Source organism: Rattus norvegicus, chromosome 1, assembly GCF_021556685.1.
Source record: "Rattus norvegicus strain SHRSP/BbbUtx chromosome 1, alternate assembly SHRSP_T2T, whole genome shotgun sequence".
Lineage (NCBI taxonomy): Eukaryota > Metazoa > Chordata > Mammalia > Rodentia > Muridae > Rattus > Rattus norvegicus.
In genome coordinates this window covers 94745463-95028199 of record NC_141534.1, presented here as the reverse complement: position 1 = coordinate 95028199, position 282737 = coordinate 94745463, and the positions used below count along the sequence as shown (strand labels likewise).

The 282737-nt window shown below is 49.1% G+C and overlaps 15 protein-coding genes, 1 long non-coding RNA gene, 2 other non-coding genes and 3 pseudogenes across 49 annotated transcripts; 11 read left to right on the top strand and 10 right to left on the bottom strand.

Annotated features, from left to right (window-relative positions):
* Positions 1 to 9122: 9122 nt before the first annotated feature.
* Positions 9123 to 11105, bottom strand: Ifnl3 (interferon, lambda 3). The gene is given in 6 exon segments (NM_001446764.1): positions 9123 to 9408; positions 9492 to 9578; positions 9680 to 9823; positions 10079 to 10156; positions 10672 to 10859; positions 10941 to 11105. Coding segments are annotated over 6 exon segments (606 nt in total). The 5' UTR covers positions 10951 to 11105; the 3' UTR covers positions 9123 to 9309.
* Positions 11106 to 25205: 14100 nt separating this feature from the next.
* Positions 25206 to 26952, top strand: Ifnl1 (interferon, lambda 1). Its single transcript, NM_001447328.1, is given in 6 exon segments — positions 25206 to 25269; positions 25351 to 25538; positions 26054 to 26131; positions 26387 to 26530; positions 26632 to 26718; positions 26802 to 26952. Coding segments are annotated over 6 exon segments (606 nt in total). The 5' UTR covers positions 25206 to 25259; the 3' UTR covers positions 26901 to 26952.
* A 37272-nt stretch (positions 26953 to 64224) lies between these two features.
* On the bottom strand, positions 64225 to 82405 carry Lrfn1 (leucine rich repeat and fibronectin type III domain containing 1). Of its 8 annotated transcripts, none has more exons than XM_087576163.1 (6): positions 81941 to 82405; positions 78303 to 78335; positions 75160 to 75250; positions 74845 to 74899; positions 72743 to 74182; positions 64225 to 65900 (listed from the first exon to the last, which is right to left on the bottom strand). In XM_087576163.1, the coding sequence occupies exons 5-6, from the start codon at positions 74146 to 74148 to the stop codon at positions 65006 to 65008; spliced, it is 2301 nt and encodes a 766-aa protein (XP_087432289.1). In that variant the 5' UTR covers positions 74149 to 74182; positions 74845 to 74899; positions 75160 to 75250; positions 78303 to 78335; positions 81941 to 82405; the 3' UTR covers positions 64225 to 65005.
* Positions 82075 to 82346, bottom strand: LOC148007302 (large ribosomal subunit protein eL38 pseudogene; annotated as a pseudogene).
* Positions 82406 to 86419: 4014 nt separating the features above from the next.
* Gmfg (glia maturation factor, gamma) lies at positions 86420 to 96774 on the bottom strand. Of its 7 annotated transcripts, none has more exon segments than NM_001429255.1 (7): positions 86420 to 86592; positions 86980 to 87053; positions 88203 to 88285; positions 89839 to 89888; positions 91166 to 91215; positions 91337 to 91433; positions 96669 to 96774. In NM_001429255.1, coding segments are annotated over 7 exon segments (429 nt in total). In that variant the 5' UTR covers positions 96672 to 96774; the 3' UTR covers positions 86420 to 86520.
* A 1163-nt stretch (positions 96775 to 97937) lies between these two features.
* Positions 97938 to 136375, top strand: Samd4b (sterile alpha motif domain containing 4B). Of its 2 annotated transcripts, XM_087555122.1 has the most exons (14): positions 97948 to 98107; positions 102693 to 102767; positions 111927 to 112329; positions 121731 to 122201; positions 127677 to 127916; positions 128260 to 128369; positions 128521 to 128607; positions 129164 to 129482; positions 129937 to 130022; positions 130395 to 130513; positions 131650 to 131848; positions 131971 to 132094; positions 133997 to 134080; positions 134287 to 135545. In XM_087555122.1, exons 3-14 carry the CDS (start codon positions 112134 to 112136, stop codon positions 134313 to 134315), a joined length of 2064 nt encoding a protein of 687 aa, XP_087411248.1. In that variant the 5' UTR covers positions 97948 to 98107; positions 102693 to 102767; positions 111927 to 112133; the 3' UTR covers positions 134316 to 135545.
* A 146-nt stretch (positions 136376 to 136521) lies between these two features.
* Paf1 (PAF1 component of Paf1/RNA polymerase II complex) lies at positions 136522 to 142102 on the bottom strand. The gene is given in 14 exon segments (NM_001024898.1): positions 136522 to 137080; positions 137156 to 137246; positions 137341 to 137446; positions 138598 to 138726; positions 138828 to 138944; positions 139274 to 139377; positions 139459 to 139527; positions 139602 to 139707; positions 139781 to 139882; positions 139958 to 140024; positions 140114 to 140235; positions 140508 to 140600; positions 141467 to 141496; positions 141851 to 142102. Coding segments are annotated over 14 exon segments (1608 nt in total). The 5' UTR covers positions 141898 to 142102; the 3' UTR covers positions 136522 to 136655.
* Positions 142103 to 142391: 289 nt separating this feature from the next.
* Med29 (mediator complex subunit 29) lies at positions 142392 to 147758 on the top strand. The gene is given in 4 exon segments (NM_001106237.1): positions 142392 to 142658; positions 143445 to 143503; positions 143706 to 143790; positions 146871 to 147758. Coding segments are annotated over 4 exon segments (600 nt in total). The 5' UTR covers positions 142392 to 142445; the 3' UTR covers positions 147114 to 147758.
* A 6401-nt stretch (positions 147759 to 154159) lies between these two features.
* Positions 154160 to 156640, top strand: Zfp36 (zinc finger protein 36). Its single transcript, NM_133290.3, has 2 exons — positions 154160 to 154241; positions 154912 to 156640. Exons 1-2 carry the CDS (start codon positions 154200 to 154202, stop codon positions 155848 to 155850), a joined length of 981 nt encoding a protein of 326 aa, NP_579824.2. The 5' UTR covers positions 154160 to 154199; the 3' UTR covers positions 155851 to 156640.
* A 3357-nt stretch (positions 156641 to 159997) lies between these two features.
* Positions 159998 to 160091, bottom strand: Trnai-uau1 (transfer RNA isoleucine (anticodon UAU) 1). The gene is made up of 2 exons: positions 160054 to 160091; positions 159998 to 160033 (listed from the first exon to the last, which is right to left on the bottom strand). It is a non-coding gene; the product is annotated as a tRNA-Ile (tRNA).
* Positions 160092 to 160491: 400 nt separating this feature from the next.
* On the top strand, positions 160492 to 173460 carry Plekhg2 (pleckstrin homology and RhoGEF domain containing G2). 7 transcript variants are annotated; one of them, NM_001134972.2, is given in 19 exon segments: positions 160492 to 161201; positions 161818 to 161948; positions 162545 to 162801; positions 162880 to 162980; positions 164337 to 164403; positions 164502 to 164548; positions 164790 to 164940; positions 165114 to 165251; positions 165395 to 165595; positions 167885 to 167977; positions 168064 to 168150; positions 168494 to 168527; positions 168619 to 168720; positions 168814 to 168861; positions 168941 to 168979; positions 169135 to 169151; positions 170286 to 170462; positions 170581 to 171481; positions 171794 to 173460. In NM_001134972.2, coding segments are annotated over 18 exon segments (4038 nt in total). In that variant the 5' UTR covers positions 160492 to 161201; positions 161818 to 161839; the 3' UTR covers positions 173263 to 173460.
* Positions 173461 to 179310: 5850 nt separating this feature from the next.
* On the bottom strand, positions 179311 to 182249 carry Rps16 (ribosomal protein S16). The gene is given in 5 exon segments (NM_001169146.1): positions 179311 to 179762; positions 179856 to 179903; positions 179993 to 180089; positions 181889 to 181990; positions 182130 to 182249. Coding segments are annotated over 5 exon segments (441 nt in total). The 5' UTR covers positions 182178 to 182249; the 3' UTR covers positions 179311 to 179616.
* Positions 181316 to 181441, bottom strand: LOC120100461 (small nucleolar RNA SNORA40). The gene has a single exon (XR_015656024.1). It is a non-coding gene; the product is annotated as a small nucleolar RNA SNORA40 (small nucleolar RNA).
* Positions 182250 to 183010: 761 nt separating the features above from the next.
* Positions 183011 to 190374, top strand: LOC148007301 (uncharacterized). Its single transcript, XR_015650337.1, has 3 exons — positions 183011 to 183577; positions 183681 to 183834; positions 190088 to 190374. It is a non-coding gene; the product is annotated as an uncharacterized LOC148007301 (long non-coding RNA).
* A 9418-nt stretch (positions 190375 to 199792) lies between these two features.
* On the bottom strand, positions 199793 to 201139 carry LOC148007300 (ornithine decarboxylase pseudogene; annotated as a pseudogene).
* Positions 201140 to 203191: 2052 nt separating this feature from the next.
* On the top strand, positions 203192 to 203493 carry LOC108349843 (40S ribosomal protein S28 pseudogene; annotated as a pseudogene).
* A 4267-nt stretch (positions 203494 to 207760) lies between these two features.
* Positions 207761 to 236933, top strand: Supt5h (SPT5 homolog, DSIF elongation factor subunit). 9 transcript variants are annotated; one of them, NM_001107497.2, is given in 30 exon segments: positions 207761 to 207834; positions 208077 to 208160; positions 217206 to 217368; positions 218302 to 218367; positions 218914 to 218925; positions 219329 to 219398; positions 219510 to 219578; positions 219669 to 219734; positions 220351 to 220381; positions 220679 to 220747; positions 223027 to 223278; positions 225175 to 225264; positions 225366 to 225436; positions 226718 to 226823; positions 226970 to 227063; positions 227152 to 227288; positions 229595 to 229750; positions 229862 to 230008; positions 230953 to 231099; positions 231193 to 231318; positions 232357 to 232441; positions 232681 to 232788; positions 232861 to 232963; positions 233073 to 233200; positions 233295 to 233400; positions 233754 to 233912; positions 234018 to 234186; positions 234283 to 234486; positions 236383 to 236478; positions 236557 to 236933. In NM_001107497.2, coding segments are annotated over 29 exon segments (3252 nt in total). In that variant the 5' UTR covers positions 207761 to 207834; positions 208077 to 208085; the 3' UTR covers positions 236704 to 236933.
* Positions 236934 to 240899: 3966 nt separating this feature from the next.
* Timm50 (translocase of inner mitochondrial membrane 50) lies at positions 240900 to 248766 on the top strand. The gene is given in 11 exon segments (NM_001401677.1): positions 240900 to 241035; positions 242044 to 242194; positions 242659 to 242690; positions 242876 to 242897; positions 245394 to 245452; positions 245540 to 245659; positions 245962 to 246066; positions 246156 to 246254; positions 246849 to 247005; positions 247299 to 247405; positions 248156 to 248766. Coding segments are annotated over 11 exon segments (1062 nt in total). The 5' UTR covers positions 240900 to 240927; the 3' UTR covers positions 248258 to 248766.
* Positions 248767 to 253201: 4435 nt separating this feature from the next.
* Dll3 (delta like canonical Notch ligand 3) lies at positions 253202 to 262267 on the top strand. 2 transcript variants are annotated; one of them, XM_087570094.1, is made up of 9 exons: positions 253202 to 253975; positions 254108 to 254389; positions 255922 to 255979; positions 257609 to 257851; positions 258000 to 258217; positions 259569 to 259791; positions 261075 to 261654; positions 261866 to 261950; positions 262070 to 262267. In XM_087570094.1, the coding sequence occupies exons 1-9, from the start codon at positions 253913 to 253915 to the stop codon at positions 262073 to 262075; spliced, it is 1758 nt and encodes a 585-aa protein (XP_087426220.1). In that variant the 5' UTR covers positions 253202 to 253912; the 3' UTR covers positions 262076 to 262267.
* A 3232-nt stretch (positions 262268 to 265499) lies between these two features.
* Positions 265500 to 272760, top strand: Selenov (selenoprotein V). 3 transcript variants are annotated; one of them, NR_146923.1, is given in 6 exon segments: positions 265500 to 266194; positions 268107 to 268131; positions 268249 to 268302; positions 268401 to 268475; positions 268554 to 268691; positions 272650 to 272760. NR_146923.1 is itself a non-coding variant. In NM_001166396.1 (6 exon segments), coding segments are annotated over 5 exon segments (987 nt in total). In that variant the 5' UTR covers positions 265500 to 265551; the 3' UTR covers positions 268632 to 268691; positions 272650 to 272760.
* A 4099-nt stretch (positions 272761 to 276859) lies between these two features.
* Positions 276860 to 278655, bottom strand: Eid2b (EP300 interacting inhibitor of differentiation 2B). The gene is given in 1 exon segment (NM_001329142.2): positions 276860 to 278655. A coding segment is annotated over 1 exon segment (456 nt). The 5' UTR covers positions 278593 to 278655; the 3' UTR covers positions 276860 to 278136.
* Between the last annotated feature and the right edge of the window lie 4082 nt (positions 278656 to 282737).

The window sequence follows — 282737 nt, the reverse complement described above, 5'->3', positions numbered from 1 at the left end:
GAGCTACTTTACTCCAATTCCATCTAAGTTTTATTGTTTATCTCTCAGTCCTGGGGAAGGGACCAGGGTGTAAAATGTACTAGTCAGTCTGTTAACTACACCTCACTCCAATTCATCAGAACAGAAACCTGTCCTGCTCCATTCTCGCTGGACCCCGAATGTTCACTATGACCAGGGCATCCCTGCCCACTGGTCACTTAATAGGCAACATGGTATCAGGACTGGGCGTCGGGTTAACTTTATTTCACTCAATCATACTTAATCATAGCCTCGCAGCACAAGAGGATCAGTGCTGGCAATGCAGACCTGCCAAAGAGGAGGCAGAGCTAGCTGCTCCCTCCCCTGTGTAAAAGGTGAAAGAACTCAAGTGGAGAGAGGAGGAACAAGTCTTCTACTGAGAAGGCTAAAATCTGCAAAGAAAGGAAAAGGAAGTGTGAACTACTTTCGCTGCGATGCCTCAGACTACGGAAGCTAGGCAGACAGACAGACACACACACAGAGAAATAAAATGTAATTAAAAACGAAGTTCAGAGGTGTAAGTCAGCAGCCTGCAAATGGGCCCAGGGTTTAGTACACAGCACCGAACCAAACACAACGAACCCAAAAGATGGGCCTGCTAGTACCCATGTAATCTAAGCTACTCAGAATCAGAGGCAAAAGGATTGTGTGCATGTGTGCATGCATGCGTCTGTGTGTGAGTGTGCATATGTGTGCACGTGTGTGTGTGTGTGTGTGCGTGCAGGAGGGTTGCATGTGTATGTCTGTCCTTGCATGCAGGAGAATTGAATGTGTGTGTGTGCGTGTGTGTGTGTGTGTGTGTGTGTGTGTGTGTGTGTATGTGAAGGAGGACTGTGTGTACATGCAAAAGAATTGTGTGTGTGTATGCAGGAGGACTGCATGTGTGTCTGTTGTGTGTGTGTGTGTGTGTACATGCAGGAGATTGCATTTGTATGTGTGTGTGTGTGTGTGTGTGTGTATAAACCTGTGCATGAATGCCAAAGGACTTCATGTGCATACAAAAGGTTTATGTGTGTGTGTGTATGCATGCAGGAGGAATGCATGTGTGTGAATGTGTATGTGCATACAGAAGGATGTATGTGTGCATGTGCAGTGTGTGCATGCACGCATGCATGCATTTATCCATGCACGTGGGTTAAATGTCCTCCTCTATCACTCCCACCTTATTTTTCAGATCTTGTCTCTCACTGAAACTGGAGCTCACCACCAGCTGCACTTCAGTGATTTTCAGGGAGCTACCTGTCTCTGCCCTTTCCTCCTTCTCCCAGCACCGAGGTCACAGGACACCACCACCACCTAGCTTTATACTCGAGCCCTCAAATTTGGGCAACAAGCACTTTACCCACTAAGCCACTTCCCCAGTTCCCACTTTTTAATTTAATTCTCATAGCCTGGACTGGCCTCAAACTCACTGTGTATTTGAAGCTGGTCTCAAAGCTCTGATCCTCCTGCCTCTGCCTCCAACTGCTGAGATGACAGGTGAGCCCCTAAGCAGGATCTTGGACTTCCTTACTGAGCAGCAACAGCAGAGGGCGTCTGTGTGTGTGAAGGAAGAGACTCTCAGGCCTCTGCTCCTCCAATAACTACTTCACTCCCACTCAGACACCTTCAGCCATTCGTGATGGTGACATAATCATGACGTTGTCACCTCTAACAGACCTCACCTTTCAATGCTGTTGGTGTGACAGATTTCCACACGAGTCTGGAAACCACTGCAGATGGCAGCTGTTGGAGTAGGGATCTCTCAGGAGAAATATCACAGACACGGCTGTCATCCTGTAGTCGGTTTTGATGGCTCAGGTAGGTTAAAATTCATTTTGATTGGAAGCAATAGAAACCCACTCAAACTAGCTTAAGTGGGGGGATGTGTACTCTAAGGGGAAAGGATGTGTTAGAGACTCTGACAGAAACATTTTGGCACTGACTTGTAAAGTTGAATATATGTAGGTTCTAGGAGCCAGTAACTACACTCGGGTAGGTCATGGAGAACCCTCACACTGGTACTGGAGCTGAAGAGAATCTTCTTTGAAGCCGAGTGTGGCAACACACACCAGTTAATCTTAGCACTTGGAGCAGCAGAGGCTGGAGGATCAGGAGTTCGAGACCAGCCCCAGCTCCACGGTGAGTTGAGCAGACGGAGGCAGAGAAGAGGAAGGCAGTGCTCACCAAACACCAAGCTCCCAGGTCTCCTAATCTCCCAAACTAAAACACAAACCTGCATTTTGTTTGTGCCTGAGTCTCACTAAGTAGCCCAAGCTGGCCTTGAACTCACAATCTTTTTGCCTCTAGTTTTACTTCTCATCCACTGCTGAGGGGTGGGCAGGACTCAGGGCAGCACATATGTATTGTATGCCAGTTTTACCACTGAACGGCACCCCAGCCCAAACATCTCCATTCTTTGTAAACCACCCAGTCACAGATAGTTGGAGGATGGCTTGAGACATTGCTGCCGGCCCAAAACTACAGGAAGTTACTATGGAAGCACACAGACACGTGTCACAGGCATCCCGAGAGAGAGAGACACGCAGCAGCTCCTAGGCTGGCCAGTAGTGCACAGACTTGGGCTCTGTGACAGAGACGCAGCCACACTCTGGACAACTCATACGCTCCAACAGTTAACCGCTGCTGCCATCGCGTGTGGGGACAGATCCCATGATGTGGCTGCCAGAATCCCTTATGATACCCTCAGCCATTCATGTTCAACCTTTCCCTCTCTCTCATCGTGCGTGTGTGTGTGTGTGTGTGTGTGTGTGTGTGTCTGTCTGTCTGTCTGTCTGTCTGTCTGTCTGTCTCTCACCACTGTTAAAGAACAGCCCTCAGAACAGAGTACTCTTATTTTTGTCAGAGCCACTGTGACTACTCAAAAGAGACCCTCAAGGTCAGGCTTGTTGGACCAGCAAGATGGCTTAGTGGATAAAGTTTGATGACTAAGTTTGTGCTCTGGGACCCACATGGTTGAAGGAGAGGTCTGACTCGCACAAATTATCTTCTTACCTCCACACACACAAGCCAAATTAATATAGTATAACATAATATAATTTAAAAAATACAATACAGATCAAGCCAAGCATAAGAACTTTTAATTCCAGCATTCAGAAGGTAGAGGTAGGAGGATTGAGAAGTATTCCAGGCTAGCCTGATCTACATAGTGAGTTCTAGATCAGCCAGGGCTACACAGTAAGAACCTGTCTCAAAAATTAACTAATCAATTACAATTGGAAAGGCACAGGCCTGTTGACTGTGACCTTCCCCTGGAAGGAGGGTGTGAGGCTATTCCGGCCCTGCCTGAGATTCCAGTTGCTCCCTCCTGCATACCCTCCCTCATCAGTGTGGGCCTGTCAAGGGCTCTCACGACCTTGTCTCAGCAGGTTTTGGAATTCATAGAGAATGAAAAGGAACTAAAAGGAAGAGTCTCCACCTGTGGGAAGATGTGTGTCACCCTTCTATGCAGGATGATACTCTGTTAGGAAGGCCACTTGGGGATAACCCCATGATCTCTTTAAGCCCAAGACACACTTGGCTCCCCAAATTGGACTTTGGTCTGTGGTTGGTGTCCCATCTTGGGGAAGCAGGTGTTGTTTCTATCCTGAGTGAAAAGTTCACTCAAGACACACACACACACACACACATGCATACACACACACACACACGCATACACACATACATATATACCCATATACACACTCATATACCTATATACTCATATATACACATCTATACATATGTACACACACATACACGTGCACACATGCATACACACATACAATACATGCATACACATACATACACATATATGCACACACATACACTTATGCACATGCATACATACACACATACAGCACACACATATATACATGCATACACACATACATACACACATACACACATATATATACATACACACATACAACATACACACATATACATATACATGCATACACACACATACATACATGTACACACACACTGAAACTGAAGAAATTCTTCAGTGTTACATGTGATTTCACAGTCATAGACACAAGCAAGCTCACTGTCACAAATATGCTTGTCCCTGTTCAGTTCTCACAAGTCTAAAGTCACAGGTATAAACATGTGGGGAGCTTTACAAGTGTTCTGATCCAGTCATCCTGGGCAGGGAGGGGTGCCCATAAAACCTCAGCTCCTGGAATAACATGCAACAGAGTCCAAGGTATACATTTCAGGTCACAGTGGAGCAGGTGGAAAAGGTTAAAGGTGACAGAGGCCTCCAGGCAGCCGAGGGTTTCCTTTGAGGACAGGGCTGGCTCAGGGCCTGCTGGGGCTCAGGACTCCCAGGCACTGCAGACCCCAGTCCCCTCCCGAGACTCACCTTCCTCTGGGCCTCCTGGAGCCTGTGCCGCTGGGAAAAGAGATGGTGGTTCTGGGGCCTGGGCAGAGTCTGCGACTGCAGGTAGAGAATGAGGGCTGTGAGCCTAAGCTATGACAGAGGAAGGAAGCCCTACTGGGCAAAGCCATGACGTGGGTGATCCAGGACTCAGGACTTGCACAGTCCTAAAACTAGACATGGATGTCACACAGTGTGGTAAGGGGCCAGTCCAGGTCTGTAACGGTTTGAACAAACCCAGGTCCCCTGTAATAGCAGCCTGTGTGCCTGGAGGTGACACCTGCCTAATTCCTGTCTGCCTCTCTGCTTTCCCGGTCTGGTCTTCTGTGATGTGAACAGGTAGGCCAGATGCTGCCACTGCCCCCAAACGAATTGAGCTGATGTTGTTCTTCCACGAGAGTGGGAGGGGCTGAGGGTTGGGGGGATGGGGAATGGGGGGCTAAAACCTCTGAATCTGTGGGCCAAAACAAAGTCTTGTTCCTTTAAGTCGTCTCTATTCATAATAGTGGTCGCAGTGACATAAATTAATGAATGCAAGGACAATGCCCCGACTGAGTCATCTCTCCACTCTCCAGGATCTTCATTGTCTGGGTCATCTCGGCCTGCCAGGCTATGGGGCACTTCTACATCCGGGCAAGGAGACAGACACGGGTGAGGACTCCAGATGAGAACAGCTGGTGGGAGGGAAGATAAAAAGAAAACACCTAGGGACTAGTTAGGAATTGCAGAGGAGAAGGCACCGGTCTGGTCAGTGAGGGGAACAGGTAAGAACCAGAACCAGAAGAAGATGGGGAGGGGCGCAATGAGAGAAGCAAAAGTGTGGGGCCAAAGGACAGCCGTGGAGCTAACTCCAACTCACCCGAAGCTGACGCAGGGTCCCAAGCTCTGAGAAATGGGAAAGCCACGCTGACAGCCAATCTTGCTGAAGGGCAGGGACGCAGATGAGTCTCTGCAGGAAGAGAGGTGAATATTATCCCATGCGGAAGGGAGGAAGGTTCACTCTGGCAGGGAAGTGAAGGTTAACACCTGCAGAAGGGGTGCAGAGTAGCACCCACAGGAAGCATGAAGTTAGCTCCAAAATGTCCTTCATCCCCGGGACGGATTCACCTCCCACTGGGAGCCTCAGGTTCCATACTCCTCTTCAGCTTCAAGCTGTTGAAACCCTTCGCTCCATCTGGAATCTCAGCCTGACCTGGGTTCCACCTGACAGTCCAGCCAGGCAGGCAGGGCAGCAGAGTAGAGAGAAAAGGGATGTGAGGGGTGAGATCTGTAGCCGCCGCCAGGGGGAGCCTCAGGCTGCCGAAGGCCAGAGCCGGGCCGGGCCGGCTGACGTCAGAGAAAAGGAAACTGCCAGCAAACCTCACTATGGCCTGAGGGAAGGTAACTTCGACTGCAGGGCGGTCCTTGGTTTGAGCCAAGGAGGAGAATGTGGATACTGGGATGGGAGAGTGTGTGGTAGGGCTTGACTTCCCACATCATCCCGAAAACATGGAGGGGGCTTGTTGGACACCCAGAAAATGTTTCCTGAGAGAAGGGTGTTCAAAGAAAGAGATTGTCTAGAGAGGGAAGACCTTCTAGGAATACCATGCTATTGCCGCATGGGTTCTATGCCCCAGGACATGGAAGCCAGCCTGTGCTAAGCAGAAGGAAATAGAGCGTGAGCCTCCCGTCCCCAACTCCATTTCCTGTCTCATCTTTGGTCAGGACTTCTGGTTTACCACTCATATTTCAATCACTTCTCTAAGAAGGCATTGAGAATTTCGGTTTGTATAAGTTTCTCACGACTGCTGTAACCACTCGTTAGAGATTTGATGGTTTAAAACTCAAGACTTCCTGGCCGGGCAGGGGTGGCCCATGCCATCAATTCCAGCACTCAGAAGCAGAGGCTTGTGAGTTCGAGGTCAGCCTAGCCTACAGAGTGAGTTCCAGGACAGCCAGGGCTACACAGAGGAACCCTGTCTCAAAAAACAAAACAAAAACCAGACACAACCAACCAACCGATAAGATGCCCCTGGAAAAGCCAGTTTCACTGAGACAGAAGAGCAAGGACATCTGTCAGGAGGAGGGGTCAGGAGGGAGGAGGAGGGGACAGGAGGGAGGAGGTGGGGGCAGGTGGGAGGAGGCGGGGCAGGAGGTGAGAGGAGGCGGGGGCAAAATGTAGGGGGAGGAAGGAGGGAATTTGATGTTTAAATAGTAGAGTTCAATACAAGATTTGAAAAGACTTTTTCTGATTTGTCTCGTTTTGAAGATTAATTTATTTTATGTGCACTAGTGGCTGCATGTATATAAATGTGCTGTGTGTGTAGTACCCATTGAGGCCAGAAGGGGGCGTCGGATCCTCTGGTCCAGAACTGGAGTTCCAGACCTTTGTGAACCTCCCTCCATATGGGTGCTGGGAACTAAACTCAGATCCTATGCAAGAGCCGCAGCAGGTGCTCTTAACCACTGAGCCATCTCTCCCCGGCCTCAAACTCTTTATCCTCCTGCCTCAGCCTCTGAAGTTCTGAGATTATAGGTGTAAGCCACCTCCCCCGGGAAGATGCAAAGACTTCTGGGAATCCAGACTGCACTTAATATTGAATATGGTGGGGCCAGCGACATGGCACGTCAAGGAAAGGTACTTGCAGCCAAGCCTGATGAACTGGGTTCAATCCCTGAGACCCACGAGGTAGAAGAGAAAACTGACTCTCCAAAGTTATCCTCTGAGCCTCATTCCTTTGTCACGGGCCTGTGCATAGCTACCAAATTAATAATAAATGTGGGGAGGCGGGAAATTCAATGAATATGATGGTAACATGTGTCTTTTCCACAATAAAGAATTTATATCGGGCTAGAGACAAGGCTCAGGGGTTGAGAACAGTCCCTGCAGTTGCACACGACTAGAGTTTGACTGCCAGCACCCACATCAGAGGGCTTACAGCCACTTTAACTCCAGGCCCAGAAGCACCAAGAGCATGCACACACATATACATAGGAAAAAATTAAATGTTTTAAGCTAAACAAAACCAACGAGAACATCGTGCACTTACAAAGCAGGTTCCAAAGGGGGAGTGTAACTCCAGAGGGGGGTGCCATCCCAGGCCTTCACTCCTTCTTCGGCAGAGACCTCACCTGCTTTGGCTCTGTTCCCTGCCTCACTCCACTCTCCTCAGCTCCCAGACTCCACTGCGTGCCTCTCAATCTCCCCATTTTCCTGAGGACATTGGGACCAGCACTCACACCCAGGGTTACTGTCCCGTGTCCTGTGACAGTCCAAGGAAGTTATTCACAGGGTCCAGGCAGAGAGCCACCTGAAGACCAGCTCAAAGGCCATGCACCTGCCCAAGATGATAAACCCACTTTAATCCTGGAGATGCTTGGGCTGGAAGGAGAGATCCAACTTTCTGAGGGCCTGGGATGAGTGGGAAAAGAACCTTGTCCCACAGGGACCCCACCCACCTCAAAACACAGAGTGGAGAGTTGATGGAGGGAGACAACGAATCTCCACTTACATCCTCCACGCACATACATATAAATACGTGGGCAAAAGGCATGAACACGCTTGCAAACACACATACCCAAATGACAGAAATTACTTCTGAGTGACGCTCAGGCCTACACCTTCTGGGACACAGGAGAGCAATTGTAAGACAAGATGGGTCTTGGATGCTCCCATCTTGGAAGCCACTTTCAGACATAACCACTGTCGACGTGAGTAGTACTTCAGAATCACTATGTAGACAGTAGATAAACAATAGGATCAGGGCACAGGGTCTCATGGAGCCCAGGCTAGCCCCAAGATCACCAAATAGACAAGGATGACCTTGAGCTGACGCTCCTGTCTCCACCCCCTCAGGGCAGGGATTGAAGGCATGGACCATCACACCCCACAAGCAGACCAATGCACATCCTGTTTCAAAGCTCTGGTCTCTCTGTAGTTCACACATGTCTGCCTGTATTAGAGGCCAGGATGGTTACTAGCACACGCTGTGGACATCTGTGGATGAAGATTGTCCTGGACATGGCTGAGGATGTGACTCAGGGGCCACTCTTGCCTGGCACACATGAAGCCTTGGGTTCAATCCCCAGCTCCGTATGAAGACAGATGTGGTGGCACATGCCTGTCATGCCAGCACCAGGGAGGTGGTGGCAGGTGGATCCACGGTGACACAGTGAGTTTGAAGCCAGCCTGAGGTTCAGGAAACTGTGTGTCATCGTGAAACACTGTCCTAGGGAATGGGCTGCTGAGCCACCACTCTGGGAAGCACACGTTGTCCTCACACAGGGTCCAGACGAGAAAAGAGCAAAGCACAGAGGACCCGATCCACCACGGCGTCTTTAGTGAAGCAAGGTTGGTTATTGTGAGACCCTGGCTCGGTGGTCATGCCTGCAAGGCCAGCATCCCAGAGGGGGCAGCAGGACAAGGAGAAATTTAAGGCCAACAGACTACATAGCAAAATGGAGGCCAGCCTGGGCTACAAGAAGCCATCTCAAAAGCAGAAACAAGGAAGAGCATAAACAAGCCTGCTGCCAACACCCAGGACCACAGGCAAGAGATTTTTCCAGAACAACCTAAGAAGATCCATCCTCCTCCAAAAAGAGCCAATTTGCAATCCACCCAGAGGTAAAAAGCAGTAGCTCAGGCTAGACCACAGAGTTCAGAGCAAGAGGAGTGTCCCTGTAGAGCTAAGGCTATGGTCCTTTGCCATGAGGCAAAAGAACAAGAGTCAACACCAACACACACACGTGACACACCACAGAGGTTTTTTATCATTGTGTATTTGAAGAATGTTTACAAAGTAAAAAAATAGACATTTTATGGGGTCTGAGTCTGAGACCCACACATATAAATAAATGCTTTAAAAAGGCATGAATAGCTATAAATTAAGGTGGGGTCTTGGTGCATCCACACAGTGAAGAATTCCAGAAGCTGGCAGGAGGGTTCCAGGTCAGGCACACTGGTCTCCACTGGCCACACACTTGAGGTCCCGGGTGAGCAGGCGAAAGAGGTTGAGGGTGACATAGGCCTTCAGGCAGCCAGGGGTCTCCTGAAAGGACAGGGCTGGCTCAGGGGCTGCTGGGCCTCAGAGCTCCCAGGCCCTGCAGACCCCAGTCCCCTGCCCAGACTCACCTTGTTCTGGGCCTCCTGGAGTCTGTGCAGCCAGCGGGAGAGGAGGCGGCTCTGCGGCCTGGGCTCTGCTGTGGGCTGAGGCTCTGTCTGTGGATCAAGGATGGGGACTGTGAGGTTGCTGCTGGGACTCAGGGCAAGCCCAAGGGGCTAGAGTCACAGTGTGGAGGAGCCAGGGCCCCAGGACTCACACAGGTCTGCAGCTGGGAGTGGATGTGGCTCAGTGTGTGAAGAGGCTGGCCCAGGATGGTGACCAGGGCTGGGTCAGTCATGTTCCCCAAGACCTTCAGTGTCAGGGCCACCTCAGCCTGCAAGGCCTTTTGGCGCTCCTGGACCTGAGTAAGGAGACACGAGAGAGGACCCGTGAGGGAGCAGTGGTGGGAGGTCAAGGGAGACAGGTAAAGGGGACAGGACTGGGGACATCTGAGATGCAGAGGGACAGGGGACAGATGAGGAGCCACAGTCAATGGGCTCACACAGTGGACAGGTCGTGGGACTGCTGGTGAGGAAGAGAAGCAGGAAAGTGGAGACACAAATAGCACCCAGATGAGGAGGCCTCTGAGAGCAGACCGTGTCCAGCTCCCACTCACCTGCAGCTGCTGCAGGTTCCCATCCCTGGGCAAGAGGCGGGAAGCGCGCCTCACATCCTTCTGGGGCAGCCCCTCTTCCTGGAGAACAAAGACACAGGTTAGCCTACATAGGAGGGTGAAGGTTAGGTCACCGCAGTGGGGCTGGGGGTGGGTCAAGACAGGAAAGATGAAGTTGATGGCCATTAAGACAGAGATTCCTCCACAGCACTGGTTACAAGATGGCCACTGCACTGTTAGTGAGCAGGAGATAGCCCAACTTGGGAAGGGTGGAGATTATCCTAGTGTAGGAGAGAGTGAGGTTAGCTCACTGAAGGAAGAGTAGAAATTAGTCTCCCGTGTGAATATGAATAGTGGGGCTTAGAATATTACAGAAAATGTTGGTTTTCTGTTCCCACCCAAGAAAGGGTGGACACTAGCTCACTGCAGCAAGAGTAGCTTTAGCCCAGGGGCTAAGGTTAGCCCACTATAGCAGGACTTGAATTCATCCCACTGCAGAAAGTGTGGAGACTTTTATCCCAGTCAGCTTAAGGGATGAAACCCAGAAAGGGAGGGGTGGAGGAGGGTAGCCCACAGAAGGGCAGAGGGAGACTCACAATGGCATCCTTGGCCTTTCTGAAGGCCTGCAGCTCTTGTGGGGACAGAGACTTGAACTGAGCAATGTTGCAATCCTTTGCTTCCACTGGGAGCCTGGTGGCCCTGGGGACAGGGTGAGCTTGGGTTCTTGTCAGCACTGTGGCCAGCAGCAGCAGCAGGAGGAGGAGCATGTGGCCCCCAGCTGTTTCTGTGACACAGAGGGACAGAGTGAGATGTGTAGCAAGGGGGCTCTGGGGACACTCACCCACACGCCATTCTGGGGACTCACCTGGCTTCATGTTGCTCGCTGAGGTCTGTGAGGAGTTGGGGACTCAAGTCTCCCTGGAGGTTGTCTCTGGGTCTTGCGTGGTGTCTTTGGCCTGGGTTTCCCTGTGGCTCTCAGCCTGTTGCCGTGTGGGGCCTGAGGGGCTGAGTGTCCAGCGGTGTCTGGAGTGCACTGCCATCCCTGCTCCATGCTTTTAACCTGTCCTGATGGGCAGCCCCAGCTGATGTAGGAAAAGTGAAAATAAGGCAGCAGGTTGACACCTGCCAGTAGGGGAGCCCAGGCTGGGGAAGCCCAGAGAGCAGGGTGTGGCGAGAGCAGGTGAGACACTGCAAGGAAAGAGAAAATGACAGAGATCCAGGTCACCTGGGGCAAGGTTCGTCAGGAGGTTCCCACAGGAGCTTGTGGCTGGGGCAGCTTCAGGGCAGAGGCTCAGGTCCTTGGTTTGGTCCTGTGGCAGATACTTGCCTGGGGTACAGAGAAGACCAGACGTACTGGGCACAATACTGAGAAAATGTTGGTGCTCAGAGGCGGGCGTGGCTCTCTGCTCTTCTGCGAGTCTGCTATGGCTGTGGTACAGCTGGCTCTGAATTGCTTCAGTTTGATTCAAGTTAGAGTCCTAACTCAGGATTGTCTGAGACTTCTGTTCCAGCGTCCAGGCTGCTGGCATATAGTTGTGAGCCTCCTTCGCTAGCTCCCAATTTGTGAGCTCAAGGCCAGTCTGGTGTACATAGCAAGTTCCAGGAGAGTGAGGGGTATGTAGAGAGATCCAGTCTAAGACCAACAAACAAAACAAAAACAAAAAAACAAAAACAGAACCCCACTTTCTTTCCAGTTATTTCTTGGTGCTTTTTGCAGGTCAGTCAGAGGATACATTTTAGAAACTAGCTTTCTTTTCTGCTACGGGTGTTCCAGTATCAAACTCTGGTCTGTTAAGCCCTCTTCATGTTGAGCATCTCCAAGCTCCCCAATTTCTCTGCTTAGGAGAAGGTTTGGCCACCAGACTGGCTTGTGACAAACATCTTCATTTGAGGGCTGCAAAGATTGCTCCAAGGTTAAAAGTGATGGTTTCTTGGGCTGGAGAGATGGCTCAGCGGTTAAGAGCACTGACTGCTCTTCCAGAGGTCCTGAGTTCAAATCCCAGCAACCACATGGTGGCTCACAACCATCTGTAATGGGATCTGATGCCCTCTTCTGGTGTGTCTGAAGACAGCTACAGTGTTATATACATAAAATAAATAAATTTTTAAAAAAGGGGTGGGGCAGTGGCTTCTCTCCTAGAGGACCCAGGTTCAATTTCCAGCACCTACGTGGTGGCCTGCAAACACCTCAGTTCCTGAGGACCGACTCCCTCATCTGGCCTCCCATGGGCCTGTCCACATACAATCCACTGATATGCAGGCAAAACACTCATACACATAAAATAAGTAAATCTTAATAAAAAACAAAAATGTCTTCATTCATTCTGTAAGGATCCATTCAGCCCCTACTTGTGGTAGACACTGTGTGGGATGCCCGGACAAGGCGTTAGGTTGGGAACAACACAAGCCTTCAACAACCCAAAGCGCCTCCCCAGGGCTTTTCCTCAGCCTGTAGCAGTGAGTCTGCAACCTATGTTATGTCAGTGCCAGAGAAAATAAAGTGAGTAAGCCGGACACGATGACTCTCACCTTTAACCCCAGCACTGGGGAGGCAGAGACAGAGGCAGAGGCAGACAGATCTCTGAATTCAAGGCCAGCCTGGTCTGTAATGTGAGTTACGGGACAGCCTGGGCTACACAGAGAAACCCTGTCTCAGAAAACAAAAACAAACAAAAAACAAGGAGAGACAGACAGACAGACAGACAGACAGACTGACTGACTGACTGACTGACAGAGAGGGGATAAAGCAGACAAAACCACTGGTTCAGAAGGGTATCTATTTATTCACATATTTTAGGCATATGAGTGCTATGGCTTCCCATCCACCAGAAGAGTGCATCAGATCATATAGATCTGATTGTGGCTGTGAACCACCACGTGGTTGCTGGGAATTGAACTCAGGACTTCTGGAAGAGCCGCCAAGTGCTCTCAACCACTGAGCCATCTGTCCAGCCCCAGGAGAGCATTTTTTTTTTTTTATCGGTGCAGTGCCTTGTGGGAAGATCATCAGGTAAAGACTCAGGGCAGAGGGAGAGAAAACCCAAAGAAGAGCCTTCTAGACTAAATCACAGGCAGGCACACAGTGAAGATGTAGACACCCCCTTCCGAGGAGCGTGTTCACGGCAACCTGTCAAGGAGGTTTTGTGTCAACATAGTATTGAAAACCCAAGATCACAAATAGATTGTGGCTCGCCCACCTTTTTTAAGGAAAAACAACTACAGAGTCACAGAGAGCTGTCCAGATCCGCCCAGGGTCACCTATCAAAGACACAGTGAAAGGGCTGTGCCCTTTCTCTCTGAGCCACAGAGAGATCTGGGTGCCCCTTGATTATGTGTGCTGTTTAACTATCGGAGAACTGGAGAGACATTGGAGAGGAGAGGCTGAGTTTTGACAATTGCTTCCACCAGTCCCAGCCCCCTTCCTTTTGTTCACACAATGCTCCAGGGAGAGGTCAATAGTTCAATACCCAGTAAACGGTGGCTTCCGTGTGGCTAGGCCATTGCTTTAAAGCCACAAGTGAGGCCTGGAGGTGGGACTGGAAGAAGAAACACAGATTACAAAAGAATACATTCATTTGCGTACTTATGTGTATGATTACCTACCAAGACCATTAAGCACCCATCTGGAAGACCGGTATGAGCGCTACTGAACTGTCTGTAACCTCTTTGCTGTAGAATTATTATTACCAATATAATATTTTACTAATTCTTTGAGAACCTTATATAGTACATTTTAATCATACTCCAATTCCCCCCTAACTTTTTCTAGATCGACTCCCCACCTTCCCACTCCCTCACAATTAGTTTCCCCTCTTTTTTAAAAAAATAGCTCACAGAGCCCAATTTCTGTTGACCACACTCCTAAGTATGGGGCCATCCACTTGAGTGTGTTTGACATACCCTGGTGAGGGCACACTGTTAATGAAAACAACTCTCCCTCCCCAGGGAAACATCGACTGTCAGTAGCTCCTCAGTCAGGTGTAGGGGTTCATTTACCCTTCCTTGCTCCAGGCCAAAATGTTGACTGGCTTGTTCTTGTGCAAGTCTGATGCAGGTGGTCATGGCTGCTTTGCCATTGGAGTTGTAGCCAACCTCTCACATTTAGAAGTTTTCATTCCTCTCTGACCTCTAGTATTTACAGTACTTTGCTCTCTCTCCCAAGATCTCCAAACCTTGAGGTGTGTGTGTGTGTGTGTACATCTGTGTGTATGTGTTTGTGTACATGTGTGTGTTTGTATGTGTGCTTGTGTGTGTGCATGTGTGTGTGCATGTGTATGTATGTGTTTGTGTACGTGTGTGTGTTTGTATGTGTTTGTGTGTGTGTGCATGTGTGTATGTGTGCTTGTGTGTGTTTGTGTGTGTGTGCATGTGTGTTTGTATGTGTGCTTGTGTGTGTTTGTGTGTGTGTGCATGTGTGTGTTTGTATGTGTGCTTGTGTGTGTTTGTGTGTGTGCATGTGTGTGTGTGCATGTGTGTGTTTGTATGTGTGCTTGTGTGTGTTTGTGTGTGTGCATGTGTGTGTTTGTATGTGTGCTTGTGTGTGTTTGTATGTGTGCTTGTGTGTGTGTTTGTGTGTATGCATGTGTGTGTTTGTATGTGTGCTTGTGTGTGTTTGTGTGTGTGTGCATGTGTGTGTGCATGTGTGTGTTTGTATGAGTGCTTGCGTGTGTTTGTGTGTGTGTGCATGTGTGTGTTTGTATGTGTGCTTGTGTGTGTTTGTATGTGTGCTTGTGTGTGTGTTTGTGTACGTGTGTGTGTATGTGCATGTATGCTAGATGCCCCACTTGTGACTTGATACTTCAATGACCCCTCACCTCTGCGCTCTGATGAGCTGTGAGTTCCGGTGCTCACACCGCCCGCTACACAGAGAAGGTTCTCTGATGAAGTCTAAAAGCTGCATTAAGCTATAGGTAGAGCAATGTGAGTGTAGAGTGGTTGTTCTCAACCACCCTAATGCTGCAACTCTTTAAGACGGTCCTTCCTGTTGTGGTCCAAATTTATTTATTTATTTTTTTGGTTCTTTTTTTCGGAGCTGGGGACCGAACCCAGGGCCTTGCACTTCCTAGGCAAGCGCTCTACCACTGAGCTAAATCCCCAACTCCCCAAATTTATTTTTGTTGCTACTCCATAACTGTAATTTTGCTACTGTTGTGAATCATAATATAAATATCTGATATGTAAGACAGCTGATATGCAACCCCTGTAATAGGGTTATTTGACCCCCATTGTGGTCTAGACCCACAGGCTGAGAACCACTAGTTTAGCGGGTTGTTTGACATTATGTCTATTTAGCAGAACACCAGTATCAGGGGCCTGCAGACCCTCCCACCATGGGCTTCCTGACAGATTTGCAGCACCAGGAATGAGTTTCCTTCTCTGGACAAACCTTAAATCCAGTCACAAATGAGTTGGTTTCCACAATAACGTTCATACCACCATTGTGCCCATGGGTATATCTTACCTTCTAGTCATTATCGTCACTCACAGGTCCACAGCAATGCCAGATTGCGTGTAACCTTCCCCCAGCAGCCTACACAGAACCTTCCAGGACTTTAAAAGTTAGCCAACAGGGAAGAAGCTTCCTGGGCAGTGCCAACCTTACTTCCCCAGTCCTCTGCCAATGCATCATACATTCAGTGGTGTGGCCTCACCGTCAGCTCTGGTGGGCAACCCAGAGCAAGAGCAACAGACTGCATTGTTTTGGGTTCTTGCTTTGCGGTTATCAAAATGATTTCCTAGACAAGGGAATGAAGATTCACAGAGAAGACATTTCCTAGAGCTATGGTGGAGCGTTGACTCAGCAGCTAAGAGCACTTCGTTCTTCTTGCAGAGAATCCTAGTGCCCACATCAGTCAGCTCATGACCCTTTATGATTCAAGCTCCTGGGACCCTGATGACCTCTTCTGGCCTTGGTAGGAATCTGTATACATGTGTGTGCGCGCACACATTCACACACACACCCTCTCACACTCACACACACTCTCACACACATTCACACACACACTCTCTCACACTCTCACACACACTCACGCATACTCACACACACGCACTCACACGCACACACTCACACACATGCACACGTACACATACACATACACACACACTCACACACATTCACACACACACTCTCACACACATGCACTCACACACATATACACACACGCATACAAATTCACACTCACACACACACTCTCACACACATTCACACACACTCTCACACACATGCACTCACACACATATACACACACACATACACATTCACACTCACACACGCACACACACACATACATACACGCACACACACTCATATACACATAAATAAAAATTTAAAAGAATATTTTTTAAAGCAGATTAGACTTTGAAATGTGAATCAATGATGGCAAATCCCATTTTAAGAATCTGTAGAGAAGGGGCTGGGGATTTAGCTCAGTGGTAGAGCGCTTGCCTAGGAAGCGCAAGGCCCTGGGTTCAGTCCCCAGCTCCGAAAAAAAGAACCAAAAAAAAAAAAAAAAAAGAATCTGTAGAGAACATGTGAAGAATGATCATATCCAACGTAAATAGTGCAAAGAACATTGTTGAACAGCGGCAATGTATTAACACTTAGAGCGGGAACAGAAAACACACAGAGTGCACAAACTCAAACCAAATGCGTGTAACAGAATTGAGAAGTGTTCTTCAGTGACATTTCAGCTTTCTCTAGTAAGTACCTTAAGGAATTGGGCCCCACAGATGGGATCCAAGACTCTTAGATCCACAGAATGTCAAAGTGTGTGTGTGTGTGTGTGTGTTTGTGTGTGTGTGTGTGTGTGTGTGTGTGTGTATGTGCACGTGCACGTGTTTCAAGTTAGGAGGATATGGATGCCCCACAAGAGATGTCTGTTAACCTCAGAAGCCAGTTGTGACCCTGTTGGCAGAGTTGATGTCCCTTCCATCCCCATTCTGGAGCAGTTCTGCCAGCCCATTGCAGTAAATCTTCATCTCGCCCTGGAACCTGTGGTCTCTTCTTTGGAGGCAGTAACAACACAGGGAAGGGAGGGGCGCTCAGACACAGTTCCCTCCCCCACCCCCACCCCCTGAGTACCACCAGCCTGAGGTCCCTAGTAAGCGGGAGCAAGGGGGTAAAGATGGCAGGGTCTAGGTTACAGACAGGTGGGTCCTGCAGTTGTAATGGCGATAGAGCGGACAAGATCGGGAAGGCTTTGCCAATCAACTCTGTGCAAGCGCTTGACCCACCGTACCTGACTGCTCCCCTCTGATACTTAACTCACATTTTCAGCTGCACTCATGGTTTTCTGATTTTTTTGTGCCATCTCTTTGGAAGTCTTGGGGACATCTTCAAGTTTCTTGACCCCCATCAGTCCCAGCTGCAGCTGGGACCGGAACCAAGTGAAGAAACTCAAGGTGGAGTCTGGGCTCTTTTTTTTTTTTTTTTTTTTTTGGTTCTTTTTTTTCCGGAGCTGGGGACCGAACCCAGGGCCTTGCGCTTCCTAGGTAAGCGCTCTACCACTGAGCTAAATCCCCAGCCCCAGTCTGGGCTCTTAATTTGCTCGGACATCCAGGAAATTGGGTCTCTAGCAGGATGGAGGTGCTAAGTGGGCGGAGCTGTAGGACTGAGGTCAGGGCACCCAAGCTCCAGGCCATCAACTGCAGGGAGGCACTGATGCCCCGGGAAGAGCTCCATACCATAGGGCAGTGGAACCCAGAACTGTAGGGACACATGTGAGTCAGAACTTCGAGGATAGGACCAGCCCCACCACGCCGAAGGTCCCCAGGGTCTGAAGCAGCAGGAGCATGGTCTCCTGAGCAGTGTAGCATTGCTTGATCTTTTCCTCTGTCCTCCCAGGATTTGCCATATTTCCTTTTCTTTCTTAATGATTTATTTTTATTTTATGTGATTGGTGTTGGTGTTTTGCCTGCATGTGTGTCTGTGTGAGGGTGCCAGATCCCCTGGAACTAGAATCGTAGGCAGTGGTAGCTGCCATGTGGGTGCTGAGATTTGAACCTGGGTCCCTGGAAGAGCAGCCAGTGCTCTTAACTCCAATCCTTCTTTTTCTTTTTTAAAAATTAAACTTGAGGGGCTGGGGATTTAGCTCAGTGGTAGAGCGCTTACCTAGGAAGCGCAAGGCCCTGGGTTCGGTCCCCAGCTCCGAAAAAAAAGAACAAAAAAAAAAAAATTAAACTTGATCTGGGCGGTGGTGGCATGTACCTTCAATGCCAGCCTTCGGGAGGCAGCGACAGGCAGATTTCTGAGTCCAGGACCAGCCTTGTTTACAGAGAGCATTCCAGGACAGCCAGGGTCACACAAAAGAAACCCTGTCTCAAAAAACAACAACAAAATTTAAACTTGGTTTATTACTGTCATTGCTTGTGTCTATGTGTGTGTGTGTGTGTGTGTGTGTGTGTGTGTGTGTGTGTGTGTGTGTGTCATGTGTTTGCCATGTTGTGTGTGTGTGGAGGTCAGAGGACAACGTCGTTATAGAATTGGTTTTCTCCTTCCACCTTTGTGGATCACCAGGATTGAACTATCTTCTGATCTCTACACATGCTTGGTGGCATTCCAGTACCCAGACTTCACACACACACACACACACACACACACACACACACACACCACACACACACACACACCCCAAAGCAAACAACTGTAATAAAAAAGTTTAAATTAACTCAAACTATATAAGAGAACTAAACACAAAAATACAAAGCTAGAACATCGCTCGAAAATGACACAAGTGTAACAACAGTGAATTTAAATTTGTTCTTGACATTTTGGATACAGACTAGCTGTGGTGGCCCCACCCCTTTGATCCCAGTACTGGGGAAGCAGAAGCAGGTGACTCTCTGTGAGTCTGAGACCAGCCTGATCTACATAGAAAGTCCAGGCCAACAAAGAGTATACAATAAGACCCGTCTCAACACCATCAAAGGAAACCAAACCATTCTGATAGCAGGGGACAAGTGATCTGGCTCAGTTGTTAGTGTCTGCTTAGCATGAAGTTTTCTCTGGGATCTGTTCCTAGCACAGCATAAACTAGGGGGGGGGGGTTGGCACACATCTCAGCACTGGGAAGGTAGAGGTCAAAGAATCAGGAGTTCAAGGTTATCCTTGGCTACATAGCAAAGCCAGCCTGGACTGCAGGAGATGCCATCTCACAAAAGCAAAAGCAAACCAAACCAAACTAAATGTAAAAACTCTTCACACTGAGAAAGACACTGCTTTGTTTTGAGACAGGGTCTCTCTGTATAGCCCTGGCTATCCCGGAACTTGTTATATACACCAGGCTGGCCTCAAACTCAGAGATCCACTTGCTTGTATCTCCTGAATGCTGGGATTAAAGGCATGTACCACCACGCCCAGTGAGAAAGGTAGTTAAGCCAGTGAAAAATATAAGAAGCATGAATCTCCTGCCTGCGTCTCCACTGAGAAGCAGGGTTTCCAGAAAACGCTGGAGAGAGCACCTATGCTAACCAATAGTTACTAAATGAATCTGTTGAGGCTGGGACATGGGTGTGTGTAACAGATTCCCCTGACCTCTCCACATCTCCCACATGCTGGGGGCCACCACAGGCTGGGTTTATAGGGTACAGCCAAGTCATAGTACCAGGCACAGAGGGTATCCTGGTCTCCTCACAGCACTCCAAATGATCGGTTCCTCCCCACCCTTTCCCCCAAAGCACACCTACAAGTGTCCTGCCCAGCCCCATGCTGGCCCCAGGGCCTTGACTTCACCCCTATCATCATCTCCTTCTACTAGGAAACCCTTTTGGAAATGCAATCCCTTCCCAACCCATCTCCAATTATCCTAAATTGATCGGGCCATCTGTTTCCCGCTGGGTCCTAACTGATACACTATAATTAAGGATGAGGGAGAATGCAAACGAGAGGTAATGAGGAGACAGAGAAGGCAGGCTACCAAACTGTATACAGCAAGCGTCCAATTTGGGGGACATTGCTCACTCAGAGGAAGAAAAGAAAAGAAACAATTACAAATTGTCAAAAATAGATTCACCTCCCTGAGGTGACAATCTGAGACTGACAGCAGCTGTCCAGGTTGCAGGCTTTTGTGTGGATGGAATACTTAGGAACCAGTGTTGATAACAAGAGAGAGAGAGAGAGAGAGAGAGAGAGAGAGAGAGAGAGAGAGAGAGAGAGAGAGCGCACACACACACACACACACACACACACACACACACACACACACACATAAATACAGGCGACACTCCCTGTGCTCTGGAAAGACTCCCACAAGTGAGATGTGAGACCAACTGAGAGACGAGGGAGACAGTGGTATAGACGGGGTACCCCTCCCCAACTATTTTAGACTTTTCTGTGTTTAGTAAGCTTTATCCAACGAGTGCAAGTTGCTAATTTTATCAGGAAAAGAAGTAGTAGCTTTAATGTTTAGAGTAAAACAGAGAGCTGGAGGGATGGCTCAGTGGTTGAGAGCACTGGCTGCTCTTTCAGAGGTCATGAGTTCAATTCCCAGCAACCACATGGTGGCTTACAACCATCTGTAATAGGATCTGGTGCCCTTTTCTGGCTGCAGGCACACATCCAGATAGAGCACTCATATAAAATAAGTAAACAAAAATTAACTGAAAACAAATCTAAAATATGTTTAAAAAATAAAGTGAAACAGAGACAGAGTAGAGACCTACAGGGATAGAGAAGGAGACAAAAGGGAGGTCTATAGAGAGAGAAACAACAAAATGAAATAGAAAGTGACAAAAATAAAGGTTTGGGGCTACAGTAACATTAGAAAAGAAACAATTTTTTTTTTCCCAGAGCTGGAAATGGAACTCAGGGCATTGTGTCTGTGAGGAAGCCCTATATTCTTCAGCTAAGTCCTCATCCCCTCAAGATGGATTAACAAAGTGCTCTGCCTTGGAGCCACGCCCCCAGCCCCTCACTGGGGGATTCTAGGCAGGGGCTCTACCACTGAGCCACGCCCCCTGCCCCTCACTGGGGGAGTCTAGGCAGGGGCTCTACCACTGAGCCACGCCCCTGCCCCTCCCTGGGGGATTCTAGGCAGGGGCTCCACCACTGAGCCACAGACCAGCCCCTGGCATGTGTAGGAAGCTGTGTATGTGGGCAGGGATTTGTTTATGTTTGGGGGACTCAGTTTTCCACCTATAGGTTTGGTCATGGTGGAAACTTCAGTTTTGAAGACTTGATTTGCATTCCTCTAGTACTTAGAACTTGGTGGAAAGTGACTTCTACAGGACTGACTATGGTTATGGTAAAGGAAAGGGCACAGGATAAGGCAAAACCAGTGACAGATGCGCGAGAGGAAAAGCGGATTCGGTATCTGATGGTTGGGCAGCTACCATTCTGGCACAAGATTACTGGTTATAACATTCTTGCAAGCTAAGATCACACAGTGCCTGGAGCCAGAGATCATAATCTGAAAAACGTACTCCAGTTGGAGAAGCCCAGTTGTGAACTGTTTCTCACCCAGGCCCATAAAAGTCACCACGGGCTATGCAGGTACCAGTGCCCAATGTGGGCAGCACCCTGCACACCATCCAGGGGACAGTAGAAGACAGGTCCTGCTGCAGGGGCCGACATTGAGTGCACACTGTAGGTGAGGCAAGATGCTGGGGTCCAGCCAGTCTCTGCCCCGTGTGTGACCATCACCGGACCACCTACGGATCCTGAATCTTAGACAACTTGAGGGCGTCTCTAGGGGAAGAAGGCTGACCTGCTGGTGTCTCTGATGCCATGGCTTCCTATAGGATCAGAGATGGAACCAAATAGTGGTGTATAGGTTGGGTCCCTTGTATTGTGGACATTGAGTGGAAATGGATCTCATCAGGGTGACATTTGGCGATCACTCCTCTCCCACCTCCAGCAGCAGGACCCTAGGATTCTGGTGAGCACACCTAGCCACAGAGTTTACTAGCTAGCATATTAGACGGCTCAATAAAAGAATTCAGCACTTGAAAATGGCATTTCCACCCAGAAACCAAGAACTGAATTTTTGATAAAAGGTTTCTAAGTGAAGGCAATTGTATGCCTGGCTTTCCTCAGATGAATCAATTACAAAGAGAATCAAATCCTAGCATTCTGGAACTGGGAACAGGAGGTTCATGAATTTGAGTTCAGCCTGGGCTACCTAATGAGTTCTAGGCTAACCTGAGCTACAAGAGGTAGCCATGGAGTACTCACATAGATATATATCATTTCAAAAATACAGAAAGTTCCCATGAAACGAGGATGTGTAAGTGTCTCAAGAAATGGAAAAGCCAGAGCTGTAGACACAGTTTGGTCGATAGGAGCACTAGGACCTGGGTGTGGTTCCCATCACCCACACGGTGACTCACAACCACCTACATCGTCAAACTCCTATGCCATCTCCTGGCTTCTTTGAGCATTAGGCAAGTGGTGTTCATATATGCACGCAGGAAAAATTGACACACAAAAATAAAATAAATCTTGTTTTTGAGCTCCATGAGACATGCCATCATGTATCCTCCAGAATTCTATTCTGTCGCCTTGGACGAGGTCAGACTCCAACTTCAGGGATGAAGGTCCTTATCACACACACCTTCACTGAGATGCTTGGCTACACCCGTCCCAGAGCCAATCATCCTAGGCACGGCGGTACAGGTTCATAATCTCTAGGAGGCAGAGGCAGGAGGACCAGGAGCTCCAGGTCATCCTCAGCTACACAAAGAACTCTGGGCCAGCCTGAGATACATAGAACTTGTTCCTCACTTTCTTCCCAAAATGGGGATGAAGAGAGAATGAACGAATGGAGAAAAGCTGCTCTGGACTCCAGCAGTAAACTTTTAGATCTGGCAAAACACGTTCAGTGACAAGCTGTAAGAGTCAGTGGCTGTTATAGAACTGTGGCTAGACCCAACATCAGTTGATAGACTGTTGCCTACCGTGACTGAGGCCCTGGTTCAGTCCCCCAGAGCTGTATAAACTGGGCATGGGGGAGCACCTCTGTAATTTCAGCATTTGATGTTGAGGCAAAAAGGTCAGAAATTTGAGGTTATCTACATGTTGATTTGAAGCTAGCCTGGATGCATGGGATCCCGTAACAAAACAATCAGTCAGCTTTTCTTATGCCAATGATGGACTTGCTGAGGAAAATATTCCATTCACGACTGTTTCAGTGAAATAAAGAATGGGGAGAGATAAGAAAAGGAGAGAAGGGGGCTGGAGAGTTGGCTCAGTGGTTAAGAGCACTGGCTGCTCTTCCAGAGGTCCTGAGTTCAATTCCCTGTAACCCCATGGTGGCTCACAACCATCTGTAATGGAATCTGATTACAGATGTGTGTCTGAAGACAGCTACAGTGTACTCATGCACATAAGATAGATAAATCTTTAAAAAAGAAAAAGAAAAGAAAAAAAGAGAAGAAACAGAGTGGGTCACATCCATGTATGGAATTGTCAAAAATACATAAATAAATGCAGATACCCTAGGAATAAATCTAAGCAGGGAGATGAAAACCTTTACAGCCTCTATGGTGGAAACGTAGGGACTCGTAAAAAAGAAATTGATAGTGACACTAGGGGATAGAGACATCTCATCTGGGCTCCCAAATTCTTAGAATCAATACTATCAAAATGACCATCTTACCACAAGTAATCTGATTAAGAAAGCCCCTTCAGAATTCCAATCATAAAACTGAATGCGGTGGCGCACGCCTTTAATCCGAGCGGTGGGGAAGCGAGGCCATCCTGGTCTACAGAGTGAGTTGCCCAGCAGACAGAACTACACAGGGAAACACTGTCTCAAAGAAAACCAATGACAAATGCCAGTGAGGATGTGGGGGCAAGGGGAAGCTTTTGCTTCTTCTTTTTTTTTTTTCCGGAGCTGGGGACCGAACCCAGGACCTTGCGCTTCCTAGGCAAGTGCTCTACCACTGAGCTAAATCCCCAACCCCGAGGGGAAGCTTTATCAACTATATCTAGCGCTGAGGAGAACAAAATAGTGCAGCCACTATAGAATCCAGCATAGAAGTTTCTAAAAAAATAAAAAGTAAATAAAAAAATAGGACCCACTCTCCCATACCTGGGCAAACCCCAGAGGCCCGTAAGTGCCACCAGAGATGTGTGCACTCCCTGGTCTCAGATGCTCTTCTCATGGTAACGTGAGGAGACCATCCCAGCTGCCCACCAGCAGACAGATGATGTGGATGTGGGAAGAATTTGCAGCGGGATTTCATTCAGCCACTTAGAAAAAACCGAAAGTCCACAGAGCGCTGTGAAATGGACAGACAGGATACTATCTTAGTAAATGAGGTAACCCAGACTGAAAAAGGCAGACAACCACATTCCCTCACACGGGGGCCTACTATAGATCATGAAACTAAAAAGGGGACCTTGAGGGGGGAAATGAAGTGTTGTGGGAGGAAGGGGGTGGCAGAAGAGGACACAAGTGACGTGAGATGGGAAAGGTAGGGGTGGATGGGTTTGGGAGCGGGGAAGACGGACAATCCAAAGACAGCATCAACACAAACACGGCATGTGGTGACATTAAGGGAGCCCAAAACTGTGATGATCTGAAAGAAACTGAAGAGTTCACGGGGTGACTTTGGGCACCTGCATACTTCCTTTCCCACAGGAGGTGGGGTCTTAGGTTTTAGCCTTTAACCCCTCCAGCCAGCAGGCAACGCTGGGTCTCTACACCTCACCTGGGCAGCTCCTAGGGATCTGTTCCATAGCCTGGGTGGGACACTGAGCAGAAGGCAGGACATCTGCCTGTCTTCTCTCTAGCACAGGTATCTACCACAGAACTGAACCAAGGACCTGAGCCTCTGCCCTGAAGCTGCCCCAGCCACAAGCTCCTGTGGGAACCTCCTGACGAACCTTGCCCCAGGTGACCTGGATCTCTGTCATTTTCTCTTTCCTTGCAGTGTCTCACCTGCTCTCGCCACACCCTGCTCTCTGGGCTTCCCCAGCCTGGGCTCCCCTAGTGGCAGGTGTCAACCTGCTGCCTTATTTTCACTTTTCCTACATCAGCTGGGGCTGCCCATTAGGACAGGTTAAAAGCATGGAGCAGGGATGGCAGTGCACTCCAGACACCGCTGGACACTCAGCCCCTCAGGCCCCACACGGCAACAGGCTGAGAGCCACAGGGAAACCCAGGCCAAAGACACCACGCAAGACCCAGAGACAACCTCCAGGGAGACTTGAGTCCCCAACTCCTCACAGACCTCAGCGAGCAACATGAAGCCAGGTGAGTCCCCAGAATGGTGTGTGGGTGAGTGTCCCCAGAGCCCCCTTGCTACACATCTCACTCTGTCCCTCTGTGTCACAGAAACAGCTGGGGGCCACATGCTCCTCCTCCTGCTGCTGCTGCTGGCCACAGTGCTGACAAGAACCCAAGCTCACCCTGTCCCCAGGGCCACCAGGCTCCCAGTGGAAGCAAAGGATTGCAACATTGCTCAGTTCAAGTCTCTGTCCCCACAAGAGCTGCAGGCCTTCAGAAAGGCCAAGGATGCCATTGTGAGTCTCCCTCTGCCCTTCTGTGGGCTACCCTCCTCCACCCCTCCCTTTCTGGGTTTCATCCCTTAAGCTGACTGGGATAAAAGTCTCCACACTTTCTGCAGTGGGATGAATTCAAGTCCTGCTATAGTGGGCTAACCTTAGCCCCTGGGCTAAAGCTACTCTTGCTGCAGTGAGCTAGTGTCCACCCTTTCTTGGGTGGGAACAGAAAACCAACATTTTCTGTAATATTCTAAGCCCCACTATTCATATTCACACGGGAGACTAATTTCTACTCTTCCTTCAGTGAGCTAACCTCACTCTCTCCTACACTAGGATAATCTCCACCCTTCCCAAGTTGGGCTATCTCCTGCTCACTAACAGTGCAGTGGCCATCTTGTAACCAGTGCTGTGGAGGAATCTCTGTCTTAATGGCCATCAACTTCATCTTTCCTGTCTTGACCCACCCCCAGCCCCACTGCGGTGACCTAACCTTCACCCTCCTATGTAGGCTAACCTGTGTCTTTGTTCTCCAGGAAGAGGGGCTGCCCCAGAAGGATGTGAGGCGCGCTTCCCGCCTCTTGCCCAGGGATGGGGACCTGCAGCAGCTGCAGGTGAGTGGGAGCTGGACACAGTCTGCTCTCAGAGGCCTCCTCATCTGGGTGCTATTTGTGTCTCCACTTTCCTGCTTCTCTTCCTCACCAGCAGTCCCACGACCTGTCCACTGTGTGAGCCCATTGACTGTGGCTCCTCATCTGTCCCCTGTCCATCTACATCTCAGATGTCCCCAGTCCTGTCCCCTTTACCTGTCTCCCTTGACCTCCCACCACTGCTCCCTCACGGGTCCTCTCTCGTGTCTCCTTACTCAGGTCCAGGAGCGCCAAAAGGCCTTGCAGGCTGAGGTGGCCCTGACACTGAAGGTCTTGGGGAACATGACTGACCCAGCCCTGGTCACCATCCTGGGCCAGCCTCTTCACACACTGAGCCACATCCACTCCCAGCTGCAGACCTGTGTGAGTCCTGGGGCCCTGGCTCCTCCACACTGTGACTCTAGCCCCTTGGGCTTGCCCTGAGTCCCAGCAGCAACCTCACAGTCCCCATCCTTGATCCACAGACAGAGCCTCAGCCCACAGCAGAGCCCAGGCCCCAGAGCCGCCTCCTCTCCCGCTGGCTGCACAGACTCCAGGAGGCCCAGAACAAGGTGAGTCTGGGCAGGGGACTGGGGTCTGCAGGGCCTGGGAGCTCTGAGGCCCAGCAGCCCCTGAGCCAGCCCTGTCCTTTCAGGAGACCCCTGGCTGCCTGAAGGCCTATGTCACCCTCAACCTCTTTCGCCTGCTCACCCGGGACCTCAAGTGTGTGGCCAGTGGAGACCAGTGTGCCTGACCTGGAACCCTCCTGCCAGCTTCTGGAATTCTTCACTGTGTGGATGCACCAAGACCCCACCTTAATTTATAGCTATTCATGCCTTTTTAAAGCATTTATTTATATGTGTGGGTCTCAGACCCAGGCCCCATAAAATGTCTATTTTTTTACTTTGTAAACATTCTTCAAATACACAATGATAAAAAACCTCTGTGGTGTGTCACGTGTGTGTGTTGGTGTTGACTCTTGTTCTTTTGCCTCATGGCAAAGGACCATAGCCTTAGCTCTACAGGGACACTCCTCTTGCTCTGAACTCTGTGGTCTAGCCTGAGCTACTGCTTTTTACCTCTGGGTGGATTGCAAATTGGCTCTTTTTGGAGGAGGATGGATCTTCTTAGGTTGTTCTGGAAAAATCTCTTGCCTGTGGCCCCGGGTGTTGGCAGCAGGCTTGTTTATGCTCTTCCTTGTTTCTGCTTTTGAGATGGCTTCTTGTAGCCCAGGCTGGCCTCCATTTTGCTATGTAGTCTGTTGGCCTTAAATTTCTCCTTGTCCTGCTGCCCCCTCTGGGATGCTGGCCTTGCAGGCATGACCACCGAGCCAGGGTCTCACAATAACCAACCTTGCTTCACTAAAGACGCCGCCGTGGTGGATCGGGTCCTCTGTGCTTTGCTCTTTTCTCGTCTGGACCCTGTGTGAGGACAACGTGTGCTTCCCAGAGTGGTGGCTCAGCAGCCCATTCCCTAGGACAGTGTTTCACGATGACACACAGTCTCCTGAACCTCAGGCTGGCTTCAAACTCACTGTGTCACCGTGGATCCACCTGCCACCACCTCCCTGGTGCTGGCATGACAGGCATGTGCCACCACATCTGTCTTCATACGGAGCTGGGGATTGAACCCAAGGCTTCATGTGTGCCAGGCAAGAGTGGCCCCTGAGTCACATCCTCAGCCATGTCCAGGACAATCTTCATCCACAGATGTCCACAGCGTGTGCTAGTAACCATCCTGGCCTCTAATACAGGCAGACATGTGTGAACTACAGAGAGACCAGAGCTTTGAAACAGGATGTGCATTGGTCTGCTTGTGGGGTGTGATGGTCCATGCCTTCAATCCCTGCCCTGAGGGGGTGGAGACAGGAGCGTCAGCTCAAGGTCATCCTTGTCTATTTGGTGATTTTTGGGCTAGCCTGGGCTACATGAGATCTTATGCCCTGTTCCTATTGTTTATCTACTGTCTACATAGTGATTCTGAAGTACTACTCACGTCGACAGTGGTTATGTCTGAAAGTGGCTTCCAAGATGGGAGCATCCAAGACCCATCTTGTCTTACAATTGCTCTCCTGTGTCCCAGGAGATGTAGGCCTTGAGTCAACTCAAACGTGGTGTTGTGATGGCTCCTTTGTGAGTGTGCGTGTGTGTATGTGTACCTGTGTGTGCATGCTCATGCTTGCTCATGTGTACATATATGCAGGTGTGCATGCACATGTGTGTGTGCAGGTGAAGGATGTAAGTAGACATCCAGTGTCTTCCTCCCACACTCTCCACTTTGATTATTGAGGTGAGTGTGGTCTGTCACCGAGCCAGAGCTCACTGTCTCTGATAGACGGTTTGCTCTGGGCATCGTCTGTCTCCATCTTCTGTGTGTCATAGGCAGGTCTCCATGCCCATCCATCCTTTCCAGGGGTGTCAGGGATTCGAACCTGAGCCCTCACACTTCCACAGCCAATACTGTGTCTGCTGGGCCATCTCCCTGATCTTTTCGGTTTTCTTTCTCAAACATCTCTTTCAGAAGACAGGCTTTCTGGTCTGATAAGACGGCTGTGTGTGTAGCAGCACTGGCCACAAAGCCTGGTGTCCTCACCAGAGTTTAATCCTGAAACGCACATGGTGGAAGGAAAGAACCGACTCCTGACTTTGATCTTCATATTTGCTTGTTGGCACAAGTACACAACACACACACACACACACACACACACACACACACACACACCACTGCTTCTACTACTATTATAAAAAAACAAAATTTAAGAAATAGGTGTGATGTCTCATGCCTTTAATTCCAGACCTCCAGAGGCAGCGAGGCAGGCTGTTTGGATTTGAAGCCAGTGTGATCTGCATAGCTGGTTCCGAAGGATAAAAGTACAGCCTCCAAGCCTGAGAACTTCAGTCCCCGCATCACTCTATGTGGTGTGAGAGAAACCAACTGTCTGATCCCCTGGGGGTAAGTGTGCAGAACATCGTCACACAGAGACCCCATGGCAGCCTCTCAAAGCCTCCGCATCCTCCCCAGTGCCAGCCAGGGCACACAGAACAAGGGAACCCGGCCTTCATCAGGTGCAGAGATCAAAACATTTTCCCTGTGGTGCGCTAATTCCCAGCTTCCTCCTCTGCGTGTTGAGAAATGTCATTGAGTCAGCTCTAAGCTCTAACACCATCTGTAACTGAGAAGCAGAAAGAACTGGTTGGAGAAGCCTGGCAGGAGAAGGCAAGGCAAGAGAGCGGCTCCTGGGAACAGGCAGGGTGGCTTCTGACACTCTGTCCTGTAGACTGCATTGTGACAGGTGTGTGGCGTTAGGCGTGGTCTCCAGGTGCTCCTCTGCCCGAGCACTGGGAATGTGTTACTCTGAACGTCTGATCTGAGTGTCTGCACTGCGTGTGCCAGTGCCAGTGAAGGTGTACTCGATTTCTAAGGATGAGAGAATAGGACCACGTAGTATCGTCTTTTGTAGCTTGTTTGTTTCCCTCATAACGTCCCCAAAGTTCACCCACAGTGTAGAGATGTCGGGCTACCCTTCCTTTTCAAGCATTGCGTTGTACATGGATCCTTAGGACCCTGTGCTGATGCATCTGTCCATGGCTGGAAGTTTTGAGTGGTTAGGCCATTATGTTCATGACGGTCTGTTGCAGCAACCAATAGAGGCCAGAGATGCTACGTTTTGGTGGTTGGTCACTGAGCCATTGCCGAGGCCAGCAGTGATGAAGATGGACTAAGCCACAATGGACAGAGGTGGGGCACGGTTGGTGGACAGCAGCAAAGGGAGTCAGGCCAGGGGCAGCCATTGCCAGAGCCATTGGGATCTCAGAAGTGGCTTGCCCTGGTCCTTATCGGTACTGAAAACACTGTTTCTGAAGTGTGCTCCTGGCAGACCCTGGCCCAGCAGGAAGCAGGACTATTCTCTCCTCTCTCCTGTCCTCTGTTCTTATTTAAACTGAGTGGCATAGTGAAGATGGACGGAGGCCTGACTCCCAGACCTAGAGCAGAAGGGAAGAGAAGCTAGAAGAGAAAAGAAAGGCCTTTGGAGGCAGAGGCAGGAAAATCTGAAGTAGTAGGTAAACATCAGCCATGCGGTGAGCCCCAGGCTAGCCCAGAATACATGAAACCAGGCTAGCCCAAGGAGGAAGGACGGATGGAAGAGGGAGGAAAGGGAGCTGTGGGGAATCCCTGCTAATTAAGGTCGCGGTCCAGCATGTCCAAAGAGCTCCTCTGAGCTCTGCACAAAACAGAGGAGGACTCCCTTTTTGCAACAGGGCTTTCCCTTCTCTGATCTTTTTTTTTTTTAAAGATTTTATTTATTCATTTTATATATGATGAGTACACTGTCACTGTCTTCAGACACATCAGAAGAGGGCATCAGATCTTGTTACAGATGGTTGTGAGCCACCATGTGGTTGCTGGGATTTGAACTCAGGACCTCTGGGAGAGCAGTCAGTGCTCTTAACCAATGAGCCATCTCTCCAGCCCTCCCCTCTCTGATCTTGTGTGATGATGAGCCCAGCCCCCACACCCCCTACCTGGGGAAGATTGAGTGTCCTTGGCAGACCTACAAGCTCAACTTCCTCTGTGCCAATAAGAACCTGCCTAACAAGTACCTGGGATTCCTGGAATGCTTCTCCACAAAGTGAGGCATTCACAGTTCTTTAACCTCCAGCTAATGACTTACCTTCACCCTGAAAACGCCTCCTCCTCTCTCTCTCTCTCCAAGGTTCATCTATAGCCTTTGGTGACCCCAAATAGAGTCTACACATACAAGCCCATGCTGAATAAAGTGTACATGCACAAGCCGAGCTTATCTAAGAGAGATGTTTCTTTAAAATCCTCAGAGAAGCCCTTCTACTCCCCAGCCCCACCCCTGGCACTCACTCCCAGCCTCTCTGGAGTCTGCTTCATCCTTCCAGCCCAGTGAGAGAGAGAGGGGGGAGGAGAGAGAGAGAGGAGAGGAGCATGCTGACACAGCTGACAAGCATACCACAGAGATCCAGTTAAGTGTGTCTTATTTTCTTGAGGCACAGCCTATGTCATCCAGGATAGCTGTGAACTTAAGATCAGTCAGTCAGCCTCAGGCCCCCAAGGAGGCTACCAACAGTTTATAAACATATGTCACCATCCCAGCTAGTTGATTCTTGCAAAAGGCTATCTATTGTAAGGTGTCAAGAGGCTTAGAGAAGTGTCAAGACAATTGGCCATTCAGGTATAAGAACTCCAAGAGCCCAGCTACAGATTTGAGTTTCCAGGGAATCCCTTTCTCCCTAAGGTCAGGATGCTGGCTGCTTAATTAGAAATTAATTTCCACCAGTATGATCAGAGAGTCCCACCAGTCAAGAAATGCCTCAGTGGTGGACTGATTACCATAAAAGAATTTCCACAAGGAGGAAAAGAAAAATGGCTGATCTGCCAACTGATGTGTGGCTTTCTCCAGGCCCACCATTCACATCCTGTCTAAGAGCACCCGACTAGAAAGATCTACATGTAAGGCGGAGGCTCGGTGGGTGGCAGTCTGAGAATATGTTTGCTAGCTTTGCAGCCTCTGGAGATGGGCGGGTGTAGCTAATGAAGTTCATGAGCGAATTAAATGTGTACAGTGGTCTCGCCAACACTCAGGAGAGTTCAAGTCCAGCCTGGGCTACGTTGTGGACCAGCCTGGTAGACATCACCAATCACTCCCCAAAATAAATAAATAAAAAGTTAATAAATTTAAATCGTGTGGAAGAATTTTTGGTGAGGCACCAGCTAGCACTGAAGAAAGATTATTCTGCAGTTAGTAGCTGTGCTCCCTGTCCGTGGTCCTGAACCTCTCTGAAGCCTAAGGACGCTATGGGAGGACTTGAGGCTAATTTCCTCCCAAGGATTCTGGACCAAAAGAGGCAATGGTGGTAGGAAAAAACATAGGGGCAAATTAAAATCCTCAGACTATGGGGTCTCCCCTTATGGAGAAAGGTCTCCAGAGAACTGGAAGTCTCCTCAAAGGAGCACAGGTTCAAGGCCAGTCTGGTCTGTATAGGAAGTCCCTGTTTGAAAACTGTGCAGGGATCTGGAGAGATGACTCAGTCCGTAAAGTGTTTGCCTGGCAAGCTCGAGAACCTGAGTTTAGTTCCCAGAACCCATGTACAAAATTAGGCTCAGTGGTACACTCTTGTAACCCTGGCTTTTGGGAGGCAGAAACATGAGGTGATTAGAATTCTCTCAGGAGCCAGTGTAGCTGTGGGAGAGCCTCAGGTTCAGTGAGAACCCCTGTCTTCCTGTCTCAAAACAAAGAAAGAAAAAAGAAAAAGAAACAGGAGGAGGGGGAGGAGGAAGAGGAGGAGGAAGAGGAGGAGGAAGAGGAGGAGGAAGAGGAGGGTGAAGAGGAAGAAGAGGATGAAGAGGAAGAAAAGGAAGAAGAGGAGGATGAGGAAGAGGAGGAGGAGGAGGAGGAAAAGGAAGAAGAGGAGGATGAGGAAGAGGAGGAGGAGGAGGAGGAGGAGGAGGAGGAGGAGAAGAAGAAGAAGAAGAAGAAGAAGAAGAAGAAGAAGAAGAAGAAGAAGAAGAAGAAGAAGAAGAAGAAGAAGAAGAAGAAGAATGAGGGACCATGAAGAAGCCACAGAGAACAGAGCCCTTAATATTCAAACCTGCAACCTGAGCTTGATTCCTGGAACCCGCATCGAGATGGGAGGAGAGAACCAACTCCTCTGACCTGCCAGGTGCACATTGCACACAGACATTACAAACGTACCTGATAGTAACATATAGAACAATTCAAAATATAGCAAGGTGAATGGTGTTCATGACACCCAAGGCCATTCTCTGACCTCCCCATACACACACACACACACACACACACACACATACACACACACAGAGACTACACACTACACACTATACAAACACACACACTATACACACACACTACACACTGTACACACACACACACTACACATACACACATACTACACACTACACACACACCAAACACACACACACTACACATACATACATACTACACACTACACACATACACCAAACACACACACACTACACATACACACATACTACACACTACACACACACCAAATACACACACACTACACATACACACATACTACACACTACACACACACACTATACAAACACATACACCAAACACACTCACACTACACACACACTGCACACTATACAAACACATATACACTACACACTACACACATTACACACTACTCACACAAACACATACACACTACATACTACACACACAGTACACACACAGTACACACACCACTGATACACATACATACACATAAATGCACTACACACACCAAATATGCATACAAACACACCACACACATATACATACCTACAAACAGAACACACAACACACACACATATACTCATACACACTGCACACATATACACTCACACACACACACATACAGATACAAATACACCACACATTCCCACATCTGCACACACACATACATTCACACACAAACATACCACATGCACACACAGAGAGAGAGAGAGAGAGAGAGAGAGAGAGAGAGAGAGAGAGAGAGAGAGCACATACACAAATGCAAGTGAATGCAATTACCTATGCATATATGGAGACCGGATGTCAACACCAGTGGTCTCTATTTTTGAGACAGAGTCTCCCACTGTTACCTGGAGTCAACCTATCTTCCTATCCCCACCCCTGCACCAGCACCTGACTTTTACAAGGACGCTGGGGATCTGAACTCAGATCCTTGCAACTTTTCACAGCAAGCATGTTACCCGCTGAGCCGTCTCCCCAGCCAAGGACAGACTTTTATAATGGAGACACCACGCCGGCTCCAGCTTCTCCAAATCACCAATAAGAAGACGACAGGGAGACAAGATGTTCCTTCCAGTGGGACGCAGCAAGGACACAGCACCACTTCTGAATTATTCTGGGGAAATTCATATTTACCCTGAACTTAAATCAACAAGAAGGAATCAGATGAATCCAAGGAAAACAGTCTATAGAGTGGTTACCTTGGACTCTTCACAAATGTCAATGTCAGAAAAGAATAAAACAAAACAGAAAGGCTGTGGACCATTCTAGATCAGTGAAGAGAAGACGGTGTGACATTGAACTGTGATGAGCCTGTTTGTGTCTTGGATTTAAAGGTATGCACAGAATACAGGTAAATCGGATATATAGTCATGGGGCAGAGTACAGTGACACGCACATATGAAAATGTCTACTGAGCATCCTGTGGTGCCCACACTTGTAATCCCAGAACTCAGACAGACAGGAAGAGGAGGGACTCAAGGTCATCCTGTGCTGTGTAGTAAGTTCAAAGTTAGCCTGTTCAAAAATAAAAATAAATAAAATGAGTGGATGGAGAGATGGCTCAGTGGTTAGGAGCACTTGTTTCTCTTGCAGGAGACCCAAGCTGGCTTCCCAGTGTTGACATGGTGGCTCACGATCACACATAGCTGCAATCCCAGAGGATTCGATGCCCTCTTCCAGCCTCCAAGGGTACCAGGGAGGAGCATGGTCTAGAGGTACAGAAGCAGGCAGAACACACATACATATAAAAAGGAGTTTTGTTTGTTTGTTTGTTTGTTTGGTTGGTTGGTTGGTTGGTTGGTTGATCTGGTTTTTCAAGGTAAGGTTTCTCTGTGTACCAGTCCTGGCTGTCCTGGAACTCACTTTGAAGACCATGCTGGCCTCAAACTCACAGAAATACACATGCCTCTTCCTCCTGAGTGCTGCGGTTAACCACACCTGGTGACATATAAAATAATTTTAATTAAAAATGTAAACATACATATATTACAAACTCATACACACACACACACACACACACACACACACACACACATATATATATATATATATATATATATATATATATATATATAATATTTTTGGAACATAAATACATTGCATTATAGCTAAATTGACCCAGTTCAGACATGCATGACCTCCTACTTTTTAAGACATTTTATTTTTTTAAATTTGTGCACATGTTGAGGGGGGCGCTTCCTGTGGATTCCAGAGACCTTGGATTCCCTGGAACTGCAGTTGTGAACCATCTGACATGGGTGCTGGGAACCAAACTTGTCTCCTCTATAAGAGCATGAGTGTCCTTAATCTCCAGTCCCATCTTATCACACAAAGTCCTCAAAAAAAATAAAAATAAAAAAAGCCCAGGTTGGCCTTAAACTCACCTCCTAGCCAAAAGTGACCTTGGACTTCTGATTCCCCCAACTGTGAGCGTGTGCAAACATTGTACCACCGATTCACGTTCCCTGCCCTTGCCAAACGTTCTTTTGCAACAAGAGCATTTGAAATCCACTGTCTTGATCTTTTTCTTTTTAAGTCAAAAAATTTGCTGTGTGTGACATGTGAGAGAGGTTACACACTCCATGGCCTGATCGGAGGTCAGAGAGTCAGCTCTTGCCTTCAACCAAGACTCTGGGGATTGAACTCAGTCCTCAGACAAGTGAGCTTACCACTGAGTCATCTCACCAGCTATCTCCTGGGCACACTGGGATTTGGGGGGTTGGGGCATTGTCTTTTGTTTTTTGTTTGTCTTTTTTTTTTAAAGACAGGGTTTCTCTGTGTATCTGAGTCCTGGGCACACTTTTATTAACCACAGCCCTGTGTTGCAGACTAGAACTCTTGGAGTCATCTCTCTTACTCTGATATTTTATATCCCTTGAACAGGACTCTCCAGTCCCCATCTCCAGGCCAGGACCTGATAACCACCATGATATTCCCAGCCTCTCTAAATCTAATACAATATATTTTTTTTCTTTTTTCTTTTTTTCGGAGCTGGGGACCGAACCCAGGGCCTTGAGCTTGCTAGGCAAGCGCTCTACCACTGAGCTAAATCCCCAACCCCTACAATATATTTTTTAAAGAATAAAACTATGGTAAGCCAGACAGTGGTGGCTCACACCTTCAATCTGAGCACACGGGAGGCAGAGGCAGATGCATCTCTGAATTGGAAGCCAATCTGGTGTACAAAGTAAGTTCCAGAACAGCCAGGGCTACACAGGGAAAGCCTGTCTTGAAAAACAAACAACAGGGACTGGAGAGATGGCTCAGTGGTTAAGAGCACTGACTGCTCTTCCAGAGGTCCTGAGTTCAATTCCCAGCAACCACATGGTGCCTGTAATGAGATCTGATGCACCAGATCTTCTGGTGTGTCTGAAGACAGCTACAGTGTACTCCTCTATAATAAATAAATAAATCTTTTTAAAAAAACAAAAAAAGAAAAACAAACAACAAAACAAAATGACTATTATTAGTCTTAGTGGGCAAATCTGCAGAGGGCGTATGTTAGATAACAAAGTGTTATTGGGATTAACGATGTTTTAACTATTCTGAGCAGGGTGGTTCATATACTAGCATGCTCTTGGTGGAGAAATATCAAATATTCAGGCCTGAAACATTTCAGTTCTGTGACTTACTCTCAAGTGGGTTGAAGGAGGTACTATCACTATGAATCCCACAAAAGGTGACAGAGGTGTCCATTGTCCTACTGTTGGAGCTCTGCGGCAAGAGTGAAAATTTTCTAAATAAATAATTGGGAAAGCATCGACTGCATTTTTCTATTCAGACATCTACTATAATTTGAACAAGGACAAGAGTGTTTTCTATTGTTTTGCATCAGCCACGGCTACCATCATCCAACAGTTATTGAAAGCTGATTGTATGTCAGGCATTGTTCCAGGTGCTAGGCGAACAGAACACACACAAACTCTTGCACTCACGGGATTTTCCCACATTCTAGTGCAAAATGTTCTATAAACTGGCACTTCTGTTCTCCACATCTGTGTCCTCACCACCAGGGTGCAAGTGGTTAGCAGGCAATGCTAACAAAGAATGCTAGTCTGTATCTATTTCTACATATTCCTTAGTAGTAGAGGTGTCATTCAATCACAATGTGTTTTATATGACACTTTCCCTGGACAGACATAACACAAATATCTATTCACTCCAGGGAAAGAACTGATGACAGACTAAATGATACCATAGGAGACAAATTTAGTGAACCGGTAAGTTTATTGGAATGTTTCAAGTAAAAGTTAGTTGCTATACAACAGTGTGCCTGACTAGAAGATATTACTAGACTCCCTTGCAGCTAGGATAGCTTTCTAAATTGGGATAGCTGTTGTTGTGCTGAAACAACATGATCAAAAACAACTGGGAGAGGAAAGAGTTTATTTCAACATACAACTTTCATCACTGAGGAAATTCAAGGCAGGAATTCATGGCAGGCCCCTGGAGGCAGACACTGAAGTGAGGCCATGGAGGAATGCTGCTTACTGCCTTGCTCCTCATGGCTTGCTCTTCCTGCTTTCTTATACACCCCAGAACAATCTGTCTATGAATGGTATTGACAATGGGCTGGGTCCTTCTATACCAGACATTAATTAAGAAAATTCTTCCACAGACTTGTGTACAGTCTGACCTTATGTAGACATTTTCTTAGTTGAAGTTTCTCTTTGCAGATAACTCTAGCTTGTGTCAAGGTGGGAAAAAAAGTACTACAAGCACAATTGAAAGACCCCAGCTTAGCAGCAGTAACGCCATTTTGCAAGGCTGTACTTAAGATGACTGGTTCAGGGAAAGGTTAGAACACTGAGTACACAGCGGCTGCCAAGCAGGATGTGTTTGGTTGAAGGCCTGGCAACAGGACGACTTCGGTTGAGCACCTGACAATGAAAAAAAGCCCCGGGAGAGGTCCCACACCCTGGTGGGGGGCCGAGTCATTATGTTCCAAGAAGGTAGCTAAGAAACTTGCCCCCGGGCTGAACCCTTGGGGGGCCGAGTCAGCCGTTATGTTTCAAGAAGGTAGCTAAGAAACTTGCCCCCGGGCTAAACCCTTGCCACATTAGAATCCACCAATTATATCCCTGTAACCATGCATCTGCTTCTGTATGCTTGCTTCTGCTCCCCAGAATCCTATAAAAAGCCCATCCTTGGTTCCGTGGGGCGCGCCAGTCCCCCGAGTGACTGAAGCGCCCGCAGGTGCCTGTGCCTGTGTATCCCGACAATAAACCAAATCCTCTTGCTGATTGCATCCTGTGGTGTCTCGGTCTGGTCTTTAGAGTTGGAGGGTCTCCATCCCGAGGGAAAGTTCTCCCTGAGAGCTTTTCACAATAGTACTCAAGGCATGGGGTGGATATTGTAGAATGATGTCATCTGAATACAATGACCATTGCTATCTTCTCGGAGTACCTGTGACTATAAGAGACCCCCAAGATCAGGTCTGTCTATGTTCTCAATAGACACAGTGGGGGAGGGTTATCAGCCTCTCACCTGAGATCCATTACCTCTGCACTATCTACATGTGGCTGTGGTCTTGGAAGAGAGTGGAATATGTCGTCTGGAGGACCCATTGAAGTATCAACTCCATTCTGTGCTGCTACAAGGATGTGGACATCCATGCTGGGAGAGACTCAGTGTGGCTACTTTGAAGACAGCCACACTTCAGTAAGGGATCCCTTATCTGTGGAAGCTCAATAAACCCATGGATTTGCCAAGGTAGACTTGGGTGGAATCATACTTTGATCTGTTGTTGGAGCCCTTCCTGTAGTGAGTAGACATTTATTTGTTCATGTCTCCTCAGGAAAATTCACCCACTGGTGAGACTCCAGAAATCCCAGCATTTGGGAGGCAGTGGAAGGCAGCTCTCCATGAGGCCAGCCTGGTCAACATAACAAGCTCTGTGCAAGTCAGAGATGCATACTGAGACCCTATCTTTTTTTTTTTTTTCCAGAGCTGGGGATCGAACCCAGGGCCTGGCGCTTGCTAGGCAAGCGCTCTACCACTGAGCTAAATCCCCAAACCTGAGACCCTATCTTAAAAGGGAAAAAAAAAGAGCCAGGGTTGGTGGTGTGTGCTTGGGAGCTAAGCTCTTGCGTGGGGTGAAGCAGAGACAGACAGAGCCCTGGGATTAAAGACAGTGCTGGGATTAAAGGCGTGCACCACAGGCCTGGCTAACTCAAAGACTCTTCAGCCCTAATAAATCACTGTTGTTTACACCCACCAAGCTTTAGGGCACCTTACCATGTCAGTAAACACTGCTGTAGGTCACAGATACAGAGCACCCCCAGAGGGACTATCCAGGGTGGAGAAGATTATGCTAATGTGTGTAGGAATAATCCTTCGTACTGTGTGCAAGCATCACCTGATGGCCAGCAAGCTGAGGTGGGATTAGAAGGTGGGACGTCTGGCAGAGAGAGAGAGAGAGAGACAGAGACAGAGACAGAGAGACAGAGACAGAGAAAAACAGAGAGAGAGGCAGACAGACAGACAGAGAGACAGAGAGAGACAGAGAGAGAAACAGAGACAGAGAGAGAGAGAGAAAGACAGAGAGAGACAGAGACAGAGAGAGAAACACAGAGAGACAGAGACAGAGACAGAGAACTCTGGGGGAAGAGTCAGTCTTAGGAGAGTTTTCCACCCAGACTCAGAGGAAGTGGGACTTATGAAATTGAGGAGAGGTGACCAGCCATGTGGCAGAATTTGGAATAGTATGAATGGGATAATTAAGTCCTGAGCGAGTCAGGGAACGAGCCTAGCTTAAGGCCTAGGTGTTTATTCCTAAAGAGATAAGCCTCCGGGTCATTATTTGGGAGCTGGGGTGAGGTGAAAAAGCCCACGGTCACAAGTGTGCTTTGTGCTGCTGTAAGAGAGCACCTGAGGATAAGTGACTTATAATCAACAAAAATGGAACCGGAGCTGTGGTTCAGTTGGCAGACTGGTCGCATAGAGGCTCTGGGTTTGCTCCTTACCAACACACAACACTACTGGTGGTACATACCTGTAATCCCAGCACTGGGGAATTTAATGCGGGAGGATCAGAAGTTCAAGGTTATCCTCAGCTATGCGTCAAGTTCAAAGCTAGCCTGTGATGGAGCAGGGAGATTTTGTTTCCTTTAACATAGTAGTTCTGGAAGTTGAGATGTTCAAGGTCCTGATGTTGATATCTGGGGGCTGGGGAGATGGCTCAGGTGGTAACCTGCTTGATGGACAAGCACAAGCACCTGCATTCAATTCCTCAGAACCCACATAAAAAACTGGATGTGGGGGGGTTGGGGATTTAGCTCAGTGGTAGAGCGATTGCCTAGGAAGCACAAGGCCCTGGGTCAGTCCCCAGCTCTGAAAAAAATAACCAAAAAAAAAAAAACCAAAAAAACAAAAAACTGGATGTGATAACATGTGCCTGTAACCCCATCACTGCGGTGCAGGAGACAGAGGACCCCTGGGAGAACCTGTCTCAAAAGCAAGGTGCAGGTCAGTAGAGGAAGACATTGGATGGCAGCCTTGGGTCCCCCACCTCACTTACATATGCGTGCACACACACCTGTAAAGACATGTGCACATGGTTGGCTGGCATTTGGTGACGCCTTCTGCTTGGTTCTTCCATGGTGAGAAGTAGAAGGGCAAGAAAGGGGGCTAATTGAATGTCACATGACGCTTTTCTCCTTTCTCTCTCTACTTTTTCTGTTTTGTTTTTATTTTTCGTTATTTTGTTTTTCAAGAGCATTTCTCTGTGTAGACCGGGCTGCCCTGGAACTGGCTCTGTAGACCACACTGGTCTTGAAATCGCAGAGATCCATCTATGTCTGCTTCCCAAGTGCTGGGATTGAAGGAGTGTACCACCACCACCTGGCATCTTTTTGATTTTCGAGACAGGATCTTGACACACAGCCCAGGTTAGGCTCAAACTCAATCCTTTGGCTTCAGCTTCCAGAGTGCTGGGACCACAGTTCTGCACCGCTCTGTGCGGCATTTTAAAGGCTTAGCAGAGACAACTTAAAGAAGAAAGGATTTGGGGCTGGGACCCACGTGGACCGTTTCTTCGGAGGACCCACGTTCAATTCCCAGCACTTTCATAGCAGCTCACAGCTGTCTGTAGCTTCAGTGCTAGAGGCTCTGGCATCTTCACACAGACATACATGCAAGCAAAACACCAATGCACATAGAATAAAAATAAATCATCGAAAATGTTTTGAGGAGAAAGGATTTATTTTGCTCATGGTTTAGAGCCTTCAGCCCATCTTGGTGGAGCCAAAAAACAGAGACATGAGTGCAGGCTCCTTCCCTTTCCCAGCCGCCCCCCCATCTCTGAACTATCCATGAAGAATAGACCCCAATGATCTAATTACCTCTATTTATTTATTTATTTATTTACTTACTTACTTACTTACTTATTTATTTTTAAGATTTAAGACACACACACCAGAAGAGGGCATTGGATCCCATTACAGATGGTTGTGAGCCACCAGGTGGTTGCTGGGATTTGAACTCAGGACCTCTGGAAGAGCAGTCAGTGCTCTTAACTGCTGAGCCATCTCTCCAGCCCCCTAATTGACTCTTAAAGCTCATCACACCCACAGCAGCTGAAATCGCAGAAGACATAGGACACCTACACACCTACGGTACTATAGGACCCAGAGGAAGCCCGAGGGGCGGCGGAGGGGGAGAATGAAATCAGAATATCCAAGTGTTAAGTGATCAGGGTGCTGACATTCCTTACTCTGAGAAGATGCCATCTCATGAACAATGTTACCGGCTTAACTATGAAATGTACCCTCAGCGCTAGCTCCTCAGTCAGTGGGGCGAAGGGAAAATTAGCTTTGACTGAGCTTCCTTGGAGGAAGCAGTGGCTGAGGATGGGACCATAATGGTTATATCTGGCTCCCACCCTTCCCAGCTCTGTGCTGCCAGTCTATCTTGAGGCAAATGACTTCCTCTGCCCCTCCGCTGCCTCTACGTTGGTGTTTCTCAACCTGTGGGTCGCAACCCTCATGGGGGTGGGGTGTATGTCAGATATTTACATTCATATGGATGGATTCATAACAGTGGCAAAATTACAGTTACGAAGTAACAATGAAATAATTTTGTGGTCGGAGGTCACCACGGTCTGAGGAGCAATATGGGCCGCAGCATTAGGGAGATTGAGAACCACTGCTCTAGAGCACGCAGTAAACACCCCGGTTCAGCGTCAACAGAGCGAAGACCTATGGAACTGAAATCTATGAAACTGTGGACTAAATGAAACCCTTCCTTTCTGGTTTATTTCTGTCAAGCATTTGATCACAGGGAAGACAAAAATGACGAACAGCCACGGAGAGTGCACAGAGCCTCTGGAGCCCACAAACGTGGGATTCAATTTCAGGATTAGCTTTTGCCAGTTATGTTAATAAGGTTTGGGGTTTTTCTTTTCTTTTCTTCCCTATGCATTATTCATTCAGGATCCAGTGCCTATTATAAAATCCTAGAAAATGTAAACTGATCTATAAAGACAGGAAGTAGATCGTTGCTTCCGAGGGAAGAGACATGGGCGGATAAAGATGTCGAGACTCGTCAATGATCCGTGTTAAATATGTGCAGACCGTGGACGTAAATCACACCTTGACTCTGCGGCGCCTTTTCTGTGTCAGCTCAGATAGGCTACGGGGCCCAGTTATCCCATTAACCACGCAGCCGGTGCTTCCGTGAGGCGCTTCGTAGAGGCCATTAAACCCACTGTCTGGTGACTTAAGGAAAGATTAGCCTCCATCTTCTGAGTGGACTTCATCCAAGCAATTGAGAGGCCTTAAAGGAAAGCTGAGGTTTCCTCGGAGCAGGAAAATCCTATCTGTGGCCTCCAGCATGGAGCCTGAATACGCCAAGAGCCTTGATCCCCCTTCTTTTCCCTCTCCTGGGGATGACCCCAGGTCCTTGCACATGCTAAACAAACACTAACCACTGAGCTACATACAAGCCCTCTTTTTATTTTTCATTTCTCTCATTTACTATTTGCTTCTTCAAGACAGGTCTCATGTAGCCCAGGCTGGCCTGGAACTTTGTTATGTAGCTGAGGATAGCTTTGAATTCCTGTACCTTCTCCTTCCACCCATCAAGTGGGTTACAGGTGTGTACTACCACACCCAGCTGTGTTTTCTGTTTGGGGCAGAGCCTAGCTAAGTTGCCCCAGTAGGACTGGAACTCACTCTGTATCCCAAGTGGGTCTCGTTCCTTCAACCTCCTGAAGTGCCCACTATGCTCCCCTGCCCCTCTCAATTCATTTTTCTTTTCATTTATTTACTTTATTTTATTGAGTATTCAGTGGAAGAGGACAAATGGGTTGGCCCATAGGTAGAGTATTACCTGTGAGTCAAGAGGAAGTTCTTGGGCTGGAGAGGTGGCTCAGCGGTTAAGAGCACTGATTGCTCTTCCAGAGGTCCTGAGTTCAAATCCCAAGGTCCACAATCATCTGCAATGGGATCCGATGCCCTCTTCTGGTGTGTCTGAAGACAGCTACAGTGTGTACTCATATAAATAAAATAAATAAATTTAAAAAAATAAATAGATGATGAATGGATGGGTAGATGGATGGATATAAATATAGATGATAGACAAATGGGTAGATAGATAAATAGATAATAGATAGATAAAAACAATGGAAAGAAAGAAGAGAGGGAGAGAGAAAGGAAGGAAGAAAAGGAGGGAGGGAAGGCTCTCAATCCATTCTTTTAAAAACTGCTCTTATTTTTTTCATTTGCCTAATATAACACTAACTAATACACTTAATAATTTTTTTCAAAATCCAAATGAAAGCTGAAAAGCAGCCCAATATGATGGTGCATGCCTGTGATCATCAACACTTGACAGTTAGATGAGAAAGATCTCAAGTTCAAGGCCAGTTGGGGCTACAAAGCAAGACCCTAAGCCACATCACAAGAAAGGGAGCTAGAGAGACGCTCCATTAACAGCACTTGCTTCTCAACCTGGGTGCCAGGATGCAGTGCCAGTACCCACAACCCTGTAACTCCAGCTCCAGAGGATCTGATGCCCTCTTCTGGCCTCCTTGGCATACACACAAAGCATACACCCACACCAACACATACATAAAAGTAAACCTGGAAAGTTGTGTGTGTGTGTGTGTGTGTGTGTGTGTGTGCGCGCGCGCGCGCACATGCCAAAATGCACATAGTCGGAGGTCAGAGAATAATCTATGGTATCAATTCTTTCCTTTCACTGTGTGTTCTGAGGATGAAAGTCAGGCCATCACATTAGAAGAAAATGGCTTTGCTGCTGGTACATCGCAGCAGCCCCATAAACCTTTAAAAGTTTTGAATGGGTGGAGCTAACTGGGCAATGATGGCACCTGTCTTTAATCCCAGCACACGAGATGCAAAGGCAAGCAGATTTCTGAGTTCAAGGCCAGCCTGGTCTACAGAGAAAGTTTTAGGACAGACATCTGGGACTACACAGAAAATTCTGCCTCAAAAACAAACAAACAAACAAAAACAAAAAGCAAAAAACGGGGAGTGGGAATATTGGAGAGATGGCTTAGCAGTTAGAGCTTTGGCTGGTCTTCCAGAGAAACTGGGTTCAATGCCCAGCACCCACATGACAACTCCCACAACTGTCTGTAACTTCTGAACCACACACACAGACATACATGCAGGCAAAACACCAATGAGTATAGAATAAAAATAAATTATATTTTTCTTCTTTTTTTTTTTTTTCGGAGCTGGGGACCGAACCCAGGGCCTTGCGCTTGCTAGTGCTCTACCACTGAGCTAAATCCCCAACCCCAATAAATTATTTTTTGAAGGTGGAGGATTATCAGGCTCAGTGGCACATGACTTGTCCCAGCACTCGAGAGGCTGAAGCAGGTGAATCTCTGAGTTTAAAACCAGCCTGATCTACCTAGTGAATTCTAGGTCTGTTAGAGCTATTCACTGAGACCCTGTCTCCACAGTAAATAAATAAATAAGGATGGGGTGGGGGTGTCTTAGCTAGGGTTTGTATTACTGAGAAGAGACACCATGACCAAGGCAACTCTTAAAGGGGCAACATTTAACTGGGGCTGGCTTACAGCTTCAGAGGTTCAGTCCATTATCACCATGGCAGGGAGTGTGGCAGTGTCCAGGCAAACATGGTGCTGGAGAAGGAACAGAAAGTTCTGCATCTTGATCGAAGGCATCCTCAGGCAACTAGGAGGAAGCTCTCTTCCACAGTGGGTAGAGCCCGAGCATAGGAAGAGAGCTCTAGAGTCCACCCCCACAGTGACACACTTCCTCCAACAAGACTACACCTCCTAACAGTGCCTCTCCCTATGGGCCAAGCATATTCAAACCACCACCGGAGGTAAAGAGATTGGCCGAGTAGGTAAGAATGCTTACTGAGAGAGCATGAGGGCCAGAATTCAGATTCCCAGGATCCACATAAAAGAAAAAGAATGTCGATGTTGGGAGTGGTATGAGTAATAAAGACAGGTGACAGTAGCTTGCTGGATACCAGCCTCGCATATCAACACTCCGGGTTCAGTGAGAGATCCTGTGTCAAAGAAACAGGGCAGAGACTGAGAGCAGAGGACATGTAGTGTCTTCCTTTGGACTTTGAATGCTCTTGCACCTGCACATACATCACATGTCACACACCAGACAGACATATACACAAACCAACAAGAAAACTGGAAAGGAAGTTTCTGTTACACTCAAACTTTAATTGGGGGTGAAAGCACCCATGTCAAGCGATCTAATGTGGCAGGCATGACCTTAGGCCTGGGAATTTAGCATGGACCCACTTGGTGTGAGTCCCTTGCAGCCCACAGTCTAGTGGGGGAGGAGCAAATGGACAAGAAGACACACACAGTAGAGTGTGTGTCAGGTTAGGTCTAGTAGGAGAAACAATGCTGGTCTCCCAGAATGGGTTCGTTCTCCTAACAGCATGCTGCCGTGAAGCAAGGCTTCCCTGTACACTTGGCTGTTTGTTTCTCTTTCCCTTTCTTTGCCATGCTATGATACCTCCAAGGGGGCCTGAAGCAGGGATCAAACACATAGCATCGACTGCATGTTGGCCTTTTAGCCTCTAGGAGTATAGGCAAAGTAAACCTTTTTTCTTAAGCAAGTACCCAGCCTCCAGTTTTGTGTTATAGCCACAGAAGACCAGCTGACATAGAGGGTACAGAATAGGTGCTTATTTGGGTCTATATGGTATGTACCAATAGCTAGGTGGATCTGAGTACACATGAGGCACAGAGGCCACCTGGTCTGCTAAACAGAAGAAGGTAATATAATGCTTTATTAAGAAATGACAAGGGGGGTACACAGAGAAGGCCAGTCTTGGAAATAAAAGCAAACAAGCAAAAGAGAAAGAAAGAAAAAATAGAAATGATGGGATATCAGAACGCCACCACCAGGGCAAAGTTCTCTGGGTCAACTGATAACAAAAAAGATCCCTAGATGCCTGCAGGCCAAGGCAGGTGGGAGGGTGCATAGAGTAGGGTACCGCTGACTCCGACGGGTGTAGATGGATTTGGAAGTTCAAGAGGAGCTCTGCAGGAGCCTCGGGCTTCCAGCTTGAGCCAGTTGGATGGGAAGAAGACTCCTTTAGTCTCCTGACAGCACCCCCATACCGTGTCCCTTCACCCCAGCATATGTCCCGTTGGAGCTGGGAAAGGACCTGCAAACAACTCCTAAGGCTAGCTTCTGCAGAGACAGTTAGATACACTGTAGCCAGCTAAGCATGTGGGGTCAGGGGCATGGCCAAGATAGCCACTCCTTCTCCATCTCCGTGCCCCCCTCCTCACACCTAAAGAAACCACGGAGGGCCAAGCAGTGGACCAGCCAGAATCCTTACTCTGTCTGGCCGGCAACCTTCTTTACTGCCAGTGTCCCTCCATTGGCCAGGTGGGCCAAGTTTCTAGTCTACAGAGGAAAATTCTGAGAGGGGCCAGGGTGTCCTTTGATAGCTATGAACTTAACCAATCATTGATTGAAAACACCAAGAGGCGATGAGCAAGAGTGACTCACGCTTTAATCCCAGCACATAGAAGGCAGAGGCAGGCAGATCTCTAAGTTCGAGGCCAGCCTGCTCTATAGAGTGAGATCTGGGACAGCTGGGACTACACAGAGAAATGAGAGAGAGACAGAGAGAGAGAGAGAGAGAGAGAGAGAGACAGAGACAGAGACAGAGACAGAGAGACAGAGAGAGACAGAGAGAGACAGAGAGAGACAGAGAGAGAGAAGCAGGGATGCTGAGTAGCATAGATGGGTCTGTAATTCTGGCACTCAGAAAAGTTAAGAGGGTTATGAATTATGTAGTAAGACCCCTTTCTCAAAAAAGGAGGGCTGGGAAGATGGGTGAGTCAGCAACGTGCTTGATGCATAAGGGTTAGGACCCGAACTAGACCCCCAACACCCACATAAAAAGCCAGGGCTTGCTGGCCAGCCAGCCTAGCCTACTTGTTTAATAGCAGGCCAGTGAGAGGCTCTGGGTCAAAAAAGAAAAAAGAAAAGGAAAAGAAAGGCAGAAACCAAGGTTTCACGAACACACACACACACACACACACACACACACACACACACACACACACTAAACAAACAAATGAATATCCAGGGCCAGCAAGATGACTCAGAGGGTAAAAGAAATTACCCTCGAAGCCTGATAGTGCCAAGAAGCACCACATTGGAAGCCCACACGTTTGCCCCCCTACAGGGATAACCTGTTGCACTTATGATGTTATGATGAAACCTAGCCCCCCTCATGGAAACCTCCAGTATCAAACTTCCAGAGCCCTGGCATCTGGGATGTAGTTCTGCAGTCATGTGACCTCAACTCAACCACTGTGAAGTTCTGCAGAGTCATGTGACCTCGGTTCAACCAATCACACGCCTCACAGCAGATCAGGTTGGGGGTGGGGGGCTCTGAAGTGATTCTGAGTATCTGTAATTGCAGAGATTAAGAGGCTGAGGCAGGAGAATCAGGAGTTCCATGATAGTTAGTCTTTATTGCAGAGAAAACCCTGTCTCAAACAAACTATAAGCAGGGCATGATGATGGGAGTGCCTGAATTCTCAGCAAGCATTTGAAAATTGGAAGCAGGAACATCAGGAGTTCAAGGCCCTCCTCGGCTACATGGTGAGCTTGAGGCTGGTCTAGGCTACATGAGATCCTGTCTCAAAATGCCAGTGTGTGTGTGTGTGTGTGTGTGTGTGTGTGTGTGTGTGTGTGTGTGTGTCTACTCTCTATGTGGTGTACCTGTGGGTCTGTATGGTGTGGGTGAGGGTCTGTGTTTGTGTGTATGTAGGAGCTGTAAGGGTGGCTTGATGTTTACAGTGAAATTTCAATGTGGACAGCACTGTACTGGATTATCTTGAGGAGTCCACATAATCATAGGCATGAAATAGAGGCTGAAGATTTGACTTAAGTGGGTAAAGTGCTTGCTTAGCGTGCAGGGAGCACTAGGTTTGATGGGGGTGAGGTGGGCATGCCTATAATTTCAGCACTGTAGAAGTGAAGGTGGGGGGGGGGGCTGGGGATTTAGCTCAGTGGTAGAGCGCTTACCTAGGAAGCGCAAGGCCCTGGGTTCGGTCCCCAGCTCCGAAAAAAAAAAAAAAAAAAAAAAAAAGAAGTGAAGGTCGGAGCTTCAAGAGTTCAAGGTCACCCTTGAGTAAGTACATAGAGAGTTCAAGGCCAGCCTGTATAGAAGTGGTGGGGGCGGGGAGCAGGAGGCCTGTTAATGGCACAGGCCTCTAATCCCAACCTTCAGACAAAGGCAGGAGGATCTCTGTGAGTTCCAGACCAGCACGTTTTACATAGAGTTCCAGCCTGTAAGACCCTGTCTCAAAATAAGGAAAGAGGGAGAAAAAAAAGAAAACTAAGGGGGCGGGTAGAAAAGAGAAAACGGCTTCTGGCACATTTCATGGAACATAGTCACTCTCATTATTTATTACGGGGTGTGGCACAAGTCATCCAAACCCATCATCTTTCTTCTGGCACCCCCCCAAAACTCCTACATGTGTCCCCTAAGATTCCAAGAAAGGCCTCCTCCGTGCCCCAATTTCTTTAAAAACATCTCCCTCCTTGCTGTGTGCCTTCGCCATCGCTAGAAATTCGGGGTGAGTCAGGGCAACTTCCTCTCCTCCCACCATCCTCTAGGTTCTGAGGATTTTCCAGTCAGGGTTCCAAACTCCAGTCTCTTGGGCTTCTCTTTCCGATCCAGTCTTCAGTCCCTCATGTTCTGGCCCCGCCCACCAGGTATCTCTCCACCCCATCTCCTCCCCACCTCACCCCGCCCTGCGATGACATCCGCAGAATGGTCTCCCGGTCATTCCCTGGGGAACTCTGTGGACTGGACAGCCGGGCGACAGTCCTAGAGGCGTGACTAGTGCAGTCGCCTTCCCCCATCGCCACGACCCAACTGAAACCGGAGTGGGCTGGAGGCATGCCTGGAGCACGGACTTTGGGGGTCCCGGCCTTAGAACTACTGACTCAGGAGCTCATCAGAGAACGTGCATATGGGACAAGATCTCAGGTGACCCAAGCAGTGAGAATCGCTGTACCTCGGAGAGGGAACAGTTAAAACTCACGTTACCGCTCAGAAGGGAGGAACCTGGGCCATTTGCAGGAAAAATGGTTGCGACTGGGAAAGCCTCGTGTCAAACGAAATAAACCAGACTCAGAAAGGCAAATATCACGAATTTTCCCTCCTATGCAGGATCTACATTTAGCAGTGTATGAAGGAAAGCCATAAAAGCATAAGGGTAATTATTTGGAGTAGGAGAGAGAAAAGTGGGGAGCGGGGAGCGGGGGAGTCATAAGCACCTGTGACTCCAGCCCCAAGGGAGTAACGACCTCTCTGGCTGCCGTGCAGAGACAAACACACGATACACATAATTAAAAATAAAAAACAAGGGGCTGGAGAGATAGCTCAGCAGTTAAGGACACTTGTTGCTCTTCCAAAGGATCTGGGTTCAGTGTTGAGCCCCAGTCATCCAAACTCCACTTCCAGAAAATCACAGATCTTCTGATCTCCCAGGGTACTGCACGCAGGTAGTGCATAGACATGCATGCAGGTAAAACACCCATCCACATAAAATAAAAATAAGTCATTTTTACAAATTAAAAATAACATCTTATTAAAAAAAATTAAGGTAAGCCAGGGGGGCGGTGGAACACACCTTTAATCCCAGCACTTGGGAGGCAGAGGCAGGTGGATCTCTGAGCTCTAGACCAACCTGGTCTATAGAATTCCAGGATAGCCAGGGCTACACAAAGAAACCCTATCTCAAAAAAAAAGCAAAAAAAAAAAAAAAAGCAAAAAACCCGAAAAACATAATAATAATAATAATAATAATAATAATAATAATAATAATACAAAAAGGGAAATGGAACACATAAATGATGTCATAATGAAACCCATTATTCTATATACTAACTAAAAAGGAAAGACCCGTCCTCCCCCAGAGGGTCATGCACAGACCAACAGCATCATCTGGCAAGAGCGTCAGGGATGTCTCTTGTTGGGCACAGCAGCATGAGTCTGCAGCCCCAGCCACTCAGGAAGTGGGGCAGGAAGATTGCTTGAGCTCAGCAGTTTGATGACAGCCTGGGCAACATAACTTGTCTCAGAGTAAAATAAAGAAAAAGAAAAAGGGCTAGAGAGATGGCTTAGTGGTTAGGAGCACTGACTGCTCTTCCAGAGGTCCTGAGTTCAATTCCAGCAACCACACGGTGGTTCACACCTGTCATTCACTCTAGTTCCAAGGGATACATGGTACCAGGCATGTACAAGGTACACATATACATGCATGTAGGCAAAACACCCATACATACAAAATAAACAAATCTTTTTTAGAAAGAAAAGAAGGAAGGAAGGAAGAAAGGAAGGAAGGGAAAAGCCAGGAACAGTTACAAAGCCTAACATCCTAAGTTCAAATCTTGGAACCCCCATAGTAGAAGGAGAGAACTGACTCCCACAGTTTTCTGACTTCTGTGAACACACGCACACACGCTCACTCATGCACACGAACACACACACACACACACACACACACACACACACACACACACAGGTAACCTTTGAAAGACAAGGAGGAATGGAGGGACACAGAGAGAGGTACTGCCATCTAACGTGGCTTGTTTCCTCGGGCTGTGTCTGAGAGAGCATCTTCCTTCTCGCCTGCATTCCTAACTGTGGTTATTAGTCACCCCACCAGTCTCCTGGTGGAAGCTCGAGGATAGCTCCTTTCGCATTTCCGCTCAAGGTTTCTGTACTGGTGTCTCATGTTTTCCTCTCCCTCGGAGATCTAAGTTTATCTGCTCTTGTCTCCTGTCTGTTTCCTACTGGGTTGTTTGTTGGGTTTCATCTTGTTTTCGTTTTGTTTGGGGGCGAGTTTTGCTTTAATTGCAGAGTTTTGCTATGTAGTTCAGGCTGGCCTCAAAGTCACGATCCTCCTCGTTCTTCGGATTACCCAGTGCTGGTGTCACAGGCATGTGCTCAACAGCTAGAACAGGTTGTTTTAGTTCTGTTTGTTTGTTTGTTGTTTCATTGAAACAGGATTTCTCTGTGTAGCCCTCCCAGGAGTCAGTTCTCTCCTTTCACCACGTGGGTTCCAGGTTTTGAACTTGAACTGTCAGGCTTGGCTGCAAACACACCCACTGAGCGCCAGCTCACCAACCTGAAGGCTATAATATTTATTCTCCAGCTTTGCTCCTGGGTGGGGATTACTCCTGAAGAAAGCACTAATGGTACTTCCACTTCCGGTCCGGTCCGCTCTGCATCGGCACAAAAGAAAGGCCTAGAGAAGCCGGAAGATCCAGGCACACGGGTGGGAAGCTGTCAGTGTGTGGGGAACTGCCCACCCTTTCCACGAGTGAGTGCAAAAGTGCGCCCATGGGATGTGGTGGGAGGGTACCAGCTGGTGTGCTGCAGAAGGTTCTAAAAAACCTCCCACACAGGGGACAGGTGTGAGCCTTATGGGAATAGGGAGCTAGAGGCAACCTAAGTGCCCATCTCTGGGCGAGTGGGTAAGTACAGGCGCTGTGGGCGCACGCTGTCACAGTTCCACAGGGAACTGGATGTCCGCAGCTGTGTGGGAGATCTCGGAGATGTGGTGTTAAGTTTTGCTTCCCCCCCCCCCCAAAGTTAGTAGATTTATAGCGCAATCTCATTTGTGTAAATTGGAAACGCATAGACAAAGTCACAAATTAAAACGGTGCCTCTCGGCAGTTGTATATCAAGCCCGCTGAAGTGGGTGTCTGGGAGGCAGACGGGTGGGGGGGTGGATTGGAGAGGAGGGGAGTCTTACGGGCCCATTGTGGTTCTGCGTTATGATCTGAAAAGTATGATTAACAACCTCGGGCGCCGAGAACTGAGAGGAAATGAAGAAATAAAAGCTGCAGACGCATCACAGGAATTGGTTACTGGTTGTACGGGTCCGATGACTGCTGGGCTGACCAACAACAGCAGAGCTCCAAACCCTTCCACAGCCTCCCAGAGGACCCTAGAGAGTGCCCTTGTCCCTAGCAAATGAGGACACGTCTTTCATGTCACCCAACAGTCAGAAAGGAGACACCTGTGACGGTTGAAGGGGGTGTGTGCACTCAAACACACATGTATGTGTCTGTGGGGGGGGGCACGAGTGAGTGTATGTGTGCATGTATATTCGTGTGTGCACATGTGCACGTGCATTTGTGAGGGTGTATGTCAGTGCGAGTGTACATGTAAGTTGTTAGCAGGTGTCTCCCTCAGTCCCTTTTCAACTTTTTTTTTTTTTTTTTTTTTTTTTGGTTCTTTTTTTCCGGAGCTGGGGACCGAACCCAGGGCCTTGTGCTTCCTAGGCAAGCGCTCTACCACTGAGCTAAATCCCCAACCCCTCAACTTATTTTATTTTGTGGGCCTCGCATTTAATCTGGAGTTTACCAACTGGTAAAGACCAACTAGCCAGCAAACCCCAGGGGTCCTTTCGTCTGCCTCCCCCAGCACAAGGATTGCCAGCATCCAGTGCTGTACTTGGTTTTTTTTTTTTTTTATTTGTTTGTTTGTTTGTTTTGTTTAGTTTTTCGAGACAGGGTCTCTCTGTGTAGCCCTGGCTGTCCTGGAACTCACTCTGTAGACCACGCTGTGCCTCTGCCTTTCCAGTTAAAGGCACCAGAACTGCCAGGCATACTGGCTTTTTATATGGGTCCTGGAGATTAGACTCAGGACGTGATGCTTGAAGGACAAGCATTTTTACCAACTGAGCCGTCTCCTCAGCCCTTCTCTGTCCCTTTGCTTTCAGAGATAGTCTTGCTATACAGCTCAGTCCGGTCTCAAAACATTCGATCCTCTTACAAGTACAGGCTCTGTGGACACACTCGGTCACAGTTACAGACAGGGAATTGGGTGGCTGCAGTCCGTGCTGGGATTCTAAGCAGCTGCTACTACACCCAGCCCAGCTTGGCCTAGGCTCTTGTCCCATCTCTCAGTAGCATGCGCAGTGGGGTGGGGACGGAGAATTCAGTTCACACCTCAGCCTGTCACTACTCAGTGGAGGCACCTCAAGGAAGTGGGGCAACCATTATACAGGCCAGGGTTCTTCTGAGAGACAGAATTGCGGGATACACGGTCATGCAGCCCTCAGTGAGGGAGCACTGTGCTCAGTGAAGAGTGTAGAAGGGTCTTATGGGGTTTTTGGTTGTTGTTTTGTTTTAAATTTTTTTAAATTTATTTTTAGTGTATGAGTGAGTGTCTGCCTGCATGCGTGTATTCGTACCACATTTGTGCCTGGTGCCCTCAGAGAAGAAGGCATCCGAAACTCTGGAAGTGAAACCACAGACATTTGTGAGCTACCATTAGAGAAGCCAGGTCCTCTGCAAGACCAGAACGAAGTGGGGATTTCTAGTTTCCTTGGAGACTCAGTTGTGGCATGTGATGTTTCTCTGGAAACGGTCTTATGAGAGGATGTTTTGCTGAAGCAGATATGTGGGAGGGTGTTTTGCTGAGAACAGACACGTGGTATTTTTCTGGAAGCTGTCTTGTGAGAGGGGATGTGATGTTTTTTTTGAAGCAGACACTTGAGGAGGTGACAAGATGTTTGAGGAGAACATAAGTATAGCCCCACAGACAACGCTCTTGCATTGGTTCACCTTGCTTTCTTCTCTGAATTTCGCTTGTCATAAAGAACATCCGGTGGTCTTCTGGCTGCTTCCTGCTGCTTCAGCAGACTTTTTTTTTTTTTTTTTTTTGGAGCTGGGGACTGAACCCAGGGCCTTGCATTTGCTCTACCACTGAGCTAAATCCCCAACCCTTTTTTTTTTTTTTTGAGTTATTTATTCTATGCATATGAGTATACTGTAGCTGTCTTCAGACACACCAGAAGAGGGCATCAGATCCCATTACAGATGGTTGTGAGCCACCATGTGGTTGCTGGGAACTGAACTTGGGACCTCTAGAAGAACAGTCCGTGCTCTTAACCACCGAGCCATCTCTCTAGCCCTCAGCAGACTCTTGTACGATCAACAGAGCCTCTTGGTATCTTCTGGATTGAGTCATTGCTGCTGAGTTTTGTGTTTTGCTAGTGGACTGGACTGCTGACAACAAAGACTGGAATAGCCCCAAAGAACTACTGCTACGAGGCTCATGTTCCCCTTGTCCTGTTGGCCATTTTCCTCCCCTACCTTTAGTTGGTGGGCTATAAAGGAGGGTAAAGCCTTTTAGAACCCTTATTAAAATAGGTTTGAAAAACAGAAGCCGGGATTGGGGATTTGGCTTAGTGGTAGAGCGCTTGCCTAGCAAGCGCAAGGCCCTGGGTTCAGTCCCCAGCTCCGAAAAAAAGAACCAAAAAAAAAAAAAGAAAAGAAAAGAAAAGAAAAACAGAAGCCTACACCAGTAAGTGTCCTTGCCCACTGCCATCTTCCTCAGCCCCTGAGAATGAGGAGTTCCGACCTCTGAGAGTGCTCACCTCCACTTCTACCTCCCCTGGAAGTCCTCATTCTATGGGAGGCTCCTCCCTCCTCATACATCTCACTGACTCACAGGCCCTCCTCTTCCCCAAACACCCTCAAATACCCAGAAATGAAGCCTTTCCAGCTACCAGGCTACTCTGAGCAAGACGACACCTGGAAAATAAACCTCACAGTCACTGCAGCAATTACTCACGGGGATTTTACTGAGCCACTCTTCTCAGACAGCCTCTTCCACATGCACTCACCCTCCACCACCTCCTGGCACCCCTGCGACCTCGAGCCGCCTGCCAGCTCCCACCCTTTCTGCCTCACTCCCTCTCCCACTCCCTCAAACCCTCCCTCCCCCATCCAATGTAGTCTAAATTGGGAACCCCAGGATTTGGTGGCCTGAAAGAGATGGTTTTGCATACTACTGACACTGGGTTCAGTTTCTCTGTCCTTCCAGACCTGGCCACACTCACACCCTCTCACTTACTTGGCCACACCCACACCCTCTCACTTACCTGCCCACACCCACACCCTCTCACTTACCTGGCCACACCCACACCCTCTCTTACCTGCCCACACCCACACCCTCTCTTACCTGCCCACACCCACACCTGCTCACCCACCTGGCCCAGGCATTGGCTCCGCCTATCACTGCCCCCTAAGCACACATTTTCCTCTCCTTTATCTCCCCCTGTCCCTCCTCCTCGAGGATGGCACCTGTAGCTTGGCCTAAAAAGCAGAGCCATGCAGCCCAGGAGACACTGGGACTTGGGCCTGGCTGCAGTGTGACTGCTGGGTCTGGTGACCATGGTGCTGGGCTTGACCACAGTTGGTCCTGTCCCTCCTTCCAAGCCCACTGGAGCCAGAGCAAGCTGTCACATTGGTACTTTCCAGTCTCTGTCACAATGGTAGCCAGATGCCTTTAAGGAAGCCAAGGAGGATTTAGTGTGTCACTGTGACCATAGAGGGCTACCCTACATCATTTCTACTGGGAAGAAGATGGTAGCCTGCCACTGTGGGCTAACCTCCAATCTTCTGCTATAGGTTAGGCTTGAACCTTCCAGCTATGACCAATCTAAGTCTGTCTTTTCTGCTATGGGTTCAGTTCAAATCCTCCTGCCAGGCTGTTTCACTCTTGCTGCTGTGAACTAGACCCCAACTCTCCTGTGTGGGCTGACTTTCCCCTTTCCCTTCAGGAAGAATCGCTTCAGAAGGGCCTGAGCCAGTGGCAGGTGAGTTGAAGCCCAGTCAAGATGACCCCATGAAGTACCCCTCCCCTCCTAAAGTGGCTCCTTTGCCTATCCCAAACCCTTTGTCCCTCAAGTGCCTCTGTCTCCTCCATGCTTAGCTAGCTTCTTCTCCATCTCTGTTTTGCAGGGAGGGGGAGCCCAGAGTCTCACCAGCTGCTCTTGCAGAGGACCTGAGTCCCAGCACCCACATGGTGGCGCCCAACCATCCAGAGCTTCCATCTCGGGGGCCATGATGGCCTCTTGTGAGGTCCACAACCAGAGTACCAGGCACACCCTAGGTATATACACGCCAGCACTCGTATATGTGCTTAAAATCAAAGTAAATACATGTTTCCAAAGAGATGGAGATCAACTGAGGAAGATACCTGGGATTGACCTTTGGCCTCTACGTGTACATGTAAGCTCACATGCGGGCATGCAGCACACGGGCACACATACATCTAAAGAAAGATGAGGAAAAGAGAATTCAACTCATATGGCAAGAACAAAAGGAATTTGTCAGCGCAGAGCATTAGGTCGGCATAATCGCTCTGCCCCAAATCTATGCTAAGCTTCACAGCCAGCAACCAAGGGTGGAGGGGGAGAGTTTACCTTCCACCTTGTCCTCTGACACCAACCCTCAGGTGTGCACGTCTAAAATTATTACTATTACTATTATTATTATTATTATTATTATTATTATTATGTGAATGGGTGTTCTGCTTGAATGTGTGTCTGTGCACCAGATGCATGCCTGGTGCACGCAGGCCAAAAGACATTGGATCCCCTGTAACTGGAGTTAGAGATGATTGTGGGTGCTGGGAATCAAACCCAGGTCCTCTGAAAGAGAAGTCAGTGCTCTTAAACTCTGAGCTATCTCTGTCTCCGATCCCAAAATGTAAGTAAATAAATAAATAATAAGTAAGTATATGTACCATTTTGAGTGTGATGGTGCACACAGGCCTGTAATCTCAGCACCGAGAAAGAGGAGGCATGAGGGGTCAAAGTCATCCTAGGCTACAAATCCAGTTCAAAACCAGCCTAGGATACTTGATACCTTACCAAAAACAAAAAAGAAAAAACCCAACAAAAAAGATTCACACACGTGCAAGGTTGGAGAGGAACCTTTATCCCTGCAACCTGCTCCGGGGAAGAAGATTGCAGTTACACCCACAGCAGAGAGAATGTGTGGTGGGGCGGGGCCATGTTCTATTGAACATGGAGCTTGCAACTGTCAATTTGTCTCACAAAACTGACTTCTAGTGGATCTCCCATGATGCGTTACTTTTGTTTGTGTGTGTGTGCATGTGTGTGTGTGTGTGTGTGTACACGTGGAGGTGAGTACACAGCTGTCACCCATGATGTGTTACTTTTGTTAGTGTGTATGTGTGTATGTGTGTGTGCTCGTGTGCATGCAGATGTGTGTGTGAGTACAGGTGGAGGTGAGACAACAACCTCAGCTGTCACCCCTCAGTAGCTGTGCACCTTGTTGTGTTTCCTTTTGTTGATTTAGTTTTGCCCTGTAGCTTGTCTGTTAGGCATTGCTATCTGTACAGTGAGCCCCAGAGATCCTCCTGTTAATGGTTCCCTGGCACTGGATTACAAGCACAGGCCACCATGCCTGGCCTCCTCCCACTCCTGTGTGAATTCTGGGGATTCGAACTCGGGTCCTCAACCTGTGCAACTGGCACTTTACCTCCTGACCAGCCATCTCTCCAGCTATAAGAATGCATGGCTTCATCAAAATATGGAAATGTATGTTTGAGGTCATCCAGGACTATATAGTGTTAACAGTGAGGAAGGAAGGAGGAAGGCAGGGAGGGAGAGAAGGAGAGAGAGAGAGAGAGAGAGAGAGAGAGAGAGAGAGAGAGAGAGAGAGAGAGAGGACTTTGGGAGATGTGGGGCATTGAGGGCTGGGGATGGAGCTGGAAAGATAACTTAGCTATTATGAGCCCTTGCTATTCTTGAAGAGGACCCAAGTTCACTTCTCAGGACCCATCCAGTGGCTGGAACTGAATCTCCAGGAGTTCTGGTGCCTCTGGCCTCTGTTGGCACCTGCACACACACACACATACACACACACACACACACACACACACACACACACACTTAAAAATAAAAACTTTAGCATGGTGGTGCATGCCTTTAATCAGCACTCGGGAGGCAGAGGCAGGATCATTGCTGAGATCAAATCAAGGCTACCCTGGTCTATAGAAAGATTTCAGGGGGGTTGGGGATTTAGCTCAGTGGTAGAGCTCTTGCCTAGGAAGCGCAAGGCCCTGGAGTCGGTCCCCAGCTCCGAAAAAAAAGAACCAAAAAAAAAAAAAAAAAAAAAAGAAAGATTTCGGGTCAGCCAGGGAAGGCTACACAGAGAAACCCTGTTTCAAAAAAGAAAAAAAGAAAAAAAATCAAGACACGAGCGCGATTTCAGTCCTCTGTACCCAGAACCTCTACATTCGTGCATACAACCAACCTCTAATGAATGGGACATGTTCAAAAACTACAAACCCACCCTGTGTCTGGGCTAAACACAATGTCCAGGATTCTCCTTGTCTCAATCCACTAAACAACACCACAGAAAACCAAAGAGCATCTGAGTTACAATGAACGTAGCCTGACTGTCATCTGGAGAGGATTTAGGGGGAAGGTGCGTGTGTGGGCCCCTGAGTATTCTGTATGAGGGACTCCAGCATCTCCAGATGCCTGTATTCTCCGGGTTCTTGTATCCAATCGCTTAGGAGCACCAAGGGACCAGTGTGTATGGAATAAGAAAGTCGCCGTTCTAGAGACGCAGGTTTGATGAAGAGCTGACTAACTCCCTAGGCAAATGCAGCCTGTGCCCCATGACTCAGAAGCACGTGTTCTCGGACCCAGGGGAAGAACCGCAGGACACCCATCTTGGCAATTGGGAGGAAGATCGGGAGTTCAAGACTAGTCTGGGCTCCAGCATTAGACACTGCCTTCCCATCCGAACATGGCGGCACATGCCTTCAATCCCAGCACTTGGGAGGCAGAGGCAGGCAGATTCCTGTAGAGAGAATATCCTATGTATTGTATCACTGTATCGCCTGTCCATTAAAGAACCTATGGCCTATGGCTTAAGTCAGAAATAGATGGAGGAGAAAGGATTCTGGGATAGAGTCAGTCACAGGGAAGTCGGCCCAGGAAGATGTGAGGACAGGTCACCAGCCATGAGGCAGAATGTAGGTTAATATAAATGGGTTATTTTCACTTACGATTCTAGTCAGAGAAGAGCCTAGCTGTATGGCTAAGTTATTTGTAAACATATTTTGAGTCTGAGTCTTATTTCTGGGAGCATGAGGCTGGGAAGCAGAACCAGGCAGAACTTCAACAGATCCCTGTGAGTTCTAGGCCATCCTGGTCTACACAGTGACTTCCAAAACGGCCAGGGCTGTGTTGAAAGACCTTGTCTCAGGGTTGGGGATTTAGCTCAGTGGTAGAGCACTTGCCTAGCAAGCACAAGGCCCTGGGTTCAGTCCCCAGCTCCGAAAAAAAAACAAAAAAAACAAACAAAAAAAACCTGAAAGACCTTGTCTCGAAAAAACAAAACACAACAAAAAAAATTGATATAAAGATAGACAGACAGACAGACAGAGCTAGCTGGTGAAGGTTCAGCAGGTAAAGGCATTTGTCACTAAACCTGACAATGAGTTCAATCCCAGGGACTACATGGATGGAAAGAGAAAACGAACAATGCAAATTGTCCTTTGTCTTCCACATGTGCACATACAATGAATGAATGAGTGGATGGATGGATGAATGAATGAATGAATGAATGAATGAATGAATGGTGTACATAATTTAATAAAGAAAAGTCAACCACGGTGACTCATGCCTATAATCCCAACACTTTGGAGGTAGAGTCAAAAGGATCCTGAATTTAATCCTGGGCTACACAAGATCTTGTTGAAAAAAACTTTAAAAAGAAAAGAGAAGAAAGCCTGGCATGGCAGTGGACGCCTTTAATCCCAGCACTTTCGAGGCAGTGGCAGGTGGATTTCTCAGTGAGTTCAAGGCCAACCTGGACTACGTAGGGCACTCTGGGTCAGACAGGGTTACATAGTAAGATGCTGAGGACAAGGGAAGATGACAAGAAAAGCCAGCTAATATGTTTTAAATATTTCAGACACCCTATCGTGGAGCTGGAGAGATAGCTTCATATTTAAGGGCACTGGCTCTGCTTCCAGAGCTTCCAGTTCAGTTCCCAGTACACACATGACCGCTCTCGACCACCAGTAACCCCAGTTCCCTTTCTGGCCCCCTCTGGCACAAACCACAGTCATAGTACACAGATAGGCATGCAGGCAAAACACCCATGCACGTAAAATAAAAATAAATGAAAATACCCTTCAGTTATATCTTCTGACTATATTTGGAATTTTGGAGTTTGTCACAGATCTATTTTCTGTGTTTTTTGCCACCTTCCTCCGAATGGTAGCTTTAAATCCTAAGCTTAATGCTGGGCAGTCACGAAATATATATATATATTATATATATATATATATATATATATATATATATATATATATATATATATGAAGAAAAATAATTAGTCCTGGCTGGCCTCAAACTTATAATGACAAACCTCTGATCCTCCTGCCTTAGCCTGCTGAATGCTGGGATCATAGACGTGTTCCACCAGGGCCATTTTCTTGTTTGTGGCCTTTATTTTTGAGACAGGGTCTTACTGTATCTTCTGGTGGCCTGGATCCTCCTGCCTCTGCCTCCCAAGGGCGGACTAAGGCGCGTGCCATCAGGCCTAGCGGTTTGTCTATTTTATTCATTGTTAAAGCCCCTACGCTGAGCCAGTAAAGCCCAGCTCAGTAAAGCCTTATCAGTTCGTGAGTGGCAGAGCACCCAGAGTGCTGTATTGCAACCCTGCTTCTTACAGCAGTCATGACCTTTCCTGGGTGTCATGTGTAGTGCCTTGGGCTCTACGCTATCCTGACTCGAACATTTAGGTGGGGTGTGTGAGCACAGAGCCCAGCTAGTGGGAGCACTCTGCACACAGGTATCTTCGTGAATGACGCGTATACTGGGCCAATGGGTAAGGCCTGGCCTGAAATTCTCCAGCTCTGTTGTCCTTGCCTCCCACCCTCTCTGCCCAGACCAGCTTCCTCCCTCTGGCTCCGTTTCTATTTCTGTCTTGCTTTCCTCCCCCCAAGGCCTCAGGGGGCCCCTGGCTAGCTTGAAGCCTTCTTCCTTTTTCACCAGAATTCGGAAGGAGTTTTCATGGCAGGGAATCTGCAAGGACTGAGATGCCCAGAGCCCTTGACCTAGACCCAACCACTTTTGCCTCCCTAGGCAAGTCTTCAGTCCCTGGGTAGCCCCTCCTCCATTACTCTCCTGCAGCAGACCCTGCTCCACTTGGGTTCACACAGGTAAGCACAGAGGTCTCCTCCCCTACTCCCTTAACAGCTGGCTTTGGAGACCCCAGCTCGGCTAGGGTCACCAGAGCCATTCCTCAGCCTCCAGACACAGCTCCGGAGGCAAAAATGCCAGTTCCACTCTTTTCTTCATGGGAAGCAGAGCAGGGAGGAGCCCTCTGGCAAGGGGCTTCCCTTCCCTCTGGTTCTGACCGCTGCCTATAAAAAAAGAATGTGGACATCTATCCTACAGTGTGGGCACCAGGCAGGGGCAGAAACTGCCCAGCGGAAAAAGCTTAAAGTGGAGGATGGGTCAGGAATTGCCCACCTGCTTTTTACTGTCACTGATGTTTGCAGGTTTAAGACAGTGTCTGGCTGTGTTGCCCAGGCTGGCCTCAATCTCCTGGACTCAAGCAATCAGCCTGCTCCAGCGCCCTGAGTAACTGGGAGTCCAGTTGTGTCATCTTGCCCAAATCCACCTGCCTTTAAAAGACAAAACAAAAACAAACAAAAAATCAAAAGCAAAACAAGCAAAAAAACCCACCGTATTTTGTTGGCAAAAACAAATAAACAAAAAACCCTAGGGTCTCATGTAGACCAAGTTGTCTCGAACTCCGCATGTGGAAGAGAATAGTCTTCAGTTTTTTTATCTTTAAAAAAATGTTGATTTATTCTGTGTGTAATATGTCTGAACGTATGTCTGTGTATCACACACATGCCCACAGAAGGCAGGACATAAGATCCCCTGGAACTGGAGTTGCACACAGTTGTGAGCTGCCAGATGGGTATTGGGAATCAAACCAGGCCCCTCTACAAGGTCAGTGGGTGCTATAACCACTGAGCCATCTCTCCAGTCCCTAAAGTTTTTTTTGAACTTTAAAAAAAATTTTTTTTTCCCTCTGTGTAGCCCTGGCTGTCCTGGTACTCACTTTGTAAACCAGGCCTGGAACTCAGAGATCCGCCTGCCTCTACCTCTCAGAGTGCTGGGATTAAAGGTGTGTACCACCACCACCTGGCTGTAATTTTAATTAATTAATTTTAATTAATTAATCAATTGGGGGTCACATGTGCTATGGCACTGGATTCCTAGAGATCAAATACGGAGTGCCAGGTTTGGTGGCAAATTGTCTTTACTCACTGAGCCAACCTGCCAGCCCAGTCTCGAACCTTTGACTCTCCTGTTTCTACCTCCCAGGTATCAGCATTTCATGTATGCTCCATCTTGCCCAATTTCTGCCTGCTGTGTTCTCTGGTTTTCCAAGAAACCCACCTATAAACCTGGCACTCCAAAAGATAAGACGGTATAATTGAAAGTTCAAGGCCAGCCTGGGCTACATTTTTTTTTCTTTTTTCTTTCTTTCTTTCTTTTTTTTTTTCCGGAGCTGGGGACCGAACCCAGGGCCTTGAGCTTGCTAGGCAAGCGCTCTACCACTGAGCTAAATCCCCAACCCCCCTGGGCTAGATTTTTATCAAGATCCTGTCTCAAAAAAAAAAAAAAAAGTGTTTGTGATGGCGCATGCATACAGTCTCTGCACTCGAGAGGCGAAGACAGGAGGATCGCCACCAAGCTGAAGCCAGCCATATATGTGTGTACATGTGTGCATGTTTGTATGTACTTCTGTATTTGGGCATGGTAGTGCAAACCCACAATCCCAGCACATGGTAGAGGTAAAGATAAAAACTGGGAGGCTAGCCTACTCTATCTAGGGAGATTCTGTTAGAAACAACTATACACACACACACACACACACACACACACACACACAGACACGTATGCTTGGAGGCTAGCCTGACCTATATAGGGAGTTTCCAGGGCAACCCAGTGCTGCACAGGGAGACTGTCAAAAACAACCACCCACACTCAGGTATGTATGTATGTATGTATGTATGTATGTATGTATGTATGTATGTATGTATGTGCTTGAGGGGATATCTCAACGAATAGTGTTTGTCATGCAAACATGGGGGAGTGCAGACCCCCATTACACTCATAAAACATCTATAACTCCAGTGCTGGAGGCAGAAGTGGATAGTGGAGGACCCTGGAGTTCACTGGCCAGCCAGTCTAGCCTAATTGATGAGCTACAATGAGTTTCTGTCTCAACAAATGAGGTGGATGGCACCCGATATTTACCTTTGACCTCGGTTCTCACACATAAAGATGAGTGCAGCAGCACAGGGGTGTATACGCCACACCCACATACTAAATCAGTAAGAAAACACTGCATGGAGAATTGCTTTTTGTTGTTGTTTTCAGATATACTTACCATGTAGCCCTAGCTTATCTAGAACTCATTCTGTAGACTAGGCTGGCCTCAAGATCAGAGATCATAAGACATCCCCCAGTCTCTGCCTTCTGAGTTTTGGGCTTAAAGGCAAGAGCCACTATGCCCAGCTGGAATCAATATTAAATAAACGAATCTTAATTTTCCACCCTCTGGTTATGCCAGGACATGTTATCTATTCCACCTGTTCTCAGCGTTCTCATCTCTAAAATGGGCTAACAGTGTGATGTCCTAAGATAATTTTAAAGATTGGATGGTTTAAAGGTTACCCACATACTAGCCACCTGTCACTATCATTTTTGTTTCTCCCCACCTCCGAGTCTGCCTTCCAGTCTCCTCATGCCCACTGTCATGTCCTCTTCAGTCTGATTCAGAATCCTCCTACCCCCAAAACACGCGCGCGCGCGCACACACACACACACGCACACACACGCGCGCGCACACACACACACACACACACACACACACACACACACGTCAGCAGAGCCGCCTCAGACACAGAAAAAAGTTTAATTCTGCTGCGGCGGAGGGTCCCGGCTCCGGAGTGGGATTTGGTTTTTGTTTGTGTGGGGAATTCATTGTGGGGATAAGGAAGATAGAAGAGTCTGGTCCTTCAGTGGGACCTGCCCGGAAGATGGTGAGGACAGGGAATCGGGAGAGACACGGACACTGGACAAAACAAAAAACAAACAAACAAACAAAAAACCAAAAACAAGGGAGGGCAGAGGGAGAAGAGACGACAATGGGACAGAAAAAAGGGAGACAAGTAGGGAAGGACTTAAAACAGACGACAGAGGGCAGGAAAGACTAGGACATAGAGAGAAAAAAGAAGCCCCTCCCTCCAAACCAGACTGGTGGGACCAGGGATGGGGCTGGGTGAGGGGACGGGAGGCTTTGGAGGCCGCCGCGGGGCAGAAGAGATCTAGTCCAGCCAGATACAAGGAATGGGCCCCTCGCCCCTGCCCCAGGGTCCCGGGTAGGGTAGGGGACTCGTGTCTCAGTGCTGCAGTGTGGGGGGGCCCCGCCCCTCCCCGCGCTTCGCTGTGTAAGGCACCGGCTCCGGCGAGGTCCGCGAGCGCGCGGGGGACAGGGCAGAGGGGTGGAGTCGGAGAGGCCGGCGGCCTTCCTCCAATCCGGAGGCTGGTGGGCGTGGCCTTGACTGCGGTAGGCCCCGCCCCTCGCGCGTCCCTTCTCTCCAGCCTCCCCCGCATCCGGCCGGGCTGGGCAACTAAGTGCGGCCCACAGGCGTCCCGGTGCCCGTGCGCCCGCCGCTCACACCGTACTCTCCAGCATCCATTCGGTGCTGGTGAAGGCCAGGCGTGCCCGGGCGGAGCCCAGCCCCAGGTCTCCGTCCTCCCCGGCCGCGCCCCCTCCAGCCCCGTCCAGGTGGGGCGTGGACCGGTGGCGCTTTGTCCGCCGGGCGCGGCGCGGGTAACTGTGACTCTGGAACAGCGCCCCGTAGTCCCCATCAAAGGAATAGCGTTGTTGTGGCCTCGGCCGGGCCGGGGCTCCCCCAGGAACCAGAGCTAGCGTTGGGGGTGCTGAAGTTGGAGGCCCCAAGGCCCCCGAACGGCTCCTTCGAGGGCCGGTTATGGCCCTAGATTCCTCCCCTGAAGTTTCCTCGGAGGGCAGCAAGCACAGAGAGGTGGCCGAGCCACCCAGAGAGCGTCCAAGCACCACCTCTAGCTCAGTGGAAGTCGCCTCGGCCTCCATGGCCTTTGCCTCGATGGCTGCAGGGACAGCCACCTCCCGCAGCGCCTCGTAGCGGTCTGGAGCTGGTGGGGCGGAGGCTTGCTGTGCACTTGAGCCATTGGTCTGAGAGCACACGTGGCTGACCCGAGGGGGCGATCTGGACGTCCCCTTGATGCGGCGGCTGTCCCCATCGCCATACACTTTGTAGCGAATCATGAGCAGAACGATGAAAACGAGGACCGAGGCTACGATGACGCCCCCGATGGCGATGATCATGGTGCCGCCCAAGAAGTGGGCCCTCAGCGGGCGGCATGGTGCAGGATCTCCCGCGGTGGTGAATTGCACACAGCCCACCACTCTGGTGGCCGGCAGAGCGGTGGCCCCATCGTCGTAGACTGCCAACACACACAAATCATAGGCGCGGCCAGCCGCCAAATCATTCACCAGGAAGGTCTGGCTGGTAGAAGGGATCATCCTGTGGAAAGGGGTGCGATCAGGACGCAGTTAGTCCCATTCTTAACCATGTCCCTTCACTTTGCGCCCTAACGGTGGGAAACCGTGCTACTAATGTCTACGCAGACTACAGGATCCAGTCAAGTCTCTCCTCCAACAATTTATTGCCAGCCTTTCATCACTGCTCCAGACCACACCCCCTCATCTATATGCCCCGCCTCCAGAACCTCCAGCCTTTAGCATCACCTACTGGGACTATCTCTGCTCTACCTTGGACAACTGCCACTCAAGCTCCATCGCCTGTACTTAGCTACAACAGTTTAAGGAGATCAATGCTATAGCCACTCCTCCTTCCAGATGGACACTGGAGTCAACAATGGTGGACTTGTAATTCCCGGTCTTCATCCAGTGTCCACTTCCTGAATGCTGGAATTTCAGGCTTATAGACATGTACAGACATATTGGTTTGTTTGGTTTTGTTTTTGTGGTTGTAGGGAACAAATCCGGGGCTTCCTGGAAGTACTCCATCAATCGAGCTACATTTCCAGCCCTAATTCCTCTTTGATACACACTTTCCTTTGGGGGAGGGAGCAGGCTGCAGAACATGCCCCACCTTTAGATAAACCTCTAGCGCCTGGCTCAGTTTCCCAAGCACCTCAGCTACACTTCCCCACTTCTTGTCCTTCTAATTGCGCTCTGGCTTAAAGCCATATCCCTTCAAGGCACCTTGGGACAGCTCCTCTAGAGGCAACCGCTGTTCCTTGAACACTCATCATTGTACCATCGGAATTCCTGGGACCAATTCACCTAACCTTACTCCCCAAATACTCATCTACAACTGGCTAAATTGTAGCTAAGCACGGTTTCCTTCTTTGCCATAGACTCTTGTCAAATGAGGTGCACAGCATAGAGAAGTCTTTCAGTTAAACGCCCGGGAGCCACAACCTCTCTACCCTTTACTAGCTCTGTGACCATACACAGGTTTTTTTAACTTCTCTGTCCACCACTTCCCTCTAACAGGGACGATGAGAATTTCTATATCTTTGAGATAGCATAGGGAATGAATGAGTTAAAGCAGCTAAAGCCCAGATTGTCTAAAGTTAAGGATGTGACTACGAGGAGTTGGTGTACCATCACCCCCATTTATTTCATTTAAAAATTACTTTTTGGGGGTTGGGGATTTAGTTCAGTGGTAGAGTGCTTGCCTAGCAAGTGCAAGGCCCTGGGTTCGGTCCCCAGCTCCAAGAAAAAAAAAAAAAAAAAAGGATGTGACTATGAGCTAATGTCCCGTCCAGTGTTTCCAGTAACTGTGTGGGCTCTCGCTCCCAGGCTATCTGCCCTTCTCTGTTTCTTTTTAGATTACATTTACTCTACAACGATACCATCGTTAACCGGCCTGACCTCATCTAAATTACATTTATTAACATGTATATACGTGTAAGGAAGAGGAGGTCAGTGGACAACTTGCAGGACTCTGCTCTCTCCATCGACCATACGTGACCCAGGGATTGAACTGAGGTGATCGGGCTTGGTAGAAAAGTGCCCCAAGCCGCTGAGCCATCTCACCAGGTGCACCCTCTACATTCCTCTAAGATCCACCCTAGGGACATTCCCTCCCAGACTTTGGTCTCTTTTGATGAGCGTATCTTGGCACAGTCTGTTTGGGCTACTTCCAGCCTCAGGGAATCCAGACTGTGGAGTGCGCCCTGACTGGCATGCACTGCACCCAACCTTGCAAGCTCACCTCTCCTGCCAAGGTTCTTAGTGGCTCACCAGAGACAAGCACCGCCCCTTCCTCTGCTTGAGACCAAGCAGAACAAGTTCCACCCCCTCTAAAAAGCCATGCCTCATCTCCAAGCATGCTTACCTGTCAGAGCTCCACGGGCCTGCCAGTGAGGCTGCCTGCTGGTCCTGAGACCCTCAAGAAGGTTCCTGCCTTCAGGCACCACCCTCTACCCCAGTACTTGAAGCATAGGTCCCATCCTCCCCAAAACACCCCACATTCTGTTCTTCCTTTTCATAAACCACCCATCTGGAGCTGCCCTGACCCCCTTCTTGGCTGTAACTTTCCCTTTTCTTCTCCCAGAGGCTTGGATTTCCTTGGTTCTTCTCCCCAAATAACCAGTTGCTAGGGGCTTCCCCCCACCCCTTTTCAAGGACAGTCACTGGCTCCTTAAGAAAGCCTGAGCCCACGAGTCTCTCATTGGCTGCCAGACCAGAGCAAGCAGCTGAGCAGGCTTCTTGTTGGATGTCACCTCAGCCCACGGCTGCAGAGAGGAAGTTAACCCCTGCAGTGCCATCCTACATGGAAGCATCTGCAATGGAGGATGCAGGATAGAAGTGGGGCCCTCAGGGGAAACAGTCGCTCCCTAACTGGGGAGAAGGGACCATCAAGATCTGCTTACATGCTGGGTTTGGAGTGTTCCCCACCCTGTCTCATGATGTCTATGGAACAGAGAGGTACAGTGAAGGGAGATGAAAAACCACACAATCCGAATGACTGACAGAAACGCATCATCCATCATCTACTCACTATCCCAGCCTGGCAAACACTAGGTATTCAATAAGTGTGCATTCAACCATATGAAAGATAGCTCTGCTGCTCTCTATGTCTGAGAGCAAATGATCTCTCCCACAGAGCATAGAGTTCTGTGACTGAAAAAAAAAAAGGAGAACTGAGGGTGTAGCTCAGTGGTAGAGCCCCTGCCTAGAATCCTCCAGTGAGGGGCTGGGGGCGTGGCTCAGTGGCAGAGCCCCTGCCTAGAATCCCCCAGTGAGGGGCTGGGGGCGTGTCTCAGTGGAAGAGCCCCTGCCTAGAATCCCCCAGTGAGGGGCTGGGGGCGTGGCTCAGTGGTAGAACACCTGCCTAGAATCCCCCAGTGAGGGGCTGGGGGCGTGGCTCAGTGGTAGAGCCCCTGCCTAGAATCCCCCAGTGAGGGGCTGGGGACGTGGCTCAGTGGTAGAGCCCCTGCCTAGAATCCCCCAGGGAGGGGCTGGGGGCGTGGCTCAGTGGTAGAGCCCCTGCCTAGAATCCCCCAGGGAGGGGCTGGGGGCGTGGCTCAGTGGTAGAGCCCCTGCCTAGAATCCCCCAGGGAGGGGCTGGTTTATTACAGAAGGATTGCCTAAAATGTGTGAGGCTCTAAGTTCAATCAACAGCATTATAAAAATTAATTAATAAAATAAAGGCTAGCAAGATAGCTTAGTGGGTAAGGGAACTTGCCACCAGCCTAACAACCAGAATCTAATCCCTAAAACATGGTGGAAGGAGAAAACTGACGCTCACAAGATGTCCTGATTGCCACATGTACGGCGCGCGCGCGCACACACACACACACACACACACACACACACAATGTAATTTTAAGAATATTAAATGACACGCATAAAAAATGTAATTTTTCTTCTTTCTTTTCTTGTTTTTTGTCTTTTATTTGTTTAAGAGAGGGTTTCTCTGGGTAGCCCTGGCTGTCCTGGTACTTCCTCTGTAGACCAGGCTGGCCTTAAACTCAGAGATCCACCTCTCACTGCCTCCTAGTGCTGGGATTAAGGCGCACACCACCACCCAAAAAGTAATTTTTTTTTTTTCAGAGCTGAGGACCGAACCCAGGGCCTTGAGCTTGCTAGGCAAGCGCTCTACCACTGAACTAAATCCCCAACCCCCAAAAAGTAATTTTTAAATGAAATAAATGGGGTGATGGTACAGCTTTGTAGCAAACAGCTGCATCTTTGGGCATAGTTTGTGAAGGCTTGTGTTTGGGGCCTTGGTCTTCTGACTGTAAGAATGGGTCCATCTCTCTATCTAGGGAGGGCTTCTGACACACAGGATGTCCTCAGTTCTGAACGAAGTGAAATGAGGAAATGTGTACTTGATGTAGTGATATAGTCCCTGTAATCTCAGAAGATAGAGATCCGGGTCAGCCTGGGCTCCATAGTGGGTCAAAAGCTAGCCTAGGGTACAAGGGCAAGAGCCTGTCTCAAAACAAAAGCAGAGCCAAGGGAAAAGAGAGGTCCTGGCAAACAGACTGGCTAAGAAGACCCAGATGGAGGCCAAGAGACAGGCTTAGTTTGAAGGGCTAAGCACACTCAAGTTGTTGGGGCCACCACTTATAGGGAAATGGTTCCTAACCCTCTAATAACCCAAAGACGGTGAAGCACAGGTCACGCCCTCAGCAGACCCTACAGTGCAGACGGAAGGCAAGAACAACATGTGCCTCTTCAGCCAACAGTCATTCACCAAGTGCCCACTGTGTGCCATCCCTGCTGTGCTAGGGTCTGTGACGGGAGCCATGCTGACAGACTACCATGATGGAGAGACCACAGGGCACAGGGACTGATTCCCAATGGGCCCCTACTCATCAAGCTGTGTACTCCTTCAGGGCAGGGACTGCGTCTCCTGATCTCTTCAGGGCACAGGTGCCTATGGTCACGATGAAAGCAGCCATTTTATTTTTACCGAGACAAGATCTCACTATGTATCTCAGGCTGACCTCCAAGGTACTACACAACCCAGACTGACCTTGCACTGAAGATCCTCTTGCCTCAGCCTCCCAAGTGGCTTGGATCACAAGCATGTGGCACCAATGTCTACCTAAGAGCTGTTTTTCTTATATTCAGGAAGCACATATATTGAATACCTACTGTTTCCCAAGTAAGGATGGAGGGGGGTTAGGTAATTATTTCTTTATATACTTTTATTTCAGGGCCAGGTGGTGATAACACATTTTCCCCAGCACTCACACAGAAGCAGGCAGAACTCTGTGAGTTCAAGGCCAGCCTGGTCTACATAGTGAGTCCCAGGACAGCTAGGACTACAAAGAGAGACCCTGTCAACAACAACAACAACAACAACAACAACAACAACATACTCTTATTTTGTTCATTTCTTTCTATCTTATACTCTTTTCTCCTCTATACTCATAGCCACGCCCAACTCAGGGCCCAGTATAACCCAGAGTCCAAATGCCTAGTGGGGGAAGGAGGAAGAGAGAGTAGAGACAGACAAGGAAGAGGAAAAGACAACAAACTCTGGAGATAGTGTGGAAAAGCAACTGACATGTGTCTACACTACAGCCTGTTCACCCTAAAACGGTGGCTTCTAATCCAGATGGGCATGGAAATTCATAGTCACTGATTAGTGCTTTTTCAATTTGACACAAACTAAGCTCATCTGGCAATCTCAACTGAAACAATGTTTCCATCAGATGGGGGGGGGGGCTTTCCTTGATTAATGATTGACATGGGATGGTCCAGTCCACTGTGGGCAGTCTCACCACTGAGAATGTTGTATAAGGTGGTCCAGGGTCGTTATATAAGAAAGCAGGCTGAGTAAACCATGGGGAGCAAGCCAGTAAGCAACACTCCTCTATGGCCTTCAGGTTCCTGCCTCCAGGTTCCTGCCCTGAGTTCCTGTTCTCACGTTGATGAACTTTCCACCTTAGAACTGTAAGATTAAAAACTAAACTTTTTCCTTCCCAACTTGCTTTTGTTGTTGGCTCCCCCCCCCCCTTTGGTCTTTTGTTACTGTTGTTGTTGGACAAGGTTTTTCTGTGTAGCCCTTGCTGTCTTGGAACTCACTCTGTAGACCAGGAAATCAGATCTGTCTGCCTGTCCCTGCAAAGTAATGGGATTAAAGGTATGTACTACCATTGCCTGGCTTGGTCATGGTGTTTATCAAAGCAACAGAAACCAAACTAGAACATTATATTTCTACTTTTCTCATGCTTTTTGCTTTCTGTTTCTATAATGTAGGGGACTGGAACCGTAGTATTGACATAAATAGAAATATAACTATAAACGTGTGTGCTTTATGTGACAATGCTTAACTGGTGGAACTCATGATCAGAGCCTCTGGAGAGCAAGTGATGTTGACCATGAACTCTGAGATATTTATTGTTTGGCAGTTCTGGGATGGACCTCAGTGCCTTCCAGCTTAGCAAGTGTTCTGCAGAACCATGCCCCAGCCCCTCGCTGGAGGATTCTAGCAGGTGCTCTACCACTGAGCCACACCCCCAGCTCCTCTGGGGGGAGGGGAGTCCTAGGCAGGGGCTCTACCACTGAACCACGCCCCCAGTCCCTCCCTGGAGGATTCTAGGCCGTTCTACTACTGAGCCACGCCCCCAGCTCCTCCCTGGGGAGGTCCTAGGCAGGGACTCTACCACTGAGTCACGCCCCCAGCCCCTCACTGGGGGATTCTAGGCAGGGGCTCTACCACTGAGCTACACCCTCAGCCCTCACTGGAGGATTCTAGGCAGGGGCTCTACCACCGAGCCACGCCCCCAGCCCCTCACTGGGGGATTCTAGGCAGGGGCTCTACCACTGAGCCACGCCCCCAGCCCCTCACTGGGGGATTCTAGGCAGGGGCTCTACCACTGAGCCATGCCCCCAGCCCTTCCCTGAGAGGGCTTCCTTTGAGCGAAACCACAGTTTCTCACTAGAGAATTCTAGACAAGAGCTCTCTCACTATAAGAGCTATATCTCCAGTCCTCTTTTTTTCCAATTTTTAAATTTTGAGACAGAGTGTCTCCAAGTTGTCTAGGCAAGCTTTGTCCTTGCTGTCCTCCTGCCTCAGCTTCCCTAAGAGGGTAGGATAACAAGCCTGAAGCACCACTCCCTGCTCCTCGCTAAACTCCACTGCCCAGCCCTGCACTGGCTCCTGTTAAGTATTACACAAACATCTCCTAAGTGCAGGAAACACAAAGACTGAGGAGTAGGAAAACAAACAAACAAACAAACAAACAAACCGGCAACTACAGACCTATCCGGAGTCGGAACTAAGCAAGGTCAAGGGGATGAATGGGCAGGTGGGAGGAAAGGAGACAGGATGTCAGGGTGAGAGAGGAGGATCTAGAGCTGTGCATCACTCACCTGTAGACTAGGGAGTCATCCGCAGAGCTGTTGTATTGCACTTGGTACATGCGGATGCCAGGCACTGGCCTCTGGGCCGGCCAGCGGATGAGCACAGAGCTGGACGTAAGTTCAGCAGCCACAAGCCTGCGCTCAGTGGCTGAGTCGTTGGCACCAGGTCTGCCCGGTGTGGCGATGTCAGAAGAACCAGGTTCAGTGAGAGGCGGCGGGGCAGCAGGTGGGGGCGCCATGAGTGGCAGAGGCACCACACATACCTCCACAGGTGCAGTGGCTTCCCCTGCAGCATTGGAGGCTATGCAAGTGAAGGTACCGCTGTCCCTCAGGGTGGTGATAGTCACATCCAGCGTTCCGTCACCACGGACCCGAGTCCGGCTGGAGTTCCCCAGCAGCCGCCCATCCGGTGCCACCCAATGCACCACGGGCTCTGGGTCACCCACCGCCCGGCAGCGCAGACTGACAGCCTGGCCCTCCACAACTAGGGCCCGGCCGCCTGCCTGTCGTGTGATGAGCGGGGGCTCACAGAGAAATTCCTCCTCGGGGATGGACCAGAAATAGCGGTCAGTGAGATGCTCGGGCGTGGCACATGTCTCCAAGTCATCCTCCCTGGTCAGGCGCCGAAGCCAGAGCAGTTCACAGTTGCAGTGCAGCGGGTTGCCACCGAAGCTGACGGTCAGTGGGGTAGGTGGCTTGGGCCCACCGCCCTGGGACCTCAGGAACAGTCCGTCGGGGGGCAGTTTATGTAGGCGGTTAGAGGTCATGTCCAAGCGCACGAGTTTGTGCAGCTGCACGAAGGTGCCCTCCGCAATGTGATCAATGAGGTTGTGGTCCAGCGTGAGGGTGTTCAAGTTCACCATCTGACCCACCGCCTCCCATGGCAGTGCCTCCAGGTTGTTGTAGGATAGATCCAGGTCCTCCACGGTGGACAGGAAAGCGTCAAAGGCTGCCGACTCCACCTTACGGATCTGATTGTTGCCAAGGATCAAGTGGCGGAGGTTACCCAAGCCCCGGAGCTGGTCCCCTCGCACTTCTGCAAGACGATTGCTGTCAAGATGCAGGGCCCGGAGAGCACGGAGGTCAGCAAAGGCGCCAGCTGCTACCTGGCCAATGGTGTTTCGAGACAGGGTGAGGTGGACCAGGCTGGTCATATTGGCGAAGTCTCGACGACGCACAGCCGCAATGAAGTTGTCAGTGAGCCGCAGCTCTACCACACGCCTGTCGATGGCAGGTGGCACGAAGAGCAGGCCGGTCTTGGCACACAGCATGGTCAGTGTAGGTGCCACGTTCTGACAGATGCAGCGACCGGGGCAGGGCTGGCCACGAGATGCTCCTGCCCAGAGCAGCAGCAGAAAAGGGAGAGCAGCAGGTGGTGGCGAGAGGAGCCCGGAGGAGAAGGGGCCTGGAGCCATGGTGCACGGGGGAGGCAGGAGGAGTGGGAGAGACCTGGAAGGGAAGAAGATGGTCAACCAGGTTTTGTCACCTCTCCTGCAACCTTGGGATGTGCTGCTGAAAGTCAAACTGGATCCTTTATCCCCTAATGAATGGGTTCTGGACAATAGATCTCAAAGCAGCTAGCATACATGGCCACACCATCTTTTTCTTTCTTCCTGTGCCCCCCATACTCCAGAGTAGGGGTGGGGAATACAGAGTTTCAGTGTATACCTGGCTGGGCCTGAAACTTGCTTTGTAGACCAGGTTAACCCCAAATGCACATAGATCAGCCTGCCTCTGCCTCCCCAGTGTTAGGATTAAAGGCCTGTGCCACAACCCTGGCTTCTTTTTTTCTGAGATAAAGTTTCACTGTATATCCCAGGTTGGCTTTGAACTCATAATCTTCCTGTGTCTGCCTTCCAAGGGTAAGGATTACAGATCTGGGCCAAAGCACCCAGATCTGAGTACAACATTTCCATAGGAACCGGCAAATCATTACTGCATTACTCTGAAGTCTTCAACTCTCCCACTGATCATGCCTCTGGGAGCTTCCCAACTTCCTGTGACTCTCCCTGTACCCCAACCCCAGTACCTCTGAAATCACTGTTGGCTGAAATTAGGACCAAGGATGTCAAACATACACTCCTAGTTCAAATTCCAGCTGTGACACTTACTAGCTGTGTGACCTCGGGCAAGTGTCTGAACCTCTCTGAATCTCGGTTTCTTCATCTGTAAAATAGAAAGAAAAAACAGGCTTTACTTTGGTGAGGACTATGTACACTCATGAGCAGACCCGTAAAATGGGTTCAGCACATATTAACAATTATTAGCCACAACACCACTGGATGCCTGATGATAGCAATGCCAGAACAGGGCCTGCGCGTTATGGTAAGAGAAAATGTTTTCGTTTTAAATTTTATTGTTACAAATATTGCAAGTGTGCAGCTGGGTCAGAGAACAACTTTGTGGAACTGATTCTTTCATTCTACCTTCATGTGGCTTCCAGGAATCGAACTTGGGCTGCTGGGCTTGTGCGGCAAGCTCCTTTACCTGCTAAACCCTCTTGCTGACCTGCAAGTGCTTTAAAAACAAAGGCATTCCAGTAAAAATTCTGGTTCTCTCACTTACTTACTCTAGAAGACCACAGCCATGATCCCCACACCTACGCCAGTGTTTATTTTTCTTTCCTTTTTAAAATTTGTGCTGTTTGTTTGAGGCATGGTAGTATTATGTAGCCCAGGCTAGTCTTAAACTCATGAACCTCCTTAGGCAGCAAGGTTTTACTCTGTAGCCCACCCAGGCTGACCATGAAACCACCTGCCTCTGACTCTCAAGTGCTGGGATTAAGGGTGTGCACCACACGAATCCTGTTTTGTTTTGTTTTTTAATTATTTTGTTTGTTTGTTGTTTGTTTTTGAGACATGGTTTCTCTGTGAAGTCCTAGCTATCCTGGAGCTCACAGAGACCCACCTGCCTCTGCCACCTGAATGCTGGGACTAAAGGCGTGTGCCACCACTGCCCGGTCCATCTTGTTCTTTAAGCATGACAGTATGTAGTCCATGCTAGTTTAGAACTTGCTATTGCCATACAGTTGAGGCTGGCCTTGAACTCTGAATCCTCCTGCTTCTGTCTCCCAAGTACTGGGATTATGGGTGTGTGTTACCACACACAGACAGGCCAAAATTTCTTCACTTTATATATCAAAACAATACCATCTTCACTGGGTTTCTGTATGGGAACCACTGAGTACAGGGCCCAGCTCACAGTAATCACTCACTCAATGAAGGTTAAGTTCCTTCACCTAAAGTAATAGACACAAAAACAAAAAGGTGGGAAGAGTTGAGGAAAAAGCATCAGAATTTCCCATCTCAGTCTAGGGAGGTCTTCCTCTGAGTATGACTTCTTTCCAGGTTCTTCTGAGCTCCCAAGCAGGGCTGACTGATAGCAACTGGTACACAGGAGGCCCATACATGCCTACAGGCACATGCGTGTATGCATACACACTATGTTTCTGCTCCAGGCAAAACCTTCCGGCAGGGATTCCCCTCCAGCAGCTGCAACCCACGACATGTCAGTTCCCATCATAACACGCGGTGGGGGGTGGGGGGTGGGTGGTGGGGGGTGGAGGGTGGGGGTAAAGCAGAAAGGATGGGAAGGGGGTGTCCTCAAAGCTATTTTCATCCCACCCTGTCCTGTGCCCCAGCCCTTGCTGACCAACCTCTGAGGAATCTGTGTGGAATGGTGGCCATGTGTGACCTTGATCTTTTTACCCAGGGGAGAATGGGACCAAGAAAGTCAGAGAATGGCTGAGAGAGTCAGAAGGAAGCAAGTGGGGAGGAATGGACTAGCAGAGAAAGACAGACTGAGAGTAAGACAAAAAGAGAAAGAGTTTCCCAAGAAGGTGATATAGGTTCCAAGTATGGCTCAGCAGAACATGTGCCTGGAATCCCCCAGTGAGGGGCTGGGGGTGTGGATCAGTGGTAGAGCCCCTGCCTAGAATCCCCCAATGAGGGGCTGGGGGTGTGGTTCAGTGGTTGAGCCCCTGCCTAGAATCCCCCAGTGAGGGGCTGGGGGCATGGCTCAGTAGTAGAGCCCCTGCCTAGAATCCCCCAATGAGGGGCTGGGGGTGTGGTTCAGTGGTAGAGCCCCTGCCTAGACTCCCCCAGTGAGGGGCTGGGGGTGTGGCTCAGTGGTGATATGCTTTTCTAACATGCTTGAGATCCTGGATTCCCTCCCCAACACTGCATAAAGGGGACAGCCAGGTATGGTGATAAACACCTATAATCCCAGCACTCCAGAGGTTGAGAGATGCAGACCCGCCTGGGCTACATATGGAAACCCTGTCTCAAGAAACTAAGAAGGCGATGAAAAGACAGGTACCCATGGGACAAAGAAATAAAGAAACATCTGAGTGAAGAAGGAAACAGACAGAAAAGAAACAGAGCCGGGTGATAGGAAGAGTGGAGGGAAAGAGGAACAGAGGAAAGAGAGTTAGAGGAAGAAAGAGACAGTGGGGCTGAGGAGAAACTGAGGCAGGGCCAGGGCAGCACATGCTGAGCACCCCCACCCAGATTCCACCTCCCTCTCCCTCTAGGTTACTGTTCCATACTGACTAGAAACCCCGGTCTAGAAGGTGGGCCTCCCCCATGAGGAGCCCTGGCAGGGCATCCGCTTGCTTGGAGGTCTCTAGGGCCCAAAACCCTGTTCTAAGAGTTTCTCCTCACACAGCTGCAAAGAAAACACCCTGAGCTTACCCACAGGCATCATAGCACCACAGATCAGAACCTGTCTCTCTGCCAGGGTTCACACCCAAGGCCCAGTTGTTTGTGGCTTTGGGGAAACAGCATCCTCCTCTCTACCTTCCTGTACTCATCCACCATGACCATGGCACCTGGCTACCTCACCCCACTGTGAAGAGCGCTCAAGGAGAATACTTTGTAACGTGTTTAGGTTTCAGAGTACATAAATACTACATGGATGTTAGATGATGCTAACAGTGTGTGTGTGTGTGTGTGTGTGTGTGTGTGTGTGTGTGTGTGTGGTGCTCAGGATAGAATGCAGGGCCTTGTGCACGCTAAGCAAATACTCTATGGCCAAGCCACGCCCCTACTCCCTCACTGATGGATTCTAGACAAGTGTTCTTCAAACGAGCTATATTCTCCTTCTCCTTCTCCTCCTCCTTCTTTTCCTCCTCCTTTTCTTCTGCAACTGGGTTCTACCGTATAGCCCAAGATGGCATTAAACTCACAATTCTCTTGCCTCAGCCTCCTGAGTGCTGGGATGACAGGACAGACTATATCACCAGCTGTCAGGATTATTTCACACCTAGAAATCTTCATGAAGCCTTCCTGATGTAAAGGGACTCCGCTTTCCTGATCACCTATCTCGAGAGGTGTCACATCCTGACATGAGGCCCCTCTGAGCCTCCTGACCACCATGAGATGAATGCTTACCCAACGCCAATTCTCACAGGCCTATTTCTACTCTTCACTGGGAGAGGGCACCTGCCTCCCTAGACACTGAGGTACTCTACACTTGGGTCCACTTAGGCAGAGCTCTGGGCCTGGGCGGGCTCATAACTGGTGCTCCCCTCCCCCCCACATCTCTTCCCCAACCCAGGTACTATACTCACCTCTCTTCAAGGAGTCAGGGCCTGGGCCGGTACCTGCAAAAGAACAAAAACGCAGTTAGCGTCTTCTAGCTCCTTTCTAATCACCCAAACCTACCTTGGAGACCATCAAAGCCAAGTAATCCCTATAGCGATTACTTTCTCAGGCCTCCCGCTACAGGGTCATCATATTCTCGGAGGGACCCAAAAGTCATGTCTAAACCTTAAGAGACTGGGCCTCAGAGTCATTCACCCTCCAAACCCCCGGAGTCCAGCATGTGAGCTTTGCCCTCTGAGGTCTCGGGAGCTCTGAACCCTTGCCCTCCTGCTCTGGTTCCTGATTACGGAATTTACCCACTCTTCTTAGCAGCTCTAGAATTCTCAATGCCAGCCTTCTCCTCTTGAGACTCAGATGTATGGAGCAGACACCTCTTCCTTTACAACTCAAGAGTTCTCGTCTGGGCTCCCCAACTCCAAAGTCATGAGCGGGATCCAGAGCCCAGAAGCACTAGGGTTCCTATGCTACCGTCTCCTCTCCATGCACATACACACTGGTGGATCTCTCCCGATCTACGTGAGTCCCAACCCAAGCTCTACCAGGGAACATCAGCCCAGTATGGGTGCTCCCTACCCTTCAGGACACTGAGCCCAGGATACGGTTACATTTGTGTCCAGGACCACGCACTATGCCTTGGCGTGCTACAGATCACACTCACTAGACCCAGAAGTAGGGCCAGTCTTGTGCCCAAGGCCCAGTACACGTGTGTCTTGCAGATACATGTGTAAACATACAGAGCCTGGTCCCCAGAGACTAAAGTAGGAAAGGACACCCAAGATAGACACACACTCTCAAGGCTGACGTATCTGCATACACCACACACACACACACACGCACACGCACGCGCACACACACACACACGATATCCGTTGCACACTCACAGATGTGCAGATACAGAAAAACCCACGCACCCCATAATAGACAACCAGACACCTACATCTATATAGTCCTTGCACACTTGTCAACACACAGTGGCTCACACATGTAAGACTCACCTGCACAATGAAAGATACATAGGTGCACACTCACACACCAAAACGCATCCGTGCCACTTCACGTGTTCCCACTGGCAGCCATAGAGCAGATAAAGCACCAACAAACACACGCACGCACAGCTGGTACACACATACCTTACACATGGACACAGATCCCCTAGCGCGAACACACGCTGACAAAGCGGGGAGCCATGAACAAGCACACAGGCACTTTGTAAGCGCTCTAAGAGGCTCATGCATCACAGATACACTCAGGCCACAGTCCCATGAGGAACCAACTCACTTGTAAATGCACACAAAATAGCAAAGCACAGAGCACAGTCAACAGACCAGCTAGATTCACACTCACAGTCACTGATACCTATCCCTCATGGCCCTGGCACTCCTGCCCCACCTACTTCCCAAGCCAAATACATTCTAACACCCCCTCCAGTCCCTGTTACACCCTTCCCCAAAAAGAATCAGGCACAAGCCAGGGCCAAAGGTCATAGTTCAGCAGGTGGGACTCCCTCAGGAAGGAATTGAGTCTCCAAAGCCGGGTTCCAACAAGATTCTGCCACCAGCCATCCCCAGAGTTTCCCCAGCCTTACCAGCAAGATATAGGCAACTGGGGCGCTATCTGCAGATACCCGGCAGGTGGGGGAGTTAGGGTGGGGTGGGGTGGGAAGAGCCAGGTCTTCAACCCCACCCTCCACTCTCCAACCCTCAGCCCCCACCCCAGGGCCCATCTGTCCATCCCTCGGCCTCTCATTCCTCCATCTGTCCACCTCCCGGCCTCCCATCCCCCCCTCCCCAACCAGCCACGGAGAAGAGGAGAAAGACATGGCCGTCTCCCCCAAGGATCACTGAGGACCCCCTCCTCCAGTTGACATGGACCGAGGGATCAGCCAAGTCCCCTCCCCCCCCACATCCATTCGGAGGCCTGGCCCCACTATGCGCTTAGCCATAGCCCCCACCCCAGCAGGGTACCTGACACAGACACACAGACACACAGACACATAGACACACAGACACACACACACCCTTGGAGACATCCAACCAGTGCACGCACACACGGACACGGACACACACAGAGACACACACATACACACACACCCGAGCGAACACACCCGGCTCCGCAGCCCCTCGGATGGACATCCAACCCAGCCGGACACAGACCCCCAACGCAGCCAGCCGCACGCGCGCACAGGCCCGCTGGGGGCCCCCCCGCACACCTGGGCGCGCAGCCCCCGCACACACCTGCACACAGCCCCTCGGACGGGCGCGCCACAGCCCCCCAGATCCGGCGCCCCGGAGTGTGTGGGACACACGCGCGCACACACGCACACATGCACACATACACACGCACGGCCGACCACGGCCCCGCACACGCCCGGATGGCCACACCGGCGGGGCGCCGGGCACACACACAGGGCCGCGGGCCGGCGCACGCCGGGCCCCGCCGCAGCGCCGCGGACACACTGGCACGCTCGTCCCCGCGCCCCCGCCCGCCGCTACCAAAGAGCCCCCGGGGCCGCCGCGGGCCGCGCTCACCCAGCCCGGGGGAGGGGGCCCGGGGCCCGGCCCCACCGCCGCCGCCGCCGCCTCGCGCCGCGCCATGGTGGGGGGAGGGCCGGGGGAGGGGGCGCGGTGCCGCGGGGCCGCCTCCCGCCCGCCTCCCGCCTCCCGCCCGCCCTCCCGCGCGCCGCCGCGCTCCGCCCTCCGCGTCGCCGCCGCAAGGGGGGGGAGGGGGCGCGGGCCGGAGGTGGGGCGGCCACACGCACTCCCAGGTCGCCGCAGACCCCCTCTCCACTGCAGAGAGCCAGAGTCCAGCCCCCGCCCCGGCCCCACCCCTGTCCCCCAGACCACGCCCCAGCGGCTACTTGGACCCCTACACACACCGCTGCTCTCCCCATCACATCCTCAAAGTGCGGGTCTTTGAAGCCTCAGACCATGTTGGAGAGCCACCTGGAACCAGGAACTATTCTACTCTTTTGTGACCTCAGACAGGGGTGAAGTCACACCCTGTCAGGAACCCTAGACCATACACCTCTAATTCCGGAGGCACCCCCCAGATCATATCACAGCATCTCAGGGGTCCAGACACTAACCTACCTCCCAGTCATCCTAAATCAAACCCAAGACTCAGATAGCCCAAAGACCACACCCCGGAATCCAGGGAAGACTATATGTCAATGTCCACAGAGAGCCTACCATAGCTTGATTCACTGGGGAACCCTGGGGAGCCACGCGATGTTTCATAGTCATCCAAAGTAAAAACTGATCCAACCCCAACAATGTCTTTCCTCCATCAAGGACTTTAAACCATTCCTTGCCCACCAGAAGGAATTGTATGCCATGGTTAATGCTTAAGGGACCCCAAACATCTCTTCTGCCTGTGGGAAACCCTTAAACTTTCATTTCCCCCAACTAAACCTCAGGTCTTCCTTTCACACTCTCAGGAACCTTGGAACTTTCACTCTGTTCCCTTCAGAGCACCCCTTAGTTTACCACCACCCCCATTTGCTCTAGGTTCTTTCCCACCCACCCCCACCCCGACTCCCAGCAATCAGTCCTGCTGCCTTCAGCCTCCCTGCAACCTCTTCCTCACTCTGTGGATCCCTGAATACCTTGCTTACTCCTTTGGACCTTCAGTATCCAACTCCTACCCCAGAGCTGACCTCCCGCCCTGTCCTCAGAGTCCACTGGGTGTCTCAGGCCATGTTCCGTCTCTTTCTGACATACACGCTGGGCCCCCAAACTCTGCAAGGCCATATATATATTGCTTCTCAGGGTTTTTAAAAGTCAAATGCAGAGCTCTGGTTCAGTTCAGCTTCTTCACTGTCAATCTGTAGAGACTGTTTCAGCTTCTCTGCCTTCTCCTTGTCTGTGGTGACCACAGTGTAAAGGTATCTGCTGCAGTGAGCCTTGAACTTCATTCACATGATCCTTGGTCTTCTTGATCTTGACAGATGTGGCATCTCTCTGCCAGGCTGTGAGCAGAAAGTCCTTGACTTCCTCAATTTTCCAAGGCATGGCGCCGTGCACTCTGCTCTGGTGTCAACGCCTGCCCATAAAACTCATAGTGGCGAGAACTAAAAGAAAAAAAGGAAAAAAAATCAGTATCTATCTTATCGCAGTCCCCAGATCCCTAGTGTCTTAAACACTGCCCGTTTAGGGACACCCCCCCCCATATGGAGATCCTCACCCAAACCCCATAAGTCCTTCCGAGTCATGCCTCCAGAACAGCTCACAGATGCGGATGACAATAGTTCATTCAAACCATGAGGAGCATCAGGGGATGCGCCCAGTCTCCCCTCTCCAGACTACGCCTGCTCCACTCTCTCCAGGTACCATCTCCACCTCACCTTTTAGCTATAGCAAGGGGGTACAGGGTTGAGGAGACAGAAGGAGAAAGAAAGGGACTGAGGAGATCTCTCAGCCTGTGAAGAGCTTGCTGTGTAGCACAGGGGGATGGTGGCTTGCTCCAGTAACCCAGGCTCTGTGAAGGCTGAGACAAATGGATCCCTGGAACTTTTTGACCACCCCATGTAGCCTAATCTGCCCAGCACTAGGCCCCAGTGAGGGATTCTGTCTCATAAGCCAGGTAGAGCAAGGCTGGAGAAATGGCACATCTGTTAAGAGTGCTCATTGCTACTGCAGGGCACCCAGGTTCAATTCCCAGCACCCCGTCTGTGATGTATGGTGGCTGACAATGGTAATTCCAGTCCTAGGGGATCCTCAGCCCTTCTGACCTCCACATGCACCAGATATGCAAGTATTGCACAGATGTGCAGGCAGGCAAAACACCCACACAGATAAAGTAATTTAAAAAGAAAGAAAAACAAGGTCATGGTGGCTCATGCTTTTAATCCCAGCACGCAGGAGGCAGAGGCAGGCAGATTTCTGAGTTTAAGGCCAGCCTGGTCTATGGAGGGAGTTCAAGGACAGCCAGGGCTACACAGAAAAACCCTGACTCAAAGTAGGTAGGGGACTGGAGAGATGGCTCAGTGGTTAAGAGCACTGGCTGCTCTTCTAGAGGACCCTGGTTCAAGTCTCAGCACCCACACAGGTGGCTCATGACTGTAACTCTAGTTACAGGGGACCTGACACCCTTGCCAGGCATGTGTGCAGGTAAAACACCAACGCACATAAAAATAAATCAATCATTAACAAAAACAACAATAAATAAATAAATAAAAATAAGGTGAACCAATTTCTGAGAAACAACACCTGAAAGTTGACCTCTGCCATACACACACACCACACACACCACACACACCACACACACACACACACACACACACGTGTGTGTGTGTGTGCACATGTAACACACATAATGAGGTAGAACAACAGCAGCAAACAAACCAGATAGACATAGCAGGTATTCAAGTAGGAAGGAGCTCCCCCTATTTTACAGATGAGAACCACTGAGGCAGAGAGATCTAGTCACTTGCCCAGCGTCACGCAGATGATAAATGGCAGCAGCATAGCTTATGAATGAAGAGGAAGTCCACATATGCAGACATAGCATATAAGAGACTGGAGGTGTGGGAGGAGGGGAAGGTAATAGAAACGCATGATGGATACGTGAGAGAAGGGGCCATTGAAAGCACACAGTGCAGTCGCCTGATCAGAGCGCGAACTCCTGCAACAGATCTTCCAACACAGACTCATGAGCTAGCCTCTAATTCCTCACCTGGGCCCTACCCCCAATTTTGGTCCCACCTGCTGCCTCTAAAGCATAAATCTAGCTCTAGATGGCAGGCTGGCACCAAATTTGCTGTGTAAACCAACCTGGCCTTGAACTAAGAGATATCTGCCTGCCTCTGCTTCTCCAGTGTTGGGAGTAAAGGGGTGCGTGCACCACTACGCCCAGCCTGAGACCCATAATTCCTATTCTTCTCTTTTTTGTTTTTTTTCAAGATAGGGTTTCTTTGTAGCTTTGGCTGTCCTGGAACTCACTCTATAGACCAGACTGGCCTCCGATTCCCAGAGATCCGCCTGCCTGTGCCTTCCCGGTGCTGGGAGTAAAGGCGAGTGCGCCATCCCTGCACCATCAACCACCACCACCAACTACCACCAACTATTTGTAGGCTTTTTTTTTCTTTTCTTTTCTTTTTTTTTTTCCGGAGCTGGGGACCGAACCCAGGGCCTTCCGCTCGCTAGGCAAGCGCTCTACCGCTGAGCTAAATCCCAACCCCTATTTGTAGGCTTAATTATAATATTCATCCTAGTTCCACCCACAAACTCAAGCCCCACCCACTACTGCTTAAGCCACACTCTGCATTTTTGCCTTCCTGCCCAAAGAATACACACACACACACACACACACACACACACACACACACACACACACACACACACACAATTTAATAAAATACATCAATATTTAAAAAAAATAGGTTAGGCAGCAGGGTGCTGGTACTTCTTGGAAGATGCTGGTACTTCTAAGAAGACTGAACAAACCCATCGAACTGCCCCCCTCCCTTGCTTTCCAAACTTGCTCTTGATTGGACAAATCACCTACATGGCCCTTTCTGATTGGAGTATTTGCAGTTCTACCCAAAGGATAGTGAGGAGGGAGGAGGGAAGGGAGGCGAAGGCTGTTGAGGCCCAAAGAACCTTGGTGTGGTCCTTGGGCACGGGATAGTCTATGCTTTGGCTTCTGCGCCTCCGTTTCTTTGTCTTCAAATTGAGTTAACCATGGCTACTTCATTACCTAAGAAATTAGTTGAACTAATGCTTGCTTGTATGGCGCCCCCAAACACATGGCTCACGGGAATCGCGCAATGGGGGAGTTAGCTGTTAAGCATTTGAGTTTGTGACTGCGTAAACTCAGACAAGTTCCACCGCCCCTCTGGTCTTGACAGCCCAGGAGTTCCTCAACCTCTTCGTTAGATGCCTCCTCTTAACCCCAGACCTCTCTTTCCTACCTCCAGCCATTGGGGACTGAGGCTGTGATCGGAAGTAACGTGGATAGGGTGGAGCCTCTAGCAGAGGGACAAGCTTGATCCAAATGTCCCAGAACACGGAAGGCTAAGGGCATTTCTCCATAGCCCAGTTTAGAGATATTCTATGCAGAACGTCTCCACAAAGGCTTTGTTTTGACTGAGGACAAGGGAACATGGATTGAAAGGGGATGAAGGAGTGGAGAACCCGAAGGCTGAGAAGGAGAGGCAGGGTTAGAATTCCCTTTTAGGCTCATCTAAGAGCGCCAGGGTAGGAGGAGGGACAGCCCAGGCCCAAGGTCACTGTGTCATTGTTACCATGGCAACGGCCACCTCTCAACGGGGAACCTGGAAAGAGGTGGAGGGAGGGAGTTCCAGGGGCCTTGGGTGTGAGGATTGAGGAACCATGGGAGACAATGGGAGAAGCAGAGAAAGTATGATTCATCTCTGTGATGACTGCCTATCTCAGAGCCCTGTATGCCTTGGGTGCTCAATACACGTCCTTCAAAGAGAGACAGAGGTCTGAGAAAATTCAATGCCCTGGTGTGCCAGAAAAAAAAAGAAAAAGAAAAAGAAAAAGGCTAGAGTATAAGGAGTGTCCCTTTCCTTGACTCTTCAAGCCCTCTGGGACTCACTGAGAGTTCGGGATCCTCTCCTCTCACAGTCCTGGGCCTTCAAGCTTAGCATACCCTTAAACTATCCATCCCTCAGCATCCTCCTGAGTGCCTAAAGCAATTACATTTTGATCCTTTGACTCTTTTTTTCCTTTAAATTCTTCCTACCAGAGGGCTCGGTTGAGAAAAGTAGCGTTTAGACAAAGATGCCTGCAAGCCCCAGAGCGGGAAACAGGTGGAGAAAATGGGTGCCCCGCGCTATCCCGTGGAGGGGCTTTATACGCTTAGGAGTGACCCTTCACAGATTCAAACATTCCTTCAAATTCTTAAGGGGAACCAGACTACCCGGTTCCCTTCCATCTCAGGAAACCCTACAGTTCCCTCCCTTGATTTCTGAGAAACAGGTGTCTGTTCTCCTGGGACCAGCTTGGTTTCGCTGGAAACGTCTGCCCCCTCCCGGCCACAAATTGGAACTGTAGGGACTGTCCGCCCGCACCGACAAAGAGGCGCAGATTCCGAAGGTACCGAGTCAGAACCGAGTTAATTAACATTCCTGAAATTTTAATCTTTATTTAGCTCTTGGATGTTCATATCCTATCAGTCTGAGTCTTCCGAAGTAAAGATTCCAAATCCCTGGCTCAAACGTCAACGAAAGAAAGCTAACTTTTCCTTAAGCCAGGTCTCGGTGAGGTCGTCTGTGGTGCGGATTTCAAACACCTAGATAAAGAGCAATCTAGCATTATGATCCAGAGAGGATTCCTAACCCCCCCCCCCCCCTAGGACTCAGGAGTCCAGATTCCAGCCATCCTCCTTCAAACCCAGGAATCCGCGCCCCAGTCTCTACTAGAAATCCAGGAGTTGTCCTCCTCTGTTTTTCAAAAAGCCTTCCTGCTTCAAATTCAGAAATCCGGGCCTCCACATCCCTCCTTTCTCAGACCCTGGAGTCCAGGCCCATTCCTCTCCTCTCAGACCTAAGGATTCGGGACCAGCCTTTTTCTCTGGGGTCTAGAACTTAGCCCCACCACCTCCCAGCCCCCCGACTCCAAGGGCCCAGCCCCTGGCTCGCTCCCTCAGCCCCTCCAGTGCTATGGGGGCCCTCAGGACCTTTGTAAGCTCCGCGATCTGCACCAGCCTGTTTTTACTTCCCGCGTACATCATCTGTTGTTCAGGCTTGCAGCCTGTGTGAGAAAGGGAAATGGATGTGGTTGGGAACACAACATAACTTGCAAAGCTTTAGTAATGTCCGGTAGGCACAGAGGTTCAAGGAGCCTTATAGGAGGACCTTGAAGGTCATCCGTCCTCAAGAGTTTCTACATTTGTTTGGGAGCTTCAAGTTGTAGTGAGGGTCTCTGGGAGAAGATTTAGAAGCCTGTCGGGGATTTCCAGGTAACATGAACAGGATTTCGTGAGCTCTTGATGAATCTAAATGCCTACCTTCACTTTATAGCTCCCATGTACAAAGCACTCGAGTGCGCGCGCGCGCGCACGCACACACACACACACACACACACACACACACACACACACACACACACAGTCACGCACTTTTATTTTTCTTTTCCTTAGACAGGGTCTCGCTACGTAGCCCAGATTGATCTTGAACTCACCATGTGAATTCACAAAGATCTGTTTGCCCTTGCCTCCTGAGTGCTGGGATTTAACAACTTGCACCACCATGCCTGCCTGCTCTCCTTGTTCAGATAAATTCTCACTTTGTAGTTTAATCCGGCCTGGCATTCACAGTCCTTTGCCCTCAGCTTCCCAAGTTAGAACAGGACCAGGCCTGGCCATGGTGCCTTTATGGGGTGGGAGTGTGTGTGTGTGTGTGTGTGTGTGTTTCTGCACGCATGTGTGTAGGGGGAATTGTTGTTTGAGACAGTCTCTACATAGCTCTGGCTGTGTTGGGACTTGCTATTCACACCAGACTGGTCTCAAATTCAGAGATATCTGCCTGCCTCTGCCTCCTGTGTGCCGGTTTTAAAAGGTGTTACTATTATACTTGGTGATGTTGATTTTTGTTTTGTTTTGGTGCTGCTGGGGATAGAACTCAGGGCCTGCAGCATACTGGGCCAGTGCTCTTCATATATATATATATATATATATATATATATATATATATATTTAAAGGTGTCTGTACCCACTTACAGACATATTCATAGTCTCACACACACACTCATAATCACTCACACACACTCACACTCTCGAACACACTCACAGACTTACACTTACAAACATACACATCATATACACACACTCAACACACACACACACACAACAATTACACACACACACACACTGCTCCTCAGAATCTAAGACCCTTTCCTCACCCACGGGGCTGGAGAAGATGAAACACAAAGGGTAGGACACCCTGCCGTCGTCATGCACGTACTTATAGCTGTAGACCACGAACCTATGGAAGAGAAAGAGAATTCACACTCAGGACCTGAGAAGCTGCGCCATCGATGCTCTCTGAGTTCACATCCTTGAATCTGGGGCTAGGACCCCCGACTTCCCTCTCCCAATAATGGGACCTGAGTGCTGGCTCAGCAGTTGCATGCTGGGAACTGGTGCCTGACCCAGGAACTGGAACTGCATGTGAGCCAAGGTGCTAAGCACCACAGTCTGACCAATTGGATTTCATAGAAAGACAAACTTAAGATAAAACGCTAAACAAAATCAGAATTGAACCCGTACTCCCGGGGGCGAGGCCCCCTTCTGGGCCCTGGCTCTTTGCAGTTGCCAAAAGTTCCTGAGCTGGGGAATGAGGTCCAAAAGCTGAGAGATCCCAAAAGAAATGAGTCAAGATGAAAGATAAGGACGACCAGCTTGAGTCAGGCAGAGGGGCAGCAGCCTCTTATACCCAGAAGGCTAGAACAGGAGGGTGGAATCAGACGACCAGGAGGGGTAGAGGCAAAACAATCGGGAATCCAGGGCTGACCTTGGCTGTGTATTGAGTTCAGAGCCAACCTGGTACACAGGAGACTGTGTTTCAAAGAAACAAGAGGAGCTGGAGAGATGGCTCTGTGACAGAGTCCTTTTTTGTTCTTATGTAGGGCTACAGAGCAGTTTCCCAGGACCCAGTGTCAGCTGGCTCACATACACACATGCACATACTTGGACACAGACATACACGTGAATCATACATTAAAGCCTCTTTTACAAGGTGGAGTGCTGGAAGAGATGTTTCAGCAGTTAAGAACAACCGTTGCTCTCACAGAGCACTGCGTTCAGTTCCCTGCACCCACAAAGTTGGTCACAATGCTCTGAGACTCCAGTTCTAGGGGATCCACAGCCCCCTTTAGGCCTCTAAGGACAGACATGCACGGAAACACGCATACTCAGAAATTTAAAAATAAAAACTTTTTTGAGACATGGGGCTCACTATCTAGTCCTGGTTGCCCTGGAACTGTCTTTGCAGACCAGGCTGGCCTTGAACTCACAGAGATCCACCTGCCTCTGCCTCCCAAGTGCTGGTATTAAAGGTACATGCTACCGCTACCTGACCTTAATTTTTTTTAAAATACCCTCCTGATTTGTTTACCCCTTAAAAAATTAGTAGTATAAGGGCTGGAAAGATGGGTCAGTTTTTTAAAGCACTTGGCTGCTCTTGCAGAGGACCTAGGTTCCATTCCCAAGACCCATATGGTAGCTTAATACTCCAGTTAGGAGATCCTATGATATCTTCTGACATCTGCTGGCACTAAGCATATATGAGCTCTGCAGTCATAACTGCAGGCAAAATAGTCATGTACATAAAACAACTAAATAGATCTTCAACATACTAGTGAGAAATTCTGCAATAAAAGAATACTAGAACAACAAAGTCTAGGCTCTGACTTCTTGGCTTCAAACTCAGAGATCCTGAGCTCATAAACACAACTAGAGCCCAACAGTCCCCCAATTTATAGTAGGTCTATCACCCCCTACCCATAGTCCCACACTCTATCCCTTCCCCACATATACCTGGGCTGTCTCTCTGGCAACTCCAACTTAAGTTCCTCTGGGGAAACATTCTGAGACAGAGAGAGAGAGAGAGAGAGAGAGAGAGAGAGAGAGAGAGAGAGCAAACAAATGATTGTCATTCAATTCATTAAATGATTACTTAAAATGTGCGGAGACATTGATCTAAGAAGCGCATGTGGATTCATTGAGATGTCTCAGAATCCTGCAGGAAGGTCTTATTATGCCCACTTAACAGCTACAGAAACTGAGGCCCAGTAGTGTCAAGGGGCTTGCCCCACATTGCACAAGACAGTAAATGCCAGAGTTCCGATTTGTGTCTGTGTTCCCATGGTAACCACTCTACTATACTTCCTTTTAGGGGGCCTAAGGGAGCCTAGCTCTTCCTGGTCAATACCCTTCTCTGCCAAACAGCCTTAGCTCCAGAAGGAAGGAAGGAAGGCTGTTGCAGAGGGCAAGGCCACAGTGGGAGGTTTATCCAGTTATATGGGGTTGCTAGTGGCTTTGGGCTACCTTATCTAAAATGAAACCCCCCCCCTTTTTTTTTTAAACTCTAGGGCCTTGCTCAACAGGGAAGAGCTCTGTTCAGTTGTCTCCCCAACCTTTTCTTTTTAATTTAACTCCCATGCTGGCTAGTTTATGTCAACTTGACACAAGAGTCATCTGAGGGGAGGGAACCTCAATTGAGAATTGCCTCCATTAGATCAGATGTAGGCAAAGCCTACCGGGCACTTTCTTTGGTGATATGGGCCCACGCCTGGGTACTGTAAGAAAGCAGGTTGACCACACCATGAGAAACCAGCGAGCAGAACCCTTGCATAGCCTCTGCATCAGCTCCTGCCTCCAAGTGTCAGCCAACTTTGAGATCCTGTCCTGACTTTCCCCGGTGGACTGTGATTCAGGATATGTAAGCCAAAGAAACCCTTTTCTTCCCAGCTTGTTTTGGTCATGGTGTTTTATCACAACGATAGTAACCCTGACTAAAACACCTGGCTTTTTTTGCAGAAATAAGGCCTGGAACTTACTATGTAGACCAGGTTGGCCCCTCTTGAGTTCAGGCATTAAAAGCCAGTGCCAGCACACCCAGTCTTTATTTGGCTTTTTGATACAGGGTCTCTTGTAGTCCAGGCTGGCCTCCAACTAACACTATAACCAAGAATGACCTTGAATCCTGGTCCCTCTCTCTCCGCCCCTAGAGGGCCAGCATTACAGGCATGTGTCACTGTGCCCTGTTTATGAGGTACCTGGAACCAACCCTGGGAGCACTCTTACCAACTTTGTCCCCAGACCTCCCCCTGTATTTAGGGGATCAAGCATCCCAGCCCCTCACCTGGAATTCGTCTTCTAGCACCACCATCTGCCGGTCTTTGTCCACTTTCACTGGGGAGGGATAGAACACAGGTTACAGACCCTCCCCATCCCAAGGGATACCAGCCCAGCTTTCCCTGCCTTGTCCCCCCCTCCCCCCAGCACGACCCTTCACAGGGCAGAGGTCACTGACTTATGATGGCGGCATTGTTGGTCTCTTTTCGGAAACGGAATTTCCTCAGTGTTTCCTTTAGCTCCGGGTCCACGTCACACACCACCAGGGAGTCGGACTGCCAACGGGACAGGGGGGTGCTGAGCTGGCTTAGCCTCTAACCTGGCCCCTTTCCTGATTCAGCATTTCCATAAGTCAAAGAAGAAGCTGAAGGTAGCCCATATGAAAGGCCTTTAGCAAAGGCCTCAGAGGGTCGAGGGTTGTGGGGGGAGCAGTAACCAAGACACACAGTTCAGCCCCGAGGTATGCACAGAGTCCGGTGGGGACTCTTGGATTACTCCAGAAGACCCAAGGATCTGCTCGCCTGGGGCCAAACCACCACCTCTATGACCCCGCTTTGCCGCAGCTGGGTCCCTTCCCTCCCTGCCTGTGACCTTCATCCCCCAGCTGACCTCCATTCAGGTACCCTCTTTGTTCCAGGTCACCCTAAACCTCAGCCCCCTCACCCTTCCGTGTCACCCAGGCCCTCTGACCATGTTTTTTCTGTCCTCAGGCCTCTTCTCAGTTCCTCTGTCTTCTAGGGGTGGGGGCCCGGGCTGTGAAAGGGGGAAGCTTTCATCTAACACCACATCCTGTTTATGCCTGGCCTAGGACAACTGTCACAAAGGGCTCCTCCCCTTCCTTCCTTCCCTGCATCTGTCAGAGGCTTCAGTCACCCCTAAGATGGGGGTTCGAATACTGCCTCACTGTGCCCTAGATAAATCATGTCTTTGGTCTGGGATTGCTGTAAAGAGAAAATAGCATCGACTATCTCCCAGGTTGAAAGGGATACCTAATAAAGAGTAAATAAGCCTGGTGTTGTGGAACACACGTTTATTTTTTATTTTCCTGATTTTTCAAGACAGGGTTTTTCTGTGTAGGTCCTCTCTTGTAGACCAGGCTGGCCTTGAACTCAAAGATCAGCCTGTCTCTGCCTCCCAAGTGCTGGGATTAAAGTTTGTCACCACCCACTGCTAAATTCAACTATTTTATCAACTCCATCTCCCAGGTCCTACTGCCCCTAGAGCAGTGACAGGCTACATCGGGAAAGCCTGTCTCAAAATTAATAAATGCTACAATGGAAATGGTGGCCTATTATTAGAGATGTTTTTGTGCACTGCGTGAAGATGAATCTCTGTCCTTCCTTGCCTGCCTAAGGCACCTTCTGATTGGTTAAAATGAAAAGCCTGTGGCCTATGGCAAAAGGCAGACTAGCAAGGTGGGACAGAGAGAGGAACTCTGGGAAAGGATCAGGCGTGGGAAATGTGGAGGAAGTGGACTGTATGAAACTGAGGAGAGGTAACCAGCCACATGGCGGAACTTAGATTAGGATAAATGGAATAACTGAGTTACAGGCTAGCTGGGAACAAGCCTAGCTTAAGGCCAAAAGCTATTAAATAACTATAAAGATTTCCGTGTTGTTTGGGAGCAAGGGCAGGCATAGAAAAGGCCCAGTTACAGCACATTTTATATAGATACACACACATACACACACATATACATATAATGTTTATATATATATACACCTATATACTATTATATATGTGTACATATATTATAATATGTTATATAATTTTAAGTATATAATTAAATATGTTTAATTAAATCTATACAATTTAAATCCAAATTCTAATGTTTATTAATTATATAACATAATTTTATTTTTTTTTTTTGGTTCTTTTTTTCGGAGCTGGGGACCGAACCCAGGGCCTTGCGCTTCCTAAGCAATCGCTCTACCATTGAGCTAAATCCCCAACCCCATAACATAATTTTATATATCTCGTCCAGCAGTCAGTATTGCTACAAGTCTGAGGCCAATCTAGTTGACCACAGTGAACTCCAGGCAAGCCAGAGTCACACAGAGACAATGCATACCAAAAGACCAAAATATGGCCCGTGAGATGGCTCAGAAGGTAAAGGCACTTCCCATGAAGCCTGAAAAATTGAATTTCATTCCTTGGACCCACACAAGGAAGGAGAGAACTGATTCCCACAAATTGTCTTCTGGCCTCCACCGGTGGGATGGGGCATGTTCCTGCATACACAAACATAAACAAATGAACTGCAATCTAATAAAAAATGGAAAAGCTAAGAGCAGACGCTAGCACGGCACAGCGATGCAGTCTGTCATTCCAACCCTGGAGAGGCAGAAGTGCAAGGCATCCTGAGCTACACAGTTCAGATTCTTGTCAGAAACAAAACAGCCGCCCCTTTAATTTCAGAATTTGGCAGGTAAAGACAGGAGATCAAGAGCTAAGGACAACCTTGTCTACATAGCAAATTTGAGATCAACCTGGACTACAGTGAAGCCAGCCTGGGCATACATAAGATCCTGTCTCAACAAAACAAAACAAATAAAACAAAACAAAACAAAAAACATCATCAAAAAACAGGGGGTTCGGGCTGGAGAGATGGCTCAGCGGTTAAAAGCACTGACTGCTCTTCCAGAGGTCCTGAGTTCAATTCCCAGCAACCACATGGTGGCTCACAACCATCTGTAAAGAGAACCGATGCCCTCTTCTGGTGTATCTGAAGACAGCTACAGTGTACTTATATATAATAAATAAATAAATCTTAAACCAAAAACAAACAAACAAAAAAAAAAAAAACCAGGGGGTTCCAGAGATGTTCACCCATCTAAGACCAGTTAAGAGTACTGGCAGCTGGGAAGTGGCGGTACACACCTTTCATCCCACCACCCTGAAGGCAGAGACAGGCAGATCTTCGAGTGTGAGGTCAGTCTGGTCTATCCAGTGAGTTCCGGGCTCGCCATGGCTATACAGAAAAACCCTTCTCAAACAAAACAAAACAAAAACAAAAACAAACAAACACAAACTCTAGGAAATCTGATAAAATAAACAAGCATTGAGGGGTGGTGTGTAGCTCAGTGAAAGACATGGCCGTCTCCCCCAGATCACTGAGGACCCCCTCCTCCAGTTGACATGGACCGAGGGATCAGCCAAGTCCCCTCCCTCCCACATCCATTCGGAGGCCTGGCCCTACTATGCACTGAGCCTCCGTCCCCACCCCAGCAGGGTAACACACACACACACACACACACACACACACACACACACACACTAGCATGCAAAGGGCCTGGCCTCTTGATCTCATGTGTGTCCCACACAAATACTCGAATGTTCATATTGTTCCCCTTCCCTTGAAATAATTCCTAGACAATGCGACCTACTTATGTGCATAAATTAAAAAAAATCAATTCATAAACCCAACTGTCCTATAAAGGAGAAATAAAAGCAAAGTAACTTATGAGAAAACCATATGTATTTTAGTGAAGAAATATAGGTAAGCAAAAGAAAATATTTGTTAAATCCTTGCTCCACTTGGTTTTCTGTGCTGGCTCCCCTCCATGCTACCTGCCAGGCCATGTCTCCAGCTCTTCTCCCACTCTTCCTATACTCTGTCCCTGCCCCCTGATGGGTCTTCCCCCGAGCCTCTCCATACAATGTTAGTTCTTCTGTTTTAAAAACAAAGAACCCTGTCTCCAGCTTGGGTGGTGGTACACATCTCTAATCCCAGCACTCAGGAATCTGAGGCAGGAGTCTTGGCCAGCCACAAATATCTAACAAGACATTGTCTCCAAAGACCAAAAATAAAGGGGGGGAGGGCTGGAGAGATGGCTCATTGGTTAAGAGCACTGACTGGGGGTTGGGGATTTAGCTCAGTGGTAGAGCGCTTACCTAGGAAGCGCAAGGCCCTGGGTTCGGTCCCCAGCTCCGAAAAAAAGAACCAAAAAAAAAAAAAAAAAAAGCACTGACTGCTCTTCCAGAGGTCCTGAGTTCAAATCCCAGCAACCACGTGGTGGCTCACAACCATCTGCAATGGGATCCGATGCCCCCTTCTGGTGTGTCTGAAGACAACTACAGTGTATTCATATAAATAAAATAAATAAATCTCCAAAAAAGAAAAAGAGAAAGAAAGGAAGGAAGAAAGAAAGAAAGAAAAGGGGGGGAGATAGATCAACAGTTAAGAGTATTTATTAGCTGCTCTTCCAGAGAACCTGCATTTCTTTCCCAGAACACACACTATGTTCTGAGAGCTGTAACTACAGTTACAGGAGATCCGATGCCCTCTTCTGGCTTCTATGGGCACCAGGCACAAATATGATGCATCAAAAAACACGCAGGCAAAACACCCATATACATACAATAAAAACTAACCTATAAACAAAGATTACATGTAATTTGGCTAGCACTATAGCTTGGTTGGTAGAGTGCTTATCTAGTATGCACGCCCTGGTTCAATCCCCTGTGCCATATAAACTGTATATACTAGCACACCTAGCACTCAAGAGGTGCAGACCGGTGGATCTACAGTTCAAGATCATTCTTAGCTATCCGGAGAGTTAAGAGGCCAATCTGAGCTACAAGACCTGTCTCAAAAAAAAAAAAAAAAAAAAAAAAAAAAAAAAAAAAAAAAAAAAGGAAAGGAAAGGAAAAGAAGGAAAAGAAAAAGCTGGGTTTGGTGGTGCATGCCTTTAATCCAGATACCCAGGATGTAAAGGTGGGTGGAGCTCTGTGAATTTGAGGCCAGCCTGGTATCTGTAGTTGAGTTCCATGGCAGCCAGAGTTATACAATGAGACCCTGTCTCAGAACAAACAAGGCTCAGCAGTTTTCTCAGCAGACTCAGGTGTTTGGTGGCAAGCTTAACTACCTGAGTTTGAACCCACAGGATAAGACAGAAGTGATTCCTGCTAGCTATTCTCCGATCTCCACTTGTATGCCATTGCAACCACATCTGTTAAGTTTAACCTCCTTCCAAACTTTCCCAAAACAACCATCTATAACTCCTTGCTACAATGCTAGTTTAAGAGAGGGAGAAAAAAAAAAAAAAAAGACAATATATGTGTTTCTCTGTGAAGCCCTGAAACTCTCTATCCTGGAACTCGCTCTGTAGACCTGACTGGACTCGAACTCAGATAGCCACTTGCTTCTGCCTCTGTGTCGACCAGGCTAGCTTCGAGCTTACAGAAATGCCCTGCTGGGATAGGATGCGCCGCTAAGCCTGTCTACTCTTTTTTGTGGTATCTTCACAGTCTTGGTTTAGTGCTCATTTCTTTTTTTCTTTTTCTTTTTTTTTTTTTTTTTTCTTTTTTTCGGAGCTGGGGACCGAACCCAGGGCCTTGCTCTTGCTAGGCAAGCGCTCTACCACTGAGCTAAATCCCCAACCCCTTAGTGCTCATTTCTTTTCTCAACTCATGTGCCCTCATTTCTCCAAGTTGCGTCTGGTCCTTGTCTCCATTCATCCCTCATACCCTCCCTGGCATCGGTCACCAACTCCCACAGCTTCAATTACCATCTCTAATGATCCTTGAATCCTGGTCTCCAGCTTCAATTTATGCCCGAGGTGGGGCAGTGTTCTTGACCTCAGTGTTGGGTGTCCCACACGGAGCTTCTCCTCTGGGACCCAGTCTCCCAGAGGGCTTTGTCCTGGACTTTTCTCTTCCGCTCCATGGCAAAAGGGTAGTTCAATGGGCCACCTGGACGTCCCTCCCACTTCGCACCGCCTCCCTCCCCATGGTCCCTCCCAGATGCAACCCCGCCCCAAATTCCGGGGCAGCTCCCTGAGGAGCTCTCCCTTCTGTGTTCCATTCCTTCTCATCCCATTTCCCTATGTCAGCCAGAGGCGTCCCTTCCAAACTCCCAAGTCCCCGAGATCTTCTTGGCCATGAATCCCTGCCCGGTCCGTCACCACTCTAGTCGTTTGTGCCTTCAGCACAAGCGCAGTCTCCCTCCAGTGGCCAAACATCTGGCCGCAGCTCATTTCCTACCACTCCCTGTCGTAAATTCGACACTCCACCCTGTGTTTCTTGGAGTTCTCGGAACAAGCCACGTCGCTGTCACCCTTCTGGAGCGCTGGCCCCTTTCCAATCAGTTCACCCCGACGCAGGACAGATTGTGGATGGACTAAGATTATGACAAAAGTGATGGAAGCCATCTTCATTTATTGACAGCCTCTTATGTGTGGGGTCTTTCCACCCTTAAATAAGGTTCGACCTCGCTCTTCTTGAGGAGTCACTTGAGGCATGGCCGATCGACACCAGGAGCCGGGATGCAGCATTGTCATCCCAAAGGACCACGTTACTACAGGACACAGACCCAGGGCGGGACGTGACTGAGGGGCGGGAGGAGGGGGGTCCTTGAACGCCAGAATGAGGAATTGTGACTCGGTTCGCCGCCACTGAGTTAGACGGGCGCGAGACTGCCCCCTGCGGGCCCGTAGGTCCAATCGCGGGCTCCGCCAGCCCGTTGCCCGGGGCAACGCGGCGCGCGCCCCTCCTCTTCCCGGCCCTCTGTTCTCCGCCCAGGGCCTGGCCGTCTGTCCGTCACCTTCTTGTCAGACCAATCGTAGTGAGGAGGGGGCGGGCCTCTCAGGCCTCGTTCCAGCCCTGTCGCTCCCCTCCAGGCCAGGACCCCGCCTTTCTCGCCGCACACCTCCCACCCTTCGGGCTGCCCTCGCCGCCAGTTGGCTGGGCTCACCGTCTGTCAATCGGGTGTGAGCTAATGCTGGCGCACAGTGGCCCTCCGGGGCGGGGCCAGGGGCGGTGACGCACGGCGCGGTGACGCAGCGCGACGGCGGCGGCGGCGGCGGCGGTGGTCGGTGCGGGAGGAGGGAGGGGAGCTCTCGGGCCAGAGAGGGGGCGACGGCGGTGGCGACGGCGGCGGCAGCGGCGCTGGTGGCGGCGGCTGCCTGAGGAGGCGCGGGTGGCGGCGGCGGCGGCGGAGGCCGAGGCGGTGAGTCTCGGGCAAGGCCGGGCCGGCGGGCGCGGGGCGGCGGCGGTCGAGGCGCGCGGCGCTCCCCTCAGGGCGACCCAGGCCGCGCGGCCGGCCCCGCCCCCTCAGGGACCCCGCGCCGCGGGCTGCGGCGGCCGGCGGACTCGGGCTTCGGGAGGCCGGAGAATCCTGGAGGACCCCTTAGGGTCTCCGACTCAGCCGGCTTCTCCCCACCCGGGCCCCTTCCTCAGTTTCCCTCCCAAACCGTCACGCCCTGGGGATAGCCAAGCGGCCGGGCCCGGGGACCTCTGTCCTGACCCGGCACGCATCTGCCTGGTCCTCCCGCACGACTCCAGCGGCCTCCCCGGAGACCACCCTCAGCTTTCAACTGTCTCCTCTGGGGACGTTCCCCATTGATCCCCGCCCTTTGGTCCTTGGTTCTCTCCCCACATCTTCCTTCTGGATCGCAACACATTCCTTGGTGGCTACTCGTCCTATGTCTCCACAGCACATATATTTCAGGCATTTCCCCCCAGGAGCCTCTCTGAAGCCCCCAAACCGCCCCCCACACACTCTCTGCATCTAACCCCCCCATCTGCATCACATATTCAAGTCATCTCCTTCAGACTTCTTCAAATACCCCAAGAATTTACCCTCCTACCTCTCCCCATTCCAGAAATCTTAGAGATCTTCACTTTTATCCCCAAATTTTTCAGGATGTCCCTGGTGACCACTACATCATCCTTGAAGAGTTTGCATATCCCAGAACAGTCTTCTTCAGATACTCATGAAGCATGAAGTGCTCTTAGATACCAAAACTCACCTGGAGGACCATCTCCTCTCTTTGTGTCCATCTTCTGTATGCACCCTGTTCTCTTCTCATACTTCTTGGACCCTGCTGTAGATTTCCAAAATCTGTCCCAGAGACCTCATGTTCCACAAATATTCCCCACCTTGGAATGCTCTAGGTGCCCTAAACCTTTTCTCCTGAGCCCCTACACCTACTAATCTTCAAAGTCTCCAGAGTTCCTCTCATATTCTCAAAACCTCTTCCAAATCCCCTCTTCTGTATCCCAAATCCTTTCCAGTAACACACACCACATGTTTTAAAAATAGTGTACGGACTCCAAAATGTTTCCCCATAGTCTCTGTTCCACTAGAACATTTCTTGGATAATATGAAAATTCAAAACTCCCCTTCTAACCTTAGATAAACTTTCTGAAGCTCTTGCTTACAATCCTGAAACACCCCTCTAAACTACAGCTTTCATGACCCCTTTGCATCAAAGAACTTAGTAACCCTAAAATGGCCTTTAAAATACCTCTTAGAGATCCTGATATTCCTCGAATCTTTTGAATTGTTTCTCAGGCTTTCTTAGGTATCTCTTCCTTAGAATCCCCCCCCCCCCCAATTCTCTAGAACTATCTTGATCTTTTTTTTTTCTTTTTTTTTTTCTTTTTTTTTCTTTTCTGTTTTTCCCGGAGCTAGGGACCGAACTCAGGGCCTTGCGCTCGCTAGGCAAGCGCTCTACCGCTAAGCTAAATCCCCAACCCTAGAACTATCTTGAGAAAGCCTTACACACCTACCTAGTCTTCCTTCAGTATAGCTGAACACCCAGAATTCTTTGTGAAAAACCTATTCTGATGCTTTCAGGTCTTCACTAGGACTCTTCCCCCAGCCCTATATGCTTGTTTTTGTTTTGTTTTGTTTTGTTTTAACTTGGTTTCCTCATAAAACCCCCCCACCCCCCCCAACCCCTGCCCTATCCTGTATTTAAAAATCCCTCTCTTGGGACCTTTCTCAGAAGACACTTCCTCAGACATTCTTTAAAGATTTTTCTCCCAAACCCTGTGTCAGTAATCTCTAGCACTTTCTGGGAACCCTCCCTCAATTTTCTCCTCTGACATCCCCAGTCTTATTTCAGGACTCTTTCAGATGAATCCCAGTTAGGATGAATTTCTTCTTTCTTTCTCTTATCTCTCCATTCTTATTCCTTTGAAATTATAGACCCTTCTGGATTCTCAGCCTACTTCCCCCACTATTTTTACAAGAGCCCCACCATCCTTCAGACTTTCTCTTCCCAAACCTTCTCTACTTCTGGAAATCCCAGTGCTTGGAGACTCTTCTCTCAATAAACCAACTGACTGACCTATTTTCTTTCCTTCCTTTCTTCCTTCCTTCCTTTCTTCCTTCCTTCCTTAATTTATTTTTAGACCTGACTCTCATAGGTCTCTCCTTTCAGAAATGAAAAGATCCTAACACTCACTTAGAAACTTTTTGAGGACTCACTTTGCTTTCTTCCCTTCCATTTTTGAAGACCTATTACTGAAGAACTCCCATGCCCTCTGTCAGTGGCTCTCAAAGTATGGTTGGTTAGACCTGCAGCAGCTTTGGTTGCAAATTGCCAATTCTTGGGTCTTACTCAGACTTAGTGAATCAGAAAACCTCGAAGCAGAGTTTTTAACAAATGCTCCTGGTAATTCTGATATATGGTCTCAAGCTTGAGAAGCACTGCTTCTAAGAGGATCTCTCTCTATAAAAAATCTCCCTGAAAAAGCCCTAAAATGTGCCTCTAAGCCCTGTTGCAGACCCCCATTTCCCTAAGAATCCACTGTGTAAAATACCCATCCTCCAGAAAGACTTCTTACCCACTTTTGAAGGATCTTGGCTTCTCCACAAGGTTACCCCACCCTCTGAGTAATTACTTCAGATTCTGCCTTTGAATGGTTCCCTTTTAGCACTTTCTCCTTCTGTCCCTCTGGTCCACTACAGAGTTTTTGCTGCTTTTGCTTTAAATTGCTGCTCCCATGAAAACACATGTCCCTTTCATCTCCTCATTTCTCTCTCCATATGGTCATCTTCAGGTCTTCCATTCTGTGTCTCAACTGCCAAGGGCCCTCAGTGTACTTCACAGAACACCATTCACTTTCCTGCTTGTAGTTTTATATACACTTTCCCACTTATCCTCACCAGACAGGAAGTGAGAAGCACAGGATGCACCTGAATGTGCCAGGTGTTCCCCAGGAATGAGTGGGCACTATTGGAAAATGGGTAGCTCCAGCTTCCTTAGATCCCACTTCCCATTCATGTCTGGCACACTTTCCCCACCTCTCCCTCCCTTTCATCACTGTCTCCTTACCTATAATCTTGCCCTGCTGCTTCTATTCATAAGACTCTTCTTGGCACTGATTCTGAACTGTCCTATATTCTGTTCTGGTGTCCTACCTCACCTCATTGGGTTAGCCCTTTACGTTTCAGATCTCTATAGTACTCTCAGCTTTTCCCAAGAGAATCCATTTCTCTGTAGGGCCAAGAAGAGGAAATAGAACCTCAAGATAAATACTGACTTCAGGGAGTCAGTAGAGAGCTTGGGCAGGTGCACCAAAAAGGGCCTGAGGTACAGATTATCTGCTGTGGAGATAGAGCTGTTTGCAAAGACGTCATGAAATAGGTGGTATTTAGGTGAGGTAATGATCCATGAGAATCAGGACACAATGAGGGGCTCCTAGACAGATGATACAGTATGTTTTTGTTTTATGATGCTGAGAATTGAATTCAGGGCCTGGGACACGAAAGAATTAGTTAATGACTGAGCTACATTCGAAGCCTCAAGACAGCTTCTTCATCTCTCAGCCATAGTATCTTCTGTAAATGGGTAGAGTTAAAGGAAGGAAGCACTTTTTCATTTGCATGATATTTCACAGCTGTACTGGAGTGACCCATAGCTGTAACAGGGATTGCTATTTACTGTTTGCTAGATGCTGTTTAAATGCTTTATCTGTGTAATCTCATATTCACAGGAACCTGAGGTAGATAAAACTACAACTCTCTTCATTTTACATATGATGAGGTGGATAGGTGGAACTAATAGAAGGTCTGTGGGCCCTGCCTGTCCCAAAACGATAGTGCCTTGGGTTAGATAGTTGAATTTTCTGTTCAGATAGGAGTTGGGTGCGACCCTTCATTTCTACAGCTGAGAAAAATGAAGGTGATAATGATATCTTACTTCTTGGACTAAGTTAATGCATGTAAAGTAGTTAAAACAATGCCTTGCACACACTGAGTGCTAGAGCAGAAAGTGGTTAATGTTAGCCCAGGCTCTAAAAGATAGTAGAATCTTGGCACAAGTAGTTTAAAAAGGGGATTTTTAAACTACTTTGTGCCTTTTTTAAGCTCCAGTAGGGATGGGAGAGAGGTGTGCAGGGGAGTTAGGTGAGGGTTACTTGGCTCATGTTATTGAAAAATCCAGGCTGCTTATAGCTGCATCTAAAGGTTCATATAATAGTCCCAACCTTCACATTTCTCCATTGAGTTAGTAGCTTCTTTTTTAACAGGTTTCTGCTTGTGTGATAGATACTGCCCTCAACAACCCCAGCTTTAAACTCTACCTTTTTAGTAGCCACAGTGGAAAGGAAAAAAGGTCCCAATTTGAATCATTTCCTCTCCCTAGTAGGTGTGAAACAGTTGGTGGTGGAAGATCCTTCCATATATTTGGGGTTCTGCACTCTACAACTGGGTCTCTTGCTAAATTAAATAGGATTGTGATTCTGTCCCATGAACTTTATGAATACTGATGGTTCCTCCTTTTCTCTGTCCCCTTCCCCAGTAATTCCCTGCTCTAATGGCCAGTATGACCCTACAGACTTTGTTTCAAGATCTCACTAGGGGAGGCAGGAAGGAGGTGAGTGGCCTGGCTTGTTGGCCTTAGAACATAGAAACAGTAGTCCTGGGATTAAGTCCTTTGAATTTCTAAGGCCTAGAATTTTGGGGAGGTTTTGGTTGTTTTAGTCCAAATTTGTCAGATCATGGTTGAAAGCAGGTCATAAAACAGCAGTTTGTGAACTATGCAAGATTTTGTTTTGTTTTGTTTCAAGACAGGGTCTCTTGTGTAGACCAGGCTGGCCTTGAACTCACAGAGATCCACCTTGCTCTGCTGCCCAAGTGCTGGGACTAGAGGTGTGCACCACCACTACCCAGTGAACTAGAACTATGCAAGTCTTTAAATGTCCTTACTTACAAGTGTTCATTAAGTAGTCCATGGAGGGAACTATTTTGGGAATTGGAGATATAGCTGAGGATAAAATAGTGAAAGGCCTGAACTCATGAAATTTACATTCTGGTGGGGGAGAAGAAATACTGCATTAAAAGATATGTAAACCCTAGTGAGGTGGTTCATCATGTGAAGGCAATTGCTATGTAAGTCTCAAGACCAAGTTTGAGTCCCAGAACCCGTGTAAAGGTAGAAGGAGAGTGCTAACACCACAAGTCATCTCTGACCTCCACATGCATGCTGTGACAGTTGTGTATTCACACACATAAAATAATAACGTTTTAAAAAGAAGTCGGAGTGCGATATGTGGTGTGAAGGAAATGGCTGGGTGTAAAAGGTGGTTGCTGTAGACAAGAGTGGCCAGAAATGGCCTTGTTGAAGAGGTGAAAACTGAGCCTGATAAGCAGGAAAGATGAGTGACACTGGTTGTGGGAAGTCCAGGAAGTGAGACATTCTAAACCTAGCATTGCCGCATGCAGGGCAAGGACTGCTGCACAGTGGGGAAATGTATCATAGCTGTTGAGAGCCTGCTCTTTGCCAGATGCTTTGGTATAGCAGTGTGTCATATAACCATAACCTTCCCTTCCCTCATGCCTCTTACTGTCTAGGCAGTGTGAGAATCAGAAGAACTGCAGCCCTTGAAGAAACACCACCTGTAAAGATATCAGATCCTCCTTTTGAGGAAAGTTGGGGATAGGTCTGATCTGAGGTCTGATAAAGAGGATTGGGAACATTTATTTGTGTTGACGAACATATCTGGGCATACGAATGATAATATACACATGTGGAAGTCAGGACAATTTATGGGAATTTGTTCTTCCACTAATTGGGTATCAAGGATTAAACTCAGGTTGTTGGGCTTGGTAGCATGCATTTAACCTGTTGAGCCATTTTCCTGTCACAGATAAGGACATATATAGCTGCCACTAAGAAAAAAGAACTAGGGACTGAAGAGATGGCTCAGATCACTGGCTGTTCTTCCAGAGGACCTGGGTTCAGTTCTCAGTACCCACATGACAGATCACTATTATCTCTGCTTCTGATTCCAGAGAATCCGACACCCTCCTATGATGTTTTCAGGTATTAGACACATGGTACACATACACAGAAGCAAAACACATACAATGAAAAAAAAACTAAGTCCTTTAAAAGAAAACTAGAATCAAGCAAACAGTTCTGTTACAGCCATATCTGCTGTGCCCTTGTATGCTTGATAAACTAGCTTTTTCTCTTAAATATAATATATATCTATTTATTTTAGATATATGAGTTCCCTATCTGCATGTACACCTGCATGCTAGAAGAGGGCATCAGATCACTTTATAGAAGGTTGTGAGCTACCATGTGAATGCTGGGATTGAACTCAGGACCTCTAGAAGAACTGCCAGTCCTCTTAACCACTGAGTCATCTCTCCAGCCCTCTTTTTTTTTCTCTTTAAAATAAAACAAAAACAGGTGGATCTAGTTGTTCATGTTGAAATTTCAGGGCTTGGGAGGCAGAGGAAGGAAGTTCATCATATTGAGTTAAGGGGCAACATTGGCCTACATGAGTTCCGGGCCAGCCAGGACCACATAGCAGGACCTAATCCATTCCACCTCTCCCCTCTCCCTGAAAAAAATGTGATTGTGGGGCATATGCCTGTCATCCCAGCACTCAGGAGGCATGAAGATCTCTAGTTCTAAGCCATCTCAGCTGTGTAGCAAGATCCTGGCTCCAGGGAAAAAAGACTGCATCTTCAGGAGAGGAAAAAAACAGATGACAAGAGAGTCTGAGATATCCACAAAGGTGACAGTTTATTTTATAGGAGGACAAGGGAGTAGGGAACATTCTGTGAGAAGAAGGATAACAAAACAAAACATGAGATTTTGGTATAGGAAGAGAAATGCAACTTCCTTTTACTCCAGGGTTTCCCAGAGTCCCCACATTGCACTTAGCTTCCAATGGCTCTGCTTGGCTTCTCTCCCCTTTGTATCCCCAACGGTATACTTTTTAGTGAGGCAATGGTATACTTTTTTATGTGTACATATTTGAGAAGTTTCTGAAAACAATAGTTCTTACAAAAGAGACTGGATTCTTTTGCTTTTGACAGGCACCTGTTTGATAACTAGCCTATTACTGTGTTTATAAAATGTGTGTTCCTCAAAGGCCTAAGTCACAGACTATAAAAGAGCTAGGAATGGATGGGGAGACTAATTGTACCCAGAGATCTGGTGTTAAAAGATATTCCTTAAGCCTAATTTCTGGGCATCAATGGGGAACTTCTAGTAGGCTTCAACATCTTTAAAGAGCAAGAGGTCTGAAAGCATAGTACCTGGGCCTTGCATATCCTACACAGTCATGAGTAGTGACTTCCCTTCTGTCTAAATTCATTTTTCTATCTGTAAAAGGAGACTAATTATGTCTTACAAATGTATGTGACCTTTATGTGTTATATATGTGTGTTGATAGGGATTAAATCCCAGACATTCACATTTTACAGGCAAGTACACTGTCATTGAGTTACAGCCCCCTCCTCTAAGCCTTACATATATTTTAAAAAATAGATCCCAAACACTTGAGGCTAAAGGAGGCAGATCTCAACTTCAAGGCCAGCCTGGGTTCCTAGAGAGAACCTGTCTCAAACGAACTGCAAAGATAGATGTCTGGGATCTAGGTGAACTCACCTCTGAAGAACTGTTTGCAGGGCCTGCAAGGGCCAGGGTATGATCCAAGAGAGGAAGGCTTCCGGTTAACTGTCTTCCTATACATTGTTTCATCTCAGTCTTCTCCTGGTCTCACTGAAGAAGAAGATGAATTACTTGCCAAAAGTCATAGTAGTGTCAGTGGGAGAGCTGGGAATTGAACCAGGTCACCTGACCTACCCAGTTCTGTTTCTAAATGAAGAGAGTTCACTGAGCTGGACAGAGCTGGTGCACGCCTTTAATTTCAGCACTCAGGAGAAAGGCAGGTGGATCTCTGAATTCCAGCCCAGCCTGGTCTATAGAGTGAGTTCCAAGACAGGGCTACACAGAGAAACCTGAGTGTGAATGCTAAGTACTTGTCCTGTCTGTGGACCCTTTCTTACTTTTGGAGGTCAGGGAAGAAACCTGGGGAAAACTTTCTCTAGTATCTCTCAGCTGTTTGTTTGGTTCCATTTTTCACCTCTGGGGTTGGTAGGTACTTCCCAAGAAGTTATACATTCTAAATCTGGCCAGACACCAGCATTGTTCCTGAGTATTTAGAGGCTTGCCTCTCTCCTGACTTTCCTTAAAAGCAAGAAGATTCAGGTTTGGCCACGTGAGGACAGAGAGACTAGAACAGCAGTGAATGTTGTTTTATATTTAAGTAGCCAGGACTGTTTTAAGTTTTAAGTAGTAAAAAAAAATCCAGTTCAAACAGGGCTAAGGAGTGTATTTATTGGCCTGTTGAACTGAAAAGTCTAGTCCAGTAAGGAGACTTCAGGCTCTGTCCCTTGGGTCGTCTCCTTCCTTCACCTCTTTGAGGATGCTCCATCTATGTTGGCTTAATTCAAAAAGCAGGTGAGCTACAAGGTAGCAGATGTAGTAACTAAAAAACTAAAGCTAGTTTCCTCAGTAGTTACAGTGAAAGTTCCAAGAAAACTCTCCTTGTTTCATGCTTTATCCCATGTCTACTTCTGCAGCCAAGAAGGAGGGTTCATTCTTAAAAGGGAATTCATTGTTAGAACCAGAAGATAGAATGGCTCTTTGACAGATAAACCCATCATGGTAAGATGGTACTTCCATAGGACACTTGGTGCTATTGCCTTATTCGGGTACTGTCTCATTTCACACAAAGGTGGGATTCGGGGACACAGGCCAAGGATCTCTGCACTTCGATGGAAAGGGGCCATCCATTTATTTTCATGAGTTACCATCTACATTCAGTATTCAGCATCCTTCTGTCCTGATCTCGCGCTCTCACCCTCTATCCCCCCTCCCTTTCCTCTCTCACCCTCTTTCCCCCTCTCTCCACTTCTCTCTCCTTCCCTCCATCCCTGTTTGTGAGTATGTAGATGCACATTTATGTGGGTAGCTGCAAGTGTGTGTGTGAGCCATGATATTCCTATCATTATGAGGTCTGAGTACAACTTTGGGTATTGGCCCTTGCCTGCTACCTTGTTTAGATAGGGTTGCCTCTTATTCACCACTTGATATAACTGGTCTATGAGCTTCTAGGGGTTCTCCTGTCTCCACCTCTCACCCTGATGTAGGAGCACTGCAGACAAGAGTTCTCACACCTGACTTAACCTGGATTGTAGCAATCTAAACTCAAACTTCCAGCTTGTATGGCATGTGTTTTACCCCCTGAACTATCTCCCTAGCCTAAGATTACTACTTTGAGATAGCTGTGTAGCCCTGACTGGCTTCAAACTTGCTGGGTAGCCCAAACTGGCTCTAAACTCATGGAAGTCCTCATATCATTTTTCTCTTCTTTATTTTAAAAATTTATGTGTGAGAGTGTTTTGCCTGTGTATATGTATGTATAGTATATGTACAAGTATTTGCAGAGAACCAAAGAGGGCATTGGATTTCCTGGAACTAGAGTTACAGCTGGTTGTGAGGTGTCATATGAGTGATAGGAACCAAACCCAAGTCCTCTACAAGAACAGCAAGTGCTTTTAATCACAGTGCTCTTTCTCCAGTCCCATTAGGGATAGCTTATTTATTTTTGAGACAGAATCTTACTAAGTACCTCTGGATGACCTAGAACTTGCTGCATAGATCAGACTGGTCTCAATTCATGGAGATCTTTTAAAACAAAATTATTTTGAATTACATTTTACTTAGTGTGTGTTTGTACCCATGTGCCATAGTGTGTATGTGTGTGGAGGTCAGAAAAACAGCTTGGAGTTGTTTCTATCATATTGGTTCTGGGAATCAAACACAGGTCCTTGGGTTTAACTAAGGGATGGTTTTCCATAGTTTGGTCTTATGGGTGGATTTGTGGAAACCCCAGTTCCACTGCAGACCATTAGAGCCCGCTCCACCGGTGTCCTCCCTACTGGTTATGTCCCTTGAGCATCTGGGTGGCTTGAAGAGGGCCTGGGGAGGAATTTTTAGTTGGCTTTTGGCCTATTTCCAGTCTGTTTCAAGGACTACAGCCACAATGTTTTGGGATTTTGTTGTTCTGTGTTGTAGTTCACAGTTGCTGTTTTAATGTGAATTAGTCTCCAACATTTAAAAATAGGGAATTTTTTTTCAAAGCCAGATTTCCTCTTCTAGTTTAAAAAAATTAAAAGAATTAATATGAATCTGTTCCCACATGGCAACAGTGGAATGGTGTATTCTGCCTTTAAACCGACTGTGTACTGTACAACTCAGTATAGTCCCCAGTGACCAGCTCTGTTGAAAGCCTAGCCTGGTGAGCACCACATTTGAGACCTTATGTTGTCCCAGAGCTTTGCTGGAAGAAACTGGATTGATGTTTATTCAGCAGCTTATTGGTGATATAGTGTTGTTACTTAGGAAAAGTAACAACCTAGTAAAAGAGTTAATATGGAAATATGCGCCATTTTTGCCTGACAATTTGGTTGTCTTTCTGCTGTGAATGCTTTTGGCATATCAAACCTCCCTGAAATAGTAACATGGTCTGGTATCACATGAGCTGTCACCCAGTGGAGGAACCACTCCCAGTGGAGGAACCACTCCCATTCCCAAGGGATGTCCACCCAGCCTCTACTTGATCACGTCTAACAGCCAGGGACTTCTTACCTCCTCACATGGGGCCTGCTCTATCCTTGGACAGCTCCATTATATAGAAGTCTTATGTTGAAGCAGCTGCTGCCTCCCTGGGACCTAAAGCCACAGAATGCTGGAGCAGGGAGGGCAAGTGCTGCTTCCAGGCACAGAGCTACTACTCATCCACCCTCATCTAGGGTGGCACAGTGCTCTCTCACTGTGAATAAGTAGAAAGCATCCTCAGTTCTGTTTTTGTTTTGGTTGATTTTGTTTTTTCAAGACAGATGTTCTCTGTGTAGTTCTGGCTGTCCTGGATCTCATTCTATAAGACCAGGCTGGCCTTGAACTCAGTAATCCACCTGCCTCTGCCTCTGCCTCCTGAGTTCTGGGATTAAAGGCTGAAATTATTCTTTTAAGTGGGAGTGTACGTTTTCTTATATCCAGTGAAATGGTATTTTAGAGTTATTCCCATCTCCTGGGAGTAACCCATCTCAAAAGCCTGGAGTTCATCCTTCCACACCTGAAATACTGTGGTGTGTTATACATGGTTCTATGCAGCTTTCTTTTACAGGTCCTCACTTTGTATCTTGGTTGACCTAGAACTCGTAGCAATTCTCCTGCATTAGCCTTCTGGGGGATAGGATTACAGACAGTCACTATTAGTGAATTTTATGCTGTCCCTCTTCACTAGATACACTTTTGCTCCTCCTTGCTTATTAGCATCTGCCTCAGTTTATTAGTTATGCCCCATTGATGGATATTGCCATTAAACCAGGTATGATGATGCACGACTGTAATCTCAGCATTTAGGAGTCTAAGGCAAGGAAGATTGTAACTTCAGACTATTATCCTGGACCACATAACAAGACACTTTGTAGGGTTGGGGATTTAGTTCAGTGGTAGAGCGCTTGCCTAGCAAGCGCAAGGCCCTGGGTTCGGTCCTCAGCTCCAAAAAAAAAAAAGAAAAAGAAAACTTGTATATAACAAGACTCTTTGTCTCGGTTGGAGTGGTTAAGAGTGCATACTACACATTCAGAGGAGGTCGCCTGTTCCCAGCACCAACATCAGATGGCTTAAGGCTCCATCTTTAGGGTATCTGAAGCCTTTGGGCACCTCAGGTACCTGCATATGCATGTAGTGTGCACATACATGTTCACACTCAAGCAAGTAAGACAAGTGAGCACACAGAGAGAGTTAAAAGAAAACATAACAAGGCAGGCTTTTGTAAAAACCCTATCTTGACCCCTACCTCACTCCATCCCATTGTTTTTGGTTATGTTTTTGCTCTAAGACAGATCCTCACCATGTAGTCCTGTGTGGCCTAGAACTTAATATATAGACCAGGCTTGATTCAAATACACAAAGATCCACAAATCTTTCAAAGATTCAGAATCACAGAGATCCACCTGTTTCTGCTTCTGAGTGCTGAAATTAAAGGTATGTGTTCCTATAGCTGGCTGATTTTATTTTTAAAGTATATTCTGGACCAGCAAGATAACTCAGTGGGTAAAGATGCTTACCACCAAGCCTCAATTCTCTGGGATCCACATGGTGGAAAAGGAGAACCAGCTTTCACAATTGTCCTCTGACTTCCACATGTGCTCTGTGAAATGTACATATACAGGCATTTACACAAAAAGTAAATAAAATTAATAATTTTTTTAATGAGTGAGGTACTGTTAGGCTCAAGTGACTATGTGACTTACATTTTGGTGAGAACAATGAACATACAATATGTAACATGAAATAAGAGCACTAATACAATTGTGTGATCATGGGAGAGTATCAGGGATATTGTCTCTGAGGAAGTGATATTGTGCTGAGACCCAACTAACTTGGGAGCTAGCCTATAACAGGGTAATATGAGTCATGCCCTAAAGCCTGGACTTGACAGGTCCGATATGCAGTAGGTCTGTGTATAGAGTTCTTGGTTCTTACACAGCCCTGGGGAAATTGAACAGAGGGCACCGGTTGCAAGAGAGGCAGATGGGGAAATGTTGGGTGGATACTTGAAGCTCCAGACACTTGAGAAAGGTGTCAGAGGAGTGTCTAGAAACAAGTCAATTGAAAAACAACTAGACCTACTGTTTGCCCACTTCAAACAACTTCTGGATAGGCCCTGCTTAAGAAGAATTGGACATTTTCTTGTTTGGGTGTCTACTTTTTAATCTGTCCCATTCCCTTCAAGTTGGCACTCTGTAGGCTCTTTGATAACAATTTGGTCTCCTGAAAAATCAAGGGGACTTCGACCTCAGAGCCTGGGCCTGAAGCTGACTTCAAGGACTAAAGAGGAAAACTGTGAGGGGTTTACCTCACAGTAGAGAGGTAGAGTCTTAGAGCTCAGAGCCCAGCCTCTTCCAGAGCAGCAGAGCTAAGCCTCTTCCAGAGCAGCAGAGCTGGGTTGAGGGCATGAGATCCCTTTATGATGGTGATCTTTAAACAGGCTTGTCCATGTTCATGCCCTGGGCTCATATTTACCAGATAGTTTGTGACTAGATAGTTAACTGCTGTCAGCATCTGCTGTCTGCATACCTGGGATCTCTACTGGGGTTACTGGTCCACCTAACACTCTTGAGCTGTTTTGTTTTGTTTTTTTCCGGAGCTGAGGACCGAACTCAGGGCCTTGCGCTTGCTAGGCAAGTGCTCTACCACTGAGCTAAATCCCCAACCCTGAATTGTGGGTTTTAATTTGAAGTAATTAAGGAGCCCTAAGGTTTTTTCTGCTGGTGAACAGTCACAGTTCAGTTCTAAGAGGAGGCAGCATGAGACTAGCAAGGTCAGAGATTATCTTCCAAGTTACATGTCTGCTTTGTCATGTCACCTTGAGCCAAACCTTCCTTCCTTCAGATCTTTTCCCAGATATACATCATCTCTTCCTTCTTGTTTCTGAACACCATTTTGATGTAATCTTTGATTTGTCTTGAAGGGGTGTCAATCATGCCTGTTCCCCGAGTTCTCAGTTGGAGAGGAGCTGGTTTAGTATCTGCTGCGGACTTTTCCCAGAGACTTAGAGCAAACTCCATAAACTATGAACAGGGCCCTCATTCCATAATTTATCCATGACAGATTCAACCCCTACAACCCCTCTGATCCCTTTGCTTTCTTTTCCAGGAGCCTGGAGAGGTGTGGCTGGACCAAGACCTCCCCTGATGTAAGCAGGCTCCCTCCTCCCCCCCACCACCCGTTGCCACCACGCCAGGGGACATCCTCAAGCCCTGGCCCTTAGGGGAGAGGTAACAGGAGCCCAGAGCCGAGACCATGTGACGGCGCTGGCCCTTGCCACCGCCGTCCCCCAACCCTGGCCCCAGGCCTGGCACCATGATGTTCCGAGACCAAGTGGGCATCCTCGCTAGCTGGTTCAAGGGCTGGAATGAGTGTGAGCAGACAGTGGCCCTGCTGTCACTTCTGAAGCGGGTCACCCGTACCCAAGCCCGCTTTCTGCAGCTCTGCCTGGAGCACTCACTGGCGGACTGCAATGATATCCACCTGCTGGAGTCAGAGGCCAACAGTGCTGGTGAGTCTCTGCCCCTAGAGATGGGAGTACAGTGGGGAGAGCAAGAGCAGGTGCCAGGTGCCACAGAGGCCAACCAACATTGGAGCTGAGAAATGTATATTCTGTGCTTGTCTGGTCTCCTGGGACTGTGTTGTTGTCAGCTGTCCTCAGGTGTGAAATGGGGACTCCCAGAGGAGGGCAATATAAACTGGAAATTGCCTACATAGAGGAAGGATGTTGGCTAGCTTATTTGAGCTGCTGAAAGGAACAGCCTAGTAAACCATGAAGTGAGTCAGTGGAAGGTGAGCAATGATTTGTTTTCCTAGCTCTAGGACACCAAAGCTAGCAGAGGCGCTCAGAAGTCTTCCATAACCCACAGGGTTAGAGGTTTCACTTCTAAAAGTAGATTGGTCTCAGGCCACAAACAGCTTCAAGAGAGTTCTTAATGTAAATGTAGTCCTTCGTGTCAGTTCTTTTTTTTTTTTTTTTTTTTTTTAAGATTTATTTATTATATATAAGTACACTGTAGCTGTCTTTCAGATACACCAGAAGAGGGCATCGGATCTCTTTACAGATGGTTGTGAGCCACCATGTGGTTGCTGGGAATTGAACTCAGGACCTCTGGAAGAGCAGTCAGGTGCTCTTAACCACTGAGCCATCTCTCCAGCCCTCGTGTCAGTTCTTTAATAACCTACTAGAGAGGTACTCTGTCTCCTGAAGCTGACATTGGGATAGGTGAGCCAGACAGACATCCTTAGAACCTGTCCTTACAGTCGTCAGTCCAAAGAACTGTTTCAAAGGCTACTGCTAAAAGCATAAGGGCCTTCTAGCCTTGACACAGCTAGTCGGGTGCGGAGCTGGTGATCTCAGTGACACGGATAGGAGATGGAAGTCAGAGAAGCAGAAGAGTTGTGAATAACCAAAAGCTAGCAGAGAAGGGGACCGAGAGACTCCTTGCAGAGTCAACTTTGTTCTATCTTTATCTTCATAACAGCAGTTTTCATGAAGCCCTTGCAAGCCAGACGTCCCTTAGCTTGTGTCAAGTCCTTAGGTGGCTCTTGAGTCACAGTGCCTAGACTGAAGTAACAGTCGTTAAAGATGATTAATTCTACCAATGTTTAGGATGCTTATGAGGAGCCAGGAAGTTCATGCAGGTGGAGTTCTTCCCACAGTGCCTGATAAGCAGTAAATACTCCAGTAACTGTCGATTGTTTTTATTGTCAGTCCTACTTAACACTCCTCAGAACTACCTTATAAAATTAGTACTGTTACCATCACTGCTTTACAGGTAAGGGCTCCAGCATGGGTTTCTAAGATTGGGATTTGGGGAACCACAGAGCTACCTGGCCTCTGTTATCTCTCCCACTCATCATAGAAACGCCCTTTATTTCTTACAGAATTGGATGTAAAAGCTGCAAAAGCATCACACATAGCAGAAGATAGTTGCGTAGATTAGGAGTCCTGTTGACCTGATGGAAGGCAGACAGAAAAACAGTTAGAGCCCAGCTCAGGTACAGCAGGCTGAGGGCTCAGCCGTCTTCCACTTTTGCTAGCTTCCCCACCAAAGAAAAAGGCTCCCCTGCCCTGGCACCCAGGGATGGAGGTCTGTTTAATAAATGGCTCTGCCCACACTGGAGATGTGGGGTAGTGTTCTTTTGAGACAAGCCAGTGTTTTACACAGCTTCATCACATTCTCTACGACTATGTCCTGAGCTCCAGCCTTATCTGTTTATCAGGTCAGCCATGTGCTCTCCCTGTTAACTTATTAGAGCACTTTCGGGTTTTGCATTTGTTTTCAGAACTTCCAAGAAAAACTAGTTGCTATAGAAGGCTAAAGGTGGGGTCTTCTTTCCTGATCTTCTGTGTTATAAGATGATCTGTGCAATCTAAGTGCACATATTTTCTCTGAGCTTTGGCATTTTATTGGTTTTGGGTTGTTTGTTTTTTGAGACAAGGTCCCATTTTGCAGTCCTGCCAGGCCTGGAACTCTCCATATAGACCAGGCTGTCTTCAAACTTTAGAGATCATCTGCCTCTGCTTCTTCCTGGGTGCTGGGATAAAAGGTGTATACTTCAACACTTGGCCTTTATTTTTTTATATTTTTGAGACAGGATCTCAGCCTACAGCCTATGCTAGTCTCAGACTTGTAGTGCAGTGACTTCTGCCTCTGCCTCTTAAGTCTGAGGTTACAGGCATGCGCAGTAGTGCTCAGCGGTGCTTTGTCTATTGCTGTCTAACCCTCACAGCACCTGTAAGGAAAGCCTTATTATAGATGGGGAAGCTGAGTGACTTGCTTTGAGTCACAGAATAGGATAGAGCAGTGCGTTTCAGCCTTCCTAATGCTGAAGCATTTTAACGTATGTATGGTGACCCCCAACCATAAAATCATTTTGCTATTATGAATCATAAATATCTGATAAACACAAAATCTGATACCCAACCCCAAAGGAGTCATGAACCAAAGGTTGAGAACTGCTGGGCTAAAGGCAGGGATCAATTTGCCCTTGGGAGTAGTTGACCACTAGCTCTGTCTACCACTTGGGCCACTTGGTTTTGCACTTCCAAGCTATAGTAAATAAAGATCCTTTAAGCAGCTCTAGGATGAATCCCTAGACATCTCTGGAGCACCTAGTCTGAAGGTGTGTTATTCTAAAGTGTTAGCTCTTACCACATTTTCTGTGAACAATATGCTATACAAAACATATACAGGCCCTTTCCAAACAGTTATATCAGCATATTGGGGAGGGCTCAGCAAGGACTGGAGGACTATTGTTCAAAGAATTGCATGATAGTGAATATATGATCCCTGTCACGTGTTGAAAAGTTTTCTATGAAGCTAATGGGTAGAGTGGTAAGGAAAACAGAATATGAGGGAAGGGAGGGAGGCCATGGCTTATCCCATAGTAAGCAGGAAGGATGTCTGCCAGGATTATAGCAGAGCATCACTTTCAGGAAAGTGCTCATGAATAAAGTCTATGGGGGCCTTGAATACTTCTTCCTAATGGATGTGAGGGCTTTAAGTCTAAAGAGGTGGCATTTCCTGTCACTTCCACCCTTACTTAGGTAGACTTCCCCAGTCATCTGCTTGTTCCTGCCTCTTGGAACTGGTGGCCTGGCTGTCTCTCCTGATACTTATTTCTGTCTGCTCATTATGGTTCTTCATTCTTTTGTTTCCCACACATGTATTATCAGAATCTTAGGGACAGGGTCAGAAAAACTTAAAATCCAGATTCCCAACCCTCTCACCCCCCCAACCCCAGACACAATAAGTGAGAATCCTAAAGGGATGGGCCCAGAAAGGGTTCTAGGTTCTTATAAATACCAGGCTCTGTGATACATATCCTTCTGGTCCATCTACTTGTCTTGGAGTTGCAGGCACATTGATCAAAGAAAGCCCTGGGAGCGCAAGGCCCTGGGTTCGGTCCCCAGCTCCGAAAAAAAAAAAAAAAAAAAAAAAAAAAAGCCCTGGGAAAGGAAGGAGTTACTCATCTTAAGCTGACATCCATCCTGAAGGAACATCAAAGCAGGAGCTCCATACAGGAACCTGGGGGCAGGAACTGAAGCAGATATCACAGAGGAACACTGCTTACTGGTTCTTCATAGCTTACTCTACCTACCTTCTTATATTTTTGGTTGTGAGCCTAGCCTTTAATGGCTGAGCCATCTCTCTAGCCCTCTACCTGCCTCCTTAATACCGCTCAGGATCACCTGCCTATCATGGTCTGGGCCCACCCACAGAAAAATTAATCAAGAAAATGTTTCACAGGCTTGCTTATGGGCCAATCTTCTGGAAGTATTTTCTCAATTGACGTTCCTCTCAGGAAAATTCTAGCTTGTAATAGGTTGACAAAAATAACCAGGACAGAGAGGCCTGGAGTTCCCAGTTGTCATCACCCCTACTTCTCCTAGTTCTCTGCTGTTTAGAGCTCCAACAGCAATCCTGGCCTCCTTCCCTTTAGTGTGTCTTGAACTATAAGGGTGTTCCATGACTGATAGGAAATTGGGCCTAGACAGCCAAGATCTCTTCTCCCTCATCGTATGGCATCCTGGTCTGCAGTTCTTACATTTTTTCCTACATCTAGTCTTCTGAGTCAGTCTCCCAGTCTGGCAGATTTAAGTGTCTTCCTCTCTGGCCCCCTGAATTTGGGTGGAAAAACTGGGGTCAGAAGGGGCCATGGTGAGTGAATCACCAGAACTCATCCTCCGATACTCCCACCCTTCCCTTTCAGGCTCTACTAACATAGTTCATCAAACAAAAATGTGAACCCGTGTCTCTGAGCTGGGGTGAGGCAGAGAAGAGTATGTCTGAAGCCAAGCCCCAGCCCCTCTGATTAGTGCCAGAGGCCAACATGATTGTTGCAACGCTAAGCATATAAAAATGGGTTTGCTCTTATGATAGTCTCAAAGATATATTTGGCTCCTATGATTTGCCCAGGACCCAGGGTCATGACCTACTTTGCTTGGATCACCTGGCCAGTCCCATAGCCATTATGCTAAGGAGGGCACTCACACAGTCTACTTTACCCTCTCTGTGTCCTCAGAGTCCAAATTTGCATCTCTGACAGTAGCAACTGCTGGTATCTTTGCATTGCTTGGTCCCCCAAACCCAGTCCACCCACTTCCAGAATTTTATCACTACAAATTATGCCTCTAACTTAAAAAGCAAACGTGTGTCTAGTTTTGGTAAATTATTCTGTAAATTTCCCCAGCCCTGTGGGAAATTTTAAGGGGAGTCCCAGATGTGCTGTGCTAAGTGAACCACTGGATTAAGAGCCTTGAGACAGTCTCAAGAAAGATTTCCACAGGAACAGTGGGGATACTATGTTCATGTGCCGAGCACTTCCTCATGCCAGGTGCTTTGCTCCCTGTTCTCTACAACCCTGTGACCTAAGAGCTTTGACAGCCATCATTACATAGACAAATGACCAATATTCAGTGAATTTAAAGAACTGGTCCATGGTTACAATATACTGAGTCATGGAGACAGAGGTAGATTTTTTTTTTTAAACCCAGGCAGGTATTTCCTTTTGAACTTGCAGAATGCCTGCTATAACTTAAGGCAGGATGACTAAATGTTTGGGATCCCAGAGAGGGCACATTATACACATAGACACTACTACCTACCAACAGACCATCTGGGTTCAATTGTGCAGGTATTCATTAGGCCCCTACTGTGCCTTAAGTCTGGGCCAGAGTTTTCTGATCTGGGCAGGAAACTAGAAGTTCCATCCCCACCCATCATCTGCAGCCCCAGCTGGGCTCACCCCACGAGGCCTGAGGCTGTGCACATTCCTTGGACTCATTCCAGTGCTCATTGATGCTTCCCAGTCCTGGGAGGCCTGCCCACCCTTCCTAACACCACCACTCAAACACATGAACACACATTTCCCCAGGGTAAGCCTTCATTGGTTCAGAATTACTCTCTCCTTTCTGGGCAATAGAACAAGGTCCTTCTTTGAGCCCAACCCTTGAGGCTATTCTGTCACGTCCCCTGGCAGTACCAGAGGAGAAGCTGCATCCCATAGCCCTGGGGTCCTGGCAGTACTCGGGGTGGGGGAAGGTTTAGACAAGGCTTCTCTCTGTCCTAGATGCCTCTAGCTTCACTGTAACGCCTAAACAACGGCAATTGAGAAGTCTGGATAGGGATGCAGGAGCAAGGGGAAAAAGACCCCGTCACTGAGCTACATCTTGCGCATTGACTACATGTAGACTGTTAATCCTTTACTGGACACCCTTGCTAAATCTGAGCAGCCCACATCTCAGCAACCCTGTACTTCTTTTAACAGACAGCTGGAATGCAAGGCCTTTGACTTCGTCCTTAATATTACTGTATTTCTTATTAAGAATTAAAGGTTGGGACCAAGTCTAAAAAAGAAAGTTATCAAAGAGTTAATGTGACTTCATGCCAGTTGGAGGTAGGATAGGGCAGAAAGGGCTTCCTGACTTGAAGAAGAACTTGCCCCACTTCACAATTTTATTTTATTTTAAAAATTAAATATTGTGAGGGTTGGAGATTTAGCTCAGTGGTAGAGCTCTTGCAAGGCTCTGGGTTCTGTCCTCAGCTCCAGGAAAAAAAAAAATTAAATGCCGTGTTGGTTGGAGGAAGAACTCTGTGGACAAATGTGCTGGTTCAGATGAAGATAGATGAGGGAGGCAGTTTCCTGGCTTTGAGTGGCAGGTACAATGTGAGAAGAGTCAAGACTGAAAGACCGGAAGTTGGAAAATTACAGTGAAGGCTGGAGGGATGACTCAGTAAGCACTGACTGCTTTCCCAGAGGCTCAAGCCCATTCGCAGCACCCACATGTTGGCTCACAATTGTCTGACTTCCAGTACCTGGGGATCTGACACCCTCTTCTGGCCTGTACAGGCATTACATGCACGTAGGACACAGACACACATGCAGACAGACACCTATACACATAAAATAAAACAAAAGTAGAAAGTCATGGAGAAAGTTTTTCCCAGTTGTCAAAGCAGGACACCCAACTTAGGTCTCAGCTTTGTCACTTGCTAGTTCTGTCACTTCATCTCAGCTTTGTCACTTGCTAGTTCTGTTACTTCACTTTCCCAAGTCTTACTTGTATGTAGAAGTAATAAAATGGTTAAGCTAAAGTTGGACAGCACATACTTAGTATGTGCTCAGGAAGTTTCAGCCATCACTGCTGGCCTCATGAGAAGTGCTTGCAGTACTGCTAGTTCTATTACTCTTGAGCTGGTGCTGTGGTCATAAAGTGAGTTGATGGCTTTGAGTGGATGAATTTCCTGGCACTCTAACAGGGGCTCTATAAAAAAACAGAACAGACTTTCAGGTCAGGCCCCAGGAGTTCTGAGTTGTGTGATTCATTCCCAAAGCTACAGATTTAAGTAGAATTAGAAACTAATGTGAATTCCATGCTACAGAATTAAGACAAAAGGTACAGGGAGCAATTGCAAGTTTCTATGTCTCCACTTTGCACACATGTAGTCATGTGACTGCAGACACATATATATTAGATGTGTGCACTTTACCACTGAGCTGGATCCCCAGGGTATACTCCCTCTCATCCCTCTTCCCTTTCTCTCTCTCTTCCTTTGAGATATGCTCTTGCTAAGACTGCCTTTGAACTTATCCTGTAGCTCCTGCAGGCCTTGAACTTGAATAGGGATTATAGGCTTTCATCATCAGGCATGGCTGTATCTAGGTTTCTGAGGTCTAATATCATTCTGTTTCCCAATGATATCTTTAGAATCTTTGTATATTGTTGAAAATGAAGAAACCACCATAAAGTATACTGATCACAATACTAATAATTAAAAAGTAAAAACAGTGTTCCCAGAGGACTGGCCTTAAACTGAATCCCACTTAGTTCCTAATAGCTGCGCTGAGTAGGAGTGATTCTGAGTTCTCTTGATATAGTAGAGCTGAAGCTTAATACAGTAGAGCACTTAGGAAGCTGAGGTGAGAATTTAGAGTTTAGAGCCAGTCTGAGATACCTAGTAAAACCCTATGTCAAAGAAAAGAAGAAACAATGTGGAGTTTACAGCTCGCCTTTAACAGCACATATACTAAAATTGTAAAAGTATAAAGAAAATTAACATGAGTTTTGTGTAGAAATGATGCTCAAATTAATGAAGTATTCCATATTGCTTTTGTGTGCCTTGTTAAAATAACCAAGCTGGGCTGGCAGATGGCTCAGATTGCAGGTGAGCCTGACATCCTAAATTGGATGCCTGGGACCCACATGGTGTTTGGGGAGAATTGGCTCTTATAAGTTGTGACCTCCATGAGTGGACTGTGAGACATAGACATGGACACACATGGACATATCCGTACACAATCAATTTGGGTCTAGTGGTTCAGGCTTGAAATGGCAGCTAGTTAGTATACTGAGGCAAAAAGACCACCACTTCATTGCCTCTCTGGATTACAGAATGAGTTCATGGCTGGCCTGGGCCACTTTTAGTGAGGCCCTATCTTAAAATACAAAGTAAAAAGAAGGCCGAGGGCATTGGTCAGTGGTTGTGTTTCTTGAATGCATTCAAGACCTCAGGCTCAGTTCACAATTCTAAGGGTGAAGAGGAAGACAGGACTAATAACTTAGTATTTGGCTAGGAAAAACCCTTGAATCTCAGCCTCACTGTGGGAACTTGAATGAATACAGTGTAGTGAGCCCCAAGGAAGATGGGGTGGTTCACTCATGCTGAGTCAGTGTCTGATGATGGGGTTCTTTTTGGGGAGGGTGCAGTGGCATAGAAATGAAGTTGCTGTTGTACTGTGAGTTCTTAGATTTGAGTCTGGGTGCAGGCTGCCATAGTAAACTTCTGGTCAGAAACTTGAGTGTGGTTTAGAAAGATAAAACCACCAATATGGATGGGACAGATTGGAGGCAGAGAAACCAGTTTAGAAAACTGCAGCAACTGTTTATACTTTTTTATTCCAAGCCATAATCCATTATTTTTAGCTTTTGCTCCTTCATTCATTTGAAAGATGGTTGTAAGCCATAGCAGTATGTCAGAAGACAATTTATAGGGAGCTGGTGTTTTGCAGAGTATACTGCCCAGAAATCAAATTCAGCTTGTCACACTCAGGAACAAGTGCCTTTTTTTTTTTTTAAGATTTATTTATTTATTATAGATGAGTACACTGTAGCTGTCTTCAGACACACCAGAAGAAGGCATCAGATTCCATTACAGATGGTTGTGAGCCACCATGTGGTTGCTGGGATTTGAACTCAGGACCTCTGGAAGAGCAGTCAGTGCTCTTAACCGCTGAGCCATCTCTCCAGCCCCACAAGTGCCTTTCTTTACCCGATGGGCCAACTCACCAGCTCCACTCTACTTTTCTTACTAGCTCATTGAGTCTGAGGCCAATACTGTGAATCAGGTGCTATAATTTCCTCTCGAGTTTTACAGGTATTTTGGGAGAAGGTTTAAGGCGACCCTGAGCTATATAGCAAGAATCTGCCTCCAAAAGCAAACAAAGAAATCAGTATTCAATGACATTTAAGGTGACTTACCTGAAGTCTAACTGGTGAAGAATCTATACCATCTTATGCCAGAGAACAAACCTTTAACTTGAATTCCAGCACCTTCTCCCTTTAGGCAAGAGGTTATTTGATGAGGAGAGGGAAGTATTGATGATGGCCATAGGCAGGTAGCTACAGCAAAGAAACAGGCCTTCATGTTGTAAGAGGACTTCCACATAACTGACTGGACTGGAGGTTACTGCAGGGTTTTGAGGACAGAAGTGATAAAACTAGAACTAGCAAGAATGACTTCAGAAGTGGGAACATGTGCTTGGTCTTAGCTCTGTGAGGGACATGGCCATGGGTAACAAATGGGAAAAGTAGAGAAGACTAGAGATGAGGGAGAAACCATGGGGCTTTGGGTTTCTGATAGTGTCTACTCATGCACCTTATGTTCTTTCTTATTCCCACTGTAGCCATCGTCAGCCAGTGGCAACAGGAGTCCAAAGAGAAGGTGGTGTCCCTCCTGCTGTCCCATCTGCCCCTGCTCCAGCCAGGCAACACAGAGGCCAAGTCTGAGTACATGAGACTGCTGCAGAAAGTGCTGGCCTACTCCATCGAGAGCAATGCCTTCATTGAAGAGAGCCGCCAGCTCCTCTCGTATGCCCTCATCCACCCAGCCACCACGCTGGAGGACCGCAATGCACTAGCCCTCTGGCTGAGCCACCTAGAAGAGCGGCTAGCTAGTGGTTTCCGCACTCGGCCAGAGCCCTCCTACCATTCACGCCAGGGCTCAGATGAATGGGGCGGACCTGCAGAGCTGGCCCCTGGAGAGGCAGGGTCAGGCTGGCAGGACAAGCCACCCCGGGAAAACGGACACGTACCCTTCCACCCATCCAGCTCTGTGCCGCCGGCCATCAACAGTATTGGGAGCAATGCAAACACAGGTAAGGGCCATCTTCCTAGGTGGCCATATCTATTTGAAAATAAACTGAGCTGTCTTCTCTTGCTCTGTGGTCTTGGCAAATCCCATCACACCTCTTGGCCTCAGCTTTATATGAGAGGCAGTGCAGAGATTGTGAACTGACCTTCTTAGAGCTAAATCTGACCTGTGGTTGTGTCTTAGGAACTCACATTTGAGTTTGCTTGTTTAATTTTTTCAGGACGGGGTTTCTCTGTATAGCCCTGGATATCCTGGCACTCACTCTAGTTTGGGCTAGCCTCAAACTCAGAGATCTTCCTGTCTCAGCCTCCTGAGTTCTGGGATTAAAAGCTGTGTACCACTATGCCCAGCTTCCTTTTTAATTTTTATTTTATAAAAAAAAAAAAAAAAAAAAAAAAAGGGTGTTTTTCTTCTAGGTATGCCAGTTTACCGTTTGTTTGGTTGTTGCCCTTACAGGCCTGAAGAGGGTCTCGGATCCCCTGGAACTGGAGTTAATGATACGGACAGTTGTGAGCTGCCATATGGCTGCTGGGAATTGAACCCAGGTCCTCTAATTTCAGAGTAGCCAGTGCTCTTAACCACTGAGCCATCTCTTATGCTCTTGATTTGTTTCTAAATTTATTATACAAAGTTTTAAGAATTGAATTTCTAGCTTCTCTTGAAAAGTCCAGGTATCTGGTGCTTCACAGGCTATATTCCCAGTGACAGCCTGAGAAAAAGCTGCGTTGCCATACCTGTCCATGAGGCCCCATGACCCTCTTGGCATTTTATTTAATGTGTGGGTGGATATTTTGCAAACTTGTCTGTACCACTTGCATGCATTGCCCATAGGGGCCAAAAGAGGTTTTAGAATCCCCTGGAACAATAGTGGCAGGTAGGCCAGATGTGTGGTGCACACACTTGGGAGGCAGAGGCAGCCAGATCTCTGTGTTTGAGGCCAGCCTGGTCTACAGAGTGAGTTCCAGGACAGCCAGGGCTACACAGAGAAACCCTGTCTTGAAAAAAAAAAGTGGGGGTCAGGGAGGTGGCAGGTGATTGTGAACTACCATGTGGGTTCTGAACCCAAGTTTTCTGCGAGAGCAACGAGGGCTCTTAACCACTGAGGTATCTGTCTCTCCAGCACTCCCCGTCAACGTTTCTGATACCTGACTGGCTGCTAAGGATTTCTGAGTTCTCTTTAGCTCACTCGGGATTTTTGTCTCTGGTCTTAGGTTCCACCATGAGAAGTATGTCTGTAATTTGATATAGCTGAGCATTAGTGCCAAGGCTCACTGCTGTACTATTACAGATACAGTCTCAGTTAAGCCTCTTAGACCATTAGGTCCATTTCACAGATGAGGACTTAGAACTCAACTGAAACCACATAGTTGAGATATCACATAAAACAAATCGTAGAACTGGCAAGGTTCAGGCCTGAGCAGTCTGAGCCAGAGTCACCTCTGACTAATGTTGTCCTGACCAGCTAAGCCCAGAGGCTGGGTAAAATAGGAGTTGGTATTGAGGTGCCTTTTTGAAATGTTAGCTGAGATGAGCAGTGTAAGACATTGGCTTTTCTAAGTCATAATGAGTAGCATGACTTGATTGAAGGTGAATGCTCGAAATTAGCCATAGGTGGCCTTTCAGCAGGCTGTGGTTAAAGTAGGCCAGGGAAGATAGGGCATTTCCAGGGAACTCTAGCAACCCCAATTACTTTGGATTTGTTTTCTGGTTTTGGAGTACCACACTTCCTATACCAGGTTTGGAGGTTATATTAACAATGGTTGTTATGACTTAGTTCATTCTGGAGCAAAAGAGAAAAGAAAGAGCCATGCCATTTGGCAGGCACAGCATGATTAAAAGGCATGATGGTGTCCAGTAAGGGTCAGTGTGCAGGCCTATATATTCTGTGAGTGATGGATCATATTAGTGCATGCTAGGCTTAACTTGCACCCAATGAGGACTTCATACAGACAAAGAGACAGTCTCCTATCCAAGAGCACCGATTTTAGAGTTAGTAGAGTTAAGATTTGAACTCACATCTTAGGGGTACAATTTGGGGCTTTGAAGGATAAAATGAAACATTTGGACATCAGACAGTTGCAGGAAGCAGGAAACAATTAAAATATTTTTGAGTGGGAAGCAAAGATTGGCCTGGGAGGGCAGGCAGGGTGAGTTTGGGTGTACTGCCAAGGACAGACCAGGATTTCTTGGAGAGTACAAGGCCGTGGATCTGCAGCCGACATTCCTGTTTTTATAATCCTCAGGCAGTGGCCAGCCTCCACCCCAGGTTCCTCAGGAACTGCATGGTCATTCTAGTCGGGGTAATTTCCTGCCCTCTCAGACTCACCAGCCCACTTCTTGGCTAAAAAGGGAGAACGGAGGTATCCAAGCACACGAAGATAGGCACAAAGGCCTGTATTGATGGTTTTCCAGCCTTGGGGCCCAGAGTGCCATCTTCTTCCAAGAGGGGCAGAAGCCAGAGTCCACAGTGTCCAGAAACTTGGAAGGAACCTTGAGTAGAGAACTCAGTAGGATCCTGGGTAATAGTAGAGCCCGACCCTAGCAGTGTGCAGGGCGTCAGTCAGAATCCTCTCTCTTGGATAACACTCTGGCTAGGAGCTTTAATATAGTCACAGATAGTAATGGGATGTGCTTTGGGACCTGTACTAGGGTGGCCTCCTGGCTAGGGTGTCACTGAACACTGACAGGGGACCTCAGCCTCACCATCAGAACAAGGCCTGTACTCTTTCTCTTCCTCCTCTCTCTTCCCTGTGGGAACTGGGGCAACGGAGTTCAGCTTCCTGGGCCTTGTCCTCAACCTAACCAGGCTTTTTGGCTTTCTCTTTTTCTCTCTAGGCTGCCACGGGAACTTCTGGATTCCCTGTGTTGAGCTCACAGGCCCTCTTAGCGCTCATTTGTTCTTTATGAAACACAGTTGGAAGGTTTCTGTGTGATGTATACTGCCCTGAGCCTGAGGTGCAAAAATGATTAGGCCATGTTGCTGTCCTTCATAAACCCACAAACCAGTACAAGAGACTGGTTAGCACAGAGAGGAACGAGTGCCTGGCTTTCAGGGGCCATAAGGAGGTGCTTGAATATGATGCAGAGGCAGAAGCAGTCTCTGGAAAGGAATGTTGAAGCAGTGATAGGACGGGGGAAAGGCCGCAGCAAGGTCTGGGTGTTTACTGCCTTACCTAGAGAACCAACTTGGAGCCCTTTGCTTACCCCAGAAATGGAATAGACAGACTGTGAACTGGGGAAGAGGGTATTGACTTCACCATGAGTTACAGGCCTCTTAGGTGGTCAGTTTGGATTCAGTCCAGGAAAAAATGGACACATGAGTCCTAGTCACAGATGTTAAAGAAGCAGTTCATTTGCTAGGAATGATGGTGTATACCTATCCCAACACTTGGGAGGCTAAAGCAGGAGATCATGAGTTTGAGGTCAACCTGGGCTATATAGTGAGTGCCAGGCCACCATACCATAGCAGTACCCTGCCTCAAGATCTTTCTTCCCCCCAAAAGTAACAAGGGACTCAACGCACTTCGTTGGCTTATTTGTAAGTACTAAGGAAGCAACTTCCTGGGCCATCCCCCTGTGATTGCTGAAAACATGATAATGTAGTATGTAGGTCTCTGCTTCACAGCAGAGCAAAGAGGTTTAGTTAAATAAGCACGAGCATCTAGCTTGTGATTGGTGTTAAAAGAAAGATGGGGAATAACTGGAATGGTGGAGTAAAGGGCATTGACAAGGTAGAAGACCTAATGTACGCCTTGGAGGTAACAGTTAACTGAGGCTTGAGACTGCCAACCACTAAGATTGGTGAGTTGAGAATATGGGACTGGGTTCAGAGGTAGAGTATTTGTCTAGTATACAGGAGATCCTGGGTTCTTTCTGTCTTCACTACCATAGAAAAAGGGACAAGAAGAAGGTAAAGAAATACAGTGTTTGGGCTAGAGAGATGTCTCAATGGTTAAGAGCACCGACTGCTCTTCCAGAGGTTCAGTTCAATTCCCAGCAACCACCTGGTGGCTCATAGCCATCTGTAATGGGATCTGATGCCCTCTTCTGGTGTGTCTGAGACAGCGACAGTGTACTCATATATAATAAATAAATAAGTCTTGTTAAAAAAGAAAGCAACAAAGAAGTATAGTGTAGGGGTTGGGGAATTTAGCTCAGTGGTAGAGCGCTTGCCTAGGAAGCGCAAGGCCCTGGGTTCGGTCCCCAGCTCCGAAAAAAAAACAAAAAAAAAAAGAAGAAGTATAGTGTAGTGATATGTAAAGTGAAGCCTTTGTGTCTGGCTTTGAGTGAAACGTTTCAGCAAAGCCTTTACTATGTTTGGGTTAATGAGTAGAGGCTGAGAAGTTGTTTTGAGACTTAACCTTGAAGAGATGTCTCCCTGAAAAGTCTGCATTTGGTATTACAATGAGAACTTGCAGCTATGCAAACCTTGATCCTAAGATACTCCTGGCAAACTTGGAATTCTTACTTTTGATTATGGATAGCCATAATCAAAGATTTGTGTAGTTTGTCTGCTTGGGCAGCAAGGGCAAGATAACTTTGGTAGTTGGAACCTTTCCCAGCCCCAATTAGTTTTGTGTAATGATTGAGTAGAAGTAACCGGAGTAAGCTAGTCAGGATGTCAGTCTTTTCCAAGAAGGCTAAATGCCTCTGTTCCTTCAGAAAATGAAGACTTAGCATCTTGGTGAACTTCTCTCTCTACTGTGGCACCTATGATCAGCATCAGCCATTAATAGAGCAGGTGCCAAAGTCCTTTGGTGTAAACTTGAGTGAACCAGGAGCAAGCATTTGGTGTTCAGAGCCAGGGTGGTCGCATATATCTTTAATCTCAGCCTTTAAAAGACAGAAGCACAAGAATGCTTTGAGAGAACATCTCAAAAGAGGAGTGGGTTGGTTCCAGAGAAATGAGGATTAGAATGGTCTTGAACCAAGGACTGGGCTGAAGGAGATGAGAGATCAGAGTTAACTAGGGGCCAGGGCTATCAGGTGTATAGAAGAGTTTGGATTTTTTATCATTGTGAAGGAAGCCACCAGGATCTAAAAACAGACGGAATTTGCACATTTGAAAGTGTTGTTTAGTTAAATGTGGTGGCACATGCCTGTAATTACAGAACACAAAGTGAACCAGTGTCAAAAAGCCCCGCCTCTAAAAGCCATCAGCACGGCTGCTGTAAGGCAAAGAGGCTGTAAGTGGCAGGAATGAAGGGAAGACTAGTTAGGCATGAAAAGAATTCCAGCCACAGCTGCTGGGGCTTGGATGAGTGTGAATACAGGAGTGGGGCAAGTCCATGGACCCCTGGCATCATGCTTGGAAGCTGGGTGTTTGGGTGGGAGGCTGAACAATATCTGTAGACAGTTCCCCTTGAAGTCCCTTGGCTCCTTCCTTCCCTTTCAAGGATTATAAGGATTGATCAGGCCATGGTCTTTTTTTATGCTCAGATCTTTCAACTTGACCTCTTGCTTTTCCTTCTCTGGCCAGGTCTCCCCTGCCAAATCCACCCTAGCCCACTGAAGCGCTCCATGTCACTCATCCCCACGAGCCCTCAGGCCCCTGGTGAGTGGCCGAGTCCAGAGGAGCTTGGGGCCCGGGCTGCTTTCACCACGCCCGACCACGCACCCCTCTCACCGCAGAGCAGTGTGGCTTCCTCTGGCAGTGAGCAGACGGAGGAGCAGGGCTCCAGCCGGAACACGTTCCAGGAGGATGGCAGCGGGATGAAAGGTGCTTCTGAGGACAGTGCCAGAAACCCTTCTCCGGGGCTTGGGCTGGGCCAGAAGGACAGAAAATTGCCTGTAGCTGCTACCTCAGGGAGGGGACAGGTTTGAAGGTAATAGATAACCCTCACAGCCAGCCAGAGCTCAGATAATTGACAGATGAGATAAAGCATGGAGCCCATCCTGGCCACTCAGTAGATCAGGCATCATCTAAAAAGCAGATTCTGGCTCCAACCCACAGTAGTTTAGGTAGTCCAAAGGTACTGGTGGCTTATACCTGACTTCTGCCCACAACCCCCCTCTGGTCACCGCTCTCCATCTCCTGACCTACCTTCCCTCCTTTTCCACAGATGTACCCTCGTGGCTCAAGAGCCTCCGCTTGCACAAGTATGCTGCTCTGTTTTCACAGATGAGCTATGAAGAGATGATGACCCTAACTGAGCAGCACCTAGAGTCGCAGGTAAATCTAAAAGACCACTGGGCAGGTGTTGGACCAGCGCAAATGGGTGCTGTTCCTGTCATCAAGCCTCTTCTGTTCCTGGTCTCTGTTGGATTACCCTTATGTACCATAACTGTTTTCAGCTTCCTGTCTCCTTCTGTCTTCATCATAGAATGTCACCAAAGGTGCCCGGCACAAGATAGCCCTGAGCATCCAGAAGCTGCGTGAGAGACAGAGCGTCCTCAAGTCCCTAGAGAAGGTGAGGACCTGGTATCCTCATCTCCAGGACCCCGTGGTATGGACAAGTATCAGTCTTGCTAGTAGCTACAATCTGACCTATGGCCCCAGCCATGGACATCTGGATTCTAGAGACCTTGAACAAGTTGTCATTAAAGGGCTCACTTGCTGCTGCCTGAGAGGCTCCCTCCCACCCTCTCTCCCTGTTTTCCCTCCCTGTCCTGGTCTGTGATCCCAGAATGTCTCCATCTTTTACCAGTAGACCTGAGTGGGTGAGTTTGTGGATGAGTTGCAGGTGTGTAAGGAATGTCTTCATTGACTTTCTTCTCCACTCAGTCCTGAGTCTGCTTCCATTTATCTTTCTTCTCTTTTCCTTGCTTCCTCCTTTGGGTTTTTCCTTCTCTTTAAATGTCTTAGACACTCTGCTTCTACCCTGGAGGGAAAAGGGAGTCTTCTCTGGCTGATGAGCCAGAGCTGCTCTTCTGCCCTCTGTGCTAGAACCTTGCATACCATGTAGGCTTCTCTGAGCCTCATCACCTTGGGATCTGTGCCTGACCTAGCTCCGTCCTCCCTTGTAGGATGTGCTGGAAGGTGGCAATCTGCGGAATGCTCTGCAGGAACTGCAGCAGATCATCATCACTCCTATCAAGGCCTACAGTGTCCTTCAGGCTACCCCTACTGCCAAGGATGGGGGTCGGGGGGAGCCGCTGCTGCCAGGTGCTGAGCCTCCCCTCACCCACCCTGGATCAGACAAGGGCACTGAGGCCAAGGACCCTCCAGCTGCAGAGAACTATCCTCCTCCACCAGCTCCAGCCCCCTCTGATAGCAGTGAGCCAGCCCCAGCTCCCGTCGCCGACGGAGACATCCCCAGCCAGTTTACACGGGTGATGGGCAAAGGTAAGAGCAGCCAGTGTCTAGCCCAGAATCCTGAGGCAGAACATGAGGTAAAACCAAGCACCAGGGATCAAGTCCAAATTGGAGAAGGGGAGCAGTGCTTCTTTTCTTTTTTTTTCTTTTTTTTTTTTCGGAGCTGGGGACCGAACCCAGGGCCTTGCACTTGCTAGGGAAGCGCTCTGCCACTGAGCTAAATCCCCAACCCCGGGAGCAGTGCTTCTTATTAAAAACCCTAGAGGTGAACCTTGGGAGTAGGTGAGACGTGTAGTGTGACTAGGTCTCTTCCAACAGGCCTGTCTGAGCCGATGGTATTAGTCGTTGCCCTCTAAGCCAAGGAGTTGTGACTCATCTAGCCCACATTTCTTGTCCCTCTGTACCCACCAGGTAGTACTGGGAAGGCTGCAATGTGGCAGAGGGTATGTTGGAACTAAGCTCTGTCCTTTCCCATGTTCCTCAGTATGCACCCAGCTGCTGGTGTCCCGACCAGACGAGGAGAACATCACCAGTTACCTCCAGCTCATCGAAAAGTGCCTGACTCATGAGGTAGGAACTTTGCTAGGGCTCCGAAGAGAGAAAGAGGCTATTCCACCCCACTCAGAGCTCACCCGATGCACCAGGGCCCAGGTTCCAGCCCATTCTCTCCAGCATTGCCATCAAACGCTTCTTAGCTTTTGTACACACCCTGTGGGGAGTGGCCATCTCCTACCTGCTCATCCCTGCTCTTAGTGCCAATATTTGTTCAAGTTTCCCAACTCAAAAAACCACTCCTACTGGCTTAGGGTTTCTTGCCTCTTGCTCTTCTTGATCACAGGGAAAGATGACTATACTCAGTTACCGCTGTGTGCCTGTCTCTCCCAGGCACCCACCTATAAGTGTGGTCCTCGGTGTCCAGCATCTTCCTTTCCCCCTTTCCAGGCTTTCACAGAGACACAGAAGAAGCGGCTGCTGTCCTGGAAGCAGCAAGTGCTGAAACTCCTCCGGACATTCCCACGCAAAGCTGCTCTGGACATGCAGAGCTACCGGCAGCAGAAGGGGTAAGTGGGCGGCTCCCTAGGCAGACGGGGTTGGCATGTGGATACCTAAAAGGGTGACTGCGTGTTCATGGAAAGAGAGCTGGACTTGTAGAGAGGCACTGCCATTTGATTACCCTTCAGAAGAATTTAAGGGATGGGGCCCTGAAGAGGGATAACAGGCTTTCAGTCCAGAGAGGCTTCTTTAGGGAAAATGTACCATGGCCATTGGCAGCCACACTGGGACTTTGGAGGGAGAGAAGAAGGAGCTTTTGCTTTTGAATCTGGAGAACAAAATGGGGTTCTGGCTGTAACAGATTTTCAGGGAGGTGGGCAGCTTTATGCTACATGCTCTAGCTTACATGCCTTAGGGCATAGAAGTAGGTAGAACCATGAAATTGCTCTGCAGCTGTTAGAGGGAGGGCCTGCAAGGTCGCGACACAATACTTTGAGCACTTATGTGTGTGAGTACACCCATGCCATGGTGCACATGTGAAGGTCAAAGGACAATTTTTAGGAGTCAGTTTTCTCCTTATCCCATCTGGGTTCTAGGGGTCCAACTCAGGTCGTCAGTCTTGATGGCAAGCACCTTTACTTTCTGTTGAGCCACCGTATGCTTTTCTATCAGCTCTCTGTCCCAGAGAGAAAGATACAAGGAGTGTTGCCTGACTTGTGGAATAGAGAGCAAAGAAAGTCAGCTAGCGAGTCTGATCCAACCATTAACAGTCCAAGTGTGCAAGGGCTGGGGCATCATGTATCGAGAACTTGTCTACCGTGCATAAGGCCCTGGCTTCTGTCCCCAGCACCACATGGAAGCTGAGGTGACAAAAACCCAGCATGTCTGTCAAGTAAACTGTGCTCCTGTACCTTTGTCTCCTTACCTGTATACAGAAGGCTCTGAGGTCCCTTCTCACACCAGATTACACATTTCTTCACTGAAAAGTGACATTTGAAGAACTGTTTTGAAGGGTACAAGGAGACCTCACTGTACTCCCCCTCTCTACCTTGAGTCAGGAGGAAACAAATGCAGAATACAAGGACATGGTCAAGGGATCTTTGCTCAGAACAGATTGCTGTTTTGTCCTACCCACTGGAGTTGTGGGAAGGACAGGAGATACAGACCTGCCTAAGCTAATAACCTGTGCTCTGCTCTCTGACAGCTGGGCATTTGGCTCCAACTCGCTCCCCATAGCTGGCTCTGTGGGGATGGGTGTGGCCCGGCGGACCCAGCGGCAGTTCCCAATGCCTCCTCGGGCATTACCACCTGGCAGGATGGGCCTCCTGAGCCCTTCTGGCATTGGGGGTGTCTCTCCTCGACATGCCCTAACCAGCCCCAGTCTTGGGGGTCAGGGCCGACAGGTGAGCTGGCTGCTGTCCCGGTCCAGGTGCTTCTGGGGTTGAGGTGGCAGTACCTTGGGATGTATGTTTGGGCCTGGGCCTCTCCTATTCACCCTGACACTTTCTCCCCCTGTCCTGTGTAGAACCTGTGGTTTGCCAATCCTGGAGGCAGCAACAGCATGCCCAGCCAGAGCCGCAGCTCTGTGCAGCGCACCCACTCGCTCCCAGTTCACTCGTCACCCCAGGCTATTCTCATGTTCCCTCCAGGTGAGGTGCCTTGCCTCTGTCATTCAGCCTGGCCAACATCCTTAGTTGACTTTTGTCTGCTCTCCTGGATATCACATCCACTCTCCCCTCTGGATTTGCAGCAGGTCTCTCCAGGCTACTATCACGAGAGAGAGAGAGAGAGAGAGAGAGAGAGAGAGAGAGAGAGAGAGAGGGGGGGGGGGGGGGGGGGAGGGAGGGGGAGGGAGGGAGGGAGGAGAGAGAGAGATGCATCTCCCTGCATCTTTAGAGAGGCATTTTCCTTGTATGTCTAATCAGGGCTTTCTCCCCTTCACTAATATCTTAGCTCCCCTCTGTTTACATGTCTTTCCTTCCCTATGCCATGATCTCAAGTGTGGTATTGATCTGCACTATCTCTTTATAGGCTCACTTAAAACTTAGAAGGGTTTAAAATCTGAGGGGTCAGTGAAGGTTTTGTGGAAGAGTTGTAACCTGTCAGCACACCTGTGTTCCGTCAGAGGCTGGTGACCACTGAAACCAATGACAACACCTCTTAATGAGGTTTTGTGGTGAAAGGGTGGTAGAAGTGGCTCACTCCCCTCTGCTCACATCACCCTGAAGGCCAGAGGTCAGGAGGGTTGAGAGATCAAAGAATATGCCAGCTCTGGGTCCCTGCTTGACTGGACAAGGTAGAGTGTTGTACTCCTGCATGCTTGGACTAGGCATGACATACATCTGTGACAAGAAGCTGGCTTCAGTGAGCTGCTCTGAACAGACCTTAGATTTGGAGGTGACATAAATTCTTGCAGCCAGAAACTTCGTAGCCAAGTGGAGTTAATGAATTGATGAAATACTCCAGGCCTCCATGGGTGGTCCCAGAGATCTCCTGTCTGTTCATCTTAGGGTGGGGCTTAGTGCACTATAAGGAGATAGATAGATAGATAGATAGATAGATAGATAGATAGATAGATAGATAGATAGATAGATAGATAGATAGATAGATAGATAGATAGAAAATGGTGTTGAGTGAATGGGTGTGCCAGAGGTGCAAAAGGTGAGAACTGTTCTAACCAGTGTGCCAGTCCATTAGGCAGCCTTCCTACACTTGTTGGATGGAGCCCTCCCTGATACTCATGAGAAAGGTGCTCAAATGTTCTCACCTCACCAGTTACCCCTTAGCTATAGTGTTCAAGTTCAAAGCTTGTTTTTGAGAGAAATGGGTCTCCCTGGGACCTAACCTCAAGGTTAGGGTGACTGGGATGAAAAATGAGGCTTGAGATAGGAGCTAGACCCTAGGAGTACAGCTCAAAAGCTCAGATGTCCTGAGGTGAGTCAAACACCTAGCAGTGCAGTACCTGAGTTCTCAAAGTGCAGGTGCTAAAGCAGAGATCTTTGGGAAGTACTTTGAGGACAGGCTCTATAGCTGCTGTCCTGTTTTGTGCCACCTGTTCAGCCTGCTTGGATTGCTTCCTGTCTGCGGGAACAAGTCCAAGTAGGCACAGCAAGGGCTTTAGCAAGGGCTTTAGCTTAGCTTTTCCACCAAGTATAGAGGGTGGACCATCAATCAGCAAGAAGCTTCCCAGTGTCTGCCCAGATTGCCCAAGGCAACTTGGAGTCCCTATTCAAAATAGTCAAAGCCTATGTGTGGCCTCCAAGAACACTCCCTGGGCTTCACATCACTTCCTCTCTCTGAAAAGTCTGGCCTTTTCTGCATTGCCCAACCCCTACCCTACTTTGTCTGTCTCCCTGTCTGCATTGTGACATCCCTAGGCCTGCCTTTGTCTCTTCTCAACTATATCGTCCACCCCTTTTGTGCATGCTTTCTGAGCTCCTTATCTCTTGGCTCCAAACCCACGCCAGCAATATCTTGGCTCCCAGCCCTTCCCTCTTTCCATTCTGGTTGGCCTTCCCCTCACCACCACCATTCTCTTCTCTCCCACTCAGACTGCCCGGTACCTGGGCCTGACCTGGAGATCAATCCTACCCTGGAGTCTCTGTGTCTGAGCATGACAGAACACGCCTTGGGTGGTGAGCATTTCCTCTTCCCCTGACCTAGCTCCCACCTACCCAACATCTCCAGCTCTGAACCCAGCAACTTGGAGCCATCCTGAGGGTCCCAAGGGGAGGTCAGACTCCAGGGAGGGCCTGCCTGGGATGACATGCTATGTGAGTGCCTTTGCTCAGGCCTCTCACCAGCTCCTGACCTTCCTCCCTTCCTCCCTTTCTTACCACAGATGGGACAGACAAAACCTCCACCATCTGACGGGACCCACAGCCCAGCGCACCCATAGGCTCCCTGGGCGGCGGGCGGGGGCCATCCCCCAACAGGCTTCTCCTCGGCAGCGAGAGGGTGGGCTGGCGCAGCTATACATTCTGATATTTTTCTACTCATCCTCTTAACTTTTGTTTAACATTGGCACACGCCTTGCTCACTCCCAGGCCCATTGAGGGATCTCAGCTGAGGCCAGGGACAGAGAAGGCAGCCAGAGGCAAGGACTAGCCAGACTGCCTGCCCCTTCCCTCCTAAATCCCCTACTGGCCCCCTCCTACCCCTGCCTCCTTCAGACTGCTGACACCTGTCCTTCCCCAAGAGAGCAGACTTCCTCAGAGACAAACTGACAGCCACCTTGTGCAGCCTGCCCTTCAGACACATGACAGTGGGGGAATGAGCAGTGTGGAGCCCATCTCCCTTACCCCCAACCCTTCATCATTCCTACCATTTCCCAGGACAGGCACCACCTTCCTCTTTTTTTTTTTTTTTTTTTTCTTGCCCTGTTTATCAGAGGTTCTCTACAATTAATTTCTTAGGCCTATTTAAGATACATATTTATATAGTTCTTAACGGTTTTTCTCTGATCATTCCCTGTCATTTTTAGAATCCCCAGGCCTCTCTCTGAGCCAGGACAGTGGCAGGGGGAGCCTGAACTTTATGAGGAGAGGGCAGAGCCCCCTCTTGCAGACCCCCTGCCCTTCCCCATCCCAGCCCCGGCTCCCAGATGCAGAGGTTGAAGGTGGGCAGCCCCAGGCCCACAGTGAGGTCAGGAAGTCTGTTGCCTTAATGTCCCTTTCCCCCACCAACATAACCCTTCTCTGTTCCCCAGGTCTATTGGCAAGACTTGTGGGTAGGAACCAGGGAAGGAGGGTTGTTGGGTTTTTGTTTCCTTGCCTACCCTCTCTTTCTGTCAGCCTTTCCTACCCCCATTATGTCATGACCTCATGTAAGTGGAACACTATTATCATAACCCAGAGGTGCAGCCCAGCCTGAGTCACATAAACCCTCTACTCCCTGTTCTTGATGAGGGCTGGTGCTGGGGCCCAGGTGGAGGGAGGGAATTAGGGATTCAGGCTGTGGGGAAGCCAGGGTCCCCTATTCCAAACTCCTCTTTCCCCCTCAACCTATACCCTCATTGGGACATTCTCAAGCTTTTCACACGAAAAGGAAAAAAATGTTATTTTTAGATACATTTTATGAATAACTTTTGTTATGAATATGGCTGGTAACCATTGTGTATGTTATTAAAGATACAAAATGTTGGGAAAAAAACAAAACCAAAAAAAAAAAAAAAAAGGAAAAAAGGAAAAAAAGAAAGCCTTCCCTGCACTATCAGCCCATCCCCCCAGACCTTGCCCCTGCCTCCTGGGCTGTGGACCTCCCCTGCTTTGAGCCCAGGGAGGGAGAAGAAGCCAGGGGGTAGTGTGGCCCTGGGGACCTGCCTGTGGTCCCCACCACCTCTCCCAGTGCCGGGCTGGGCGGGGTGTCAGGTGTATTTATGTACCTCTTGCACACTCATCAACCTATGCAAGTCCCCACCCCGGCCCTCCAGGTTTCTGTGCCTTTGCTCATTCCCCCTCTTGACTCCTAGGCTTCTCCGGCCCCTCCCACTAACAGTGGGAAGTGGGGTGAAAGGCCACCTGTTTGGAATAAGCAGGGTGTCCCTCTCATGGGACCCTCACCTCCACAAGCCGGTCTAGTCTTGTCTTGTTCACTTCCCATCAGGGTTACTGACTCTGCCTGGCACTGGAAGGTGATGAGGGATATCCTCCCCAAGAGGGAGGTGAGAGCTTCCCACCCACCTGACAGCAGAGTGCAGGACGCAGGCGGCCCTACTCTGACAGGCAGGACCCTGACCCTCCCACCCTCCATCCCCCTCTGTGGTTTCACCCTACCCTGCCCACTTCTGTCCCCAGCCCCACTGGCAGAATCAGCTTTGAGTAACTGTACATTTTTCTCGCTGTTGGAGAAGACTTATTTGTTGGAGTTTCAATTGTTAATGGTCTGGGCTTATTTTGGAAAACAAAAAAACAAAAACAAAAAACAAAAAAGACTCTAATTTCTCATTTATGATGCACTTCCTGGGAAATCCAATGGGGACTTGATTTTGTGCTTCAAGTGGAGAACCTTGAGCACTGGGGTGGGGGTGGGGGTGCGAAGATGACATGAAGGGGAACAGAAGCTCTGGGAGATGAAGTCCAGAGAAGTTAGATTTATTAACAGCAAAGATTGAAGGGTAGGGACAAAGGGCTCACAAAACAGACAACTAGAAAAGTGCTTCCCTGCCCTAAGAATGGTGTCTGTGCTGACCTCATTAGAAGGTCTTGAGGCTCAGTCACTGTCACTGTCAGCCTCACTGGAATCAGAAGCTGCAGCTTCACTGCCATCTTCCTGAGCTGAGTGTTCACTACCACTGGGGAAGGGGCTGGCACTCCGGCTACGACTCCTGCTCTGGCTGCGGCTCCGCTGGCCACCACCATCACTGCCACTGTCCGAGTCATTATCACTGCCCCTGTGGGCCTGCCCTCTGTCTTCATCATCAGAGTCAGCATCATCTTCTGAATCAGCATCACTACCGAAAATCTCCTCTTTGTCCCGGGCAGCACGTGCTTCGTCCTCGCTGCTCTCATCCTCACCGCTGCCACTCTTGTCACTTGCCTCATCCCTGTCACCCTCCTCTCGATCACTCTCACTGCCAGAGCGCTCATCCTCGCTGCCTTCCTTTTCGCTGCTGCTGCCCTTCTCATGTTCCTCATCTGTGAGGAAGTAGGCACTGGTGAGATTCCATTGCCCACCCTCCCAAGGCTCCCAGGATGTGACCAGTCCTTTACCTGAGCCTCCAGCTTCTTTCTCTTCAGCCTCCATCTCCTCCTCCTCCTCTTCCTCTGGTTCGTGGTTTTCCAACTGGGCCTTGCGTGCCTCCTGGAGTCAGCAAATTGGGAAGAAGATGGAAGACTTCTAACCCTGTCCTCACTCACTACACTCCCTTTGGGTATTCTGGGACAGTAGAACTTACCTGGGCTTCTAATTCCTTCTCATTCATGTCACGGTGTTTGACCACAAGCAAGGCATTGGTACCCGACTGAACCCCAGCCTTGGCCCGGCGCTTACTGAGACGGACCCTGCAGTGGACAATTGCAGAAGGGGAGTTAGGCTCCACTGGGACCAGTCTAACTTGACACCTAGTTCCCTATCAATAATCTGACCCACAGCATACCAGAAAACAAAGTATACATACAGTGAACGTGAAAGATGGTATTACGGGTTTGATTTACCCAACTTTTAAGTTTTTTGGATTTTTCTTGTTTCAAGATTTTAAGTGAATGGGTGTTTTGCATGTTGTATGTATAGTACCCCAAGAAGCCACAAGAGGGCATCAGATTCTTTGGGCAAAACTGTCTAAGTGGGAACTGGGATACGAACTGGGGTCTTCTAGAAGAGTAGCCAGGGTTGGGGATTTAGCTCAGTGGTAGAGCGCTTGGCCCTGGGTTCGGTCCCCAGCTCCGAAAAACAGAAAAGAAAAAAAGAAAAACAAACATCCTAGAAGAGTAGCCAGTAGTTATTTGGGTTTCTGGCTTTTAAATAGAAAAGCATTGGATTGCAGCTGAATTGTAGTACTCACTAACGGTGTTGTCACTGTCTGTTTTCACATCTCCAGCCATATTGAACAGAAACTCAAACCACAGGCCCTAGGACAAGTTAGCTTTCAGCCCTCAAAAGAAAGGTTCTGAGGTAACACTCTTGAAGTTTTTGTCAACTATTTAAAACCTGAAGGCCTGGAGGAGATGGTTCAGTTGGTAAAGTGCCATGGGGGAACAGGAAAGAGTAACTTCACCCAAGTTATCCTCTAACCTCCTCATGCATGCACACAAAATAAGAGCAACAAAGGAAAGCTGATTCAATCTCTGGCTCCAGTATGTACACACATGAACAGAAAAATGACTAGGTTTACATCCTACATTGTGTGAAAATTTTCTTTGTGGTTTATAGTACTAGGAACAGAGAGCCAAGTCCAGCCTACATTTTTTTTTTTTTTTTTTTTTTTTTTTTGTTTTTTCCGGAGCTGGGGACCGAACCCAGGGCCTTGCGCTTCCTAGGTAAGCGCTCTACCACTGAGCTAAATCCCCAGCCCCCCAGCCTACATTAATAAGCAGGGTCCTGCTGCTCTCTCAGATACATAAAACAAATATTTAGGTACAAATGACTTCAGAGTAGTTCATTCATGGTCTCAAAAAACAAAAACAAACAAAAAACCCACAACAGTGCTGAGTACCTGGTCTCTAGCTCATTGTAGTAGACACCATCACCCTCTCTGAAGATGAAGAAGTAGTTTTCCTCGTAGCCCTTACTGGCCTTGTTCTTCACATTCCAGTTATATTCTCGAGCAATCTTGTAGTCATACCTGGGAAGAAGGTACACAGTCAGCCCATTGGTTATAGAGAAGTAAAGGAAACATACTTCTGAATTCTAAAGCCTCACTAACCCTAACCCTAACCCACTTACACATCATCTGGTGCATAGTCCATCTCTTCCTCTTGGTCCCGCTTTCGTTTTTTTAGTGTCTCTTCCACAGGCAGAAAATAAGCCACAAACTGGTTCCCTTCCTCATCCATCATGCCCCTGGTTTGGGGGAAAAGAGAGTAAAGGTCAAAAGCAAAGTAACAAAGCTGGGTGTGGTGACACATGCCTGTACATTCAACATTCCAGAGATTGAGGCAAGAGGAATGCAAGGAGCCTAGAGGTCAGCCTGGGCAACGGAACCATAACCTATGTCAAAAACACAAATACAGGAGAGGCAACAAGGAGCACATCAAGATAGAAAACGGGGCTGGGGATTTAGCTCAGTGGTAGAGCGCTTGCCTAGGAAGCGCAAGGCCCTGGGTTCAGTCCCCAGCTCCGGAAAAAAAGAACAACAACAACAAAAAAAGATAGAAAACAGGACCGCTGACCTGATCATGGCCTGAGACATCATCTCTAATGCAGCTGCTCCACTTGTGTCCTTGGGGGCTGGGTCTGAATCAAAAATGACCTGAGCACATGGGTTGATCCACATCTGGGAAATAGAAAGATACTAAAGTTAGTAAGGACTGGACAGGCACAAGTGGCTGCCCCTGCCTCCCACCCTGAGTCTGACCTTAAAGTCTGGGAAGACAGGCATGACCTCCACTGGTGTCACTCGGGGCTTGCTGTAATGCTGGGAGATCTGATAGAAGAAAAAGGGTGAGAAGAGGAAGAACCTGAGCCATACTTCTGCCTCTATTCTAGTCCCCCAATTACCGATTTCTGGGCATCTTCAAAAGTCTTCTCAATGGCTGTGATCTGGCTGTCCCTGTCTTTGTATATTTCTTCCTCTGTGAACTGCTGTTTCACAGAAACCCCAATCCTAGCAGTGAAGAAGATAACATTAAGGGCCTCTGGACATTGCTAAAATCTTGCCCTTCCCACCCGTTACTTACTTGACCTCAGGCTTCTCATTGGAGATGCCATATCTGTTGAACTCAGTGGAAATATACTCTGTCTTACGCATCCACGGCACCACCTTCGCATGCTGCTGGGATCTGGAGAGGAAAACCAGGCACCTCAGGGTCCCATGCTTGGTAAAGTCCACCCAGTACCTATGGGGACCACCTCACCTCTTGGAGCTGGTGGGAGCCTGAATCTCCTCTTCCAAAAGCTTTTCATCAGCCGGATCCAGAAGAACTAGGGGATGAGGAGCAGGAGGACCATGAGGAATACCCAGGCCTGGCCTTTGCTAGGCTAGAGCAGACCCTCCCTGTCTCCCCACACACCATTGGGATCAATGCGGTAGGTGTCAGGGTTGATGAGATCGATGGTGACCCCCAGATCTGGTTCAGTCAGGAGGTCATGTTTATGCTGTTTCTCCAAGGACGTTGCTTTGTACTGAACAAACCTGGGTGGGAAAACATACCTGTTATAGCTTTATGATCCACCCTCACATCCCAACATGCTTCCTTCCTAGATGTTAAGCTTCTATGGAGAGGGAGTGTAAGTGTCCAGTATTGGCAGCTTCTGAGTAAGAAGGGTTTTGCATGCTGCTTTCTCTATTAGTAGTTACTGAGCACTTCCTATGTGCCAATCATAGGCAGGAAGAGGCAATGAAATAAGCAGTCCTTGCTTTCAATGAACTATTTTTAATAGCTTATCCACTGAGTTTGGTCATACCTGTTCTGGTCGAAGGGGTAGGTGATGAATTTGGGGTCAAATGGGATGTCAGGAAGGCTGTTGCAGTACTTGACTCGGCAGACCACTCCAGACCTAAGAAAACAGTAGCTCAGAACTACGTCTCGCAGGCCTACAGAGAGGACTTCAGCAGTTAAGGAGGAGTACTTATCCTGCAGAGGACCCAAGTTTGGTTCCTAGCACCCATATCAGGCTGCTACACCTGTAACATCAGATCCAGGGGGACCTGACAACTGAGGCCTCTGCAGGCAGCTACACAAACATGCACATACTTACACATCTAATTAAAAATAATATAAGTGGCTGAAGTTAGTGGCACAGGCCTTTAATCCCTGCACTTGAGAGGCAAGCAGATCACTTGAGAATTTAAGCTAGTGATGGTTTACATAGTGAGTTCCAAACCAGTCAGGGATACAAAGTGAAACTCTTGTCTCAAAAGGAATAATAATGCCTGGCTGTGGTGGCACACACCTTTGGAAGGCAGAGGCAGGTGGATCTCTGTGAGTTTGAGGCCAGCCTGGTCTACAGACAGGGCTACACAGAGGAAACCCTGTCTTGAAAAATCAAAAGAGTAGTACAAATTATAAAAACAGCCTCGGGCTGACAAGATGGCTCAGCAGGTAAAAGCATCAGCTATCAAGCCTGAGGAACTGAGTTTAATATCTCAGACCTATACCTATACGGTAGAAGGAAAAAAATGACTTGTCTTTAGACTGGCACACACAGCTTTAACTATACACACAAAAACAACCGAGGCCTGTTCTGCCAGGCAACATAGGACTGCACTCCTAGCACCCAGGAGGCTGAGAGGTACAAAGACAGCAAGCTTGAGGTCAGACTGGGCCACTTTATGAGATTCTCAAGAGCACAACGACCCCCAACCGCCTCCCCGAAATGCGTTCGTGTCCCACCCGTCCTGGAAAGCGTAGCTGGGAGCTTACCTCTCAGGCAAGGTCCGGTGGGAATTGGGCCTGGTTTCAGGAAGGAGAGAGAGTGATGTCAAGAGTTTGACATGTGAGTGGAAAGAAAGGTCCCCGAATTTCTGTGGGAGTGATGCTTTAGTGCATGAAGCCAGATGCTCAATACCCTAAGGAGGCGGTCCAGAAGCTTAACTGAAGGGTACTGAGGACTAGGTCCCTCCCCCAAGGTGGAATTCCAAAATTGGATAGCAGGGGACCAGGAAGCGACCGCAGAGGCCCAGAGGGGAGCACTGTGCGACATCGCGGGCTGACCTGAGGGAACCAGTGACGTCGTAAGCAACCCCTCTCGGCCTAGTCCCAAGCTTGCAGGTCACACACTGAAATAGCAAGTGACAGGAGACATACCTATGGCCATCTTCCCGCTGTGCCTGGGTCTGGATGGTGGGCGCCATCGCGACCAGGCGACGGTGGCGCGGACGGCGTCCAAGCTGGCCGCGGGCGGACGCTGAGGGGCGTGCCGACTTTGAGAGACGCCGGATCTGCGGACAAGACGCAGGCTCTGCGGAGAAAGGCGGGATGAAGTGGGCCGGGGAGAAAGGCTCGGGTGTGACTCAAGTTAAAGCGTGGACGGCGTCGGACACGGACTCGCAGCTCCCGCTTCGACTACTACCAAGACGCTGAAGACTGGACAGGTCGCTTCTGGCCGCAAGGCCTTCAGGGAAATAGAGTGCGGTCAGTCCCTCACAGCGATTGGTGAACTGTGGGTGAAGGGGCGGGGCTGTAGGAGACCGCCTCTAATGATTGGTGAAAAGATATTCCAGTCAAGCCCTCGGATTTGGGAGGGCGGAGAAAAAAAAAAAACGCATATCCTCTCTTCCCATTGGCTGACTCGTCGGTAAAGCAACGCTAACTAGGAAAGGAGGCCAGCCAACTTTAGAGGCAGAAGAGCCACCGGAGCAGACGCGCTTGTGACGTGTTTCCGGTGTTCTAGCGGAGGAAAATGGCTGCGCCCCAGCCACAGGCTGCGGCGGTTTCCTCTGCTGCCGGTGTGTCTGGTCCGGGTTCTGCTGGTGGTCCTGGTCCCCAGCAACAGCCGCAACCAACCCAACTGGTGGGTGCTGCCCAGAGCGGGCTCCTGCAGCAGCAGCAGCAGGACTTCGATCCTGTGCAGCGCTACAAGATGCTCATCCCGCAATTGAAGGAGAGTCTCCAGGTGATGGGCCACAGGGAGAAAGGGGCTGGCGGGCTGGCTCCGGGAAGGTGCGCCGAGGGGCTTTTTGTTGAAGGAGAGACCGTAGACCCAGAAGAGAAGTAAGACTAGCTGTGTGTGTGCATGTTTGTGTCTAACTAAAGCGAAGCTCTGGGAGCTGTAGTGGTGGCACGTTCTTAAACCCAGCGCTCGGACAGCAGATGAGAACGATCTTTGAGTTCGAGGCCAACCTGGTCTACCGAGTTCTAGGCCTACCGGGGTCTACATAATGAATCCCTGTGGAGAGAAAGGAAATGAGAATGAATGAGGATTTTAGCCGGGTATGGTAGTGCACGCCTTTAATTCCAGCCTTTGGGAGGCAAAGGAAGGTGGATCTTTTGAGTTCCAGGACAGCTTGGTCTACAGAGTGTGAGTTCCAAAACACCCGGGGCTACACAGAGAAACCCTGTCTCGAAAAACTGGATGGGGGGGGGGGGGGGGGCAGAAACAGAAACAGTTCTGGTTGTTAAATTCCGTGCAGAGGTCAGGCCTAAGTGTCATTTCTACCGGTGATGACTGGGTGAAGGGTATGTCCAGAAAGTTATTGGTGAGAGTGCCAAACAAGAACAGGCTTATGGGAAAATATGAGGAGAAATTGCTATAGGGATGGTAGTGAGCTTTAGTCTCCATTATCAGAATGGAGGTGTCAACTGAAAAGGCCTGTGAATCTCAAAAAAGACTATTGATCCTGTCTGTGTGCCTTCATCTCCTGTGTCTTACTTTTCTCTCTCGATGACCTTTTAAAACTAGACTTTGATGAAAGTTGCTGCCCAGAACCTGATTCAGAACACTAACATTGACAACGGACAGTGAGTGAACCACCTCTTCTCTACCTCAACCATAGAAACCCCTCCCCCACTGCCCCACTCCCTCCTTTTTAAGCCCTGTGTGGATCCCCTGGGCCTGGCCTTACTATCTTGGTGGTCACTTGATTAGATATCTACATACAGGTCCTAGTGTTTCAGATTCAAAGTCACTTCACTCCTCAAACAGTTTTCTCCCTGGCTGTAGGAAAAGCAGTGACGGACCCATACAGCGCTTTGACAAGTGTCTGGAGGAGTTTTACGCACTCTGTGATCAGCTGGAACTCTGCTTGGTGAGGAACTCCCTAAAGACCTTGTGACAAAGCTCCCCTTTGCTCACCACAAGAACAGTTTGATGTAGTACCACTCAGTAGCCCAATCTCTGCCGACACTGGATATGTAAACCAAACAGCCCGCCATATTCTGAGTGTACTGAGGTCACAGGCATGCACCACCATGTCCCACTTTAGTCAGCCAGCCACTCGTTGGTTACTTCCTCTGAGCCAGACATGTGCTTCAACTGCGGCTGGGGGTAAAATCTATCCTGATTCTCACCCTCAAAGAGCTTCTAGTTCAGCGAGTGACAGATACAAGACCAAAGAGGGACAGCTCAGTAGTCAAGGCTGTGATGACACAGCCTGGGCCAGAGTGGTCAAGCTCTGTAAGGTGAGGAAGCCCAGGGGCTTGTGAAAGGCCAGCATAGGGAGTGACTCACAGAAGGTTGCTGGTGGAACATGGAATTCCACCTGACAATCTGTCCTGAACAGCAGCAAGGACAGGGCCTGAGAGCAAGGGAACCTGTGCATGGTTGCTAGGGACTGGCACGAGCTTGAAGCTGTGCCCTCAGCTGGTTGGGGTACGAACACCCAGGAGACTTGAGTGAGCGGGCCGGGAAGCAGACATGATAAAGCATGAGCCAGGACCATGAGATGTGGGCAGCAACACTGAGGTGGTAGTGTAGTTGGAAAAGTTTGATTCCTAATACCCACACTACAGAGTTGGGCATGGAAATGCATCCCTACAGTCCCTGTGCTGGGGAGGTGGGGATAATTGGGTGTTTGAGGCTCGGGAGCCAGCCCAGCTTCATTGGCTAGCTCCAGGTCCTAGTGAAAGATCTATCTTACAAAGCAAGGGGGTGAGGTAGGTAGGGCAAGTCTTGGGGAATAACGTACAGACTGACCTTTGGCCATACACCCTGCACCATACACAAAAATTCCCTTAAGCGAGCAAACCTGCTGGTATAGATAGTCCTGTCATCCCACTGCTTAAGAGGCTGAAGCAGGAAGGTCAAAGTTCAAGACCTATCTGGGTGGCTAGGTGAGATCTTGCTTTAAAAGGAAGAACTGGGCATGTTGGTTCCAGTTTGCACTCTTAACTTGAGAGGCCGATGCAGGAGGACTACCATGAGTTCCAGGCTAGCCTGGGCTAGGAGCACTGGGGCTAAGAGAACTGGGGATTTAGTTGAATGGTAGAGTTTATCTTAACACAAATCTGTAAATTCAGTCCCCAGTACACATTCAGTCACTTCCCTTTAGGCATGTTAGTAGTTGGCTGAGGTGTGGTGGGCTGGGTCTTACTAGACTGGATATAACCCGAGTGCCAGAATGCTGGAGGGTTGGAAGTGAGGAAGGTTTTGTTTTGTTTTGTTTTGTTTTGTTTTGCGGAAATGAGGTGCATGTTAAGAATGCCTGAGACTGGGCTGGAGAGATGGCTCAGTGGTTAAGAGCACTGACTGCTCTTCCAGAGGTCTTGAGTTCAAATCCCAGCAACCACATGGTGGCTCACAACCATCTGTAATAGGATCCAGTGCCATCTTCTGGTGTGTCTGAACAGCTACAGTGTATTTACATATAATAAATAAAGCTTTAAAAAAAAAAAAAAAAAAAAAAGAATGCCTGAAACTGGAGGTGGGAGCCCAAGGAACCAGTCCTAGTTAAGCTGAGAGGGAGAATTAGGGGCAGACAGAAGCTTGGAGGCTTTACCAGGCCAAGAGACTGAAGGACTGTTGGGCAAAGAGTTCCCAGGCTATGGTCGGAATTAGGAAGGCTGGGAATTAATGATCTTTCTGGAGCTGTAGAAGAAACACTCCTCACCCTCCAAACAATGGCGTGGGAACTGAAGCAAAGTTAGAGTCCAGCATGGTGATGTGAGCTCATTGGACCGACACATTGTGGGCTAGGGGCTGGGGAAGGACAAGACAGGACAGGACTGGACAACCAGCTACACCACTGAATGGTCTCAACCCTTGCCACCAACCTTCAATTTTACTGTTTATTTTTTTTTAATGAGCCGAACTTGCTATGTAGCCAAGGATGACTGGACTTCCTGATCCACCTCTCAGTTGGGCGTACTGGCATGTACCCCATCCATCCTGTACCCCCATCCTGTACTCCTACGCCTGGTTCTTATCAAGGCTTCTGCTAACCTCAGAAAGCATTGTCCAGCCATGAGTAGGACAGAGTTTTACTGCAGTCTGGAACACAGCTACATGGAGTTTATTTTGGCTGGATTAGGACTACTCCTACCAAGGGAGTCAGCTCTGAGACAAGGACTCACAAGAAGCCTTCTGGGGAGATGGTGGGAGGCTGGGAGGGACCTGGGCAGTGAGGAGAGCAGCAGCCTTGGAGGGAACCAGGACAGAAGACAGCTGCCAGGTGCAGTGCCTGGGTTTAGTTGGGACAGGAATGACGACGGTGACGACAGCTAATGTCCAACAATTAGTACTTAAAACAGTGTAGCACTTACTCCCTGTCTAACACTTCTGTCACCCACTCTCACCAGGCAAGAAGAAGTGGTTATCCAGCCCATTTAAGGAACTGGGCATGGGGGGCTGGGGATTTAGCTCAGTGGTAGAGCGCTTACCTAGGAAGCGCAAGGCCCTGGGTTCGGTCCCCAGCCCCGAAAAAAAGAACCAAAAAAAAAAAAAAAAAAAGGGAACTATTGCATTTTATTGTGGTCAGAGCCTGCCGCCGTGCACATGCAGAGGTCAGAGGACATCTTGTAGTAGTTGATTTTTTTTTCCCTTCTACTATGTGAGTCCTGGGGAAATGGAACCCAGGTTCTCAGGCTTGATAGCAAGTCCCTCTACCTACGGAGCCCGCTGTCTTCACCTGCTCAGTTGTGTGCACTCCTGATCCCAGCTCTCAAGAGGACAAAGCAGTAGAGTAAAAAGTCTGGGGACAGCCTTGTCTACAGAGCAAGTCTCTGACTCAAGCAATAGCAAAAACATTTAGTAACAGAATCCCAGAGAGAAGTAGCCACATATGCTGGACACCCAGAGCCCATCAGTTTAGCTCCAGATTGGGAGGGCGGGCGAGGGCTGGAGGTTCTTGCAAGTGACACTGTTGCTGTTCTCTTGCCTGCCTTCCCACAGCGCCTGGCCCACGAGTGCCTCTCACAGAGCTGTGACAGCGCCAAGCACTCTCCAACACTGGTACCCACAGCCACAAAGCCAGATGCAGTGCAGCCAGACAGCCTGCCCTACCCGCAGTACCTGGCTGTCATCAAAGCCCAGATTACCTGTGCCAAAGACATTCACACTGCCCTGCTGGACTGTGCCAACAAGGTCACTGGCAAGACTACTGCACCCTCGACTGGCCCTGGAGGCAGCCTCTGAGGTCTTGGTGGAGGGAGGGGCAGAGAATGAAGTCTGGCCTGAGGGAAAACATGGTTCCTGTTACTGATTTATTTGTCCTGCCACAGTAAGTAGCTGGAACCAGCAGGGGGCAGCAGAGACTTGCAGGCAACACAGGCCTCAACCCCACCTCTGTTGCCTCCACCCACTCTGCTCCCTGATGGAGGGTGGACCCCCCACACGCACACTCCTAGCTGCTGATTACCAGTGTTCTGAAGACTTCCCATCTCCCACCTGGCCCTGGGCGCTGACTGGGCGGTTTAAACCTTCCTCAGTCTGTCCCAGTGTATGGACTCTTTTTTTTTTTTTTTTTTTTTTTTTTTTTAACCCATTTTTCTGCTCCCGTCCTCCCTTTCTCTACCAGTCCACTTTTGTTGCCCCCAGTGCCTAACTGGGATCCTATGTATATAAGAGGAGCAAAATGCCCGGGTTGCCTGGGGCTACAGGAAGACACTTTCTGGCTCACAAATGTGCATGAATGTAGGCCCTGACCTCAGCACACACACAACCTAGGAGCAGTTTGGGTCCACATTGGACCCTGCGTCAGCAGGGCTCTCTAGCAGGGGGAGGTGTGGGGGCATTGTGCAATGTGTGGGGAGGCCTGCTCAACAGGACTCCTTGGTCTCAGTATTTTTAGCTCCAAAGCAGAAGTGAAAAGGCCCCAGCTAGAATGAATCATGGATTCTGGGGAAGAACCCAGCTCCTCCGGGAAGCAGGCACTGGGGAGGGGGCTGGTGGGAGAGGGGGGAGGCCCTGGCCTGTGAGCCTGGACAAATGCTTGATGGAGCCACCAAGAGGCCCAGCTGTCAGTGTGAAAGGCCAAGGTGACAGACTGGGAACCTCCCCGCCCCATACCTTCTGTACCCTGGTTCCCATGTCACCAAGCAGTGGCCTCGTGGTCTGGACCCTGTGTCTGCAAAAGTCCCTGAGACTGTGGAGATGTCCCTGATGTACAGGAGCCCAAGTCATCACACTAGGAACACTGGAACATCGTCAGCATCGTCAGAGTGGGAGTGTGACGTGTGTACCTTTCAGGCCTGCCTTTCCCTGCAGCTTCAGTGCCGCTGCATGGCTTTTCTGCAGGGACGGGGACTTCCACCAGTTTGATCATGGGCAGAATTCCTTATCATTTGGAGTTATAGAGATGGGGCATCTCACTCCATAGCCTGGGCTAGCCTTATAGTCCAGGCTGCCATGTAATTCCGAATCCCTGCTTCAGCTTGCCAAGTACTGTGATTATGTCACTTGGGGGGCGGGAAGGGGGGGCTTGCCGGTGTGTGCAGTGTATGGAGGGGCCCCGGTGTGTGGAGCTAGGCACAGCCTTTCAGGTCGAGCAGTTCTCCCCTGTTTGGAGGCAGAGAGGCTCTCTTACCATCCTGTTGCTTGGCCTTTACCACACTGCGGGCTAGCCTAGGCGCTCCCAGGTGAGTTCCTGTCTTCACTTCCCACTTCACAAGTGTTGAGATTACAGATGTGCACTGTAGCTGGTCTTTGGTACATTGTGGTTCTTTTTCCCTGCCCTTTACCCCCCAATCCAGTTTTACCCCTTAACACTAGATAAACAGGGGAGAGAAGAATTAAGAAAATCTCATTTCTTTTATTTCTTCTTTGACCATGGCTACTAGCAAACTGCAGCCGATCTCCCTAAATGACCAACAACCACCCACTAAGGCTGTCTGGGCTCTACCATTTGTACACTATCTGAAAAGTCCAGAATTCCAAACATCACACGGCTGCAGAAACTCTGCTAGAGCATGAGGCAAATCATAGTAGCTTTGGACAGTCCAAAGCAGCCCCACACCTGGGATTAAAACAAAAATTGTTATATTTCTGTGTTTTTAAAGAACCCAAAATGGCCACTACAGTGCGTCACCAATCACCATATTCATTCTTGACATTTCGTCTCATTGTGCAGCCCAAGCTAGGCTCCCAAGTCCTAGGACTATAGGCTTTAACTACACTTAAAAAAACACCTTGATGTCTTGAGATGGAAGCAAGAAAACTAAGTTCAAAGCCATTCTGGGCAACATAGTAAGACCTCATCTTAGTCAAAAGAAAAAAGCCAAGCCTTCATTTAACAATACCTAGATTCCCCTATGATTAGCAGTGAGCTATGTCCCAAAGGGATGCATCAAATTCACCGTGGGTCTTGTCACTTGAGCACCCAACATACATCTCCTTGACTAGAAATAGTTCAGGGAATTAGCAATCTTGTATATAACTGAAAAGAGACTGATCCTGTCCAAGGCAGAGCATGTCAGTTTCCGACCAGGGGCTCACTGTATATTGTCTGGAGTAAGGTAGTCTGTGGTTCAAGAAGACAAGTACAGCTGACCCCTCAGTGATGTCATCTTACCACATGAGGGGAGGTGTGGCACCCGGGATATAAGGCCTAACTGCTTAAAACCACACTCTTTGCTACAACATGGGGCAACAGGTGTGTCTTCCACACACCCACACCGTTAGAAGATAATTGGCAGTTTACAATCATTCAAAAACATGGCAGCTTTGGAGTTGCTGGTTCCAGAGATGGACAAGATACAACATGGTACTTAATCCTGCAGTTCCAGCATCAGGGAGGACCTATACAAGTTGTGAAGTCAGATGGCCACATAGGGAGATCCTGTCTCCAAAGAGGAAAAGGGGCATGGGTGTCTAGGCCATTGAGGTGGCTCAATGGGTAACCACACTTGCTACCAAGCCAGGTGACCTAAGTTCAATCCCTCAGGCTTGCATGTTGGAAGGAGAGAACTGACTCACCTAAGTTGTCCTCTGACTGCCACACACATTTTTAAAAGGAGTTTGTTGGCCTACATTCATCATTTGAGAGCCTGAGGCAAGAGTATGGTTTGAGACCAGCCTGAACAACAATGAGCTGTCTGTGTCAAAGAAACTCTTACTGGGCTGGTGAGAGCAGATTTGAAGGAAAGGGAATTAGGTCTTTGGGATGCACCCTCAGCAAAATTGAAGGAAATGCAGAACACAGGCCAGCCCCTGGCAGGAAGAGTGAAGAGGCTTGGGCTAGATTCAGGGAGCACAGGGGAGAAAGCCCAGATGGACCATGAAGGTCCTTGCTAAGATTTGCCTTCTCCCAGCCTTATAGGCACAGGGGAGGTTGTGGGGGCCTGTACAAAACCCCACCCCAGGGACTATGTGTATGAGATGGAAACCACAGCCAAAGTAATCTCAGCTCTTGAGAAGTAGGCTTGCCGCAAGTTCGAGGCTAACTTGCTTCACCTATCTACAGGCTGCTTGCCCCAAAGAAAAAGACCAACTTTGGGCACATGCCCCACCTCCAGCAGAGATTAGCACATTGGCCATCCTCCCACACACATGGACCCTGCTCCATGACCAAGTACCACAAACACTAAAGCAACCATCTAACCACGTGACTACCCAACCCTGTAACCACCATTTAACCCACTATCTCTCACCCCATCAAGACTTTGCCCATCACAGGCTGACTCAGCTCTGTGGCAGAGCAGCCTCATTCACTGGGGACAGATAAGATTGGCTCAGACACTCAGCATCTAGGTGCGGGTGTGTGCAAGTCTGTTCTGCCCACAGAAGCAGACACAGGAGCGCCACACAATCAGTAAGCCGCAGCACTCCCCATCACGCGCCTGCAGCTACGTCAAGCACCAAAGTTCACTGGTTTCACTGCCTTATGACTGGTCCACAGAGGAACTATGCCCAGACTCAGGTCTACCACATTGTCAGGAACAGGCAACCTCCAGGACAGCCACAAACAAGGGCACAGACCCACAAATAACATTTGTACACACAGTATAACAGCGCTGAGTGAGCCACAGAATCCCCACATACTCTACTTCAAGGTCCTATGTGTACAATCCCAGCACCCAGACACCTGCTAGGAATGGCACACTTAGCACAGATCCCACGGTGGCTCAATTACACACAGATAGGTGGGGGTGGGGTGGAAGTTGCAGTTCCCATGAAGTCCATTCAAAGACAGCTGCAGTAGTTAGTTGACAATTCTCCAGAGGCCACTTGCAGCACATGTGGAGAAGTCAGTGACACAGACAGGTGGCTTCACATTTATTTACAGAACCCTGTTCTATGGAAAACTTAAGCATCAGTCACAGGCACGTCCCCGCACCTGCGCCCTCAATTACATAACTAGGAGCTCCCCACACAACACATGCAGAGCAAGCACAGCTCCCAATCCCCTGGGCACACTACAGTTGGCATACTGGTTGTCCCCTCTGGAACACCCTGCCTGGACCACACTCACAGGCAATCACGACGGGCACACACGTGCCGCGTGTACACGGCCCCAGCCCGCCCACTGGCTCTCACACCCCCGCGTTTCCCGTCCCTGCTTGTTTTTCTGGAAACTCAGCTCTGAGTTCACCTCCCCCTAGGCCGGAAGTGCTTGCTATATTTTTAGCTTCTCTGGTTTCCGCCCCTTTCTCTACCCCAGCCCCCAACCCCAGAGTGCACAGGACGTGGCTGCGTGTCCCGCGAGACCTTAGCCGTCCCCTTCCCCACCGTCATTCCAGAGGGGATTCCCGCCACTGCCTGGGCCGCGGATTTTCCCCGCTGGCTACGTGGGGAGCAGGGAGGAGTCAGGCCATGAACTTCCTCCTGGGATTGGGGCACACAAACGGGAACTGGACAAAACTCGGGACTCCTAGATCCAGAGAACAGGGGCTGGGGCCTAGATCTCTTAAGTCGGTGGGACTTGGACCCCTAGGTCTTAGGGAGTAAGGCGGGGGGTGGGGGGTGGGATGGGTTCTAAAGGAGAATAAGTAGGGCCTGGATTCTTGGTGCTGAATAAGGTGATCTGTGTGTCTGGACAAGCAAAGGAACAAGGGTTGAGCGCCAAGACACCCGATGTGGGGCAGGAAAGAGCTGAGTACCTGACCCCATATTTTAGATAATGACGTCTCACTTTGAGTCCTACAGCTTAAAGTCTTGATTTTCAGAGGGGTTGTTATGCTTACACCCCTCCTCTATCTCCCACCCCAGCAGTGTAGCCCAATACCAGGCTGCCAGACTTTAGTCCCAATGACTCAGCAGATAGAGGAGGGGTCAGGCTGAGTCAGGGATGGCAAAAGGCTCCCAGTCTCCAGGGAATCGAAACTGGAATTACTCCTCCATGATCCAGTCCCAGCTGGCCTCCGAAAACCCCCGGCATGCCCCACCCCAACCCTTTCTTTTTGCGTTTGGTCCTAAAATTGGCTGGCTCAGGGATTTGTAAACTGGGCGGGAGGCAAGTTCTTGTGCCTCTCCTTCCCTTCTTTTCCCGTTGTCCTCGAGACTGTTTACAACAGACTGGAACCCTGGTTACAAGAGAGGAACCCAAGCGTCCGGGCTGAGCGTCCTCGTCACGGCTTCCAGGAAGCCCCCTTCCCCCGCCCTAAGCGAGTGAGTCACGGGCAAGCGGGAGGCCGCAACCGTGCCACAGCAGCCTACGGCCCGCCCTGCTCACGGGACCAGCCCAGGAAGGCCCCTTGGCCCCAGAAAGCGCTACACCAGGGATTCCCCACATACACACACGCGCGCGCGCGCGCACACACACACACACATACACACACACACACACACACACACACACACACATACACACACACACACCCCTCTCCTATGAGGCAAGCCAGTGAGAAGCCTGGCAGAATCTCCCTATCTCGATACAAGTGCGCAACGCACCGTGCTAGAACTTCCCGGCATTGTAATTACACTCCTGGCAATGATAACCCCCATACACAAGAACAGTTTTTCACTGGAGATATCTTTGAAATAACACTTTTTACTTGGGTGTGGCAGCTATTTCTGTAATCCTAACACTACTTGGGTGGTGGAGACTGGAGGATCGCGAGTTCCAGGCCTGCTAAGGAGACCCGACCTAAAAACAAAACCCTTACAGACCTCGAGAGAGTTTAAAGTTTGGTTAAAGACTGCTTGCACTACAAGAAACCCATTCAACGTTGAAGGTGGCCCATATTTTTAATAGAGGCGAGCTTCCTCCCTAATAAAAGACTCAAGCTGTTACAGCCTTGAGCTTCGGAAGCAAAACCTCTTAATTTAAAGTGCAGCTTGGGTAAATGGGCTCTGTCCAGCCTTGCTAGACTTGGAAGGGCGCTGCTGAGCGAAGTAAAGTTCTGAGCGGTCCCTACCTGAGCCAACTGTCTTACAGGTTCTGTGCCTTCAGGTTTTAGTTTTTATTTCAACTTCCCTTTTCATCCTTCTGTAACCGGCTTCCTCACTGAGATTTGTGTTCCAGGCCCCTCTCCCTATTGTCTCCCCACTCCGTATAGGTCAGAACCAGGATCACAACCATATGCCAGTCTTTTGTTTCATGTGTATTCCTGGCTGTCCTGGAACTCGCTCTGTAAACCAGGCTGGCCTCGAACTCACAGAGATCCCTCTGCTTCTTCCTCCCAAGTGCTGAGATTAAAAGTTTGAGCCAACATCTGGGGCCTTTTTACTTTTTAAGACAAGAGTCTCACTAAGTTACCTAGGCTGCCCTAGAACCCACAATACAGTCGAGCCAGGCCTTGAAGTCCCAGACTCCTGCCTCAGCCTCCCCAAGTGACTGGAATCACAATCCCAAACCAGCGGGTCCAGTGTGAATGTCTCTCACTGTCTCTTTGTTTTTCTCTCAGCTTCTGGCCATCTCTGTCTCTACCAGCTTGTCTCTCCCCGCCCCCGTCTGTCTCACACGCACACGCCCTCTCAGTCTCTGCCCTTGTCAATTGTCCCTAGAGCCCTGCCCCCACTTCTGCCCCAGTTCTCTTCCCGACTACCTTCAACCTCTGAAAACTAGTCAGACGCCCCACTCCCATCACCACCAAATCTGTGGTACACAGCCCTCCCCACTAACCTCGTGGGAGAGGGCTGTGGGAGAGCCAAGTTCAGGCACATTGTGCATGCTAACCAGCAGATGGGCGGAAGGGGCCTAGTACCAGGCCGGCCGGGCTACGCCGCGGGGGCGCGTCCGGGAAGCTCTCGTGGCCACGCCCCCGGGCCGCCCCATAAAAGGCGAAAGCTCCTGCGGCGGTCCCACAGCCTGACTTCTGCGAACCGACTGTCGGTCTCTTCTCCATGGCCATTCGCGCCACCATGGATCTCTCTGCCATCTACGAGGTGAGTACTGGTTAGACAGCACTCTCGGATCCTCGACGCACCAAACTTAGGCCCCGGACGCCTCCATTCCTTCTCAGACTAGCCCTAACTGGCTGGAAGTGAGAGAGGGAGCCCGTGAGCCCGGCGCCTCGGTCTAGATACCGGCGATCCCCTGGGGACGGAAAGCTGGCGCACTGCTGTCACTCGCGCAGGGCGGAAGCGGCCCCACACCTGTCTAGTACCCTTCGCTGTCCATGGCGCGGTTTGGCGGCCAGGCAGGTGTTGAAGTTGAGCGGGGAGTTGACCCGGTCAGAGTCCTAGAGAGATCTGGCCTCCTGGGTCAGCTTTGGCCGGCTTCTCTAAGTTGTGAAACGAGCGCCCGATGGGCGGTCTTATCCGGGGAGGTCTAAAGGCCCAAAATTGGCGAGCAGCCGTGGTGCTTTGATTTGGGGGTACCCTCTCTCGATCCATCGGGGATACTGGGCTCCCTAGATCCTTCTGGATTAGCTTCAGTCATTTGTTAACACCCAAACCTCTGTAGTCAGGTTCTCCCTGAAATTTGTGAGCCGGGTGGGGCTCAGGCTGAGAACCCACAAACCGGAATGACAAGCTCGTGAAGTGCTTTACCACAGGGGCGGGGCGTCGTCACCTTACCTTTTCTGGTGGCCTAACCGAACCCTATTCTCCTTAGAGCCTTATGTCGATGAGCCATGACCTGTCACCCGACCACGGAGGAACTGAGTCCTCCGGAGGACTTTGGAACATAAACTCATCGGACTCCATCCCATCTGGGGTCACCTCTCGCCTGACTGGCCGCTCCACTAGCCTGGTGGAGGGCCGAAGCTGCAGCTGGGTACCCCCACCCCCTGGTTTCGCACCCTTGGCTCCCCGCCCGGGCCCTGAGCTGTCACCCTCACCTACTTCGCCTACTGCAACTCCCACCACCTCCTCTCGATACAAGACTGAGCTCTGTCGGACCTACTCAGAGAGCGGGCGTTGTCGCTATGGGGCCAAGTGCCAGTTTGCCCACGGCCCGGGTGAACTGCGCCAAGCCAATCGCCACCCCAAGTACAAAACGGAACTCTGCCACAAGTTCTACCTCCAGGGCCGCTGCCCCTACGGCTCTCGATGCCACTTCATCCACAACCCTACCGAGGACCTGGCTCTCCCTGGCCAGCCCCATGTGCTCCGACAAAGCATCAGCTTCTCAGGCTTGCCTTCAGGCCGCAGAACCTCACCACCACCTCCAGGCTTCTCTGGCCCTTCCCTGTCCTCTTGCTCCTTTTCGCCTTCCAGCTCCCCACCACCGCCTGGGGACCTTCCACTTTCCCCTTCTGCCTTCTCTGCTGCCCCTGGGACCCCTGTGTCTCGAAGAGACCCTACCCCAGCCTGTTGTCCCTCCTGCCGAAGGTCTACTACCCCTAGCACCATCTGGGGGCCCTTGGGTGGTCTGGCTCGGAGCCCATCTGCACACTCTCTGGGATCCGACCCTGATGATTACGCCAGCAGCGGCAGCAGCCTGGGTGGGTCAGACTCGCCTGTCTTTGAGGCCGGGGTGTTTGGGCCTCCTCAGCCCCCTGCACCCCCAAGGCGTCTTCCCATCTTCAATCGCATCTCTGTCTCTGAGTGACAAGTGCCTGCCCAGTGTGGATCAGCTAGATCTCAAAGAAGAGGGAGGGAACTGCTCGTTGCTGTGGGGACCTGGGGGGACTCCTCTAAGTCCCTCCTCCTGGACATTCCAAGTTGCATTAACCCATTCCCCTGGTGCTGGGCTAGGGCAGGTCCCTAGTTTGCAAATTCAGTGTTTGGGTGGATCCGTTCCTAGGGTACCTGAGATGTAGCATGTTTGAGGGGTACAGTTGACAGTTGATCTTCCAGGTCTCAAGTCTTATGTTGTTTCTGAGATAGGGGATTATTACGGTACCCCAGGCTGGCTTTGAACTCAATATAATCCTGCCTTAGCCTTTTCCAAGTTCTGGGGTTACAGGTATGCACCAGCCCCTCGGAAACTCTGGTCTCCTGGAATCTTAAGTGCTGTGAAGAGCCGGCTCCCACAATACTATCCTAATTTTTACTAGACCCCGAAGTTCAGTGTCCGGTGGTTGTAGCCTCTCCTGAGAATCCTGGTGCTCAAATTTCCCTCCCAAAGCAAATAGCCAAAGCCATTGCCAAATCCCTTTTCCCCCACGCCCCTGCCCCAACCAATGGACCCTTTATTTATGACGACTTTATTTATTGTAATAAGATTTTATAGTATTTATATATATTGGGTCGTCTACTCCGTTTTTCTTTTTGTAATGTTAAAACTGATACTGTATTAAGTATATACTATAATATATTAAGTAATATATTGTTACCGTACAAGTCTATTTTTGTGGGTTTTTTTGGAATTTTTAAATAAAATCTTGAGTGTGAACTGTGATGAAATTTGTTTTTTTCCGTGGTCCACAGCCTTGTGATGGTGGGTAAACTGACCTCCAGACCTTCCTGTGAGCACTGCTGCCGGGGGGCGCTTACCTGGCAGGAAGTGACGTTAGCCCGGTTGTTCACCTGAGGAGGCGTGGCGGGATGAGGTCACCCAAAAGGAACAAGGAGAGCTAGTTCTCTTGGCTAAGGGGTGCTCCAGGCCTGTCCCTCCGGCTCTTGACCCAGCTCGGGCAGGGACAGGATGTTTCCGTCCCCACAGGGCCAAGGAAGGAGGGAGGGGTGGGGCGGGGCGGCGAGGACGGAATGTGCCGGAAGGCGAGCCCGGGCGGCCAGGGTCAGGGGTCACCCCAAAGCCGGCCCCTAGGGGACTCTGAACCCCGCGTAGACAGCCTGGGCGAGCTTGACAGAGGACTTATTTTAGTTTAACTTTTTTTTTTTTTTTAAATAAGGTCGACCCTGGCTCACACTGATCTGAACTCTCTGCAACCTCCTGCCTCAGCCTCTGAAATGCTAGGATAACAAGCGCAGGTCACCATGCCCAATTTTATCGTTTTAACGTGTAGTGTGTTAGTCAGGAATCGGGTCTCTTCCACAAAGTTGGTTGGTCTCGGGATCGAACTAGGTTTTATAACTTAGTAGCAAGCGCCTTTATATTTGCTGAGCCCTCTCAGCCGATTCTTTATGGATTTTGGTTTTTTGGAGGGCAGGGTGGGGAAGAAGGGAAGGCTGGGTTTCCCTCTGAACCCTGAGCAACTCCTGGCAATCCTCCTGCCTCAACCTTATGAATGTTTAGGATTATAGATATGAACCCTCCCGATTTGGAGCAGGGGCTTTAAAGAAGTGTGAAAATTCTAGGCTCCATTTGGAATCTCGGGCCCCGACACCAGGCAACTTGAGTGTCTCCAGACACCTAAAGAATCTTGGCCTTCTAGCATCTACAGACCCTGATCGGGCATTTCCGGAACTTCGTCTGGTTCAGCTCTCGGGGCGCAGGGGTAGGGCAGCCTCGTCGTCCGACCATACAAGGAAAAAGGCCGAGACCGCACCCAGCCTAGGCTGGGCGGGCCGCACCCGGAAGCTGCCCGCGTCAGGGCCCGCGCCCCGCCCCTCTTCGTTTTCCTCCCCTTCCTCCCCTCCTCTCAGCCTCCTCCCTCTCATCCTTCCTCTTTTCTTCTCCCCAACTCCTCCCACCTATTGCTGTAGCTCCTCCCCGTTACCCCCTCTGTCTCATAGCCCCTAGGACTTTTGTTCCGTTTGTTTTTTAAGATGGTCTCCCTGTATGGTAGTCCTTCCTGCTAGGCCCTTTGCTTCCTCCCTTAACAGTATACCCGTAACCTGTGTGTCTTTCACTCCATTCTACTGACCTTTGGTCTCCTCTCCCAGGAAACTGCCTCCCTTGTGAGAAAGAGCTCAGGCCCTGGTATGTAGAACAGGGTTGGGAGAGGGGAACAGAAACCCAGAAGTCCCCGAGGCACCAGGTAGGTAGAGGTAAGCAGCACTGGACATTGAGAGGAAGAAATGGATGGGCACTAGAAGAACGGGATACACAGCTACCACCCCTGGCACTGGTCCCCTCAGAAAGTTTCTTGTTCTTTTGAGGAAGTAGCAAAGTACAGAGTACTTGTTCAACATCTGCCAAACCCTGGTGTATGACCTCTCCAGTCCTGGACAGATGGCTCAGAGGTTGAGAATGAACCTGCTTCTTTTGCAAAGGATCCACATGACGGCTGACAACTCCAATTCCAGAGGATCCAGAGCCCTCTCCTGGCCTCTGGACACTAGGCATGCTATGACACGAGCCCCTTAGACCTGCTTTAAAGACACAGCCAAGTCTACAAATCACTCCAGCCTCTAGGGCCCTCTCATCAAAAGCCCACTTGTACCCAGTTCTAAAAGTACCTATTCTCTCGTTCCTCCCTGTAGTCAGTTGCTCTGGGAAACTTGTTAGGACACTAGAGTTCAAAATCCTCACTACTGGGCTGGAGAGATGGCTCAGTGGTTAAGAGCACTGACTGCTCTTCCAGAGGTCCTGAGTTCAAATCCCAGCAACCACATGGTGGCTCACAACCATCTGTAATGGGGTCTGATGCCCTCTTCTGGTGTGTCTGAAGACAGCTACAGTGTATATAATAAATAAATAAATCTTTAAAAAAAAATCAACAGACACATACACACACACACGAGTCCATCCTGCCCCACAACCCCTCACTCCTCTCATCTGCTCCACTAACACACCCATCTTCAGCTTTAGAGTGTTATCTGGAACATCTCCCCGTGTTCCCATGGCTCCCTCCTCTCCTCCAGGTGTCTGTTCAAAGTAGATCTCTCCTGGGGCTGGAGAGATAGATCAGCAGTTAAGAACACTGGCTGCTCTGGTTTGATTCCCTGCACCACAAGGTTCCTAACCCTCTGCAACCGCAGTTCCAGGGGACCTGCCGCCCTCCTTCAGTCTCTTTGGGCACCAGCATGCACGTGGTGCAGAGACACACTTGGGAGCCAAACACCCCATATACATAAAATAAAAACTAAGATCCCCAGCCATGATCATCTTCATCTACCTGCTCTGTATTTATCAGTACCTAATCTAAAGATATACTTACACTCCCAGATGGTGACAGAACCAGGAGTTTAGGCCAGTCTGGGTAACATAGTGAACGTCAAATTTAAAAATGTACTTAATTTGTAGACTTTTAGCAATCAGACTCCCTGGTTAAAAGGTCAAGTCCTTGGGCTTGGGGAGTTAGCTCAGTGGTAGAGCGCTTGCCTAGAAAGCGCAAGGCCCTGGGTTTGGTCCCCAGCTCCGAAAAAAAGAAAGAAAGAAAAAAGGTCAAGTCCTCAGAGACAGAAGGAACGGTACCTAGTGAATGTTCAGTGTATGTATTGAAAAAAAATTGGTTAAGAAACCTCAAGAAGAAAAATATACAAAAAGAGCCTGTTGTAACCATCCATCCATCCATCCCTAGGATCTGAGATTGAGGTTCCATTTGACGCTCAGGCCATTTTAATGAGAGACGTTATTGCCCCCTGGCGACCAGAATAGAAACTGCAACTTTGGTACTGTTCCACCAAACATTGCAAAAAATTCACAAGGAAATGTTCATTCTTCAAAAATTCTGTAGTTGTAGTGACGCACGCCTTTAATCCCAGTACTCGGGAGGCAGAGGCAGGCGCATCTCTGTGAGTTCGAGGCCAGCCTGGTCTAACATAGTGACTTCCTGACCAGCGAGAGTTACATGGTGAGACCCTGTCTCAAACAAGCCAAACCGTTTGATTGAATTTTGATGAAAATGTCTAAACTGATGAGAGAACACAAAAATAGCAGGGTAGATATAGGGGGGGAAAAAAGGAAGTGCTCCAGGTGAGGATCGAACTCACAACCTCGGCATCGCTTCGCCTAGCACTGACATATAAGTACCGCGCGCTAACCGATTGCGCCACTGGAGCTCCGGCCGCACCCTCGCGCCACAAAGTCCTTCAGTCAGTTGTAGTCGCGCGACTTTGTTGAATGGTTCGGCATAACATTGCATATGCAAATATAAAGCCCGCCGACCGACCAATAAGAACGAGAGAGTGAGATTATTCCAGATTCTCACGCCTCTTGGGCCTTGCTGTAAAAGGTAAAAAGTCCTCGGGGCGCTAGACTCTTGGAATGTGGGCGGTGACTTGCTGTTGGGCCCGCCCGCAGTTTGCGATTATTCCGAGTAGGGGGCGAGGATTTTTTTTAAAGCCTTTGCGGGAGGGCGTGCCGGAAGGCAGCCCCTCCCCCCAGCGGGCGGGAACAGGATGTGAGCCGCAGCGGCGGCCGCCCCCCACCCCACATCTGGGACCCGACTCTCCCCGCCCCAGATACGGCGCCGCCCCCAGAGCCCCAGGACACTCATTCGGGAGCCCGAGGCGTCCATAGTGTCGGACCCAGGCGTCCGGGACCTCTGTCCCGCGTCTTAAGAGACCCGCAAGTCCTGGCTCCCGTGCAGAGTCCGGGACCTGATGCCCAGCGCCCCCTTCTGGAGGAGGCGGGGGCTCGGGAAGTCAGCCCCGAGGCTGGAGGCCGGTCCCGCGCCCGGCTTCGAAGACCGTAGGATTTGTGGCCGTGCATCCCTGCCATGGGGTCCCAACTCTGAGTCCGAGACCCCCTCCTGGAGCCACTTGGGGACAGGATCTCGCGCCTCGACTTAGGGCTGCAACATCCATCACCTCCAGGAGACCGAGAGTTAGCCAGTCCTTGCGGTCCCTCCCGGAGGTGACTTCATCCCAGCCCCTCGGGTTCTGGAAACTCTGGAGTCCCGGTGCCCCCCGACAACACACAGCCCTACCTAGAAGACTGAGGAATTTGGGTCCCCAGCGCCCTGTTCTGAGACTCGAGTAGAGGGTTGCAGCATCTTCTAATTAGAACACCAAGACTTCGGACTCCGGATCCCAACTCTCCCCGGATTCTGGAGTCCAAGAACCCCAAGTTCACGACCTTAAGCCTGGGTTGTGAGCCTCCCCCGGGACCGCGCGTTACCGTGCAGACGCGCGGGACTCCCGACCTCAAGGCCCGTGGCTCCCCCGGAGGTGAGGGGAGCGAGGGGCCCGGGGCTGGGGGAGGGGGCGGCGCCGAAGCGGAACAATGAGGGGGCGTGCCGGCGGGGGGTAGTGGAGGCGCCGGCTGGAGTTAGGGGCTGCAACTGCACAGGGAAGGATCCAACAGTGGGGACCGCGGTTGGGGCGCCGAGGGACTGGCTGGAGCTGGGTGGAGGACTCGGGGCCAGCGCCCCAGCGCGCCGTCCTGGGCGGGGTAAGGAACCGTCTGTAGGACCCTGGCATCCGGTCCCCCAGCCTCCGCCCTCCCCTGGGACCCCGCGGCCTCTCCCGCCCACGGTTTTTCCCAGCCCTGCCCCTCGCCCTCGGCTTCAGCCCGAGCCTGAGAGTTCCCAGGATCCCTGAGCCTTGGGAAGGGGGGGTGCCCAGACAGATGGGACTTGCAGAGTCAGGCACTTTTGCTGTCTTCGTTCTTTGTCTCAACCTTTTCCCATCTTTAGCTTGTCTTCTCAGCCCCTTCTTTCTGTCACTTTGTATCTTCTTGGAGCCCCCCCTTAGGATTTAGATCAACTTCCAATAATCTATCTGTGAGTTGGAGCGGCCTGGAGACCAGTGAAGTCTAGTTCCCAAGAAGTGGGTCTCTTTGTAGGTCCGAGTTGTGCCCCTCAGCCATGCCAGAGGGAGCCCGGGGACTCAGCCTGTCCAAACCCAGCCTTAGGCTCGGGTGTGGTCACCAAGGTGAAGTTTGCGACTGCGCAGCTGTGAGTGATACTCCAACAGGTGAGCGGCCCAGACAGGTGGAGCCTGTGGGCATTTGTCCCTTCCCTCAGGACAATGAGCATCCCTCTGTGGCTCACCTAGTGCTGAGCATGGCCAAGAAAGCCCAGCCCTGTCACCACGGAGGAGACTACTAAGCTGAGAAGTCAGGAAAAAGGAGTTGGACACAAAGAAGAATTCTGCATGCAGGGAACAGTATGTGCAAAGGCCCACTGCTGCACCTTTAAATAATTGGACAAAGTTGAGTGTGAAGGGGTGGGGGCTGTTAGAGAGGTGTGGAAAGGGAACTAGGTGAGGGGATTAGATGGGGCTGTGTGGATCTGAGGAGTTTGGACTTGAACGTAAAGGTCCTGTGCTTATGGGAGTGACAAGGTCAGTTGGACAGATTCATAGTGATAGCTGTGTGGTTGATGAAGGAGGTGAAAAAGCAGTGGAGATCTAAGCCCCAGAGAGGAAAGTACCCTGATAGGTACAGGATCAGACTGGACAAATTATAGTAGAGCAGAGACCTGTGGGAACTGGTAGCCAAGTGGGGGTGACTATGGGATCCATAAGACTGTGTCTGGGAAACCCTAACCACTTGCTCCCTACCTCAGCAGCTCCCGCAGCCCCCAACATGGCTTCTCCAAGGGGCTCTGGCAGCTCCACCTCTTTGAGCACCGTGGGCTCTGAGGGGGACCCATCTCCAGCTTGCTCAGCCTCCAAGCCAGAGCCCCTGCCAGAGCCCCCCATACGCCTGCACCTGTCGCCAGTGGGGATCCAGGGGTCAGTGAAACTGTCCATGCTGGAACGAGTGGCCAGGGAGATTGTGGAGACAGAGCGGGCATATGTCCGGGACCTTCGAAGCATCGTGGAGGTGAGGTGGGCAGGCACCTGAAGACAGTGGCAACCCAGGCCAGGCCCTTGGCCTCTGTAACCCCTGTCATTCCCATAGGATTACCTGGGCCCTCTGATGGATGGCAGGGCCCTAGGGCTGAACGTGGAGCAGGTGGGCACTCTGTTTGCAAACATCGAGGACATCTATGAGTTTAGCAGGTAAGGGGCAGGGTGGGCACTGCCAGGGGACTGTGGCTGCTATGCCAGGGGAGGGACTGTGTCCTAACACTAGCCTGAGTGCCTCTTAGTAGCCTTGTGTAGGCTGGCATGTGAGGTGTAATATTGGGCATGATGGGGACAGTGAGGACTCAAGATGGGAAGAAGGATAGAACTTACAGGAACCATGTTAGGTTCTCAGACCTTGAGTCCTGTGGGGTCTGAGCATCCAGTCCCAGATTTACCACAGCAGTTTCATGGGCCTAGGACACCCTCAGCTCTGAACAAACCTAGTTGGTTGCTTGCCCTAGTGAAGAAGCCACTAGGGCCCAAGTGTAGCCTCTCACAATCCCAAGAGAATCTTTTTTCACGGGGAATGGGGGTTTCAAGACATGGTTTCTCTATGTAGCCCTGGCTGGCCTCGAACTCAGAGATCTGCCTGCCTCTGCCTCCTGTGCGCCGGGATCAAAAGTGTGCGCCACCACTGCCCCGCAAAAAAGAAGCTTTTGTGATTTGTATTATTATTTGAGGTAAACAGGGCCTCATAGAACTAGGCCGGCTTGGAACTTGCTAGGTTGCTGAAGACGACATTGACTCAGTCCCCTGCCTTTATTTCCCTCCCAAGTGCTAGAATTACCCGCATGCACGACCACACCTACGGTCTCCTGGTGTGGTTCAAGCTGGCCTCGAAATTGAGATCTTGGGTTGGGGATTTAGCTCAGTGGTAGAACACTTGCCTAGGAAGCGCAAGGCCCTGGGTTCGGTCCCCAGCTCCGAAAAAAAGAACCAAAAAAAAAAAAAAAAAAAAAAAAAAGAAAGAAAAGGTGTCTTTAAGGGGCTGGGGATTTAGCTCAGTGGTAGAGCGCTTACCTAGCAAGCGCAAGGCCCTGGGTTCGGTCCCCAGCTCCGGAAAAAAAAAAAAAAAGAAATTGAGATCTTCCTGCCTCAGCATCCAGAGCTGTGTCTTCAGTTTCTCTCTTCCGTTGTTGTTGTTGTTGTTGTTGTAAGACTAGAATCTCACTCAGTAGCCCACACTGGTATTGAACCCTCCATCCCACTTGCTTGCCTCCCAAGTAGCTGAGGTTACAAGATAGTGCCACCACTCCCTGGCTTACAACATAGTCTAAGATGTCTAAGATGCCGGGCATCACCAACACCCCCCCCCCCCCCCCCGTCCCAGGCCTGTGGTGTCACTCCCTAGGTCATGGCATGCCAGCCACGACGGGGTTAGCAGGTTGAATAATACGAATCCGGGCAAAGACAGTGGGCTGAGGCTGCTTCCTACCTGTCTGTCGCTCTCTGGAGTCTTGTCGTGGGACAAGGAGGCAGGCAAGTTCTTTATCCCCCCCTCCCCCACAGTGAGCTCCTGGAGGACTTGGAGGGCTGCAGCAGTGCAGGGGGCATCGCCGAGTGCTTCGTGCAAAGGGTGAGTATGAACCAGCCTCTGAGGACAGCTCGAGGCCAGGGAATTGCTGGGCTGGGATTCATGGGGGCCATGGGAATCTGACTCAAGTACCCCCACAGAGCGAAGATTTTGACATCTACACATTGTACTGCATGAACTACCCGAGGTGAGGCAGAGAAAGTCCCTGCTTGACCCCAGGGTATTCCCATGAGCCAATGGGCCAAGCCACTATCCTCCACCCACTACCCCCTCCCCACAACCCCATGCCCAGGGGCAGCCCCTTCTAGATCTTGTTAGTCACTCATCTCCTTTTAATGCCCTGATCTGATCATCCCCAAACCTGGCCACCTGCTCCCAGCCCTGCCTGCTGGAGCACCAGCCACCACTGATCTGTGCTGTGCCCCCAGCTCCCTGGCCCTGCTCCGAGAGCTGTCACTGTCCCCGCCAGCCACTGTGTGGCTGCAGGAGCGTCAGGCCCAGCTCCGTCACTCCCTGCCTCTGCAGAGCTTCTTGCTGAAGCCTGTTCAGCGCATCCTGAAGTACCATCTCCTGCTGCAGGTCAGCTGTGCCCTGGAGGCCTGGCTTGTGGAGAGGGGGCCTGGTTGGGTCTAACAGCCACCCCTGGGACCCTGACTCTCTGTGGTCTGCCCTTCCCCTCATGTTGCTCTGCCTCCCGTCTCACTCTAATCTTTTTCTCCTCCATCCTGTCTGCCCCGCTGGGTGACTGGCAGGAACTGGGCAAGCACTGGGCAGAAGGCCCAGACACCGGAGGGCGAGAGATGGTGGAGGAAGCCATCGTGTCCATGACCGCAGTGGCCTGGTACATCAATGATATGAAGCGCAAGCAAGAGCACGCAGCACGCCTGCAGGTGCCCCCCGGGGTGGACGGGGCCGCCTGAACTGGGGACTGAGCCAGGGGGACATTGCTCAGTGTCACTAACACCTCTCTTTTGGCTTCTGTATATGTGCCACCAACCCGGGCCTGTCTTCGTGCCCGGTGTGGTCCCAGCAGGAAGTGCAGCGGCGGCTGGGTGGCTGGACTGGCCCGGAGCTCAGTGCCTTTGGAGAGCTGGTCCTGGAAGGCACCTTCCGTGGGGGAGGCGGGGGAGGCCCAAGGCTTCGTGGGGGCGAGCGCCTGCTCTTCCTGTTCTCCCGGATGCTGCTGGTAGCCAAGCGTCGGGGGCCTGAATACACCTACAAGGGTCACATCTTTGTGAGTATGGGGTGGGGTCTGGGTCAGACAGTCGTAACCAACATGTCTTCACCTGAATACCCAAAGGGGACAGACTGGCTTCCAAGGACCATATTTAGCTTAGCTGGGCCCAGTGGCATTTGACCTTTGATTCCAGTTACTGGGAATGCTGAGACAAGAGGATCAAAAGTTCAAGGCTAGCCTGGGCTCCAGAGGTTCAAGACCATTCTCTGGCAGCTTGATGAGAAACAGGAAAGGCTAGATGATGTAGCTCACACCTGAAGACCAAGTGTTGGAGGTCAGGGGAGAGGGGACCTGAAGCAGAAGCCTAAGGCCAGTAAGACCGACAGGAAGGCTCAAGGTCAGCATAGGTTACATCATGAGATCCTATCTCAGGAGGGACACGCTGATCTCTGTGTTGTAGGGTAGCTAGGACTACAGAGTGAGCCTGACCTTGTCTCAAAACAACCAAACCAAAAAGGCAACAGTGTGACTACAGGGCCCAATGCAGAAAGATGCCACGGACTTGTTCTCTGACCTCCCCTGGCACCGTGGTGATGTGTCTATTACCCCGTACACAAGTATATATAAAAATAAAAGTGTGAGGGCTAGAGAGAGAGAGCTCTTACAGAGGATCTGGATTTGATCGTCGTGTATCAGGCTGCTCAAGACCACTGAACTCCAGCTAGAGGGGTCCAAAGCCTCTGGCTACCAAGGGCACATGGAGTCACATGCACATAGCCTGTCCCCCTGATTTGTTTATTTTTGAGACATGGTCTCATTATACAGCTGTGCATGGCCTCTGGCACACAGAGACCTCTGCAAGGACTTGTAGAGTGTAAAAAGCAAAAGCAGTGGGGTTGGGGATTTAGCTCAGTGGTAGAGCGCTTGCCTAGCAAACGCCAGGCCCTGGGTTCAGTCCCCAGCTCCGAAAAAAAAGAAAAAAAAAAAAAAAAAGTAAAAGCAGTAAGTCCACCCTCCAGAGTGAAGGGCAGACTGAACCAAGTGGCCATGGCCCACAATTTATTTTATTTGTGTGTGTGTGAGGAAGGGGTGGTGGGGAAAGCTCTCACGGTTCAGTTCTGTCCTACCCCTTGTGGAAACTGGGGACCAAACTCAAGACTTCAGGAGGCACACAAGTGCTTCTGCCCTGACTAAGCCCTCCCTGCAGCCCTCTTTATAAGCCTAGCTGCCTGGAACTTGCTACATGGGCCATGTTGACTTCAAACTTGCTTTAATTCTCCTGCCTTAGATTCCCAAGTGCTAGGACTACGGGTGTGTGCCATCATATTTGCCAGCATTTTGTGTGTGTGTGTGTGTGTGTGTGTGTGTGTGTGTGTGTGTGTGTGTGTGTGAATTAAAAAAACAGGAAGCATGGGCTAGCAAGGTGGTTCAATGGTTAGAGTGCTTGCCTCACATGAATAGAACCCCATATTCTGTCCCCAACCCAGAATAAACCAGTTGTGACAGTGCATGCCTGTAATCCCAGTAAAGACAACAGGATTGGGAGTTCATGGTCACCATGGTCTACTCAAGCTCAGGATCCCAGTTCAGTAATAAAAGGGGGTGGGGGAAACCAGGCATGAGTGACCCATGCCTGTAACCCTAGCCTTGGAAAAACTAAGAGCAGAGAACTAGTACTTTGAGGCCACCCTGGGCTACATAGTAAGACTCAGACTTTTTGAAAATGTAGGGGCTTGGTGGTAATGGTGCACATCTTTAATCCCAGCACTCGAGAGAGGTGGATCTCTGTGAGTTAGAGGCCAGACTGGCCTGCCTAGCTTGTTTTAGGACAGCCAGGGCTACACAAAAAAAACATACCTCAAAAAACGAAAATAAGGGGCTGGAGAGATGGCTCAGTGGTTAAGAGCACTGACTGCTCTTCCAGCGGTCCTGAGTTCAATTCCCAGCAACCATATGGTGGCTCACAACCATCTGAAATCTGGTGCCTTCTGGGGTGTCTGAACAGTGTACTAAAAAAAAAAAAGAAAAAAAACAAGAAATTGCAATTGTTCACAGAAATGTTTAATCAGGAATATCTTAAGGGTAGAATTGGAAATCATTTAAAAATTCAAGAAAAGCCCAGAGGGGTGTGGAAAGTTTCTTCATGGGGGTCAGGAAGAGGAGGGAGTATATATTCAAGAGTGTAGGGAGGAATCTGGTGAGGGAGTGAACAGAGCCCAGCCCGACGGGTTAAGAGGCAAAACAGCCTGTGGGGAGCTTCTTCGTAGCAGATGGGAACCCTGAATTTTCTGAAGTGTGTCTGGTACCAGGGTGCCCTCAGCATCCCACCCTCTCTGCTCTCCTCAGTGTTGTAACCTGAGTGTAAGCGAGACTCCTCGAGATCCCCTAGGATTTAAGGTGTCAGACCTGACCATCCCCAAGCACAGACACCTGTTTCAGGTATGCAAAGGTTGGGCTGGGCTGACACCCATTCCCACTCCAGCTCAGAGCCCAGATTCCCTCACCTCCACCTACCTCACCCCCAGGCCAAGAACCAAGAAGAGAAGCGGTTGTGGATCCACTGTCTCCAGCGCCTCTTCTTCGAGAACCACCCGGCTTCCATCCCTGCCAAGGTATGGGCCTGTCTAACAAGCAACCTTGAGAGCTGGAGCCCAGTCTCCACGGCAGACCCCTGAGTAGGACCCTCGTGCTACCTAATGGCTAAGCCTGCGGAGTTCTGCTTTCTGGCTTGAGAATACAGCACGTTCTTGCTTTGTGATCTTGGGCAACAGGATCACCAGCCTTCGGTTTCCTCACCTGGGGGGACAGTGACACTCCACCGTAGGGCTGTAGAGAGGACTGACGGTCATCAGCCAGGCACCAGAAGCAGCCGTTTGTTCCTGGGAATGGTTGGTTCTCGGGATCTGCCCTCCCAGTCCTATCCCTCCAACACCTCTCCATCTCCCTGTCTTTCAGGCAAAGCAAGTTCTCTTGGAAAACAGCCTGCACTGTGAGTCCAGGGGCCTAGGCTGGCTGTGGTCCTATGCCAAAAGAGGAGATGCTTCCAAGAAAGTAGACAGTCCCCCCAACTCTCGCCACAGGTGCCCCAAAAAGCAAACACATCCCAGAACCCCCAACATCCCCTCTGGACTCTCCCCGACCTCGAGATGCTCGAAGTTTTACCCCCAGCAGAAGGAACCCAGGTAGTTGAAATAGAATGTGGGTTCAGGTTCCCAGAACGTCTCCCAAGGCTGAAGGGCTGGGCTCACACTGAATTCTGACCATCTCTCCCACAGCTCCATCTCCAAGACTTTCTGGCAGTCGCCGTGGCCGCAGGCAGTCTGGTGAGTGCCCACTCCTCAAAGGGGTCCCAGGGATGCCAGGGAGCCTGGCCTCCTGATAATCCTTTTTCCTTCCCCCTAGAGTCACCAAAGGACCCTTATGTCATCCTTCCCCAGAACGGTTAGTAACTGGTCTGTGTCTGTCAGTCTGTCCTGGTCTCTCTCTAGGGATGTCTGGGAAGGGTGGGAAGGGAAGAAGGGGGCAGCTGATGGGTTACCGGGAATAATTTACTCCTGTGTCTTGTTCTTGTCTCCTCTTTACTTCTCCATCCCCAGATAAGCCTCAAGTCAAGGTAAGAAATGCCCGCCAGGGTCTGGGTACCTAAATCCTTAGCTCTGATGGAGAAGGAAATTCTACACCCCTGGCTCAAAATAAGCATGGGTTAAAGGCTTGGGGACATAGCAGAGTGTGTCTGTGCTTGTTCAGTCTGCACAGAACTCTGGGGTGAGCCCTTGGCAGCACATAAACCTAGATGTGCTGGCACAAGCCGGAAAGCCCAGCAGGTGGGAGGCAGAGGCAGGAGGACTTGGAGGTCAAAGTTATCCTTGACTACAGGCGAGCTTGACTATATGAGACTCTCAAAAGGGGAGGGGGGAGGGAGAAGGCCTTGAGCCAGGTGTCCTGGCAGATGGCTGCAGTTCCCACTACATTGGAAACTGGAACAAGAGGATCAAGTTTGAAGCTGCACAGGCAAGTTCTCTGGCTCAAGATAGAAAAGGGGAAGGCAGAGCTCTGCGAGTAAGAGGCCAGCCTGGTCTACAGAGTGAGTTCCAGGAAGGCCAGGGCTACACAGAGAAACCCTGTCTCTAAAAACCAAACAAGTGGAAAGTAAATAAAAAAACCAAAGGACTAGCAGGTCAGATATGGCGTGGTACCACAGGTCTCAAATCCTAGTTGGGAGGCAAAGGCGAGGAGATCTCTGTGAGTTTGGGGCTAGCCTGGTCTACATACTGAGTTCTAGGCCAGCTCAGGCTCTATAGTAAGACCCTGTCTCTGAAAAGGGGAGGAGGGCAGTTTGAGGGGGGCAGAATAACACTCAGAGGTAGAATATCCGGTCCCTGAGTTCCAACCCCAGCAACATAACTGGAGGAGGGATGCAGGGGGTGGGAGGGAGAAACTAGACTGCCTTGGTAAGAAGGTAAGAGGATTAGAAGTTCCAGACCGGGTTTGGGGATTTGGCTCAGTGGTAGAGCACTTGCTTAGCAAGCGCAAGGCCCTGGGTTCGGTCCCCAGCTCCGAAAAAAAGAAAAGAAAAAAAAAGTTCCAGACCAACCTAGGCTACATAAGACCCTGTTCCCCCCCAAAAAAAGGGGGTGAGGAGGTGGAGGGGTCATCTTTGACTTCCCCAATGTGCAAGAGGAGGGGCTTGGAACTTGGGGCACAGGGCACTCCTGGCCCTTGCTTTCTATGCCTTTCCTCCTTACAGCATGCTGGCAGTGAAGGTGAACTCCATCCCCCATCTGAGTTGCAGCCACCAGTAACTGCTCCTGGTCCCCCTGAAGACCTGGAGGATGCTGGGCCCCCCACATTGGACCCATCGGGGACGTCCATAACTGAGGAAATTCTAGAACTGCTGAACCAGAGAGGCCTCAGGGACTCGGGGGTGAGATGAAATCACCATCACAATTCTATTTGAAGCACTTGGGCAGGCAGAGACCACCGTCCGGTCAGCCCACCCCGTCTCCCTGATTTCTTGGCTTTTCTTTGTGTACCCACTACAGCCAGCCACCCACGACATTCCCAAGTTCCCCAGAGACTCCAGGGTGCCCGTTGAAAGTGAAACCCTCCCGTTCCAAGCTCTGCCCAGCCGAGAGTCTTCAGAAGAGGAGGAGGATGAAGAGCTGGAGAAAGATGAACGGGAGCCTTCCCCGCTCCATGTCTTAGAGGGGCTGGAAGGTTCCAGTGCAGCTGAAGTTCCCTGCATTCCCAGCCTTCCTAAGATTCCCAGTGACATGCCCGACCTTCCAGAAATTCCCGAGGCTCCCTGCCTTCCAAGTCTCTCTGATATCCCTGGTGTTTTTGAGGTGCCCTGTCTTTCACCCATGTCCAGTGTGCCTGACATTCCCAGCTTGGCCAACACCCCGTCCTTCCCCTGTGGCTCCTGGCTCCCTGGACCCCTGCAGGAGGCAGCCCAGTCTCAAGCCACCAGGAGGGAACTGTTGACTGGGAGCAACCTGGGAAGACTGAGTGAGCCACCCTCAGAAAGCAGAGCCGGGCAGGAGGAAGACACAGAAGGCGTGTCCTTCCCAGCTGTGCAGACCCAGGATGGCACCCCAGTCCAAGGATTCCCGGAAGAACTGGAATACCGCTCCTGTTCAGAAATCCGGAGTGCCTGGCAAGCACTGGAGCAGGGGCAGCTGGCCCGGCCTGGCTTCCCAGAACCTCTGCTGATCCTGGAGGACTCTGATCTTAGTGGAGGCAGCACCAGTGGGAAGACAAGAATGCCACATTCAGAGCGGTCAGCGTCACGGGTGCGAGAGTTGGCTCGGCTCTACAGCGAGCGGATCCAGCAGATGCAGCGAGCTGAGACTAGGGCATCCACCAATGCACCCCGCCGCAGACCTCGAGTCCTGGCCCAACCCCAGCCATGCCCTTGCCCACCCCAGGAAGAGGCTGAACCAGGTGACAAACTTTTTTCCTCTTATGGTACTAGGGCCACTATCACATTCTAGGCAGGGGCTCTACCACTGAGACACGCCCCCAGCCCATCACTGGGGGATTCTAGACAAGGGCTCTACCACTGAGCCACGCCCAGAGCCCCTCACTGGGGGATTCTAGGCAGAGATTCTACCACTGAGCCACGCCCCCAGCCCTCACTGGGGGATTCTAGGCAGGGGCTCTACCACTGAGCCACGCCCCCAGCCCCTCACTGGGGGATTCTAGGCAGGGGCTCTACTACGTCCTTAGCTCTTGACCTTTTTTTTCTTTGTACAGGAGCCCTGCCTGCATTTGGACATGTGCTTGTATGTGAGCTGGCCTTCCCACTGAACTGTGCCCAGGAGTCTGTCCCTCTGGGCCCTGCTGCTCTGGTTCAAGCTGCCACACCTTTGTGTACACAAGGAGATGACCTGAGTGGCCAGAGTCTGACTGTTTCAGATTTGCCCAAGCAAGGCCATCTGAGTAATAACTGCATTCCACCTCCTGTCCCTTTGCCTGGGCAAAGCAACTTCCAGAGCCTCCAGGTTCCATCTGCATCCCTTTTGCCCAAGCAAGATCCTCCAGATGTTCAGCTCCCAACTGCCTCAACCTTGCCTGATACAGGTCAGCTGCAAGTTCCAGCTGCGGCTCCTTCAACTGAGCATAGAAACTATGTGGAGATCCAGGTTCAGTCCACCACCACTTCCCTTCCTGGCCAAGAGTGTCCGGCAGACTTTCAGATGCCAACCACTGCGGCATTGCCCAGGCAAGAAGGTCATGAAGACAGCCGAAGCCCAAACAGTGCTCCAGGAGCCGAGCAAAGAGATGTCGGCGTCGATCAGGGCCCCACTGCTGTTGATGGCCAAGCTGTCAGCCCTCTGCCAGCGTGCACAAGCAGCCCTGACCATCATCAGATCCCAGCCACTCCGCTGCCATTGTCACCTGACCTCCCAGACATGGAGGGTGCTGGTGCCTTACCTCTGCCCGCACAGCAAGGTCATCCAGACTGCTGCGTCCCATGCGACCCTCTACCATCTCTGCCCCAAGACGTTCAGACGCCAACGGTCATCCCCATGTCCCAGCCTCAAGGCCTTACAGACGTCAGGGCCAAAGTGCCCCCGTCTTTCCCCACACAGGAGGAAGCTCCAGAGTTTCTGGGTCCAGAGCCCAGCCTCACAGACACCCCAGCTCCCAGACTCTTACCTTCATCAGGCCAACAGAACACCACAGATGGCCATGTTTCAACAGCTGCCGTGCCTTGCCCTGAACAAGGATGCCCTCAAGATCTTCAAGGCCTAATAACTTCCCCGGTCCAGACGACCATGGAGCTACCCAAACCAAGGGGTTTAGTCTCTCGGGTTGCCACTTCAGAGTCTCTGGACTTGACCCCGCCACATAGCCCCTCGCTGTCCACTCGCCAGCTCCTGGGACCCAGCGCAGCTGCCCTCTCAAGGTACCTGGCAGCTTCGTACATCAGCCAGAGCTTGGCTCGGCGCCAGGGCCCTGGGGGAGAGGGCATGGCAGCCTCCCAGGGTCACTGGTCCTCCTCTGCCCCCACATCACGGGCACCTTCACCCCCACCTCAGCCCCAGCCCCCAGCTCCTCCAGCTAGGAGGCTCAGCTATGCCACCACAGTGAGCATTCAGGTAGGAGGTGGTGGGAGGCTACGACCAGCTAGAGCTCAGGTCCGGCTAAACCACCCTGCTCTCTTGGCAGCCCCCCACCCAGGAGCCTTCGGGCCTTCCCAGGGCCCAGAAGGCTCCTGATACTACTTTTCATATGTAAGCCTGGACACTGGCTTCAAGAACATTCACCAGGTGCCACCCATCCCTATGACATCCAGAGTCTGGACATGGGTCCAGAAATGGCTGTAGCTTTCTAGCTCCAGGAATCTGCCCACAGATGGCCCTCCTGAGGGCGTGGTTATTTTGTTAATTTTATAAAATGCTGTGGTTTTGACTTTCTTGAGGTCCTTCTCTGCCCCCATGAGTGGGTGAAGACACCATGAATGGGAAGGGCTGATGTAGGCCAGAATGTCGAAGCTCTAAGAACATTTGCCGTAGTTCAGTTGGTAGAGCGCTTGCTTAGCATGCACAAAGTCCTAGGTTCAATTCCCAGCACTTACCTAAAACTGGGTATGATAATGCATACCTCTACTCTGTGAAGGTCAGATCAGATGTTTGTGGCTGCCCTTGGCTACATAGCAAGTTCAAAGCCAGCCTGTGTCACATGACACCATGTCTCAAAAAAAAAAAGAAAATGGGGAACCTCAAGCTCCTTGGGGACCGTTAGAAACTGTTGGAACCTGATTTGTGGTTTTGAGGCATTTAGGACTGTGATAACCTATCCAAAAAAGCTCAGTATACATGGTGGGGCGCACCACCAGCCCCAGCCTCTTGGGAAGCTGAAATGAGGAACCTCTACAATCCATTCAGTATTCATCTCTGTCCATTTCCCATCAAGTGTCTTACACACCAACCTCTGTCCTGTACTCATCCATCCATCCCTCCATCCTTCATCCAATTGTATCCTTCCATCCCACCTGGTTCATATTCTCCTCTTCCATTTAAGTATATCCAATATCTACATCTTTATCTCCACCCACTGTTTGCCCACACATCCTTCCATCTGTCCACCCACCCACCCATTTTAATCTCTTGTTACTGCTGCCACCTCTAATCATCAACCCCTGCCCCTGGCCGCCTCTCCTTGATTGGGTTCTTCCAGGTACCATGAAACCTCAGGATCTTCCCATGCTGACACCAGGGCAGATTAAAATGGGGTTATGGCAGCTCTGTTCCTCATTTGGTTTTCCTGGGAACACCCAAGCCCCCTTTTCCCATGAATATTCTGATTGTGTCCAGCCTCCCCCCACACACCCCACATCCCTCCTCATTTGGGATGCTCTTGCCTCCCACGGAATAATTCAAGTTTGTAGTAGAGACAAAAGGGATTTTATGTTTAATCCTGCCCCCTCCCAGCAGTGGTCTGCAGGGCAGCATAATTTAAGCAATTTGTTTGGTGACAGAATGCCAGCTCCTTCTGTCTCTGATCCTCCCAAGAATTCTGAGACATTCCCGTGTCACAGCTGTAAATTCAAGTCCCCTTTCTATTTGGCATGTGACATTCCTCAAAGAACTCTGGCTTTCCTGTCTTTAAAGTGACCACTTCTCAGAATGAGCTTAGCATCCTGTCATTTCTCAGGGACATCTTAACCCATGACTCACCAGGGAGTTAGTCTAATCGCACACAAACACACACAAGGCCCAGTCCTGACCTACAGAACGCAGGAATCTGATTGTTAGCCATTGGCTAGCAGCCAGAGGCTGTGCTTTATTACAAACTAGCTTCTGGCTTAAGGGTTGACACTACATGTGAGCTCATTCTGTTTTGGCCCTCAGCATCCCTAAGAGGTTAATGAAGGTTCCACTTAAGTTTTGCCTTGCACTGACAACCAAACTGGGGCCATGTTCTTTCAAGAGCTTGGCCGGTCACCTCCCTTAAACAATAAGGATGGCTTTTGTGTTGTTTGCAGTGCTGGGCATTGAATTTAGGGCCATGGGCTTGCTAGGCGAGTGCTCTAACCCCACCTCATCTCTCCCCAGCTTTTCATTATTGGTGGGTTTGGTTGGTTTGTTTGAATTGTGTATGTCTGTGCATACAAATGACCCTGAGTCTACAAAGAGGGAGTCAGATCCCTCTGAAGCTGGACTTAAATGGGTGGGTAGTTAGGAGCCAACCAGCATGGATGCTGGAAACTGATCTTGGGTCCTCTGTGAGGGCCCTTTTAACCACAAACATCTCTCCAACTCCTCCCTTTCTCAACCCAAAAAAATAGGAAGAGGAGGCAGAGACACAAAGAAGCACCTTACCTAGTCTCAGGGCTAGGAAAGGGACAAATTCTCTCAGCCCCAGTGGCCCAGAGCCACCAGCGCTACAAGAGGGAGCTTGTGAGTCAACCAGCCCAAGGAGCAGGCTTCTTACTGAATGCCATTGTGCCCACAGGGCCTGGACTGTATCTGGGGGCTCCCCCCCTCACATATCCACAGTGACTAGAGGCTTCCCTCAAGGTCAGGACTGAGGCTGGCCCTGCCCCCTCTGCAGAGTTGCACATTCCCAGCCGCCCCCAGCTGTAGGAAAGTTCCCAGCCCGGCCCAGGCTCCCAGCGGCGCCGGAATTCCCGGCATTCAAAGGAGGCAGGGAGGGAGAAAGGGCTGTCTGCTTCAGAGCCTGGCAAGAGGAAAAAAAGCAATTCCCCTCTCCAGATGTGTTCCAGCTGTGCTCTGGGAAAACCATAGGTTCCAGGCTAGCCTCGGCCCCGCCTCTTCGTGATGAGTTCCAGTCCTTACCCCACCCCAGCTCCTATCTGTATATGATTACGAGTCCCAGATTACCAGGGCCAGGAGGGCGTTTGCCCACCCATCAGCCTGCATACAGCGGTAGTCAAAAAGGAGGTTAGTGGAGGATAGTGGTAATGTGCCTGTTGCCTGGGGTCCCAGCTGCTCCAGAAGCTGAGGCAGGAGGATCCCTGAGGGCAGCCTTGGCAACACAGCAAAAGCCCTTAAAGAAGGAAACCAAGCCAGGTGTGATGGCGCATGCCTTTAGTCCCAGCACTTTGCAGGCAGAGGCAGACAGATCTCTGTTAGAGGGGAGCCTGGTCTACAGAAGGAGCTCCAGGACGCCAGGGCAATGTAGAGAGACCCTGACTTAAAGGGGGAGGGGTACTCTTCCCCAGTTCTCATTCCCTTAAGCTGCACTAAGAAAGTTTTCTCAGGGACACCCCACCTCCCCTTCCCAAGGCCACCATGAGCATGTCGGGTAATACTACTTGCTAGTCAGCAAACCCCACTCCATTGTTCTGCCAGACGTCACTGCTGTTCATGGAGCAGTTCTTACCTATGGGAATGGCCTATCTGTTGGGTCCAATGTGGTAGACACATCTTTAATCCCAGCACTTTAGAGGCAGAGGCAAGCAGAATCTCTGAGAATCGGGGGGCTAGCCTGGTCTACATAGCTAGTTCTCGGTCAGCCCAGACTATATAATGAACTCAACAAAAAAACTAAATGTATGTGAGCTGAGGACAGTGGCTGTGTGTGGTCTTCAGCAGTAAATCTCCTTATTGTGTGAACTTTACCCTCAACTCCCCTTCCCAAGGCCACCATGAGCATGTCGGGTCAGCCACTCACTGACTGCTGGCCACTCAATTGCCAATGCTACCAGTAACAGCTTTTTGGGTTCTGGTTACCAAGGTCCCTGGATCACGTCTCAGAGGTGTATGAAGATTTAACAATCCACCAGCAGATCCTGACTTGCACTACCCCCAAGAAACCCACCTTATCCTCTGAACTGGGCCAGCTACTCTGTAGGCTGAATGCTGAAAGCTGAATGCTCTGACCTTACACTCCCCAAATAGGGCTGCAAAGCATAGATAGCCTCTGAGCACGCATGCATGCACCCACACGCTCACAGCATCAGGGAACTGGGCCTTTCCACCCTCTGTTGTGGCTCAGCTCTACTTCCAGCCTATACTGTGTGCCTGAGTGAGCCATTGCCTGGCATTCTACGAAGACACATAAACAGGACTGACAGCCACAGCGATTCCCAAGTACTGGTTCTAATGCTTTTAACTTAATGTGCACTGGTGTTTGACCTGCATGTATGTTTGTGTGAGGGCGTCAGATCCCCTGGAACTGAAGTTCTAGCCAGTTGTGAGCTGCCATGTGGGTGCTAGGAATTAAATCGGGATCCTCTGGAAGAACAGCCAGTGCTTTAACCTATGAACCATCTCTCCAGCCCCTGAATATTTACTTTTGCATGTGAGTACACTGTCTTCAGACACACCAGAAGAGGGCATTGGATCCCATTGCAGTTGTGAGCCACCATGTGGTTACTGGGAATTGAACTCAGGACCTCTGGAAGAGCAGTCAGTGCTCTTAACCACTGAGCCGTTGCTCCAGCCTGAATTATTTTTGAAAACAGCAAGTAAGTCAGGCCGAATTTGAACTCACCTCCACAACCAAGGATGACTTTCGACTTCCCATTTTCCTACCTTCCCTTTGCAAGTGCTAAGAATACAGACCTGTGCCAGGTGGTGATGGTACACACCTTTAATCCCAGGAAGAGACAGGCCACCTCAGAGTTCAAGGACAGCCTGGTCTTCAGATCGAACTCAAGGACACCTAGGGTAATGCAAAGAAACCAGCATCGAAGACCAACACCTCAACATGACCCTTCAAAAAAAGAAAGGCGCGTGCCCCACAGCAGACCCATCGAGTGGCTCCTGTAAGAAGGTGAGCACTTGAGCCCACCTAAGTTAAAGACAGGCTCCATGGGCTCCTTACACTGAGCATAAGGGGTCCTGCTCTGAGGTTGGGCTCTACACTCCCTCCGTACCTAAATCTGCATCTGAAGATTCAGAAGAGCAGATGCAGTCTGCCCAGCCTACGGCCTACAGGCGGGAGGACCCTTAAACTTGGGTGGCTTCCAGGCTATCAGATATCCATACTATGCCTGACATTTTAAAACTTCCACTTTCTTTGTACTGAAGACTACGGGCCTCACAGTTCCTCCACTCTTGTGTTCAGCAGGGTTAGGCATGGCACAACTCGAGCCCCAGCATTTGGGAGGCGGAGGCATTCCTGAGCCCTGGAGTTCAAGATGAGCAAAGACAGCAAGGCTCAGTGAAGTGCAGAAAGGAGGGACATTTTGCTTGTACAAAGCCCCAGGTTTGCTCCCAGGCAAAACAAAGTAGGCAAAGAAAGGACTCTGTAGTCTGCTATGATGGTGTGTCATAGTGTGGTAGTGTGCTGATAGTTGCACACACTAGTCCTGGCTATGGAGGTGGGGACATAGGATTGCTCTGGCCCAGCAGAACATAACCAGATTGCTCAAAACCAAAAGGGGATAGGGTGAAAGCTTGATTGGCAAAGTGCTTGCTTTGGGAAGCGTGAGGACCAGGGTTAGGGTTAGGAAAATTGGGAACAGTCCTATCACCACCCACTTGTCATAGTTATAGGCTCTGGGGAGAATCACACAGGGTGCGAACACCCCAAGGAGGGTGCAGAAAGCAATGTCCAAAAAGAGGGAACATGTGCGCGCACGCACACGAGAGAAAAGCAGCCTTGGAGTTGGAGCAAGCCCAATGACACCTTCAATCCCAGCCCTTGGTGGGCAGATGGATGTGGATATTTGACTTTGAGGCCAGCTTGTTCTGGAGTTCCAGGACAGCCAGAGCAGCAGAAACCTGTCTCAAAAGAGAATGAATTAACGCTGGGCACGGTTGCACACACTTGTAGTCCCTGTGCAAGAGAGGTGGGGACAGGCAGATCCCTGCAGCTCACTACCCAAATCCAGTAAGAGAGCTCATTCTACCTGCCCTTCTGCCTCCCTCGTGGTCTTAAGAATCTTGGGGCTAGTAGAGATGGTTCCAAGGTCTTGCTCCCAAGTTTAACAGGTACTGGCTGGCTGCTCTCCTAGAGAACTTGGGTTCAGCATCTAAATGGTGACTCCTACCAATCTGTAAATCCAATTCCAGGGATGCAACACCCTCTTCTGGCCTCTGCCGAGAACTGGGTATATAGTGCACATATAAACCTACAAAAACTCGTAACATAAACCTTAATAAAGAGTAAGTTGGGCAGCACTTGAACATCCAAGGAGGCCCTGTCGTCCACATGCATTTACACACATCCATATACTTAACTACATGCCTGGGGTTGGGGATTTAGCTCAGTGGTAGAGCGCTTGCCTAGGAAGCGCAAGGCCCTGGGTTCGGTCCCCAGCTCCGAAAAAATACAAAATAAATAAATAAATGTTAAGTCGCTGAATGTGGTAGTCCACACCTCTTTAATCGTAGCACTGGTGAAGCAGAAGCAGGCACAGCTCTTGGGTTTAAGGCCAGCCTGGTCTATACAGTGAGTTCCAGGATAGCTGGGGGGAGAGAAACCAGGTCAGAGCTCAAATGCTGTGGGAAGGCAGCCATCACTCCAGTCCCCACAGCCACTTATTAAAGGTATCTCTTGCATTGTCTAACCAAACACTACAAAGAGAGACAACAATACAGAAATATAAAGTCCCAGGATGTTTATTACAAAGGTAAACCCTGATCCTTGAGACTGGCTTATCGGTAGGATTTCTGGTACCGGGCACGGGCACCGGGACCGCCAAACTTCTTGGATTCGCAGCGACGGGGGTCAGCTACAAGCAGGGTCCGATCGTACTGGATGAGGATATCTTTGATCTCCTTCTTAGAGGCTTCATCCACATCTAGAGAGAAATAAGACAAGATTTAAGTGCCCAAGCCTTGATTCCCACGCATAGCCCAACCACCATGATCATGATGGACCAGCTCTTACTCACATTTTTGGTAATAAGCCACCAGAGCTTTTGAGATAGACTGCCGGATAGCTGCAAGACACAATGACCAAAAAGTTTTGTGAAGACCCAGCCTTGCTTCAGGAGCTGTCTCACGCTCACACCCAGATCCTCAGACTCACCATAAATTTGGGCCACATGACCACCACCCTTCACACGGACCCGGATATCCACACCAGCAAATCTCTCCTTGCCCAGAAGCAGAACAGGCTCCAGTAACTAGAGAAATGGAAACCAACAGGTTAAGGAGTTAAGTCATAGCCTGGCTTAACCACCCTCTGTGGGAATTCCTTATCTCCCCTTGTGTGGTTCCCACCATCACCAGAATCAAGGAGGCAACCTATCCTAGGATCCCTGTACCCTTCTGATTTCCATGTATGTGTCCATGGAGACCAGAAGAGAACCCCAGACACCTCGGGAGCTGTGATTATGGAGTGACAGGAAATTATGAAGTGCCCCAAAAAGGAAGTCAGTCCACTGTTCTCACAGCAGCCAACTCCATCCTCCCCTGAGCCTTCATTAGCACACATCCTAGTCCAGATTACTTTGGATCAAATTATGTCCAGCGTCTAGGACCAATCTATCCAGAGGCTCCATTGAGTGCCAGGCCTGGAACCATCAGGACCATTAGGGCAATTCACAACACAGGGTATTCACACAAATCAAATAAACTGATACCAAAAAACAAAATACCTATTTTGTTATACAAAATATCTTTGGTATATGGAATACAAAATAAATCTGGTAATTTTCACTCTGCAAAGGTTCTTACCCTTTGAAAGTAATAGAATTTAAGCCAGTCTTTCAGATTTGTTCTCACATAACCCACTAGAACAAAAAAAGTCCCCATTTTACAGAGTGGACCCAAGGGAGAGCAAGTCTAGTGACTGCCTGAATGACACCAGTAAGGGTCTTGTACAGAATCGAAAAACTTCACAGACAGCCCAACTATGTCCTTTTTTAAAAAAAAAAATAGATTTATTATAAGTACACTGTAGTTGTCTTCAGACACACCAGAAGAGGGCACCAGATCTCATTACAGATGGTTGTGAGAAACCATGTGGGTGCTGGGAATTGAACTCAGGACCTCTGGAAGAGCAGTCAGTGCTCTTAACCACTGAGCCATCTCTCCAGCCCCCAACTATGTCCTTTTGCCTGACTTGGATTAGAGCTAAGCAGGAGGCTCCTAGTGGCATTATTTTTTTTTTCAGAGCTGGGGACCAAACCCAGGGCCTTGCGCTTGCTAGGCAAGGGCTCTACCACTGAGCTAAATCCCCAACCCTCCTAGTGGCATTATTAAACTCTGGAAATTATCCTCCTAACGGGCGACTTCCAGACTTTTTTTTTTTTTTTTGGTTCTTTTTTTTCCGGAGCTGGGGACCAAACCCAGGGCCTTGCGCTTCCTAGGTAAGCGCTCTACCACTGAGCTAAATCCCCAACCCCGTGATATTCCTTCTTACATGTACCAAAAACTCATACAACAATGAGTTCTGGGTTGCAAAAGAGGATTTGTTCTTGCACCTATTGTTAAGTCTTTGTCCACTGGTTCAACAAAAACCCATACAAGTGCTATCAATGTTAAATTTCAGAGGGCTCCTACTGTTTGTACCTTTTATTACTTTGCAGTGTTTCACACTGTAGCTCCATGGTGACCCAAACTGCACGTTAGACTTGTAACTAGTAGTATGCTATTATCCAAGGAGCTAGGTTATCATACACATGAGTCTGTAAACTTGTACTTCTAGAACAGAAATCGTCAATCAGGTCAGATACACTGTGCTATTCCCTTGGCCATCGGCTCCTCGAATCTGGCGAGCTTCGAGACACTGAAGATTACAGAATCTTCAATAGTCCACATTTCCATTTATGTTACCTGCTCGGACTTCACCATTCCCAAGTCCAGGTCTAGATCTACCGCTAGGCAAGCCATTCTCCCTTCCCCACCTCTGCTTCTAATAGTCCCGGGGCCTTTCCTTCCGTCTCTCCGCCACCCAGACGCCCGTCCCCGACCCCAACACCTTGTACTGCAGCGTGCGCGGCTCGATCATCTCCAGGGGACGTCCATTCACCTTGATGAGCCCATTTCCTCGTTTGCAGTGGGCCACAGCTGTGGCTGTTTTCTGCGAAAGGCGAGGGAGATGGCGGGGCCGAGTGAGTTCGGGATCCTAATTCTCAGGTGGGGCCCCGTTCCTGAGGTGTCCCAGCCCGGGCCTTCCCACTCCACCCCACCGGTCTTTTTTCATCCCGTCTCTGGCACACCTTGCGTCCGAAGACTTGAACGGACTGCAGCGGACCCTTGGACGGCATAGCTACAAGTATGAACACGAGCTCCTCACCGCGCCGCGCCGCCACCGGAAAAGGAAAGCTTGGGGCCACCCCGACCGATTTTCCAGGGTCTGCGCAGGCGCACAGAGCGTTGAGTCACGACAGAAGCGAGCTTTACGGCTAACGTTGAAGTCAGGACGTATGAAATGCGGCGGGAACGCCCTCAAGCAAGGGAGGGGGTGGCCTTCGATGGGGAGGGGAAGAGCTGTGTGGGACTGGGCGGGGACTCGGTCGGTAACTCGGAAAATGGAGGGCTGGGCTTCCTTTTCCATTATCTTTCCGCCGCTTTGGTCTTGACTTTTGGCCAATTCTTATAGACATTTCTGCTCTTCGATACTCTCCCAAAGCCCTCCTCCGGACCAATTCTCACACTCCCCCAACTCGCCGTCTTCCTTTCACTATTTCCCAGGGTCCCCATCCCATCTCAGTCTTCCTGCCTCCACTTCGCTAAATCACGCTGGATTTTCAGAATCCTGCCTCCCAGAACCCTCTTCCCCTAGCCCTTCAGATCTTCCACCGCGAATCTGCCTTTCACCAGAATTGCCTTCCTATCCGAGACTCTTCTTCCCAGTAAACCTAACCCCCTTAAAAGCCCTTTCCAAAGCTCTCCTAAACTTCTCTTTCTTCCTGGATTGCATCTTATATACGTTTTTTTTTTCCCTCAGAGTCTCGGGCCTTCACCACTGGAAGGCCTTCACCTCTTTGTGGCTCTTCCCAGCAAACGAACCTGGGAAACTGCTCTTCCCAGCTTAGCCCTGCCCTAGAAAACCTACCCTCAGGACCTGTCTGCAGGGCAGTTATCTTAGAAGATCTTTATCCAGAATCCTCCTAATAGTCTTGTTTTTAGATTTAATACTTTTGTGAGGGCAGGTTCCCGAGGAAGGCCTCCAGGCTCCCCGGAAATGTAGTTACAGGGTGTCTGAGCCACCCAACTTGTGTACCTGTAACCAAACTCAGGTCCTCTCTAAGGAAAGCAGTAAGTTTTTTTGTTTTTTGTTTTTTTTGTTTTTTTTTTTTTTTTTTTTGGTTCTTTTTTCCGGAGCTGGGGACCGAACCCAGGGCCTTGCGCTTCCTAGGCTAGCGCTCTACCACTGAGCTAAATCCCCAACCCCGCAGTAAGTGCTTTTAACCAACCATCTTCCCGACCTCCAAATGATCGTCATACTCCCCTAAACCCTCGGCTCTTTGTCTTTACCCCTCTCTCACCAACCTGAGGAAACCCAGCTTTTAGTTTTTCCATAGTACCCATCCTAGAATTCTTCTAAGTCAAGGGGACTTTCTCACTGGGCAACAGTTTTCAGTTCTCAGGATTGCCTCAGTTTCTCTAGCAGCACAGGGATGTAGAGACATTCGGAGGGCATAGCTGTCAACAAAAAGACTAGGTATGGTCATGTACACCTGAAATACTAACACTTGGAAGGTGGAGGCGGAAGGATCAGGAGGAATACGAAGCCATCCTCTCCTCATTATGAAATGTCTGGCCAGCCTGGGCTACGTGTGATCCTGCTTCAGAAAGAAAAAGAAACTCGCTAGTGAAATGCCAAGCCTGAGGGCCCGAGTTTGATTCCTGAGACCCACAGAGTAGAAGGAGAAAACCAACTCCTGCAAGGTGTCTTCCAAACTCCATATATGCACTGTGGTATGTATACACGCACACAGACACACACACTGCACTGTAGTAAAATGGAAAACGCACACAGTGGATCTCTGGATTAGGGGTCAATGCGGCTTACAGAAAGCGTTCCAGGCCAGCCAAAAAAACAAAGCACAGCACTGTCCACACTTGCATGACTATGCCTTTGGCAGTGGTAACTCCTTCCCGGAGCTGGGAAATTAGGGAAAAACCAATGGGCTCTGTATGCAAGCAGTTGTGCATGCTTGAACACGCTCACAGTAAACAGTAGGGCTGGAGCCCTGGATGGCCTACTCCTGACCCACTCCCTCAAACTTCAGTAGGTAAACGTCTTTCAGACACACAAATGATAATTACATCGATTACAGTCACACTTAAATGGTGCTTACTGTGCCAGGTGCTGATCCAATCTAAATGTATTGAGTATATTGGCTAATGTTCTCTCCAGGCTAACTCCGTGAGATGGGCAGACATGTGACATCTACACAGGATGGTGTTTGTCCTGGACATCCTAGATTCATATTTGTCAACTTCCAGCAGATGGCAGTAAAGTACTGTCCTAACCCCGGTGGTCCTTCTGTCCACCCAGCAGCCCTGTCCTGCTCCATCCACCCCACAGTTTCTTTTGGAGTCTAGGCTGGCTGGAAGTCACAATATAACTAAGGAGAAGATGGCTTTGAACCCCTGATCCTCCTGCCACCACCTCCCCAGTTCTGGGACTACAGATGCGTACGACTACATCCAGTTTTAAAAGTGTCCTTTCGTTTGTGTTTTAAGATTTATTTTATTAGCGGGGCAATGGTAGTGTGTGCCTTTAATCCCAGCACTTGGGAACTTGGGAGGCAGATCTCTTGAGTTTGACAGCAGCCTGGTCTTACAGAGTAAGTTCCAGGATAGCCAAGGCCTCACAGAGAAACCGTGTCTCAAAAAACAAACAAGAAAAGATTTATGCTCATCCTCCATCCCTCTCTCTCTCTCTCTCTCTCTCTCTCTCTCTCTCTCTCTCTCTCTCTCCCTCTGTGCGTGTGTGTGTGCGCGCGCGCGCGCGTGTGCATGTGTACAGACCCAAAGAGGCCAGAAGAAGGCATCTGATCCCCTGGATCTGTTGTGAGCTTCCCAGCAAAATATTACAACTGAACAATCTCTGAACTGCTGAGCTGTCTCTCTCCAGCACATTGTATGAGCGTTTTGAAGATTTATTTATTTACTGTATATGAATACACTGAGCTGTCTTCAGACACACCAGAAGAGGGCATCGGATCCCATTACAGATGGTTGTGAGCCACCATGTGGTCGCTGGGAATTGAACTCAGGACCTCTGGAAGAGCAGTCAGTGCTCTTAACCGCTGAGCCATCTCTCCAGCCCATATGAGTGTTTTGAAACAGGATATTTTCAAAATAGGAATTTAGGCAGCCAAATATGACCGTGAATTCCTGATATTCTTGCCTCTGTTTTTCTCCCTTCCCCCTTCCCCCCCCCCCCCCCCCCGAGCTGAGGACCGAACCCAGGGCCACTACCACTGAGCTAAATCCCCAACCCCTGCCTCTGTCTTTCAAATACTAAGATTACAAGGAAATACCCAGTTTGGGGAACTCAGCTATATACCCAGAGTTGGCTAGGAATCCTAAAGATACTTCTGCCTTAGCCTCCAACCTCATAACTGACTGTAATTTCAGTTTCAGAGAATTAGATAATTCCTTCTGACCTCTGCGGCACTGAACAAAAGTGGTATGCAGATATGTATACAGGCAGAACATCTTTTTTGACCCACGTGGAGAGGTTTTAATGAGAATGAGACAAGGGAGAGGGACAAGAGAGAAGAAGAAGAGTAAAGGAGGAGAGGAGTAGAGACTGGCCATGAGCATGTGGAGGGAAGTGGGGGGGAGAATGGGGAGAGAAGGGACAAAGGGTAAGAGGGCAAGGGCAAGAAGCAAGAGCCAGGCAGAACATCTATAGACATAAAATATTTTTTTTTTGAGATAGGTCCTCACTATGGTCTCTGGCAGGCCTGGAACTCCCTATGTAGACCAGGCTAGCCTTGAAGTCGCAGAGATCACTGAGCTATCTCTACAGTCTCTGCCCTTTATTTTTTCTTTTTTTTTTTAATTTACTTTCTTTACATATCTGAGTACACTGTAGCTGTCTTTAGACACACCAGAAGAGGATTCCATTACAGATGGTTGTGAGCCACCATGTGGTTGCTGGGATTTGAACTCAGGACCTCTGGAAGAGCAGTCAGTGCTCTTAACCGCTGAGCCACCTCTCCAGCCCCTGTCCTTTTTCTTTAATTATCTCTTTATAGTGTGCCTTCAACTGGCCCTTCCAACCACACTCAATCAATTTAGCCCTCAGCAACTCTGCAAGGGTTCTCTTTTTCCAGTGTCTATTAACTTTTGGTTAATGCTGCTCTCATCGGCACGTCCTTGTTCATCTTCTTTTTTTTTTTTTTTTTTTTCTCGGAGCTGGGGACCGAACTCAGGGCCTTGTGCTTGCTAGGCAAGTGCTCTAGCACTGAGCTAAATCCCCAGCCCATTGTTCATCTTGCTAACCACACTCTTCATGCCCAGACTTAGATCCCAAAATAATAATTTTTTTTAATTAAAAAAAAAAAATCTGGGCACTGGCTGCTCTTCTAGAGGTCCTGAATTCAATTCCCACATGGTGGCTCACAACCATCCGTAATGGGATCCGTTGCCCTCTTCTGGTGTGCAGACACACATGCAAACAGAGCACTTGTCTACATAAAACTCATAAATAAATACATCTTTCTTGAAAAACTGAGAACAAAAGCAGAACACCTCTGGAAGTCCCAGCACAGCACACTAAGCTCTGCTGCCGTCTCTACACACCAAGTAGAGATGAGGCGTGCTGGGACTTAACACAGACACTACTGGGCAGGGGACAGCAAAGGTGGAAACCGTCCTCTGGGTACCATCATGATTTGGAGTTTGCTTGTGTTTTGTGTGTATGAGCATGCGTGTGTGTGTGTGTGTGTGTGTGTGTGTGTGTGTGTGTGTGCGCACGTGCGCATGTGGCACTCATCAATGCCAGCCACTGATCTAACAAGGTGTATTTGCTTAAGGGGATGTCTTAGTTAGGGTTTTTCTGCTGGGAACAGACACCACGACCAAGCCAAGTCTTATGAAGGACATTTAATTGGAGCCAGCTTACAGGTTCAGAGATTCAGTCCATTACCATTAAGATGGGAACATGGCAGCACCCAGGCAGGCACAGTGCAGGAGGAGATGAGAGTTCTACATCTTCATCTGAAGGCCGCTAGCAGAAGACTGACTTTAAGGCAGCTCGGAGGAGGGTCTCAAAGCCCACACCCACAGTGACACACCTACTACAACAGGGCCACACCTTCTAATAGTGCCACTCCCGGGGCCAAGCACATACAAACCATCACAGGGGACAAGCAGGTTCTCAGGAGATGGCCGTTTATGCTTTATGGTGGAAGTCGTTGGGGATCTGTCTTCAAGACTCTATTGTTCCTCAAAGTCAAAGTGACTTCAGACTTAGGACAATGACTACAGACTTACAGGTGCCCTTTGGAGGTCTGAACCAGGACACCAGAAAAGCTGACAAAGAGATGTCTCAATCACTCTGTGGGCCTTTGTCCCCGAAGGGGGATAGGCTAGGTTAGGCATCCCCACATTTTATGCATACACTTCTCAACTACAGAGTCCAGCAGGGATACCTTTTTGCCTCCCTTCCCTTTCAGTCTGTGTGACCTTAAGATGAAGTCGGGTTTTCTGGATATCTTACTGTTAGTCTTGTTTTGTGCATGGCAGCCTATTCATATCTTGGGATCAGATGATTTAACCTATTTCCCATTCCAAGCAGTTGTGCTCAGAAAGACTTTAGTCTGGCTTCTGGAACCCTACTTTCTATCCAGCTAAGTCTGGGGTATAAGTGAGTTAACAGCATGATCTCAAAGCTTGGATAAAAGAGTAACGTCGGGGCTGGGGATTTAGCTCAGTGGTAGAGCGCTTACCTAGGAAGCGCAAGGCCCTGGGTTCGGTCCCCAGCTCCGAAAAAAAGAATCAAAAAAAAAAAAAAAAAAAAAGAGTAACGTCATCCCTCCCAGAGAAACTGGAGCCCACAGGTTTTAGCCACAGCTCAGCACTAGCTGCTAGAGTTTCCTTATCCATCTACAAACATCTCATCTCGCATGCTGTAGGCAGACTCACATGGGCCTATCCCCTTTCAAATCTAGGATATTTAGGATGTGATCCCACAGGTAGAAGCTATACATGCCAGAGAGACAAACTCTTTCCAGGAGTAATGAATGGATATTGGTGTGTGGCACAAGGGTAGAGGACTTTTCTAGAATCCTCTCGGGTGGCAGAGCCCCTGCTTAGAATCCCCTAGTGAGGGGCTGTGGGCATGGCTCAGTGGTGGAGCTCCTGCCTAGAATCCCCCAGTGAAGGGCTGGGGGCGTGGCTCAGTGGTGGAGCTCCTGCCTAGAATCCCCCAGTGAGGGGCTGGGGGTGTATCTCTATAATAGTATACCCATGTCTAGCATGTTACAGTCCCTGAACCTTAACCTTAGCACAAGAAAAAAAATTAAACTGAAGGCAGGTATCTTAGTTATTGTCCTATTGCTGTAAATTAATGCATGACCAAGGCAACTCTGATAAAAGAAACCAATTAATTGGGGTTTGTTTAGCTTCATGGAGTTGGCCCATAATCATCAGAGCAGAAAGCAGTAGCTGAGAGCTTCACATTCAGATCCATAGGCAACCGGGGGAGGGGGAACTGTCATGGGTCTTTGAAACCTCAATACCAACCCTCAGTGATGCACCTCCTAATCCTTCTCAAGCAGTTCCAGTAACTTTGGACCAAGCATTCAAACATGTGGGTCTGTCAGGGCCATTTTCATTTAAGCCACCACAGTATGTCTAATCAATGCACCTATTTTAATGCATGAGGTAGTCAAGGAAGAAATTCTATTGAATGCCCGGCACCTGCTCAGGCCTCCCGGCCTCTACTACCCCTGAAGGAGGCTGTTTGGAAGCTCAGTCAGGAAATCAGCATGATAGGAGCAGTCTGGTAACCTCCCTAGGGTCTTTGCATTTTTCAGGTCTTTCTCCAAAGCTATAGATGTGCTTGTAGCCATTTATAGTCATTTGTCAGTCATCCCAGCCTCTCGGCCTCAGTCGAGACACCCTGGGTAGAGATACTTATCAAAGCTTTGGGGGTCGTCATCCCCAGGCAAAGCATAAATTTCCACGAATGTGTCTATGCTGCAGGGCACAGATGCCCAGGGAGGCTGGGAACGTCCCAGGCAGCTTCGGTGTGAGTCCAGAAGCTGAGACTCAGAGATACCAGCTCCCTCTGGCTTCTTTGCTCCAAAATTCATCTGTGACTCCTGGTTGCTGCTGTATGAGCTGGTATCCATCTTTCCAGGATTTGTTCTGCTTGTGCGGTGCCCCTCTTGCTGGTCTAGCCTTGTTAGACAATGTTCTTCTCCTTGGCTTGGATGGTATCCCTTTCGCTGGCTTATCCTTGTTAAACAATGCTCTTCTCCTTGGCTTGGCCTGATTGATCAATGCTTCATTCACTGGCATGGCCTGATTGATCAATGCTCCTCCCACTGGCGTGACCTGGTTGATCAGTGCTCCACTCATTGGTGTATCCTGGTTGATCAATGCTCCTCTCGCTGGCATGACCTCATTGATCAATGCTCTGCTCACAGGAGTGGCCTGGTTAAACCATGCTTCTCTTGACAACATGCCCTGGTTGGATCCTGCCAGAGACAAACTCTACTAAATACATATGTTTTTGAGACAGGGTTTCTCTGTATAGCCCAGGCTATCCTAGAACTCAGTCTGTACACTAGGCTGGCCTCAGAGATCTGCCTGCCTCTTCCTCTCAGGTGATGGGATTAAAGGCATATGGCCTCATGCAGGGCTTTTTTAGTTTTTAATTGCTATTTTAATATGTTCCTGTGCACATGAGTGCAGTGTCCATGGAGACCAGAAGAGGGCATCAGATGCCCTGGAGCTGGTTACAGGTGGCTGTGAGCCACCATGTGCTTGCTGGGAACTGAACGCACTCCTTTGGCAAGAACAGCCAGTGGTCTTAACTGAGCCATCTCTCCGGCCCCACCAATTTTTTTTTTTTCCTGGAGCTGGGGACCGAACCCAGGGCCTTGCGCTTCCTAGGCAAGTGCTCTACCACTGAGCCAAATCCCCAACCCCTGGTCAAGCTACTTCCTAAACTCCTCATATTTATCTATTATGTCCTCTCTAGACTCCTCATCCTGCATCCGGGAAGGTAGTGCTGTGAGACTCTCAGTGGCTGGAACAGGCAAATTGCTCCAACCGAAGGTCGCAAGACACTAAGGAAAGATGGATTTGGACTACCAAGGACGATATTCTGAGCCATATGTGGGTGGCCCACAACTTTGAGCCCATCACTTGGGAGGTGGAGGCAGGAGGGTCAGGAGTTCAAGGTCATTGTCAGCTATATAAGGTTGAGGCCTGACTGGGCTAAATATGACCCTGTCTCACGTAAAATAAAACAAGCAGTAAAAAATACCTACTCTCCAGAGCTCTGTTTTACCAACACAGCCTGGGAGAATACAGGAGCCAGCCCCTTTTAGAAAAGGTCTTGGTGGCTCTACCTTTAATCCCTGCACTCAGGAGGCAGAGACAGGTGATTCTCCGAGTTTGAGAACATCCTGGTCTACAGAGTGAGTTCCAGGACAGCCAAGGATACAGAGAAACCCTGTCTCCAAAAATCAAAGAAGAGAGGGGGTGAGGGGGTGTTTCCCATTTAATCCTGTGGGCCTGGGGTAGAACGGCTTGGACTCATATGCAGATCTCACATTCATAATCCTCTAAGGGAGCCTTAGTGTATCTCAGTAAAGTGAGTGACCATGGAAACAAAGCCACCCAATGTCTAGCATCCATTCCTAAACAATACCACTGACAATCAACAGGAACTGTTAGGTAAGAGTAGGTTTAAGGGGCTGGAGAGATGCCTCAGCAGTTAAGAGCACTGACTGCTCTTCCAGAGGTCCTGAGTTCAAATCCCAGCAACCACATGGTGACTCACAACCATCTGTAATGGGATCTGATGCCCTCTTCTGGTGTGTCTGAAGACAGCTACAGAGTACCTATATATAATAAATTAATCAATTTCAAATCTTTAAAAAAAGAATCAAGTACATCAATGCTCTGTTGAAAGCCAGGCCTTTAATCCAGCCCTTTGGGAGGAGGTGACAGGAAATCCCGAGATAAGACTGGTCTTAGCTATGTGAGTTATTCTTCCATAAAAAGGGAGCTGGAACTGGAGAGGCGGCCTGGTGGTTAAGGAGAGCACTTGCTTCTGCAGAGGCCTCAGCGTCCACTCCCAGTGCTACCCACCTGCAACTCTGGCTCCACAGGCTTAGTGGCTGCACATTTATTCCTACTCTGGACCCTTTTATTCTTAGATACCCCAATGTGGGCGGAGCATGTGAAAGTGCCAGGAGCCATAGCGTTTGAGAGGCTGAGGCAGGCACACAAGGAGGAGAATACGAACAGAAACCAAGGGAAAAGGTTTTCAACATCCTAGTCTCAGGGAAATGCGAACACAGACCAGAACTGAAGGATGGAGAGATGGCTTCACAGTGGTTAAGGGTACCTACTGCCCTTGTAGAGAACCAGAATTCAGTTCCCAGTCCTGACGCTGGGTGACTCATGCTGCCTGCCTTTCTCCAGCATCCATGGGCACCTACACACACCGCAGACACACACACACATACACACACTCACACACACATACACACACACACACCACAGACACACACACACCACAGACACACACTCACACATGCACACACACACCACACACATACCACAGACACACACACCACAGACACACACACACCACACACACACACACGCACACTCACACACACACACTCACACACACCACAGACACACACATCACAGACACACACACTCACACACAGAGAAAACACACACACATACACACACATACACACACATACACACACACACACTTGCGCGCACACACGCACACACCACACACATACCACAGACACACATTCACACACACCTACACAGACCACACACACACACACACACATACACACACACCACGGACACACACACCACAGATACACACACCACAGACACACACACACACACACACACACACACACACCTACACACACCACAGGCACACACACAGGCACCCATGCAGACACGCTCATCAACATAATTTACAGTTTAAAAATTAAAAAAATGGGTCTGGACAGCGGCAAACACTGCCAACTGCGCTCCCTGCTGCTCTTGCAGAAGACCCCAATTTGGCTTCCAGAACCAACAAGATGACTCAGAACCATCCGTACGTCCCAGTGTAAAGGGTCTGCTGCCCTCTGCTGCCCGCCCTGGGCACTGCACATCCCTAGTGCCCAGACTGGGATGCAGGCAAACTCTTAGATACAGAAATGTGGCTGATAATCGTGGTTGTCAACTTGACCATGGCTGGAATTAACTAAAACCCTAGCAGCCGGGTATACCTGTGAGAGATTTTTTTTTTTTTTGCTAAATTATTATGGATGTAAAAATCCATCCTAATTGGGTTGGGGATTTAGCTCAGTGGTAGAGTGCTTGCCTAGGAAGCGCAAGGCCCTGGGTTCGATCCCCAGCTCCGAAAAAAAGAGCAAAAAAAAAAAAAAAATCCATCCTAAATCCAAATCTTTTGAGGTTAGAAAACCCACCCTGGCCAGGTAGTAGGGGTACAAACCTGTAATTCCCTCAGTCTGGAGAAAGGGGCAAACAGAGTTTTTGAGTTCTATATGATGACTCACTGTAGTCCTAGCTGACCTGGAACTCAGAGATCTGCCCGTCTCTGCCTCCCAAGCACAGGAACTAACATGTTGGGAACAAGCAAAAGAAACTATTCTTAGTACTGCCACTGTTTTCAGGTTCCGTTTTATCACAGGGAGAAACTAAACTCAAGGATCCAGGTCCTAGGAGACCTGGAGACTTCCCAATAGCTGAACAGCTTCTGTTGTAAGGAAACAGTGGTCTGAGACAACTTGTAGGGGGCCGGAGAGATGGCTCAGCAATTAAGAGCACTGACTGGGGGCTGGGGATTTAGCTCAGTGGTAGAGCGCTTACCTAGGAAGCGCAAGGCCCTGGGTTCAGTCCCCAGCTCCGGAAAAAAAAAAAGAAAAGAAAGTAGTTAAAAAAAAAAAAAAAGACAGGGGGCTGGAGAGATCCTGAGTTCAATTCCCAGCAACCACATGGTGGCTCACAACCATCTGTAAAGAGATCCGATGCCCTCTTCTGGTGTATCTGAAGACAGCTACAGTGTACTTATATATAATAAATGAATAAATCTTAAAAAAAAAAAAAGACAACTTGTAGGGAGACAGTTGTCTGACTCGGAACATCTCAAGAACAACTTCTGCATCTTGCTTGTCAAGGTCAAAGAGGTTTATGTCCCCATGCCTTGGAACCTTCCCTAGCTCAATCCCACCCTGCTTCTCCTTGATTAACGGTCTTATCCTTTAAATTAAGTGTCCCTTCGGGGCTAGAGTTCCACAGCCCTGATCAATCAGTAGCAGCTTGATTATAATAAATTCTTGTAGTCTGCATTGACCTGGTGTTTGACTTAAGTTGGATTTAAGCAGAACCACAACGAAAGGTGTGTGTGACCACACCCAGCTAAGAATCTGAAAGAAAGAAAGAAGGGAGGGAGGGAATGAATGAATGCTGGCGAGGGTTGTGGGAAACCGTTACTCAGACACCATCAGGGAACATGTAAATTAGTGTAGCCACTATGGAAACCAATAGGGAAGCTCCTCAGAACATGGAAACTGGAATTCCCGCATGATCCTGCTGCACCATTCCTCAGCATACACCCAAAAGGGTCTAAATCAGAATACCAGAGAGTCACCCGAACACCCATGTACTGTGGTCATTTTCACAGCCGCCAAGGTGAAATCAGCCTAGATGTCTATCAGTGAATCACGGGGTGAAGAAAAGGAGGTCTAAGTCACTGGGGAGTTATTCAGTGACAAGAGGGAACTGTCATGTGCAAATACTGGAGACCATTCTGTTCAGGTGGATAAGCCAGATTCCCAAGGATACCGCTAAACTAAAAATTACAATAAACAAGCAGGGGGTGCTGGCACAGGCCTTTGATCCCAGCACTCAGAAGCAGAGGCAGGCAGATCCCTGGGAGTTTGGGCCAGACTGGAACAGAACAAGTTCCAGGATACTCAGGGCTACATAGAGACCCTGTCTCCCTGATTCCACCTACCCCCCCCCAAAAAAAAAGAGAAAAGAAAAAGAAAGAAGAGAGAAAGAGAAAGGAGCCAGGCGGTGGAGGCACGAGTCTTAGTCCCAGCACTGGGGAGGCAGAGGCATGTGGCCTGGTCAACATGGTGAGTTCCAGGACAGCCAGAGCTACCCAGAGAAAGCCTGACAGATGGGAAGGACAGGAAGGGGAGAGAAAAGGAAGAAAAAAAGTCCATACAAAAGAGGTGACAGGTGTCTTGGAGGCCATAGTGAGGGAGTAAATATTATCCAACAGGTCTACAAATATGAAACTTGCTATTTTGTACAATTAATATATACAAATTAATATAATCGTTTTTTAAATTGGAGTACAGGAGACAGAGAGGTAAATGTGTTTGTTGGCTTGTTTGCTTGTTTGTTTGTTTGGGGAGGATCGGGTTTTTTATAGCCCTGACTATCCTGAAACTAGGTCTGTAGGCCAAGCTGGTCTTTTTTTTTTTCTTTTTCCCGTGCTGAGGACCGAACCCCGGGCCTTGTGCTTGCCACTCTACCACCGAGCTAAATCCCCAACCCCTAGGCTGGTCTTGAACCAGAGGTCATGTCTCTCTGCCTCGGGAGGACTGGGATTAAAGGCATGTGCCACCACTGCCTGGTTGAATGCATTTTTTGAAAATATTGTATTTAAAAATATTTTTGGGACTGTAGAGATGGTTCTGCGGTTCAGAGCCCTTGCTGCTCTTACAGAGAACCCCAGCTCTGTCCCCAGCACCCACACCAGCTGGTTCCAACTACCTTTAACTCATAGATCACATTCTGTTGTTGCAAAAAAAAAAAAAAAAATCCAGTTTGATTCCCAGAACCCACGACCTCTGTCTCAGGGATCTCTAACCCTCTCCTGGTGCCCAGGAACACTCAAAACCACCCACTCACAGACAAAAACATCTAATTAATTAAAATATTGAACAGATTGCCGGGGCATGGCTCAGCGGTAGAATCCTTGCTTAGTCCAGGATAGCCTCAGAAAGCAGAAAAAATAGGAACACACAGGACTAGAACTTATGAAGGATGGGAAAAAAGGAGTATGTAGCCCTGGTGGGATCCTGTGTGGAACTCCAAGAGAGGTTGAATACCTCCCATCTTGGAGCAGCCACAGTCATCCACCCCACCCTCGTCCCCACGCAGATTCGGTCTACCTGACATCGAATCCCACTGAGATTTCTCCATCACTCTGAACACTTCGAAAGCCCCCAAGACTGTGCCCTCTGTGGTGCAGGGCTTAGAAATTTTTTTTTTTTTTTTGGTTCTTTTTTTCGGAGCTGGGGACCGAACCCAGGGCCTTGTGCTCCCTAGGTAAGCGCTCTACCACTGAGCTAAATCCCCAGCCCCTAGAAATTTAAATAAAACCACACCTATATCATCAGTCCTCGCCCAAACCCTCCCTAATCCAAGAGGAATTGGAATCTCTTGTGCAAACTCTACAGAACCTATTTTTGACTTAAGTTTCACGGAGGACCCTGGGAGGCGGGAAGCAGGTGTGTACGCTCGATTCGTCCTCCACTCAGGATAGTCACAAAAGCCGATGAACCTTTCAGCCCTGGATGGTGGCCGGTGATAGCTGATAACTGTACTGAGGACGCTGAGGCGGGTTAGTTAAATTCAAGGCAAGCCTGGGCTACAGAGGAAGCCCAGGCTCTATGCTGTGGTGCTGTCTCGAGATAATTTTCTTAAATTAAGAGCCAGGCCTGGCGGTACACACCTGTAATCCCAACATCCGGGGGGCACAAGAAAAATAGTTCTCTACTCATCCCAACAGGGTTGTATGGAGATTCACACACACACACACACACACACACACACACACACACACACACACACACACACACCCGTGCGCCGACCACAAAAATGGTTACTTCATTATTTAAATATGGAAAATATCCAAAAAACTTTACTGGGGACAGGGTCTCATTATGTAACCCTTTTTCCTGCAAGGCCCAGTTAGTCTGTTTCTTTGTTCCTTTGTTTTTCCTTGCTACCTTGTTGCTTAGCAATGTATCTTTTTGTTTTGTTTTGTTTGTTTTGTTTTTGTTTTTAGACTACAAAAAAATAGACTACAAAAAATTTATGCCTACATCACTCTGTAGACTGGGCTGGCCTGGAGCTCAGAGGTCAGCCTGCCTCTGCTTCCTGAGTGCTGGGATTGAAGGTGTGTGCCACTTCCATCCAGAGCTTAGAGACCTATCTCCGAAAACTCTATAAAGTAGGCAGTGGTGGTACATGCCTTTAATCCCAATCTTCCAGAGGCAGGAGCAGGGGTATCTCTGTGACCTCGAGAACAGACTGGTCTACAGAACTAGTTTAGGACAGCTAGGGCTACATAGATATACCTTGTCTACAAAACCGGAAACTAACCAAAAAAAAAAAAAAAAACAGAAACAAACAAAAAACAAGCCCCCCACCCCCAACAATGACAAACCAACCAAAACAAAACAAAACAAAAAAAAAAGGAACCAGAGTTTAAAATGTCTGTTTTTGGAGCAGAGACTGAAGGAAGGACCATCCTGGAACTGTCGGGGGATCCATCCTGTCTGCAGACACCTAACTGGACAGGACACTGTTGCTGTGGTCAAGAGGCTGACAGAAACCCAGTGTGCCTGCTCCTTGGGACGTTCAGCTGCACAATCAGATGTTCTTCCTGTGTAGCCAAAGAGATGCTCTCTCTGTGCAGCCCAAGGTGACTTTGAACTACTCTATTTTGTTGTTTTTGACTTTTTTGAGCCAGAGTATTATGTAGCTCTGGCTGTCTTGGAATTCTCTAAGTAGAACAGGCTGGCTTTGAACTTACAAAGATCCACCTGCTTCTCCCCTTCTGAATGCTAGAATTTATTATTGTTGTCACTATCTTTCTTTCTTTCTTTCTTTCTTTCTTTCTTTCTTTCTTTCTTTCTTTCTTTCTTTCTTTATTGTTTGAGACAGAATTTCTCTGTGTATCCCTGCTGTCCTGGAACTCACTCTGTAGACCAGCTGGCTGCCAACTCAGAGATCAGCCTGCTGAGTGCTGGGAGTAAAGGCATGTCTGGCTACTATGGCTGGCTATATGTATTTATTGAATTTATATATATATATATATATATATATATATATATATATATATATATATATATATATAATGTTTCTGCATGTAAGTGCAATTCCTGCAGTGGTCAGAAGAGGGCATCGTATTTCCTGGAGCTGGTGTGAATGGCATGATGTGAATTTTACTGGTCCTCTCTGTAAGGGCAGTATGTGCTCTTAAACACAGAATCCTTCCTCTAGCCTCTGACCTTGTCCTTTCTATCCTCCTGCCTCAGACCTCTGAATGCTGGGCTTGAAGGTGGATACCATCCAGCCACATTCTTTTTTTGTTTTGTTTTTGTGATCATTTTCAAAATGGATCACAACATAAGCTTTTGATCCATTCTGACAGTGTACAAGCTACACATACTTGCTCAGCTGGGAAGAACGCATGTTAGTATCATGTCTAAGGTGAACAAAAATCCATATAAGACAAATATTCCATTTCCATAGAAACATGGGTAAGCCCGACCACATCTTCTAGCCTTCCATACTGTTGCATCTGTATCAACCCCAGTCTTCTTTTTTTTTTTCCCCTAGAGCTGAGGACCGAACCCAGGGCCTAGCAAGCGCTCTACCACTGAGCTAAATCCCCAACTCCCCAAACCCCCCAATCCCCCAATCTTCCCAACCCAGTCTTAAAAAGACATTCCTGGGCTGGAGAGATGGCTCAGTGGTTAAGAGCACTGGCTGCTCTTCCAGAGGTCCTGAGTTCAAATCCCAGCAACCACATGGTGGCTCGCAACCATCTGTAATGGGATCTGATGCCCTCTTCTGGTGTGTCTGAAGACAGCGACAATGTACTCATATAAATAAAATAAATAAATCCTTTAAAAAAAAAAGACATTCCAAAACTAGCAGTAATTAAGTTAAATGCCCCTCCCCCAAATCATTTAATTCAACCTAAAGATACTGCACTGGTGGGTTTTGTGTGTCAGCTTGACACAAACTGGAGTTATCTCAGAGAAAGGAGCCTCCCTTGAGGAAATGCCTCCATGAGACCCAGCCGTAAGGCATTTTCTCAATTAGTGATCAAGGGGAGAGGACCCAGCCCATTGTGGGTGATGCCATCCCTGAGCTGGTAGTTTGGGGTTCTATAAGAGAGCAAGCTGAGCAAGCCAGGGGAAGCAAGCCAGTAAGTAACATCCCTCCATGGCCTCTGCATCAGCTCCTGCTTCCTGCCCTGCTTGAGTTCCAGTCCTGACTTCCTTTGGTGATGAACAGCAATGTAGAAGAGTAAGCTGAATAAACCCTTTCCTCCCCAACTTGCTTCTTGATCATGATGTTTGTTCAGAAATAGAAGCCCTGACTGAGACACTTACAAGTAAGAGCTAGAAGAATGGCACCTACACACTGATCCTAACAGAAGCACAGGCTGCAGGGTGACTGTCTATCCCGTTCTCCTGGACATGAGACATGGGTAGAGGGTCGACATCCTGTTCCTCCACTCCCAATAGGAAGCCATGGCTCTGGAGATGGTTCACAGGTCGCCACAATGGCTGTGACATTACATAGTAGACAGTAGGCCTCTGGAATCTATTGAAATTAGAAGCAGTGGCAACAGTATATGCACCCTTGTATTCACCCACGTGCATTTTGGTCAGGTTACAGCAGTCCATGATCAAGTGAAGGCCATCACATGTCCATCCCCAGATGCTGGATGAGCAGGACTTCTCGTCGGGCTCAGGTCTCTTCTGCAGTACGGCCTGAGCACCACGAATGCAGTTAAATGATCCATGAGCTCCATCACTCATGTTGGGGCCAGAATTTGCTCCACAAACCAAATGAACACTGATCTCGGTCAGACAGGGATAGTTTATTGAGCACTCACCGTAGGGCCGATCAATCTGGTCACAGACCAGACTTGGGAGCTGATTGGAACCCCTAAACCAGAATCCTACGGAGCTTTTAGGCCTGAAATCCATAAACATCTGGGCCAAGTTATTCCACCGACCAGGATTTAGGGATAGGGGATTTCTTTAGGAACATGTCTTTGTTCTACATTTACCCTGTTCCCATTGGTTGGGGTATCCGTGTCTTGCCAGCCAGGATGCCAGCTTCCCACATATATGTGTCTCTTTCTGTCAGGTAGGATGACAGTTCCCAGTGAGGGCGTGGGAACTTTATTGGACTTCTACTCAAAATGGAGGTTTGGCTTCAAATGGCTTCTTATATTGGTATAGGTGTCTCTCTATGTTTAAGCCCATCCCAGGGGCAGCTTATAGAGGAAAAAAGACACATAAAAGTTTATATATAGGTGCAGGAAGTGCAGCCTGACAGTTGGTTTGGGTCCAAGCTTATTGTACCTGACTGTACAAAGTAGTTTTTTTTTTTTTTCTTTTTTTCGGAGCTGGGGACCGAACCCAGGGCCTTGCACTTGCTAGGCAAGCACTCTACCACTGAGCTAAATCCCCAACCCCTACAAAGTAGTTCTAATGGACTTCTATTGTGACTGGTTTCCAAGAACAGGGAAGCACAGACCGTAAGAGAATATGCAATCACCTTGGGCAGGAGAAAGTTTCCTTGTAACGGTAATAACAACCTACATAAATGGCTGACTAGACAAGCAACAGTTACCCAGGCCTTAACAATTCACATAATCCATGGAAGTGGGCTCATCTGACTCCTCTTCAGCACGCGAGCTGCTCTGCTCTTTGCAAGCCTGGAAACTGATGCAACACAGTATCCGCCCAGGCAGCCATGTTTCTCCCTGGAGAGCGGGTGGAAGTACTGGTCCAGAGGTGGTTACACTGTTGAGCTCTTCAGATTTAATTTTCATGTCCTGAGATCCAGGACAGCCACCAGCAATGTCAAGCAGATACATGCTGAAACCAACTCCTGATCCTGTGTCAAAGACACAGCGGATGGCTGGCTGGCTGACACCCTCTGTATGAGCATCTCAGGACCGGAACATTCGCTGCCCACACGGAAGCTGACACCAATGGCGTCAGCTTTGAGCTCTTTTGAGCTGGGTGTGGTGGCACAGGCGTTTAGTCTTAGCACTCAGGAGGCAGAGGCGGGCAAATTTGTGAGTTCGGAGAGAACACGTTCTAGGAAAAAAAAAAATTAGGTCGCTTGCCCTTTCCAAGAGAAGCCTGCTGGTTTGGAGTGTGGCGTTAAACTTAACACTGAGGTGACAAAGAGCTGTGGAATCTTCTGTGGTAATCAGAAAGAACAACTTTGCCTTTGGGTGTGCTCTGGCGGCTTTCATGAGCTTCACTGTCAAAAGCCATCGTCTGGATTCCATTACTGCAGCATACTTCGTTTGGGATACTTGTAAACACCAGGATTTACCTCTCTGGAGGCACCCCAAGACCCTGTACCAACTGTATTTTTCAGTGTTGCTTGCACAGTCGAGTCCTGCCCCAGTGGTAGCTAGGGTGTTCACTATGGCTCTGCTATCATTATATATGATTTCATAAAAGGGAGTGACATGAAGAAGAACTTTTGGGGTTGGGGATTTAGCTCAGAGGTAGAGCGCTTGCCTAGCAAGCGCAAGGCCCTGGGTTCGGTCCCCAGCTCCGGAAAAAAAAAAAAAAAGAAAGAAAGAAAAAAACCTTAGTTACTTGGCTCTTTTCTCTCTGGTTCAAGGGCCCCTCACTTGACAGTCAAGAGGCTTGGAGTTCACTCACTCTTTGTGAACAAGAAACAAAAGAAAAGAAAAAAGGAAAGAGAAAGAACAGATACATATACTGGATGATGCTGAAGAAGGCTACACCTCCTGGGTTTTTTTGTTTGTTTGTTTGTTTTTTGTTTTTTGTTTGTTTTTTTCGGAGCTGGGGACCGAACCCAGGGCCTTGCGCTTGCTAGGCAAGCGCTCTACCGCTGAGCTAAATCTCCAACCCCCACCTCCTGTTTTATTGTAGTTCTTAGTTCTTATACTTTCTCTTATACTTGATTGCATGGCTTTCAAAGAATCCTTATAGTCCATACGTTCCTAGTAAGTTTAAGGCAATAGTTCATATCATAAATCAATGACTTAAAGAACTACAGCAGAATTGTTTACATCTTTCTATTAAGACTACTACCTGACTAAACATTTATTATGTTATTAGCTCCATAAGCTTATTAGAAGTTTAAAGCAATATTGTCAAGAGACAAATCATCTGCCTTGTGTCTCAGTATTTTGAAGTCTTCTATTGACAGACTAGTCTGAAGTGAAGATTTCTGGTTTCTTTGGAGACTCAGTCATGTCATGTGATGTTTTCCTGGAATCTGTCTTAGGATGCTTTTGCTTAAGCAGACATGTGGGGGGATGTTTTGCTGAGAATAGACATGTGGTGTTTTCTGGAAGCAGCCTGGAAAAGGGGCATGTGATGTTTTGCTAGAACAGACGCTTGAGAAAACATGATATTTTGAAAGGATATAAATATAGCCAGCTCAACAGACAATGAACGAAGCTGTGTGGCATTGGTTCGCCTCGCCACTCTTTGCTGTGACTTTGTAGAGAGAAGCACTCTAAAGAACTTCTAGTGGTCTGGCGGTTCCTTGCTGCTTCTGCCGACTCCGACCACTTGGCAGATCCTTGAGGTTAGATTGACCTGCTATTGCTGATTGGTGAATGGTGTTTGCAAATGGATGGAGCCAGTGCTGCTCATTAATCTAATATCCTGACAACCCAGACTGGATTCGCTCCAAAGAACTCTTTTCTTTCTTCTTCTTTTTTTTTTTTTTTTTTTTTTTTTGGAGCTGAGGACCGAACCCAGGCCCTTGTGCTTGCTAGGCAAGTGCTCTACCACTGAGCTAAATCCCCAACCCCTCTTTCTTTCTTTCTTAAGATTTATTTATTTTATGTATATGAATACACCATCACTGTCTTCAGACACACCAGGAAAGGGCATCTGATCCCATTACAGCTGGTTGTGAGCCACCATGTGGTTGCTGGGAATTGAACACAGGACCTCTGGGAGAGCAGCCAGTGCTCTTAACCGCTGAGCCATGTCTCTAGCCCCCAAAGAACTCTTTCTCAGTAGGTCCACATCCTCCTTTGTCCTATTAACCTTTCCTTTCCACTACCTCTGGCGGGTGGTGGGCTAGAAAAGAGGTTAAAGTGTTTAAGGGCACTTATTAAAGAAGGTTTTCAAGAAATATAAGTCTACACTAGTTCGCCATTCATTTTCTGTCCTTGTACCTGTCACTAATTGTCAGTTTATGACCTTTAGTTAGCAGACAGTGGTCTTGTTGTTAACCTAGAAAGAATGTTTTGCTTGATCATAAATTTGGTCCAAGCCTGCTTTCTTTTCCTAGTTCAATTAGCTCATAACACATGAAGGCTTACAGAGCTCTCATTGCAGCTTTTAGTCTATAAGGGGCTTGAAATTACTTGTATCCATTTAGGGATTTTATAAAATCATTATCAGGAATTACGAAATCATCAGTTCATCTACCCAGCACTACTACATGAATGTACATCTTCATATTGATTCTGCCGGAGATCTGCCCAATAGGGGGCTAATGCCTGGGAATCCTTAGGCTATGGAAGATGGATGGGAAAGGCATATTAACAGCAAGACGCATTCCTGGGATGACATCTCTAAGGACTCTGCAATCTCGGAGCTCACCCATCTCGGCCATGCAAAATGGTGGGCCATCTCCAGAAAACTCACTTGCTTGCCTACATGGCTTCTGGCACTACCCTTAAGTCATAGCCCCAGTTTTCATAGCCGTGTCATTTTATTCTAAAAATAAATGTGTTACATGGATATGACAGGTTGGACAACAGCAACAGCAGATTTTAAAGAATAACAAAAGAGGGGTTGGGGATTTGGCTTAGTGGTAGAGCGCTTGCCTAGGATGCGCAAGGTCCTGGGTTCGATCCCCAACCCCGAAAGAGAAAAAAAAAAAAAGAAAAAAGAAAAAAAGAATAACAAAAGAACGGTGGGTTGGGGATTTAGCTCAGCGGTAGAGTGCTTGCCTAGCGAGCACAAGGCCCTGGGTTCGGTCCCCAGCTCCGAAAAAAAAGAAAACAAAACAAAACAAAAGAGCTCTCCGCTAGATCTCCGCCATCATGGACACGAGTCGCGTGCAGCCCATCAAGCTGGCTAGGGTAACTAAAGTGCTGGGCAGGACCGGATCGCAGGGACAGTGCACGCAGGTGCGAGTGGAATTTATGGATGACACCAGCCGCTCTATCATCTGAAACGTCAAAGGCCCTGTTCGAGAGGGTGATGTGCTCACCCTGTTGGAGTCAGAAAGAGAAGCTCGGAGGTTGCGCTGACCTTGCTGCTGGGTTCTGGATATCCACTCCTTAGCCCATGGAATGACCTGCAACTGTTAAATAAAGCATTTGTATTAAAAAACAAAACAGGGGCTGGGGATTTAGCTCAGTGGTAGAGCGCTTACCTAGGAAGCGCAAGGCCCTGGGTTCGGTCCCCAGCTCCGAAAAAAAAAAGAACAAAACAAAACAAAACAAAACAAAACAAAAGAACGTAGATGCCAGGTGTATAAGTAATGACACCTTGTGACATTGGGCTTCATCAGTCCTTGCAGCTACCTGCCCTCAGTCAGCAGCTTGGGGGCCACCACTAGCAGTTGACTCAAAGAAGGCTGAAGTCTTCTTGGGGCCAGCCAGCTCGCTCCAGCAGTGCCCATGCACTGTGGGAACATTTCAGCTGCTCCAAGCAGACAGTAGTCAGAGTTTCTGGATAACCTGCCTTGTGAGGAGCTGGCAGTAATTTAATTCCTTCTCTAGGTTTTCTGTAGACATCTGAACAGCTTTACTAAGGAAGAGTTTGACTGCCATATTCTCTATGAAGGCTTTACTGCCAAGGACATTCTGGACCAGACATTAATGAGCTTTCTTCCTCTGAAGATAAGGATGCCTTTTATACCATGGACATTCTAAAGAAGCATTTACAGGACTGGAGAGATGGCTCAGTGGTTAAGAGCACTGACTGCTCTTCCAGAGGTCCTGAGTTCGAATCCCAGCAACCACATGGTGGCTCACAACATCTGTAATGGGGTCTGATGCCCTCTTCGGATGTGTCTGAAGACAGCTACAGTGTACTCATATATAAATTTTTTTTAAAAAAGAAGCATTTACAGTGGCTAAAAGTTCTTCTTCTTTTTTTTTTTTTTTCCGGAGCTGGGGACCGAACCCAGGGCCTTGCACTTCCTAGGCAAGCGCTCTACCACTGAGCTAAATCCCCAGCCCCTGTAGCCAGTGCTCTTAAAGGATGAGGCATCTCCCCAGCCCCGTGTACTTTCCTGAGCAGTAGCTCAAGCACAGCTTTCTATTTCTCTCTTCCTCCTTCTTCCTTCCCTGCCCACCTCCCTTGTATTTTCTTCCACAAACAGCCAAAAGCCTAAGTGTGGTTTCCCTTCCACTCTGGGCTTTCCCCCACTCGCTCTTTCCCACCACCATGTACCAACTTGTCAACAACCCCCATTGCTGGACACACTAAGCCCTCCTAGACCTGTTAGGAGGCAGCTGCAGGAGTTCAGCCACCTCGGGAACAAGTTCCACCATGCTGGCAGGATCAAAACTGAGTTCCTGTCCCCAGGCCCTGGAACCAACCCCAACTCCTGTCCTGCTGCTTCAGTCGTTACGTGTTTATCTGTTAGTCAGTAGAGGATGTTAAGAGGGAAGATGCTGCCATCCCGTTACCTGACGAAGGCACACACGTTATGAATGTGCTGCCTGTCTTGACAGCTTGCCCAGGAGGGGACCTGACTGCAAAAGGCTGACCTAAGGACCCTGAAACCAGGGGACCTGCATAAGGCCCAACCACCAACGTTCTCCCTTGCTTAACCCCTTGTTAAGGGGTTAATATGTTAAGGGGTTAATATATGACTGGTCAGTGCAACTGATCCCAAACTGGCCGCCTCCCTGAGCACACCAAAAATAAAGCTTTCAGGGCTGGAGAGATGGCTCAGAGGTTAAGAGCAGTCAGTGCTCTTCCAGAGGTCCTGAGTTCAATTCCCAGCAACCACCTGGTGGCTCACAACCATCTGTAATGGGATCTGATGCCCTCTTCTGGTGTGTAAAGACAGCTACAGTGTACTCATATACATAAAATAAATAAATCTAAAAAAAATTGTTCTTAAAAAAAAATAAAGTTTTCATTCTCAAGCACCTGAAGTGAAGCGAGTGTGAGATTTCTCAGCTCTCATCCAGAACCCGACAGGACCCTTAACTCAAAAAAGCATGAGTTGCTTCCTCTCTGCCATTGCCCTCCTCCTGGCAGCCATTGCCTGCGATTTACTGCTTGGAGGCCTGTGGTTTTTCTCCAAAATCTGGGCTGGAGAGATGGCTGGACATTGCAGAGTACTCAGCGCTCTCCCAGAGGACCCTAGCTTGAGTCCCAGTACCTTTGTGGCACCTCATCTCCCTGCTGTCTGAGATGTCAGTGTATGGGGATCCAACACTCTCTTCTTCCCTCCAAGGGCACCCGGAAAACACACAGAGCACAAACATACATGCAGGCCGAACATCCACACACATAAAAAGAAATACAAAGTAAAGGATCTCATAAGCTTGCCCTTGTGCTTCAATGTTTTTTATTTTTTTCATACTTGTAATCCCAGTACTCGAGAGGCAGAGTCTCATGCAAGTGAGATTCATTCAAGCTCAAAGCTAGCCAGCCTAGTCTACATAATGAGTTCTAGGCTAGCCAGAACCACGTAGTGAGAGCCTGTCTTCATAAAATAAAACAAGCCAGATATTAAAAAAAAAAAAAAAAGGAAAGCCAAGACTAAACTTTGTGAAGGCCTGATTTGCGCAGAGTAAAAGGCACCTTGTAGAGGGAGCATTCCCATCCAGGCAGACACTGACGCATTTCCACTTCATTTCATGTGCTCAGACACCCACTAATCTGCTTTCCTGTGAATAGCTTGCCTTTGCTTGCTCTGGAGTTTCGTATGAATGGGAACACACCCGCTGCCAGATCCCACTGTCTGGCTTCTTTCACTGTGCATAAACGTTTTTGAAGTTAATTTGTGCTTTTCAGTAGTTTGGTGTAATTTACTGTTTCTTCCTCTTCCTCCTCCTCCTCTTTCTGCCCTCCCCCATTCTTTTGTTTTGAGAAAGGGTCCTGTTCTGTAGTCTAGGTCACTTAGAACTTCAGATTCTCCTACCTCAGTCTACTAAGTGCAGACAAGGTAGGTACTACCAAATCTAGCTAAAGCATGTGACTTAAAAATTTTAAACATATATTGTGTGTATATAGATGTATATAAATATATGTATTATATATTGTATACATACATATACACATGTTTATATGTATACACACACACGTGGGGTTCATGTATGCCATAGCATGGATGTAGAGGTCAGAAAACAACTTTTGGGCATTTTTCCTTCTACCATATAGGTTCCAGGGATCAAATCCAGATCGTCAGGCTTCTCAGCAAGATCTTTTTTTTTTTTTTTTTTCTTCGGAGCTGAGGACCGAACCCAGGGCCTTGTGCTTGCTAGGCAAGCGCTCTACCACTGAGCTAAATCCCCAACCCTCTCAGCAAGATCTTTTATCTGATGACCCATCTCGGTGGCTCAAGCATGCTGCATTTATTTCCTTTTTATTTTGTCCTGCATTTTTATGTAAGTGGATATTAAGTATGCACGATGTCAGTGCACTACATGAATGTAATGTCGGCAGAGGCCAGAAGAGGGCGAGTATTAGATCCCGAGTGAAAGCGGGTTGTGAGCTGCTGGGAATGGACCCCAGAGCAGCCAGAGTTCCAGACAGTTGAACCATTTCTCCTGTTCAGGTTTTTTGATTTGTTTGGTTACAGTGTTTCACTGTGTAACTCTGGCTGTCCTGAATTATGTAAACCTGCTAGTTTTGTGCCTAACTCTTAACACGCCTTTCTGTTCTGCCCATCCTCAATCTTAAATCCGTAATCCGCATCAAAGTGGTTTTTCTCTTCAGACACACTAGAAGAGGGCATCTGATCCCATTACACATGGTTGTGAGCCACCATGTAGTTGCTGGGAATTGAACTCAGGATCTCTGGAAGAGCAGTCAGTGCTCTTAGCCGCTGAGCCATCTCCCCAGCCCCCTAAAGTGTTTTAATTGTCAGCATGGCGGCACACACCTTTAATTTCAGTACCAGGGAGGCAGAAGCAGACATGGGCGGATCTCAGGGAGTTTCAAATTAGCCAGGCTACAGAGTAAGGCCCTATCAAAAAACAAACAAACAAAACCAGGTCGTTAGTATACGTTAGTATACTATACTATACTGCTCTGCACTAAACTGACAAGTTTTGAGATTGTTTTGAGCATCGCCAGGAATTCGGATTTAACTTGAGTCTGGATCCCTAAAATCCAGGGGAACTCCTCAGAATGCCGAGGGTATCGGTGTGAAGCCGAGTCTCTGTCCCGTCACCTCTGACACCTCCTAGGGAAGCTTAGAAGGTTTACGAATAAACAGTTTACTCAATTCACGCCTGGGTTAGGAGAAGCCGCTTATCTTTCGACCTTCTCAAGATGGCGGCTCTACAGTCCGCTCGAGCTACTCTAGCCACTTCCGAGATGGCGGATCCAAGCGGCCTACCTCAGGGCAGGCCCGAAAAATCTCGCGTTAGGTGAGGCTAACGCGCCAGTTCTCGCGAGAGAGCGCTCAGGCCAGCTAGGCGTTGTGTGATCAGCAGCTGGCGCGGAAGCTTCAGGTGGACAGTGATCGGTAAGGGGGTTTGAGGCGGTAGGCCGGAGGGCTGGCGGGGGCTCGGGAGGTGTACCGGCCGCAGCCAGAGCCGGATGTGCGAGCTGGCATAGGCGGAAGGACTCGGGTTCGCGATCGCCTGGACCAGGCTGCCGGAAGTGCGCCTGGGGATTTTCTTCTCCAGTGGAACTTGCAGGGAAACTGAGGCTCAGGGTGGAGCTCCGGGTCCTGGGATGCGCTGAGGCCGCCGTTTTCCTCTGCAGTTGCGGAAGATGTCGGACAGCGAAGACAGCAACTTCTCGGAGGAGGAGGACAGCGAGCGCAGCAGCGAGGCGGAGGAGGCCGAGGTCAGTGCCTAGGATTCTTAGGGGAGACGTTGCGCCTAGGGACGGGCAGGGCAGAGAGGGCCCTATGGGAGCCGGGGAGTCGGAACGGCTGGGGTCTCCCAGGTTGTCGGGAGAGATGGACGAGTGTGCAAGTCAAGGTGGAGCAGAGGGACAGGATCCGGAAGGTGGGGGATGCGTTCAGACGTCGTTGGTTTTTTTTTGTCACGTATCTGATTTGCTTCTTTTTGTTTATTTTTATTACTTGCGGTGCTAGGATTGAGTTCAGGGCCATGCTAGGTGCACACTCTCGTCTAGTTAGCCTCAGCTCTTAGTATTCTTTCGTGTTTGTGTTTTTAGGTATGCCCAGTTGTTCCAGAAGTGTATACGTATTGCCTACTCTGTGCCAGCCACAATTGTTTGTCCTTGGGCTCCTGTTAACAGATTTTAAAATGTAAATCGACAACTGATAAGTGAACATGAATTTGCTAATGTGAATACATATAGCCAATTAATATAAGACTCCTAGGTTCAGCATTACTAATCTGAAAATCCAAATTATTTTGTAACTTTGAGTCTTGTATTGATGCCCCCGAATGGAAAATTCCACATGTGACAGGTCAAAGTCAAGACACTGTGCACTAAAAATACTGTATTAGATTACTGTACACATATATGAATTTCACATATATGAATTTCATGTATTGTCCCATCCTAAGGTATCTTATTGTGTATGTGCAAATAATCCAAAAATCCTCCAAGACCTGAAATACGTATATTTTGGATTTTTAAAATTGTTCGTTTGCCTTTTTTTTTTTTTAAGGTTTATTTACTTATTTATACAAATATACTGTAGCTATCTATCTCTTTATAGATGGTTGTGAGCCACCATGTGGTTGTTGAGATTTGAACTCAGGACCTCTGGTAGAACAGTCAGTGCTCTTAGTCCTGAGCCATCTTTCCAGTCCATTCGTTTGCATTTTTTTCCCTAAAGATTTATTTATTTTATGTATATGAGTACACTGTAGCTGTCTTCAGACACACCAGAAGAGGGCATTGGATCCCATTACAGATGGTCGTGAGCCACCATGTGGTTGCTGGGAATTGAACTCAGGACCTCTGGAAGAGCAGTCAGTGCTCTTAACCGCTGAGCCATCTCTCCAGCCCTCATTTGCATTTTTGAGGCAGAGTTTCTAGGCTTGGCTGGCCTTGAACTCAGATCTGCTTTCGTCTGCCTCCTGAATTGAACCGCTTGAAATCTGAAATCTATTCACATCTTGTCTGAAACTGTGAATTAAGGATAAGGATATGTGGCCTGAGATAATCCTTTCTAGTACTCTGGTGAAAAATCCAAGCACAGAAAGGGAGTAGAGGATCCTAGCTGCACTTTCAAGCAGTTGGTCACAGTGAGTTAGAGTGACATTTGAATGGAGAGTTCTGGAAGAGAGGGGTAAGTCATATGGCTATATATTTTTTCTTTTCTTTTTTTTTTTTGTTTTTTGTTTTTTGTTTTTTGTTTTTTGTTTTGTTTTGAGATGGGATCTCCTAAATGTAACCTTAGTTGGCCTAAAACTAGCTATGTAGGTCAGGCTGGCAGACTCTATCTGCCTTTGCCTCCCAAATGCTGGGACTAAAGATGTGCCCCACCATGCCTGACCCTCCCTGCCTTCTTTTAATAATGGTGATAGAACTCAGGGCTTTGTACACATTAAGTATGATGTACACAGTAAGTATGAGCTCTGCCACTGAGCTACATCTTGTTAAATTTAGCGCGAGGAAGGGGGCTCTGTGTGTGTGTGTGTGTGTGTGTGTGTGTATAGGGAGTTAGTTCTTGGGCTAGAACCTCACAAATACCAGCAGGTATTTTGTCACCCAGCTGTGTCACCAAGACTAATTAACTTTTTGTTTTTATAATTTTATTGTATGTGAGTGTTTTGTGTGTATGTGTGGCTGTGCCACATGCCTTTGGTATGTTTTGTGTGTATGTGCAGCTGTGCCACATGCCTTTAGTATGCTGGAGGTCAGAAGATGTCAGATTCCCTAGAACTGGAGTTAGGGATGATTGTGAGCTGCCATACGGGTTCTGGGGATAGAACCTAGGTCTTCTGCATGAACAGCGAGTTCACTGTCACTACAGCTCCCTGAATTAGCTTAAGTTGTCAGCGCTTTCCAAGCTTTCCCTGTGAACAGTGTAAAACAAGTGAGGAAGGAACTGGGGACCCTGATGTCAGGACCATTGTCGGACTTCAGTCACCAGACAGTAACCTGAAGCTCCAAGTCACTGTCCCTTTCTTTAGTGGGAAGCAGAAGGAAGCAACATTCTGTCTGCTCAGAAGTGGCTATCTCTTCCTTTAGGTACAGGACTGGGGGTTGACCCCTGGCCTCAGGCATACTAGGCAAGTGTGCCACTTCTAAGCAGGATGCCCATGCCCCTGCTTCAGTCTGGCTTATATCAGTCTCCGTTTATCATCATGCTTCCCTTATGGCGGAGCTTAGAAAAGGGAAGGAGTCTTGGACCTGTGTATCAGGATTAGTGATATGGGTTTCCATTCCTTCCCCTTGCATGGGCTGCTTGTCTTCTGTAGGCATTTAGTTGGCAGTCTGTGCCTGTGTGGATGGTCCTATGCTCCCAGACAGGTATCATGGTACCATGGTGATAGAGGGCAGGTGGGAAGGTGACAGGACCAGCCTTTCCTCCAAGCTGTAGCACTGGGCCCCTGACAGTGACTCATGGCTTCAGGTCACTGCTGGTACTTTGTAGTCTGGTGGTAATGAGGCCAGGGTCCCTGGTTCCTTCCTTGCAGAGGTTTTCCACTGGGCATCTCATCAGACTTATGAGTCACCTGCTGGCTGGCTGTTGACACCAAGCAGAAGGCAGTGTGGCTGCCCCAGCTTCTGGAGACTGGGCCAGATGCCCTGTGTTGTGTAGGTAGGTTGGCTGTCAGGCACACAGCATGCTTGCTGTTGAAGGAGTCAGCTTGTTTCCCATTCGTACCCCTTCATTCAGCAAGGGCTCAAGTGCCTTGCTGGCTTACCACCCCACTTCTGGAGCTAAATCCTCAGGCAGAGACTGCAGGACTGATGAGGACAGTGTACAGCGTGGCGGAATAAGACCGGTGGCAGCGTAAGTGCTCCTCAGTTCTTAGGTCGTCTTCTCTCAGGCTTTCACTGCGGTCCTCATTTATGAGACTTACTAAGAACGGGCATTCCAGTTATGCTTACAATTCCAGATTGTTACCAAAACAGAACGAAAACCAAAGACTGTAGTCTAGACTCCAGGGAACACAGCAGTGTGCAGGAACTGATTACCTCAGAGAAAAAGGCTCTACAGGAGAAAAGAAGGCTTCTTTGGGACCTAGCCAGGGACACAGTGGCAAATTTGCTTGAAATGGGCCTGTAAAGTTTAGCCTTTTAAAATACGAGGCATTGGACTGTGCTCCTCCAAGTCCAAGGACCTGGGTTTGAGTTCTAGGATCCATGTGGTGAGACAGAGAGCTGACTCCTGCAGGTTGTCCCTCACGTGAGCCCACACATAAAATACCTGTGTAAAAAATGCAATGAGAGATACTGTGGCCTAGGCAGTATTATTAAGAGAATTCCTTTTTTTCTAGTGTTTATTTTTGAGACGTATCCCTGGCAGGCCCAGCCCTGGCTATATAGGCAGGGTGCTGTGAACCTCACAGATCCACTGCCTCCTGAGTTCTGGGAGTGCAGGTGAGCACCACTCACCTGGGTCAGTGATGGGTTCGTGGTTTTGTTTTTAGATTTATTTATCTTTATTTTATGTGTATGAGTGGTTTGCTTCCCTGTTTGTATATGTACCACATGTGTGCCTGCAGAAGTCAGAAGTCGTTAGATCTTCCAGATCTTATGGGGTCCTGGGAACTGAACCCACCTAAGTCCTCTGGAGGAGCAAGTTTTCTATGTCTCAGAGCCATTAGCAGCCCTTTTCTCAGCTTTTGAAGCAGAGTCATGGAGTCCAGGCTGACTTGAATTTGCTATTCAGCCAAGAGAGAATCCTTTGCCTCCTGATCCTCTGTTTCCACCTCCATAGTGTCAGTCACTATACGCCTACTCTGGGCTGGGCAATGCAGGGTACCCACTGCTGCCCCAGCCTTTGGCAGATCAGTGTTCAGAGATGCGGTAGGGAGGGAGCCTGGCTTCACCTAGAGAAGAAGAGAGCAAGTCAGGTTGTCTGCAACAGGAAGGTGTTTTGTTTTTCTTCTTTGACCCAGTAACATAATCCAGGCCTTGTGCATCCCAAGAAAGGGCTCTAACACTGAGCTACAAACTCAGCCCAGGAATAACTTTTTTCTTGCAGTGTTGGCAGCGTATCCCAGGCCTGGCATAGAATAAATAATGGTTCTATATAGACCAGACTGTCCTTGAACTCGGAGATCTACCTGCCTCTGCCTCATGAATGCTGATGGTACATAACTTTAATCTTAGCACTTAGATCTTCATGAGTTCGAAGCCAGTCTGGTCTATAGAAAGAGTTCTAGGACAGCCAGGGCTACACAGAGAAACCCTACCTCAAAAAGGAGGGGTGGGGGAAAGTATGGGCCAGCACACCCAGCTTAAAGTTTTTTTAGTGTGTATGTCTGTGATTATATGCTGCTATGACTGCTCTGCGATGATGCAGGGTGCCCTCCAGATCAAAAGAGGGCTCTGATCTCCCAGCATTAGAATTATAGGCAGTTGTGAACCACCCAGTGTGAGTGCTGGGAATTGAACCGTAGAATAACTGCTAAGCCATGTTAAATGTACATGTTGGGGGGCTGGAGAGATGGCACAGGGTTAAGAACACTGACTGCTCTTTCAGAGGTCCTGAGTTCAATTCCCAGCAACCACATGGTGGCTCACAACCATCTGTAATGTGATCTGATGCTCTCTTCTGGCAAGCAGGTGTGTATGCAAAAGAGCACTCGTGTATATAATAATAAAATCTTTTTTAAAATGTACATATTGATAAAATTTGGTGTTTATTACTTTTCTTTTAAAAATATTTCTTTATTCTTTGACAGTTAGACACATGTATACATTATATCTTTTTATTTTTTTAAAACATTTATTTATTATGTATACATCATACGTCTTTCTGCCTGCATGTATGCCTGCAGGCCAAAAGAGGGCACCAGACCTGATTATAGATGGTTGTGAGCCACCATGTGGTTGCTGGGAATTGAACTCAGGACCTCTGGAAGAGCAGACAGTGCTCTTAACCTCTGAGCCATCTCTCCAGCCCCCCATTATATCTTTTTAAATCCCTTTCTTAAGACAGGGTTTTATTTTGTAACCTTAACTGGCCTGAAACTCCTCCTCTGGTCTCCAGTGTTGGGATTTAAGGCATGCTCTGCCATACCTGGCCATAATAATGGATTTTTTAAAAAGATTTATTTAATTATTTTATGTATATGAACACACTATCGCTGACACACCAGAAGAGGGCATCTGATCTCATTACAGATGGTCGTGAGCCACCATGTGGTTGCTGGGATTTGAACTCAGGACCTCTGGAAGAGCAGTCAGTGCTCTTCTTTTTTTCTCCCCCCCCCCCCCCCCCCCCCCGAGCTGGGGACCGAACCCAGGACCTTGCGCTTCCTAGGCAAGCGCTCTACCACTGAGCTAAATCCCCAACCCCGCAGTCAGTGCTCTTAACCTCTCAGCCATCTCTCCAGCCCCATTAGTGGATCTTGATTACATGCACTCCCAACACCCCTCTTACTCCTCCAGTGCCCCTCCAATGAGCCTCCCAACTTTGTGTTTGTATTTTAAAGATTTGTTTATATATTTTATGTATGTGAATACACTGTAGCTGTCTTCAGACACAAGAGGGCATCAGATCCCATTACAGATGGTTGTGAGCCACCATGTGGTTGCTGGGAATTGAACTCAGGACCTCTGGAAGAGCAGTCAGTGCTCTTAATCACTGAGCCATCTCTCCAGCCCCAGCATTTATTCATTTATTTTTATGTACAGCATTCTGCCTGCATATGTGACTGCAGGCCAGAAGAGGGCACCAGATCTCATTACAGATGGTTGTGAGCCACCATGTGGTTGCTGGGAATTGAACTCATGACCTCTGGAAGAGCAGTCAGTGCTCTTAACCACTGAGCCATCTCTCCAGCCCCCAGCCAGTGCTTTTAATCTGCTCTTATGCCAGTGCTCTTATCTCCAGCCTGTGATCTTTTAAATCCACTGAATCCAGTAGTGCTGCCTTCATGAGCATAGACACCCTCCTAGTGGCCTCACCGCTGAGAAAGAATTACCCCTGCTCTCCCAGCCTGCATTAGTTGCTAGTAGCTCCTCAGCTGGTGTCACGAGCCCCTCCCCGTTGAGCAAGCTGCTATGAGTCTATGAGTTCAGTAGGCTCATCGGATCTTGAAGACAATGTTTCACAGCCCTCCTATGTAGCTGTAAGGGTTTATGCCTGCTCTTGCTCTGAGTTGAGACTTATTTGGGCACTATAGCCGGGCAGATTCTCAGGTATTCTAACCTGACAGAACTGGCCTGGCCTATATCCCTCCATGTGGCCCAGTACCTGTCCATCTTAGTCTGGGGCTGGCACCTGCTTCTTTATCCTTGTCCTGCCGGCTAGTGGTGCTCTGGTCTCAGATTCCCACCTGGGACCCTGTGTCCAGCCCAGCTATAGACAATTCAGCTCTTATTTGCCAATCAGAAGGTGACTGAGGGGGTTGGGGATTTAGCTCAGTGGTAGAGCGCTTGCCTAGGAAGCGCAAGGCCCTGGGTTCGGTCCCCAGCTCCGAAAAAAAAAAGAACCAAAAAAAAAAAAAAATACTAGAACCGGATATGCGTCATCGTAAGGGCAGTACCCAAGTCCAGCCTGTAACCAGACCTCCATCTGCACAGAAATCAGCATTTGAATACAAGGACAGTCTACACAGTGCACCAAAAAAAAAAAAAAAAAAAAAAAAAAAGAGCCCAAAAAAACAAAAGACGGCATACTAACACCCCTGTCCTCTGGCTTTTACATTCTTTCTACCACGAGCCCTGTACACTTATTCTTGCCACTTAGACCAGTTATGAGTCTGCATTAAGCACTGTCCACTGCAAAACAAAACAAAACAAAACAAAAAAAAATCTTCCTTGGGCTAGAGAGATGGCTCAGTGGTTAAGAGCATTTGGTGCTCTTCAAATGAGGGCCTGGTTCAGTTCGCTGCACCAGTTCAAAACTATCCTTAACTCTTAATTCCTGGGGATTTATCTGATGGCTTTTTCTGGTCACCAGGTATGCATGAGGTGCACAGATGACGTGTAGGTAAAACAGTTATTCACATAAAATGGAGTAGATCAAAAACAAAAAGGCGCTCCCTTGACCAAGGTCAAGAGCAGTTTTGAAGTTCTAGTTCTGCTTTATTAGTTCTTGCACTTCTTCCTCTCTTCCCACCCTTACTCCACTCCCAGCCCCCAACACTAGGTAGGAAGGAAAGGTTAGCAGGGAAAGGGGGCGTGGACCTCTTTACAGGACTTCCTGCTGATTGGGGACAGTGTTTCTTGGGGCCACTTTAATCTTTCATCTGAATATCTCCAACTTCTTGTCAAACTGCAACAACAGCCACCAGGAGCAGCAGCCTCTTGGGGCTCTGGGATTTATTCTCTCTCCAGAGACCCCAGAATTAAAGTGTGTGCAGCTGGCAAAATGATGCCCATCTTGGAGAGTGAGACAATCATAGTTAATAGCTATGGGCAAACTGAAGTGCCCTGTATCTCACACCTGAGATTAAATAAAAAACATTCATGTATTGTAACTGGGTTTTTAAAGAAGCCAAGCTTTCATTATAGTTAACAGCACTTGCTCATCCAGAGACCTGGCTCTGGTTCTCAGTGTCCAGGTCATGTGGCTTACAGCTGTCTGTAACTCTGGCTCCAGTGGACCCCATACCTGCTGAGGGCCCCTGCACACAGCTGGCACTTACTTACATAGGCTGAGCACATGCACATGTGCAAATACATATAATAAGCAGAATTAGAATAAAAACAACATAGAGAGATACTGGGTGAATAGGTTATAGCACTGTGAAGAAGGAAGGAGCCTTGAGCTGGTGAGTTAAAGGCTGATCCTTGAGCATCAGAATTTGTGGATCTGTTTGTAACTAGTAAGAAACAAGGATTAGAATCCAGGGGAGTATAGGCCTGGCAGACCCAGAGGCTGTGGCATGTGGGGTAGGCTCTGTTTCTGGAAAATAGTGGAGAATAGAAGCATCAGCAGCAGAGACGGGAGTTGAGGTCTTGGATGGTAATGGCTCAATGAGAGAGGCGTGGGAGGATGGAGCAACATGGCCCTAGGGAGAGACATGGAAGGTCTGTCTGAAGCTGCTTTTAAGGGATGAATGGAAACTGTGAATGTGGTTTACACCTATACTCTAGTGCTTGGGAAACAGACAGGAGGATGCCATACACACATTCATGGGCCAACCTAGGCTACACAGTGAGTTCCAAGGGGGTCTGCATTACTGAATGACACCTCCACCACATGTTCTTGTGCTCACTCTCGCATTCTCGCTCTCGATCCCCCCCCCCACACACACACAAGTGGAGTGATTGGAGCCTAGGGGAAGTAGCAGCTATGTTGACCCTTAGTGTTAGGAAATGTAAGGGGGGGGGGGTTGGGGATTTAGCTCAGTGGTAGAGTGCTTGCAAGTGCAAGGCCCTGGGTTCGGTCCCCAGCTCCGGAAAAAAAAAAAAAGGAAATGTAAGGGGTTAGCACCAGGGACATCCATTGTTGAGTATCAGACACCTGGAACAGATCCCAGAGTTAGGAGCTGGACTTTTCAGGAAGCACAGAGAAGAGCAACAAGCCATAAATACCTGGTATGCAATGGCTCTCAGAGTAAGGGATCCAGTGAAGGGATTGGCTCCCAGGGGTTGGTTGAGTGGCTGGGTCTTGGTTCTACTGTCACTTGAATTAGGACAGATCAGAGGCCTGGTCAGGTCGGGACTTTGAGGGCATTGTGGACATGCATGTGAGACACAGAGACAGAGATAGATGAGGTTTTTTTCTGGGTTTGGGGATAGTAAAATCCTGGTGCCTCAACTCTGATCCTGTAGGTAGAGGAAGACCGGCGAAGTGCCGCAGGCAGTGAAAAAGAAGAGGAGCCCGAGGAAGAGGAGGAGGAGGAAGAGGAGGAATACGATGAGGAGGAGGAGGAGGAGGATGATGACCGGCCTCCCAAGAAACCACGCCATGGGGGCTTCATTTTAGATGAGGCTGGTATGTCACAGAGCCAGGAAGCTTAAAGAGTGCATAAGACAGTCTGTGGTTCAGGGGTGTGTGTGTGTGCGCGCGCGCGTGCATACATGTGTACACATGTACATTCACATGAAGATGTGGGGATTACCTGGCAATGGTGGCCCACACCTTTAATCTCCACATTCGGGAGTTGGAGGAGGCATGTTGAGAAAAAAGAAAGGAAGTGTGGGGATTGACTGTGCCGACTAATGACTTGTGGAGCCACATCCCCCACACCTAGGCACATGTTATTCCATTGAGCCATCCTCTAGCCCTCTTTTACTTTTTATTCTGAGACAAGGTCTGGCTAGTTTGCTTAGGCTGGCCTTGGACTTGCAGTTTTCTTTTCTTTTTTAAAGATTTTATTTATTTTATATAAGTGAGTACCCTGTTACTCTCTTCAGACACATCAGAAAACGGAATCAGATTGTGTTGCAGATGGTTGTGGGCCACCATGTGGTTGCTGGGAATTGAACTCAGGACTCAGGACCTCTGGAAGAGCAATCAGTGCTCTTAACCGCTGAGCCATCTCTCCAGCCCCTGCAGTTTTCTTGCTAGCCTCTCAAAAGTAGTTGAGATGGCTAGCCTATTTCATGGAGCCTGACACAGAATGCTGGGGTTACAGGTGTTTGCCTCCATGCCAGCTCTGGTCCTAATTATTTAGAAGGGATATATGTGAATGGGTTGGGGGAGATGGCCTTTAGAGACAGGTAGGTCTACATTACACATACCCCTGTCCCACTATACCAGTGTGTGGTATGACCTTGGGTAGAGAGTGTTGTGCCTCTCTGAGCCTGTGTCTAGGTCTATGGATTTCTGTCCAGGTCTTGTCTCATAGAAGTTTTTCATTCTCTTGGAGTTGTCATTCTGAGTTCACCATTCCTCCCTGCTGATCCCATTGGCTTTCCCATTCAGATGTCGATGATGAATATGAAGATGAAGACCAGTGGGAAGATGGAGCTGAAGATATCCTGGAGAAAGGTGTGTGTGGGACCTGCCTGTAAGACCACTTTGGGGGTGGATCATGCCTGGGAGGGTGTCTTTCTTTTAAGTCCTTCTCCCTACCCCATGCCCTGCAACCACCCCAGCCCTCACTCTCTTCACCTTGCTTCTTTCTGTCCTTACCAGAGAGACAGCTTCCCCCAAACGTTTTCCTTTTAGGCCCATGAGTGGGGGGCGGGGACTGTCCGGTGGGTGGTATTGTGGGTAGAGGATTCTGGGTATCCCTTTTGTAAGGTGTAGGGTGGGTGGGCTCTGACCCTGATCCCCCCCACTTGCTGGGCCAGTGCCCCCTCCCCTGTTTTTTTCCGTTCTGTGCGCCTCATACATTTCGGCTTCTCCCCACCCACCTGGTGCCTGGCCTTTACTTTTGGTTTTCAACCTTCCTGTGTCCCTGTGCCCCACCCCATTGGTTGATTTTGCTGCTATAATTTGGCTCATACTTTGTCTACCCTGCACACCACTACCACCACCACCACCACCACCACCACCACTACCACCACCACCTTCTCCTCTTCCTCCGAGTAGAAGAGATTGAAGGTAAGAACCGGGAAAGTGTGGTCTGTGGCTCTCCTCCTATATCCTGTGTGGCCCTGGGGCTCTGATTCACATGGGGTGCAGAGTTAGGCAGTTTTGGGTCGCTGACCTAGGAAAGGTATACATTTCTGTGTCCATAGGTCTAAATGTAGTGTATACAAGTGTGTGGGGAAGGGCAGCTCAGGGTATGCTTAGCTGACAGCTGTGAGATGGAGAACTGCCGGATGCCCCCAGCACCTGGGCCTAGCCCTGAACACTGATGAGAATCAAGAGGTTGAGTAGGACAGAGGATGGGGGAAGGATGGGGTGTCCTCAGCCAGGTGTCTTCCTGCCCCAGGGCCAGGTGTGGCCCCTGAATTTCCCAAGTCCATTCCCAGACTGACTCCCCTTCTGCCTCTGTTTCCAGCCTCCAACATTGATAACGTTGTGCTGGATGAAGACCGCTCTGGGGCTCGTCGTCTGCAAAATCTCTGGAGGTGAGCAAGTGAGGAGACCTGGTGGGACCTCGCTTCCTTGGACAGATGTGGGGTGGGTCAGCCTGCCCTCCTCCACTTTCCTTCATACCTGCTTTCCTCCTCATATCCCAGGGACCAGAGAGAAGAAGAACTGGGCGAGTATTACATGAAGAAATATGCCAAGTCATCTGTGGGAGAGACGTGAGTGCCTGGCGGGTGCAGGGGGTCCCTATGTGGGAGGCAGGTGCGGTCTGCTGGAGCATCCCCTTCTCAATGCCCTTCTCTCTCTAGGGTATATGGAGGGTCTGATGAGCTCTCAGATGACATCACCCAGCAGCAGCTGCTCCCAGGAGTCAAGTAAGAGAGTAGGAGGATAGGAATCAGGGTTGGGGGCTATAGGGGTGACTCAGTGGTTAAGAGCACTGACTGCTCTTCCAGAGGTCCTGAGTTCAATTCCCAGCAACCACATGGTGGCTCACAACCAGCTGTAATGAGATCTGGTGCCCTCTTCTGGTGTGTCTGAAGACAGCTACAGGGTACTCACATGCTTAAAATAAATAAATTAATTTAAAAAAGAAAAAAGAGGGCTGGAGAGATGGCTCAGCGGTTAAGAGCACCCGACTGCTCTTTCAGAGGTCATGAGTTCAATTCCCAGCAACCACATGGTGGCTCACAACCATCTGTAAAGAGATCCGATGCCCTCTTCTGGTGTATCTGAAGACAGCTACAGTGTACTTATATATAATAAATAAATAAATCTTTAAAAAAAAAAAAAAAAGAAAAAAGAAATCTGGGTGGGAATTCCATACATGATCAACACAGAGAAGTGGAGGAAGTAAGAGTCCTTGTTTGGTTCATGAGATGTGGTTCCTGGGCCAGAGGGGAAGATAAATGGTGATATAGACCATGACTTACTGAGGAGACAGTTTTGGTACTCAGCTTCCTTGTCTCTTTCTTATCCTGTGCTACATAGGGACCCCAACCTGTGGACGGTCAAGTGTAAGGTACGTGTTCTGATCTTGGGCTGCATGTGAGGAAGGGCCATATGTCTCTCTGGGTCTTCTTGCACAGTCTGTCTCTTGGTCTTTCTGTGGCTGTCCCCCCTCTCTTTGTCTTACCCACTTTTAGTCCCTTTACCTCCTTTGCTCATGTCCCTTAGTACCTATTTCTGGACTCTATCCCCTTCCATCTCTCTTCTACTACCTCTTCCATTCACCGTCCTTTGCTGCTCCTGTGTCCACCAGCTTTCCTGGGTCCTGCTCTCTCCCTGTCAGCTCTCTAAAACCCATCTCTCTTTCCAGATTGGGGAGGAACGGGCCACAGCAATTTCCTTGATGCGAAAATTCATCGCTTACCAGTTCACAGACACAGTAAGTGCAGTAGTGAACTGGTTGTGGGTGAGGAACAGGTCTCAGCCTGGGTGGAAGGATACGACAGACTCTAGGTGCCCTTGGGCAAGCAGTGAGTGAGTGAGCAGATGAACTAGAACAAAAGAATAAGACCACTGCCCAACTGGAGGGCTCTGCCTCCTGGGACTTTGTTTTTGTTGGTGTTGTTTGTTTTTTACTGGAGAAACAGCTGACTGATGATGGGAACTGAACTCTTGCCCTTTTGGTTGGTGAGTACTAGCCTTCAAGGGCGGAGCCATCTCTCCAGTCCTTGTTTTGGAGCATATGTACATACAAACATATGCTGTGTATAGGAGTATCATGGGATGTATGCATACATCTGTGCATTCATGAAGAAGCTAGAATCTTGTTGGTCACTGCCTTACTCTATTGAGATGGGTCTCACTGAACCTGGAGTTCCTCTTTTTTTGTTAGACTGGCTGGCAAAGCCCAAAGATGTTCCTGTCTCACTCCATAACTTTGTACCCGCTAGCTTTTATGTGCATGCGTGCATGAGTGTATATTAAAAAATGGGATAGAGAAATGGCTCAGGTGTTAGGGATGCACATTGTTCTTAAAGAGGGCTGGAGTTTAGTTCCCAGCTCCCACATCGGGCGGCTCACAATAATACAACTGCCTGTAACTACAGCTCCATGAGATCTGACCCCGCTCTTCTCAGGCGCATACACAGATACATATGTACACATAAATAATCATAAAAATGTTTTTAAAAACACACACAAAAGTCTTTTGGCCAGATACGGTAGGCCATACCCGAAATATTAGTACTTGGGAGATTATAGCAGGAGGATCAAGAGTACAAGGACAACTTGGGCTACACAAGAAACTGTTTGAAAAAACAAGAAGATTGGAGGTGTGACCCAGTAGGTCATGTCCTTGCTGAGCCTGTGGTCCTGGGCTTGGTCTTTAGCACTGCATAGATCGGATACAGTAATGCATATCTCTAATTCAGCATTCGGGAGGTAGAGGCAGGCGGAGAGGGATTCAAGATTGTCCTTGGCCAGTCTGGGCTGTGAAACCCTCTCTCAAAACACAGGGTTTAGGAAGATAACTCAGTTGATAAAATGCTTGCTGTGCAAGAATTAAGACCTGAGTTCAATCTTTAGTCTCCATGTACAACAGCTGAGAATGGTAGTGTGTGCTTGTGACTCCAGTGCGACATAGGTCCATCTTTGGGGTTCTCTGGCCAGTCTAGCCAAGTCAGTGAGCTACAGGCCAATTGAAAGTCTATCATAAAGAATAAGGTACAGGAGGATGACCTCTGACCCCAGTGATTCATATATGTATATGAACATACACACACAGGCTAACAGAAGTAAATGCCAAATTAAAACTTTAAAGGCAAGGTCTCTTTAGTTCAGACTGGCTCTGAGCTCATAATAATTTTCTTGCCTTAGTTACTAGATTTGTAAGTAAGTTAAACCCAGCATGTTTTAGTATTCAAGTTTATGTCTCTATCATCAGTGTGCTATAGCTCTCAAACATGGAATGAAAGCTAACACCACTAAGCCAGTAGCTTTAGTCCCAGCACTTGGGAGTCAGGCAGGTGGATCTCTGAGTTTGAGGCCTGCCTGGTCTACATAGTAAGTTCCAGGACAAACAGGGCTCTACAGAGAAACTCTGTCTTAAAAACCTTAAAAAGAGGGGTTGGGGATTTAGCTCAGTGGTAGAGCGCTTGCCTAGCAAGCCCAAGGCCCTGGGTTCGGTCCTCAGCTCAAAAAAAAAAAAAAACCTTAAAAAGAGGATGATGGGGTTGGGGATTTAGCTCAGTGGTAGAGCGCTTGCCTAGGAAGCACAAGGCCCTGGGTTCGGTCCCCAGCTCCGAAAAAAAAGAACAAAAAAAAAAAAAAAAGAGGATGATGAGAAGGAGAAAAAAAACTAATACCATCACTAGTAGTCACTCTCCATGCCCACTCAGTGACTGAGGTCCACTCTGAGTTCCTCATTTTTTCATGATTTCACTGTGTTTTTTTGCAGTGTAGTTAAGCTATAACTCAACCAGTCCTTGCCGGGAATGCAGAAATTGTGTTTCTGTTATCTAAGCATTAAGGTGGTGGAGACAGGAGGAAAAGGAATTCAAGGCCAGCTTAGAACAGAACTTCTGTCATTTTGAAGCTTCTATTACATGACCACCCCAGTGTGTGCCGCTTTGGCAGTATACCTCTGTGGGAGAGCCAAAGAGTAGCATCCTGACTTCACTAACTATTTCCTCACTGTCCGTCTCCCACCTTTGTCTCCAGCCCCTGCAGATTAAGTCAGTGGTTGCCCCGGAGCATGTGAAGGGCTACATCTATGTGGAGGCCTACAAACAGACCCATGTGAAGCAGGCCATTGAGGGTGTGGGCAACCTGCGGCTTGGCTACTGGAACCAGCAGATGGTGCCTATTAAGGAGATGACCGATGTACTCAAGGTGGTGAAGGAGGTGGCCAACCTGAAGCCGAAGTCCTGGGTCCGCCTCAAGAGAGGCATCTACAAAGATGACATCGCTCAGGTGGGAGGCCATGGGGCAGCTGAGTGGGCAGTGTTCATATACACTGCACTTCTTCCTTCCCACTCCCTTTCCAAGAGCCAAGAACAGAGCCTCCCTCAGGGCAGGGACACAGGTGAGGGTGTAGCTCTGGGCCCACAGGAGGGATGGTTCTTCCTAGGACATTCAAAGGCAAGTTGAGTAAAGGTGGAAAAAGGGACTGATGATGAACCACACGGAGTGTGCGGGAGGTAAGATCCCTGAAGCAAGGCTGGAGAAATGGCACAGTGGCCAAGAGAGAGCAGTGGTTATGCTTCTAGAGGGACTGGTTTGGGTCACAGAATCATATGGTGGCTCACGTCCTTCTGAAAGGATCTGATGCTTTCTCTATTCCTGAGGGAACCAGGTACAACATACAGACAGACACAGAGACCACCTCCACAAAAACACGCATGAGATAAAACAAACAACCCCCCCCCCCAAACCTCAAGATGGCTAAAGCAGGGGGGAGTAGAACTTAATTTTGTGGTAATAGGCACCATGGTTCGTTGTCGGTCCTTTTCGCTGGTTGGTTTTGTTGAGACAGGGTCTTACCTTGCAGTCCCAGCTGGACTGGAACTTACAGTGTAGAGTGTGTGATCCCACATTCATAGAGATTCACCTGCCTCTGCCTCTGCCTCTGCCTCTGCCTCTGCCTCTGCCTCTGCCTCTGCCTCTGCCTCTGCCTCTGCCTCTGCCTCTGCCTCTGCCTCTGCCTCTGCCTCTGCCTCTGCCTCTGCCTCTGCCTCTGCCTCTGCCTCTGCCTCTGCCTTGAGTGCTGGGGTTAAAGACTTGTAAACCTTTGGCTTCAGTGGACAGAAATGGGGAAGGTTCTATGGAATGCAATCCAGTTTTAAATTTCCTTATGCATTGGCTAGTGAACCTAGGGCCTTAAATATTCTTGGCAATGTTCTTCCATGGAGCCACATACCAAGCCGTCACTGGTCGGTTCTAGGTAAATGCTCTACTGTGGAACCCCTTCCAACCCCAGCAGGGAAGGTTGGAATCTTAAAGTTTACAGTTGAGGGGATTCATGGGTATGTAAAAATGAGAATGACTGTGCCAGGGCCTTAAACTAATGATAGTTGCCTGATTTGAATACAGGAGACTGTGGTTTCATCCCCTGCACCTGCAGAGAAAATGGGACAGAAAGGGGCTGGGACTGTAGCTCTACCAACGTAGAGTGCGTGCCTGGAGTGTAGGAGGCCCTGGCTTAAATCTTCAGCCCTGTATAGAACCAGGCATGGGGGTTCATGCCTATAATCCCAGAGTTCAGGAGGTAGAGTCAAAAGCTCAGGACCATCCTCAGCTATTCAGCAAGTCTGAAGCCAGCCTGAGCTATTGGGATCCTTCCTGTCTTTAAAAGATAAGAAAATTGCCAGGCGTTGGTGGTGTGCACTTTACTATCAGCACTCAAAGTGCAGAGGCAGGCGAATCTCTGAGTTCCAGATTCTCTCTGCCTGGTCTGTAGAGTGAGTCCCAGACAGTCAGGGCTACACAGAGAAACCTGCCTCAAAAACAAACAAACAAACAAACAAACAAGCAAACAAACATTAAAAGAAGGAAGAAAATGCTCTAGGCTGTGGCCTGAGCATAATAGAGTGCAGAGTTATGGGAAAGGGGAGCTGTTTGGAGAGAGCAGTCATTAAGCTGTGGTCCAGGGTTTGTGGGAACTTTCAGATATCCAAATGAGGAAAGCAAGTGGGCAGTACATGTTCATTTCCAGTGCAGAGAAGTGTCGGGTAGAGTAGACAGGCTTCTGGGAGTTGCGAGCAAGCATATTTATTCTTTGTTCCTTTCTGGCCTCTCTAGTACTTCCCTTCAGGTTGCTAGGGTCAGTGCAGTCTGACTGGACCCTGCTGACCTGCTTCCTTCCTCCAGGTGGACTACGTCGAGCCCAGCCAGAACACCATTTCCCTGAAGATGATCCCGCGCATTGACTATGACCGCATCAAAGCCCGCATGAGCTTGGTACTTTGAGCTGTGGTGTCTGCTAGGGGAACACCTGTATCCTTGCTGGTGGCCATCCCTCCTCCCTCACCTCTCCCATATGTGTCCCTTGTCTTCCACAGAAAGACTGGTTTGCCAAAAGGAAGAAGTTCAAGCGGCCTCCACAGAGGCTCTTTGATGCTGAAAAGATCAGGTAAGCATGGGGCTGCATGTTACAATGTGGTTTTGGTGGTCTCTTCAGGCTCTTCCCTCTTAGGTGCATTGTGTGAACACTTAGCTGGGCAGTCTAGCCTCAGGCAGGCACATTCTGTCTTGGGACCTCAACTTCCTCTGATGATTTTTCTCCTTTTCTTTTTTAGTATTGATTGAATGCAGGGTCTCGTTCATGCTAAGTAAGCACTCTCCCACTGAGCCACATCCCAGCCTGTTACATATTGCTAATAACGATGAACCACCCCTGTCTCCCAGGGTTATAGTAATTGACTCTGTGTGTGTGTGTGTGTGTGTGTGTGTGTGTGTGTGTGTGTGTGTGTGTGTGTGTGTGTCTGTCTGTCTGTCTGTCTGTCTGTCTGTCTGTCTGTCTGTCTGGTTAGAGCAGAAGTCCCAGCTTTACAGTTTCTTCTCTTGTCCTTGTGAGTCTGGATATCTCCCAGGTTGATGAAGTGGAATAGCCTCTGGTGAGAACATCTAGGACTGGCTGAAGTTATGGGTGACAAGCAAAAGAGGGAGGGGACATAGTTTTTTCTGGTCCTGTTCTGGAACCTGCTATGTGTGAGGTAGTCAGGCAGGTTTTTGGTTTGGTGCTAGGATAGAGCTTAGGGCATTAGGCACATTGTCCAGGCGTCTATCACTAGGCCCTCAATGTGCCCAGTAGAGCTCACTTGCCCAGACTCCCCAAGTAGCAAAGATGGCTGAGGGAACAGCCATCGAATGTTTCCTTGTAGTGGCCACCATCTTTCCCTCCTGGGGGCTTAAGCTAAGTACTTGTACCCTATGTTTAGGGCGAGGGACCCTGACAGGTTGGGCTGCAGTTAAGACACAGGATTGACTCCTGCCTGCCTGGATTATAACTGTCAGCCTTGCACTGAGCCACCTTGAGATCACCTTCCCTACATGATGGTGTCCAGCTTCTGATGTCACAGGACTTGGGGGCATCTGGACAGCTGTGAACATACAGAGAATTTTGCCCCTGCCCTCCACGAACAACATTTGTTTATCTTTGTTTCTGAGAGTCTGCCAACTCTGTCCACTGAGAATAGAGATAGCAGCAGGTCCCGAAGGCCTGCTCTGATGGCATTGACATGCCTGTTCCAGTGACCCAGTAGGGCAGGTCACTTCGTTTAGCTTGCCTTTGGGGTGTGAGAAATCATTCGAGCCAGAATGATTGTATGCTGGAGGGTCCTGAGCCCTTTTCCATCTAGGAAAAGGATCACACACACATCCTTACCGTCTTCTGTTCTCCCCTGAATTCCAGGTCCTTGGGGGGTGATGTTGCCTCTGATGGTGATTTCCTCATCTTTGAGGGTAACCGCTACAGCCGGAAGGGCTTCCTGTTCAAGAGCTTTGCCATGTCTGCTGTGGTAAGGCTTGGTGGGCAGTGCTCATGGGTGGGTAGCTTTTGTTCCTCCTGGAGCCCTGGTCTCCAGTGGTTTGTTCCATGCAGTGGTTCTGACCAGCATGGTGACACTGACTTCTTTCCATCTCCTCCCCTCACCCTGGATCTCAGATTACAGAAGGTGTAAAGCCCACCCTGTCAGAGCTGGAAAAGTTTGAGGATCAGCCTGAGGGCATCGACTTGGAGGTGGTGACTGAAAGCACAGGTATCTATCTAGTCCTGGCCTCACACCTGGCTGAGGAGGAGTGCGCTTTGGAAGCGGATGCCCAGCCAACCCTGCACTGTTCCCTCAGGGAAGGAGCGAGAGCACAATTTCCAGCCTGGTGACAATGTGGAGGTGTGTGAGGGTGAGCTCATCAACCTGCAGGGCAAGGTCCTCAGCGTGGATGGCAACAAGATCACCATCATGCCCAAACATGAGGACCTCAAGGTGAGGCCACAGGCCTGACCGTGTTTGGTCATGGCACGTTGTATGGAAGATGTTCAGGCAATGTTTTCTGTCCTTACAGAGGACATGTTTGACCTTTTTTGACTCCGTGTGCTAACGGGTCTGCTGAGAGTATTTAGGCCTACTTTCTGTGATTAGGGAAGCAGGTTGAAGCAGTTGAAGTCTCAGGCCTGATTCTGCCTGTCTGTAGGGGACTGTGTGGGTTCATGCTATGTCCTGGGCTCTGTCCTGTGTATAGGGAAGACAGTGTCATAGTGACACGCGTATGTGCGGGTGTTTAAAGGAGAGGAAGAATGCATCCAAGGGACACCTCCCTCACCCTTCTTTGGTGCATGTGTGTGGTACTCAGGATGGAGCCCAGGGCTTTGTGCATGCTCTATAAGTGCCCTACCCCTTAGCCTCACCCCCAACCCCTGCTGATGACTCCTAGGCATGTGTTAGACCACTGAGCTACACCATCAACCCCTCACTAGTATCATCCAGGCAGGGGCTCACCACTGAGCCAGGCCCCAGTCCCTCACTGGTGACGTCTACCACTGAGTCCCCCTTTTTGTTTTTTACATTGACTTGTTTTGCATGTGCACATGCCACAGCATACGCATGGAGGTCAGCGTCTGTTCCCTCCTTCACCAGTCTTTGCTCAGGATTGAACTCATGCTGACAGACTTGTCCTAAGTTCCCTTACCACTGAACCATTTTGCTGGTCACCTTTGCCTTTTTTTTTTTTTCCTTCCTTTTTTGGAATCAGGATCTCCCTATGTAGCACTGGCTGAACTGGAACCCACCATGTAGGTCAAGCTGGCCTTAAATTCATAGAGATCCGCCTGCTTCTGCCTCCCAAATGCTGTGGTTAAAGGCATTTGGCACTGTGCCTGACTTCCTTTTACTTACAGAAAAAATGTTTTTCTTAAATTCCTGTGTATGTATATGAGGAAGAAGGGCAGGATTTAGAGCTTGGGTTATCAGCTTTGGCAAAATGCTGAGCCCTCTCACTGGTTCTGTTGACTTTTTTTTTTCCTTTTTTTTCGGAGCTGGGGACCGAACCCAGGGCCTTGTGCTCGCTAGGCAAGCGCTCTACCACTGAGCTAAATCCCCAACCCCTCTGTTGACTTTTGAGTCAGGAACTTGCTAAATTATTCAGGCTATCCTTGAACTTGTGGTCCTTCTGCCTCATCCTTTCTAGTAGCTGGAATGATCAGCTTGTGACCAATAGATCCCTATTATGTGATGTTTCCTGATGTCTTGGTTAGGGCTTTACTGCTGTGAACAGACACCATGACCAACACAACTCTTATAAGGACAACATTTAGTTGGGGCTGGCTTACAGGTTCAGAGGTTCAGTCCATTATCATCAAGGTAGGAACATGGCAGCATCCAGGCAGGCATGGTGTAGGAAGAGCTGAGAGTTCTACATCTTCATCTGAAGGCTGCTAGAAGACTGGCTCCCAGGCAGCTAAGACAAGGAAGGGTCTTAAAGTCCACGCCCGGGGCTGGGGATTTAGCTCAGTGGTAGAGCGCTTGCCTAGGAAGCCCAAGGCCCTGGGTTCGGTCCCCAGCTCCGAAAAAAAGAACCAGAAAAAAAAAGTCCACGCCCACAGTGACACACCTACTCTGACAAGGCCACACTTCCTAACGGTGCCATACAATAGACCAAGCACGTACAAACCATCACACCTGATATGTTGTCGAGTGGCTGTCTTAGAGTCTGTCATGAGATAATAACATGGTTTGTCTTTTTTTTTTTTTTTTTTTTTGGTTCTTTTTTTCGGAGCTGGGGATTGAACCCAGGGCCTTGCGCTTCCTAGGCAAGCGCTCTACCACTGAGCTAAATCCCCAGCCCCATGGTTTGTCTTTTGTTGTTTCTGAAGAGCAAACAGGAGTAACCTGAGGTCATAGCATGCCTTCAGTCATTGTGTGTGTGTGTGTGTGTGTGTGTGTGTGTGTGTGTGTGTGTGTGTGTGTGTGTGTACGTGTGCGCGCGCATGTATGTATGATGAGTTATTGGTGCCAGTATTCAGTGTCTTGGGCTAGGGAATGGAAGACTGTTGCAAGCGAGGTCCATGTATCTGAGGACAAGTTGTCTGTGGGTTCAGGCATGTGCATATGGCTCATGGGTTGGTCATCTTTGGGGTAAAAGGTCTCCCTGCCTGGGGCAGCTCCCTGAGAAGTGTCTCGGGTGGGTGGTAGGAAAGCTGCAGTGTCTCTTCTGTGATTGAGGGGATGCAAGGTGGGCCCAGTGATGATGGCTTTTCTTGAGTACTTACTGTTCCCATGGCCAAATTTCCCAGGACATGCTTGAGTTCCCAGCTCAGGAACTTCGGAAGTACTTCAAGATGGGAGACCATGTAAAAGTGATTGCTGGCCGATTTGAGGGTGACACAGGTCTCATCGTGCGGGTGGAAGAGAACTTTGTTATTCTTTTCTCAGACCTCACCATGCACGAGGTAAGTGCTTGGAAGAGCGTGGGATAGGCATTGGGTACTAAGCGGATGCTCCAGTGGGTAATTCCCTGGGGCCTGCCTCGCTCCTTCCCTCCTTCCCCTGTCTCTCCACAGTTGAAAGTGCTTCCCCGGGATCTGCAGCTCTGCTCAGAGACAGCCTCAGGTGTGGATGTTGGGGGCCAGCATGAGTGGGGTGAGCTGGTGCAGTTGGATCCCCGGACTGTAGGTGTCATCGTGCGGCTGGAGCGAGAGACCTTCCAGGTGTGTCTTACGTTACGCTCCTATCCCAAGAGCATGTCCTTGGGGGTAGTAGAGCAACGTAGTGGCCAAGCCCACAAAGTGCACTGAGTAGCAGGCCTGGGAAGGCTCCCTGAAGCCTGTTTGTGTAATGTTGGCAACTGGCCTGTCATTTTTCCTGCCTGCCTCAATTGTCACACCTCATTGTAAAGTATGCTCCAGTTTTTGGAGCTTTTGAAAAGATGGAGTGCTGGGTTGGGGATTTAGCTCAGTGGTAGAGCGCTTGCCTAACAAGCACAAGGCCCTGGGTTCGGTCCCCAGCTCCGAAAAAAAGAAAAGAAAAAAAAGGAAAAAAAAAAGAAAAGATGGAGTGCTACGGTTGCCACAGTTCTGCCCTCCCCCACTTCCCACCCCCATGTGTACATTAGCATAGTACCTAGGACCCTGAATCTGTGTCAGCTTTGTTGCTTCTGTACTGTGTAAAGTAGGACTTGTGATTGTATTCCTCTCAGGGAAGTGTGTGAAGAGTTTAGGAGGGGTGGGTAATCAGTGGGCTCCTCCTCTTATGCCCCTGATGCTCAGTCAGGAAGGCAGAGTCCCCTCCTAAAGCATTCCCTGCCTTCCCCTCCCCGGCTGAGGATGACCTTGAACTCTCCATTCTCCCGCTTCCCCTGAGTGCTGAGATCAGTGCATTTACCAGTCTATGTGGTGCTGACAATCAAACCCAGCTTCATGCATACTCAGACAGCACTGTGAACTGAGCTACACCCCAACTTCTCATAGAGTCTTTTGGAATAATCTAGAATGTCTGTGGCTGACCTAGGGACTGGTGGGTGGTGCTGTGACTTTGCCTCATGGTCAGGATGCTACGTAGGACTCAGGATCTTAGGGTTGTCTCCCCCAAGGAAAGAACAGCTCACTTTACATCACCCTCCCTTCTCATCCTCTGCATCCTTCTCCCTCCAAAGGTTCTCAACATGCATGGGAAAGTGGTGACTGTAAGGCACCAGGCTGTGACGCAGAAAAAGGACAACCGCTTCGCTGTGGCTCTGGACTCAGATCAGAACAACATCCATGTGAAGGACATTGTTAAGGTCATTGATGGCCCCCATTCAGTAAGTGTCGGCTGCTGCTCTCTGTCTGAGTCTAAAAGAGTTGAGATGGGGTCTACCCTGCCCAGCATGTGACCTCCTCTCCTGCCTGCCCAGGGCCGAGAGGGTGAGATCCGCCATCTGTACCGCAGCTTTGCCTTCCTGCATTGCAAGAAGCTGGTGGAGAATGGCGGCATGTTTGTCTGTAAGGCACGGCACCTGGTGTTGGCTGGGGGCTCAAAGGTGAGAATGTCAAGGCTCCAGGAGTACCAAGAACTGGGTTGGTAGGGACTGTGGGAGTGATTATTCTGCCAAGTTCTTGGGGAAGGTAAAAAGGTTTCTTTGGGACTTTGAGCTACCGTCCTGTCATTTGTTACTCATTTTTGTGAGGTACATGTTGGGTGCCAGACACCCTGCTGGAGCTGAGACAAGCAAAGTGTGAGGTGGCTGTAGGCTTTCACTTCAGGACTTCTTTTCCCAAGTGCCCCTCTTCCCGGAGTTATGGTATAATGCAGAGACAGTGACAGGGGTACCCATGGTTGAGGCAGAGAGAGGGATGGCCCTGTGTGTACAAAACCACCAAGTAACTCCGGAATTGCCATTGCTCAGGCCCTGGGTCAGGACTGACTGGAAAGTCAGAACTAGCATATGCAGAACTGGATTTTTTTTTTTTTCTTTTTTCTTTTTTTCGGAGCTGGGGACCGAACCCAGGGCCTTGCGCTTGCTAGGCAAGCGCTCTACCACTGAGCTAAATCCCCAACCCCTGCAGAACTGGATATTGGAAAGGGAACCTGAAGCAAGACGTCTGGCACACGCCTACCTGTAGGACTAGCACTTGGGAAGTGAGGCAGGAGGCTGCTGAGTTTAAGGTTATCCATCCTTGGCTACAGACCAAGTGCAAGTCCAGCCTGAACTATGCAAGACCTTGCCTCAAAACTAGAAGTAAATAAAAAATAAGGAATTCAGGGCCAGTAGGTGATCCCAGTGCCCTGCAGAAGAGATGGCTTGTACCATGTCTTGGGGACTCACATTCCTGACTCATTATGGTTAGGATGCATATCTTGCTGTGGGGAGACCCAGGTTTTTGGTGGACAGGCATAGAGAGGCAGAGGGTAGCACTTCCTCTCCTAGGAGATGGAGGTTTTATCCTAGAAGTAGGAGGGATGATTGCTGAGCAGCTGCAAACAGCCTAGCCCTGTCATTCTGTCACTGTGGGGAGCGGGCTGGAGGCCTTTCTCCTTCATGTCCTGCCTGGCTGTTCACTCCTTATCCCTCTCTCAGCCCCGGGATGTGACCAATTTAACTGTTGGTGGCTTCACTCCTATGAGCCCCCGGATCAGCAGCCCTATGCACCCCAGTGCTGAAGGTGAGATGGGATCAGAGTTCAGAGATTGGAGTTGGGAGGAGCCTTACCTGTTCAACCTGAGAGCCTTGGGCCGAGTGGAGTCTGGAAAGGCCTGGGGTTTACGGAGCAGGTGGAGGAGCTCCTAACCCAACTTGGGGGGCTCACGCTGGTAGAGAGAGATTTGAGGATGTCCTGGCTGTGGGCACAGCATAAGAGGGACAAACATAATTCCTGGGCTCCCACATCCTCCCACCCTACAGGTCAGCATGGTGGTTTTGGAAGCCCAGGTGGCATGAGCAGGGGTCGAGGGCGAAGAGACAATGAGCTCATAGGCCAGACTGTGCGTATCTCCCAGGGACCCTACAAAGGTGAGTCATGGCGTGTGCAGAGGTGGGGCTGTGGTGAGGGAAGTTCCATACTCTGACCGCCATTCCTTATAGGCTACATTGGTGTGGTGAAGGATGCCACGGAGTCCACAGCCCGAGTAGAATTGCACTCTACCTGCCAGACCATCTCTGTGGACCGCCAGCGGCTCACCACAGTGTAAGTCTAGGCTTAGAGAAAACCAGGGTGGGGTTGATGGTTGGGCCTAGAGAGGACCAGCATTAAGGGTGCTAGGCATCTCACCCACCTCCCTGTTCTGTGTCCACAGTGACTCCCAGCGTCCAGGTGGCATGACTTCCACCTATGGAAGGACTCCCATGTATGGCTCTCAGACTCCCATGTATGGCTCTGGCTCCCGAACACCCATGTATGGCTCCCAGACACCTCTGCAGGATGGTAAGTGTGTTCAGAATACTAGGGATGAAGCAGTGGGCAGCACAGGCCTCAGGAGACAGGTAGAGTGAAGGTCATGTCTCTTTCCTTTATCCAGGTAGCCGCACTCCACATTATGGCTCACAGACACCCCTGCATGATGGTAGCCGCACTCCTGCTCAGAGTGGGGCCTGGGATCCCAACAACCCTAACACACCTTCCAGGTGAGAGCCATTTCTAGGCTGGGCTGTGCTGGCAAGGGTGAGTGGTTATGTTCGAGCATTGTGCTCCAGGCTGGTCCCTGGCCTGCCGTGGGCATAGCTGGGAATGCAGTCCTGTGAGTCACCAGCCTCAGCATACAGCTACTCTGTACTTGGAGACTTTTGCCAAGTGTGTGACCCTGTCCTTCTGCACCGTCGACTCAGCTGCGGAATGGCTTCAGTGTCAGGAAAGCCTGTGTGGGCTTCTTCTGTTGGAGTGAAGTGGCTTCAGTTGGGTCCAGTGTATAGTGCTGTTCTACAAGCTTCGTCAGATCTGTTACCACCCATCATTCTCAAAAGACTTCTGTCCCCACCAGGGCTGAGGAGGAATACGAATATGCCTTTGACGACGAACCCACCCCATCCCCACAAGCATATGGGGGAACCCCGAATCCCCAAACACCCGGCTACCCAGACCCATCATCCCCCCAGGTCAATCCACAGTACAACCCGCAGACACCCGGGACGCCAGCCATGTGAGTCCATCAGGGCTGAGCCCGAAAAGCCCTGCACACAGCTACCCATCGCCCCACCTCCTGACCCCTTCTGCCGAGAATAACACCCTTTTCTTCTGTCTACAGGTACAACACAGACCAGTTCTCCCCCTACGCTGCCCCCTCCCCACAGGGGTCTTACCAGCCCAGCCCCAGCCCCCAGAGCTACCACCAAGTGGCACCAAGTCCAGCGGGCTATCAGAACACCCATTCCCCAGCCAGCTACCACCCAACACCGTCACCCATGGCCTATCAGGTACGCCATGCCACAAAAGGCTGTATGAACTTAGGCCCTGGTTGGGTTGGCCAGGCCCGGTGATTGTTCCAGACACTCATTCTTGTCTTCCTTCAGGCTAGTCCCAGCCCCAGCCCTGTTGGCTACAGTCCAATGACCCCTGGAGCTCCTTCTCCTGGAGGCTACAATCCCCACACACCAGGCTCAGGCATTGAGCAGAACTCCAGTGACTGGGTGACCACTGATATCCAGGTGAAGGTTCGAGACACCTATCTGGACACACAAATAGTGGGGCAGACAGGCGTCATCCGCAGTGTCACGGTGAGTATGGTCCAAGGAGGTGGACATGCGTCCCCCGCCACCACCTTTGTAGTTACCTATTTTTATCAGTTTTGCTGTGGGTGGAACTCTAGGCTTCATACACACTAGTCTAGTGTTTATAGTTTATAGTGTTTATAGTTCTAGCTTTAACTTTACAACTATAATGTGTGGTAAGCTGTGATGGACAAACATGTGGAAGGCTGGGGTGTCTGAATCCATGGGATGGGGAGTTGAGCCTTGTGTGCTCACAGTTGGGGCTTGTGCATGATGGACTCAGTAGTTGCTGAGAGGCCCACTGGCTCACTGAGTTCCCAGCCTTTGTAATGCTACCCCAATATTGTCTCAGCCTTCAGGAAGCAGCTTTGTCTCTCAGCTTGTGTCTTAGGGGGTCTGAGCTGTTCCAGCCTGCTGCCTGAAAGTTGAGCATCAATCCTGGCTTGGGTAACAAAGTCTCCATGTGTTTGTTTAACTGTGAGGGGGAAGCACCTGTACTTTTTCCTTAGGAGCCAACTCTCTATGACAGTTTGAACCTTGCTAAGCCTCTGTAGATGTTCCGATTGGATTGATCAAATCCAGGGACAAGTGCAGCTCTAGGCCCTGCCCTTCCAGACCTCACCTGGTATTATGGGAGAGATGTGTGCCCAGACGGGCAGAATTGGAATGAGAAGCCCAGAAGCTTTGGGGAGTGGGGTGAACTGAGTTGGCACTATACCTAGCGTTGGGGAGTTAGGGAGGAATTCCTGGAGGAGACATTGAGGCTGAGCCCTGAAGGAGAAATAGAGTAAACCCAGCCCTGGAGGATAATGCTTCACACCTTTAATCCCAGCACTTGGGAAGCTGAAGCAGGCAGACGGAGTTTGAGGCCAGCCTGGTCTACAGAGTGAGTTCCAAGGTAGCCAGGGCTACACAGAGAAACCCTGTCTTGGGGAAAATACCCAGGGGGAGGAAAAAGGAGCAGTGAGGCTAGAGAGTGGCCAGGCTCGATCACAGACTGCACTGGGCTACATGACTGTGGGGCTCTGAGGAGCTCTGTGACCAGGTCTGTGGGGGACCTGCTCTGCCATATTGCCCGGGTAGATTGGGTAGTCATAAAGGCCTCCAGCCCACCCCCACAGCGACAGAGCGACAGGGCGAGGCTGTTTGCAGCTGCCCAGCATCATCCCTCCTACTTCTGGAAGTCAAGAGTGCTCTGTAGCGGGGCAGTGGGGAAAGGGGCAGGTGACTGTGACAGAGTTCACAGCAAGAGGGTGGTGACTGTGATCAGGTGAGCTTGGTTGGGGTCAGGGCTGATGGAGACAAGGGCTCCAGAGGGTCAACATATAAAAGAGATGAAGCTAGTTTGGGATTATCTCTTGATTTAACTTTGTTGTTTTTGTTTTGTTTTTTTGAGATAAAGTCTCACCAACCATGTAGCCCTGGTGAGCTTGGAAATGGATATATAGACCTGCCAGGTGTGGCGGTGCATGCCTTTAATCCCAGCACTTGGGAGGCGGAGGCAGAGGAGAATCTGAGTTCAGGGCCTGACTGGCTGCACAGAGAAACCCTGTCTTTTAAAAAAAAAAAAAAACACAAAAAGTAACCAACCAAACAAAAACCCAGAAAACAAAACAAAACAAAAAAGCAAGCAAGCAAAACTGAGATCTGGCCTGGAATCCGCAGAGATCCTCTTTCCTGTGCCTGCTCTCTGAGCACTGCGATCGAGGCGTGTGCCACAGTGCCTTGCTCTCCTTTGACCTGATGTAGTTACAGTTTACTGATTCCTTAGTCGCAGTAACTGCTCACCCTGATGCCTCCTCCCTCACCCCACGGCCCCCACCCAGCCTGTGCATCTGGAGAGTGGGCTCTGAGTTACACTGAGAGCAGGACAGGCTGAGCAGGCTTTCTGTCCTTCTGCAGGGAGGCATGTGCTCCGTGTACCTGAAAGATAGTGAGAAGGTGGTCAGTATCTCCAGTGAGCATCTGGAGCCCATCACCCCCACCAAGAACAACAAGGTAGAAATGGGGCCTTTGGGAGGACAGAGGAGGGGATGGAAGGCTGCTGCTGGGCCTGACACTGGCTGTCACTTGTAGGTGAAAGTGATTCTGGGTGAGGACCGAGAGGCTACCGGGGTCCTTCTGAGTATTGATGGTGAGGATGGCATCATCCGAATGGACCTGGAAGACCAGCAGATCAAGATTCTAAACCTCCGCTTCCTAGGGAAGCTCCTGGAGGCCTGAGGCCCAAGCGTGCAGTGCAGACACGGAGCAAGCAGCCCGCTCTGGCCTTGCTTGGCCTAGGATGGAACCCCGAGTCTGGGGCAAGCCAGGGCAATCACTCTGGATTTCCTTTTCCTCCTCCCCTGGTACTCTAGGAATCAGAGCAGTCTGAGGAATGTCCTGCCTTCTTTCTGCTGTCCCAGCTTGCCTTTGTGTTCAGGCCTTTCAATAAAGAGAAACTGTTTGAAAAATGTGTTTGGAGAGTTTTCCTAGTCTGAAGTATCGTTATTAAGTTGGGGCAAATAACCAGATTTTAACTAAGTTTCCCCATCTGGAAAAATAATGCTTCTGAGACTACAAAGGGCTCTTCAGAGGATGTTGAAAGAGATGATTAGGGCAGGGCTTCAGGCCTGTCATCCAAGCTACTTAGCAGACTGGGGGAGGAAGGTCACCTGAGCAACAGTCCCATTAAGGACAGCATGCCCCTTTACTATGGTGGTTCTTTTTTTTTTTTTTTTTTTTTTCTTTTTTTCGGAGCTGGGGACCGAACCCAGGCCCTTGCGCTTGCTAGGCAAGCACTCTACCGCTGAGCTAAATCCCCAACACTATGGTGGTTCTTAACCTGAGGGTAGTAAACCTTTTTGGTGGGGGACTCACCAAATGATCCTTTCACAGAGTTCATATATCAGATATTTATATTATGTTTTATAACTAGCAAAATTACAGTTATGAAGTAGTAACAAAAAATATTTTTATGGTTGGGGATCATCACAACATAAGGAATTATTAAAGGGTTGCAGTGTGTGGTTGAGAGCTGCTGCCTTAGGACCACGTCTCAAAAAGTCCAAGAGCAAGGCATAATGGTACACCCCTTTGATCCTAGCATTTGGGAGGCAGAGGCTGGTGGATCTCTGTGCTGGTATACAGAGTGAGTTCAAGGACAGCCAGAGCTACATAGTAAGACCCTGTCTGGGGGGTTAGGAGGTGGACAGGGGCTACTCAGCACTTCATCTGGGACACAACTTAATGAGTGCTTTACAAAGCAGGTGTGGCGCATGGCCCTAACCTCCGAGTTTGTAAAAAGGAATGTAAGAATGGGGTTTGGACTGTTCAGAACTTACCCAGCCTGTGGTGAAATACGAGGGAATAAGTAAGTCAAGGCCTAGACCTAGAAAAAGAAGACTCTGGCTGCTGGAGTATGTGGTTCACCAGCATTGCCTTAACCAGAACAGCCTCAGAGTCAAGACTATACCCAGATCTAGCCAGATGGCTTAGTTACTAACACCACCTGCCTGGTGGCCTGAGTCCAATCCTGAGAACCAACATGATAGAGAACTGACTCATGCGGGTTGACCTCTGACCTCCACATGCATTATACTCTCCTTCATAAATGAAGACTTATAAAGAGATATGGTGCCCGGTCTAGAGATAGAATATGAGACCTGAGACTAATCCCCAGGAAGTAGTACCTCAGCCAAACTGGGTGGACTCGAAGATGAAGGTGCATTGAGGGGATTTGTATCCGGTATAGAGCCCTCAAGTGCCAGAAGCAACTGAAGAAGAACCAGAGGTTTTATGGAAGATCTGAAACAATGCTAACTTATACTGAGTATGAAATTTAAATTCTCTATTGTCTGATGATTCCCTTAAAGCAATTTACATTGAAAATTACATCTTGTGGCTAAGTGAAAAATCAAGTTAGTGTCCACAGGGACTCTTAAATTTCTCCTGTGCTGCAGCCACGTTCCCAGTCTCCTTAGTGGGTTCTAAGTTATCACTCTACCACTGAGCTCAGTCTCCAGCCCTACAGTCTTGAGTGCTGAGAGCAGTAACCGAAGGATTGCTCGCACAAGCCTGATAACTTTGGGTCAGGAATGAGCCTCCTAACAATTTCAGGCTTTGTACCTTGCTCCTTTCCATATCTGATAGGTCCAAATGAAAACGTATTATAAAGTACTTCATGTATTAAAGACATTTGATTGTCATTGCCATTGATCAGGGTAAAGTAGTGTATGCCTTTAATGCCAGCACTTGGGGGATAGAAGCAGGACGATCAGGACTTCAAGGTCTTCAGTCGCATAGATCGGCCTGTTTCCGAAAAGAACAGTTGGTGAGATTGGCCTAGGGGTAAAGGCACTGCTGGCAAACCTTACACCTTGAGTTCAATTCCACCTGGACTCCTATGATGGACGGAGATATGTATTTGACTTCTCTGACCACCTCAAGCAGGCAGGTGGTGCATAACTTTAATCCCAGCACTTAGAGGACTTAGAGGCACGTGGATCTCTGAGTTCTGGTCTACATAGTCTATAGGCCAGCCAAGGCTACATAGACCCTGTATGTAAAATAAAACTAATTTTTAAAAATTAGGATATATTTCATGAAGAACTAAGTCCCCCTCCATTCAGTTACAGTAATATAAAGCCAACAAGACTCACCATGTCAAGACAGTGTTTTCACCACTACTCTCGGACATTTTCACCCAAGTGAAGTGTGAGGGAAACAGCCTAGTTCAAATGACTCAACTTTGATTCCCTGGACCAGGAGGGTGGAAGCAGAGACCCGACTCTTGAAAATTGTCTTCTGACCATACCCTGAGGCATGAGAGTGCACACACTCAAGCAGCACCCCAATCCATTTACTTCCAGTCCAGAAATGACATCTCTGAGATCTGTGTGTCTTTCCTTTGCCCAACTTTGTATTTTTACTTTATTAGTACTTTGGATTTTTAAAGTTTAAATGTAAAAATTTGACTTTTTTCCCATTGAAAACAACTTGCGATGGCTCAGTGGTTAAGAGTACTCTGCTCAAAAACACACTTGGTATGCACTCATTGATAAGTGGATATTAGCCCAAAAGCCTGAATTACCTAAGATGCAATCCACAGACCACAGGAAGCTCAAGAAGAAGGATGACCAAGCTCAAAAAGGATGCTCCCACTCCTTCTTAAAAGGGGGAAAAATATCCATAGGAGGGGATGTGGAGGTAAAGTTTTGAGCAGAGACTGAAGGAATGGCCATTCAGAGCCTGCCCCACATGTGGCCCATATATATATACAGCCACCAAAACTAGGTAAGATTGATGAAGCTAAAAAGTGCATGCTGACAGGGACCAGATATAGATCTCTCCTGAGAGACACATCCAGAGCATGTCCAATATAGAGGTCAATGCTAGCAGCAAACCACTGAACTAAGAACAGGACCCCCTTTGGGGGAATTAGAGGAAGGATTGAAAGAGCTGAAGGAGTTTGCAACCCCATAAAAACAACAACGCCAACCAACCAGAGCTTCCAGGGACTAAACCACTACCCAAAGGCTCTACATGGACTGACCCAGGGCTCCAACTGCATATGTAGCAGAGAATAGTCTTGTTGGGGCACCAGTGGAAAGGAAGCCCTTGGTCCTGCCAAGGTTGGACCACCAGTGCAGGGGAATGTCAGAGGGGGGACCCATATAGGGGAGGGGAAGAGGATGGGGGCTTATGAACAGGAAACCGGGAAAGGGAATAACATTTGAAATGTAAATGAAGAAATGTATCTAATTTTAAAAATTAAAAAAAAAAAAGAGTACTCTGCTCTTCCAGAGGGCCTGACTTCAATCTTTAAAGAGATATGATGCTCTCTTCTGGCACGCAGGAGTACACGCAGACTGTGCACTCATTTAAAATGAATGAATGAACGAATGGATGAGTGAATAAATGAGTAAGTGAGTGAATGAATGAATCAATCAATAGAAAACAACGTACCCCAAGTTCACTGCTTTCTTAATCACTCTCAAACCTCAAACTAGTCAGCACGGAAAGTTGCTTTGGTTGAATCCAGATGATTGGTAGATCTCCAGTCCTTTCTAGAAACTCACGGCGGAAGGGGTAAAAAGAGACGCGAAAGGAGACCGACTCAACCTCCTAGTCCACGTGAGAAAAATTGAGGGCTGCCAGTTAGCCCATTTTTTGGGCCTCTGTCCATATCTGACAATGGAAGGTGAATGCCAAAGTCCGAGCGACTGGATGGTGGCCGTCCTTAGGGTCCCAGGGGGCGTGGTACCAGATGACAGTATTCCAATTTCGCGCTCGGGGATAGCCTGAAAAAAACCGACTAGGAGAGCACCTAAGGTACTCCGCCCACTCCTTTTTGTCCCTGTCGGGCTCCTGTCCACACGCACCACCTCAGCGATCCCATTGGTCGTAGTCCTCTCCTGGGCGGGAGAGAGGGAGCGAGTGGGCGGGGCCGCGTGGCGTCAGCGCAAGATGGCGGCCTCGGCAGCTCTCTTCTCGCGCTTGCGGAGCGGGCTCCGGGTAGGCGCGCGGGGACTGTGCACGCGGCTGGCGCCGCCACCTCCCCGCACTCCAGAACAGGTAAGTGGCGCCGGAACCTGCGCCCCGTTATGGGGCTCTTTTCTAAAGTTTTGGGCGTATGGTCGCAACCCGGCGAGTCTGGAGTACCGCACCTCAGGGTGCTGAGTGGGACGGAGCCGGTGTTTTCGATGTTTCCATGCTTCCTGTGTGGACCGTAGTTGCTCCCCAAGGGCTGGATTATGGAAGCCCCCAAGTGCATCCCGTGGAGCCCAAGTCTCAACCACGTGGGTGCCGGGAGAGGTCACCTGTTCTGTTATCAGTGACCATTCAGGTGATACTTGACGGGGGAGGGGCCCAGGACGCCAGAGACCCGGGCTCTGTCCCAGTGACATTTCATTCGCAACAGTGAGCGAGAGAAACAGGAAGGATCCAGTCTGCCGTCCGTTTCGACCCAGCCATTCTGACCTCCAAGTTCATGACTTTCCGTTCCCTAAGTCCAGACAAGGGATAGCCTCTCCTCGCCCCTGCTTCCTTCCCTTTCAAACCCTCCATCTTGGGCTCTGGGTGTCCGAATATCTCAGCTGTTCGTCCTGTCCCATGGGTGTCCTCTGTCCTCTTAGTTTTGACATCCCCAGCTAACACGTACATACACACACACACACCCATCCCTTATTCTCCTTGCCCTACTCTTCCTGGCTCCAGACTTTGCAGCCCTATTGGTTCCAAGACCTTGGGCAATCTGACCTTTCAGCTCTTGAACCCCTGTGATTCTCTAGACAGTTTAGTTTTTTTTTTTTTTTTTTGTTTTGTTTTGTTTTGTTTTTTTTTTCGGAGCTGGGGACGAACCCAGGGCCTTTCGCATGCTAGGCAAGCGCTCTACCGCTGAGCTAAATCCCCAACCCGACAGTTTAGTTTTAACCCTCTGAGGGGATCAACCTCTGAACTTACAGTTTTCTGCTCTGGGTGTCCACTTCCTGGCTCTTGATCTTGAGTCTACTTGGACCAAATTTAGCAGAGTATTCTGTTATTTTTCTTTCTATGACTTCTCCTCCTTCCCCCTCCACTCAGGTTACTGAGATCGCCAACCGTGGGGGCTCCAAGACCCAAGGGCCACAGCATCAGCCAGGCTCAGAGGGTCCCAGCTATGCCAAAAAAGTTGCACTGTGGATTGCTGGTTTGCTTGGGGCTGGTGGGACTGTCAGCATCGTCTACATTTTTGGTAAGAGACATAACCCTCAATTGTTGGCCCCAGATATCTACTGTGAAACTCCCTTTTCTTTCTTCATGCTGAGTTCATTCCCTGACTCCTCCCTCAATAAGGCCATCAACTAGGATACTCACCTTGAAATTCAAGAAGTCCCCTTCTATCCCTATCCTCTAGTCGTTCCCTGTACCTGAATTCAGGAACTAAGGGGACGGCGGGAAGAATAGGACAAGGGAGAAATAACTATCATGGTGCCTGAAGCTATGTGTTCATCTCAGCAGAAAAAACTAACCCTTGTGTATCCTTCTTAGCCTCAGCCCACTTGGAATCCTTGCCTCCACCTCTTCCTCCTTTAATCCAGGAGCTGTGCCTCTAGTAATATTCCCTTTGAGTGGGGAGTTCAGACCCCCTATTCTCCCCCTCCAGACCGAGCAGACTAGGCTCCAGTTTCTTTATTTGTCTCTGTCCCTCCCTTGCAGGAAACAACCCCGTGGATGAAAATGGCACCAAGGTGAGGAGGAGTGTGTTCTGTAAGGGTGTGGACAGGTTCCTTTCCGTTGGTTCAAGCTCTTCTGTAGTCTGGAGGGAGCATCTCCCTTCTCCTGGGACCTTTGTCTACTTAGCCTTGAGCTCCCAGAGTGGATGTGCTGGTGTCCTGCCTCTGCCATTTCAAACCTTTCCTTTTTCCTCCCCCAGATTCCTGATGAATTCGACAGCGGTGAGTGATTAAACAAAGATCTGGGGTTCACACCTCTGCTATTTTATTTGTTTAGAGTGCTATTGCCCTGTCCTGTACACCAACCCCTCCTCCGCCTATGGAGGTGCAACAGTTAGATGGCTCAGGGAAGGGATGACAAAAGCCCCAGCTCCCTGTCCTGGCCCCTCCGCCCTGGAGCAGATGGTCAGGAACAGATGGGGGCAGGGAGCGTCATCAGTCCATCCCAGACACAGGCTTTCTTTGCCTTAGATCTAGACATCTGCAGCCCCTGACCCCACTCTTTTATAACACCCTCTTTTTTTTTAATCCCTAAGTCCCTACTCCAACACATGCGTCCTTTCCAAAACAATGTCTATGTCTATGCCTCTGCCCCTGCTTCTCCACCCTTCCACCCAGACTGAGCAGAGTTTGTCAAGGAACTTCTGATAAGTTAGATGGGGAGTAGTTGTAGTTTTTACCTGACCATTCCCTAGGTGGGTCAGAAAGGGCTGTGTTTGGGTGGAAGGTGTGCAGACAGCATGGACAGGCACTGATGGCTTTGTTTACACACGGCAGATGGGTGAGTCTGCCCTTTTAACTGGACAGGGGTCAGCCCCCTTGTTTTATTTATTTTTCTTCCTGTTTGTTTTTGAGACAGGGTATCTCTATGTAGCCCTGGCTGTCCTGGAGCTCACTGTGTAGACCAGGCTAATCCCAAGCCCACACAGCTCCACTTGTCTCTTCTCCCAGTTGTTGGGATTAAAGGCCTGAACTACCATGCCGGGCTCCCCACTGGTTTAAACAAATGATCTAAATTGGGCAGGTAGACATGGGAGGTTAAAGCATGTCAACTGGTTTAAACTGGCTCCAATGGTGTGACTATAAGAGGCAGGCTCACGGATAGAGCTAGATATTATTTCACTGATAATATTTCCGTTGAATTTCACATGTGAATTTAGCCAAGATTTTGCACCCTTGGCTCTAGCACTGAGGGCTTTATTAAGACAATGGTTACTGGGGTCAGAGGATTGGTGCTAGGCAAGGGCTCTCTGTGTTCCCAGCATTGTTTCATTTTAAAATTAGTTGTGTGTGCGTGTGCAGACACATGAACGCAGGTGCCCTCACAGGCTAGGTGAGAGCTTTGGATTCCTTGGAGCCAACAGTAACAGATGTTTGTCATCCTCTTGACACCAGTGCCTGGGACCCAACTGCTGGGCCATCTCTCCTGCCTGCTGGTGCAGCCACTCCCATCCCCTACCCCAACCCCAACCCCCACCCTTTGAGACAAGATCTTACAAAATTGCCAATCTTACTTCAAGCTCACTATATAATCCTGGCTGCCCCCAGATTTGTAATTCTCCTCCCTTAACTTGAATAGCTGGGTTGACAAGCCTGTGCCACTGCAACCTGGCTACGTTCCCACTTCCAACCAGGTAGTTCTGTGTTGCACAGACTCTGTCCTGTGTGTTGTGGGATGTTTTAAATCGTGTTCTCCGTAGCTATTCATCAGATGCTAGTATTACAACCATTAACAATACCTCCATGAAGGTAGGCGTGCTTTTATTTAATCCTAACACTTGGGAGACAGAGGCAGGAGGATCTTTTTTTTTTTTTTTTTTTTTTTTTTGGTTCTTTTTTTCGGAGCTGGGGACCGAACCCAGGGCCTTGCGCTTCCTAGGTAAGCGCTATACCACTGAGCTAAATCCCCAGCCCCGCAGGAGGATCTTTATGTAAGTTCAAGACCAGCCTGGTCTACGTGGTGAGTTCCAGGACAGCCGGGGCTACGTATTGAGACTACGTGTTCACACTAATGAATGTTTTTAAGAAAGGGTTCTTAGGGGTTGGGGATTTAGCTCAGTGGTAGAGCGCTTGCCTAGCAAGCGCAAGGCCCTGAGTTCGGTCCCCAGCTCCGAAAAAAAAGAAAAGAAAAAAGGGTTCTTTTGGATATCCTCCAAAAACAACCGCAACAAAAATGTCTGGCAGGGGTGGTAGTGGTGAGGTAGTGGTTAGAGATGGCTCAGTAGTTAACAGCACTGGTTCCTCTTCCAGAGGTTCCGAGTTCAATTCCCAGCAACGCACTGTGGTTCACAACGATCTGTAATGGGATCCAATGCCCTCTTCTGGCACACGGGTGTACATGCAAATAGAGCACCCTATACATAAAATAATAAATAAGTCCTTTTAAAAAATGTCAGCTGGGTGTGGTGGCACCAGACTTTAATCCCAGCACTGGGGAGGCAGAGGCAGGCAGATCTCCATGTGTTCAAGGCCAGCCTGGTCTACAGAGCGATGACAGCCAGGCTTACACAGAAACTCTGTTTTGAGAAACCAAGCCAAAAAAAGGCCCAAAACAATAAAACAAGTATTCTTCCCTTAAAACCCTTTCCACTCTTGGGAATGTTTTCTCACATTTCCTTAAGACATCTGTTTGTTCTGCAAGTAAAGAAATGATAAAATAAGCCACCTGCCTGAGGAGCAGTGGCTTACTCTGGAATCCCTTTGTACCTGGTGTTGTAGATCCAATTCTGGTTCAGCAGTTGCGCCGGACATACAAATACTTCAAGGATTACAGACAGGTGAGTGGGTGGGGGTAGAGGGAGGGGCCGGGCTCAGCCCCCACGCCCAGCCCTGTTTCTGAATGAGAAGCCCCCTCTCTCCTGCAGATGATCATCGAGCCCACCAGTCCCTGCCTTCTCCCAGACCCTCTGCGGGAGCCCTACTACCAGCCACCTTATACACTGGTCCTGGAGCTCACCGGGGTCCTTCTGCATCCAGAGTGGTCGGTGTGTCCTGCAGAAGGCAGTGTGTCGGGGTCCTCCTGGGGGCTGGGTCAGGAGCTGTGCTGGGGTCAGCCCCACTGCCATGTGACTCCCTGCTGCCTTGCATCCTTTGGTACCCACGTTAGGTCAACAACATGAGTCCACTTTGGCTCAGAGTGGATGTGCCACATGAGCGAGGCCAAGCCATATGCTCCTCAGGCCCCAGGAGTAGACAGATGCCTACCTCTGTGACCCTCAGGCAGGGTCTTCACCCTTTGGGCTTTCTGGTCTAAACACTTGCTCCCCTGTCCTTACTGCCTCTGCAGCTGGCCACCGGCTGGAGGTTTAAGAAGCGTCCAGGCATCGAGACCTTGTTCCAGCAGCTTGCCCCTCTGTATGAAATAGTCATCTTCACATCAGAGACTGGCATGGTAAGGCTCTGAGGCAAAAATGACCCAGGCGGAAGATGCAGGGACTGGACCCAGCCTCACCTCACCTCACCTTCTCTTCATCCTTGTAGACTGCATTTCCACTCATTGATAGTGTGGACCCCCACGGCTTCATCTCTTACCGTCTGTTCCGGGATGCCACCAGATATATGGAGGGACACCATGTGAAGGTGCCATAGGGGGATCATGGTGGGCCTCTGGGATAGATTTGGGGTGCTTGTACTGCTAAGAGAAAGGGCCTTTCTCTCTGATGTTAGTGCTTGCCTCTAGGTTGTGTGAGGGTTGGGGACCTAGGCTTTGCTTCTGGAGCTGTAAATGGCTTCCACGAGGCTGTGCTTGGGACTGTCATAGCCAAGCAGCTAGATATGTTGACCAGGCCCCTAACAGACATGTGTTTGTTAGGTTCTCCCTTACGTCTTGATGACTCAGGTTTGTACCATTGTGCGGTGTAAGCTCAGGCTTTGACAAGGGCCTGTCTGTAATCCCTGGCTTGCAGCGCATCTAGTTGAAGCCTGTTGCAGACTTGGGGCATGAATTGAACCCAACAGACAGAGCCCATGTTTTCTCCAGAGACCCCCGGCTTAGGTGTCATGTGACCAGCTCCCCAGCTCCCAGAAGCCTGAGATTACCCTCCATAACCTGTACTTGTGTATTTGGGAGGCTTTGCAAGTCACATCCTCAAGTGTATGATGCTGTGTCTGTCTGTCCCTTCTGCGGTAGCTGGGTGGGGAACTGATGCCCTGATCTGTAATACTCACTTCCAGGACATCTCGTGTCTGAATCGGGACCCAGCCCGAGTAGTAGTCGTGGACTGCAAGAAGGAAGCTTTCCGCCTACAGCCCTTCAATGGTGTCGCCTTGCGGCCCTGGGATGGCAACTCAGATGACCGGGTCTTGCTGGACCTGTCTGCCTTCCTCAAGAGTGAGACTTACTCTACTATCTGGTCCAGAGCCCTTGACCCTGAAGACAGTGGCAGACACTTGATTTTGGCTTGTCCTTGGTGTAAAACTGAGCAATCGGGGTGGAAGAGATCTATGAGAATCCTGGAGCCTTCTGGAACTTTCTGGCATATCCAGGCATTTTTCTTCAGGGCTATTTGGGCGTGTTTGGAGGAACCCTCTCAGCACTGACAGTATTCCACGGTATGCCAACCCTCAGCCTGGGTCCTGCTGAGGCCTGACTAACTAGTGCCCCCTTTCCTGTTGTGCCTACAGCCATCGCGCTGAACCAAGTAGAGGACGTCCGGACTGTGCTGGAGCACTATGCTCTAGAGGATGACCCATTGGAGGCATTCAAACAGCGGCAGAGCCGGCTTGAACAGGTTAGGCTCTAGTCCCGACTGGGCCCCTTTGAAGCTCCTGATAGAGGTGGATGCCCTGGACTTGAGCAGTGTCTTTTTGACCTTGACCTCATAGGGTCCTCCCAGCCTCCCTGGAGGGCTGTTCTGATGGTGTGGTGGCCCAGCCGAGGAGCAGAGGCAGAGGATAGTCAGCATTTAAGTCCTCCATGGCCTTGGGTGGTCCTGGGACCTTTCACAGTAGACATGGCAGAGCTCTCCAAGTGGTTAGAGCTTGTGTACAGGGATCTGTGGGTGCTTGGCTTTAGGGACTGGGGAAAGAATGTTTTGTTAGGTTTTTTTTTTTTTTTTTCCCTTCTTTTTTTCGGAGCTGGGGACCGAACCCAGGGCCTTGCGCTTGCTAGGCAAGTGCTCTACCACTGAGCTAAATCCCCAACCCCAGTTTTCTTTTTGAGACAGTATCTTACATAGGTCAGGCTGGCCTTAAACTCTCAAGCTGCCAGCCTCAGTCTTCTGAATGCTATGGTTATAGGTGTTGCTTCACTCACCTGACAGTATTGGTTAGCAGCATTTGACTTTTAATTGTTTTTGAGTATGCTAGGGATAGAAGAGTGTCTATGCATGTTAGTCCTGTACCCCTGGGGCTCAGAGTTGCTCTTTCCAGGGTTTGGATCTAATGTGTGGACTCATGTCTAATGTTCTGTACTGGGCCTGAGTACAATGGCAGGCAGGCTGCTGAGTTGACCCTTGTCTTTTTCTGTCCCTTGACCCCAGGAGGAGCAGCAGCGCCTGGCGGAGCTCTCCAAGTCCAACAAGCAGGGCCTCTTCTTTGGCTCACTCACCAGCCGCCTGTGGCCTCGATCCAAGCAGCCCTGACTACTAGGCTTCCTCAGAGACTTGGTGCCTGGGCCTCAGGCCCCAGCCCTCAGAGCAAGGTTTGGACAGCTATGTGTCCAATAAAGCGAGTCCCAGATGCCACAATGCCTGTGTCCAGAGAGTCCAGATGGGGCGCTGGGGTGAGGTCTTGGACTCGGTCATCATTCACAGTGACTGAGCACCACCACTAGGCTGGGCACCGTGAGTGCCTCGTTGGAGTGGGGCTCCTGCCAGCCTGCAACTGAAAACCCGGGTTTCTGCTGCACACGTCTTCCCGTATACTCCATGAGCTATAAAGAAAGGCCTCTCTCTCTCTCTCTCTCTCTTTCTCTCTCTCTCTCCCTCTCTCCTCTCCCTTCTCTCCTCTCCCCTCTCCTCTTTCCCTTTCTCTTCTCTCCTCTCTCCCTCCCTCCTACCCTCCCTCCCGCCTTGGCTCTGGACTCCTTGTGTGCTGTGGAAATAAAGAGAAATATGGCCTCTGGGGAGCCGCCTCAAGGGCTGTCAGCCTAGCTGGTGTGTGTGGCTCCTTGGGAATGTGGTTCTGGAGCTGTTGGTCATCCATACCTCATAGAAGCCAGAAATCTGGATTGTGTTTTCTTTTCTGGAGACATGGTCTCACTGTGGTAGAGCTGACTGGCCTTGATATCAAGAGAGCCGCCTGCCTCTGCCTTCCAAGTGCTGGGATTAAAGGCGTGTGCCACCATGCCCAGTATTTGTTTTCTTCTTTTGGAGACTTGTTCTTGCATAGCTCGGCCTAGCCTGGAATTCCTCGACTTAAGTTATCCCAGGAAGCTGGGACCTGAGGCACATCGTGCCACTGTTCTCTGCTAGAAATCAAGATTTAAAAACAAAAAGACCATCGGATTCCTCTAGTTTTATTTTTTATTATCTTTGTAGAGCTAGGGATGGAACATACAGCCTGGAACATGAGCCCTGCCCTAAGCTGATCTTTCTCTCCCTGTAAGGGGTGTGTATTTGGATTGGTTTGTTGGTATGTAGCTCATGCTGGGTTTGGAATAACCGTGTAGCAAAGGATAACCTTGAACTCCTGATCTAAGCCACCTATTGCCAGGTATGTATCACCATACCTGGTTGGTGTAGTACTGGGGACAGTCAACTTTATGCTAAGAAGTACCCTCTACTCCACCTACGGAGCCATATTTCCATCCTCTTCAGTTTAACAGTCATGCACGCCTGCTAGTTTCTGCTTTGAACAGCATAGCTTTCTGGCACTTAAGCATATGCATTCTGGGTTCAAATTCAAGGTCTCGTTTCTTGCTGGAAGTCACTTTCTACCTCTATAAACTAATAGTTTTTTATATTAATCTATTTTTATTTTATTTATATTTATTGGTGTTTTACCTGTATTACTTTGTGACGGTGTGGGATCCTTTAGACCTGGAGTTACAATTGTGAGCCACCATGTGGGTGCTGGGACTTGAACCCAGGTCCTCTGGAACAGCAGTTAGTGCTCTTAAACTGAGCCATTTCTCCAGCCCCAATGATAGTCCATTCTTTTTTTTTTTTTCTTCTTCTTCTTCTTTTTCTTTTTTTTGGAGCTGGGGACCGAACCCAGGGCCTTGTGCTTGCTAGGCAAGCGCTCTACCACTGAGCTAAATCCCCAACCCCCATTCTTTTTTAAAGTATATATCTATATATATGCTTTGTCAGTGCACTGGGTGCTTACAGAACTCATGGAGGCCAGAAGAAGCCACTGAATCCCCCAAGGTTGTGAGGGAGCTGCAATTGTGAGTGCTAGGAATTGAACCTATGTAGCCAGTGGTCTTAACTGCTGAGCCATCTCTCCAAGCCTCTCTGCTCCAGTCAGCACCTAGTATTAGCCCAGCATAAAACAACAACAACAAAATTAATGCTTTCATGCAGTTTGAAGCCATGGGCCAGATGCATCTGCATTCTAGACTGTTCAAAATGCCTATAGTGGTACCATAGAGGGAAGGATTGGTGTGCCACAGGGCTGTAATTTTAGCATTTAAGACACTCGGGGTTGGGGATTTAGCTCAGCAGTAGAGCGCTTGCCTAAGGTCCTGGGTTCGGTCCCCAGCTCCAGAAAAAAAGGAAAAAAAAAAAAAAAAAGACACTCAGGCTGGAGACATGGCTCAGTGGTTAAGAGCACTGACTGCTCTTCCAGAGGTCCTGAGTTCAATTCCCAGCAACCACATGGTGGCTCACAGCCATCTGTAATGAGATCTGATGCCCTCTTCTGGTGTGTCTTAGGACAGTTACAGTGTACTCATTTTTTTTTTTTTTATTAGTATAGAGCTTATTTAAGGCATGGGGAGGGGAGTTGAGGGGGTAGTCGAGACAAAGAAAGGCAGAGAGAGACAGAGAAGTAGAAGCCAGCCATGAGCATGGGGAGAGGGGGAAGAGGGAAAGAAGCAAGAGAGTAAAATAAATAAGTCTTACAAAACAAAACAAAAAACCCCACACTCCTGACAAGTTTGAAGCAAAGCTGGTTATGTAGCAAGACGCTATACAAAGAATTACAAGTAACACCAAAACTTCCAACTTAGAGTACTGACAGTACAGACCCCTGCGCTCAACAGGTTCTGAGGACCCCCCCCCCCCCCCCCCCCCCGCCCAAGACAGGGTTTCACTGTAAAACTTGCTGCCTGGAATTCTTTGTGTAGACCAGGTTGGACTCCAAATTACAGAGAACTGCCTGCCTCTCTCTCCAGTGCTGGGATTAAAGGTGTGTGCCACCACCAGCTTAGGTCTCCTGTTAATGTATGCGTTTTGCATCCAGAGGCCCTGAATTGGAGGCAACAGTGGACCAAAGCTTGGTGTAAGAAATAGGATCCTGGGGCTGGAGAGATGGCTCAGCGGTTAAGAGCACTGACTGCTCTTCCAGAGGTCCTGAGTTCAAATCCCAGCAACCACATGGTGGCTCACAGCCATCTGTAATGAGATCCGATGCCCTCTTTTGGTGTTTCTGAAGACAGTGACAGTGTGCTCATATACATAAAATAAATAAATCTTAAAAAAAAAGAAAGAAATAGGATCCTGGGTGGAATGAGTTGTAAATGGAGGGGACTTGATCTTTGGAGTGGGGGAAACATACTTTGTCCCTCAGGACCAGCTATGGGGAGCATCTTTTTGAGGCAGTCTTGTCACGTAGCTCAAATTGGCTTTGAACTTGAGTGATCCTCTTGCCTCAGTCTCTTGAGTGCTGGGGTTACAGCCGTGTGCCCTCACTCTTCTTGAATGGACTTGACATGTGACTTGAGTCTGTTCCCTCTGCCCTGTGTCCAGTTACACTGGAGGAATTCAGCATAGAGGCAGAAGCCCTCAGACAATACTCATGTGATGAGGCCTAGGGCATCTAATTCCAAATGTACTGTGCTGCAGGGCTCTCTGTGGACTCATTGTGTATAACCATGGCCCCTCCTCACACCCAGCTGTGGGATCGGAATTCCCAGGTCCTACCACTCAAGCTCTCAGGACAAGGTCTTAGTGTCTATCTCTGGGAGTGAGTTTTAGTTTCATTACAGTTTGTTGCTTAAGTACCTGCGGGCACCGACTGATTCAACCCCAAGACAGTAGTGAACAAGGCTGCTAGGAAGCAGTATCCCACTGTTCTGCACGGGAGATGCAAGGTAGGCAGTTGTAGGGGGATAAAGGCAAAAATGGGGGCAGAGAAGAGGGGGACACACAAGCCTGTAGTTGTACCTATTCAGGAAACAGGCAGGAGGAAGGAAAGTTTCAGGCTGGCCACACTGTCTCAAAATAGGAAAGGGTTGGGAATGTAGCTCAGCCATAGAGTGCTAACCTAATAGGCATGAGGAATGTTCTGTCTTTAGCACAGAGGAGAGAAGCAGTGGTTTGTATCCTTGAAGGTGTTTTATTTATTTTACATTTTTATATTTCTGGGGGCAGGGTGGGCATGAACATGCAGTCAGAGAACAGCGTTTGGGGGCAGTTCCTCATGTGGGTTCAAGGGATAAAACAGGTCATAGGCTTGATAGTGAGCGCCTTGACTGAGCCACCTCATCAACTGTAAGGTGCTGTTTCAGACTAGATGGGATGATCTAGAGGGCCTCTTGAGAAGGCGTGTGGCAGCAGAGCCTAGAGTGCAATGGGAGGAAAAGCTACTGGGGTGGGACGTATGGTCGAGCAGGCATGCTCACCCCTCTGCATTTGCTGTTCACAGTGTGTTCTTCCCCACGATCCTTCTCGTGCCCAGACCTTAGCATGGCCTCTGTTCCTGTGTGTAACAAGAAGTCCTAAACAGCTAAGAAACGTTCAGAAATTCCTTAAAGTCTCCTTTCTCTGTGATTCAGACTTCTAGAAATACCACCTTGTCTTGTGGTTGAAGCAAAAGCAGGTGTGGTAGGGGGCTTTGTGGTATGTTTGTGTTTTGTTTTTGAGGAAGGGTTTATGTAGTCCAGGCTGGCCTCTTTCTCCTGCTTGTTCTGCTTCTGCAGTGCTGGGATTACAGAACTGCCATATCCATCCATGGTTCTTTTTCTACTAAACATTTACTGACTATAGCTGCCTCCCCTCTACAAGACAAATGTTAGGATATAGGGCAACTTGTATTTTCCCTAAAATTATTAGCTCTGAGTATTAACTTATTATCTACTGGGGGTGGGGAGTGGGTTTCCTCTGTTTAAGTAGCCTTGCTCAGCCTCTGACACCAACACACTGTGACCAGAGCCTGGGCACCTGCACCTAAGTGGTTTTACTTGCTTGGATCCTGCGACATCCCGCCCCCCTGGGGATGGGCGGCTACATTCATCTGGGGTGGAGAGTGGGCCCCTGGTGTCTGAAGACTAATTTCCTGCCCGTTTGCCCCTCACACCTTCCTGAGCCCAAATGGGAGGCCCAGCTGCGGCCCGAGGGGGAGGGGCACGGCCGCCCGGCAGATGGCGACATTTACATACAGCTGGGAGGCCCCTCCGAGTCGAGGCTCGTAGCCTGGCGTCTGGTGGCTATGCTGGCTTCGCGGAGGGAGGCTTTGTTTTAAGAAGGGGAAACACGCATGCAAACACACAGGGGTCCACACAAAGAACCCAGCATTCTTATTCACTCACCACCTCATCTGTGGGTCTCCCAAACACACGCTTCCTTTTAACCTCACACACAGCCCGCTGGAGACGCATTCACAGCACTCACGGATTCATAGGGTCCTCCACAGTGGACAGGACTTCACAAAAGTACATACATGATAGAAAGGAATGCACACGGCTACAATAAAGTCACCTGTATTTCCGTTCTCCCACTCCAGTAGGCACAGACTCTTAGAGATCTTTCTAACCTCGCAGCCGTGTTAACTGTCCACACAGGTTGAGCCATATACCACCCACCACACACACACACACACACACACACACACACACACACACACACACACACACACACACACACACACAATCAGTTCATCTTTCAGTAGGCCTTACCTGTACTGCTCAGGCACACAGAGGTTTATTAGCTCCTGTCACTTTCAGATTGGTGCATGCAATCAATCACCTCACCAACTCGCCCACATAGAGTTACTCTGTCTCTTTCCCTGAGACCCCTCTCCCTGTCTATAGCCAGGAGGCTGGCCTGAGGGGGCGGGGCGTCCTCTCAGATATAAGGGTCCGGGATCCAGCAGCTGCGATTCCTGAGACTTTCCTCATCCTGTCCCCAAAAGCAATGGTCTCCCTGCAGGTGTCTTCACTTCCCCAGACGCTGATCCTGGCTTTTCTCCTTCCCCAGGTCAGATTCTGAGGGATACAGAAAGGAAAGGGACAGATGGGGTCGGGTCGTGGAGGTCTTAGAGAGTTTCGTGGGGCAGACAGACACCTAGGTCCCCGAGGTCCCTTAACCCTGTGGCCATCTCTGTCCCAGGCACTGCCAGCTGGTGTCTTCGAGCTACAAATTCATTCTTTCGGGCCAGGACCAGGCCCCGGGACCCCACGCTCCCCCTGCAACGCCCGAGGCCCTTGCCGCCTCTTCTTCAGGGTCTGCCTGAAACCGGGAGTCTCCCAGGAGGCCGCCGAGTCCCTGTGCGCCCTGGGCGCAGCACTGAGCACGAGCGGCCCGGTCTACACGGAGCAGCCTGGAGTGCCAGCGGCTGCCTTGTCGTTGCCTGATGGCCTCGTGCGTGTGCCTTTCCGCGATGCCTGGCCGGTAAGCCCAACCTCCACTTCTTTCTGTCCCCCAGCTCCCGGATACTCTTTCTTCCCCCAGAGCCTTAACTCTCCCCTCCCCTGAAACCCACATTCTTAGACCCCTCAGGGATGTCTAAAAACTGGGCTTCTCATCTTTTTGTGGTTTTGTTTAGTTATGTATGGTGTGTGTGTGTGTGTCATACTCACGAATACGCTACAGCGATATGAGGACAATCTCAGTTCTGTCTTTTTTTTATTATTTTTTTTATTTTATTTATTTATTTATTTATTTTATTTATTTATTTATTTATTTATTTATTTGGATCTTTTTTTCGGAGCTGGGGACCGAACCCAGGGCCTTGCGCTTCCTAGGCAAGCACTCTACCACTGAGCTAAATCCCCAACCCCTTAATTATTTTTTTAAAGATTTATTTATTATATGTAGTAACACTGTCTTCAGACACACCAGAAGTGGGCATCAGATCTCATTACAGATGGTTGTGAGCCACCATGTGGTTGCTGGGATTTAAACTCAGGACCTCAGGAAGAGCAGTCAGTGCTCTTAACCGCTGAGCCATCTCTCCAGCCCCTCAGTTCTGTCTTTTGTGGGACCCAGAGATTGAGCTAAGCTTTTCAGGAAGAGCTTTTTACCCAGTGAATCTCATCCTGGTTTTTGTTTGTTTATTTGTTTTGTTTTGTTTTTTTGTCATTGTCTGTATTTTGTTTAGAGACAAGCCCAGCTGTCTCTGAACTCACTATGTAGTTGAATCTGGTCTTGAATTTCCTGAGACTCCTCTTGCTTCCACTCCCATCTCCCAAGTGCTGGGATTACAGGGGTACAACCAGCAAGTTGGGTTTGGGATCGTTGTCTTTATTGTAGATCACTTTTTTCCTTTTTAAAAATTTATTTATTTATTTCATGTATATATATGAATACACTGTACTCAAACACACCAGAAGAGGGCATCCAATCCCATTACAGATGGTTGTGAGCCACTATGTGGTTGCTGGGAATTGAACTCAGGACCTCTGGAAGAGCAGTCAGTGCTCTTAACCACTGAGCCACCTCTCCAGCCCCACCCCACCCCCCAAGCACTTTCTTGAGATCACCTAACCTCTCATGTTTTAAACCTTAGCTCTTCTGGTTGGGATATCAGGTCACTTTCTGAATCCTGGTGCCCATCCCTGTACCCTCCAGATCTCAGAAAGGATCGGGGCCTGTATTTGAAATCTTTGGGGACTTTTTCCGTATTTAATTTCCTCACCTGGAGATGGGAACACTCTAGTACCTCCTTTTGGACAGGGTCTTGCTAGGTACCCCAAACTGATCTCATATTTGAAACCCTCCTACCTCGCTGGGACTACAGGTATGAATCCAGAATGAGACCAAAAATGTTGCTGGCCCCCTGGTTGGCTCCCTCTGGGGATGCTCCATCGCTTAGTCCTAAAACCAGCTTCCAGATTCCATGCTGTGTTCTGGTCTTCCCTGAGCTTCCTTAGCCCTGACCAGTGATTTTCTTTCTTTCTTCTTCCCCCACTCTGCTCAACCAGGGCACCTTTTCCCTCATTATTGAAACCTGGAGAGAGCAGCTGGGAGAGCGTGCTGCAGGTGAGTGGCTTCAGTCTCACTGGTAGGGAGGGCAGTGTGGGGTGCAGGACAGAGAATGAGGCTCGCTGCTAAAGTCGAGCACTCATGCCGGGCCTGTGATGTCATCATAGCCCCGGGATGTGGTGCTGGGCTTGTGGTTCTAAATTTGTGGGCAATTTGGGTATAGAAGAGTCCCGAGGGATGGTTCAACCAGTTGGGAGTGCTTGTTGCTCTGTGGACCAGGTTCTCTGCACCCTTGGGGTGGCTCACATCCATGACTGTAGTTCTAGGAGATCCTTTGCTTTTCTCTTGTATACTACTTATGTGCATAAAAATGTACTTTAGCTCTTGCTCCTGCCTTCCTGCTCCTGCTCTGTCCTCTTGTCCCTTCCCCTCTCTCTCCACGTGCTTACGGCCAGTTTCTACCTCTCTACTCTCTCTTCTTTCTCTGCTTCTACTACTCTCTTGACTCCCCTCCCAATCCCTGAATAAACTCTATTCTGATAGAGCAATGTAAGGACCATGTCCTGTGTAGGTTGAGCATCTCTGATACAAAAATGAGACATCCAAAGGACTCCTGAATCCATTTATTGTATCCTGTTGTAATGGAGACAAACTCCCCACATGCTATGCAAGACCCATTGTACCTTGCTCCTAGTCCCTCCCTGGTAGATTCCTGGCACACTTTCTACTGCCGAGCCATCTCCCTGACCCTGATTTTTTTTTAAAGATTTATTTATTTATTTATTTATTTATTTATTTATTTATTTATTTATTTAATGTGTGTAAGTACACCGTTGCTGACTTCAGACATGCCCATTACAGATGGTTGTGAGCCACCATGTGGTTGCTGGGAATTGATCTCAGGTCCTCTGGAAGAGCTGCTCTTTACCGCTGAGCCATTTCTCCAGTCCCGACCCTGATTTTGTATTTGAAACAGTGTCTCCTGTAGCCCAGGCTGTCTTGGAAATACCCATATAACTGAGGCTGGTCTTGAACTTCTGGCCCTTCCCGTCTACCTCCTGAATACTAGGGTTACAGGAATTGCCCCCCACTATGCTTCACTTAAAATTTAAGTCATTTTCTTGAAACAGGTTGTCACATAATGTAGAAAGGCCTTGAACTTCCCGTGTAGCCCAGGCTGTCCTTGAATTCACAATTCTTCTGCCTCAGCCTCCTGAGTGCTGGGTTATGAACATGAGCCACCACTTTAAGGTTGGTCGTCTCTTCCTAGCTTTCTGGATAAGGCTCCTCCCTTGGTACTATTGGGCCATCCAATTGGCTTAACCCTTCGCTCTTTTTGAGGCTTTTGCTGGGATTGTAGGCATGAGTGGAGCCACTATGCATAAAATGACCTTGAGGGGGCGCTATGACCTCACTTTTGGAGATCCTGTCCGTTGATCTTGACGTCGCAAGTTGTTAGAAGTCTCCTATTTAAATATTCAAATATTTTGTGGCAAATACCGGAGTAATTTGGTTTCTGAGAATCCTGTTTTCTTAACACTAGATATGACATGCAGGTACCCTAGGTGCATTAAGGGGAGGGCAGGCTTGCTAAGGAGGTCTTATACTCTTCACTTATCCACGACAAGGAATTCCCAGGAGGGGTGGAGATGACCTGAATCCCAATGTTGTACATTCTCCCCGTAGGGCCCGCCTGGAACCTATTAGCGCGTGTGGCCGGTCGCAGACGCCTGGCTGCTGGAGCCCCGTGGGCCCGCGATGTGCAGCGCACAGGCGCATGGGAGTTGCACTTCTCATACCGCGCGCGCTGTGAGCCCCCTGCGGTTGGGGCCGCCTGCGCGCGCCTGTGCCGCTCGCGCAGCGCCCCCTCGCGGTGTGGCCCAGGACTGCGCCCCTGCACGCCATTCCCAGACGAGTGTGAAGCCCCGCGTGAGTCCCTAAGTGTGTCCTGCTTTCCTGCTTAAGTGCGGATCCTAGTCCTTCTCACACCCCATTGATCTCCTTTAGGGAACTGAGGACCCCAACCTACTCTAACATTCACATCTTGTTCTTTCTGACTTTCTTCTGCTTCCTGCAGCCGTATGTCGAGCGGGCTGCAGCCCTGAGCACGGCTACTGTGAAGAACCTGACGAATGCCATTGCCTGGAGGGCTGGACTGGACCCCTCTGCACGGTCCCTGTCTCCACCAGCAGCTGCCTGAACTCCCGGGTCTCTGGTCCTGCCGGCACTGGATGCCTTTTACCTGGGCCTGGACCCTGTGATGGGAACCCATGTGCCAATGGGGGCAGCTGTAGTGTCAGTATCTTAATTACAACTCGTGTGTGTGCGTGCGTGTGTGTGTGTGCGTGTGTGTGTGTGTGTGTGTGTGTGTGTGTATGCATAAGTGCATGTTCGTGCACATGTGGAGGCCAGATGTACCCAGTATCTTTATCGAGCTCCATTTAATTTTGAGACCGGGACTCTCACTGAGCCTAGAGCTGGCCCATCTGGCTGACCTGTCTGTCTTTCTGTCTTTACTCCTTCAGCATCACAGAGCTCACAGATGTGCACTACCAAGCCTGATTTTACATGGGTGTTAGAGATCTGACCTCAGGCCCTCATGTTTGCACAGAAATTGTTTACCTACTGAACTATCTTCCTGGTGGTTCCCCTATACCCCAGGGTCTCACCGTGTAGCCCCTTGCTAGACTTGAGCTCACTATGTAGAACAGGCTGGTCTTGAACTCCCAGAGAACTATCTAGGCCTCATGAACACTGGGATTAAAGGAGTGTGCTACTATGTCTGGCAAGCCCACCCCACACTGCTTTCTTTGAGATAGGTTTTAGCTATATAGAGCCCTCACTAGAACTCTGAGTAACAATGGCTGGCCTAGAACTCCTAAATTTTCTGCCTTGGCCACCTTGAGTGCTAGGATTACAGGTTTGTACCACCATGGCTGACCTGATTAGAACTTTACCTTGTGAGTTCCAGCACCTCCGCTCCCCACCCCAACCCCACCCCTGGCTCTGTAACATTGTGGCCTGGGAGGAAGCCAGGAAGCAACTAACTGGGAAGCTTTGCTGGAGGCTGGCTGTCCTGCCTGCATCTTGGACCTTAAAGTAGGATTAGGATATGAAATGGTATTGAAGAGCAGGAAACATAGCTCAGTGTTGGACCGCTTGCTTTGCACATGCACGGTGCTGAGTTTTGTCTTCAGGTGGGTGGGCCGGGCAGGAAAGAAGCTTTTGTGGGCATGCTGTGGCTTATTCTTGTAACCCCAGCACTTGGGACATCGAGGCTCCTGAGTTCAAGGCCAACTTGGCCTCCGGGGAACCGAGACCTGCCTTTTAAAATTGCTCTCATGGAGAATGTGAGCATAGTGTGTGTGTGTGTGTGTGTGTGTGTGTGTGTGTGTGTGTGTGTGTAGGCAGGGCAAGTAGGTGTCATGTGATAGGCTCAGGCATGATGGGAATGAACAGCTCTCTGGGCTTCCAGAGCTCCTCCCCCACTTAGGATTTCATGTGTAGAAGTAACAGCATGGCCGTGTGAGCAGCGCTCCTAGGGGAAATTCCGAACCTGGGGACTTGGGCTTGAACAAAGCCACCCATGGTGGTAAAGGAGAAGGGAGGGATTTGGCTCCAAGAAGTCCCTTGTCTCTCTGTTCAGGAAACCCCGGGCTCCTTTGAATGTGCCTGTCCCCGGGGATTCTATGGGCCTCGATGTGAGGTGAGCGGGGTGACATGCGCAGATGGACCCTGCTTCAATGGCGGCTTGTGTGTTGGCGGTGAAGATCCTGACTCTGCCTATGTCTGTCACTGCCCACCTGCTTTCCAAGGCTCTAACTGTGAGAGGAGGGTGGACCGCTGTAGCCTGCAGCCTTGTCAGAATGGTGAGGTGGGGAAGCCAGAGTGGCCGGGGTTGGGGTGGAGTCTCTGATGCTCAGACGATCCTGGGTGGGAAAGCTGCCTGTGTGCCCTGTGTGCCCCAAGTCCTGGGGACATGACCCCCCTCCCTCTGCCTAGTCTGTGCTATGAAACAGGAAGAATATTCATCTCATAGGTCTTTATTAAGATTTTACCGTCAAGCTTTAATTTAGGCATTGAGGATTTAGCAGAGAGAGAGAAGCCAAAATCCCTGCTGTGGTTCAAGAGGGAGGACAGTGTGGCCAGAACAGACTGGTGAGGGACGAGGTTAGGCTGGTGACAGGGGCAGACCCTGTAACCTGCTTGGATGGTGGTAGAAGGTGTCTTTGGTTTTTCCTTGAGTGAGATGGAGCCACAGGAAGATTCTAAGCAGGGGAGAGCCCTGATTTGGCACAGGTATTAAATGATTAAATGAGGACAGACTGGGTGATGTGGCGTGTGCTTATAAACCCGAGCACTCTAGAAGGTAGACAGGAGGATCAGGAGTTCAAGGTCATTCTGGGCTATATAATGAGTTCCAGGCTATCCCGAAACAAACAACAACAAAACCCTCTAAGAGTTAAGTAAGATCATGAATGTAAAGACCCTGGTAGATACAGTGAGTCTGAAATACTGTTCACAGTTGAACATGTTGGCATAGTTAATTCTAGCATTCTGGAGGCCCAGGCCAGAGGACCATAAATTCAAAGCTAGCATGGGCTAATTGTTTCCTTTGGACTGAGTGACAGAAGGGACTGTACTAGACAATGCCCTTTGACAAGTACCAGCCGCTGCCTTTTTCCAGGGCCTCTTTTGCCCACTCTTAGGACTCAAAGGCATCAGGGCTGGATGAGGGCACAGGGCACAGTGGCTCTGGGCTGAAATGGAGGAAAAGCAGGAGGGCTTCCCAGAGAAAAGGGCATCGGAAGAGGGGGGAAGCCCCCGCCCAGGAAAAAATGGTGGGCGGGGGAGAAAGGATTGGGAAAGAGATGACTAGGTTCACGTAGCCATGGACAACCTTGCATGATGGCCCGCTCCTGTAACCCCAGCACTTGGAGGAGAGGACATGAGAATCCTATGTTCCAGGCTAGCTATACACTGAGATCTGTTCAAAAATTTAAAAAGGCACGGACGAGAGCCAGCTGGCTCCTAGACGTGGCTCTTTAGATATTCAGACCGGAAACTTACAAAGTATGGTCCAATGGTGGAAAAGACTCAAGGAGGCGTAAGGTGCAAGTGATCGCTTGGCGTTGACACCGTTTCCCCGCAGGCGGCCTCTGCCTTGACCTGGGACATGCGCTGCGCTGCCGCTGTCGCGCGGGATTCGCCGGGCCACGCTGCGAGCACGACCTGGACGACTGCGCCGGCCGCGCCTGTGCCAACGGCGGCACGTGCGTGGAGGGCGGCGGCGCGCGCCGCTGCTCGTGTGCGCTGGGCTTCGGCGGGCGCGACTGTCGGGAACGCGCGGACCCCTGCGCCTCTCGCCCCTGCGCCCATGGAGGCCGTTGCTACGCCCACTTCTCCGGCCTTGTCTGCGCCTGCGCGCCCGGCTACATGGGTGTGAGATGCGAGTTCGCTGTGCGCCCCGACGGCGCAGACGCCGTGCCCGCGGCTCCGCGGGGCCTGAGGCAGGCTGACTCACAGCGCTTCCTTCTGCCTCCCGCCTTGGGGCTGCTGGCGGCCGCAGCTTTGGCCGGCGCCGCTCTCTTGCTCATCCACGTTCGCCGCCGAGGTCCTGGCCGGGATACTGGGACTCGCCTGCTTTCCGGGACCCGGGAGCCTTCGGTCCACACGCTCCCGGATGCACTCAACAACCTGAGGTTACAAGACGGTGCTGGGGATGGCCCCAGGTGAGGGCGGCACATCTTGTCACTGTGACCAATTGACTGGCTTGGTTCTATCCGATCGGACTTTCTTACCCAGGTGTCATAGCCCTCTTCTGACGGAGTCATTGCAGAATTATCCCTTGCCAGTCTGCAGTTTCCCTCTTCGATGGGTGTGGGAAACAAAAAGTGAGAATTCATGGGGTCTGAATCGTTCCTTGTTTCTCTCCTCCCACAGCTCGTCGGCTGACTGGAATCATCCCGAAGATGGGGACTCTCGATCTATTTATGTCATACCAGCCCCTTCCATTTACGCACGAGAGGTAGCCACGTCCCAGGTTCCCACATTCCAAGTCTTGGGCACTTGGCTCAGTGGCAGTCAGCTTCCTCCTACCCCCCAATATCTTTTCTAATGCTTCTTTCTCATTTTTTTCTTTTCCAGGCCTGATGCTGCTCCTTCTCTGCCATCGTCTGGAGATGGAGCCTGAATGATTTTATTTGCTTTGTGGTGTGTCCAATCCCTGCCCCACACCGACTGGAGGCTGTTTAATAGGGCTTTATTGTACATATTGCTTATTTATAACCTAGTTTTTGTTATCGCCCCAGAGACATCTATAAAGGTTCTTATTTTGATCAACTACATCAGGCTGAGAACTTTTTATTTTTCCCAAGACAGTGTTTCTCTCTGTAAAAGCCCTGGCCGTGGAGGCTGGAGAGATGGCTCAGCGGTTAAGAGGCCCGACTGCTCTTCCAGAGGTCCTGAGTTCAAATCCCAGCAACCACATGGTGGCTCACAACCATCTGTAAAGAGATCTGATGGCCTCTTCTGGTGTGTCTGAAGACAGCTACAGTGTACTTATATATAATAAATGAATAAATCTTTAAAAAAAAAGCCCTGGCCATCCTAGAACGCTGTAGACCAGGCTAGCCTCGAGCTCACAGAGATCCAACTGCCTCTGCCTCCCAAGTGCTGAGATTAAAGGCCACCCCAACGGGTGAAGTTTATTTTTGATGTTGAAGCTAAGAAAAAGAACTGTCTCATAAGGGGAATAATAGGATTTTGTTGCTTTTAAATTGAGACGGGATCTTGTGATAGCTTGGAGCTCATTATGTAAACCAGTAGTTCTTAACCTGTGGGCCCCAACCCTTTCCGGGGTTGAACAGCCTTTTCACAGGGGTCACACATCAGAGATCCTGCATATCAGATATTTACGATTCATCACAGTAGTAAAATCACAGTTATGAAGTAGCAATGAAATGGTTTTCTGGTTGAGGAATTGATTGAAGGGTCACAGCATTAGGAAGGTTGAGGGCCACTGTGTGGTTTTCTTTTTTTCTTTTTCATTGTTGTTTTTCTTTTTCTTTTCTTTTCTTTTCTTTTTGGTTCTTTTTTTCGGAGCTGGGGACCGAACCCAGGGCCTTGCGCTTCCTAGGCAAGCACTCTACCACTGAGCTAAATCCCCAGCCCCTTCTTTTTATTTTTTATTTTTTTATTTTATTTTATTTTTTTTTTGGAGCTGGGGACCGAACCCAAGGCCTTGCGCTTCCTAGGTAAGCGCTCTACCACTGAGCTAAATCCCCAGCCCCCCTTCTTTTTATTTTTAAAGATTTATTTATTATATATGAGTAAACTGTAGCTGTCTTCAGACACACCAGAAGAGACCATCAAATGCTGTTACAGATGGTTGTGAGCCACCATGAGGTTGCTGGGTATTGAACTCAGGACCTCTGGAAGAGCAGTCAGTGCTCTTAACCGCTGAGCCATCTCTCCAGCCCTTCTTTTTCTTTTTAAATATGTATTTATCTTATATGAAGGTTCTGTCTCCACACACACCAGATGGTTGTGAGCCACCCTCATGGGTGCTGGGAATTGAACTCAGGACCTCTGGAAGAGCAGTCAGTGCTCTTAACTGCTGAGCCATCTCTCCAGCCTGTTGTTTTTCAACACAGGGTTTCACTGTAGCCTTGGCTGCCCTGGAACTCCCTCACTCTGTAGATCTACTGGGCTGTAAACCAAGTTAGCATCAAATTTGCAGCACCTTTCTGCTTCTGCTTCTTGCCATACCAGGAATTATAGGCATATACCACCGCGCTGGACTAGGCTTGGTCCTTTGATAGTAGGACTCACTAACAGTTTTAGACTTGTAGCACAGGGGATTAGATTAAAATTAAAATATAATTAAAATCAGCCAAGAGAGTCTGGCATGGTGGCACAGGCCTTTAATCCCAGCTCCTGGGAGGCAGAGGCAGTGACTTTCTGTGAGTTCAAGGTCAGTCTGGTCAGAGCAAGTTTCAGGACAGCCAGGGATATATAGTGGGACCCTGTCTCAGAAAGGGGGGAAAAAGGCTGAGGCAGGAGGATCATAAGTTTAAGGCTAACCTAAGCTGTATGTCTTTCTTAAAGATAACATAAAGCAAACCAAAACAAAAATAAATTTAAAACCCAGCCAACTAGAGAAGGGCATGTGCCAGGGTCCAGGTCAATTCCTAGTACAAACATTGGATGTTCTTCCTGTTCTTCCTGTGGCAGCATGGCCTGCATTGACTTCTGGCAACAGTGTGGGTGGTCATGTACATGAAACATTGTATACCACGAAGCACGTCTGCATTCTGAGGCCTAGAGTTTTCCTGGGGTCTCAGTCAGGCAGATATAGTTAATAGCCCTCCTGAGGCTGAGCTGTGACACAACACGGCCCAAGCTGTCACCATCATCCACATCATTATGGACTGTTGGGTCTATGTGTGTGCCCCTCCCCCCCATCCCAGAAGGATGTTCCAAGGGGTAGAAATACTGCCCAAAAGCCACGGGGAGATGCTGCCATCTCTTAGGACATCAACAGGGTCACATGTATCCTGAGGCTTGTTTGTTTTTAAATATGTGCCTGAGAGTGACTTTGAACTTCTGATCCACCTCCCTCTATCACCTGAGTGCTGGAGTAGGGTCCTGAGTCACCATAACCGGTTTGTGTGGCACGGGGACCAGGGCTTTGTGAAAACTCTCTATCAACTGAGCCACACCCCCTGTTAAAACTTCGAGCTTCAGAGTGAAGTCTGGATGGCCTTACATGGTCACTGTTCCTGGTTCCAATCCTTGTCACCTCTGCCTTCTGCCTGCACTCCAGCTCTCAAACTTGTCCCCTTTTTTGGTGCAAGCTTCCCCTTTATCTCCCTAACTCGGGTTCCACAGAATTAGTTGACCCAGATCTTGTTCTAGGAGCTGGGGATACAGCATGAAGACAGGGTCTCACTTTGACCACTCTCAGGGACCCTTCTCCTGAGGTTAAAAAAAAAAAAATCACACCGCCTACTCACAAACCAGTGTGAGAATCATGACTCAGCTACTTACTGGGCAATTGCATAGCTTCTGTTTCCTGTGTAAATTGCATTGTTTGTGTGGGTTGTGGCTATTTTTCTCCGGACTTTGTAGCTGTGGCCTAGTCTCAGAGTTCCTCTCTAATCCTGCAGAAAGGTATCTCCTTTCTGAATTGTACGGTTGCTGGAATTCTCCCCTGCTCTGAAGGCTTTGGGCTGTCCCTCTGATACTGGGTGTGACCTCCTATCACCGACAGGAAGCAAGGAGGGCAGAGATGCTTTGTCTCTGGAATCCCCACCGCTAGGAGGGCGCTTAAGGAACTCAATCCGCTAAACTCAAGAGTGGCGGTGGCGGTGGCGGTGGGAAGCTCTAGGAAGAGTCGGCTCCCTCTGGGGACGGGACAGGGGCGGGGTCTATTCGGTGAGATCTGAGGAGAGCAGTGCCTCCCTAGCTCAGAGCGTGGAATCTCTGCCTGACTGGAATCCGGTGTAACAGTGCCTGCTTGCGGTTGCTTCGGGTTTAGAACCCTGGGTGCGAAAGTTCTCCCCGCCCAAGGAAGCAGGGCGAAGCGGGAGGGTCAGCCTGGGGTACGCGGGTCTCACCTGGTCCCCATGAATAACAAGGCGCGGAACCCCGCTCCCTCTTCAGTCCGGGCAAACACCCCGTCCCGGACACCCACTCCCGTCCGAACCGCGACCCCAGTCAGGGCCTCGACCCCGGCGCACAACCGGTCTCCGGTCCGAACATCCATCCGGGTCCGGACTCCTGCTAACCCTGTTCCAATTCGGTTCCCTACTCCAGCCCCAGCCCCTGCCCCTGCCCCAACTCCAACCCCAGCCCCAACTCCAGCCCCAGTCCCGGCCGCAGCACCGGTGCGGACTCCAGCACCAGTCCGGGCCTCCATTCAAGGTCGGAGCTTTCCCACGATCTCTCCAGTGAGGTTCTTACGGAACTTGGCCTTGCCCGCGGCACAGCCCCTTTCTTCCGGGGGTGCTGGCTCTCTCTCAAAGGATCTCACGCTCGCTCAAAAGCAGAAGCCCTCGATCCACAGCCTAGCGGAGGCCATCCAGGGGCCCTTTCCAGTGCTCACTCCCTCGGCCTCCTCGGAGACCCACGGCTCCATACCGGACCCCGCCCCTCCCACTGACTCCTTGGCTTCCACTGCCATGGCCTCCAGTACCTTGGACCCCATTCCGGGCCCCAAACCTACACTAGAGTTCTTGGCCTCCCCGCTGAAGGAAACCCCTGATTTGGGTAAGCTCTCCACAATTTCCCCAGCACAGAACTTCGTTTCCACTAAGGAGGTCCCCTCCACCAGCGAGGACGTCCCAACGGCCAACAGAGTCTTGATCCGTGTGATGTACTGGTGAGGGGCTCTCCCTACCCTCGAAAGAACTGGACCCGGCAGGTGCTGGAGTTCGGGGCATGTATGTGCAGGCCCGGGTGTGCGCGCTAGGTAGGGAGGCAGATCCACAGAGTTCTGACTGCCACCGCTCTGTCCCTCTGAGATCAGAAAGCTCTATTCAGTTTCCCACCCTGGCTCTCAGCGTCTTTCATTCACTCCCACCTACCCTTGCGTTCCACCTTTGATCTTTACTCTTTCGCTCGCTTTCATTTGCACATTTACTGACTTTAGGCTTCATTCACTCCTCTCCCTTCAAACATCTGTATGAACGACTTGGCTGCTGCCCTTCGCTTTTATTCATTCATTAGTGCGTTCCCCACCTGGCAGTCAGAATCATTCATTTAGCTGCTTGAATCCTGCCTCTCAACTTCATGCATGCATTCACTCTTGTTCGTTCGTTCGTTCGTTCGTTCGTTCGTTCGTTCGTTCGTTCGTTTGTTGGTTCATTTCTAAGGATGGGTAGAAGTGCTAAGCTTCATCCACCCTCAACCATTCAACATCAGCATGATCAATGGCTCTAAACTGTGTTCTCATTCATTGATTCATACACGCATTCACTGGTGATTCCTATGACTGGGAATCTGTTCCCACTCCTCCCTTGGCTTCCCTAGCAGGCCAAGCAGTGCACAGCCTATGCCAACCTGCAGAATTATGAGCAGAGAGGCACTTCCTGAGGAAGGAGGAGAGGCCGTCCATGTCCGAGCTAAGCTGGGTGGTCAGGATGGTTTTGCTCCCTGGTGACCCCTGAGCCACCATTTCTCAGAGAAGAGGAATGAGGCTGCTGAATGAAGAGTGGAAATGGAAGTGGGGGGTGGTGTTGGTGGGGGGACATAGTGGGGCAGCCGGTGAACAAGTACAGAGGCTCTAGAGGCTGAAAGCAGCTCTCAGTTGCTGCTTCAGGCTTATGAAGTGACCTGAGTGGAGTAGCACAGGTCAAGGCTGTCTTCCTCATTGCTTCTGGAGAACTCCAGGCCCTTGACTCACACTCTTCCTCCTTCCTTTGGCCCTGCCAGGGAACTTCCACCTGCTCATCTCCTGTCCCACAGTGTCTGTTTCTCTCTTCCCAAGCTTTCTCTTCTCTTCTCGCTCCCTTCTTTCCCTCTCCAATCTTCTCTCTCCTCTTTTCTCTCCTCTTCTTCCTCCTCTTCTCCCTATGTAGCCCTGGCTGTCTCAGAACACTCGCTATGTAGCTCAGGCTGACCTGGAATCCACAGAGCTCTGATTAAAGTATGGACCACACGCCTGGCTCGACAGCTGTTTAGACACCCATCAGGTGTCTGTGGCACCAGGACAGGAGACTCCCGTCCTGGTAGCTCTGACATGCTAGTGTGGAGGGGCAGGCAGGATGCACAGGAAGGCATCCAGGAGAGTCACAGTGTCTACTGTGAGGGTCAAGAAAGCCTCGCTGAGGTGACCTGAGGAAGGGAGAGGACCCATGCACATCCTAGGGAGGAAGGAGCATTCTGCAACCACCTACCAGTACCAAGGCCCCGAGGCAGCGCACACCTGCAGTGTTCAAAGACCAGCAAAGAGAGTTCTGGAGCTGGGCAAGGTGGGGGACGGAGGAGGAGGGATGATGGGCACAGTTACGTGGGCACCCAGGAAGGTGAGGAGGAGGAGGAGGATTTCTCCCTGAAATGGTACCATGGGAATGGGGGAGGTGTCCAGGAAGGCAGGGATGGGGGCAGATTCAGACTCACTGCTGCTATAATGTCTCCCTTATTTCTTTCCTGCCTCCCTTCCCCTGCCCTTTGCTTCCAGTGGCCTCTGAAGCTATGGCCTTCGGGTGAGTAGTTTCTCCTTCAGAATGTAAGGGAGCAAATGATGCAAACACTGGAAGGTGGGGGTCCCTGTTTCACTCCCATCACCCTGTGACTCCATAACCCCATCTCTTCCCTCTCAGTACATTCTACTGAAAAAGACCCTGGAGCATCAATTTCCAAACCTTCTGGAGTTTGTAAGTGTACCGGTAACCCTGCGGGGGAAGGAGTGGTCATGGTTCCCAGACCCCTGAGAAATCTTCAGTCTCCTCCACCCACAACATTCTCTTGCCAGGAGGAGGAAAGAGCTACCCAGGTTACAGGGGAGTTTGAAGTGTTTGTGGATGGGAAATTGATCCATTCCAAGAAGGTGATTCTGGGATCAGAGGGTGGAGAAGGGGTACTGGGAGGTTGAGTCACATCTGGACTCTTTCTCCTTCATACCCAGAAAGGCGATGGCTTTGTGGATGAGACTAGTCTGAAGAAACTTGTGGGTGCTATTGATGAAGAGATCAAGAAAAGGTAGCAGCAATAGTGGAGCTGGACATGAGTGAGATGCAATGGAGGGTCATGAGGAAGCGTGCAAGTAAGTGAATAGGGGCAGGGCAATATCTAGGATCTACTACAGCTCAGCTGACCTTCACCCTCAAAACCATGGAACATCACTGCTGTTATTTTTATTTTATATTGACAGAGGGGGGAGAGAGAGAGAGAGAGAGAGAGAGAGAGAGAGAGAGAGAGAGAGAGAGGCCATAACATCATAACATGTATGTGGAAGTTAGGAGACTCCACAGTGTAGTTTCTGGGGATTGAACTCAGATCATCAAACTTGGCAACAAACTCCTCTACTCAATGAGCATTATTGCTGCTCCCCTATCCCCCACTTGAGACAGTCTTATTGTAGAGCCCAGGCTGTCCTAGAAGCCTTTAAGTAGTTCAGGCTGCCCTTGAACTCCCAGCAATCCCCTTGCCTTAGCTTCTTTTTTTTTTAATTAATTAATTTATTTTATGTATGTGAGTACATTATGGCTGTCTTCAGACACACCAGAAGAGGGCACCAGATCTCATTACAGATGGCTGTGAGCCTCCATGTGGTTGCTGGGAATTGAACTCAGGACCTCTGAAAGAGCAGTCAGTGCTCTTAACCAGTGAGCCATCTCTCCAGTACTTGGCTCAGCTTCTTTTTCTTTTTCTTTTTTTTTTTAAAGATTTATCTATTTATTATATATAAGCACACTGTAGCTGTCTTCAGATGCACCAGAAGAGGTCATCAGATCTTATTACAGATGGTTGCGAGCCACCATGTGGTTGCTGGGATTTGAACTCAGGACCTCTGGAAGAGCAATCGGTGCTCTTAACCACTGAGCCATCTCTCCAGCCCCTTGGCTCAGCTTCTTTTTTTGGTTCTTTTTTTTTTTTTTTTCCGGAGCTGGGGACCGAACCCAGGGCCTTGTGCTTCCTAGGTAAGCGCTCTACCACTGAGCTAAATCCCCAGCCCCTTGGCTCAGCTTCTTAAGTGTTGGGATTTACACATCTGAGCACCCCTCAACTCCCCCCCCCCACTTTTGAGACAGAGTCTTACATAACCCAGGATAGCCTCAAACTTGTTATGGGGCTGAGAATGACCTTCAACTACAGATCCACCTGCCTCTACCTTCCAGTTGCTGGGGATTACAGGTGTGATCACCATCCACAGATTCTTAGGTGTTGTGGTGGAAGCCAGAGCCTGCATATGCTAGGCAGCCATTTTACCAACTGCACCACTCCTCGCACCCTCTTCTCATTCCTCCCATTTTCTTTCGGTGCTGGAGATTGAACTGTGTAGAGTAACTTTTATTCTCCTGATGTAATTGTCATCTCGGAGACTTCCTCCTCCATCTGCTAACCTAGGCCTAGTCCTGGAAACTTCTAGCCTCTGTACGATCTTATCTGAGCCTAGAATGTTTTCAGCCTGAGACTTGCTGCTGAGTAAGCTCACCCTTTCTTGTTCTTCCTGAACTTTGGCTGGCTGGTTCAACTCAAACTCCTCTCCAAGCTGATTCAATCTGTCTTCTCTCAGTTTCTCACTGAATTGCTCTGCTTGGCCTCGTACTAACTTAGGGAATCTGTTCTAATCATCTGGATCCTTCTCATTCTCCAACTCATTCTGTCTTCATCTGTGTCTAGCTTGTTCTCTCTCTGCAACCTGCCTCTGTACAACTGTCTCAGTAAAACTCCTCCCTTTCTAAATTTTTCTCTCTGCATTGATCTCTTAGGTAGCTTCCCTTTCCCCTCTCTCCTCCTGAGAGGTGGGCAGATCCTGTTCTGTCAATTATTTCTTTCTTTTCTTTTTTTTTTTGGTTCTTTTTTTCGGAGCTGGGGACCGAACCCAGGGCCTTGCGCTTCCTAGGCAAGCACTCAACCACTGAGCTAAATCCCCAACCCCCTGTCAAATATTTCTGATTCATCACTTTGTCTGCCACTCGATTAGACATCGCTTTCAAACATGGGTGCTTCCTTCTACAAACTAACTTTACCTTCATAGTTTGGGATTAAAGGTGTGTACTAAGAGTTGAGCCAGACCACAGCTAGAAACAGATTTTTTCAGTAAATGACACAATTTCAGAACTCACAATGTGATCAAATATCTTGCATCAGACCTGGGCTGAAGCCCACTCATGGGAGGTGAGAGCTTTACCGTGGAGTTGCATCCACTTTTTCTCCTGTCTTATTATTATTTTGAGATAGGGTGTAACAGCACATGCCTGTAACCCCAGTACTCAGGAGGCTGAGGCAGGGGGATTGAGGTGAGTTTGAGGCCATCCTGGACTGCATAGATAGACCCTGTCTCAAAACAAAAGACTAACCAAAGCTAAAATCATTAAAAACCCAGTTTGTAGTTGCCACAACACACTTCAACTCAACAGTGAGATGTGGCTAGTGTACTGGGCTACGTTGATCTGCATTGGATTGTAGATATAGTATACAAAGATGATCTGGCATTATTTTAAGATGTTTACATAGATAATATTTGAGATACTAAAAGATGGGGTTGGGGATTTAGCTCAGTGGTAGAGCGCTTTGGGTTCGGTCCCCAGCTCCCCAAAAAAAAAAAAAAAAAAAAAAGAAAAGAAAAAAAGAGATACTAAAAGATGTCTGCAATGACTTATATACCATCGATGCTTGGATTTTCTCCTTCAACTTGTGAGCATGAGCCGAAGAGATTTAGTCTCCTAAGCAGACATTGATGAGCCACACCCCCAGCCCCTCATTGGGGGATTCTAGGGCTCTACCACTGAGCCACGCCCCCCGCCCCTCACTGGGGGATTCTAGGCAGGGGCTCTACCACTGAGCCACGCCCCCAGCCCCTCACTGGTGCACTCCACTTCTGAGCCTGATACGGAAAGTTTTTGTTTCTAGATTTTGGGAGTTAATAATTATTTCAAGTTGGCCTAAAATTGTAGAATATCTTGTCTCAGCCACCTAAATGCTGGGATTACAGGTGTGGGCTACCACCTGGCTCTAAGAGAAAAGTTTTAAAAATGGAAAGATGAGGCCATTATGATACCTGAAAAACACGTCTTCAGATTATCTAGTATCCAGTCAAGGATCTCAAAAATATCCTCCTTTTTTTTGTTTGATTTTTGTTTTTTTTACAGCTGAGCATGGTGGCTCATACTTGTAATCCCACTTACAACCACTAGGTAAACTGAGGCAGGAGGAGGCTCACTGGGAGTGTGAGGACAACATGGACTCCTCAGAGCATGTCTTAAGAAACCAAAAGACTGGGGAGGCTAAGGGGCTAGCTCAGTGAGTAAGAGCACTGGCTGTGAAGAGAGAGGAGCTGAGTTCAAATTCACAGCACTTGGGTATAAAATTGGGCATGTCCACACATTCTTGTGACTCCAGTGTTTTGAGGCAGAAACTATGTGGGTCCCAGGGTCTCACTGCCAAGTCAGTTTAACTGAAACTGTGTTAAAGGGGCTGGAGAGATGACTCAGGTGCTAAGAGCACTGACTGGGGGTTGGGGATTTAGCTCAGTGGTAGAGTGCTTGCCCAGCAAGCGCAAGGCCATGGGTTCGGTCCCCAGCTCCGGGAGAAAAAAAAAAAAAAAGCACTTACTGCTCTTGCAGTGGTCCTGAGTTCAGTTCCCAGCACCCACAGGGTAGCTCACAGCCATCTATAACTCTGGTTCCAGGCAATCAAACACCTTCTGACCTCTTCATGCTCTAGGCGTGTACATGGTATACACAGAATTATATGCTGGCAAGCACTCCTACTTATAAAATAAACATAAATAAACCTTAACAGAAAATAAGTTGGAGTGTGATAAAAGATACTTACCATCTGCCTCTGGCCTCCACACATATGTGTATAGGCACACAACACATGCACCCACATACACAAGTGCACATAGGCCACACATAACAACCACAAAAGTGCTGGCCATGTAGCTCAGAGGTTAACATACACATATACATATACCTCACATGAAGCCCTATAGAAATACCAATATTTTAACAGGGAATTGTTACTATTTTGTTTTCCTTCTCTCCCTGTCTCAGGAACCTCAGCGGGATGATGAGAAGGGCTGAAATGCTGCCAAACCAGGTCCTTTTCTGATGGTGGCTGGGGCTTGGTTAGGGCTTGGGAGAGTAAAGAAAAATATAATCTGCTTCCCTGTGTCGGCGTCTGACAATGTCTGCTGTCTGTCACCACCACACTAATGCCTAAGGTCTGAGACTGTCACCTGCTACTGGGCTTTCAGCATCTCCCCATCTGGTTCAAGGCAGAGTGGGGAGGAAGGACAGGGAAGGTCCATTCTATGCCCTTAAAGACTTGAATGCTAAAGGCCTGGTTCCCAGGCTGTGCTGCTATTGGGAGGCAGTGGAGGCCACATCAGGACGTAAGGCCTGGCAGGAAGAAGTTACGCTATTGGCTGTGTGCACTGCAAGGGGACATTGGGATCCCAGACCTTTCCTTTCTCTCCTTGTTTTCTTCCACCATGAGAAGCCACGATGTACCCTGTCACCACAGGCCCAAGGCAAAGGGCCAGTGACCATGGACTGAGGCCTTTGAAACTATGAGCCAAAGTGAAGCTTCTCTCCGTATACACTGATTGTCTCAGATACTTCAGGACAGTGATGGGAAGCTGGTTAGATCCATCACTTGGAATATAAGGCTAGAGGAATACAAGTTTCCAGGTGGTCCAGCCTCGATGCCTTGTCCTGTCAAAGCCGGTCTGAAACTTTTGTCATGTCTTCATTCCCAACAGCCTAATTCTAGACATGTTTGGAAAACTTTTGATCCTACTGACATGGCTAAAAGTCGAAGCCAGGTGGGCACAGTGGCTCACACCTTTAATCCCAGCACTCAGGAGGCAGAGTTAGGCAGATCCCTGAGTTTCAGAACAGCCAGAGCTGCATAGTGAGACCCTGTCAACCGAACCAAACCAAACCAAACCAAACCAAACCAAACCAAACCAAACCAAACTGTTGAAATGGAAAGAAGGATTGCGGTTGCTCTCAAGGCTTTCTTCTCTTTTCAAAAATATATTTCAAATTAAAAATACTTTGTGGGGTTGGGGATTTAGCTCAGTGGTAGAGCACTTGCCTAGGAAGCGCAAGGCCCTGGGTTCGGTCCCCAGCTCCGAAAAAAAGAACCAAAAAAAAAATACTTTGTAAATTTGAGTGACTTGATAGTTATTATTTTTCTTGAAAGCCTTATTTATTTTTTAACAGTCATGAGTACACTGTAGCTCTCTTCAGACTCACCAGAAGAGGGCATCGGATCTCATTACACATGGTTGTGAGTCACCATGTGGTTGCTGGGACTTGAACTCAGGACCTCTGGGAGAGCAGTCAGTGCTCTTAACCACTGAGCCATCTCTCCAGGCCGATAGTTATTATTATTGTGTGTGCAATCAGAGGAAACTTTTGTGAAGTCCCTTCTTTCCACTTTTTTTTTTTTTTTAGACAAGTTCTCTCTGCAACCCTGGCTGTCCCGGGTTCTGTTACATAGATGAGGCTTTGAACAGAAAGAGCCAAAGCATTCTGCCTCCTCATTGTCGGGTTAAGAGACTTGCTGCCACGCTCAGCTCAGGCTCCATCTTTAAGCAAACTCTTCCAGATGACTCGGGTTCAATTCCCAGCACCTACATTGTACACCTTTAACTCCAGTTCCAATGGATCCTACAGTGTCTTTGGGCCTCTGAGGGCACAGGCATAGATGTAGGGAGAACACCCATATATTTAAGAACAAATTAAGTTTTTAAATAGGATGCTGCAAAACTATTGAGTGGTGTTACATGCATTTAACCTCAGCATTCCAGCAGGATCTCTGTGAACCAGAAACCAGCCTGGTTTACATAGTGAGTTCCGGGTTAGCCAGGGTTACAACCTATGTAGTGAGAGCCTATCTAAAAAATATGGTTTACTGAGGGCTGGGGAGTTGGCTCAGTGGTTAGAGCACTGGCTGCTCCTCCAGAGGACCTGAGTTCACTTCCCAGCACCCACACGGCGGCTCACAGCCATCTGTAATGATGGAATAATCTTGATGCAGATATGGTGACAGAACATTCTTATGTATCAATAAGTCTTTAAAAAATAAGTAAAACTGTGGTTTATTTGTGAGACGGTGGTGGCAAGATGGGGCAGTGTAGTGGATAAAGTTGTTTTGGCCAAGCTGGACGCCTGGGAACCATGTGATGCAAGGGAAAAGGCTGCAAATGGTCCCCTGGCCTCACATTCACCATGTGGCAAGGGTGCCTACCCTTAAAGAAATGTAAGTGCGAGCACTTAGAAAGCATCCAATCTACAAACGAAACCTCACTCACATTAGTCATGAATCCCAAAATATTCTTAGCAAAAATCATGCGAGACCTATAAAAGCTTTAAAACCCAAAGGGCATGAAGCAACCTGAAAAGTTCCACACAACTGCACAAGACACATCACAGACGCCAGTTCTCATTCACACACAGATTTAATGCAGCCCAGATAAAAAAATGCCACCCGTTTCGGTAAAAAAATAGTCACATCGATCCTAAAGTTGCATTATAGAAAAAAAAAAAAAGGCCAGCTGATGTTGGCACGTCTTTAGACCCAGCACTTGGGAGGCAGAGGCAGGTGGATCTCTGAGTTTGAGATCAGCCTGGTCTATGGAGTTCCAGGACAGCCAGGGCTACACAGAGACCCTGTTTTGAACTCCTCTCCCTGCAAAAGTGGGAGAGACAGCAAGTCTCTGGAGACGTTGCTCCTAGAGCTGCAGTGTCCCAAATGGAGACTGATGTCAGCGTCTCACCTTTATCATTCACAGTGGCTAAGATTTTTTTTTTCAGACAGGGTCTCACAATGACGTGTGTGTCAGGCTAGGCTCAAACTCAACCATCCTGTCCTAGCTTTCTGAGTCTGAGATTGGAGGTGTCAACTCTACTTGGCTACATGTGGCAAGGCCAGTATGGTCAGGCAGGAGAGCACAAAGGTTGGGCATGTACAGCTATCAACATTCCTGCAGGGCAGAAGGATCAAATGCAGTCGATGCCAAGAAAGCAGCCATAGTGTACTTCAGTGAGTTGTCAAAGGTTGATCGTGTGGGAATGGGGCCATGGGTAGAGGTGACACCTTTGGAGAGCCCAGCCTTTGTAGCTTCACCAGGGATAACCAGGCCTTGGCATGCTATTTTACCCACTTTGCACTTTTCCTAGTTCTGTGTTCAATTACCCAGGCTGCTCTTAAACTCTAGACCTTTTATTGTTTGAAGATCTCGCTATGTAACCATGGTGTGGAATTTATGTGCACCAGGCTGGCCTCAAACTCAGAGATTGCTTGCTGCTGTGGCCTGGGTGCAGGGATTCAAGATGTGTGCCACCATACCTGGTCTAAACTCCGGACCTACTTGCCTCAGCCTCTGGTGTATTTAGGTTACAGGTGTGTGCTATCACACTGACCCAGGACTACCCTGAGTTATATGTGGATTTGGCAAACAAAGGCTATGGACACAGGAAAATAAAGCCAAATGGCCCTTTCACATCGAAGAGTCCCTCCTTGCAGAGAATGCAGATGAGACTGGCAGCTCTAAGTGCAGCTCTAAGTGTGAGTTTTTCCCAAAGCCAAGACTGTTGTAGAGAACGAGACACAGAGTTCCTTGGTGACTGGAAGTAGACAGAGGCCCAGAGAGGGCTGGGAACACTTAGGAAAAATACCAGTGCTTTTGCCCTTTCACTGCTCCCATGCATCCATGTGAGTTTATGGAAAGAGCAAACACAAGCACAGAACATTACAAAAACAATGCCAGGGACAGTGACACACACACCTAGTTCCAGGACCTGGGAAATACATCAAGGAATTCATGATCAGCCCCAGTTCTGTGAAACCCCATCTCAAAACAACAAAAAACACCCCTCCCCCTCCTAAACACACACACAGAGAGAGAGAGAGAGAGAGAGAGAGAGAGAGAGAGAGAGAGAGAGGTTGAGGCAGGAGGATCTCTCTGAGTTCAAGGCTAGCCTGGTGTACCCACTTTGCAGGTTCTAGGCCAGCCAGAGTTACAAAGAGAGACCCTGTTTCCAACAACAACAACAGACTGGAAAGATGACTCAGTGGATCGGGTTCAGTTCCCAGAAGCAACACAGGGGCTCACAGCTGCCTGAAACTGTAGTTCTGGGGACCCAACACCCTCTCTCGTGCACTGACATGGTACACACATGTGTGCATGCAGGCTCACACACATACGCATACATTTTTTAAAACAGGAAAGATTTCCAAACAATCCAGATGTCCAGAAGACAACTAGTTCATTAGATAAGTTAAGATACAGACTCCGATAGTAGTCATTAAGGACAAAACGATGGAGGATCACTTCCATTGTAACATAAGAACCCAAGATGCCGATATATGTACTATGTAGATTTCTTTACATTGCATGAGTGTGTGCACGTGTGCGTGCTGCTCGGAGGACATGGGTGTGGTTTCTTCTTCCACCTCGTGGGTCCCGGGATCAAACTCAGTAACAAGGCTGAGCAGCGGACATTTTTGACCACTGGGCCATGATCCTATCTTACCTTGATTCAGGAGGACTGGGAGCAGGGCAAGGCCTGGGATCCATCCTCAGCACCCAGGATTGGGGGATAACTGGATTGGTACCAATTCATATACGCCTTATAAAATGGTTTTGAAGACCCTACAGAAAACAACTTCCCACCCTAACCCAAATCTGTATGGACACCTGTTTTCAATTTGGCAGAAAAGTTTAACCTTCCCTTAGTATCTTTTGCTAATTTTGAGTCTTGTGTCCGTATCCTTTAAATACTAACTCATCTTTTTCCACATGGATACAATTACACAAGGTCTTGAAAAATATTCATCTCACAACGCACATAGATTTTCCCTATCTGAATATTTACAACTTATCTACAGAACACCAAACACAAGAATTAACGATACATTGAGCTTGTCAGCTGACAATGAGGTGACCCCACAATTCTGAAATGTCCACGTTGTTTCAACAGCCTTCTTCTTACTCCAATAAAACCCAGAAGCAACTGAATCTAACAATCACATTTCCCTGGTTTCTTTCCGCATCTCCGTTGGTCTCTATGGTCTTTTTCATTGGTAATTCTTAAGACTTCATCTTTGCAAAACCATCGTCCTTCCCTGTGGAAAAAAAAAAACATGATTTTCAACGAAAGCAGGGGAGGGAAAGATTGCTGACAGTCACAAGGTGGAAGTCAGAAGAGTCCTCTTTGCTTGTCAGCCTCAAGCCTCGAGTGTCCATCTCTTTCTGGGCCTGCTTCATTCCACCCAGCCCTTGGCTGTATTCTGGCTTGGATTTCCCACCTCATGACATTTGCCTGGACATCTGCCTTTGCCCTTGATCCTAAGAGTCACCTGACTTCCTGGCCACCAATCTTTTTTGTTTTATTATTTTTAAAAGACAGAGTCTCCTGTAGCCCAGGCTGGCCTCCAACTCGCTACATAGCGGAGGATGATCTTGAACTCTGGATCCTCAGGCTTCCTCCCTCCTGAGGACTGAGATTATAGGCAAAGGCCAACCCTCAGTCTGCGGTGGGGCCGTGGGCGTCGGAGGCCGTGAGCGCCAGCGTGAAGGCGCGGGCCTCCGAGTCCAACTGCGGGGGGTCGGCGTCGAAGGCCGCCTCCCTGGCCCTGCAGCCCTCCACGAACAGCCGGCGACGCTCCTCGATTTCGCGGAGCAGCCTGGTGGGGATCAGGGGGTTGGTGTGCAGGTAGTGTTCGAACATCCGCTGCTCGTGCAGCTCTAGAAGGCGGAGCGGCGGGGGGACGTGCGGTATGGCCATCAGGCCCGCCATGCCGGGGAACGGCCCGGGAGCCAGGCCCGGAGCCCGCGCCATGGTCCGGGCGGCTCTGGCCAGCGGGCCTTCCAGGGCTTCGGGGACCCGATTGCCTCCGCCCACTCCCGCCTGCAGGACGTTGCCGACGCCGTTCATAGGGCACAGGTCCGGGATCCTGCTTTCTCCGGGCAGCTCGGACATTGCGGACCGTTGAGTCCTCAGATGCACTTAGGAACCGGCTCCGGCGGCAGTGTGAAGCTGTGCGCATGCGCGGGCCTCGCCGCCCTGGAAAACAAAAGTGCTTGCGCAAGTACGGTGCCCCGACCTCTATCGCCCCCTACGGGTGCCGCGTATCATTACCGCCAGGGCCGCTTCAGAACCCTGCAGGGTCTGCACCACATACTTTATTATTATTTTTACTGTTGTTTTGTTTGAGGCAGCGTCCGTGTACCCTTGGCTGTCCGGGAACTCATATATACACTCAGATCCACCTGCTTCTGCCTCTAGAAAACTGGAATTAGCGGTGGTGGCGCATACCTTAGATACCAGCACTCGGGAGGCAGAGGAAGGCGGATCTCTGAGTTTGAGGCCGGCTTGGTCTACAGAGCCAATTCCAGGATAGCCAGGGACATAGAGAAGCCCTGTCTTGAGAAACAAACAAACAAACAAACAAACAAACAAACAAACAAGTGTATGAAGATCAGATCATAACTTTTAAGGAGTCAGTTCCATCCTACCATGTGGATCCGAACTCAGGTTGTCAGGTTAGGCAAGCAAACGCTTCTACCCAGGGATCCATCTTGCTGGCATATTTTCTCGAGAAGTTTCTCTCTCAGGAAAGGTCTTCGTTTTTGCTCCCCGTCACAGTTCTTGTAGCTGTTTCTCTTGGTACTTCAACGCCTCTTTTCACCACACAGTGGCACTCGAGTGTAATACAATGTTGTATCTCATGGTTGCAAATGCCTGTCAATAATCTTAAAACGAAAAACCCGAGAGCTGTCTGTGGTGGAGCACAGCTGCAATCCCAGTCTTTGGAAGGTAGAGGTAGGAAGATGAGATCATGTTCATCCTTGGCTACTCAGCAGGTCCTAGGCCAGCCTGGGCTAACGTGAAAAGTTCGTAAGAGCCATTTGCATCCAATCACCTGCGAAATGGCCAGTGAAGTGCAGCTGTACCATGGTCACTTCATCAGTGCATCTGCCTTCTTGTGCCTTTGAGGAATTCAGAGTCCACAGGTCTCCAACCTGTCAACGCAGTCCCCAACACCCTAGCAGCCGGCCAGTATCCCCAGCTACTTAGGTACCTGATACAGGAAGACAAAGTTTAAGGATAGCTTGGGCTACAGAGTTCAAGGACAGTCTAGGCAACTAAGTAAGATTGTGTCTCAAAATAAAATAAAAACAGGATTAGGGGACCAGTGAGAGGCTCAGTAGGTGACGGTGCTGATGTCTGGAGTTACATCCTGAGACCCACATAGCGGAAGGGAAACTGACGCCTGCAAGCTCTCCTTCTGACGCCATGTACATTGTGGGAGATGCACACACACTGCCTGCGGGTGTGGTTCAGTATTGCTCTGCACTCAGTCAGCACTCGAGGCTGAGCAGGAGGAACTCTGTGAGTTCAAGGCCATCCTGGTCTACCTAGAGTTCCAGTCCAGCCAGGGCTACACATAGTTAGACCCTGTCACACACACAAAAGCTTCTTAGTAAATTTGAAAAAAAAAATCATGCTGTATTATTCTTAACATGATTTCATGAATTCATCATGGTGGATCTGACATAACCTAGGATCACTTTTATAGATTCCGGGTTTTGAAACAGGGCCTTGCTAACAAAGCCAAGTTGACCTCCAATTCAGCATCTTCCTGCTGCTGCCTCCTTTGTGCTGGGATCACAGGTGTGTACCATGTACGCTATGCTCATAATCTGAGGGCCTTGGACAGAATTCAACAAACTGTCTTTTAAAAAACGTTATTTTTTATTTATATGTGTGCTTATGTATTTCTGTGTGAATGTGTATGTACACATGTGTGGGTATCTTAGTCAGGGTTTCTATTCCTGCACAAAACATCATGACCAAAAGGCAAGTTGGGGAGGAAAGGGTTTATTTAGCTGACACGTCTACATCACCAAAGGAAGTCAGGACTCACACAGGGCAGGAACTTGGAGGCAGGGCTGACGCAGAGGCCATGGAGGGATGTTTCTTACTGGCTTGCTTCCCCTGGCTTGCTCAGCTTGCTCTCTTATAGTACCCAGGACCACCAGCCCAGGGACGGCACCACCCACAATGGGCTGGGTCCTCTCCCCTTGATCACTAATTGAGAAAATGCCTTACAGCTGGGTCTCATGGAGGCATTTCCTCAAGGGAGGCTCCTTTCTCTGTGATAACTGCAGCGTGTGTCAAGTTTGACACACAAAACCAGCCAGTACGTGGGTGACCTTGGAGGCCAGAAAAGAGGACTGGATTCACTGGAGCTGGAGTTGTGAACTGCCCAACATGGGTGCTGGGATCCAAATTCTGGTTCTCATGATTGAGCAGCAAGTGTTCCTACTAGCTGAGCCATCTCTCCAGCCCCAACCACCATCCCTTTTCTTTCTAGCTTTATGTGTATGAATGTTTTGCCTGCATGCATGTATGCCTGATGCCCGTGCAGGCCAGAATAGGGGATCAGACCCCCCAGAACTGGAATTACAGATGTTTGTGACTGTGAGCTGCCATGTAGTTGCTAGGAATTGAACCTGGGTCCTCCGCAGGGGCAACAGTGCTTTTAACTATTGAGCCATCTCTCCAGAGACTATGGATAGATGGCTATGGGAACGACTACTGTGAAGGACCAGCTTTAGGTGAATTCATCTAGCAATATTAATACTCTCTAAATAAAACATATATACTCAAAGATGCACAAGGTTTTAAACACTTGCGTGTGTGTGTGTGTGTGTGTGTGTGTGTGTGTGTGGTGTGCTTGTTTTTATGTGTGAGCAGGTGCCATGTTTATGTGGAGGTTAGAAGTCAACCTCCAGTGTGACAGTTCAACCTGTCTTCTGAGACAGGCCTCTTGCTGGGTCCCAGGGCTGCCGGCTTGTCAGAGAGCATCAGGAATCCTCGGTCTGCACCACCTGTGCTGGGGCTATGAGTGTGTGTCACCTCATGTTTCCTCTGTGGGTTTGGGGCCAAGCCTTGTGAAACAGGCATTTTACAGACTGCTGACCCCCCAGCCCTAAGTTTTATTTTTTTTTGAGCCAGGATATTTAGCCAGATACCAAACTTCTGGTGATCCTCCTGTGTTCTGGGATCATGGGCATGAGTTATCACCCCTTGGTCTACAAAGTCTTTAAAAAACATGAAAACAGCCAGGCAGAGGTGGCGTACACCTTTAAGCCCAGCATGTAGGAGGCAGATCTTTGAGTTCTAGGTTTTGTCTACAGAGTAAATTCTAGGGCAGCCAGGACTACACGGAGAGGAGATCTTGTCTCGAAAAACCAAATAAATAAATAAATAAATAAATAAATAAATAAATAAAGAAAGAAAGAAAGAAAGAAAGAAAGAAAGTGAAAACAGTTCATTTGGATAGAAATGAACTTCTGTATCTTTTTATTTATCATTTATTGACACAGGGCTTCTCTGAGTAGCCCTGGCTATAGACCAATAGACCAGGCCTGCCTCTTCTGGGATTGCAGGCAAAGGCAAGCACCCATACCACCGAGCTGAAGACTTCCCTATCTTACCAGTGTTGTTGCTCACACCTGTCACCCCAGCATCTGGAAGACAAGCCACATGAATCTTTAGTTTCAGGCCAGCATAGGTCAAAAGTGAGACTCCGTCTTGAGCCAAATTTGACAAAACACAGTTCAAAAGAAAGAGACGCTAGAGAGATGGCGCAGAGGTTGAGGGCATTTGTTGCTCTTGTAAAGGGTCTGGGTTTGGTTTCGAGCAGCCCAAAGGTTGCTCATAATTCCAGTTCCAAAGCATCCAATGCCCTCTCTGGCTCTCAGAGGCACTGCACACACAAAGTGAACACAGATAAGGGGGGAGGGGCAACACCTCAGACACATTAAACACTTTAAAATAAAAAGTATCTTACTATAAAATAAAAGGTATCTAAAATCAGCATCTAAAAGATAGCAGTTATTCCTAGGTTATATGCAGTGTGGTTCTAGTAAAGTATATGTGGTAGATCACACCTTTACTCCCAGTACTTGGGAGGCATGGGCAGGCGATCTTTGAATTTGAGGCCAGCCTGGTCTACAGAGGCAGTTCAAGGACAGTCAGGGCTACAGAGTAACCCTGTTTCACCACCCTGCCCCCAAGTAAAAATGAGCATACATAACCAGAAACACTATTACTTC

Coding starts and splice junctions, on each gene's coding strand:
- Samd4b (XM_087555122.1), top strand. CDS start 112,134: ATGATGTTCCGAGACCAAGTGGGCATCCTCGCTAGCTGGTTCAAGGGC. Junction 130,514..131,649: donor AGCTACCGGCAGCAGAAGGG/GTAAGTGGGCGG, acceptor GCTCTCTGACAG/CTGGGCATTTGGCTCCAACT. Junction 132,095..133,996: donor TATTCTCATGTTCCCTCCAG/GTGAGGTGCCTT, acceptor TCTCCCACTCAG/ACTGCCCGGTACCTGGGCCT.
- Zfp36 (NM_133290.3), top strand. CDS start 154,200: ATGGCCATTCGCGCCACCATGGATCTCTCTGCCATCTACGAG. Junction 154,242..154,911: donor ATCTCTCTGCCATCTACGAG/GTGAGTACTGGT, acceptor TATTCTCCTTAG/AGCCTTATGTCGATGAGCCA.
- Lrfn1 (XM_087576163.1), bottom strand. CDS start 74,148: ATGGCTCCAGGCCCCTTCTCCTCCGGGCTCCTCTCGCCACCACCTGCT. Junction 65,901..72,742: donor GATGACTCCCTAGTCTACAG/GTGAGTGATGCA, acceptor CCCTTTCCACAG/GATGATCCCTTCTACCAGCC.
- Supt5h (XM_087555109.1), top strand. CDS start 208,086: ATGTCGGACAGCGAAGACAGCAACTTCTCGGAGGAGGAGGACAGCGAG. Junction 232,964..233,072: donor CGCCAGCGGCTCACCACAGT/GTAAGTCTAGGC, acceptor CTGTGTCCACAG/TGACTCCCAGCGTCCAGGTG. Junction 234,187..234,282: donor CGTCACCCATGGCCTATCAG/GTACGCCATGCC, acceptor GTCTTCCTTCAG/GCTAGTCCCAGCCCCAGCCC.
- Dll3 (XM_087570094.1), top strand. CDS start 253,913: ATGGTCTCCCTGCAGGTGTCTTCACTTCCCCAGACGCTGATCCTGGCT. Junction 254,390..255,921: donor CTTTCCGCGATGCCTGGCCG/GTAAGCCCAACC, acceptor CTGCTCAACCAG/GGCACCTTTTCCCTCATTAT. Junction 257,852..257,999: donor AGACGAGTGTGAAGCCCCGC/GTGAGTCCCTAA, acceptor TGCTTCCTGCAG/CCGTATGTCGAGCGGGCTGC.